At 44.5% G+C, this 288,358-nt stretch overlaps 3 protein-coding genes, 1 long non-coding RNA gene and 2 pseudogenes across 8 annotated transcripts; 3 read left to right on the top strand and 3 right to left on the bottom strand.

The window, feature by feature from the left end:
• Nucleotides 1–26,902: 26,902 nt before the first annotated feature.
• Nucleotides 26,903–27,645, bottom strand: LOC144305341 (cytochrome c oxidase subunit 6B1 pseudogene; annotated as a pseudogene).
• A 17,210-nt stretch (nucleotides 27,646–44,855) lies between these two features.
• Nucleotides 44,856–56,876, top strand: LOC144310886 (uncharacterized). 2 transcript variants are annotated; one of them, XR_013376512.1, is made up of 4 exons: nucleotides 44,856–46,996; nucleotides 51,557–51,691; nucleotides 56,172–56,514; nucleotides 56,763–56,876. It is a non-coding gene; the product is annotated as an uncharacterized LOC144310886 (long non-coding RNA). The 2 variants fall into 2 exon arrangements; XR_013376511.1 differs by having other exon boundaries at nucleotides 44,864–46,996; nucleotides 56,172–56,876.
• Nucleotides 56,877–68,194: 11,318 nt separating this feature from the next.
• LOC144310885 (uncharacterized) lies at nucleotides 68,195–73,891 on the bottom strand. Of its 4 annotated transcripts, XM_077892579.1 has the most exons (3): nucleotides 72,686–73,891; nucleotides 70,924–71,086; nucleotides 68,195–68,837 (listed from the first exon to the last, which is right to left on the bottom strand). In XM_077892579.1, the coding sequence occupies exons 1-2, from the start codon at nucleotides 73,299–73,301 to the stop codon at nucleotides 70,944–70,946; spliced, it is 759 nt and encodes a 252-aa protein (XP_077748705.1). In that variant the 5' UTR covers nucleotides 73,302–73,891; the 3' UTR covers nucleotides 68,195–68,837; nucleotides 70,924–70,943. The 4 variants fall into 4 exon arrangements, with proteins under 4 accessions (XP_077748705.1, XP_077748704.1, XP_077748706.1 ...); XM_077892578.1 differs by having other exon boundaries at nucleotides 68,195–71,086; XM_077892580.1 differs by lacking the exon at nucleotides 70,924–71,086 and having other exon boundaries at nucleotides 72,686–73,883.
• COX10 (cytochrome c oxidase assembly factor heme A:farnesyltransferase COX10) lies at nucleotides 73,099–200,596 on the top strand. The gene is made up of 7 exons (XM_077892577.1): nucleotides 73,099–73,258; nucleotides 78,361–78,482; nucleotides 80,231–80,552; nucleotides 103,900–104,024; nucleotides 162,484–162,554; nucleotides 185,629–185,861; nucleotides 198,664–200,596. Exons 1-7 carry the CDS (start codon nucleotides 73,216–73,218, stop codon nucleotides 199,068–199,070), a joined length of 1,323 nt encoding a protein of 440 aa, XP_077748703.1. The 5' UTR covers nucleotides 73,099–73,215; the 3' UTR covers nucleotides 199,071–200,596.
• LOC144305332 (large ribosomal subunit protein eL30 pseudogene) lies at nucleotides 93,276–93,764 on the bottom strand (annotated as a pseudogene).
• Nucleotides 200,597–242,227: 41,631 nt separating the features above from the next.
• HS3ST3B1 (heparan sulfate-glucosamine 3-sulfotransferase 3B1) lies at nucleotides 242,228–284,866 on the top strand. The gene is made up of 2 exons (XM_077892576.1): nucleotides 242,228–243,230; nucleotides 280,923–284,866. The coding sequence occupies exons 1-2, from the start codon at nucleotides 242,677–242,679 to the stop codon at nucleotides 281,539–281,541; spliced, it is 1,173 nt and encodes a 390-aa protein (XP_077748702.1). The 5' UTR covers nucleotides 242,228–242,676; the 3' UTR covers nucleotides 281,542–284,866.
• The last annotated feature ends 3,492 nt before the right edge of the window (nucleotides 284,867–288,358 follow it).

Below are 288,358 nucleotides of genomic sequence, written 5' to 3'. Positions count from 1 at the left end.
GTATAAAAACAATACATTAGAGTTGTAAAAAGAAAAAAAAAAGAAATTAAGTTTTCCTAACTTCTAATATAAAGATTCTCTCAATCACCTTTACGTGGTCTCCATGTGAGATGGCACATATCTTGTGGGACACAAGGGTGCACCACAGGAAGAGGTAGGAGGCAGACTGAAGAGGCGTCTCCCTCACTGATACTTCAAGCAGACTGTAACAGATCACAGTTGATGTGAGACCAGTAAAATTAATTTACTGACTACATGATTTATTTAACCTAAACCAACTCTTACAACAGAGAGCAGCTGCTTGAAAAGGATTCTTGCAAAGATACTAGAATTGAAGATGCAGTGATAACGTAGTCTCTCCACAGCAACAGACATGCAGTCCGTTCTTCCCTTGCTATTTTATCTCCTTATCAGCCACATTATGGGGGGAAGAAAACAAAAAACAAAAAGAATAGGGCTAATTAGATCTCACAAAAGTTTGAAATATGAATGTACATCCACTATTGTTGATGACTAACCTCATCCAAGGTTGAAGTATGAGCTAATGATGCTTAGAACCCTTCAGGATTAGAAAGACACTTTACTGATTATTTCTCACTTATCCCAACCTTTTACAATTTCTATTCTGTACGTGTCTTACAATATAAATAAAGACACATATATTGGACACTTATGGTAAGGCTTTTTAAAAAAGATTTTAGTTATTTATTCATGAGAGACACAGAGAGAGAGAGAGGCAGAGACACAGGCAGAGGGAGAAGCAGGCTCCCTTTGGGGAGCCCGATGCGGGACTTGATCCCAGGATCCCAGGATCATGACCTGAGCCAAAGGGAGATGCTCAATCACTGAACCACCCAAGCTTCCCACATAGTAAGATATTTTTAACCTATGGGATACTACAATAAAAAATAATTTGGACTGGGATAGCATGCATGGATCTTGAGGCATTACGCTATGTGACAGGTCAGACTGAGAAAGACAAATACCATATGATCTCACTTACATGTGGAATCTAAAAACAAAACAAAATTCATAGATACAAAGAACAGATGAGGTGGGACTGGGGGTGAAGGCATGAAATGGGTATAGAAGGTCAAAAAGTATAAACTTTCAACTATAACATAAGTAAGGCCCAGGGTTGTCATGTACAATGTGGTGATTATAGCTAATACCATATTATAAATTTGAAAGTTGCTAAGAAAATAGATCTTAAAAGTTCTCATCACAAGAAAAAAAATGTAACTATGTATCATGAGGGGCATTAACTAGACTGACTGTGATTATCAATTAGCAATATATACAAATATCAAGTCATTATGTTGTACACCTGAAACTAATCTAATGCTATACATCAATTACACCTCAACAAAAAAGTAAAAACAGTGCCAATTATATTACCTTACATAGTTTTCTGATATTTAAAAATTATTTTATAATTTTAAGTTATTTTAATAATTAAATATTTAAAAATCTCACAAATTACAAAAAGAAGTAAGAATAAATTGAAAAGTCTAGTTTAAGAAGGTAGAGATGCCAGCCAACATGTGCATAGCCCAGAGAGAGTTGCCTATAAATTCATCGCTTTTTAAACTTCAAACTTTGTATATTTCCCACTCACCATGGATCCTCCGATTAAGAAAATAAAATTAAATTAGAAAGGTTTTTGGAGGGGATCCCTGAGTGGCGCAGCGGTTTGGCGCCTGCCTTTCACCCACGGCGCGATCCTGGAGACCCGGGATGGAATCCCACATCGGGCTCCCGGTGCAAGGAGCCTGCTTCTCCCTCTGCCTGTGTCTCTGCCTCTCTCTCTCTCTCTCTCTCTCTCTCTCTGTGACTATCATAAATAAATAAAAATTTTTTTAAAAAATTAAAAAAAAAAAAAAAGAAAGGTTTTTGGAGCTATTTTATTTGCTAACTGTTGTAGGTGCTTGCTTAAATGAGATCGTGTCCTCCCAGGTCCCCTAAGGACTGTTCAAAGACTTCTCAACAGCAAGTACAAGTGAAGAGGCATGTCCTCCTGACAGTGAAGATAACATGGCCTTCCCCACAACCAACAGTCACAGTGCTTCCCGAATAAGGGTCCTCTTCCAGGAGCCTGGTGTATATGAACTCACTTACTCCTCACAACAACCCTTTGAGACACTGAGCCAGACAGACTCTAAAGGTGGCCTCATGATCCCCAAATCCTGGTGTTCACACTTTTCTGTAATCATGCACCCCCACCTTTGAGCGGCAAGCAGGACCTGTGACTTGCTCCTAATCAACAGAACACAGCAAAGGTGACATGATCATGTTACATAGGACTGCCTAGCTTACCGGAGCCTCTCTGTCTTCATGTTTGGTTTTGAGAAAGTAAGAGGCCACAGGGGTCCACATGGCAAAGAACTGAGGGTGGCCTTTGGTCAATAGCTAACAAGAAAATGAAGACGTCGGTCCCACAACCACAAGGAAATACATTTTGCTGACACCTGCAGCAAGTTCAGAAGTGGATCCTTCCCCAGTTGAGTGTCAGATGAGACCTCAACCCCAGCAGACACTTTGCCTTCAGTCTTGGAGAGGACTCTGCTGAGTGGTGCCAAGATCCTGACCCCCAGAAACTGTGAGATAATAAATATGTGTTGTTTAAGCTGTGATGTGCACAGCAATATTGTTACTCAGCAGTAGATAACTACTGTTTTACAGGGTGAAGGTTAAATAAATTGTCCAAGTTCACACAGCTAGTGAGAGGCAGGGCTGAGGTGAACACCCGGGAAGTCTGGTTCTGGAAGATTAGCCTTAACCACTCCACTTACTGCGTCTGCTAATACTTTACTTACTAGCCCATCAGTCATCTCCTCAGGAACCCCTCTCCTGAGGCTACAGGGGAGGGGTCCCCTGCAATCCCAGTGCCAAGACTGAGCCATGACAATCATGCTGCACAAAGAAAAGAGTTGGGACAATGAGTCATGGATGTTCCTTCCATGGCCCTGGCATCTGGGAAGGAGCAAAGCTTAGTAGCAGACCAAAGCCTCTGACAGTCTGTGGCTCTGAATAAGCTCTGCCAATAATTCAAACTTCTTCACAAATAAAGGAGGAAAATAAGTCTGTGGGTGCCACAGAAAGAATCTTGGCACGAAAGTCAGCACACTTAGGCTCTGACCTTGGCTCTGCCAACCAGGAGGCTGTGGGAACCTGAGGAAGTCACTTAGCTTCTCTGGGCCTCTGCTTTCTCATTCTAGAAGGAGGAGCTTTGTTTGAATGATTCTTAATGTCTCCCCCCAAAATTACCTAATTCTAAGGTACTGTCTTGGTTTGAATGCATTGAATGCCTTCCCCTTCCCTCACTCCAGAACTGATCGGGCCTTCATCATTTCTGCCACCTAATTCTGGAACCTGGGTGACACATTTCCAATGGAGACTAAGCAGGGGGAAGGAAGAGAAAAAGAAAAGAAAGAAGAAAGAAAGAAAGAAAGAAAGAAAGAAAGAAAGAAAGAAAGAAAGAAAGAAAGAAAGAAAGAAAGAAAGAAAGAAAGAAAGAAAGGAAGAAAGAAAGAAAGGAAGAAAGAAAGAAAGAAAAAGAAAAGAAAGAAAGAAAGAAAGAAAAAGAAAAGAAAGAAAAGAAAAGAAAAGAAAAGAAAAGAAAAGAAAAGAAGAAATCTCATGAGGTCAGAGATAACCAGGAAGGATGGAATTAATAACCAAAAAGAAGAAATTCTTGCCCAAAGCTATTCAAGGCCTAAGCCTACAGCCTGGGCATTTCTGCCCATGGCCCATGCTCAGCCGCCAGGGCTTCGGCGTCCACACATTCCCTTGCAGATTGAGTCCCAGCCTGCATGACAGTCTCATTTTTCACTGAATGCATGCAGTGAATGCTAAACTGTAATCTCTTTTTGCATGCTTCGGTTCCAAATTCATAACTGGAGGAGCAGACCCCGTTGTGTGTGAGCGAGCGCTGTTAGCCGCTCTGCCGAGCCGAGCCAGGCAGTCCTGCAATCTTGTGGCTTTTTCCCTGCTTCACACTTTGTCAAAATGCATCACGAGCAACACAAAGAAATGGCCACTGGAAACTCCCCATTTTCCAATCCTTTTACTATCTAATTGTTCTTCTTCTTCAAGGCTTGGCCATTCTCAAAATAGGCCGGGGTCCCTGCCTGGGTTGTTTTCACTCTAAAGCAGAATTCACTACAAAAGAGAGGCCCTTCCCACAGCTCTGAGCTGGGCAGTGTTTGTCCTCATTGTCCTAGATTCTGCTTTCTATGCTCTGGGCTGCCTCCAAGATGCTGTTTTACCCTTATTCTTAGTGGCCAATCCCTTCCAGCATTATTAAAACATGATCTCATGAAGAAGATGGGGTGAAAAGCAAAGCAGATCTCTGCAAGAATCCTCCGTTGGCTTGCCATTGCACTTAGAATGAAGTCCACCTCCTTGCCAGGAACCCAGAGCCCTGCCTGCCTCCCCCACTTCACCCTCAGCAGAGCTGGAAGGTCAGCACCCTTCACCTTTGCACATGCTCTTCCCTTTGCCGTAATGTTCTTTTCCCAGGTCTCTCCGTGGCTACCTCCTGCTTGTTGTTAGTCTGGGGAATGGAAGCCAGCAATGTCATCCCAGTGTTGTCCTGGTCAGCACTGGCCATGCACATGGCTGGACTCCAGACACCAGCATCTGTGACTCCAATGAAGCTTCTGACCACCAGAGCCCACTCTGCCCAGAGGCCAGTCATGCTGGACATGCCAGTGAATCAATGGCCCCAGGAGCAGCCCTCAATCCATTCCCAGCACCCTTGCCCCACAGCTGGGATAATTCTGAGGTCTACACTTGCTCCTCAGGTGTCCACACAGTCACTTGCTTGGCATCACACCCTTTACTAATTCCCTACTCTATCTCATTTCCCCACTCCTTTGCTGGTCTTTTCTGGAATGACCTCCCCTGGAAATTGCTTGCACTCCCATCCTGTCTCAGAGCCTGGTTCAGACATCCAGCTTGGTGAGTCTGCATTCCCTATTCTGTCCCTACTACCTTTTCTTATTTTCTTCATAGCTCTTGATCTCTGAATTCTTTTTTCTGTTTATCCTTACCCTTTGTTATTGGCTGTCTTCTTGACAGAGAGAATGTCAGTTCATAGGAGGAGAGAATTCTTTATTTGTCCCCATCATCTGAATATCTGACACGAAGTAGGTGCTCAAAAATTGTTTGCTGAGAAATGAACAAACTCTGGACACCTGAGTGGCTCAGTTGGTTAAGCATCTGACCTCAGCTCAGGTCATAATCTTGGGGTACTGGATTGAGTCCCACATTGGGCTTCCCACCTAGCAAGGAGCCCGCTTCTCCCTCTCCCTCTGCCCTTCCCCTCCACTCATGTACTTGTTCTCATTCTCTCAAACAAATAAATAAAATCTGGAAGAAGGAGAAGGAGAAGAAGAAAAAAGAAGAATAAGGAGGAGGAGGAGCTGCTCTTTTATCTTTTAATGGGATTTCCCACTGAAGCCTAAGGTATCCTACAAAGCTTCCCCACCCATCTGACATACCCACTAAAACACATCAAGCCCATGGGGAGGGGGAAATAAGGGAAGTTCTTTGTGCCTCAGAGGTCATTGTCCAATCACTGAGGCACCCAGCATCCACCAGCCCTGGTCACCCAGTCCTGCAGGTAAGACCTGACCAGAAAGGACGGGTAGATGGTGTGATAAAACTGACTAGGTCTTTGCATTCTTTGGGCAATGTAACCATTGGAATTCTGGACTCATGCCTAAACCTTTGGTTGTTCACTTTTACCAGAGGAAGAGCACTCTTGTCCCGAGTGGCCATCTTTTGTCCTGAAGGATGTTCTCTGTGGTTAACTGAGTCTTGGGTCTCATTCCACTGAGGAATGAGCTTGCTCGTTAGGCAGCTGCCAGCAGGACTTTGAAAGAAGCCAGGTCTTCTTGAGCAGTCCTCTGCTCTAAACGCCAGGATCACACCACGTGTGTCCTTGTGTGGGTCTATCCCCGCAGGTTGTGGAGTGTGTCTGCAGGGTTGTGTGGCACTCATGCCCACTCCTTGACCTTATCCCTTATGCCTGGTCCATCTGTTGAACTTCCTCAGACCCAGGGCACCAGAGACCATCTGTCTTCGTTCATCATGTGTCTCCATTGTTTATTATAGTTACTATAGTAAATATTAGTTAGTTACTATAGTAATTATTAATCAATTATTAATTACACAGTGGGTGAATGAATGAATGAACAAGTGAATGAATTTGAATTTTTCCAGAGGAAGAACCACTAAAACCCATTGAAAGAGTCCCTAAAGCTCATTGGGGTGGAATAGAATCTGCAGGAGTCCTTGATGAAAAAAGGAGCAGTGACAATGACTGGCCCACTAAGAAAGTCATGGTGTCAAAGAATTGCCGATGACTGGTGTTTAAAGAAAAAACTGAGATTGCTCCTGGTGATTCTGAGCAGGCAACCATGGCTTAGCTATGAACAGATGGGCTAATTTCCAGAAAAATCTGCCACTGGCACATTATTGCCAGAGTCAGGTTCAAAAACCTCTTTCCTGATCTTAAAGGGCACACCCAGTCTCCTCTCTTAAAATGTCCAGTCACTAAGGAGACAGGAGCCTACACAAACTGCCTCAAGGATTGAACAGGAAGATGTATGAGGAGGCATTCTGTAAAGCGTAACTCTCTTTACCCATAGTGTGTTTTCATGATGATGATAAATATTGCCACTAAGTGTGTTCAGTAGATAATTAGTCCCAGACGATGCCCCATTAAAAAAGGGGGGAAAAATGTGTGGTCAGAAAGCCAGAATGAAATCCATTTAAAATGTAAGTCAGATCATGCTATGCCCCTGCTCCAAAGCCTCCAGAGGCTCCCATCCCACCCAGAGGCAAACTCCAACTCCTTACCATGGCTCCCCAAATCAGCCATGGTCTTCCATCTGGGCCTTGATCATGTCAGTTCTACAGTTAGTTCTCTGTTAGAATGTACTTCATGTAAAATCCTAAAATCCTCATGGAGAGATGCTCAATGTCACTAATCACTAAAGAAATGCAAATCCAAACCAAAAAGAGATTCCACATCACACCCATTAAGATGGCTATGACTGAGGTAAATTGAAAATAACAAACACTGGCCATGATGTGGAGAAATTGGAACCTTTGTGCACTGTTGGTAGGAAGGCAAAATGGTGCCACCACTGTGGAAAACAGTATGGTGGTTCCTCAAAAATGGAAAATGAAACTTCTATAGGATCTAATATCCTACATCTGGGTAGACATACACCCCAAAGAATTGAAAACAGAGACTCAAACAGATATTTACACTCCCATGTTCATTGCAGCATTATTCATAGTAGCCAAGATGTGGAAATGGTTTAAATGTCTGCCAATAAAGGAATGGATAAGGAAAATGTAGTATATACATACAATGGAATATTATCCAGCCTTGGAAATTCTGACACATGTCACCAAGGACACTATGCTGAGTGAAGTAAGTTGGTCACAATTCCATTTCTATGAGGTTACTAGATTACTCAAATTCATGGAGACAGAAATAGAAGGGTGGTTACTCTTTTGGGGAGTATGGGGGAATTGGGAGTTAGTGTTTAAAATGGACAGAGTTTCAGTTTGGAAAATGAAAGAAGTTCTAGATATGGATGGTACTGATGCACAATGATGTAAAAGTACTTAATGCTATAGCACTATACTCTTAAAAAGGGTTAAAATGGGAAGTTTTATGTTATGTGTATTTTAACACAACTTAAAAATAGAATAGGGAGTACCTGGGTGGCTCAGTCCGTTGAGCATCAGACTCTTGACTTTGGCTCAGGTCATAATCTCAGAGTCCTGGGATCAAGCCCCATGTTGAGCTCTGCACTCAGCGGGGAGTCTGCTTGAGATTCTCTCTTCCTCTTCCTCTGCCCCTCCCCCTACTTGCATGCATTCTCTCTCTCTCTCTCTCTCTCTCTCTCTTAAATAAATAAATAAATCTTAATAAAGGAAGGAAGGAAGGAATAGCCCCATGCCACATTGCCCTCTGTCTTTGAACATCTAACGTCACCCCTCCAAATGCCACACCTGACCACCCTGCTCACAAAGCACCTCCGTTCACTCCTCACGCCCTTACCTTGCTTTCTTTTTCCTCCTGGACCTTATCCGGGCTTGACACATTATTACTCAGATCAGTATTTGATTTTGTCTGTGGTATAAGCACCATTATGCTTGGTCCACTACCCTTTCCCCAACAGCTGGGACTGTATCTGACACATGGTGGCTCTCACAATAGCTAAAAAACAAATAGATCCAATGCCTTTTCCTAGATGAGGAAACTAGAATTGCAAGAAGCAAAGTAACACACCCACAGTCACTCACATGTAAAATAAATACAAAAGCCAGGCCTGGGACCCAGTGCCAGGGCTGCATCTTCTCCCAAAGACACTGTGTTGTTGTTAATGGTAAAATTCATTCAAATGCCCCACCTTTTCTCTCCTGAGCAAAATCTCTGCTGACTCAAAATCAAATCGCCCGACAGGCAAAAATATATGGGTTCATTTGTTCACTCAATGTGTATTTGCCAGGCACTGTGTTAGGCATCAGGTAACAAATGAGAGGGGAACACAGGGCAGGAAGGCCAAAGCTGCACAGGCCAAGCCTGTGGTGGTGAGAACCAGCCTCACCTTGAGTACCCAGAGGACCCTGGAGTTCAAGAAATGTGGAAGCTAAGAAATTACAGTGACAGTATTTTGATGGATTGTTTTCTGAACAGCTAGCTTTCCTTCCCTCTCCCTTGAGGCGATCTGCCATGGCATGGATTCACAGACCAAATGCAATCAAGTTCAATTCTTGGCTCTGAGTGACCCAAAAGATATTGTAATCTCTCTGGGACTCAGTCTCCACCTCTATACAACAGGAATATAATGATATACCTACCTCACAGGGTGATGAGGATTAACAAGAAAAACACATGTAGAGGACAGTAGCCAGTACTTGGTACATAGTAAGCACTTAATAAATGCTGGCTTTGTTATTATCTTGTGCTGAATGTGCTGCCCATATAATTTAACATGTTCCTTTGCATGTCTGCCTATATAGGGGGTATTCTTTCAACAGAAAAAAAACTCTGAGGGAATTTGTAGAAAATTATCTGGAAGCAAACAACCAGTGTATGGAATTGAAAGAATCTTATAGAAACAACTGATTTGTTTTTCTGGCAGAATTTAAGGGTTGGGAAAAGGAACCATTGGGGATGATATCTAGGAGCCAATCATGCTGGCCACACACCTCTTCCCAACTCCGTGTCCAGTAACCTCATGATGGCGACTTGAAATTGGCCAGGGGGGGAAGAATTGACACCTTTAGAAATCAGCAAATACCACAAATCAGGGCTTATTATTTTTTTAAACTTTTTCAGGAAAGCTGGTTTATCAGCACGTCTCTGGAACTAGAGCATAAGCTTTTCCAAAGTTTTAGAGGTCATATTTTCCAAAATGATTGACCAGGTTCAACCTGGCTGTTGGACCCCGTGTGGATGTGATCTGTGTTTACACTCAAGATATTGCAACGTATGGTGTATGTTCCAAACATGATTCCCTTGGGTGACAGAACGACCTCCCTCGGGCTGCTATGGGGGTGATGTGATGGGCACACCTACGCTTGTCGTAGGCACGCACAGGGAAGGGTTCTTGGAAGAAGTGGTATCTATATCAAGTCTTAAAGGATAAGGGGTTGGAACATCCAGGAGCAGAGAGAGGGTTTCAAACACCATCAGGATCAACCTGAGAGTTCAAACAGGGAGATGATATGATCAGAATTGCCTCTGAAATTCTGGCTACAGTGTGAGGTGAAGAAAATGTTGGGTAGGGGATCAGCCAAGAGAAGCTGTGGAGAGAGCTGTAGGGAGGAAGCTGGGGTGGTGATCCAAATGAGAGAGGATGGGTGGCTGCGTGACACAGGGCAAGACTCTGGGAGAAAGGAGGAGGCATCTGAGCAGGTGTTCAGTGTGGACTATGATGGTGGTAAGTGGCATCAAAGGACAACAAAGAAGAATTGGAAGCAGGGCCTGGAACAGGTACACCTCTGCTCACGGCTGCATTATTCACAGCAGCCAAAGGTGGAAACCACCCAGACATCCATCAACAGATAGACGGATATGTGTGTACAATAGAATATTATTCAGCCATGAAAAGGAAGATAGTTCCAACATGTGCTACATGGACGAACCTTGAAGACATTCTGCTGAGCAAAATAAGCCAGTCACAAAAGTACAAATACTGTATGAGTCCATGATAGGAGGCGTGCAGAGTAGTTGGATTAATAGAGCCAGAAAGTAGAATGGTGTTTTTCAGGGGCTCGGGGGATGTGGAATGGGGAGTTAATGTTTAATGGGGACAAAATTTCAGTTTGGGGTGATTAAAACATTCTGGAGGTGGATGGATGGGAAGTGATGGTTACACCACAGAGAAGCATACTTAATATCACTAAACTGCACACATAAAAATGGTTAAAATGGTCAATTTTATGTTATATATGTTTTTACCATAATTTAAAAAAAAATAGAGGAGAGCAAAAGAATCCAGCCCAGAGTTGAGGCTTGCAGGCTGTAGAAGAGAGTGGTGTTCCTGATGGACCACAAGCTCCTGATTCCCACTGCCCGGTCCAGTCAGACACCAATCATAATGATTCTCTCCAGCAAGCTGTCAGCTTGTTTGACTGAACGAACTCCACTGACAGATTATTTGCCGCTGTTTAGACAAAGCTAATACTAGTAGAAATAACAAGAGTGGCCTGGTGCTGAAGCATCAGATCATGAATCACTGAAGTCCATGTGTTCTTCAGTCTGTAGCCCAAAACACCACCCTCTGGACTAAAAGGAAAGAACTACTGATAAAAACAACAATACGGATGAGCCTCAGAAGCATTATGCTCTTTCTGAAAAAAAGTCACTCACCTAGAGTACTTACACTGTGATCCAACTCCTATGAAGCCCTGGGAGTGGGTTAAAGCTCATCTACAGTGAAAAAAAAAAAAAATCAGAATAGCAATCATCAGGAACCAAGGGATGGAGGGGTCTATGCTAGCTGGAAAGGGCCATGAGGAAACTTCCAGAGGTCATACCTTTCAGAGGCTTTATTTCCTGATAAGGTTTTGAGCTATATAATTATTTTTTAAATCTTGCCAAATTGTATACTAGGTCTATCCACTTCTCTGAATGTAAATTTGACCCCTTAAAAAGGACTATAAACAAATCCTGAACTCTAGTGAATGTCTGATATGTGTACTGAGGTATTAGGTATGAACCGCACTGATGTCTGCAGGTCACTTTGAAAGGAATTTAAAAATAAGATGAATCCATGCATAGAGAAAGACCCAGGAAGAGATCAAAAGTACAAAACATTGGCAAGTATAGAATCTATGTGGTGGGTACATGGGTGTTCACAATTCTTTCCATTTCTCTCTATGCTTAGAAACTTTCATATAAAATGTTGAAGGGAACAAAATCATAGTTTAAAAATGGGGCTTTTATTTATTTTTTAAAAAATTTTATTTATTTATTCATGAGAGACACACAGAGAGAGGCAGAGACACAGGCAAAGGGAGAAGCAGGCTCCTTGCAAGGATCCCGATGCAGAACTCAATCCCAGGACTCTGGGATCTCGACCTGAGCCAAAGGCAGACGCTCAACCACTGAACCACCCAGTGCCCCCCAATTTTTTTTAATCATTCAATTTTTAGCATGCTGCACAACCAGACAGATTCTTAGAACTATATTGCCATCGAGTAGCATCCAGAATAGTGGTTCTTTTTTTTTTTTTTTAAGATTTTATTTATTTGGGATCCCTGGGTGGCGCAGCGGTTTGGCTCCTGCCTTTGGCCCAGGGCGCGATCCTGGAGACCCGGGATCGAATCCCACATCAGGCTCCCGGTGCATGGAGCCTGCTTCTCCCTCTGCCTGTGTCTCTGCCTCTCTCTCTCTCTCTCTCTGTGACTATCATAAATAAATTAAAAAAAAAAGATTTTATTTATTTATTTATTTATTTATTTATTTATTTATTTATTTATTGAGAGAGAGAGAGCAGCAGGAGGAGGGACAGGGAGGAAAAGAATCTCAAGCAGACTCCAAGCTGAATGTGGAGACCAATGCGGACCTTGATCTCACGACCCTGAGATCATGATCTGAGCAGAAACCAAAAGTCCGATGCTTAACCAACTGAGCCCCCCAGGTGCCCCAAGAATAGTCGTTCTTAAGTTGTGCTCCCTAGAAGTGTTTCAGGGACTTCCTCTCCTTCAGGAATAATATCTCTATTATGTTTTATATGTTGGAGGTTCTGTGTCAGATTTTTTGTTTGAAAACAAACATTGTCACTATTTAAAAGTGTCGATGCTTCTCAATACCATGTCATCCACACTTGGGACTGGCCAGCTTTTGCAGGACAAGACCACTCCTCGCTTACATTGCTATACCTGGATGCCCTTCATCTCGAGGCACTAAACTCCAGTAACACCCCACCCCATTATTGTAACCATTTTAAATGCCCTTTGTACATTTCCTTCCAGGCCCTCACCCCATTGATTCCCACACCCCTTTGGAGTCAGTACCAAATCTAGGAAAACCAAGGTCAACGAGTGCACCCTTAAATGGAGAATGTATTCCCACAACAGCACCTTGCCTGCAAGGCTTCTCAAGTGTTAACAACGTTATAAAGGAACACTGAGAGGCTGGTTTCTACCTTTCACACACAGTTCTTAGAAAGAAACAATCATCCTCCCCTCTTCGCAGGCCTGACCCGGTGCTCTCTGCTTGTAAACGGATGGCCTCAGATGCTTCCTGGATACTCTCACATCCTGACTTCAGAAAGACCATGGCTGCCATGACCATGCTGACATCTGTACATCTGGTCTATGCGACAATTCTGCTTACTGTGATTAATGATTAAGTTGGCTTTCAGGGCATCCGAAAATAAAAATGAAGAAAGACCATGGTGCTTAAAATCCAGGAAGAAACCCAACCAATGGGCCAAAATGTTAAAGAACTCCATCGGGGCAGTCATCTCAAAAAAAAAAGGCAGTGGTCAGGTGGCAAACCCCTGTGTCCCCCAGACAAGCCCTCTGCCCATTGTTCTTTTACACAAATGTGCACATGGAAAATGAGTAGGGAGCAAGCTGGAACAGATGTCTAATATCATTAAAGCTGGCTCCCAAAGAATCCAGATCTCAGCTTGGTATATTAATGCTCTATTTATCTTTAAGCACAGATGGATATTTTTATTAGTATTACTTTGTTTATCTGGTTTCAAGAAAGGTTAGTCAAGGGGGCAGATGCCTCTGTTATGAGAGTGCATTCCTGCCGAGGGAGTCACAAGAGAGGAGTTAGGCTTTCCAGTAGAACTTTAATTAGAAAAGCCAAAGTTATAAATGTTGGCAGCTCTCGCCCAATCTAACGAGGCCAGTTGCAACAACAAACAGAAAGACAAATAGGACATTGGCAAGGCTATCCTTTCCCACCTCTCCTCCTCACCAGCCTAGGAGAAAAACAACATGCCACCACCTCATTCCCAAATGTAAAACAGACCAGGACAGGATCCAAATTCTCAGAAAACGGATGTTTTCATAAGCAGCTGGTTATCACCGAAGATAACCGAGAGCAATGGGTCTGTCATTTAAGATCCCAGTTATGAACACATGGACCTTCCAGAAGCTTTGGGGGGAAGCAATTTCTATTATGGATTTCATGGCTTTTATTATAGGACAGCCTGTGATCCTGGGGGCAGAATGCCCAGTATCTCTGCACAATTACTACCTCGAGTTTGTTTTTCATTCGAGTTGATTTCTTATTAGACTCTCTTTTAGGGGACTTAAATGGGATTATGGATCCGCAGGCCCAGGAAATTTCTTACCCGATTGGATTAAGAGAGTTCATTTGCCTGACAATGGTTCGCCCAAGAACCATTACAACATGCTTATTTTTGTCACTAATAGCATAATTCCTTACTACTCGTCTTTTTTTTTTTTTTCTTCATTCCTTTTTCTACCATACTCTCTATACATGTAGTCTCTATACAGCTACTTGGGCAGGTATATAAGGAAAAAAAGCAAAGGTTTAAAATCCAAAAGTCTGTGTATAAGAGTCAGCTGTGCCTGGTAGCAAGTGAGCGTGGACCTACTGCTTACTGCTCTCTGCCATGATCTTCTTGTATCTAAAATGGAAATGATTGTCTCGTACGCACCTTACAAAGTTGTTTTGAAGAAGTGAATCCATCATGATCCCACCTCCCCAAAAAAAACCAAAAAATCACCCTGCCTCTTGGATGTCATGTTGCTCTTTCATTCCAACTGCTCAAGCTCAACTTTTCTTAGATTCCTCTCTTCCCTCACTCTCTGTATCCCCCACCCCGGCTCTCAAACCCATCATCTCCTTCTTTTCAACTTGTCCAACTGCTCCATTCTCAGTACCCACATCTGGTGCTCCTGCAGAGGTCTCCCCAGTAATCTACCTGCCCTAGTTTTCTCCTATTCACCTGACACTGATCCAGGTGAGTCTATCTGATCCAGAAACACTCACCTGCTCCGTGGCTTCTCATGGCTCCAGTTGGTAAATTATCTCAGCTTGGTATATTTTGCTACTTGTAAAATAAGACACAGATGACTCAGCCTGTTGGTCAAGGATCTCCTGTATGCAGTCCAACCCCTGCTATTCACCTTAATCTTCCCCAAACTCCCCACTTCAAGTATGCACCTGGCCAATCTGCACCATTGCCATTCCCTGTGTATTGTCAGAAACATCCAGCTTCTGCTCCTGCTGCCCCCTCTTTCTGGAACACCTTCTGTTTTCACCTCCTTCATGTGTTCCTAGCTCTCAAAGGCTCAGGTCAGGTTCAACTTCTGTGAAGCCATTTCTGTTGCAACTTGGTGAAGGTAGGGCTCCTCGTGACCCTATTCTCAGCACTTCATCATGTCTACCTCCCTGGGGTGCTTATTTTTATTTCCCTTTGCCATTTGATTCTTGATTACATGGCCGTTAGTATAATGAAGTCCTTGAGGCCAAGCACTGTTTCTGATCGGCCTTTCTGAAACCCCACAGCACCGAGGACAGAGCAGACTTTCCACAAGTACACCTTTGGATCAGGAATGCCATTTGGAGCCTGGCTCAAGGGCTGTGAGACCAGCATGTCTGGACACGTCTGGCCTTACTGGTGCCAACGTGCACAAAGCCAGAGGGAGCCCTCTGGGAAATAGCCCATCCTGAGAGAGAAAAGGTGTGCAGGAAAGCTTGGCCCTCTCACAAAGCCTTAGTCATGGTGGCAGGGACTTGGTTTTCGAGTAGAACATAATGTTTGCCTTTCAGCTTTGTCTCCTTTTCCCAAGACCTGTTTACTAAAAAAATAAAAACAAAAAATCTAGAAGCCACTGGAACACAAATTAGCACAATTTAGAAGTCTCTGCTAAAATGCTGGAAGTGGAGAGGAAGCAGCCCCCTGACTCCCACGGAACAAGAAATGCCTTTGGCATCAAAGGGCTCCAGAGGATATGGGTCTGTGGCTTTAGTGCCTCAAAAAATGCAACTCATTGGAACCCCAATGGGACCAGCAGAAAAGCCACATCATCATCATCATCATCTTCTTCATCATCATGCATAGTACATAAGAACTAACCACTTATTAGGGAACACATATAAAGTACCTCTAAAGACACCCAGGGGTCATCTGCAGAGAGCTGAGACTTGTAGAGGCTAAAGATCCTGGCAGTCACAGGTGGGGCCGAGAGCCAGGGAAGTACAGATAACACATGACAGGGATGAGAACATAAGACGACGAGGTGATATATACAGAAGAATTGTTCAAAGCACAAATGGATCCCAGGTTTGGGTTGTTATGATTCATTGGGCCTGCAGGTTACTATTGGCTATAGGAACTCGGTCTCACAATCTTGAGCCTTGTCACTCTAGAATTAACCTGTCTCCAGAGACCTCGAGCCCCTCTTCTATTAGATTTTGTTTTCATCTTTCCCCCAGTGAGGTGTTACATCTATTTGCATCATCTCTCTAAGGCTGCTGCAAATAAATCCATTGCGCCATGGTGCCTCATGTCACCAATCACAAGAACCTTTTGTGTGTCATCGCAAATATTGGCTATCAGATTGGAACAATGGGGGGGGTGCCCCATGATGATGTATGTCCCTGGGGCTTGGGAAGTGGCTGAAATGGTAGCAGGGAGAGGAAGGAGACTGGAAAGATAGACTATCCTGCTTAACTGCTCCTCATTTCTCATGCCTGATGATTATTAATTACATTTGTGCATTGATACAATTTGCTAGTTTTCTGAGGAGGCGAATCGCGCTTAGTCATCTTGGCATTTTTAAATGTAAATGAAAAATCACCCAGTGCTCCAAGCCAGAAGCGAGAAAGATAAATAACACCAGGAAGCTGGTCGTTGCCCGTCTGTCATAAAATTTCATTAGTTTTGACAGCCTGTACAACATAAGCAATGAATGAATGCTAACTACACTTCCTTGTCTGTCCGCTCCCGTAAACTACCGGCGCTGCATGGGCCAGAGAGGTGCCACCTGCCAGGGTGTCTCTGTGAAGGGCACACAGGCCTCTGCAGGCTCCATGAGGACCCCGCGACACCCTCCCTCGGAAGTGGGCTCTGAGCCTCTCTGTCCACATGGATGGCCGTCTTGTAGGGTTTGGTCATTAACAAACACTCTTTGGGGCCTCCATGTGCCAGGCACAGCTCTGAGTGTAGGCAATGTAAGTGCATCCACCAAGTCAGCTGGTGAGAGGTGCCAGGAGGGAAACACATCAGGGAAAGTAGAGAGGAGTCCCTGCCCCTTGGCCATGTGAGGGCTGGCAATGAGTGGTCTCACTGATCATGGAGCCACGTGGGCATTCAATTCCCAAAAATGGGGACAGCCCAGGAGTCCTGAGTCTCTTGGGGTGACTGGCAGAAAGATAAAGGCACTTCTCCTTCTTCTTCCCCTCTCTTCCCTTCTTAAACAACTCAACCTTCAAGCTGTTGAATGGGACAGAATAAGCATCAACATCTCTGCAGGAAGGAAAGGGAAACACAGTGACCCAAGGGTGTCAGAGTCCAAGCAGGGGGACCAGGGTGTCCTTGCAAAGAGACGGCCTGGCCTGGGGTGTCTGAGCCTGATGGTGGGTGTTAGGGATCCATCAGGATAAGGAGGACATGTATGCATGTTTGGGGACTCAGGGCCAAAGCCGGGAGAAGGGTGTCTCTATAGGAGGGTAGTCAAGCTTGGGGGATCAGCTCCAGCAGGATGAGGAGAGCCCCACTCATAGGGCGGTTGGCATGGGGAGTCAGAGCCCCAACAAGGCAAGGAGAGAACCACCACAAAGGGGTGTCAGCACTCAAGCAGGGGGAGGAGGGCATCCAAAGGGAGGCTCAGGGGAAGGAGGAAATGGTCGCGTATATAAAAGCATCGATCAAATGAGTAAATAAATTAAGGAAACGGGGGCCTGGCTTCTCACTGCCAGAGAAAGGAGATACACATATGGGCAAAGAGAGAAAGCTAGAATAAACCCCGTGCTGTTGGATTGAAATTGGAGAGGTCAGAGTAAACACGTCGTTTTCAATTTATAGAGATGGACATCAAAATAAATACAGATGAATATACACATTCCCTTGCTGTGCCCACTGAGCCTGGGAGCAAGAACACCCAATAAATGCAGCTCTCTTTCTCCTAGGGTGGTACAGCTGGTGACATAAAACCTTAGAGATGGCTGTGATAGCTTTACCCCAATAAAGGGAGAGGCTGCTTGGGAGTAAAACAGAGAAGGAAAGTTAAGAGACTGGATCCCAATAGCATTATTTGAAGCTCTGGATCCAGCCATGCCTGAAGCTTATATTATAATTAAGCAATCTTCTTTCTTCTTTCTTTCTTTCTTCTATCCATGTAGTGATTTATTTAACAAGTATTTATTAGGTGTCTACTGAAGGCCAGACACCATTCTGGATTCTTAGATACACCAGTGAAAGAAAACTGACAAGAATCCCTGACCTATGGGGTCAGCATTCTAATCGAGCAAGACAGACAATAAACAACAGACAATAACTACATAAACAGAAAGGAATAAATGCTGCAGTGTAGGGGGGGTGGAGAAAGGAAAAGCAGAGCATGGTAAAGGGGAAATGGACATTCCAACGTAGAAATCAGGACTTGCAATTTTAGATAAAATAATCAGGGTAGAACAAGGTGAGGTTACATCTGAGCAAAGGCTGGAAGATGAGGGAGTTAGAATAGATGGGGGAGAAAAATATTCCAGATGGAAGGAACTGCCAGCACAAAGGTCCTGAGGCACAAGCATGTGTGGTATGTTCGAGGAACAGAGAGAAGTCATTGAGGCCAGAGCCCCATCAGGGAGAGCTGGGAGTGACTGGTGGCATAAAGAGGAACACTGAGGGAACCGGTAAGACTTCTGAGGTATTTTAAGCTGTCAGCTTGGACTCTGAGTGAAAGGAGTCGGCGTCATATCATTTTAAGCAGAAAATTGCATGGTCTTAGATGTCAAAAGTATCACTGGCTGTTATGCTAAGAATGAACTAAGGGGCTTAGGGTGAGGAGGGTAAGAGCAGTGAGATCAAGTAGGAGGAATCGAGGTGAGAGATGCTGGTGGCTCGGGCCAAAGCAATTCCAAGAAGGAGTCAAAAATAAACCCAGGGTTTTGTGCCTGAGCAGCTATCATGATGAACTAAATAGGAAATGCCACAGGAGGGGAGATTTATGGGTAGAGGAGCAGAAGACCAGTTCTGGACAAGTTGATGCCTATCAGGCATCCAAGTGCGGATGTTGAATGGCCATTATATACAAGAATTTAGAGCCCCAAAGATAAATTAGGACAATTTTTAACTTTTGCAAACTTCTGCAAAATTAGCTTATATTTAACGGTGCATTGGAGAATCAGTTTCTAAGTGCAATACCGTAAAGATCAGGCCAAAAGATCGTAAAACCTTAACCTATAATTTCCAGTGCTTTTCCTACTGCTCTGAGTGTGGTCTGGTCACCCCCCACCCTGGGGGAACCCTGAGACCCTTTCAGGGTATCTGGGAGATGAACCTTATTTTCATAATGATAGTAAGGCATCATTCACCTTTTTCCAATTCCAATCTGTCTACTAAGCAAGCACCTAGTGAGGTTCTCCAGAGGCTACATCACACGCGTGTCACAGCAAATTGAATGCAGGAGTGGATACGAGCAGACTGCTGTCTTCTGGTTAAATTGTGATATTGTGATATGATAAGAAATTGTACTTGCTCTTTGTCCCCGGTTCCTGGCACAAGGTTCTTTAAAATCCTGAGTGATGGGGGCGAGCGGGGCCTCTGTTATATTCACGGGGAGCACCTTTCAATCTTACCTGCGTTTATGCTGATGACCATAACCTGGGGAGCCCCTACAGCTGTGGGATGGGGATGCCAGAGGAACCAACTACGTGATGACAGGGTTCAAAGTCTCAGCCGCGCCCCCCAGTCCACCAACAGCCAATGATTTAATCAATCATGGCTGCTTCATAAAACCTCTGTAAAAATCCCTGAATTGCAAAATTTAGGGCACTTCTGGGTTGCTGGACACGTGGGGCTGCAGGGAAGGTGGTATGCTCAGGGAGCACACAGGAGCTCTGCGCTTCTCCTCCTTCCCCTGTGTGTCTCTTCCACTTGCTTGTTTATTTGCATCCTTTATAATAAACCAATAAACCCGAGCAAAATGTTTCCCTGAGTTCTGTGAGCCAGATTATGTGTGGTGAGATAATCTGGACCTCCCACATCCACCCTAAACCTTTTCCCACACCAGTGTGGGCTTACTGGATAAAAACATCGTCTTGCTTCCTAGCCAGAACTGTCTGCCTATACAGCGATCATTTTGTAAATTATCAAGCATATCCAACACACACACACACACACACACACACACACACAGGAAGGATATAGAAGATATCTGAACATAAAATCAAAGAATTTAAGAAAAATAGAAATGCTAAATTTGAATTTGGAAAGCCAAGATGAGCCCTGTGAAGTGACACAATATATGTAAATTGGTCTCCGCCCCTGATTCCTGGCACAGAGCTCCTAAAATGCTTGTAATTCTGAGTGATAGGTGTGTCTTTTGTTCCAATGAGGGGACTCTTGGTAGGGCTCTGGGATGGCTTCGGGATGGGGCTGGGTGCCAGAAAGAGCAGGCCAGGATGAGAAGCTTGGAACATTCAGCCCCATCTCCCAGTCCCCTGACAAGGGAAGAAGGGGTGGAGATTGAGTTCATGACCCATGATGGCTGCAGGATGGAACCTCCATAGAAATCCTGAAAGTCCTGCGTCTGGACCTGCCAGGGCAGTGAACACATCTACATGAGAGAAGGGCATCACCCCCCAACTCCACAAGGATAACAACTCCTTCACTTGGGATACTTCTGGATCTTGCCCTATATATCCGTTCATCCAGCTACTCATTCATACCCTTAATTATATCCTTAATTTTAAAAAACAGAGAAGTAAATGTATTTCCCTGAACCATCCTAGCAGATTAAGGAGGGGGTTGTGAGAAGTCCTATTTACAGCTGGTTAGTCAGAAGTATAGGTGGTGACCTGAGACTTGTGGTTGGTGTCTGATGTGGGGGGCAGTCCTGTGGGCCTGAGCCCTCACCTTTTATGTGATCTAATGCTGATCCCAAGTAGATGGTGTCCAATTTGAAGCAAATTACAGGATACCCAGCTAGTGCTGCAGAGAATTGCCTGGTGGTGGGTTTTCCAAAAGCACTGTGGGTATGTGAGTAATGGAGAAACACAGAGTGTGTTCTTCCCAAACTACCCCACACGAAGTATCTGTGTGTATTTCCTCCAGTTCTGTTCCCAGAGAACTTGGATGGCTAGTACCGGACAAGCAAAGTATATGCAGTGCCCAGGTCTTGATTTATAAAACCTATTATTCACCAGCAGAAACCAGCATTCTTTAGAGAACTGGTCAGAATAGGGAGCCTACAAGGTGAGCCTACAAAAGCTCACTGTGTCAGAAAGCAAAGGGTTCTGGCTGATGGGGTCATGTGAAAAGGTCATGGGAACTTCTTGAAGAAGCTCCCACTGGCCATATTTAGGATGATTTGAGCATCAAAAAAAAAGATTGCATTCGAGTAAATAAAAACCCATGATGCTTATCCTGATAATGACAGAGAAGAAAAGAAAAATTATTTTTGCCTTAAATAATAAAAATATGATGAAAAACCACAAAAAGTGGGACGCCTGGGTGGCTCAGTGGTTGAACGTCTGCTTTCGGCTCAGGGCGTGATCCCAGAATCCTGGGATTGAGTCCCGCATGGGGCTCCCTGCAGGGAGCCTGCTTCTCCCTCTACCTATGTCTCTGCTTCTCTGTGTGTCTCTCATGAATAAATAAATAAAATCTGAAGAAAAAGAAAGAAAGAAAGAAAGAAAGAAAGAAAGAAAGAAAGAAAGAAAGAAAGAAAGAAAGAAAGAAAGAAAGAAAGAAAGAAAGAAAGAAAGAAAGAAAGAAAGAAAGAAAGAAACCACAGAAAGAATGAATTTTGCAAAAATCTGGATAGTGTGAAAAGAGACAGGAGTTGATGAGCGGTTAACCCAATTCACTCTATTCGCATTTTATTTTTTTTAAATATTTCATTTATTTATTCATTCATGAGAGACACACACAGAGAGAGAGGCAGAGACACAGGCAAAGGGAGAAGCAGGCTCCATGCAAGGAGCCCGACGTGGGACTCAATACCCAGTCTCCAGGATCACGCCCTGGGCGGAAGGCGGCACTGAACCACTGCCTCACCGGGGCCGCCCCTCTATTTGCATTTTAAATGGAAATTTCTAAATGTATCTTTTTTTTTTTTTTAAGTGAAAACCAAGGGTACCTGAGTGGTTTAGTCAGTTGAGCGTCTGCCTTCTGCCTTCAGCTTAGGTCATGATCTCAGGGTCCTGGGATTAGCTTCTGGTCTGGCTTCGTACTCAATGGGGAGTCTGCTTGTCCCTCCCCCTACCCCTCTCCCCCACTCATGCTCTCTATCTCTTTCTCAAATCAATAAATAAAATATTTAAATAAATGAGTGGGAAATATGAGAGAGGGTGACAGAACACGAGAGACTCCTAACTCTGGGAAACGAACAAGGGGTAGTGGAAAGGGAGGTGGGGGGGAGTTGGGGTGATTGGGTGACGGGCACTGAGGGGAGCACTTCACGGGATGAACACTGGGTGTTATACTATGTGTTGGCAAATCGAACTCCAATAAAAAAATATGCAAAAAAATTATTTAAATAAGCAAAAAACAAACAAAAAAGGGGTAATTACTTAAATCTGCCACAAAATGAACAATCTACTCAGAAAAAGCTACAAACATGAAAAATCAAAATGAGTTACCTATGGTTAATGGAATTCAAAATGATTTTAAATCCTCTTTCACCTTTTCCCCCTAATTTTCTACAATAAATATTACCTAGTGACGTAAAGAAAACGAAGCTCTATGTAACCTACTAGCACATAGAATGTGCGCAATGCTTGCAGAGCCCACACAAAGTAGCAGAAGGTGGTATCTATCACTCTTTTATGATTTAATTATATGTATTTCTATTTTTCTCTTACATCCATCTTTCCTCTCATCTTTCTTTCTTTTTTTAAGATTGTATTTATTTATTCATGGGAGACAGAGAGAGAGAGGCAGAGACATAGGCAGAGAAAGAAGCAGGCTCCGTGTAGGGAGCCCGATGTGGAACTCAATCCCGGGACTCCAGGATCATGCCCTGGGACGAAGGCAGGCACTCAACCACTGAGCCACCCAGGCATTCCTCTTTCATCTTTCTTTCATTTTCAAAGGAATATTGTACAGTCAAAAATGTAATTATCAATGGCCATACTGGGTGTAGTTTGTACAGGTCTGGATTTCATCTCCAAAACAGTATTCAAGAAAAAGACATGAAAATGTATGAGATTGGGCAGCAAAATAATGAGACAAATTTTTTCAATACCAGAATATATCTGGAACTCCTCTTGAGTTCTTCAGGGTTGAAGTCACATATCTTAAGGACCTGCAATAACGTTAATCTTTCCGTTTTGAGGATGACTTTCATTTCTGGAAACAACCAAAAATCTTCCAGATCCAAGCCTTATGAATAAAATGTTGATCAAGCAGGAAACTATTTTTGGGTTAAAAATGAGGTGCAATTGTGGAGTGATGAAACAGAAAACATAAACTATCATAGAAGTCCTTCCAAAGTGGAATTCTTAAAGGATTTTGAGACACTTTTGTGGGGGTGGGAATGGAGTAGAGCATCCCCTAGTGAGTACTTGGAAAGAATCCTCATTTATCATCATTATTTACTATCTATTTCTCTCATCAAAGGAGGATAGAATAGTTTCAGACTCCATGTAGCCTAAGTTCATCACGAATCTCCCTTTAGGGGAGCCCCTCACTTGGCACAACTGTATGCCCTCTCCCACTCTAGAAAATGGTCTGAAATCCCATCCTCTCCTCACAGAACTGAGTTCAATCATCTGTAATGCACAACTCCTCCATATTTCATTCCAGTTTTGGAGTAGGCATCTTGGCCTCTCCAGGCTGAATCATTACATAATTATTCTACACCTTCCACTCTCTGAATCCCTGTCTTAGCAACTAAACATTGCACATTCTAGAGGTGCAATGCCCCCTCTTGCAAGAAGTCTCTGGTTTGGGTTAATCTCCTCCTTAGATGAATTTTTGCTCCTAGGGCCATCATCTGCGAAGAGTCTTCTCTTTGTGAGGCTGGAATGTGGGGGCCAGAAGAGCCTGCACCATGCATATCAGAAAGTGCCTCTCCCCAGCTTCTGACCTAGCATTTTTTTTTATATTAGAAATCCATCCAAAAAAAAAAAAAGAAAAGAAAAGAAATCCAGGCCAACAACATCTCAGGGGAACCATTCCAACAAGATGCTCTGAGGCAAAAATGGGAGGGTGCTAGCAGGGAACCCCACAGCACCAGTACCAGTCTTCCAGACTCTTGATGAGAAGGTAAACCAGTGTCCTCTAGTGTGGCTGAGCTGAACAAGTTGAGTTCGAACTAGGTTCTGAGTCTCCATCACATTCTGGTAAACTTCTCAAAGCAGAATATCATGACAACCCCAAGTTGACACAAAACAGATAAATTCCAGCCTGAAAATCCAGTCAAGCTTTAAAAAAAAATTGAGTTGCAAAACATAAAAAGAGTGGGTGAGGAGTATAAGATTGTGAAAGCCACCTTGACTGCACATTTCCTTAACCAGTACATACTGTGGAGTGAACTTGGTTCTAGTTTCAGCATACAGTATTAATTTCAAAGGCTCCCTTTTTTGTCAAACTAGGTTTATAAACACAGCTATTTGCTAATAAATGTGGCCTTTAAAACACATTACTCTAAACACAGACTTACTCTGTGTCCAGCTGAGGGGCGGGGGTGGGGAGGAACGGCAGGGAAGACCTAGAGAAAAGTCTGGAAGGAACCATACACAGCCTCTCCTCAACCACTCAGACTTTAAACAAACCTCCAATGGCTCAAAATGTCACCAGTGCCTCCATTTATTCAACAAATTTCTTTTTAATCTCTTAAGTATTTACCATGCAGAAGGTGTTAGGTGAATATGGTAAAGGTACAGAAATTAAAAGGACACAGTCATTGTCCTGAGTGCATGTTCAGCCATAAGACACCCCCACCAAAAAAAAATATCAAATATGGTATCATTTGAGAAGTCTGGTATATAAGGTGTCTGCATAAAGTCACACTTTGAAGGCAAAGGAATCCATCTCGTCCATGATAAGATGGACAGGAGGCTTTAAAGATGTTGACTTTTCAATCAGGAAGGATAGTTCTCATTTTGGAACACAGAGAAAACAAGGATATCATTCCAAGAAGAGCAAGCAACATGAGGGCAGCTAAAATGCAAGGGAGGGTGAATTAATATTTATCCAGCCCCTAATGTGTACAAGGTATTCTGCTACCTCTAAAGGCAAATAAATTAACTAAGGCAAGTCTGATCAGAACAGGTTGTTTGATCACTTGGAAAAGGGGAAGGGAATGTTCATAAGCTTGAAGAGCTGTGCTATCAAAATTGCATAAAGCAGGAAAATGATAGGATAATAGATTATGGTAAAATCAAATACCACTTGAAAGACCTTAGAGCCATTCTAAAGCATTACCTGTGGTCTGTGACCCAAAATATAATGGGACAGTGAGAAATGAGGCTGGAAAGGTAATTAGAAATGATTTAATGGGGGCGCCTGGGTGGTACAGTTGGTTAAGCATCCATCTCTTGATATCAGCTCATGTCACGATCATGAAATTGAGCTCCACGTCGGATTCCACACTAAGTCTGAAGTCTGCTGGAGATTCTCTTTCTCCCTCTGCCTCTCCCCTGCTCACTCTCACACACTCTTTATCTCTCAAAAAAAAAAAAAAGATAGAGAGAGAGAGAAAAGAAAAAAGAAAAAGAAAGAAAAAAAGTAAAAGAAAATAAAGAAATGATTTTATGAAGTATCTTGAATGTCCAAATTGGAAATGTATAGTTTGGGTTGAAGACATGGGGAGTCATTAGTGTTTGAGGTGGGGTAACTCTCTGTGATGTTTGAGAAATTAAAATAGCAGCAAAGTAGATATGTAGACACACCAAAGTGAGGTGCTCTTGAAGACAGAAAGACCAAGAAAGTTGTGGACATGCACTTTTGAGTAACATTTATGTATCAGATAGTCTCATTTCAATCTGCCTTGAATTGAAAATTCTATGATGGTCTTTCCTGTTTTATCATTTCCTGAACTCTGTCAGCAGTGTGCTTATCTGTCTGTCTCATTTTCCATCTAAAATTTATTTCTCAAAAGAAATAAATAAAATTTATTTCTCCATCTGATGAGGATAATCACGTTCTCAGCTCTTCACATGCACAGACTAACTTCGTAACAGCCCTGTGAGGAAGGTAACTGCTCTACAGCACCCAGAGCAATGTTCCAACACCCAACACAGAACCTGGGACATTATTAGGTGCCTAATAATTATTTGTGGTCAAGTGAACCCCCATTTTACAGACGAGAAAAGAGGGGCATGGTGAGGTTGAATAGTTAGTTGCTCAGGGTTGGTTATGAGTTCTGGAGCTGGGCTGCCAACTCAGAAGAGTCTTGTTATCATAATTGTTTGTTCCAAAAGCATCCTTATTCTCCTTCTTCCATGCAATCTTTCTCTCTTTTCACTTACGGAATCCCTTCATTGGCCTAGCCTGGGATTTATCAATCATTAGCAGTTTATGAGTCCAATGATCCAAAAATTTCTTAAATGTTTTTGGAGCTCAGTGATCTTCATTCCCTGGCTGGGAGCACTTAACATTTCTGCACTTTGGTGTACTGAAAAAAAAATTGTGAGTTTGGTGCTTACTTTTCTCTGGACCTTTATCTCTGGGTTTCTGGGTTATTACACCTGGAGTTGTGAGAACCAAGAAATCATTCAATGAGACACAAATAACAGATGGACTGAATCATAAAAAAAAAAGGTGAGTGGGAGGAAATTGGTTAGAATTCCAGTTCCTGTGTGTCCAACATACAACAGCACACACATACACACTCACAATCTCTGTCTGCAATTAGTCTTCTACCATTGCCTTTATAATAAACCATCTGTTTCTTTATCCTTTATGCTTAGCACTTTTGAGTTCTAGTATAGTATTGATTACATTATCGCATGAATTTCTTAAGTTTCTAGGGGGTTTTGGCAATTTTATGAGTTCTAGGTATTTGGTTTTTATTCTTCCCCAATAGACTGTACAATCTTTGAAGATGAGAAACAGATTTCTTTCATCAGCCAATTTCCTTTCCACTTTTCCTCTGCATAGGCTAGGGCATATAGGGGATACTAAATAAATTCTACACACATACACACACACACACACACACACACACAGAAATGCACACATGTGGTAGTAGTTTTTTTTTTTTCCACTTTTCCAACGAGTATTTATTATTAGTTAAGCCATGATTCAGGATCCCAGGGTGGGGATTACCATGTACCCAGGTCCCCCTTCACCACCCTGGGAGAAGGATGGAGGACAGAGGAGAGGTGGGTGGAGCCAGTTCAGATCTTCCCAGGAAATGTGCCTTCTGCCCAGCAGTCATCCCAGGCCGACACCCAGGATATGGGGCAGAGGGACTTGTACACTCGCCGGTACCATTCGCACACGGAAACATCACCCCCTTTAGCAGTCATTGCTTTCTCACAGCGGTGAAAGTCCAGGTAGTTCTGCCAGCAGTTCCTAGTCTGGTTCTGGTTGGGGAAGCAGCTGTCAAAAGGGGCATCTGGTAGTTCTTGATTTTGGACTTGATGTCTTCTGCCATGGTGCTGACTCTAAAGACACCCCTGCAGCACCTCGCAACTCAATGTGACCCTCAGCAAAGACCTTGTTTTTTTAATTTATTTTTATTCATTTTTTTTAGATATCCATTATCACTGGAACCTGTGCTTTATTTATAGTGCAGCTTACATTTCCTGGGGTAGTTCATACATGCATTTTCAAATGCAGTGGTCACTGCCAGTGTTTTTTAAAACTATGTGTGTGCATGTGTTTGTATACTGTATACACACATATTTGTATATTCTAATATATTTCTGGGGCAATTTTAATTAATTACCCTGGAAATTACATAGAAATGTATAGAAAAAAGAGCTGTCATTTGATGCACAGGTATACTTGTGTGTGTGTGTGTGTGTGTGTGTGTATATATATATATATATATATATATATATATATATGGGTATAAAGTCTTTCAAAAGTTATTTACCCAGTAATGTGATATACCATCAGATTGCAGCAGTTAATTTTTTGGGGCTTGTGATTTGCATCATAAACACAAAAGACTAGGACTTGTCTATAGGTGAAAAGCTAGTTATTTCTGTGGTTGAAGAATGAAAAAGAGACCTACCTTGCCTGTTTTAGAACAGCATAAAAGATTAATACATGCAGTACATGCTCTTACTCTGGAATTGTGACCGAAGGGGTTGGGGGATGGAGAAGAGCCTGACATGGGATTCGATCCTGGGTCTCCAGGATCGCGCCCTGGGCCAAAGGCAGGCGCTAAACCACTGCACCACCCAGGGATCCCTCCAAGGTAGACTTCTTCCCCAGTGTTGGGCTATGCTTTGGGGAACCTTTTTATAGCATTTACCACATTCACTTGTGAATATTTACTCACATATCAGCCTCTCAATAGACAACTGTTTGAGGGGCAGAGATTGCATCTTTGTACAGTTAGTATCTAAGGTCTCACCTAGGGGCTCAATAAATGTTGATTGTAGATGTGTTTGGTTTTTTTTTTCTTTTTTTTTTCTTTTTCTTGTGTTGCCTTCCAGTGTCTTGGCTACCCAAACATATTATCCTTGAACAGGAGAAACTGTATCCCACTTAGAGATTCAAAATGTTGAACAGGACTAGGTTAAGGTCAAGCTCAAAGGTTCCCTAGAGACCCCATGCTGTCAGCTGACTTGGAGAACCTTAAGTTCCCTGAGCATGCAAGTCAGGTAGGAGTGGTCCCTCACTCAACAAATAGCAAGTGCTGCCTACCCTGCCCCGCCCCGCCCCAGCTCTGAGGGTACCAGGATCTTAAATTCAAGCTACCCGTCTCCACTTCTCAGGTAGATACCAGGTTCCATCGTAAAATTATTTGCCATCTCCTGGATTTCTCTTCCAAAACAGACAATGTAAGTTTGGCAAGATTTATTCTCACATAACCGGTACTTTATGAGTGAATAACCACTTACTCTATTTTTGTCTGGGGATTCAGGTTAACGAAGTTAATGTAAAATAAAAGCTCCTAGCATGTTATCTGACTGGAGACTGGCATTAATGCGTGTTTCTCTTGGGGTTTTAATCTATTCCAAAAGTAGCCAATTACAGAAGAGAAGCCTTTGCTTCTGAAAATAGTAACACCTCAGATGGTGTAACTTTTGTTCCTGAGATTTCTCATGTTGCTGATTAGTATACAATCACATTTGTCAATCCAAAATAGAAAATATGTGGAGACTTGAAGGCCCGTATTTATTGGGAGGGGTTTTTTTCTTTTTTTTTTTTTAAATATACCTGTCTTCAGGTTCACAGTGTACCTAACTTTGTTTTTGTCACAGTTGCTATTTAAAAATCAGGCTCTTTGAGATAGTTCAAGTTCAGCAGATCTGCATCCTCATATGTACCAGCTGACCTTTCTCCCCTTTTTCCTGATTGTACTCTAAGGCTTTTTTCTTATTTCAAATACAAGTTAACCTAAATTATACTTTGAACCTAGATTTTTCTCCTCTGTTGACTGACTCCCTTGTAAAATTTTCATCAAGAAGAAAGCAACTGCCTTAGCTATCTATTTAATTTCACATTCTGCAATAAGAGGCTTTCTTTATTTTTAGCCCCTTTGAACCAAGAACCACATATGCCATGGCTCTTTCACAGGATTCTGAAGACTGAATTACAGTCCTGTGGTGAGCAGGCAAGATTCTAATTTTATATATTAACTGTAAATACAACAGTTTAGCATCTAGCATGCCCTGGATAATGTTGGCACATGATAGAGACAGACTCTATTAAACCTTCACAGACTCCTAGACTTACCTGAGAAAGAAGAAAATGTATAAACCTAAGATTAACTAACAATGTGAGAGTACTGATTACACAAGTGACAAATCATTAGTTTGGACAATGAGGGTTTTATGAAGGAGGCCTAGTATAGTACCTGGTTTTACCCCTCTCTCTAACACTTACTGTCTAATATTTTAAATTGTTTTTTGCTTATTTATTATCTGCCTTCCCCTTCTAAAAGGTAAGTCCCATGAGAGCCATGCCATTGGTCTATCCTACTGTGTTTACAGTTCCTTGAAGCCTGCAGGAGGTGCTCAGCAAACATTAGAGAGATGTACATGTGGGCAGATTGGGTCATGCATCACAAGTATAGCACGAAGGAAGTCCTGGAAGAGCTCAAAGGCAAAGAGTAAGTCTGACAAGGTGAAAACTCCAAACCATGATGGTGAGGTTACACAAAGGAGCTTACTCCATAAGACTGCCTGATGGTAAAATGAATGAGGAATATAAACAGACAACTCACAAAATATAAAAACCAGAATATCACCTTAGCATATGAAACCACACAACAGCCTCAGTGGCTGTTGAAGAAATGGTAAAGAAAATGAGTAGCATTAAAATACACAATATTTAAAATTGACAAAATGTTTAAGATGGTCAAGCCCAGAATGAGCAATCTTGCTCAAATCCAGCACTATTTCAAGAGGAAATATACATCAAATTATTCAAAATCTATATATCATTTAACTCAGCAATTCTACACTCAGAATTTATCTTAGGAAATAATTAGGCAAAATGGGGCTTCAGGAATGAATGTGAATCTCAGGATTGCTTATAAAAGTGAAAAGTTAAAAACTGTATACATGTGTTACAATGGGCAATTAGCCTAATGGATTATGATGTGTTCAGATGGTACAATACTATGCATTCACTAAATAGGATGCTTTAGTCATCAGAGCTAGTTATGACGTATTGCTTTGTAAAAACAAAAGTGTCTAAGGCATGCTTCTAATTTCATTAAAACAAAACAAAAATAAGATTTACGCATTGAAAATAAAGTGGACTTCCAAGACCAAGATATCAAGTAAGAATCACTCATTGTATCTGCCCAATCAAATGAGGTTTTATAGTTTAATTTGAAATTTGGTATAATTAGCAAGATAATTATAAACTCTAGGGAAAACTAAAATTGCTTAATGTACAACTTGGCTCAGCTGTGAATAATATTTGGAAATCCTTAATAATGCAAACACTGACCACTTATAAGAACAAGTATGATGTAATCATACTACAGAACATGGGAGGGACTGGGTATATGCAGCTGGTGTAAGAAAGTGAAATTCTCTCTTTCTGTAGAAGAAAGCCAACAGATAATGTCTCAAGAGTCAAAGGTAAAAGGATCAAAATAGTATTCAGAGATATATACCCAAATAAATAATAAAAGGACTGAAAGCAAGTACTAGGACTTAGAGATGGAATGTGGCAGCTTTCATTAAAAGTATGATGCAAGGGGATCCCTGGGTGGCGCAGCGGTTTGGCGCCTGCCTTTGGCCCAGGGTGCGATCCTGGAGACCCCGGGATCGAATCCCACGTCGGGCTCCCAGTGCATGGAGCCTGCTTCTCCCTCTGCCTGTGTCTCTGCCTCTCTCTCTCTCTCTCTCTCTCTGTGACTATCATAAATAAATAAAAATTAAAAAAAAAAAAAAAGAAAAGTACGATGCAAGGGCAGCCCTGGTGGCTCAGAGGTTTAGCGCCGCCTGCAGCCCAGGGTGTGCCCAGGGTGTGATCCTGGAGATCCTGGATCGAGTCCCACGTGGAGTCCCACGTCGGGCTCCCTGCATGGAGCCTGCTTCTCCCTCTGCCTGCGTCTCTGCCTCTCTTTCTCTCCTCTCTGTGCATTCTCATGAATAAATAAATAAAATCTTTTAAAAAAAGTACGATGCAACTTTTTAATAAACATGTGCCTAAACCGATTTCATTAAAAAAAATTCAAATTGAAATAAGAGTTGAGATTTTGATAGGAAATATTTTGGTTTTCTACTTACCTGGATTCAATAATGTTCCAGGCTTCCCTTCATATGATTTGAAAAAGAAATTCAGCTTCTTAAAATTAATAGCATTCGGCCATATAAAGGTTGGGGTTCTTTCTTATATGCTGCCTTTGTCCAGGCTGCTGTAACAAAATTCCACGAACTGGGCAGTTTATAAACAGTAGAAATGTATTTCTCACAATTCTGAGGCTAGGAGGCCCAAGATCAAGGCACCCCTATGGTAGCCTACTTACTGGTGAGTGCCCTTGTCCTGGTTCATAGCCATTTTCTCCCTGTGTGCTCACATGGTGCAGAGGAGCAAGGGAGCTCTCTGGAGCCTCTTTAATGAGGGCACTAATCCAATTCATGAGGGCATCATCTCTCATTAGCTCAGAACATCCCAGCTTCTCCAGCAGCGGGACCAACAGAAGGCACACATGGTGGTAAGAAAACAGGTAAGTAACAGTAGAAGAAATATTGTGTAACAGTAGAAGAAATATTGTATCAGTCCAACAAATCATTCCTACTGTAGACCAAGCACTGTGCCAGGCTCTGGAGAGATCTCATTAGGAGGTACTTCAATAATTTCAATACATTGTGGCAAATGCTAAGATTAAAATACCCAAAGGGCATGGTGAAAGCCCAAATAAGAGACACAACCCCGGATGACTCTCTTGAAGAAGGTAAGATTGAGGATTAAGAGGTTAAAAGATAGGGCACCTGGGTGACTCAGTCAGTTGGTTTCAACTCAGTTTGTGATCTCAGGGTCATGAGATTGATTCCCACATCAGGCTCCATGCTCATTGAGGAGTCTGGTGGGATTCTCTCCCTCTCCCTCTGTCCCTCACCCCACACGCATGCACACACACACACTCCCCTCTCTCTTCCTAAAATAAATAAATTTTTTTAATGAGGTTAAAAGTAAGATTAAGAAATGAGGGCAGATTTAAAACACAGATCCTGAATCCAGACAGATCTCAACTCTGATCCCAGCTCCATTATTGATGAAACCAGTAGTAAAGCACTCAACCTCTCCAAGCTTTAGTGTTGCCCTCTAGCAAATGGGTTAGGAGATTATGTACACAAAGTACCTAGTGAATAACAGGCACTCAAAGATGCTTCTTTTTCTTATTATTTTCATATTTGAAGACTGTCATCCTGTAGAACAGAGTAGAGACATCCAGTTCTTCCAGAGGGAATAAACATGGGTGAACTTCAGAGAAAAGGGCCCTGGTCCTCCTCCCAGGACAAAGTCCTAGGGAAAGAGAAAGAAATCTAAGATAATCTACAGAATCTTTGATTAGAGAAAACACAGGTCTTGTTGCTTGGATGGAATACAGAAATGCAGCAAAATTAAGAGTAGAAATTGGGGTGTGGAATATCTGGGAAGAGGAGCTTTAGATCTCTCCCCATATGAGAAGTAGATGAGCTTGCTGCCTGCCACTCCAGAAAGCACTTGGAACTAGAATTGGGGAAAATATTTTTGGTTACTCAAGTTAAACCAATGAGAAGCAGGTGGGGTGCTGGATGTCAGCGAGCCTTAACAGATACAAAACCTGCATCTTGGGCAGGCACAACACTCTGTCTTCTGCTCCTTGAAGCTATTAGAACAAAAGTTCAAGGTCACCAAGATTCAGAATATATTCTTGAGTATTCTGCTCATCCCTGTGCTCATCTCCACTTTCACTTAATTTGGATTCTAAGGAATCCTTATTTTTATAGCAGTTTATTAGTAGACGATTTGAAAAATTTGATTGCATTCTAAGTAGCATTGTGTTGTGTTCCGAGGAGCGGTTGGCCACAGCCCCAAATCTGCCATACTGTCAGAAATAGATGTCTGGAGTTATTTGTTTTCACAACTGCCTTCCCAGTAATGAACTATTTGTGAAAGAGGCACCATATCTGGTTTATCTATCACCTGTTTCAGTGTGAGGAACTCAGCAATTGTTCACTGCTTAAAATTATAAATAAATGTAATTTTTATTAAAACACAGCACCCATCCAAAGGGATACAATTTTACTTCCTTTGATAACGATTATTTAATGAAAGAGTAATGTTCTTGTAACTTTTTCTTTCACTGAAAGTGACTTTTTCCATAATAGTTTCACTCTTTTCTCCAGAATAGAAAAAGCTGTAAAGATGGCATTAACTTCAAGAAAAAAAATCTAGAGAAAAGAAGAAATTATAGAATTAATAGAATATATTTAACATATATAACATAATATATTAATATATAATATAATATAATATAATATAATATAATATAATATAATAAATATAATATAACATGCCCAGAGAAATGAAGTTAAAAACCTCCAGAAAAAGAACTGGAATTTTGTTTTACCTCAATCATTAAATCCATCCTATATTTAACACTGCTTGTATTTTAATAAGGGAGGCTCAGTAAAGTCATTGTTATGAAATAAACTTGTAAAAGACACATAATTTAAGTAGAAAAAACAACCCAGACTTTTGTGATAAAATATATTCTTACATGATAAGAACCCAAAAATCTTTAGGTAAAAGGAAACCCATTTATAAGAGTGGCTCCCTCAGAGAGAACTTTGTACATCCAAACTTATGAAGAGGCATACCCCTGCTTTACTCAGGTCCATGTGCCATACCCATTCTTAGCAGACCTGTGTTAGCTTAGTTATTCTGAAATAGTGACAGAAAGACCTTGGCTAAGAAAAAGGAATGAATCTATGCTTGCTGTTGTGGAAAATGGTATCGCAGCTTCTTAAACCTAGAATTACCAAATGGTCCAGCAAGTCACTTCTGGATGGCTATACCCAAAAGAATTAAAAATAGGGACTTGAACAGATATTTGTACACCTATGTTTATAGCAGCATTATTTACAGTGGTAACCAAAAGTTACCAATGGCAACAGCCTACATGGCCATTGGTGGGTGAATAAGTAAACAAAATATGGTATATGCATCTAAGGAAATGGTCAACCTTACAAAGTAAGGATGTCCTAGGGTGCCTGGGTGGCTCAGTCAGTTAAACAGCCAATTCTTGATTTTGGCTTTAGTCATGATTTTAGAGTGGTGAGATGGACCCACACATCAGGCTCCATACTGGGCATGGAGTCTGCTTAAATTCTCTCTCTCTCTCTTTCTCTCCCTTTTCCCCTACCCCCTGCTAATGCACACCCACTGTCTCCCTCTCTAAAAAATAAATAATTAAATAATTATTTTTTTCTTTGAAAAAATATTTTTAAAAAGTAAGGAAATTCTGGCACCATGACATGGATGAACCCTGAAGACATCATGCTCAGTGAAATAAGCCATTCATAAAAGGACAGATTCCATACAATTCTCCTTCTGTGAGGTTCCTAGAGTCATCAAATTCATAGAGACAGAAAGTAAAATGGTGGTTCCAGGTCCGGGTATAGGGAATGATGGGAGAGTTAGTGCTTAATGGATATGGAGTTTCAGTTTGGGAAGATTAAAAAAAATTCTGAAAAGGAAGAGTAGTAATGCTTACACAACAGTGTGCGTGCAACTTAATGCCTCTGAACTGTGCACTTAAAATGATTTAAATGGTGAATTGTATGCTATGTATATTTTATCATAATAATAAAAAAAAACCTATGGCTGTGCTCACAAAAAGAAATCCTACATGTCAGACGCTAGGAGAGAGCTGAGGGACACAGAGTATGTGCATGAGCTGATGCTCTTGTCATTGGGGGGAGATATCTAATCTGATTATTTAGGAATTCAACCCTTGATGGATTGCTAACTCAGTGAACACTGGGACTAATAAACTCTGCCCACTAGTCCAGAGAGACAATATGGAAGTTGTCTCAGCCATGACTCTAGCTGGAAAATTAGAAGGCTAAATCAATAAATAATTCTTCCATGGAAACTCAACATACCAGGCCTGTGTGTTTAGAGTTTGTTCTACACTGCATTCATGGTGTGGGAAATCCTTGAGCCAAAAAGTAATGTAAAATTGCTTTTGGGTTGGTACTGGCTCTGGGGTGTTCAGGAGAAGCAAACAAAATTACACTGGAGGGATTCTTTGACAACTCAGGCTGCCCAGATTCCCAAAGAAAAATAAAGTCCCTCTTATAATCCCAAATTACAAAGTGCACAAGGAAATTATTCATTGTGAATGAAGGTCAACAAAAATAAGAAAAATAAAAAATAAAGCCCCCAAAATACAAAATAATTGAAAACTAATCCAAAGGAGAGTACAATATGTTATGAATGAATAAAGGTATAAAATGATACAGAAATGACAAAGTAGAAAAAGAATTAATGAACTAGAGGCCAAATCTCAGTATATTGCCCAGAACACAGATTGAAAGATGCGAGAAGAAAAGAAATTTTAAAAAGAAGTTAAAAGACGTGGAATACAAATTGAAAACTCCAATGTATATCTAATAGGAATTCCAGAAAGAATAAAGAAACAGTGTTCATATTGATAATAGCTTAGAGTTATCTAGATTTGATTTTTTAAAATGAATCTTCAGATTAAAGAAGCAAGTAAGTCTAAACATAATAAATAAAAAAAATTACACTTAGATTCATTACAGTGAAATTATATGAAATCTAAGGAAACCAAAATATCCAGGGGTAGGGGGAACAAATTATCAATAACAGAACAACAACCTGAATGACAATGAAATTTTAACAATAACATTAAAAGCTGGAAGCCATGTCAAAATAGCTTCAAAGTACTGAGGAAAAATATCAGCAACTTAGAATTCTACTATCAGTCACTGAAGAGTGAGGGTGAAGTAAAGTGAAAAGAGGTTATTAGTGTTTGCCACCAATAGAAGAAAGCAAAAATAATATGCTCACGATGGGCAAAGTACATACTTGGTAAACCTATAGATAAAGCTAAATAAACATTGACTCAAAATATAAAAAATAGGAATGCCTGGGTGGCTCAGCAGTTAAGCACCTGCCTTTGGCTCAGGGCAATGTCCCGGGGTCCTGGGATTGGGTCCTGCGTGGGGCTCCCTGTAGGGAGCCTGTTTCTCCTTCTGCCTATGTCTCTGCCTCTCTCTGTGTGTCTCTCATGAATAAATAAATAAAAATTCTTTTTAAATTTTTTTAAAAATAGAAATAATGAATAATTTAGAGTATCACTTAAAAATAAAATACTAGCAAACCATAATATGCAAATTGGATGGGAGACGGCAATTGGAATTTAAGCACTCTGTGGTCCCTCTCTTATGTTAGTTAAATCATGGATTCATGTTAACAAGCTAATGACTTATAATATGATAAATAGGAATAGAATTTATAATTTCCAAAGAGAAGATAAAAATAAGTGAATAAAGCAAACATTCACACTAAAAAAAAATGTTTTGAAACAAATATGGTATCGTATTAAAATTTGATAGAGGTGGGTACAGGGTACAAAGAATTTGTTATATTTGTACTGATCTCTACTCTCTACATGTATGAAATATTTCAAATAAATAAGAATCATTATTATAATGATATTGTAAACCTAATCACCAAGCAAAGGAGAAGACAGAAGCTAAAGAAAGTGAATCTAAAGAAAAACCTGATCAACCACAATGAATGTAAAGATTATTAGTTAAAATATAGATAAATTCGTATCAAGAAAAAACTTAGTTATATGCTGCTTATCAAAGATATATCTAAAATATAATGAAGAAGTGAATGATAAAGGATACATACCAGGCAAATATTAACTAAAAAAGCCACTATTTGACATAAGTATCAGATAAAGTATAATTAAGGCAAAAGGCACTGTTGAGAATAAAGAGAACACTACATATTAGAAAAAAGGAAAAATTTATCAGAAAGTTGTACTAATCATATATGTACCTAACAATTTAGCCTCAAAACATATAAAGCAAGAATTGATGAAAAAAATTATGAGTCAATATAGGGGAAGATTTTAAATATTCCTTTCTGAGAATTGACAGATTAAACAGACAAAAAATTGGTAGTGGTAGAAACAACCTAGACAACACAATTAAGCTGATCAAAGGGACATATGTAGAGTCCTGAGAATTAAAGAACACATTTTCAAGTATACATGGAATATTTTAAATAAATTGACTATATAGTATGCTACCAACCAAGTCCCAATGAATAACAAAGAATTGATATCCTACTGATACAGTACAATAATATTAAAAATCAACAACAACAAATTATTTAATATGCTTGGAAATTTTTAAAAATATTTCTAAGTAACCAATGAGTAAAGAAGCGATAATGCAATCTAACCAAATCATAAAATACAAACACTAAATGCCAAATCTGGAAAAACAGCAAGAAGTGTCCTGATAAATATTTTCTAACAGGTTCTCTGGGTTAGGGTAAGTGTGTATATGTTTGTTGGGGGATGGGAGTGGAGGAGAGACGTGCAGCATTTGCCAACATATGTAGTATAAATATCCCACCAGGTCTTTTTCAAGCTATTAACATGAAGGGTAAAACTGGAAAGAAATACACACAATCAACTCTCACAAACCAGTATGAGCTGGCTACAGTTGGTTCTGGCACACCACTGTAAACAATTGAAATATATCTTCAATTGCATATATTAAACAAAGAAGAAAGGTTGAAAGTGATTTTATTTAGTATCTAAATCAAGGGTTAGAAAAAGAACAGGAGAGTAAACCCAAAAGGATTAGAAGGAAGGAAATAATAAAGATAAGAGCAGAAGTTAATAACATTACAAACAAAGACACAGTCAAGAAGATTAACAAAAGGGGGAAAAATGGCTCTTTTGGAAGACAAATTAAGTAGGCAAACATCTGGCTAACATGATCAAAAGAAGAGAAATTAAAATAAAAATAAACAATGCTCTGAATAGAAAGAACATAAGAGATAGAGTAGAAAAATAAAGGATAAATATAAATGATGCCAATGAGCTTAAGAACTTAGATTAAAAGGGCTATTTTCTGGAAAAATAATAAGAACAAAACTGACTCAACAAGAAGTATAAAATGTGAGCACACAGGTTACTATCAAAGAAACAGAATCAGTGCCCTTGCCCCCTGCTCTGGCTCTCCCTTAACACGCAAACAAACACAATCACCAAGCCTGGTTGGTTTTTACAGGTAACTTCTGCCTTCAAGAAATGGTTAATTTTTTATCGCAAAACTGCTTCAGGAAAATAGAAGGAAGAAAGCTATCCAACTCATTTTATGAGGCCATTAAACGTTGAAACAAAACTAGATAGAAAAACCGAAGGCGACTTGCATACATGAATAAAAAGACAAGAGTATGAAATAGCATATTATTTAAAAAATCTGGCAGTGCAATTTCATAACTCATTTGCTAATTAAGATTTATTCAAGAATGTAAAAAAATCCTTAGATGAACAATTAATATAACCATTACATTAACAGGTTAATGGAGAAAAATCATCTCAATAGATGCAGAAAAAGTATTTAATACAATAAAAAATCGTTCCTGATTAATCTGAATATACTTCCCATATAGCAATCAATCAATCAATCAATCCTCTTCAGCAAACGAGGAATAGATGGAAACTCTTAACTTAAAAGGACATCTTTCAAAAACCTATTGCAAATACCCAAATCACTAATGTTAAAAACACAAGAATACTCCCTTCTTCTACTTTCGATGTTAAACTGTAGGTACTAGCTGACAAAATAAGAAAAGAAAAAAGTTAAAGACTGAAATTTTACAGCAACTTTATTCATAAAAGGCAAAAATTCAAAGCAACCCAAATATCTGTCAACAGGAAAATGGGTAAACAAGTTATGGACTAGCCACACAATGGAATACTGTTCAGTTATAAAAGAATGGATTGCTGGTGCTGGCAACGACATGGATAAATCTTAAAATAACATTATGCTGTGCAAAAGCAACCAATCTCAAAATAAAGCATACCATATGATTCCATTTATAGAAAGTTCAAGAATAGGAAACACAGAGAGCCAAAAAAACCTGAATGTTGGTTGCTTACAAATCAATTGCAGTTAGGAACTGAGTGCAGGGAGGAAGCTTTTTGGATTCAGAGGGCTGACTCTGTTCTATATCCCGATTGGGGTGTTGATTAGACAAGTGTATATAGTTGTCAAAGCTAATCGAACTGAATAATTAAGATCTTTATATTTCATTGTTTTGTAATTATGCCTCAGTTTTGAAAAGCACAACAGATATAAAAGGCTGGAGATTGGGAAGAAGGGGGTGGTGTAATGAGTACATAGGATGTGTTTATATAGAATATCCAAGAGAATCCACAAATAAATATTTGTACTAATAAGTAAGTTTAATGAGTTGCTAGAAATCAATATCTCAAAAATCAATAGCTATTTTTAAAGGACATTATTAACCATGGCAATAAAAGCTTTTAAGGTGCCCAGAAATAAATCTAACAAATGGTGTGTAAGATTTTTATGGAGAAAGCCACAAAACCTTATTTAAGGGGGGGAAGGAAAAAAGGATTTACTATATTCATGGATGGGAGGGTTCAGTATTTTAAAGATTACAATTTTCCCCAAATTTACCTATAAATTCAATATTTTTTCAATAAAAATCTCAGTAAGGTTTTTCAAAGACTCAACAAGAATAAGCGAAAAAAATTGCAAAGAAAAAGGGAGGAGGAGACTTTAGAAGGAGGAGGAAAAGAAAAAGAAAAAGGAGGTTATCCTTTTGAATATTGGTATTCATCATAAAGCTATAGTAATTTAAACAGTGCAATATTGCCACAGGGAATAGAGAGCTTAGAAATAGAACCACTTAGCTATGGAAATTTGGAATATGACAGAGATGGCATTGTAAATCACTGGGCAAAGAATGAAAGCATTCAATAAATGATGCTCAGACATCACCATATGGAAAAAGAGAAATCCAACTATTCGTATGCAAAAGGATAAAATTGGATATCCACTCCATATCATGCACAAAAATGTGAAAATCAAAATTTAAAAAGAAAATATAGTGTTCTCACTTCAGCAGCACATATATGTTTCTAAAATGTAGGAGATTATCTTGATGATATCTGAATACTGTCATATGATTAATGGTAACAAAAGCATAAGCCATATTGAGAAATAAAATACTGTAAATATAACTATATTAAAATAAGGACTTCTGTGTACCAGGACAGAGACAAAAAGGAGGCGAATAGCTACTGTGGGAAGGTGTTTGCCACCCATATAACTATTTAGAATATAATAGAATTCCTTAAAAATCAAGCAAGACAATCCAAGAAATAAAAGCACAGGGGCACCTGGGTGGCTTAGTGTTTGAGCATCAGCCTTTGGCTCAGGGTGTGATCCCAAGATCCCCACTGAGCCTGGGGATCAGGCTCCCCACAGGAATCCTGCTTCTCCCTCTGCCTATGTCTCCTGCCTCTCTCTCTCTGGGTCTCATGAATAAAGAAATAAAATCTTTTTATAAAAAAAAAAAAAGCACAAATATGGGACACCTGGGTGGCTCAGCGGTTGAGCGTCTGCCTTTGGCTCAGGGCATGATCCTGGAGTCCCAGGATTGAGTCCCACATAAAGCTCCCTGGGAGGAGCCTGCTTCTCCTTCTGCCTGTGTCTCTGCCACTCTCTCTCTCTGTGTCTCTCATGAATAAATAAAATCTTAAAAAAAAAAACACAAATAAACATATGAAAAGACCTTTTAACCTATCTAGTAATTAAAGAAAGTGTAAATTAGAATGAAATATCATCCCCATCTATCAGGTTGGCAAAAATCAATAGCCAATAGTCAATCAATACATCCAATTCCAAGAATGGGTGGGGCTACTAGGAAATGAGAAGCCTTATACAGGGCTGGCATGGCTGTAAGGTAAAACTATTTTGAAGAAGAATTCTGGAATAACTGTTTTAAAAAATGTTGAGGATGTACTTCCAACCAGAAATTTGGCTTCTAGATGTTTGCATAGAACATGCAAAGACATGTGTGCAAGACTGTTCATTGCAACATGGTCTGTAACAACAAAAAACTGAGGGAAAAAACACAAGTGTTATCAAAACATATATTTTTCTAAATATAAAAAAATCCAAGGTATGTTTTTTATGGCTGCATATGTATTTAGAGAAAGTACATAATGATGCACAGCAATATCAGTATAGGGGTGGTATATGGAAAATCTAAATTGCCGGGGTTGGAATCAAGGTTACCAGCTATATGGCCTTGGACAAGTTATTTAACCAATCTTTCTTCTTCCCCTTCATCTATAAAGTGGAGGATGATAATAGTATCTATGTCATATGTCTACAGTGGGCATTAAAAGAGCTAATGTATGCAAAGTGCTTAGAATAATGGCTAGCATCCAGTACATTTGCTGCTTTTATTACCATCATTATCATCATCATCATCATCATCGTCATTGTCATTACCATCATCATCAAGACAATGGTTACCACTGATGGGGAGGGGGAGAAGTGATGGAGGTAAATCTATAGCTTTTATCTGTAAGGAAATATGGCTACACTAACATATATTAAACCTGCATTTAATATGATTATGAGGCCAAGAGTACTGAGTACATGATTATTTGCCATATAACTTTCCGGGTTTTGCTATGTATTTCAAATCCTTCATATATTAAGTTTTTTCGTTTTAAGTAAAAAGATGAATGGTTTGTGGAATAGTATGGAGAAAAGTTTAAGCTGCCTTGTATATTGAATACCGTGAGAAGAAATGATTGCAGGAATATATTTTAGGACAAATGTTTGACAGCTGCTAATAACAGCAAGTTACAAAGTTCACAGTTAAAGAAAGAAAAGCTAGGGAAGTCACAAGTAATTCTTTACAAGAACATCGGAGATCTCAACATTGCAGAAAAATGTGCAGAAATGCAGTTTTTCAGGGGGACATAAACACAGAGTTCCTGGAAATGCCAAAGAAATAATGTTAGTTGATATGAGTATCCAAAAAAATGTTTACTGAGAGAACTGTTATAGCAAACTTGTAGAACATTTAATCATTTTTTAAATGAACATTTGAGCTTCAATTATGTATAGATATATGTTTGCTGTTTGTCTTTTTGCCCCCAGGGAGACCAGCTATTATTTCTTAAAAAGAAAGGCAATTTGGGGTGCCTGGGTGGCTCAGTTGGTGAAGTGTCTGAATTTGATCTCAGCTCAGGTCTTGATCTCAGGATGGTGAGTTCAAGTCCCATGTTGGACTCCACGCTGGGTGGGGAGCCTACTTAACAAAAATAATTTTTTTTTTAAAGAAAGAAAGCTTTTATGCAGCTATAGTACTAGGAAGATTATTCATCTGTCAGAGTGCTTTTAGTAGCAAGGAGCAATAGGGATCTAAATCTTAAATCATGGGGGTTTATTGTTATCTCATTAAGAACTCTGGAGGAAAGTAGTCCCAGGGCTGATTCAATCGCTCAATACCCACAACACTAGGACCCTTTCTGCCTCTCTGTTCTGCTGTCTTGTCTGTCAGGAATGTTCCACTCAAGGTTGTGAGATGCATCACATCTTCAAGCAACCAAGCTCAATGGCAGGGAAGCAAGTCAGGGGAGCACACCTCCTGCTCATCTGCCATGTTATCAGGTAAAAAAAATTTTTCCTGGAAACCCGCTCAATAGAATTTCCTTTCCATCTCTGTGACTAGAACTGGGTCACCAGACTTTCCTAAACTGTTCATTGGCAAATGGAACTGGGGTTACCATGAATGTTTTAAGACTTGTCACTAAACTCATCACCTAGGACCATCTTCTTTGGTCTATTACCCCTTGTATCTGAACGAAATCTAAGTTACATTATCAAGGAGGAACATGAGCAAATCTTACTAATGAAAGAGGCAAAAGCGAACAATAGAGAAAATACAGACCTACACAGCATCTACCCAGTTTTCTCTAGTAAGATATTTGGCTTATAGCAGACACTATTCTCTGTACACAATGGATATTACCAACTTTTTTCTTACCAACAGCACTAGATTTGCTTATTCTTCTCCTGTTCCTGGTCCCAGTCTTAATGTGGGGGTGAGGGGTGGTTCCCCGACACATAACACCAACCAAGTCTTAGCTATGGATCAAGTGTCTGAGAATTCAACTCAATTCTGACACTATGTTCCCAGAGATAGCATCAGATTACAAAGGTATGGGTTCAGTCCTACAAGTCCCCATCTCCCACCTCAGATGCCAATCACAAGTCTCAGGCGGTTACCTGTGTGTCTGTCTGGCTGACCAACTACAGATGGGAAGTTCCAATAACCTTTAATGTGATTAATTTGCTGAAGCAGCTCACAGAACTCCAGGGAAATATTTTCTTACATTTTCAAGTTCATTAAAGGATATGAACCAACAGCCTTATGGGGATGTACAGAAGAAGAGGTCCCAAACAAATGAGTTTTCCTCTTGGGTTTGTTTTTTTGTTTTTTAAGATTTTATTTATTTACTTATTTGAGAGACAGAGACAGCAAGGAAGGAACAGAGGGAGAAGAACAAGGGGACTCTACGCTGAGTGCAGAGCCTGATACAGGGCTCTATCCCAGGACCCCTGAGATCATGACCTGAGCTGAAATCAAGAGTCAGGTCCTCAATCTACTGAGCCACCCCGACGCCCCTCCCTTTTGGGCTTCGTTACATAGTTATGATTGACTGAGTCATTGGCCACTGACTGATTCAACCTCGTCCCTCCTCCATTCTGGAGATGGGGTTGAAAGTTCTAGCCTTCTAATCATAGGGTTGATTCTCCTGGCAATCAGCAACCATCCTTAGGTAGAAGCCTAGAGTGATCTCATTAACATACAAAATACAACTTTATCGCTTAGCATTTAGGAAATTCCAAGGGTTTGGGATGCTGTGAGGCAGGAACTACGGACAAAGATCAAATATATGTCATCCAGATGACCACAGTGTTTTCTTATAAGTCATAAAATGACTTTTATGCTTTGAGCAGCCAAATGTTTTCCAGCGATTGGGCCTCTTTATAGCCTATGGATGAATCTTCATTGGTCTACACCCACCCAAGTAATTAATTGCCATTGTGCATGACCAGTATAGGAATGGGAATGTGACATGAAGGGAGGTATTCTAGGGAGTCTCTGGACAGGGGCAGAAAAAAAGAGGCTCCCTATCTAGTCTGGGGGCACTGCTGTGGGGATATCTTTGCTCTAACTGTTGCAGCCATCTTGCAACCATGAGGGATATCCAGTTCTAGCTATCATAGTGAGAATAGGTCCTGGATGTTATTGTTGACTTTCTAAATTAATCAACCTATTAGCCAGTCTCTCCTAAACTTTTAATATGAGATAATACATTTTCTTTTTTGTTTAGGCCATTTTAGTTTGTTTCTTTGCATTTGCAGTCAAATCATCCTGAAGACATACTCTTGAAAATATAAAGCAAACAATTTAAAGAGAGATTTTAAAAATCTGGATAAATATGAAACTAACAAGTGCCACATCTAACTGCTTAAAATTGGTTTGAATCCACATGTTCAGAAAAATCAAGTGTTATAATACTTAAGGAAAACCTTTCATTAAGCATTTTCTTTGTGTAAGTCACTTTTATGAGCCCCATGATGAGGCAGCGATTGAGCAAGTAGACTAGGGACACAAAAAATATGGAAATGCATGATCCTTAAATTCAAGGAGCTTATACTACAGTTGGGGAAAAAGTTCTGTTGATGGTAAAAATTTTTTTTAAAGATTTTATTTATTTATTAATGAGAGACACAGAAAGAGAGGCAGAGACACAGACAGAGGGAGAAGCAGGCTCTATGCAGAGAGCCCAATGTGGGACTTGATCCCGGGACTCCAGGATCATGCCCTGGGCTGAAGGCAGGCGCTAAACTGCTGAGCCACCCAGGTGTCCCTGATGGTAAAAATTCTAAATTATAGATCAGTTTTAAAGAAGTGGTCCCATTATGTTCAAAGATGGTACCTATTATCTGCCAAGTAATAAATTGTACTATCACTCTGTAATACTTCAAATATCAGAATCCCTTTCCACATAAAAACCTCTGGATCCTAAAGTATATTAGAAAAACCTTTAATTTCATAAGATCAATTCTTCTTTTGAAATAGCAACCGACATCTGAATAGATTTACTTTACACCTGAGCAAGCTGAAAATTCATACAGAAAGACATCATTCCCAATTTTTTACTTAAAGCATTTTACCTTTTATGAATGATTGTCATAGACTTGGAATTAGTGGAGTCTAGACTAATGAGTCTTTGCTGTATTTGTGTGGGAACATGGTAATTTCTGATTTGATAGTTTATCTTTAAATTTTCTAAAGAAAAGAAAGCTACCACAGAGATGGTGGAGAGCAAGTTGACCTGTTCACACTTGATGTAATACATTTTGGTATTTATGGAGAGAGTGCCCAAGGCAAGTAGGAGTCTAAGTAGTAGTGATAAGTGTGCATTTTGCCTTCATGGGGACCCTGAGGGAGATGAAGAGTGCTAAGCCTTGGCAGGAAAGCAGCAACCCAGATATAAAATACTTCAGCTCCAAATGTGTCTACCAGAGCATAAATTTATTAAAATCCCATTTTCAACCATAAAGAAAATACATCAATAAAGCAGCAGCTCCCACTAGCTAAGTCAGGTTTGTTTTGTGTTTTGCAGTATCATTTTTTTTTTATAAAAGTATGAATGGTTTAGCAACCCTGGCTTTAAAAGAGGGATCTCAAGCACCAGTTCCATGGTTGGTTTTAGTAGAGTCGGTGTGCTACTAAATATAGAATGGCCAAGCAGTGGCCTTCTGCATAAAACCACTTGGAAGCCTTTCTCTAAGGATGAGGGTTCCATTTTTCTCTGTCAAAACCAGCAAGTACAAACATGGCCTGTAAACAAAAGGTCTTCATTAATAGAAGATTGTCATTTCTGCTGAATCCCAACTGGGAGAGTTTGGACTGGACAGAAGAAGGGAAAGGCGGTGGATGATTAAGAAGCTACAAGGTACAGGGGATGTTTCAGCTTCTAAAACTTCCTCTTCATCAGTTGAATTACTGTCTTCAAGAGCTGTCTGTGCCCCACTTTTTGTGGAATCCTGCGATCCTGGAGGGAGGAAGCTATTACCAAGTTGATTTTTGAATGAGTGCGTTTCAGTGTCAAGAGCATGAAAGGGAAGGATGGAGAAGCTGTCACAAATTGGTGGAGACTGAGGACATATGAGAGCTAAATGCAGTGTGGCATCCTGGATTGAATCCTAGAGTAGAGAAAAAGACATGAATGGAAAGACTGAGGAATTCCAAATAATACATCTAGTTTCATTAATTGCACCGTACTGGGTTGATTTCTTATTTCTGTACAGTACATCTTTCTCTTTCCTGGACACTAAAATTTACTATGTCAGGCTACATTTAAAAGTAAAACATGTTCAAGAAATTATTTTCTTTGTGACAGAAATGCAATGTGTTTTTCTCCAGTTGAAGTGGTGACGATTGCAGAACGGTCTTCCCTATTAAACATGGTATCTAAAGAAATATCTAAAACTGATATTGAAAGAAATCCATGGAACTCCCATGACTACTTCAAGGTAAATATGATGTCCAGTATTGTCCATATGCTCCTTGTCCCTTGAGAGAGATCAATGGGCATGAGGAGAAAGTTGAAGCATATTATTGGCAATACTATTACTCCTTACCTACTTCCTTACATGTCAATCTATTTACCAGCAGTGTTCTGGGAAAGAACTAGAATTTGGGGAAACCAAGAGGCAGGGAGAGGAGGTTACAAGGAATTCAGAGCTATGAGCTCTGGGTTCAAAGCCTTAAGTATAGAAGAAGAGTTATCTTCCCATTCATACTTTGTAGGCTGAGTTTCCACGTGAGATTTCATTTAGGAAAAAAAAGTTCTATTTGAGTTTGGCCATGGTGGGGTGGGGGTAGGAGAGAACATTCCTTTTTAACCGTGGTTATGAAAAATCTCAAACATACACAAAAGTAGAATGGAGTGAATCCCTATGTACTCACCATCTAGCTTCAACAATTATCAATATATGACCATTCTGATCTCATTTAAACCATAATCACTCCCCCACCATCTGCTCCCACAAGATTATTTTGCAGTAAATCTCAGTCAGACATCACATCATTATATCTGTAAATATTTCTGTAGGCATCTCTAAAAGATCTTATTTTTGTGAAAAACGTAACCACATTATGTTAAGTGAAATAAACCAACCACCAAAAGACAAATACTCTATGATTGCACTTATATGACATGCTTAGTCAAAATTATAGAGACAGAAAGGAGAATGGGAGCTGCCAGGGGCTGGGAATAAGAGAGGGGTGGGGGGTTAATTTTTAATGGGTAAAGAGTTTCAGTTTTGCAAGATCAAAAGAACTGTGGACATCAGTGATGGTAAGGGTTGCACAACATCATAAATGTATCTATTGCCACTGAACTGTACACTTAAAAATGGTTCAGTGGGTAAATTGTTATGTGCATTTTACCACAATAAAAAATAGAACAAAAACAATTTTTAAAAAACCATAACCACAGTAGCCTTCTCATACTGAAAAAATTAACACCAATGCCTCATCAAATAGCCAGGAAGTCTTTAAATTTCTCCAATTATTCATAAGTTTTGGGGGCTTTTTTGCAATTTGTTTAAACAAGATTTACACTTTGCATTTGGTTTTTATGTCTCTCTTAATTGCCATATAATCTAAAAATCTGCAGAATTTTTCATTTTCTGGGTTTTACTGATTACATCCTTGTGGTGTCATTTAACACATTCTTCAGCTATAGGGAATTCTTCTCCTGCCCTCCTAAACACATTCTTCTTGCTAGTGTCTGTTCTGGGCTATGTTATGCTGAACACTCCCCTTCTAGAAGGGATTTGATTCCTTGCTGTGGCTTTATTTTGGTCCACTTGAGATCTGGGCACCCACCTGCCCAGTGGAAATAATCTCCGATCTCAACAAGACTGTTCAGAACTGAGTTCACTGTCTTCTCTCCCTCCCACTAACAAAACTTTAGTGCTTCCTATGTTCCCTCCCCCTCAGTGAATGGAACCAAAATCTGCACAGAGGTCCAAGTCACAAGCATGGGCACCATCTTGAATCCCTCCTAAACCATCTGTTCCAAGTCCCGTCATTCTACCTGATACCCATCACCACACCAACACTCCAGGGGATGCCACTGATTTCTCTTAATCTGGATCTTACCTGGAATCTCTTCTCTGGATTGCTTCAACAGTCCCCTGACTGGTTTTTCTGTTAAAATTCTCACTGTACTGGGACACCTGGGTGACTCAGTGGTTGAGCGTCTGTCTGCCTTTGGCTCAGGTCTTGATCCCGGAGTCCTGGGATCAAGTCCTGCATTGGGCTCCCCACAAGGAATCTGCTTCTCCCTCTGTCTATGTCTCTCCCTCTCTCTGTGTGTGTCTCTCATGAATAAATAAATACAATATTTTAAAAAATAAAATTTTCAGTGTATTGCATGTTACTTTTTCATTCTGCATTGAGAGTTGTCTTCCCAAAACAAATCTGATTACATTGCTCTGCTATTTAGAACACTTCAACGGCTCTTCACTGCTGTACAGATAAAATCCAAACAGTTAGACATGGAAAGCCCTTCAAGAATTGGATCCTTCCTTCTTTTCAAGACTCACTTCTCCCCTACCTCCTCTATCACCCCTCCCACTATACCCCAGTCATCGAGGGCCGAGGGCTCCTTCTGAATCTCTAGATATGCCTCCAGGCTCTCGTCCCTCTTCCCACTGTCCTCATATCCTGTCCCCCTCACCTGCTTAAACTCTTGTGTTTGGATATCTGCTGTGATGTTCCTCTTGTACCCTCGGCTGTAATCCCCCCAGGGTGTTGGTGGTTCTTCCTCTGTGTTCTCATAGCCCTGGATTCAGTCTTAACAGCACTGCTTGTATCCCTCACTACCCAGAAATCTTCCTAAGAGCATGTCTTTTTTTTAAAGATTTTATTTATTTATTCATGAGAGACACACAAAGAGAGGCAGAGACACAGGCAGAGACACAGGCAGAGAAGCAGGCTCCCTACAGGGAGCCCCATGTGGGACTCGATCCCAGGACCCTGGAATCATGACCTGAGCCAAAGGCAGACAGATGCTCAACCACTGAGCCACCCAGGTGCCCCAAGAAAAATTGAAATTGGCAAGAAGTTTTATTTTTGTGTGTTTATGCTTCTGCTAAAGTCTTTAAGTTTTCTTGCATTGGGGGCCTGTATAATTCCTATGATTTGGAACCCATTGAAAAGTTTGTAGCTTCTAATAAGATCAGTATTTGTAAATATTTCATGAGATAGTGTGTAGTCTCTTTCAAGATTTGTTCTTTTTGTTTATACTACTTCTTGATCACAGTAACTATGATTACTTAAATGTCAACTTTTTATGCTTTCATTATACATCACCATTTTTTATGCAATATTCTCTTACTCTTGAATTCTTTGCTGTAATCTATTTCCAGTGAGCAGGACATTTTCAGGTCATTTTTTTTCAGGACAGGCATAACATTGAGGTGTATTTTCTGAGTCCCCAAATATATCTGAGCATGTCTCTGTTGCATTAGCATATAAAATCATACTGCCTTGGAGTGCCTGGGTGCTCAGTCAGTTACATGTCTAACTCTTGGTTTCAGCTCAGGTCTTGATCTCAGGGTCGTGGGACCAAGTCCCACATCAGGGTCTCTGCTCAGTGCAGAGTCTGCTTGAGATTCTCTCTCTCCCTCTGCTCATCCCCCTGCTCGTGCTCTCTCTCTCAAATAAATAAATAAATAAACAAACAAATAAATAAATAAATATAAGAAATCTTTTTTAAAAACCATGCTAGATTAATTTAAAATGCTTGGGTCACTTTTTTGTCCCTGCAGAATTACATTTTAATCTTCATTTTCTTCTGGTATTTATTTTTGCAGGGGAAAAAATGATCCCTAATTTTTTCCCATTAGATTTAAATTCCTTGAAATTAAAAAATTTTAATTCAGATAATCTAGGTCTTTCTTCACTAAATTTGCCTGACATTAAATTTGCCCTTTCATTAAAATATCTAAATCTTTCTTTCATTTAAAAAATACATGTATAATTTCCTTCATTATTGCTTCTCTTTGCCTGCTTTGTTCTTTCTTACTGGATGTACTTTTTGTATATATGAAATTTCTTGATTTTCTCTTCAGAGTGCCTCTCTTCTATAACTCTTTATATATTGTTTAAATTAATAGACATTTTTAAAAGCAGTTTTAGGTTTTCAGAAAAAAACCTGAGAGAAAAGTGATCTCGAGTTAGGATGGTCATTTCTTGCAATCTGTGAGCCCAAATCAATACATTATTACTAACTAAAGTCTGTAGTTTCCATGAGGGTTCACTCCTGTTGTACCATATTCTATGGGCTTTTAAAAAATATTTTATTTATTTATTTGAGAGAGAGAGAGAGAGAGAGAACATGAGTGGGGGAAGGGCAGAAGGCGAGGGAAAAGCAGACTCCCCACTGAGCCAGAAGCCTGATGTGGGGCTCAACCCCAGGACCCTGAGATCATGACCTGAGCCGAAGGCCAATGCTCAACTGACTGGGCCACCCAGGTGCCCCTACGTTCCATAGGCTTTTGATAAACACTTAATAGCATGCATTTACCAATACAGTGACTTGCAGAATAATGGTTTCAGTTCTCTAAAAATCTCCCACACCCTACTTATTCTCCCTCCCTCTTACCCTCCTAACCCCTGGCAACTCCTGATTTTTTAACTGTCTCCATAGTTTTATTTTTCCCACAATGTCATTTAAATGCAATCATAAAGTATGTTGGCTCTTCAGATTGGTTTCTTTCCCTTAACAATATGCATTTAAGCTTCCTCTATGTCTTTTAATGGCTTGATAGCTCCATTTTTTTTTTATTGCTTAATAATATTCTTTGCCCGATGGACCATAGTTTGTTTTTCCGTTCACCTACTGAAGGACATCTTGGTTGCTTCCAAGACTTGGCAGTTATGAATAAAGCTTCTCATAACACCCGCATGCAGGTTTTTATGTGAACATAAGTTTTCAGCTCATTTGTATAAATAGCTCCACCATGCTCCATCCAGCATGATTGCTGGATCATCTGGTAAGAATGTATTTACTTCCATAGGAAAGTGCCAAGCTGTCTTCCAAAATGGCTGCATCATTTTGCATTCCCACCAGCAATGAATAAGAGCTCCCATTGCTCCACGTTGTCTCCAGAACTTGATGCTGTCAGTATATTGACTTTTGGCTCTTCTGAAAGGTGGGTAGTTGTATCTCATTATTTTACTTACATGCCCCCAGTCGCATATGATGTGGAACATCTTCTTATATGTTTATTTGCTACCTGTATATCTTCTTCACTGAGGTATCTGTTCACTTCTCTGGCTCATTTTTAATGGGTTGTTTTCTTTAAAAAAAAGGGGGGGGCTTATTTATTTTAGAGAGAGCACAAGCAGGGGGAGGGGCAGAGGTAGAGGAAGAGAGAATCTCAAGCCAACTCTGCACTGAGCATGAGCCGACTATGGGGCTTGATCTCATGACCCTGAGATCATGACCTGAGCCAAAATCAAGAGTTGGTCAACTAAGCCACCCAGCTGCCCCTTCGTGGATTGTCTTCTTATTTTTCAGTTTTAAGAGAGCTTTTTGAATCTTGAACACCAATCCTTTAGCTGATATGTGTTTTGCAAAGATTTCCTCCCAGTCTGGGGCTTGTCTTCATGTGCTCTTCACAGTGTCTTTGCTGTAAAGCAGCACCTCTTAAAAGGTGTTATATCTAGAGAAGTCATCACTAAACCCCAGGTGGCCTAGATTTTCTCCCGCGTGTCTTCTAGGAGTTTTTACAGTTGTGTATTTTCTATGTAGATCTATGATCCATTTTGAGTTAATTTTTGCAAAAAGTGTGAAGTCGGTGTCTAGATTTATTTCATTTGCAGATGGACGTCTAGTTGTGACAGCATCATTTCTTTTTTTTATACTCTTCATTTTTTTCTGAGTATTAAGAGAAATTGAACTTTTTCTCCACATTGCTGACTTAATTTTTTGTACTCTCCAGTCTCCCATTCTGTTTCTACTGACTTTTAGTGATGATTTCTAATTCATTTTTTATGAGTCTTTTCTGATCTCAGATTGCTTTTGGTAAGTGACCAATGACCTCTCCAGTTTTCTTTGAGAATATAAACTATGGATATTTTTTTAACTTAAATATTTATATGTAAATTGGGGGCGCATGAATTCTGTTGAGGGTCTGTTTACACCTATTCTACTGCCATAGTCACTAGTAGCTAAATATGGAAGATGGGGCACTTGGGTGGCTCAGGTTATGCATCTGCCTTTGGCTCAGGGCATGATCCCAGGATCCTGGGATCAAGTCCCACATTGGGCTCCCCGCGGGGAGCCTGCTTCTCCCTCTGCCTGTGTCTCTGCCTCTCTCTCTGTCTCTCATGAATAAATAAATAAAATCTAAATAAATAAACATGGAAGAGTGTTCAAAAGTGTTCCAGTTTGGACAATAAGTTATATGGTCACTCTCCATGCAAAACTTAGCTATGTTTCCTTAAGGATCAGTTTTCACTATGTGCTTCTTCAGAGTTTTTATGGCTAAAAGACATTAATTGTTGCCCTTTATGATTTTACCCTGTGCACACAAGTCATCCTACGTATGACATTATTTAACCCTTCCCCCCAAATCCCATAAGTCAGAACTATCGTCCCTATCTTACTGATGGGGAAATTGATGCCCAGACATGGGGGGGGGGAGGGCTGGTGGCAGAGGAGAGCTCTGTGCTTTGCTTAACTGTCCTGACTATGAAAAAGCCTACAGAGAGGAAGTAGGAGAAGGTTGTTGCTATATTTGTTGGTTGTCTTAGGGAGAGAAAGTGGGGAAGCCCTTTGGCCCAGGCTGGTATCTAGTAAAGGTGGCACTTTCTTGAGGCTCCCTGGAAGCATCTCTCCGTGTGTGTGAAATATCTAGGGTGGGAACACACACAAATAATGAGCAGGAGCAGAGTCAGGCTTCTCCTTTTAAGAGGCTGAGGATGACTCCTTTTGCAGAATGGCCAAGCCAGGAAGGTCATTCTGGGTCTACAGCAATCCAGCCTGCCTGCAAAATGCACCCTTGGGCTGCACTCCTGACTTTGAGAGCTACCTGCATGGCCTTGTCAGGCTTATGACATGGTGCAGGGAGAGTACAAACACCAGTCCAGGTAGATTGACAACAATGGTCCAGATGTATTAAACGGTCAATAGACTGAGAGTCTGAACACAATGACCACCCCTGATACATTCACCTCACTGGAGATGTGGCCCAGGCCAGATATATTTTAAACTCAACAATGATCCAAACTGACTATTCCAAAAAGTAAATATCCTGAATACACTAAGTCCTCCAGACACATAACAGGCCTGATACATGGGCCAATTCACATCCTCCGAGCAGCACCGACATGTTAACATCCCAGACCTACTAAGTAAGACACACAGCCATCTCCTGGCACCATGAGATACCCCATCCACTGGAACTAGGATGGGTAAGATGGAGAAGGAGGCCAACCTGAGATCCCTTGGGATTCCAAGTGGAGCAATACCTTCAATCTTCTAGCCATATAAAACCATACTACAGGGATGCCAGGGTGGCTCAGTGGTTGAGTCTCTGTCTGGCTCAGGGCGTGATCCCAGGGTCCTGGGATCAAGTCCTGCATCGGGCTCCCCGCCTGTTTCTCTGCCTATGTCTCTGCCTCTTTCTGTATGTCTCTCATGAATAAATAAATTCTTTTTAAGAAATAAATAAACATAATAAATAAAAAATAAAACTCTGCTACTGAAAGTGTGGTCCATGGTCCAGGAGCCTTGGCATCACCTAGACAGTCAGAAATGCAGACACTAAGACCCTCCCCCAGACCTACTAAATCCCAATCGATGCAATACATTCCTCAGAAGGCTCGTGTGCATTTGAAGAATGAGAAACACTGATATAAACATCTGAATATATTTCTAGAATTTTGAGCTGAGCATCATCTTTACAGGATCCTATAGCTGAAGAACAAGTGTGTATCCATTGATCACGTGAAAACCTGTCTGTTCGCGAAAATTCGAGAATGTTTGCGAGTGTTGTCATAGACAGGAAACATAACAAGCAGGTGGTGATGGTTTACAAGTAACATGTGTTTGGGAAGTTTTATTTTTTTAATCTTTAAAAAAATTATCTCAGGATGTGCACATACTTCTTTGATCCTAATCCCATACCAAAACGGAATTATGAGAATTATACACACTTCCAGATCTGTCATAGGGATAAACTTCTGGCAGAAGCTGCCTATTTTCCCTCAAAATCTGAATATGATCATAGGTACTTACTCCTCTGTTGCTGGACTCATGCATTGTAGTCCTGGACAAGAGCACGATTATTAATTATGTTGACAGTAAAACATATGAAAAGTAAACAAAATGCATTACAATTTTATGAACTATTTAGAGCTGTTAGAAAGGCTTAGGATTCCACATACATCTCATTCCTTACAGGTACTCATGTCCACGAGGAAACTTCCATGTGGCTAATTAAACTGATTCCTTAATTTTGAACTGTTGGCCATATGTGAGCTGACTTTTCTGCTCTCTCCACCTGACGTGGGGACAATCTGTGTTTGCCTTGCGCTGAAAGTTGAGATGGGTTCTTTGAGAATTGTTTTCATTCCCTTCCAAGGGTTTCTGTCCTGGATGAAGGGAGAAGGGAAATGAATCCTTTCTCTTTGCCAGGTTAAATTTCCAACTGCCTGGAAGGACCAAGATCAGCAGATACTGCCTTGCCTTACCTAGTAAAGCAACAGTCAGGTGACACCGGGCTGTTTGCCTCAGAGAAGTGATGTATTAGAACAAAAGGAAAGAAACAGAATCTCTTTCTAGCTACTGAGCTTCAAATACCCGTATTCCAAAAGCATTGATTTTGGAAATTTTTATTCCCTGTGATCCGAGAACCAATGAGATCATGCGTGAGACCATGTTCATTCTACTTCCACTCCCCCCCACACACACACCCCTCCACCAGAAGAAAGAGACCTTTTTCTTTATTTTTTTTTTTAAGATTTTTATTTTTTTATTTATGAGAGACACAGAGAGAGGCAGAGACACAGGCAGAGGGAGAAGCAGGGGGCCCAAAGTGGGACTCGATCCCAAGCCCCAGGATCACGCCCTGAGCCAAAGGCAGATGCTCAACCACTGAGCCACCCAGGTGTCCCAAAGGAGGTCTTTTTCTTTGCACAAAGATATCTCTGCTTCACCAAGCAGCAAGTCTGCATGGCAACATCCACCCACAGAGTACATGGTTTCTTATTTGGACCATCCAGATGGGTGCCTTTTCCTGATTTGCATGAAGGTAACATATGCTGACAGACACCTAGGGAGGATGGTAGATCCTGAGCAAGATGCTCTGTTTCCCACACTTAAATGAGACCCAGAGGGTCAGAAGATAAAGAGAGGAGCTAGATTGGCATTCCCCACACAGATTCCTGGGCAAAGAGGAAAATTCCAGAGAAGAAATGGGTAGAGGGGACACCTGAGTGGCTCAGTGGTTGAGCATCTGCCTTTGGCTCAGGTCGTGAGCCTGCTTCTCCCTCTGCCTATGTCTCTGCCTCTCTGTATGTGTCTCTCATGAATAAAAACACAAAATTAAAAAAAAATAAAATAAATGGTTATGAGACGCATCTAGGCAGAGGTGACCTTACTTTTTGCTGTTTCCTGTATCACAGCGGGGAACAGGAGCAGCAGAGAAACCACTGAATCCAGAAAGGCCTTCCAGAAGAATGGAGAAACACTCCACTGTGAACTTTGCAGACAGGGAAATGGAGGAAGGAGAGACCATGAACAGAAGAGGCTAGCTGGAAAAAGCAAAAATCGTAACCAGAACTCAGATGATCAATACCTGTTTTTTCTCTGACCTGTCACTCCCCCTCCTGACAAATGCCCATCCTCTTATTATATAAACTTATCAGTATTTCAGGGGATGGGGGGACAGTGCAAAAGGCAACGGACCCACATTTGGCAGAGTTTAAATTTCCTCCATCATGGTAGATTGGAAGCTCAGGCTAGAAGGTAAGTGGTTCCAGGGAAAAGGAAATAAAGTGAATAAAAGAGGATACACTTCTTGCTCCATGTATTTGTGGGCTGAGAGTCACACCTGCTACACTTTCTTCTGCTCAGTCAGGCACCCCTGTTTATTTTGAGACAGAGATTTCTAATGGTACATAACATCATGCTTTTAATCAGCACTAAGTACATATTTTGTAACTTGGCAAATGATGTAGTTCTTTAGAAAAACATTTTTTTTTTCTTTTTGGCAGAGAGTGTTTTTTTCAGACAGTGTGATTCTCCAAAACAACATTGAAGGAATTCTTAATCAAGCAAATAAAAATTTTTCAGATGAATAAATAAAATCTTAAAATCTGGTTACTCAATTGTGGAGGTACCCTGAATTCTTACTTTCTAGACAAAGTTTTCTAATAGCACAAATATCTCATAATTTGCAGATAAGTTAATAACTTGTATTACATACTGATTCTTTTGTCCAGGTATAAAACATCTTAAGTTGCCCACGCTCGCCGTGTTTGTCTTCTCATTTTTAAGAAACAAACTAGTTTTGAGCCCAAATGAAAAGGTAGAATTGTGTAAAAAAAAAGATGTTTAAAACAAAATAGGACATTTTGACCCATTTTAAAAGCAGCAGCCTGGTAAATAAATACAGGCATGGTAAATAAAGGTCTCTGGCATTCTTCTCTATGAAGCAATAGTTGGAAGAGATGAATGAAAAAAATTAATACAGTAACTTTCCTATTTGGCTCCTCTTCTAAACTTTCTTCAGCTCTCCAGCATTTATACCAAATTTGCCCTAGTTATTATTTGAAGGGGACAGTAATGGAAAAGTCTTACGAACTGTTATTAAGTTTATTTCCCCATTAAGATATGTATTTTTTTTCTAATTTAGATTTTTTAAAAATGTTTTCTGTATTTAAAACTCTTCAGTATACAACAATGACAACAAAACATTTCTGGTTTACAAGTCCAAAACAAGGGAAAATGCATATTACTTTTCACTTTTACAGAAATGCACTTCTCATGTGCCCCCACATTCAGACATATATCCCAAAATCAAAAGTACACAATTTAAACAAGTCACCAGCACCCATTTGTAACCTACTTCAAATTATAAATGTTCTATTTTTTTTTTAAGATTTTATGTATTTATTCATGAGAGATACAGAGAGAGAGAGAAGCAGAGACACAGGCAGAGGGAGAAGCAGGCTCCCTGCGGGGAGCTCAATGTGGGACTCAATCCCAGGACCCAGGGATCATGACCTGAGCAGAAGGTAGACACTCAACCACTGGACATTTAATTTCAGTTGCACACTTATATGGAGACCATGTTATGCTTCCCATTCTACTCTATTTAGTTAGCTGCTCCTTGAAGGTGCCTACAGATGTAGTTTAGACTTTAGGACTCCATGTTCCCAAATTTGGGGCTACATATCTATCCCATCTCTGGCGGATGGACACTCACCTTTCCAACATTCATTTCTCATTTTCTTAGTAATGAAATCTTCAGTAGTGGCCAAATTAAACAACTCCACTTCTCAATCTCTCTTGAAATTGGGGGAAAAAAGGAAGGATGTAAGTGGTAGTTGTTGACAGAAACATGTGGGAAACCCCTCCTGTTTTTTTTTTTGTTTTGTTTTTGTTTTTGTTTTTTTGTTTTTTTTTTTGGCTTTCTCTTCTTCCCCTTCTTTTTGCTGGGGACAGGAAATGATGACTGCAGTATGAGGTCTATACCTTGGGATCTTGAGAATTGAAGCTCTTGTTGTAAGGGTGGTTGAGCTAGAAGACAAAGGGGCTGAATCCCTCATGACTGGATGGGACTTCCATCCTGAAGTTGGGTTGTCTACTTCTGTGTATCAGGTAAGGTTCTATCAGAGAAGCAGAATCACTAGGGTAGGTTTGTGTGTACGTGTGTGTGTGTGTGTGTTCTGTGACAGAGACTGGACCTTGACTAATTGTAGGAGCTGGTTAACCAGTATTTTATAAGTAAGGGTGTTGTCTTTGCACCTGATCCTGGAGGCTGCATGCAGTTGAGAAGGAAAGATGATATGAGGTGAAAGAGAAGGACAATCTGGAGTCCTTGGGACCTATTGAAACCACAATAGGTCTTACTGATTCTGACCTGAGAGGTGTAAACATCCCTTAGAAACCGGGGACTCTTATCATGGAGCTAAATACATATACCTGACCCAGGTATCCAAGAAGGATGGCTCCTCCTATAAAGGGGCATCCAAGAAAAGGTGAAACAACTGTGGGCCCAGGTGCTGCCCCCTGCCAATGAGGTGAGCCAGCAGATAAGTGATAACACTTATCTTATCTGATAACACTTATCTGAGCTACAAAATGGCTGCCATGGGGCTTGTCTTCCCCAAATCTCCCAAAGAGCCTCTCTGTGACCCACTTTAACCAGGGACATATAGGAAAGGGAATTCTGGGATATGTAGTTTTGGATAATTTGAAGGTGACTTTACAAAGCCATCACATCTGGGTTTCTGAAAATTTTCTATTTTTAAGACTACTTTATTTGGGGCACTATTAGCAACAAAATGTAATTCCTTTTTTTTAAAGATTTTATTTATTTATTCATGAGAGACACAGGCAGAGGGAGAAGCAGGCTCCCTGTGGGGAGCTTAATGTGGGACTTAATCCTGCCTAGATCATGCCCTGAGTCCAAGGCAGACGCTCAACCACTGAGCCACCCAAGCATCCCCAAAATGTAATTCCTAATGGATGTTGGGCCACTATAAATAAATGTTAAAAAATAAATAAATAAAATAAATGTTGACTCATAGCTGAACTAGATAATGAATATGACATGTGGACTCAGATAACTTCATCACAGAGACTTCTTGTCTCAATTTTATGTAAGACATCACTTTAAAGAAAACTTCCAAAAACCTTCAAGAAATGCATACTTGGAGAAGGTAAAGTTAAAAGGTCAAGGCACTGATCGAGAAAGGTAGAATGAAAGAATCATATTCTTCATTCAGAGAGAAGGCCAGGAAGAGATATGTCATTCTCTAATTGTTCACAAAAGATAGGACCAAGGAAAATATGGGGCTTTTAAGGAAAATTCTGAAATATTAGATCCCGGATGAAAGAATAGTATCATAATGTGAAGTGTTTCTTAAAATATGGCCATTTTTTCACATGGCATTAACTTTTGCAATTTAAGCATTTATCTTTGGAGTTTGTTACTGTCTTGTTATAAACGAGATAGTTCCTTGTACCTTTGGAAGGCAAGGACAATACTATGTGTGTCAGGTGGATCCTCTGGACATGAATTAGGATTGCAAATAGGCTAGTGGAACAGGTGGGATGCCTGTGAACAATAAAAGAGGCAGGAAGCAGAATTGGATAGAGAAAGCTTAGAGATCCTCATGGAGATCTGACTCTCATGAAGAAAGGGGAGGGAAACAGGATGCCCAGGGAAAGCCTCAGGTTGTGATACAGATTTGATACAGTTGTGATACAGGTTTAGGTTAATCCTGGAAGAGCCCCACGTCCAGCAGAAATGGCTGGTATTCACATCATGCTCAGTCACTGGTTGGGACATGTCTAGAAAGAATATGGTGTCAGCTCAAAAGTTGGGCTGGATCCTGGAGGTGCTGACATTGGAGGCTGTCAGCTAACTGCACGCCTTACAAGTGAACACAAGGTTCTTCCCTGAAGGAGACGCAAGTAGCACACTTCTGTGGCTGCCACAAACACAGTTACTAATACATATAACCCTTCAACATGAGTGACAAACTGCATTTCTCAAGGCCAAGATGATAAGATGAATACTTATTAGGGCAGAGTGGCTTGCCTCAGATCAGAAATTAATTGGGAAGAATGATTAAGAAGTTAATGGGCCTTTTCCAAAATATCTTACTCTTGATTTTGAGCTAGAAGTTTTCAGTGTGTCCACACAGACTCTGAACTGGATTGGAACATGTGTTAACATTTATTCACGGTATTCCTTGTGGCCAAGTACACATCATCCAGGGGAATCATGCTCTTATATCTCCCCTATCTAATCAAAGCCCTACCATCCCTGCACCCCAACCTCACCCCACCTCAATTCATTTGGAGAAGTAGCTTCTCAGGCTTCCTACCTTCCCTAACATGCTAGCTTCCCACCACAATGTACCTGCTCTGTTTGGCATTTCTTTGCTGGAAGGTTGACAACTGAGGCTGAAAAGCTTGTTGACTCAGCTGATGGGAACACAATGATTGCCTTCTTTGAGTCTATAGAAATAACCCAAATAAATGGCTAGCTAATGGGGGGATTTCCTTTCATTTGTTCAGGCCAATGTTGGTGAAATTTTGGACTATGTTGGTATGTCTGTATTCACCATTTACATTGAGAAGGCAGCAGCCCATGCTAAATATAATGGCGAGTTGCAGATTTTACTCTCAAGAGGTACCCATTCCTGACTAATGACCTCAGCAAGTGGATAATGACCGTTCATCAACCTATTTGAGAATTTTAATATTGTGGAGGACTTTCTATACCTCAGATGTTCTACTCTAGATGGAGCAATAGAAAGAGTAATAAAATAACAATTAAGTACCTGCTGGATACAAAGAATGGTGCTTGGTACTTTATGGGTACCGTGGGTTTAATTTAGTTGTTCTATAAATTATACACTATAATTCCATTTTACACATAAGGGACAGAAACGTTCAGTGGCCTAAGATCAATCAACCAGCAAGTTGTAGTGGTCAAGCCCAATTCAGATCAGGTCTATCTGGCTCCCGGATCTTCTATTGTGTACTTTCTCACCCTACAATTCACAATTACTTATTAGATCTAAGACTTCTGATTTGAACTCCACCTCTGCCGGCATCAGCAGCGTCTAACAGTTGGTATGGGAGGGTGGTTGGGATTATAAAGAAAATAAGATTGGCCATGAGTTGATGGTTACTGAAGCAATTACCCCTACCCATATGAATTTCTTTGCTTTTTATATATTTGAAATTTTCCATAATTAACCGAGGCTTATAGGAATTTTCATTCCGTGAAGGCATTCAATAGCCACAAATGGCTCAGCATCTAACTGGGACATTATGTAGGACCCCAACTGGTGCCACACACACACACACAGTTAAAAACATCTTCTAGAACAAACAATGCAGATATTAATCAGTTGTCAAGGTGCAAAACACAAGTCTAGAGATCTCAGCGTTTCCAGCATATATCAGAATAAGCAAATGTTCCCTTTCCGTGAATGAATCACAGCATTCAGCAACATTCACTGTCATGTTCCTCACCACTTGCTCAAGCCCAGCCAAACCAAACGAAGGATCACCAGTGGAGAGAACTGTAAATGTTTGCAAACTGTGAGCAAATTAGGAGAGAGTCCTACATTTAGAGAGACATGAATTATTGTGTGCAGATATAAATAAACATTGTTCTCAGCTCAGGTTCTGTCAACACCTCATCACTCCACACAAACTCATCCAAAGATAAATGAGCTAGTGTTACCCATACCTGATGAGCTCCAAAAACCACCTGGAGGGGCACACGCTGTACTTTGCTAAGCTTGTTTGCAAATCTCAGCCTTGGGAATACAAAGCTACCACAAAGTATGCAGCCAACTCTGAAATATGTGTTTTTAGGGAGCTGTAAGGGCAAAACTGTCATTCTCTTCTGTTGATCCTCATTCCAGATCTTGGCAGGGGGTACTCCAGGGGTCCCACAATTATTTTCCCCTCTACCTTGTCCATTTTTAAAATTAAGACATGCTTATTGTATATTGTGTTTTAAAATGCAGACAATCAAAAGGAATATTTAAGATTGCCTTAATTCTGCCAACCAGGAGTAACCACTGCTAATTTTGAACATATGCTTCTAGAATTTTTAATGCATATATAAACTCTTCAGAATTAAAATAGGAACATACTGTAGGTAACTTGCATTGTTCATTCAAAAAGAGCCTATGAACTTTTTAAAGCCCATAAACAACCTTTACAGCAATATTTACAATGTCTGCACATATGGACATAAAACAATTTATTCAGTCAAGACATATTACTGGATATTTACCAAGAATTGAACACTCAGGCTGCTCTCACATTTCTGCCCCTGAAATGAGCTTGGATAAATATTTTAATAGACAATTATTTCTACAAGTCCATCATTATTTCATTGGGATAAATCCTTAGAAGCAGAATGCACAGATTAGAACTTTTTGAGGCTTCTAATACAAATTGCCTTCCAGAGAGAGTATACAAGTTTACGTTCCTCATCATCCTATACTCTAATAGCACTGAGTGATGATTATTCTTTTTTTTAAATATTTGCCAATTCAATAGGTAGAGCACTATATCACTTTTTTCTTTTTTTGGGGGGGGGGACTCATACTTCTCTTACATTAATGACATTGAAGTTTTATCATGTCTATAGAAAAAATATATTATTTCCCTCTCTGTTCATGTATTTGTGTGCATTTAGTATTTATCTCTAAGGCTGTTCACATTTTAATAGTGATATTTCCTTATCTGTCCTATGCAATGCAATTTCTTTCCTCATTTTTTATTGCCTTTTAACATGATTTGTTCTTAGGAACACAGAAAAGTTTAAAATTTTTAAGTTAAAACATGCATGTATCTTTATCTTTATGGATTCTATGATTTAAGTTATACTTTGACTACCTTTTCCAAGCTAATATTTTCTTCTATGAACTCATTTAAAAATTTTAATCCACCCAAAATAAATTTTGGAGAATAGTGTAAGAAATAGACATTACATTTTTTATCCCAAGGGATAATTCAGTGGTCACTACACCGTTATATATATGTCACTACACATATATATATGCAGTCTTTTCCATACTGATTTAATGTATCGCCCTTATTTAAATATGCTAAATACTGATATATCTGTTCTTGGACTTACCAATGATCTCAGTGTCTATTTTTGGGCAAGTACCACCAAATTATTTTAGCTATTGGCATTTTCCAGTATGTTTTAATACCTTAATGGAGAGCCCTAGGTTATTCCGTTTTGTTTGTTTGTTTGTTTGTTTGTTTTTTCCTGACTTTCATTAGCTATTCTTGCTCATTCACTCTTCCTGAAACACTCTGGAATCATTGTATTAAGCACTGTGTCTGGAATTATGTTATAGCCATAGATTATATCAGAGAGCATTAACAGCGTGACCATATTCTTTCTCCTATTACAAAAAGATGGTATGTCTTTTCATGCATTGCAGTTATATTGGGTGGTACCAACTGATTAGTTCTGGGCCATGAGCTTGGGAATATAAGAGACATTTACCACTTACTATGAGAGGAAATTAAGAGTACATGTGAGTCTTTCACACTCTTCCTCTAAAGTGGTGACTGTAGAGGCCACATCTTGAGAGTGGTGGAGTCACAAGGTGGAAGTAGCCTGGATCTTTGAGTTACTGCTTGGAGGATGGCAATCTGGAAGTCACCCAGCCTGTGTCAAGCTTTAATGAGCAAGACCGAAAACTTTGGTCTGTGTCAAGCCATACAGGTTTGTGGATTTATTTGTTATCACAGTATAGTTCTTAGTAAAAGTTGCAAATTTGTTCCTCAGTAAGTATTGTTAATCTCTACTGGATAGGGGATCCATTGGGCTGGTAGGAGAGGAAGGGGATAGATACAAAGTAGGAACTTCTCTGCCCTGTGCAAAGCTTCTATCCCTGATTGTAGTTTTAGCTTACACTCAGCAAGGGCTGCAGGGCAATGCTCCAGGGCAGGACTTCCCAACACAGACCCACTTCCTCTGTTTTAAGCCAGCTTTGCTGCTGCCCTGCTTGACTGAGGCGAGGAACTCATTCCAAGTAGAAATGCGATTGAATGCTTCAAGCAGCCTCTGTGTCTGTACCTGATACACTCACTCCCAGGTTGTTTGTCCTGGCTTCCGGCCCCTCTAGCTCTGTTCGGGAAGGGAGGTATTGGTTGAATTTTGCTTTGCCACCCCTCCTCGTTCTCTGAACGTGATTCCCTTATGTGTCATGAATCATGGACTGATGGGCTCTTTTCTCAACCTGGACTCACCTATAGATCTAATTTGCAAGAGTTCTTAGAAATTCTAGCCAAGCGAGCACTGCCTCTGATTTCACATGCACACATGTTCTTTTCATAGAAAATCTGGGGATGGGGGGAGAATTAATTAAATGCGTGATTGCAAGTCATCATTTTAGACTAGTGGTCCTTTCATGAATATTTTCACGAGAACTTGGAAAAACTAAGTGGAAACCCAGATGTTGGGTGAGGGAGCGAGTTATCTCCTTCTCTAGCCTCCACCATCCTCTGCATGTGGAAGGGAGTAGCACTACCAAGATTTATTCTCCCACTGAAACTTTCCTTAGAAAATGGAAATGATTATGGTCAGTTTCAAATAATATTTTTCCCGCAGTTGCATAAATCATGAATGCTAGCCAGAACTCAGTCTATGTCCTTCTTTGGGTTCCTGTGAGTTTTGCTTTTCAAACACCCATTCATGAATGAGATCTTATCTGTGGAAAAAAAGTTCTTCACTAACTCTGGGGTCAAATATATAACATAGGAGTATTTTTTTTTTCATAAAGCAAAACTATTCAACTTAAATAGCTATCAGATTATACCCTTTTAATATTTTTGGCATTAAAATGATCTATCTTTTATGGAGCAAGTCTATGTACACTAGATGGTAGTTTGATTTGTTTTAAATGCCTTCACAAGGTTAAAAGTTGGCAATGCTGTGTTGGTTTCTAAATTATTTTTGAAATGTTTTGTGGTCTATATAATCCCAAACCCTGTGAACCACTGGAATGTATCTTCAAATAGTTTTTCAGCAAGTGGAATATTTTCTGAGCCCTTGAATTTCTGAGAACACTTGCCTGTCCCACTGAAAGACAAATCGCTGAGTATCAAGTTCTTAGCTCATAACTTTCTCCACCTCAAAACCCCGTGGAGTCATTTGGCACCTAACTGTTGCAGAGGAAATGTCTGAGACCAACCCAAAGTTTTGTCTTCTTGTAAATAAATTTTTACTGAATAGTTGCAAGATCCCCCCGCCAACCTTCTCAAGGCATTGCAGTATAATTTACCCAGTGCATTCGCTGAGATGGCATGTATGCTGGCTGATGGCCAAGGCGAGATTCTAGCACCACCTAAGTTTGAATTTAGCTCCACACATCACCGGTCACTGTATCTTGGGTAGTGTTTTGGGTCAAATTGTGTCCCCCCAAAAGATATAAAGTCCTGTCTATCCCCTAGCATCCGTGAACGTGACCTTAGTTGGAAGTAGGAAGCTTTGCCGATGTAATCAAATGAACATGAGGTCACTAGACTGGGCTGTAATCCAATGACTCCTGTCCTTATAAGAAAAGGGAAATTGGGATACACAGACATACATGCACACACCAAACACTGAGTGAAGACAACATAGACACAGAAGGAAGAGGGCCACATGAGGACAGGGGAGAGATTAGAGTTGTGCTGCTGCTATCCAAGGAATGAAATCCAAGGAACATGGGTTTGCTGACATCTTGATTTCAAACTTCTAGCCTCCACGCCCAGAAAGCAATTTGCAACTGTTGTTTGAAGCCATCCAGTTTGTGGTACTTTGTTCTGGAAGCTCCATGAAATGAATACAGATTTCTCAAAGACTATGAACTTCAATTACTTTATAAAATGTAGATGATAATTTGTTATAAGACCACTGAGAAGGTGAAATGTGATACAATGAGACAAGACATAGAAGTTCTGGCACACAGGGAAAATCTAATAGGTCATATCATCCTCTCCCTCCTCACTCCCCACCCCCTTCCTTGGGTAGTTCTCTCAGGGAAATTCTTTTTCTGTCCTCTTGACACTTTTCATAAAAGCTTATATGATTTTTATAAAATAATGAAGTCATTGAGTATGGATTCCCAGGCCCACCCCCAAAGATTTTTGATTCAGTCGGTCTTAGGTAGACCTCCAGAATGAATATTATTTGAAGGTGTCCAGACGTGAACTCTCATTAAGTACTGAAAGTGCAATGTAATTTAAGTGGTAGACCTGGTATTAGTATTCCTGTTCTATAAATATGGAATCCAAGGTCAAAGGAAATTGAACTCAAGTCAGAAAATGTAAAATCAAGTAGTTTTTAGAGGCCGAACTTCACTAGTTTGATGAAATGTGAAACTCTAGACTGGTATGAAAAAACACCAGATAATGAGAGCTCCGTAATATATAAAATATGGGAGACGGTCCAGTATTAGGATTAAGAACACATGGAATCAGAAAAGGTTTTTTTTTTTTTTTTTTTCCAGAAAAGGTTTAAAGTCAAGTTGTGGCACTTACTTTCTAGCTGTGCGTACTTGAGAAAGCTAACCTTGGATGGTATCAAGCTCTTATCCTCTGAAGATGGGAATAACACCTATCAGGGTTCTTGCTGAAGTGAATGAGATGCATTTGATACACGGGAAGTGCTAAATAAAGGACGTTTTTGCAAACATGCAATCATCTTTATTTCAAAAAAGTGACAATGTCTTCATTTTCTGCTCTTGACTGCCTTAAATGGACAAATGCAGAGAGAAGAGAAGCCCATAGGTGAGAATTAATAACTCTAATTTTATAAAAGCTGTGATGTTCATGCTTTCCTGGTAGCATATAAATGAATGATTTTTGTAAGAATAACTTCTCTAGGATTTTTTTTTAAGATTTTATTTATTTATTCATAAGAGACACAGAGAGAGAGAGGCAGAGACACAGGCAGAGGGAGAAGCAGGCTCCATGTGGGGGAGCCTGATGTGGGACTCAATCCGGGGTCTCCAGGATCACGCCCTGGACGGAAGGCAGCGCTAAACCACTGTGCCACCAGGGCTGCCCTAGGATTCTTCTTCTTATTAATTTGCCCTAATGGAATATTCCTCAGCCATTAGAAATGACAAATACCCACCATTTGCTTCAACGTGGATGGAACTGGAGGGTATTACACTGAGTGAAGTAAGTCAATCGGAGAGGGACAAACAGTGTATGTTCTCATTCATTTGGGGAATATAAATAATAGTGAAAGGGAATATAAGGGAAGGGAGAAGAAATATCAGAAAGGGAGACAGAACATAAAGACTCCTAATTCTGGGAAACGAACTAGGGGTGGTGGAAGGGGAGGGGGTGGGGGTGGGGGTGAGTGGGTGACGGGCACTGAGGGGGACACTTGACGGGATGAGCACTGGGTGTTATTCTGTATGTTGGTAAATTGAACACCAATAAAAAATTACTTTATTAAAAAAATAAAAGAAAAAAAGAAAAAAATCAAAAACAAATTTGCCTTAAGCAAGTCTCATTGTATCTTGAGAGTTTTCAATTTTCCTTACATTGACAGGTCACTTACCAAAATACATTAAGAACCATTTTTAAGAGTTGCTGGTAGCTAACAGAAAATGTGTTTAAGGATGCTCTTTCTGGGTTATGCTTTTCTCAACAAATAATGTCCCAAAGGATTTGTTTCCTGCTACTCTTGGAACATTTCATTATATTCTTCCACTAGGCCCCAGGATGCCGAGGAGGGAACTAGGAAAGGAATGCTTTCCTGATGTGGGGAAGCAGGATATTTTGACATCATCAAAGGAGTTGAGCAAAGAGAAAATAGCAAGCAAAAGGGCAGGAAACGAACTGCACAGAATTGCTTCTTTTATTTTTGTTACTTAAACTGGTGGGGATTTATGTCGAATTAGAAACAGCCACCATATTCAAATTTGTTTTATTTTTTTACAGATTTTATTTATTTATTCATGAGAAACACAGAGGGAGAGGCAGAGACACAGGCAGAGGGAGAAGCAGGCTCCCTGAAGGATCACGCTCCAAGCCAAAGGCAGATATCAACCACTGAGTGACCCAGGCATTCCAAATTTGTTTTATTTTTGTTGACCGTGACATGCTTTTTGGGTATCTGACATGATTCCAGTTGTTTCTCTACGTCCTCTGTCCTCAGCAAGCTGCGTGTGATTCCAGGTTGCTCAGCTCCTCTGTCCTACTCGTCGAATTGATCATCCAGGATGCAAAGAGCAGGCAACTACACAGTAACTTGAGCATAACAATATGCTTGTAGCAATAAGTCTGCAATGGATATTCTAGGCTTGGGGCAGGGGCTCAACAAAATCACCCAGAAATGGCTGTTTCTTCCCTCTGCCTCCCACTGTGGGTTTTCTTGTCCTCAGGCTTGTCACTTCAGAGTTGCAATGTGGCTGCCTTGGCGCCAGGAATTATATTCTCAGCCATGCTTCTCCGGCATGTCTGGCTTTTTGCAGCAAACAAAATTATTCCCAGAAACGTTGCCAGAAGGTCTCTCCTATCTCTCTAGCCCGACTGGGTAACGTGGCCGCCTCCGGAGCTAAACTCTGGGAAATGTGAATGAGATTACACTAAGATCATCATGATCTACCTGCTGGGGTTGGGCATCCTGCTTCCCTTCACAAAATTAGAGTGAAAGAGTAATTTTAAAATTAGAGTGTTATGAAAGAAGGCAGAAGACCATGGCAGTGAATAGAGTCTTTTCTCCCTTCTGCATTCTGGAAGTGTACTTTTCCCTTCTGGTGTCCCCAAAACTCACGGATGGAAGCAAGCCCTGGGAATGTTGAGAGGGAAAAGTGCAGCCGGCAGGTTACGTACAGCTGAGGTGTCGGATCTGATTGGAGTGACCTTGGACTCGGATCCTATCCTGATGTTATCAGTTACCCTGGAGGAACTATTAGCAGACCCTAAGAACTGATTTAAGTTGCTCAACCTCATAGAAGGCTGATTGGTAAACTCTAATCTGTACACCTAGAGTGGAACATCCTTTCAAAGAAGAATTTGCAGCGGGCAGTTTATCTGTGCTGGCTCCGAACCTACCCTGTATACTGTGCTTAGTGGTGTTGGAGCTGGAAGCTGGCAAACCCACACTCCTGCAGGCTCACGGTTTGGCTCTGCCAGTAAGAGACTGCAGTGTTGCGAGGCTGGGATGGGGAGAAGGGGCCTCCTCCTCCTATCTGCTGCGGGGCTGCCTGGGGGCTCCTGGGAGCCTCATTCCGAGGCCTCTCCATTCTGGTGGCAGCAGCTGCTGAGCCTGGTATGAGACTTTCCCAACACTTAAGAACCAGCATGGTCAGATCCCCCTCAGAGACCAGAGGCAGGTAGTGCAGCGCCCCTGCTCCTCTAGGTTTCTAAATTGTAATAATCCTGACTTCTTCCTTTCATTCCCCCCACCAGATCAGTGGTAGATGCTTCCTGCAGGTGCTACCTGTATGATGCCTTGGAAATCTCTCTTTACCCTTTTAATTACCCAGTTAACAATTTTCTATGTGTTAATCTTTATTTTCATTTTATTTTTTAAAAGATTTTATTTATTTATTTATTCATGAGAGACACACAGAGGGAGGCAGAGACACAGGCAGAGGGAGAAGCAGGCTCCCTGTAAGGGAGCCCATGTGAGACTCGAACCTGGGACCCCGGGACCATGACCTGGGCCAAAGGTAGATGCTCAACCGCTGAGCCACCCAGGTGCCCTGTATGTGTTAATCTTCATGTTAAATTCCCTGTTCAAATAATTGCTGTGACTTCTCTCCCCTGACCAGACCTGACTCAGTGGCACTGTCGTGAAGACACAGATGGCCAAAGGTTGATGTTGGCACTAATATCTGAAATTCGCAAAGGGACCTGAAATCCTCCATACTTCCTCACACCAAGTTACCTACTATAGCAGTAGCTGACCTTTGGTAAGCCTCCAAAGGAGAATAAGGACAGCTAAAAGCCATTGTTTGTTATTACAATAAGGGGTTGGACACACACACACTCATGTGGAAGCCCTAATTTTCGGCTGAGCAGAGCTAGACCTGGTGAGAGCCCATCTGATTCGAAGGAGTCTGACCATCCACCCTTTTTCTGGGCCCCTTTCAAAGCCTCAGGCAAGGAACATACAGAGGCCTCTCTTGTCACCACCCAGTCCCAAAAATCATGGGACCAGAACCAGCAACAGTGATGAGTAGTGCCGGCAGATATCAAAAGAAGAAAATTCAAAGACCAGAAATCTCAAAAGACTGAATTCAAAGAGATGTGAAGTCGAAACCCCATATTTTAATCTCTTTGGCTATCCTTCCAAAAGCTGGACTCTTAGCAGCACGCCTGGTAACATCCACAGCTTACATTATTTCATTAATGAAGTTACTACAGGTAAAGTAAGGGACAAGAGAGATAATAATAATGAGACAGAATGCTGGCCTGGATGTTTGGAGATGAAGTTCTAGCACTTAGAGTAAATTAACATCTCTGGACCTCATTTGCCAAATCTATGAGACGAAAATGTCCAGCTATATGAATGTCTGGGGCCTACCTCTGTGAGTCCCATTCATCTACACTGTATAGGGCAGGGCTTGTCTATGGCCTTTTTGTTCAGTAAAAGTCAGTCTAATGAAACATGGTAGTTTTAAATCAGGAAGTCTGACTCACCTTAGACTAAGTAAAAATTGTCAATACAAACATGTTCCAATCCTCCAAACTGTGTGTTTGTGTGTATGGCTAGCATTTTCCAGGTTATCACGGCATCTCACAAACTGGGTTGTGTTCAAAATGTTTGGAAAACTGTAGGTTCTACAAAACTGTGGCAGACTCTCTTAGAAAAAAGAGAGAGAGAGAGAGAGAGAGAGAGAACATCAGACTGGTGAGGGGCAGGGGGAGGAGAGAATCTGAAGCAGGCTCCACACTCAGTGCAGAGTCTGATGTGGGGGGTTGATCTCATGATCCTAAGATCATGACCTAGGCTGAAATCAGAGTCAGAAACCAAACCAACTGAGCCACCCAGGCACCCCTGTGGCAGACTTTCAGCTGCTTACCAAAAATCCACTCCCTACTTTTTCCCCAGGTTTAACATTTGATGTGATTTGGGACAGCAAATATGTCAAGGTCCACAGTGATGGGCTGGGACTAGCTCAAGCTAATCACAGCTTCCCTATTTGACAGCCAAATCATTGCGTATTCCATGGAACCCTGTTATTTCCAGAAGTACCTCCAGGGCTTCCTTTTCAGGAGAGTATGCTTTGAAACTATTGACCTGGGGTAACTTAATGACAGACATTTAGATAAACAAATGCACTTCCTGACCAATCACACACCAGGACGTATTCGTCTTTTTGGCAGGTTTCACATAAAACGTTCACTCTGGTTTCTCTCAATAAACAAAAACCTATGCATTAATTTGTCTACTTGATCATACCCTGCCCCCATTTTTGGAAAGGATTTAAAAATGAAGGAAAAATCTGTTAGCCAAAGAGGAACACATTTATTTAACACCCTGTCTCATAAACCAAGACCCTTTGGGAATTCATATTTTCTGAGTCTATGAAATACAACATTCATGTGAATCAATCTTTTAGACATAGCTGTGTTCTGTCAAGTCAAAAAAAAAAAAAAAGCTGAAATCCAATAATTCTCAATTCTGTAGACCAAAATCACCTGCAGTGCTTTTTTTTTTTTTTTTAAAGATTTTATTTATTTATTTATTCACGAGAGACAGAGAGAGGCAGAGACACAGGCAGAGGGAGAAGCAGGCTCCCTGCCAGGAGCCTGATGTGGGACTCGATCCCAGGACCCCCGGTCACGACCTGAGCGGAAGGCAGACGCTCAACCCCTGAGCCCCCCAGGTACCTCCTCATCTGATTTCTGCAGTACCTTTTACATTACCCCATCAGGCTGACTCCATTAACTGAACGTCTCCCACCCCCGACTGGCATGGCCTAAAGCTCCCACAGATCTGGAGAACCTTACTCTTCTCCGTATTCTGTGTCTACCAAATGTTAGCTGAAGTGAACCCAAACGGCCATCACCTTCTACGATGAAGACCCAAATCGTCCTTGTAGAACCCAGTTACCTCCTTTCCAAAAGCTGAATCTTTTTTCTTCACTGTCCTTTTACAAACTCCTACCCTAAAACAAGACCAAAAAAAAAAAAAGAGGAAGGAAGGGTTTCTGAGATCCGCTCTAGTCATTGCAACACTAAGGAACATTTATTAGAGCCTATGCACAGTGGGTACCTGGCTACCCCTGAGAGTCCTTATTTAATTCTGCGGACCCTTTTGTAAAATAGATGTTACTGCTCCCGTTGTACAGCTAGATAACGAGGTTCGGAGGGCTCAAGCAGGTCGGAAGGTCAGAGGTGAAGAGAGCTCTCGAAGGCGGCCCCTGCACCAGAGCCCCACATCAACCACCACACGCACCTGCTACCTCTCGAGATGCTCCCTTGCTGCGGCCCAGGGACCCCGAGTTCTCCCGCTGAGGAGCCAAGACAGGAGAGCGGCCGCGGATCGGACTGGAGGCTGGAGGCACTGTCCCATGGACCAGCATCCCAAACTTGACTGAAACTGAAGTGCGCGGAGGCCGCGCTCCAGCCGTGACCCCTCGCACGAGGTCACCGCGATCCCGCCACAGGACGCCGGGAAGCCTCGGGACGCAGAGGCGCCGGTCGCCGGAGCCCGCGGCCTCGTTTCCGGGAAGACTCGGCCACACTGTACTCCTCGCGTCTTCTCGAAGGAACCTCAGGCCTCCGACCTCCAGCTCTGCACCGCGCCTCCCGCCCGGAGCCCAACACTCGCCGCCACTCTCCTTTCCTTCCGCGTCTCGCCCGCCGGAAGTGACGCACCGGAAACGGCCCGGCTCCCACGGGGGCGGGGGACGGAGATGGCGGCGCCCAGCAGCCGGTGAGGAGAGAGGACACGGGGATCCCTGGGAGCGGCCGGACTCGCGCGTTATGGCCGCGTCCCCGCACACTCTTTCCTCACGCCTCCTGACAGGTACGGCACCCGTCCTTGGGCACGGCTTTGAGAAAATTCTCATCTTGTTGCCACGTGCAACGCCGTGGTTCCGGCTGGCCGCAACCTTGGGAGCCCTTGGCGAGGTCGGCTGGGCACCGGAGGCGAGGAAGTGACCTCTGGAGCAGCCTGAAGTGTGAAGCGGCCGTGGAGCCGGGGTCTGGTCCTGCACTGTGGCCCGGGGGTCCGCACAGCCTCCACCTCCCACCCCCTCCGGCGGGGGCGGTTGCGGCTGCTACTTACTTTCGGTTTCCCGAGGGGAGGCTGGAGGAGAGGATGGAGCAGAGCCTTGGGACCCCACGAGTCTCTGGCCCTCCCAGAGCCTCAGTTCCTACTTACAGGTGTAAGTTACTCGTAAGCTCCCCGTGTGGGGACCGGCGAGCGCTCTGCCCTCATTCAGGACCCTGGACCCCACACAAAGCGCTGTGCAGACCGCGGCGATAACACTGTCGTGATGACGATAAAAGGATGCAGATGGTGACAGCTAGAGGCGGCGGGCCTCGGTCCCTCGCAGACCTTTGGCTTTCTACCATCAGCGTGGGTCTCGATCCCATCCTCCCACTTGTAGGACCCTCCTTCCCACTTGTAACAACGACGTGTTTAAGGTGATAGAGACGTGCGTGCGTGGCCCAGGCTGGGTCTCCGCTCTAGTGGCACCTGTTGAGACACGCCCACCCCGACCACACCTGCCCCTCTGTTCTCGCATCACTCTTATTTCTTTGACCATGGTTAGCACAGTCTGTAATTGTTTGTTTATAGACAGGCTTGTTATGTGTTTCTCCCAACTAGATTGTAAACCCTGTGAAGGTTACAGACGGGTTCCTCTCTGGCTCTTCTCTGCACCCCCCCTCCCCCACCCCCTAAACGGTACCTGGTCTGTATCGTTGGCTCTCCATAATTGTTTGCCCATGAATGGTATTTGTCCATTCACTACGGAGATATTAAATGTTTTAAAAAGGAGGTTGGGAATTGTTTCGCCTCCAGTAATTTGGATGATAACAAACGGCTGTGTGGGGAAATGTGTTGCTCCTGGTCTGTATTGGAGTTGGGTAGGAGAAGCCAGGGACTCGTTTTTGGGTCGAATCCCGTTTTTTAGGCCTCACCTGTCACGCTCTCTGCAGCACGGAGCAAGGTTGATCACAGCGACTCCCTTAAACTCCCTTCTTCCTTTTCTTTTATCGTATTATTATTTTATGGGTCTCTGTTGGCTGTGTAATCTCAGGGCACATCACTTGTGCTTTCCGGAATTGAGTTTTCTCATCTATAAAATGAGGCAGTTGAACCAGATGATCTCAAAGGTCCCTTCTGGTTCAGAACGAAGGGGGGTGGGGGATGGGAGGGAGTATAAATGAAATGAGATTGGCCATGGTTTTAATAATTGTTGAAGCTGGGGAATAAGTAATGGGAGCTCATTGTATTTGTGTGTTATCGTCTATGACTGAAATTTTTCATAATGACTTTTTTTTTAGGATTTTATTTATTTAAGAGAAAGAGTAAGCAAGAGAGAGAGAGAGTGTGTGTGTGTGTGAAGGAACAAGGGAAGGGGCAGAAGGGAGAATAAGAGGGAGAGGGAGACACAGACTCCCTCCCTGAGCAGGCAGCCCAACACTGGGCTCCATCCCAGTACTCTGGGATCATGACCTGACCTGAAGGCAGACACTTAACACCCTGAGCCACCCAGACGCCCCTGAAAAGTTTTTTAAAAGGTCTGTGATTCTTTTTTCTGTCATCCCTGACCCGGAGTATTCTTTGATCCTGGCCCTAAGCACTTATTCTCAGAGTGAGAATACATCATCCTTACCATCCTTTCTTGGTACTTGAATTGTTACTTCTGTGTAAGGTTTTTCCCTTGTGCGTTCCTTAAATTGGCTGCTTTTCTGCCTTTCAATCCTGTACTTACTTGCAGCTTCCTATGGGAACAATCTTACTTCACTGTTCAGCGTTCCCAGTTCTAGTAAGTGGGCTGCATATGGTTCATATGGTTTGTTGCCAGAGCAGTCTTTTTTTTTTTTTAAGATTTTATTTATTTATTCATGAGAAACACAGAGAGAGGCAAAGACATAGTCAGAGGGAGAAGCAGGCTCCCTGTGGGGAGCCTGATGCATGACTCGATCCCAGGACCCCAGGATCATGCCCTGAGCCAAAGGCAGACGCTCAGCCCCTGAGCCACCCAGGCGTCCCCGGATCAGTCTTTACTTTTCTTTTTTTCTTTTCTTTTCTTTTCTTTTCTTTTCTTTTCTTTTCTTTTCTTTTCTTTTCTTTTCTTTTCTTTTCTTTCTTTCTTTCTTTCTTTCTTTCTTTTTTTTTTTAAAGATTTTGTTTTTATTTATTCATGAGAGCGAGAGTGAGAGAGAGAGAGAGAGGCAGAAACATAGGCAGAGGGAGAAGCAGGCTCCATGCAGGGAGCCTGACGTGGGACTTGATCCTGGGTCTCTGGGATCAGGCCCTGGGCTGAAGGCGGCGCTAAACTGCTGAGCCACCTGGGCTGCCCTCCGGATCAGTCTTTTCAATGCTGGCATGAAACCATGCTTCCTGAAACGATGAACACAATTGCCAAAAAATCTGCTAAGAAGTGGTCTGTACAACCTGCTATGATCCACTGAAAAGATCATTACAAGATCCTGATATGGAAGCAGCATGTTGGGAAGGGTGGGCAGAAAGGTAAAGTGTGACTATATTAGGTATCTAGTGGTTGTGTCTGCTTTTACTTCTAAAAATTCAAAGTATTTTATTGCCGTTAAGAGGAATTCAGGACCTACAGTTAGATGTCTGTGGACCACATTTAATTCTTTTTTTTTTTTTTTTAAGTTTTTACTTATTCGTTAGAGAGCACAAGTGGAGGGGAGAGGCAGAAGGACAAACATACTCTCCACTGAGCAGGGAGCCCGATGTGGGGCTCAATCTCAGGACCTGGAGATCATGACATGAGACCAAGGCAGATACTTAACCATCTGAGCCACCCAGGTGCCCCCGTTCACCACATTTTAAAGTTCTACCATCTCTTCTTGGCCTTTTGGCTAAGGTCAAGTGTAAAAGTGTGACTCAGTATGATGTTGAATGGTGGATATAGTCATGTTTCCAGATTTTTAGTGTAACTGTTGTAAGCTCTGTGTATCTTCAAACCTGGGTTTGTTTACATAGTACTGAAATGTCTTTCATTTCTAGGCACTAATTCATAGAAATGTAACATGTTTTGACTAACTTAAGTGTTTTCATCATTTAAAAGTGCAGTTGCCAGCTGTTTTTTTTTTTTCTTCCTTACTGCTATTCTGTAAAATCTCACTTTGACCCACTTAACCTTTAGAGATGTTTTCCAAGGTGGTTCTTTGCCTCCCAGCAGCTTGTATTTCTCAGTGGACCAAATGAACTCAAAACTGGGTTTGAAAGTAAGGCCTGAACAATAAAACTTTGCTGTTTTCTTGACATCATCTTTTAATATTAAAATCCTATATTCCCAGAGAACAATGTCAAGTCAAAAAAAGGAGACTTACCATCAGACAAAACAAAAACAAACCCTTGAGTATCAGAGGAGTCATTTGAAAGGAAATTTCAGAAGATTGTTTTCAGCACTGCTATTCCCTGTGTACAAATATGCAGGCAGCACATATTCACTTGAAGAAAATAAGCGTTTCATAATGAACCGCAGTTGGAGGATGACTTCAGTGAGGCAGTGACATCCCCAGTCTAAGATAATTGCCATGTATTCTGAGAGGCATTGATACTTGCAAGTAAGTTATGTAGAAAATCCAGTCATCAAACATTATCTCATTATTGTGTAGAAAGCACTGTGCCAGCTGTGATAGCAGAGGTGACCAAAGGAGAATCCCTGCCATCAAGGAACCACAAAATGTGATGGTGTAAATAAACAATTTGCAGTAAGAAATGTCATAAAAAAAAGAGTATAAAGTGACCAAGTAGTTGAAAAGAGACTTTGAAAATTTGACAGGCAGGAAGTAGAGGCAAGACACTGCAATCAGGGAAATGTCAACAAAGATGAACAAATTGTGAAATGTACAGTGTGCTTAGTGGAGAATGATGAATTATACATACATATCTGGATGAGTAATGACTATCCTGGGCTTCCAAAAGAAAACCCACCTGTGGGATCCCTGGGTGGCGCAGCAGTTTGGCGCCTGCCTTTGGCCCAGGGCGCGATCCTGGAGACCCGGGATCGAATCCCACGTCGGGCTCCCGGTGCATGGAGCCTGCTTCTCCTTCTGCCTATGTCTCTGCCTCTCTCTCTCACTGTGACTATCATAAATAAATAAATAAAAAAAAAAAAAAAAAAAAAAGGAAACCCACCTGTTACTACCCACCATCTGTGTGGAGATACCGAAAGAGCAATTGGAAGTAGGCACGATGACCCTGGAAATGAGTTGAAGCTTAGAAATGGCCCTATGTTTGCATTTGTTCAGGGACAGTATGCAGTGGGACATGATTGTCCTAAAGCATGAGGAGATGCCATAAGAAACTGAAAAGTGATGAGTGGTGGAGAATGAGAAATATTTCGTGTCATGGAATCTGTGGGACCACCGCTCACGTGGCCTTACACAGAAGTATTGGATTTGTTATTTGAGAGAAGGTTTGGTTTGATTAAAAGCCAGATTCAAACAAAGCGATTTTGCTTCTTCCTGCCTAGATTAATAGAGCCAGGCTATTGAGGACTATTTCCCCTCCCTTTTGGTTAGTTGTCTTACCTGACTTGGCCAAAGTATTCATCTGAAATGTATTTTCCAGTTTACTGTTACTTACTGAGAAAACCCGTGTTTCTCATTTTCTACTATTCTAAAAGTGACCTGACTTTTATATTTTCTCAAAAAGATCTGCAGTGTGGTCATTTCAGCTTTAATGTAATAAAAGCATAATGGTCCCGAAATGAAAAATTTCCTTATCCCTGCTGAAGAATTACACTTCGTGAATAGAGCTGATACTTTGCAGTGATTCATGGATCCGATCAGAGTTTTGACCCATTAGGTGTGCATTGCTTACGGTGGTAGCCAGCTTTGCTTCTGGGTAGGTGTGCTTAGTATTTGGTGAGAAGCACAACTTATGTGAGCTTTGTCTTCCCCTTTTCTCTATTACAGGATGTGCCTGGTATCTAGAGAGAAGAGCTGTGCAGGAGGCCCCTCACACGTTCATGCATCTTTTCAGGAGCATCAACAGGCGGTGGATTACATTTCAGCACTTTACCTTCCTCAAGCGCATGGTAGGTTCAGAAGACCATCTTCACTCTGCTGCTAACTGCCTTTACTTTCTTTGTATGAGGGAATTTGAGAAATTCCTATTGTAAGAAGAGTTAGAAGTACTGCTTGAAAAAAGACACTTATTTAGTGTCCTCTTGAGTTTATCCAAAAACTTTAATTCCTTGTTTTGATTATTCTTAACTGAAACCAGAGTAATCCCGGTGTTTGAGGTTAAAAGTATGATCTTGAACTTACTGATTAAGTTTGGAGAAAGATTGAAAACTTCTGGCATATTTCACCTAGGAGAAAATTAGGAAAAGCTGAACTGTTATCATACATCTCTAAATTCTTTAAAGTTCTGTGAATATATAAGTAATATAGAAATAATTTCCTTAACAGTGTGACCTTCCTGTTTTCCTACATTGGCAGTGCATCTAAAAGTCTTTTAACCGCACGCAGTTCTGAGTAGACTCAAGCAAATTGAGATTTTACAATCTGCTAGGCATTTTATAGTGGGCACTGCTCATATGTCCTGGTCCTCTAGCTTGGCTCTGTGATACTACGGGTAACATGGTAGCTTACTCTTAGTTACCAGTGAGGGCAATTGTCATTTTCTCAAGTAGAAAAGTATAGAATGGAGTAACGATAGCTAAAAACTCATAATTACAATGTAAGTGTGAATGATTAACAAATTCATAATCTCATCTGATTTGACACTTTTCTTTTTTAACTGAGAATGCCCACTTTAACTTAAAATTAACTTAAAATCTTAACAAAGTTCATTATTTTGATAAGGGCTATACATTTCCAGAAATGTTCAGATTTCTTAAGTTGGGGATCAAGGATAATAGGTATTTAGAAGAGAAAGGCACATAATGCCTTTTTTATGTACACAGAATTCTGGGTTCATTCATGAGTTCGTAATTCTTTTCAGGACTAGTGTATATAAGTTCAAGTCTGATATAATAGAAAAGTCACTTAACTGGTTATCAGAGTAGGTGGCTGTGAGTACCAGGGCCACTTAAAACCAACTGGATTGTTAACTCTTGTCAATTAAAACTAACTGGTTGTTGACTGTTGCTATATTTCTGAGCCTTGGTTTTCTCTTGTATAAGTTAAAAAAAGAGATACCAATAATGATCCACCTTCTTAAATAGATATATACTTTAAGAAGCTTAAATAAGATATATACGTTATAAATATAAAGATCTATATTATGTAAAACTACATAGTGCCTCACTTTGTTAGTAGTACTTACTACTTTTGCTAGTAAGCAATAGAGGCTGTGAGACTGTAAAGCTCACAAGCTTTCCACATACACAGTGCTTTAACATCACCGAGCCCTGAATTATACACTACCATCGAGCCCCTCTCTGCACCATTTGTCTAGAAACATGGAAAGTCAATAGGTTGACCTGGGCCCTTGCTGATCAAAAACTCCTTCACTGTATTTGGAATGTATTTGCTACCATGTTGGGAAACATGCTGGAGGGAATGAATAAGAAATGAATTTATTTTTCTTTCAAGGAACTTAAATTTCTAGGATTTTCTAAACCATAGAACTAATAACTATTATCGAAGCATCAGTTATATTCCCTATACCTCTCTATTTAACGAACACTCAGATACTAGTTAATTCAGCATGTATTGACCAAGGTATAGGAATAATCTTTCAAGAATTGGTAACAGGCTGATAGGAGGTGTTACTTAACAACAGTGTAAGAGCATTTTGGGTCTTGGGTTTATAATGACATATACTTTCCTTACTTAGTATGTCACACAACTGAACAGAAGCCTCAACCAGCAAGTGAAACGGAAGCCAGAACCTGTGGCATTGCCTTTCCTTGAGAAAACGTCTCTGGGTCAGGCCAAAGCAGAAATCTGTGAAATGAGACCTCTTCCACCTCCCAGCCTACCTTTATCCAGAAAGCCAAATGAGAAAGAATTGCTAGAACTGGAATCAGCTTCCATTATTGAAGGCTCACTAGATGCGGGGAAAGAGACAAAGGATGAAAAGCACTGGAAAGAGATGAAGTTGCATCTGGATGATTTGCCAGGAATTTTGGCACGGCTGTCCAAAATCAAACTCACAGGTACTTTGTTTTTCTGATACAGTTAGATTCTTACTTGAAACTTTCAGTTAAACGAAATGCTACTTTTATTACTGCACCAAAAGGAATATCTGGAAACCACCGATCCTTTATTAGTATATTTTTCTCTCTTCGATTTAAGTAGGACTCAAAATCAAGTTTTCCAAATTCTGTTTATACAGAACTGTTAATAGTTTTGCACTAAACATATTGTACTAAAACTAGTCTTTTCTATTTGCAATTAAAGTAGAATGCCTATCCTGCTTATTTTCTTGTCTTTTGTGTTCATGCGCCTACTATCCTTTAAAATGCAGTGGGTTAGTGAGCTCTGTTTGAATTCTGAAAACAAAAAGCCCTGCATGCTTGTGCTTGATACGCGGTGAACCCACAGTGGCCTCTGGGTCTCTGAGCGCACTGCTGTGTAGGGCCTCTGAGATTGTCCCAGGCATGCGGGGATTTAGAGTACATCTCTGGAGAAAAGGTCTGGAACCAGATTTCATGGCCTCAGTCTAGCCAACTGTACCAAATTTTATTGTGTGCATTGGGTATCAACCCGTATTATGTCATTTGGTTGTCACAGCCACCTATGATCAGGCAAAGCTTTATGGTCATCATCCCATCCCCTAGCTAAACTTAGAAGTAGCTTATTCTGGGCTGTGTGTAGAAGGTATGTTCTGCAACATCCTGCAGCTTGAAGACCCCATCTCTCCTTTTCTTCTTAGATGAGAATAAGGAGAAGAAATACAGCAGGGGAATAATAAAGTTAAACCAGATACTCTTTGAGGAAAGAAGTGGAAAGCAATGTTACTGAGTCAAAATGGAGAAATGAGCAGATGAGACAGAGAGGCTTGGGAGAGCAGAGGAGACCAGGGAAAGACTGGTGTGTGTTTTCCAAGACAGTTGAGCCTGAAATCCAAGGTACAGGGAGGTCAACCAGGTAACGTCTTTCCTCGGTGACCAAAGTCACTTAAAGAAAATCTTTTGGGGGGCAGAATGGAAGACAGGCATAAGGAATTTGACAGAAGACTTGAAGAATCATAGTTAGACTTTCCTATGAGTGAGATTCCAGAGCAGTGAGGCTGATTCCAGGGGGCATCCTTGAAAAAACAGGCCTCTGTGCTTTATGGTAGCTGAGCAAGGAGTTCCCACATTTCAATGAAAAGTTATCTTTTGTCATTTATACAAGTGGTATATCATGTTGCTGATATGGTAAGAATGACTGGATATGATCATAAGGATATCATCCCAAACATGAGTCTCTCAGTCTGAAGGCAGAAGTGGCCTCTGTCAGCAGCCTTGCATTGTGTGCACCATCATTGAACAAGTGTCCACGTCAGCATCCCCTCTTTCTCGCTCTTCAGGTTGCTGCTTCTCTCTCCATCCCATTTCTGGCAGTAATACCAGCATTTTTTACTTTCCCCAAATGGGAAACCTTAGAGTCATTCTTCATTCTTCACTCTCCTGGCTCCCTTCATCTCTAGTCTAACACCCAGCTGTTAGCATTGATGTCTTTTGTAATGCCCTTAAGATTTCTTATACCCATTTCTGAAGGTGCCATCCTAGCTGAGGTCCAAAACATAGGAGGCCTACTATGGTCACGGCAGTAGCTCTCAGCTGTTGTCTCTCTCTTTTCCTGCCAAGCCAACTTTCCTAAAACACTGCTTTCACATATTCTTTACCTACTCAAGAGTCTGCAATCCTTCCATATTGCCTCCTGTCTTAGCTTTGCCTGACTTTAGAGGAAAATTGTGATCTGGAATGATTAAACTCTTCCTCATAAACAGATCTTTACCCCTACCATACCCATTTTTCCTGCCTCCATGGGAGACCCATCTGCCTCTTTTCTATCCAGTTAGAGCCTTTCAGGACTTCTCCACTAAGTCTTGTCTTGCCTGCTCTTGGCCCAAGTCTCCCTTCTCAAAACTTGGAATATGGCACTGAGGTCAAGCAGCCTTGAATTCTCATCCTGGCTAGGACATTTACTAGTCAAGTGAGCCTTGGGGCGGTTTCTTAGCCTTGTTGAAACAACTTCCTCAAGTGTGGAATAGGAACAATAATAAACCTTGAAGAGTTAAAGCACATAATGCATTCAGTGTACCCAACAGCTTGCCTGAGGCAGGGAACACCTTGAAGGTGTTAGTTTCCTAATAATTACAGGTAAACCTTTGCTTGTCTATTTAATGTATATTCCCCTAAGATGTTTGAGGGCAAAAATCATGGATGGCATCCACTGTTGAGGACTTGTAGTTGAGTCCAGTGCTTCTCACTTGGAAGGATTTGCTTTTTTAAATTTTTTTTTAAGATTTTATTTATTTATTCATGAGAGACACACAGAGAAAGGCAGAGACATAGGCAGAGGGAGAAGCAGGCTCCCTGCGGGAAGCCTGATGTGAGACTCAATCCCAAGACCCTGGGATCACTACCTGAGCCAAAGGTAGATCCACCCAGGTGCCTGGAAGGATTTGCTTTTAAGAGGGGAATTGACAAATTGGAGTCATCCAGAGTAGGACAAATGTAAAGAAGAGGGGATATGGAAACCCTGTCACTTGGGGAAGAGAAGGGAAGAGGGAGAAAGAAGGCGAGGGAAGGAGAGTGGCCATGTTCAAGTATCTGCAGCTTCTGTGATTTAAAGGAGCAGTGTTGCTGATTTATAGTTAAGAGGGCAGAACAAGAAGATTGCATGTGCCAGCAGTATGAAGGAGAGCTCTCAGGAGAACCATCGGATGGGAAATGGGCTGCCTTGTAAGGCAGTGGTCCTTGTCATTGGAACCATCCAACTGGAAGCGGATCCTTTTTGAGAGAAGCTGAAGGGATTCCTGCATTGTGTAGTGGGTGGAACTAGAGGATACTAAGAGCTGGCCTCCCTTCATTATTTGTTGGGTGTCTACTATGTACCTTTTTGCTAAATGCTGAAGATACAGCGTTACAGGATTTCTGTCCTCAAGAAGAAGCGGATAGTCTGGTGGGGGACATTTTGTAGGCATACACATGTATACAAATAAAACAACTGTGACCAGACACCTCTGTGTTTCAAACCAGAACTTTTAGTAATCTTTGTGATCTTGGGTAATTAACCTCAGTGTGCCATTGTTCCTTTATTGCTAAGATAGAGATAGTGGTACTTTATAACCTCATCGTGAAGATTACATGAGATAATGTGTGTGAAACAGCCATGTACCTTATAGGCACTTAATTAGCTATTATTAATACTATCATTCCTACTCTGTCCATGCTTAGGGCAATCGATGCTATGGGTGTTGTAGCAGCTGTGTGGCAAGGCTGAGTGGGGACCCAGAGAAGGGAGTGTTGTTTCTGCCTGTGAAGGGGGTGAGGTGAATGGGCGTTTACTAGGTACAGAAGGCAAGGATTGTAAGCAGAGGGAGAAGGCTTTGCAAGGGCAAAGAAGCTGGTGCATCCTGACATAGTCTGAAAACTGCAGAAATTATGAGTAATTCAGCAGGACCTGGGTGTGACACAGAAGAGACACCCACTGAGAGTTCAAAAAGTTAGGCAGGGCCATTGTGTTAGCATGCATTTCAGGCTAGGGAGTGTGGCTTTTATGCTCACACAGGTGGAAGTTCTGGAACGTTCTTTGGAGGAACACACACTTTGTGTTCTGTCTCATTTATTTTCTTAAGAGGCTTAATCACTACCCGGTTATTATAAACTTATTGCAACAAAAATTCAAATAATACAGAAGCATGTATCTAAAACTGAAAAAGTACCCTTTCTGGCCCTTCTAGAGAAAACCGCTGTTTGACATGTAGCCTGCTATATGTATATAAATAGGCAGATCTAAAGCTATGGATATGCTTCTACATTTTAATGGAACTAAGATCATTACCTACACACACTGTTCTGCAACTTGCCACTTTCTCTTAATGGTATAGCTTTCACTGAAAGTATTTGCCACTGCATAAGCTTTCATTGTGTAGAACTGCCATTGTTTGCTTAACCAACCCTCTACCAGTAAACATGTAGGGTGTTTCCAGTTTTTTGCTATTGAAAGCAGATCTGTAGTTAAGTTTCAGTTCATGTGTCTTTGTATAGTTGTGTGAATCTGTCTGTAGAAGTGTTTAGAAATATAAGTGCTGGGGCCCCTGGGTGACTCAGTGGTTGAGCATCTACCTTCGGCTCAGTCCCATATTGGACTCCCTGCAGGGAGCCTACTTCTCCCTCTGCCTGTGTCCCTGCCTCCCTGTGTCTCTCATGAATAAATAAATAAAATCTAAAAAAAAAGAAAAAGAAAGAAAGAAATATAGGTGCTAGCTTTTAACATTTTAATTTTGATGGATCAGCCAGTTCCTTGGAAAAGATAGTATAAATGACGCTCCCTGAAGTACCATGTGGGCATCCCATTCCTTCTGTATTCTGTGCTTGGGCATAAGCAGTCTTTACTGGTTTTGCCTCTGTGGTAATTGAAAAAGATCCTTAAGTTTGTTGTGTTTCATATTTTAAGTCATAGTGGGATTTAGCATCTTTTTCACTATTTTGATCATTTGTATTTTATTTTACTCTTTGTTTCTTATATCCTCAGTCATTTCTTACTGATATCTTTTTGTGATGTTCTGTGATTTTTTTTTTTTTTTTAAGATTTTATTCATTCATGAGAGATGCAGAGATATAGGCAGAGGGAGAAGCAAGCTCCCTGCAGGGAGCTGGATGTAGAACTTGATTCCAGGACTCTGGGACCATGCCCTGAGCCGAAGGCAGATGTGTAACTGCTGAGCCACCCAGGCATCCCATGTTCTATGATTTTGTTTTAGTTTTGCCCCACTGAGATATTTAACTTTTCTGTATTCAAATTTATTAGTATTGGGCACATCTGGGTGACTCAGCTGGTTAAGCATCTGCCTTCCGCTCAGGTCATGATCTCCGGGTCCTAGGATCGAGCCCCTGTCGGTCCCCTGCTCAGTGGGGAGTCTGCTGCTCCCTCTACTCTGTCTCTCCCCTTGCTTGTGCTCTCTCTCTATATATATTTCTCTCAAATGGATGAATAATAAAAAAAAAGCTTAAAAATAATTATTAGTTTTGTGGGTTTTTTTTTATGCTTAGAAAGATTTTTTTTCTGCCCTGTGGTTGTAAAAGCATGCACTCATTTTTTTCCCACTGATACTTTTCTATTTTTATCATATTCTCTAAAGTTTGGGGACCATGTCGAATTGAGTTCTGTGGAAGAAGTAGGATTGATTAAGAGATGGTAGTAGTGATATCCTTGAACAAGGGTTGTCTGTTTTGTAAATAAAGTTTTTTTTTTTTTAATTTTTATTTATTTATGATAGTCACACAGAGAGAGAGAGAGAGGCAGAGACACAGGCAGAGGGAGAAGCAGGCTCCATGCACCGGGAGCCCGATGTGGGATTCGATCCCGGGTCTCCAGGATCGCGCCCTGGGCCAAAGGCAGGTGCCAAACCGCTGCGCCACCCAGGGATCCCTGTAAATAAAGTTTTATTGGAACACAGCCATACCCATTTGTTCTATGCTAAGGTCATGTTGCATCAATAGAGCTGATTAATTGTGCTAGAAAACTTACAGCCTAGAGAACCTGAAACATTTCCTGTCTGGCCATTTAAAGAGAAAAACTTGGTGTCCCCTGCTTTAGAGCATGGGCCAGTGAGAGGCAAGCATGATGACCAACAGATCAGTGGCAGTCAATTGAGACATGCCTAGGGCTGCGGTGGGGCAGGAGGAGAGGGGAGAGAGAAACTGAGGAAATAGAATGAACAGATGAACAGAACCTTATGCAGAGGACAGGGAGTGCTGGGGAGGCCTAAACAAAAATTAGAACACAGACCCACAAAGAGTTTGGCTGCCACAAAGCAGGCATTCTCCAGTTCTCTGTGCTCCTTGGTATCCTACACCTGACCAGTTCTTTCAGAGACTGCATAGTGTAGTGACCTCCCTGCATTCAAATCCTGGCTTTTAATAGTTGAGTGGCCTTGAGCAAGTTCCATAAAAAAAGAAAAACAACCACAAAAAATGCTGTGTGCCTTAGTTTGCCCACCTGTAAACTAGAGCTAATGATACCTACTTCAGAGGGTTGTTCTATTAAATGGGATAAAATTTGCAAACTACATAGAAGTGATATGTTAAGAATATACGCTTATCTCTTAAACAATACAGTTGTTACCTAGGTGCTGCCACAAGCATTTGAGTTTGAGAGTGCCGTCCCTACTCTGGAAGAACTTCCAGCATTCTGTATGGGTAAATGGTAGTGTGAGGTCGGAGTGAACATCTGAAGGAAGAAACAAGCATGGGGGGAAGATGATGAGTTCAGTTTTGGACTTGTGAATTTGGAGTTGCTGGGTGGAGAGGTTCAGTGGGCAGTTGGCCATGGACAGGAACTTAGAACGTTGGGCTGTAAGGTTGAGGGTTTTCAGTGTGGAGCTGGCCATGAAGCCATGGTAGTGAACAAAGTTGTCAGCGGTCGGCGTGTAGAGTACCCAGAGCAGAAGGCCCAAGACATTTGGGGTGCATCCCCTTTTCAGGATTGGGTAGAGCGTGTAACAGAGCTTGCAAGGAACTAAATGATCAGAGGAAGGGCAGCAGGAAAGGGCTGAGTTACAGAAGCCAAAGGAGAAGACACCCTTCATGAAGGAAGTATCAACACTTTTTTTTTTTTAAGTAGTCTCCACTCCCAACAGAGGGTTTGATCACAAGTCCTATGTTCTCTCAGCTGAGTCAGCCCAGCGCCCCAAGGAGGTGATCAACACTTAAACGTCAGAGGTCTACGAGATGGCTGGCCAGAAGGAGTTCTTTTATTTGGCTAAAAGGAAGTCAGTATGGCTAAATCAGGAAAGAAGTGTCAGTGTTTTCTCTTAGAATTCTTAAATGAAGTACTTGAAATGATTAATTTAAAATAATTCCTTAAAGTTTATTTTCAGAGTGCTTACTTCTTTGGGAACAGACAGGAAAGTATGATCATTGGTTTAGGGTCCATTTTTTTTTGGTGGGAGGCCACGTCTTCCTTCCTTCCTTCATATTGGCCATTGTTGTCATGCTTTTCCTTTTATGTACCTCACGGTGTTGTATATCTGAACAAGCATTCCAGCTGCGGGGCTTGACAATTAAAACATGGTGACTGAAATCCAAAGCAATGATTGAACCGCTCATGTAATAGTTTGTAATGTGTTGTATAGAGTGTGCATTGACTCATCGGCTCCCACATGTCAATGTGCTAATGAGCATGCACGGCACACATGTTACAATGACACTTCCTGGCTGCCGTCCTCAGGGATTCAGATCCTGGCGGCCTGGGATAGGACCCTGAGATCTGCATTTTTGACAAGCATGCCAGATGATCTGATGCAGGTGGTCCTGGACCACCCCTCAAGCAAGTGAAGTAGGTGTTGTGCAGGAAGAGTGCCGGTCCCAGACCCAGTGGTCTGGCTGGATGTGGGGAGCACTCACCTAGTGAGAGCCAGAGCAGCCCTCACTACCGCTGGCAGCAGGAAAAGCCAGCTGGGCAGGGTCTGGACCACACAAGAGATGTATGCAAAAGCAAGATGCGCAGAGGTGTAAAGGGGAGCAGCAGCCTCCCCTGCAACCGCAGATGGAGGAGTCCCAGGGCAGTAAATTTCCTCTAGTATCATTTCATATATTCCATGCCCCCAGGTTTCTGGATGAGCTAATTGAATTAAAGCCATTTCCTTCTGCTTATTCCATTTAAAGAGGCAGCACCCTTTGGGTGACCCCCCTACCCCCTTATTTGACCTTTTACCTTCCTATTTAGTTTATTACTTGAATTCACACATGTCTTAGAGTCAGCGGGATTTTTTTTCTTTAAGAAAATCTCTGGTATCTATCAATTGATTTCTTTCGGGCTCTTAACATCTTGGGCAATTCATTTATAGCTAATGATAGCCAAGGCAGAAATATCTGAGAGTCAGCGATCACTTTTATAGAACTAGTCTTTCTTTGCTCCTTTGTTTATGGCTGTAATATACCAAGGATAATTAACTATAGAATAAGTGAAGGGACATACAGTGATCATACTCCTATTTCATTTGTAGACTAGCAGGGTAGCAGTGGACGGATGTCTTGACATGCATGCCAGGAGCTGAGCCAAATGTTTGCTGGTGCTATACCATTTAAGGTTTTTTTTTTTTTTTTTTTTTTTTTTTTTTTTTTCCTGTGAAAGGAAGTAGGGCTAAATTTTTAAAGAAGTAATAATATGTCTCCCTTGAGTTTTTCTTGCCAACTGAGCTATTTACAATATGTTTTTGGAGTTTGTTGCAAGGACCACACTGGGTTGGAGAAATTTTATTTGGGTAAGGATCCTAAGAGGCTTTGGTGACTCAACTGAGTTTATACTTAATATAGGTCAATAAAAAGCAGGGTGGCTTTTTTTTTTTTTTTTCCTGAGTAACATTTGTGCTGAAAAGCTACAACATACTTTCTGAGACCAGAACATGAAAATAGATTGTTAGAACCAGTAGATTATGCTGTTGACAGGACTGATAACAGTCTATCAGTGTATAGATTTTTTCCCCTCTATAGCCTAGAATACTTTGTATTAAAAGAAAAACCCACAAGAATAGAGAATAGAGATTGCATATATAGTTTTTAAAAGTCAACTTACAGCAGTCTTCGGCCCTCAGATACAGTATAAGGAATCTTTATATTGATTGAGTAGAATAAAAATTTCCTGACTTTTCATTTATATTTTGAAATAAGTGCCTTAATAATGATTAGCTTATTAAATGTTAAAATAGTATCTTTATTTTTATTAATTCATTAATAAATAAAAACAAAGATACACAGAGAGGCAGAGACACAGGCAGAGGGAGAAGCAGGCTCCTTGCGGGGAACTCGATGTAGGACTCGATCCCAGGACCCTGGGATCATGACCTGAGCTGAAGGCGGATGCTCAGCTACTGAGCCACCAAGATGTCCCAGATGCTTTTGCTTTTAATGGGTAGGTAGCATGCTGTTGCATAGCTGTGTCATAATTTATTTACCATCTTTTCCCTTCAGATTGTTTTCATTTTTTTATTATTATAAATGGTGTGCTGTACTGAACATCTTCAGTGCCACATCTGTGATAATTTCCCTCAGGTGAGTACCCGCAGGGGCCTTGCTGGGTCAAAGACTATGCAGACTCTGGAAGTTTTTAGTTTTCTGACAAATTTCTCTTGAGAAAAGTTCCACCAGTTTGTGCTGTTAGCAGATTAACCAACATTCTGTACCTTCTCCAGGGAATGCTAGATAATAATACCCTTTTAAAAATAACTCTACCTATTTGATGTGTGAAAAGATGGCACCGGAGTGTTTACAATCTGTGTTTTTCGTTTTATGATTTTATGTTTTTCATTTAAATGTTTTCCTTACAGGAAGTATATTTCAGCCAATGGTATAAGGTGGAGATACCCAGTATTTAATAAGTCATTAACTGAGGTTGAATGTCATACTCACACATTTAAGAATTTGTGAAATTCCATCCCTGAACAAACCTCATTTCCCCCTTAGCCCCTCAAAAATTCTGTTAGTATTTTGGAATTTCCACATGTTTACAGATTAATTTGGGGATGATTGGGATCTTTACGGTATTACATCATCTTCGTTGATCCAAATCTTTTACGTCTCTCAAGTTTTATGGTGTTCCTCAAATGGACTATATATTCTTACTGATTTTGAAATAGTGGAAAAAGTATTTTCAGTTGATTCTTAAGTTTTTCAGGAAGGCAATCAAGTGATGATCAGCTTGTCTTCGTTTTCATATTTATAGCAGTTATTTCATTCTCTGGTGTAATTTCTGCTTTATTCTCTTACCCCTACTCGCTTTCCTCACTGGAGTTTCTGCTGTATTCAGAAGGATCCCATGAGGTGTGTTATGTACAACACTGATTTGATTTGATGCTGTCTGCTTTTTATCACCGCTCCCGACTTCTCTAACATTTTGCCATGGCAATTTCTGTTTCTGTGTCCTTTCCTTAGCCCACTTACTCTGTTTCGTGGGGTTGGGTTTTTTCTGCTTCGTCTACTCATCCCCCTGCTATTCATGGGGTTGCTGTTAGGCCACAACAGATTGCCCTTCCAAGTATCTGGGGTGGAGTGGGGTAAGGGCTCCTGGCACAGGCCCCACTCCTGGGTCAGAATTCTATGGGGAGCTCATAGTCTGCTTGTTTGCGGTACATCTTCTTTAGACATATATTGAACTTCTTTTTCTTCCATACTATTTTCTTTTATTGAAGAATCCTTTTTTCAAAGCTTCCATTTGGCCCATTTTACCTCTTCATCTTAATCTGTTCCTGAGTGAAGACGGCTATTCCAGACAGTAGTCACACACCCCAAAGAATGTCAAGGCCAGGACAATAGGCATTTTTGTCCTTTTGCACTGTTCCACCCTCCTTCCCTAGAGCAATGTCTGGCCTATAGTAGGTGTTCCTGCTGGATTGATTGAATGAAATTATGGTTGGGTTTTTTCTTCATCACCTAACACTTTCACCTGGCATTGTTGGACTTTTCTTGCATTTTAAGTGGGAGGATGGAGGTTATTGATTTACAATATTGGTGTAAAGGTCCTGTGGCCTAAGGAGATGCAGAGGGAGCTGGCTACCCACAAGGGAAGTTTTTCTCCGAAAGATATTTCCAAAGGTTTTTGAAATCACATCAAGTCTGTGTTTTAGTGTCATCTGCCTCTTCTCTCAGCTGTGCCCAGCCTTTTCTCTGGGCACTGTTGCCTGCTGAGCTGAAGAATACCCCCCACACCAGGGCATAGTGTTAGTGGGTATCGTGCTACGCTGGATTAGACGTGCTAGCCTGTTTCTGCACTGTTTCTGTTTCAGTGAGACATATGTCAAAGCAAGGCCCTGCTTTCTTTTTGGTGTGACCACTTTGCCTCCAGCTGTGATGTGGCTGCCTCTGTAAATACTCCTGCTGGGATGGGGAAAGGACTTTACAGAGTGGGCGCAGCCTGCCCATGGTCCACACTGGCCTCTGCCCCTTGCTTCCTACTTCTGCATGTTAGGAAGAAATAATGGTTACTGTCACATAGCCTTCACTTCCCATATTTTTCTATTTCCTTATTAGTTGGTATTTAGGTGCTCTAATTTTTTGCCAAATACTGAAAGTAATAAGTCATCTCTCTCAGCAACTTCAGCAACCGTCTTCAATTGAGTTTCCTTTGTCCTATATTTAGCAAATATTTCTTAAGGGTTTTAATATATCCTCTCTGCCTGATTTATTGCTGATGAAGCCTTTTCTCTGGTTTTTAGTTTTATTCCTTAATTTCAGTTGATTTCTGGTATGGGTGGGCCTTAGCCAATGTTCTAAGCTAGATGAAAACTATATGTATTTAGGCTATTTTGTTTTCTGATGATTTAATTGTTTAAGTCAGGTCAGTGTTAACTAAATTGATTGTAAGTATAAGGTGCCAGAGGAACATAAAGATAAATTTCATGAGGATAATAATCATTCTAAAAAAAAAAATGACAAATTTGGAGCAACTGGGTGCATCAGTGGGTTGAGCATCTAGTTCTTGATTAATGCTCAGGTCATGATCTCAGGGTTCAGGGATTGAGCCCAGAGGTGGGCTCCCTGCTCAGTGGAGAGTTATCTTCTCCCTCTCGCCCATCTCTGTGCTTTCTCTCTCAAATAAATAAAATCTGTTTAAAAATATTGAAAAATTTAAAGAAGAGAGAGGAAAAAAATAAACAAGGTTGAGAATGGGCTCAGCTGAAAACTTGAAGAACAGTGACTTAAATAAAGGGTTTATTTTTCTCTTGTTTAAAGGCAAAAATTAGGAGTCTAGATAGAGATAGTGCTAAAGGAGGTTGTCAGAATACCTGGCTCCTCCCTTTTTGCTGCCGTTATTTGCTTGTGGCTTTTGTTCTCAAGACCAAGCATGAGTGCCACCCCTCTGTCATCAAGCTGTCCCCCAGGCCAAAACAATGAAGAAGGGGGACAGTGTGGAAAGGCAGACAAGACTTACAAGACTTTGCCTTTTTATTTGGGAAGAAAAGCTCTTGATTGGGACTTCCCCTTAGGTCTCCCTAGCCTAGTACTGTTCAGATTGGCCACCTGCAGCTACAAGGGAGGTTGTAAAATCTGGCACAATTCTTACTTCTGTCATTTTGGAAGTGAAGCATCTAAAATCCAGCCCAGTCAACTGTCAGTAGCCGAGTGGCCTGAGTCCCCCTAGCACCCACTGGGCTGTCTCATTACACAGTGCATCCCCTTCCAGGAAGAGGACGTGGGGCTGCCTGCCTCTCCACTGCCCAGTTTCCCGAAGAAAACAAAACACCGCCTTGTAGGCCACCCTGGGACCCCACTACACATGTACACTTCCTTTGTAGAGTATTTAAATGAAGGCTGGTTGGCCAACATGACGTTTACTTTCCCAGTAGTGGTTGTGGATGTTCACCAATGTGTCAGCAGTTTTTCCGTATCATCTTGATAATCGCATGCACGTTTGGAGACTTGTTTGCTCTGGGAAGTTGTCAGGATAGGTGCAACAGGGGAGAGCCAGTGAGTGCACATATACATCTACCTTGGAAGAGTGGAGGTTGATGGTGAAACTGGAGCCTTCACGAGGAAATGAGTCACGTGGTGCCATGTGGTTTGCTTCTCTTAACTTTTGGTTGTGCTCCCACAGTCACTGAGTCACTTTGACACCTGGCTCTGTTTTCTTCACCCCCAAGTCCACCTTTAGCCTAGAGAACCTCCCTATCTATAGTGCTTCTAAAACTTCATTTGCCATCGAGATACTTGGAGTACTTGGGTTTTTTTTTTTGTCTTTAAAACAAGCTCTGGCCAGTTTTATTAAAGAAAAATTTTGCGTGATTTACTTTTCACCAGTCTGTTCTGGCATGCTTCTAATGATATCAGAGTCACCTGGATCGATGATAGCCAGTGTGCATACTCTGTGGTATTTCCCACATCCTGTGCCCAATTCAATATTATTGCCACTGTAGTGATGGACACCAGTTTGGGCCAACATGGCGTAGTATTCTATTTCAGATTTCCTCAAAGCCGGGCAGTTGTTGGCCAGGATGACCAGTTTCGCTTTGCCGTGTCTGATCATTTTCAGGGTCTGCTTGTACCCCAGCACGTACTTTCCACTTTTCATAACCAGTTGGAGCCTAGAGTTGATCGACTCCAGCGACTTTTTCGTCTTCTTTGTGGCCACCATCTTCCTGCCTTAGATGCGGGACGGCCTCAACCAACAGCAACCGCCAAAATGGCCAGGAGGGAGAAAGGAAAGAGTTCCAACAATGAAAAGCTCTTCCCTGCAGCTGGAGTACTTGTTATAACAGATTTCTGGGCCTCCTCTCCATAAACTTCAGTCTGGGTCTGGGGTGGGGCCTGGTAATCTGTATTTTATTTTATTTTTAAATTTTTTTTTTTTTAGTTTTTATTTATTTATTTTAGAAAGAAAGAGAGAGTGAGCTTTCTTTTTAGGGCAGAGGGAGAGGGAGAAGCAGACTCCCACTGAGCAGGGAGCCTGATGTGAGACTCGATCCCAGGACCCTGAGATCATGACCTGAGCCGAAGGCAGATGCCTAACCCACTGAGCCACGTAGGCGCCCCACAAGGGCACATTTCCAGGACCCTGAGATCATGACCTGAGCCGAAGGCAGATGCCTAACCCACTGAGCCACTTAGGCGCCCCACAAGGGCACATTTTTATCGATATTTACACTTCGTGATTTTTTTTTTTAATCTCCGTAGATAGGGAGTGAATATGTAATTTTTATTTTTTTGTCCGGAGGTAGGGAATGAATGTTTATCGAGAGCATTTTCTCACCCTGTGGCTTTTTTGCTTGTTCTTCCTTCTCATCCAACACTTATAACCTCACCAGGCAAACTCCTACTTAACCCTTCTGCTTTCAACTCTGCCATCCATCGGGAAGCCTTCTAGAATACAGAGGAGCCTGTCTGTATTCTTCACAGCGTCCTTGACTTCACCCTTGAAACACTAACAACACAGCATGTGGTAAAGCCTATTGGCCTGTCTGAATGTTCTGCGGTGTGTGAGCACCAGAGGGCAGGGGCACATGTGCATCTGCATTGTTCACTGTTATAATCCCCCCTCCCAGCATAGCTCCTGCCTTGCACATAACAGATGCTCAAGAAACAGGGGAAGGGGAGGGGGAGAAGTATGATGAACTCTGCACCATCATCTGCAGAATTTTGAACAGTTTAGCCTTTTAGTGACAGTTGGTTATTTTATTCTGTTGTAGTTGAATACTTCTTGGGGATTGGTAACTGTTGTACCTGAACCACGTGACGTCAGGCTGCTGTGCAGTGTCCTGTGCCTGCTTTTGACAATGTCGCTTTCACCTGTTGTCATGCTATACTGAAGTATTTAACCTGTTACCTTATTTGGTACTCAGCATAACTATGGGGATGGAAGATCACTCTACTGTGTTACCCAGAAAGTCCAAGGAACTTGTGAAAGCTGTACCCCTTTGGAAGCTGAGAGGAGCTCTCGAGGACTTTTGATTTCACACTTTTATCTAGTCCTCAGCTAAAAGACCTTTTTTTTTTTTTTCTTTTCAGATAAGTAGTGACTGTAAAGATTATCAATGAGTCATCTATTAGAGTTGGCAAATGATTATTGATTGTCAGTTTCACGTAAATGGACAGCAGCCTCATTAAGAGAATTCTTCCATATGTTGATTATCTTAAAAGTATTTCTAAACGATTCTTCATGCTGGAAAGTTGTCTTGAACGCCCAGAATAATGACATAGCTGACATTATCGCATAACTAATCACTAGGAGCAAACAAAAATTTTCCATGCAAAAGAACACGATGCATTTATAGACATATATGCATTTTAGGTCCAGATACAAAGAAAAAGTGAGCAGTCACATTTTATTGACCTGTTATATGTATAGCAAAAAATACTCAAATGTAGATAAACATGAAATACTCTCAAAATCAAAATACTTTAAATGAACACTTAATCTTAGTTCTTTATTTTATTTTATTTTTAAAGATTTTATTTACTTGTTCATGAGAGACACAGAGAAAGAGAGGCAGAGACAGAGGCAGAGGGAGAAGCGGGCTCCCTGTGGGGAGCCCGATGTGGGACTCGATCCCAAGACCCCGGGATTACGACCTAAGCCAAAGGTAGACACTCAGTTGCTGAGCCACCCAGGCATCCCCAGATTCGTTTTTCAAAAGACAAATTTCCACTTCTTAAAAGCTTAATGTGCATCAGTTTTATTGAAAAGTTTTCTAGTTAATTACATAGGTTGTTAAGTGTTGTTTATTAAGTATATTAAGAAGAAATATTTATTTATTGAAAAGGGAAAAAAACCCTAAAAATAGGATGACAAAGTAGAAAAGCTTAGATGGTTCAAGGAAAAACTAATCGAAAGAACAATCTTAGGATCTCATTCAGTGTTGCATTATTAACTTAGATATAAACAGGTTTTATTTATGTATTTACTTGAGCAGACGTGATAGATATTTCATTTCCCTTTTCTGAATGCTAACTATAAATGCAAACCAAATGCTTCCTGGTGAATTGCCTTGGGGATCATACTTAAATGTTTCATTTTGGTAACAGTATTGCTCAATCAATTTGAAGTATGAGTTTTAATTTGGTCCTAGAATTTTTTTGGACTGGCTTTGGTCATTAAGTATATGAAAAAAAAAGACAGGGAAACAGGAAGGCCCGGCCCATAAGTTCTTAATTTGGCAGCTGTGTTATTAAAAATCTCTATAAAAAGTCTTATCTTTTAACCAGAAGTGGTATGGTTTATAATCAGTTGCCCCTGATTGATACCCTTTAATGTGGCTGAGGAAAAAAATACCTTGTCTCTCATCAGCTGACTTTTCATCTCAATTTAGCAGTAAGCAGAAGAATTACCACCTTCTTTGATATGTGTGTTGGTAAGAGGACTGTGTCAAGAGGTTCCCAGGCCGCTGCCAAGCCAGGAAGCCTAAAAAAATTCACTTAAATTGGAAATTGAACCATTTGAAGCTTAAGCTGTTAAAAGAAATGAAGAGAGAGGAGGAAATCTTAAATACAGCTATTAAGTAAAAACTATATGCTCATTTTAAAATCAGAAAGGACTTAATTCCTGCCTCTTAATTAAGTTCTATTGTTTTAAACCTTGAGATCAGCTAACAAAACTGATAACATCACTTGGACACACACATAAGCAAAACCACATACAGGTTCATTAACTGCCTGTTCCCTGTCAGCTTTGTATGTGCAAGAGCTTTAAAGAGAATACATCTCACATTTGTAGGATTTGGATTCCAGCGTTGCACAGTATCTGCTCTCAGGGATAATGAGATATAATAGATCACAAGGATAATTTGAAATCTATAGAGAATCTCAAACTCTCATTTAGCCAGGGGTTTTAATCTTTTGACTAGATATTTTTACCAGAGTTGATAATTACCCAAATTGATTTATTGGAATTTTGTTTTTCACTTAATTCTTTAGGAGCTCATGCTTAAAAAAAAAATAAAGGATTTTAAAAGATAGAGTTAAAATCAGGGTGTAGTTGACAAGTTTTCTAATATAATCCTTGTAGTTATTTTTAACTGATGATCTGGAGAAATAAAGTGCCTTCATTATGCTTATGCTCAGAGACCAGTAGTTCTCAAAGTATTGAGCCTTTAAAAAAAAAGTTTTTCTTTCTTTGTTTTTTTTTTGCATTTGTCAAAGAATATCCCGTAAAGCAGAGAGCCAAATATTGTGCATAAACTGTATGATTCTCTTGATTAGACCCTGGCTTGAGTTCACTACCATTGATTTGTGCAGGACTGTCTCCATATATAAAACCAGACATTATTATCTACCATTGCTTGCCTTGCTTCACAAATGTAATGTAAGTTTTGTTTTTTATCATTATCATTTTTAGTCCACATTTGTGAAAGGACTACTCTCTCATCACTCCCCTAGAGCCACAAGGAAGTAACTGGGAGTCACAACATAGAGGCAGAAGGAGTTTGTAGGCAGGGTTTTGTTGTCTCTTGAAGTTCCTTTAAGGCACCTCTTTAAAATGTTAAGTCTAAGTTTAGTGGCCAGAGACATAGTTCACCCAGAATTCTAGAAACCACATTTCAAGAATCACCAAGAGTGCCGCCAGTAAGCCCTTATCTGCCGGGCATTGTGCTAAGTGCTTCTGTTACAGCGAGACACTTGTGTGTCTCTGTAAAGTGTCACGTGGCATGGACAGGTGTGTGGAAGTCAAGAGTTGTTGGTCCCCAGGGTCACTTAGCTGGGGGAAACCAAGATGGTGGGATAGTTGCGTTTGCGTGATTAAAGGATCGTGCTGAGAGAGGGGTGCTTTGGTGTTGCTCGAGAAGAGAGAGGTTATGTGGAGCTATTTGAAGGAAGCTAGATTGACTCTCTTGAGAGAGAATGGTCCCAACAGCTGGAGCTTTTCTGTACAGATGGGGGTAATAACTTCCTGTCCCCAGATTTGGGGATCGCATCCTTCTGAAAGGTTGTCCCAGCATTCTTGGATCAGTACAGAAATTAGTTGTGCAGGACTGTCTCCATATATAAAACCAGACATTATTACCTACCATTGCTTGCCTTGCTTCACAAATGTAATATAAGTTTTGTTTTTTATCATTATCATTTTTAGTCCACATTTGTGAAAGGACTACTCTCTCATCACTCCCCTAGAGCCACAAGGAAGTAACTGGGAGTCACAACATAGAGGCAGAAGGAGTTGGCCCTAAGTTCCCTTTGACCTTAATCGAAGGTTGTATTATTCTTCAAGGTAGCTCCTTGCCGTAACCACACGTGTGTTCAGTACAGAAGGCCTGTGCCAAAGCGTTCAAACTGCGTCTCCACACCTCTGCTTGTATACTGTCAGCGCCCTCCCCAGGCCCTCACCACCTCCTACCCAGCACACTGCCCTGGCCTTTCCTTGGTCCTCGGAGGAGATCTTTCTCCAGTGCCATCAGTTCTCTGTGTGGTTGACAGACCGCCCATTCCTGCGTATCACCCTCATCATGGCAGGCGCTAGTGTTCTTTTTCCTCCAAAACAGGTCCCCACAACTTAGCAGTTTAAAACAGCACACTGTTACCATCTCCCAGCTTCTGTAGGTCACTGGCTGGACCCTCTGCTTAGGGTCTCACCAAGCTTGAAATCCGCATATTCGTTGAGGCTCTGATTCTCACTGGGAGTCCTCCTCCAGACCTGCTGGTTGTTGGCAGATTTCTTTGCCAGGTCCCCCTTTCTCTCCAGCTGCTGGCTTGTATCGCGCTCCTCTTCCGGGCTCTCCCCAGTTCCTTGCCATGTGACCCTCCTCGGCGGTTGACATCAGGGACTTTTGCTTTCTTCAGGCCCAGGGGGGCAGGTGTACTTGCGACTATTCCAGAATAAATATATGTTACACAGAGCATTAGTGAGAACTTCTTTCTGGAGAAGGCTGGCAGACAAGAAAACATAATTTGTTGGCTCCTGTCAATGATGAGCTGTGGAAGAAGGCAACCTTGGCTGGTCTTAAGGACAGACCTTATGGTTCCAAAGAGATTGGTGAAGCTGCTAATGAGCTGAGCTTGGGCCTAATAGTCAGGACTGCCTATATCATAAGCACCTTCCCTCACTGTTGCCAACTCTCTTTGTGTGGAGATGCTTGGCTGGACATGGACCCGGGGGTGGGAATGGTGGTGGGTCAGGCCCCATCGGGGTGGGCATATTACTCCTTCTTGACTTCCTTCCAACGTCATCCCCGGGCTTGCCGTCCCGTGCCCCTGGGCCTCTATCAGATGGGTCATGCTTCGTTGGCAGCATTGATTTTATGTTTACATGTGAAGGGACAGAACATGAGATTACCAAATAAAATATAATTTCAAGTGTTATTAATGAAAGAATATATTACACTCACTTTTAATGAGATCCTGGTGTTGCAAAATGATTCCACATAATGAATCCCAGGAAATCAATGAAAAGTTTAATTACAGTTGTGGCCGTGCTATAATGAGAATATTGCTTTGGTCAATTTTTCTTGTATAGTTTATCAATCCTTTCTGCCTTTCTCTTTCTTTAAATTAATTGCCTTGATGAAGTAAGTGTAAATACATTCTTTGTTGGATTTTGATGTTTTTTAAGAAACTTCTTATAAAATGCAGATTTCCTCCTATATAATAAATAATGCTGCTAATAGTCCCTATCAATTTTTAGTGTACGTGACCATTTACAATTTGTACAGTTTTAAATTAGGCAGTCTTTCCATTTTGTAAATTGAGTCATCCTTAGGTTTTACTAAAACATAGTCCTTTCTTTCTTTCCCATTGTCAATTTTTTGCAAACCACTTTCTGTCTCTTCTCAACTTATGAGTTGACCCTTTAGTCAAAGTTTGATGTACATCCTGTATCGTTCATCACTCACTCAAACTCAGGCAAGTAAAAAGAAAAACAGGATGCTTTCTCCTCTGGATTAACAATTTTGCTTTAACTTTCATGTAGCCACACACCCTTTCTGGTTTTAAACAAAGTGAACTTCTTTTTTTTTTTTTTTTAATATATTTTTTTAATTTTTATTTATTTATGATAGTCACAGAGAGAGAGAGAGAGGCAGAGACACAGGCAGAGGGAGAAGCAAGCTCCATACACCGGGAGCCCGACGTGGGATTCGATCCCGGGTCTCCAGGATCGCGCCCTGGGCCAAAGGCAGGCGCCAAACCGCTGCGCCACCCAGGGATCCCACAAAGTGAACTTCTTACTGTACTTTTATTTTGACAGTTCAGTGATTATGGTTCTGTCTTGTGAAGGTGGAAATTGTTCTTTCTTATTTGTCTATAAAACATGCTACAAACTGTTGATGTCGATATTTAGAGGTAGCTACAGTTATTTTGAGGACTCTAGACTTTAGTGATTGTATATTGAGAAAGTTACTGTGGGCTTTCTAGGTTCTTTTTACTACCATAGTTGTTTACAAGTAGTCTGTTTTGGGTTTAAGATTCAAGGCTTTAACATAGAGTCAAGAATTATTTCAGGGGCACCTGGGGCCTTAGTTGGTTAAGCATCTGACTCTTGATTTTGGCTCAGGTCATGATCTCAAGGTCGTGAGATCAAGCCTGATGTTGGGCTCCACACTCAGCCGGGAGTCTGCTTGGGAGTCTCTCCCTCCGCCCCTGCCCTGCTGCTCTCTCCCTCAAATAAATAAGTAAATTGTTAAAAAAAAAAAAAAAAAAAAAGGAATTCTTTTAACTGATTGACTCCATGGGGGAAGCAGTTTCCTTAGTTTGTTTTGTGAGAGAAAAGGGAAAACCCACTGTCTCTTTTCCTTTTTTTCTTTTTAAGATTTTATTTATTTATTCATGAAAGACACAGAGAGAGAGACAGGCAGAGACACAGGCAGAAGGAGAAGCAGGCTCCATGCAGGGAGCCCGATGAGGGACTCGATCCTGGGACTCCAGGATCACGCCCTGGGCTGAAAGCGGTGCTAAACTGCTGAGCCACCGGGGCTGCCCCCTCTTTTCCTTCCAGTTCTCCCAGTGACACCATCAACCTGTGCATCTTCCTGGGTGGTTCAGTTGAGAAGTAGCCCAGATGTTAACAGACTTTGCTTCCATTCCTGGCTTGTCACCACTCATGGTGGTGATATGGAAGGAGGCACCTGACCTCTGGAGAGATCCCGAGTTGTTCAAAGCAAGATGACTCATTGTAGGACACCAGCCCATCCACAGGGCTTTGTGATTAATGGTGTGTATCTATAAAGAATGAGAAAGCCTCCTCGCAGAAGGGAGCTATTCTCTAAATATTCTAAAAGGAGTTTTGTTTGGTCTGAAACAGGTGCTTAATTTGTGTACGCAGGTATACATGGCTCAATGGGTCATTAAGTGAGGAGCTGTTCTTTCCCTTTTGTATGTGGGTAAAACGTCCTCTTACTTGGTACCTGCAGTGACTGTATGCAAGCCTGGAGTCATGGTGGCACTTTTTTCTGGGCGTAAGTCTCCACGTGGCTATTCGCTGTTCTGGACTTATGTGAGATTGCTACACTCCCACTTGTACCAGACGTGGGCCAGGGCAGGCCAGGCCCCCAGAACAGAGGAAGGGAGGCAGGGAGCAGTGCATGCTTTATGGCCTGGCCTGGGCCAGCCTCTTTTCTCCCATTTGCCCCCAGCTCCTAATCTTTGGTTATCTTTTTGTAACCTTTTATCCACACCCGGGTGCTCATTCCTGGACTTGCTCTGCTGTGTACTTAACACTGTGCCTCTGCCCTCTGTTCTGGAGGCACATCTTCTCCCAGGATATTTGGATGCCTACCACATTTGGGGACAATGTTGTTAAAGGCGAGACCTCATTGCCAAAGCACATGTTCTAGTTTTGGGTGACCATCTCGGTATACGTGCTCACGTCACCTTTATACATTAACATTGAGCCCAAACAAAGAAATATGGAAATGTCAGGAAGCCTGTATCCAGTCTAGACATTAGGGGCTTGTCCATGTGGTAAAATAACAAGAGTTTCTATATGTTACTGATAAAACTAGATTGAAGGACATGTCAACCAATTGGTGATCATTAGGGGGAGCTGTCAATTTCCCTACCATTTCTTGTTCATGTCCATGGTGGTACCTCTGGTCCTGCTTCCTATGGCCTTTCCACCACACCTGTCCTCCTGGCTCTTGTCTCCTAAGGTTCTTTGTGTCTGACACTGTTTCCTTTTCTCCCATCTGTGAAGTTCTGACATTTTTTTTTAAAAGATTTTATTTATTACAGAGAGAGAGTATGAGCAGAAACAAGGAAAGGGTCAGAAGGAAAGAAACTCAAGTGGACTCCATGCTGAGCATAGAGCCCGACACGGGGCTTGATCTCATGATCCTGAGATCAGGACCTGAGCTGAAATCAAGAGTTGGTCACTTAACCCAATTGAGCCACCCAGGCATCCTGAAGTTCTGACATTTTTTATATGCTTCTTTCCACTGCTCTTCATTGATTATCTCATCCCTTCCCTTGGGCTCAGCCGTGGTCTCTGGGCAAGTGACTCCAGAGCTTTGTGCCTCTCCTGCCTCCCCACTGTCTTTCCCAAGCTCTGGTTTCATATTCCATGAATATGGGGGGTCTCTCCTATTTGAGGGGTACCTGTGTAGCTCAGTTGGTTGAGCATCCGACTCTTGATTTTGGCTGGGTCATGATCTCAGGGTTATTAGATCGAGCCCTGTTGGGTTTGGTGCTGAGTGTGGAGCCTGCTTGGGATTCTCCCTTTCCCACTGTCCTTCCTCTTACTCCTCCCCATCCCCTGCTCACCTGCTCTGTCTCAAAAAAAAAAAAAAAAGTCATATTTGAGACAAGATCTGAAGGATATGGAAGGAGGCAAGGGAAAGGGACACAAAAGTACAGGAACCCAAAGGCAAGGAAGCTTGGCCTACTTAAAGAGCAGGAGGCCTTCCTGATGGAGAACAATGAGTGGGTAGAGAGAGGTACGAGGATCGAGTTACAGGTTGTAGTGTCAAGGGACCATCTAAGTAGAGTGATACGAACTGTTTATAAAATGTCATTTGGAAGAGGGACAAGGAAGCCTCTGGCATCAGACTACTTTAGACTCTTGACATTGGTCTTTCTTGCCCTGTGCCTATTCTTGGGACTGTCCAGCCACTTGTGATGTTGCCCCCCTACCATTCTTCTCCCCTCATCCTGAAGATCCAGCTTAAATGCCATCTTCTTGACATCTTCAGTCAGCCCACCATTGGTGATCCTTTTTCCAGTGAATTTCTGCAGTCCTGTGTCAGTACAATTTCTGGGCCTTTCAGCTGCTGTAAACCCCTAGGAAAGAAGGACCAGGGCCTAAGGGAAGGAGCAGCCTTAGATCAGTGGATGCTTGAATTACATGGCTTTGCTTCTGCACCTTGCCACATCCCTTTGTTCCTATTGGCGTCAATAGGATTATCATCTCCTTCTGGTCATCCTCTACCATAGTCTGGACCCCAGGACCATCATCTTCTTTTACAGGTGAGCCTCTGCTCAGGTTGTCTGGAGCTTGTCACAGAATTGGGATACTTGCAATATGCTCCCCTGTGTTATAGTTATTAACGTATGCCTATCATCTCCCTGTCCAATAAAATCTCTGAGAGCAGGAATGAGCTCTTACATACCTTTATCCTGTACACCACGTGGTGTCCAACATAGTACTGATCACAGGTTAGGTATTCAGTAAATGTTTGTTGAATGATTAAGTGAATGATTGGATCTAGAACATTGATTTTTTTACTCTTGAGTATAATGGAGTTAAAGGAAAATTAGCATTTTACAATAATGAACACATATAATTTTTATAATCAGAAAAAAAATTTTAAACTTTTTAATGGAAGGATTAGCCTGTAGTTTGTGACACTGATGAAATGGATTGGTTTGCTTTTTGGCTTTTATCATCCGGAGTGCGCGTTGGTGATGAGACGTCTGCTCTGTTTCTGTGTTGCAGCTCTGGTTGTCAGCACCACTTCAGCTGGATTTGCATTGGCCCCAGGACCTTTTGACTGGCCCTGTTTCCTGCTTACTTCCCTGGGAACAGGCCTTGCATCCTGTGCTGCCAACTCCATCAATCAGGTCAGTGAGTCACTTTTCAGCTTGATCATGGTATTATTACTTTTTCTTATGTGGTGGTATTGTCACATTTTTCAAAAAGACTTCCCAGGGCACTAGGGCGGCTCAGCAGTTTAGCGCCGCCTTCAGCCCAGGGTGTGATCCTAGAGACCTGGGCTCGAGTCCCACATCAGGCTCCCTGCATGGAGCCTGCTTCTCCCTCTGCCTATGTCTCTGCCTCTCTCCGTGTCTCTCATGGATAAATAAATAAAATCTTAAAAAAAAAAAAAAAGAAGAAGAAGAAGAAGATGACTTCCTATACCACACATACAGATGGAGAGGCTCCAGTAATTTGTGACACTACATATCCTATAGAGGTCTCTTGGGTAACAGAGCTGATGTCTCTCATGTTTTGAAGTGAATGGTTTTCACATGAGAGAGCAGTCAACTCTCTACTTCAGCTGACCAGGAGTCCTTGGGTCAGATGTGTTTCAGAGCCATCAGACTTTCTGCTGTCATCCATTTCAGACATATTCCCCTGAGCTTATCATTTTATGATCTTCTTTCTTTTGTTTTTTTTTTTAATTTATTTCTTTATTTTAGAGGGGGAGGAGGGACAGAGGGAGAGAGAGAACCCCAGGCAGACTCTGTGCTGAGCGTGGAGCCCAATGCAGGGCTTGATCCCAGGACCCTGAGATCATGACCTGAGCCAAAACCCAAGAGTCAGAGGCTCAACTGACTATGCCACCCAGGCACCCCAACAATATATTTTAAAGAAGTATATCCAGCTTTTTTATTTTTAAGTCTTTTATAATTTTATTATTATTATTATTATTATTATTATTATTATTTTATCCAGCTTTAAAAAAAACAGTAATTCAGTATTCAGGAAACTTGGTGTATGGAATCACAGAATATATTTAAAAATTAATTAGCATATTATTTTTAATGCATTGTTCCCCAACCCCCCCATTATTTTAAACATCAAAATAGGTCTCAAAAAAGTAGTTCTTTCCCTCCGCCTCGTGATTGTGGTATGTGCCACCACATCAGATACCAGAGTGAAAAAGTCTTGGCTAAAACTTAAGGAAAGTCGTTTTTATCACCAGAACACCCGAGGGAGTTGGCATGGTTTTAAAATAGGAATTCAGGTTACTGGTAGGAAAACAGCATGGCTGAGCGGGTATATAAGTTTTTGCAGTGAAATATGGGAATTGTAATTCAGTGATGCCTCAAACCATTATGCTTTTACAATGTGTTATCAGCTGTTTGGAGGAGGGATCAATCTATTTCAAATACAATTTATTTTTGTTACTGTTTTTAATGTCCAAGCAGTCTCATACGGAGGCCCAGCTAATCCTGGTATTGTCCCATCTTGTAAACCACAGTACAGCTCTTCCAGATTGTTCTTTCCTTCTGCTCCCCTCCCTCATTGGCTTGGCTAAGAGAAGAATCCTGGTTTTATAATGAACATGTTTTTAATGAAATTTTGAATAGAGCGCAATATAAGCAAAATGGATTTTTGTTGCTATTTTGGGTCTATTTCTCAAAATATTTTTAAAATTATTACTTTTATTTAGTTACAAATCTAGGTCATGAGATTAAGCCAGGAACTCATTCTGGTTTTGAGGCTCCTTTTTTCAGTTGAAGAGCTGCATTTATCCTCGAGATATTTATTAACTAACTGCTGTCTCCTGCTTAAATTCTATAGATTTGAATACAATTTAAAATGAAAGTGTAGATATTTAGAAAAAGGACAACTAATAAGCATCAAATGGTTCAGAAATCCCAATATGTTATAAAAAATAATACAGAGTTGCCTTGAGTCTGAGCTGCCATACCCCTCCCATCCTCCTCCCTAAAAGGTGATTTAGGATTTTGTCATGGAAAAAAAGCCTGTCACACATAGCAAGAAAATATCTTGAGGGAAAGAAAAAGCGTGGAATGATCTACATTTGGGCCGAAACTTCTAGAAACTAGAACATAAACCAAGGTGTTAGAAATTGTAAAAGTTTATTTTACTTTATTTTTTTAAAGATGTTATTTATTTATTAACGAGAGACACAGGGAGAGAGGCAGAGACACAGGCAGAGGGAGAAGCAGGCTCCCTGCGGGGACCCCAATGCGGGACTCAATCCCAGGACCCCGGGATCACTCCCTGAGCTGAAAGCAGACACTCAACCACTGAGCCACCCAGGGGTCCCTAAATTTCAAAAGTTTAAATGTATTTGGCTACTTTGTTGCATCTCTCTGTAGAAAGTATGTTTGCTATGGGGGTGAGTTAGGGTCTGAAAAGGAGCCAACTGTATGATGGGATTATTTCTGGAACTGACAAATCGTGTTGTTTGCCCCTTCTGTCAGCGTTTCCTTCTTAGGTTGGCTTCCTAGCCCCGTTCTGCACTCACTTGTCCCGTTCTTCCTGTGGAACACTTCACATCCTCCTCCATGGTCACTCCTACCCCCTGCCAGGCTTCTTCAGTGTTGTATAACGTGACCCCTTAATTTCTTCATTTTCTTGTATTCATCATATCGCCTCCTTCCCCTCAACCTGGGCTCCGTCTCCTTTGGAAACATCACACTACTTAAACATTGTAATGCCCACCGTCGTTGAATTCCACTGTTATCATGGTATATCAATAAGCTTCCCAAATTACAATATTTTCTAAATTTTGTTGGAAGGATTGTAGTTCAATTAGTATTACTAAGCAGCCTCATAAAATTAAAATAAAGGAGTGTGAGCACATTTTCATTACCACCTTTAATTAACGTAAGCAGAATGAAGAGCACTGGGCAACAAACCTTTACCTGAGTTTTGAATAGCGGGTAGATAAAGAAATAGTTGGTGAAAAGCAAGAGCTTCCCGTTTTTTTTAGGGAGCTGGCATCCAGCTTAAAGAATGCATATATGTGGTTGGTATGTATAAAAGTTTTCAGCTTCTAACAGAGTTCTGTGGGAGAAAAAAATTTCTTTCTGCCCACATATACTAAAGGATTTGAATAACATTTCATATTTTTTAAATACTTCTTTTAGCTGTTATTAATTTAGTTCTGAGTGCTGCCTCTTTGTACCCTACTTCTGTGATCTCTCTGTGAATGTAGGAAAAATAAAGCTTTGGGAAATAGCTCCTACATTTGTTTTAGGGAGAGAAAATGAGCTTCAGCTTCTGATTTATGAAGTAATGACTGGCACATAAAGAGATGTATGTGTATATAAGAAACCACTAACATTAAAATGTAAGAGGGAATTACATCCATGTTTTATAAAATAGATGCATGCTTCATTGGAAACCATAGTGAGACCTGAAAGCGGGTATACCTCCAAAGGATGAAAAGCCATCCATAAAATTTAGCAACTGAAAGATAAAATGTAATAGATGGCTTTGACAGATCAAATCTTGAAAAACAAGCAACTCAAAGTGAAAAGCTGAGTCAATTCAAGAAGAATGAATTACAAAATTGGAAAAGATAAGAACTGTCAGAAAATTGTTAGCATAATTGAGTATTTGACATAGTACATACTGTTATAATAAACTGTATTGGGGATTATTTTATGTTACATAGAGATGATTTTTCTTAATAGAGGTTAGGAGTACGTGTCAATAAATACATTTCTACAAGACCCATTTTGTGGGTGACCTGCCGTTCATTCTGAGGGGTGTACCCACTTTCTCAGCCCGAGCTCTGTCATTGCAGCTTTGTGCTTTTGAAGCCATATTGCACACATCTCTAACTGTTTTTAGAGGGCAGGTGAGTGGATGTGACATGAATGAGGTGAGAGCCACCAGCCAAAGCATATATGAGGTTGATTTAACTTTGGAATATAGGGTCTTAAGAAAAGAACTAACTGATGACATTCGTACAGTGTTTTAGAGTTTACGAAGCATATTTACAGAAATGGTTATTTAAGCCCTACTGCCCCATGAGGTAGGTGACATTACTGCCATTTCTTTATAAAACATCCTGTTTCACCTTTGAATTATTCTTTTTAAAAATAACATTTAAGGGACACCTGGGTGGCTCAGCAGTTGAGCATCTGCCTTCACAGGACGTGATCCTGCAGTCCCAGGATGGAGTCCCACATCGGGCTCCCTGCATGGAGCCTGCTTCTCCCTCTGCCTGTGTCTCTGCGTCTCTGTCTCTGTCTCTCTTTCTCTCTCTCTCTCTCTCTCTCTCTGTCTCCTGAATAAATAAATAAAATCTTAAAAAAATAAAATAAAAAATAAAAGTAACATTTAAAAAAGATGTGTCATGCAAATAATGTTTCCATTGCAAATCAGTGAGAAAATATAACTAAGCAAAAATAGCAATAATATTCTTTATTTTGTGTTTCTCTTGTGCCAGGTGCTGCTCTATGTGTTAGAGTTACACCAGAGGACAGCTGGAAAGCTCTGGCTTTGTAGTGCTTATATCTATCCCACCACCCAAACAGACTCACTTGTTAAAATTTGATTTATATTATTATAGGCTTTTTTTTTTACACACCAACTCCACATATAAATTTCTCACAGAAATGATTTATGTATGATACATATGGCTTGTATACTTTTTCTCCTTTAAATGAAATAATCATGAATGTTTTTCCATGTCAATATTTGAAGTAACATGATTGTATAGAGGTATATTGTGATTTGTTTAATCAGTCTCTCCTTATTTGTCATTTTAGGGATTACTACTCTTTTGCCTAGGTAAATAATGCTGAGCTGAAATTCTTGTAGCTAAATACTTGAACATGTACTTAGCTATTTCTTTAGATAAATTACTAAAATTGTGCTTTAAAAGATATGTAGTTTTTAAAATGTTAAGTGGTGCTTGGGTGGCTGAGTCAGTTAAGCGTCTGATTCTTGATTTTGGCTTAAGTCATGATCTCAGGGTTGTGAGATCGATCACTGTGTTGGGCTCTGCACTTGGTGCAGAGTCTGCTTAAGATCCTCTCTACCCCTCCTTCTATCTACCTTCTCTCTCTCCATAAATAAATCTTTAAAAAAATAAAATATAAAATAAAAAGTTAAAATAAAAAAAGATATGTGTTGTAAGTGCAGAGAAATTCCTTCCTGGAATGTGTTTTGTTCATGTGTTTGCTTGTTTTAAATCACTTTATGCTTCTATGTGAAGTGCTCCTCACCGACATTTCATGTTAGGAAATCTGTGCTAGGTTGTAGGTAACATTAGGTGTGTCCTTTTAATTCAGGTTGTTTTGATTACTTAGAAGGCAGTGTTGTTTTTTGTTTTGGGATGGGGGTCTAATGTTTATTGGCCATTTGTGTTTGCCACTACATTCAGATGCGTGCAGATCAGATTATTAACTCTGTCATGTAGGGTCTGAACATTTTCATGTTTCATATGTTTGTGCCTGCATGTCTTTTAATTTTTAATATAGGGATTCTCAGCCTTCGCCCTCTGGACCTCATGGGTTGGATGACTTTGTTGTGAGGGGCTATCCTGTGTTTTGTGGGGTGTCTCCTGGCATCCCTGGTCTTTACCCACCACCTGGTGTTAGCAACACACCCCTTAGTTGTGACAACTGAAAACATCTTCAGACATTGTCAGACATTCCCTGCGGACCCAGATCACCCCTGATTGAGAACCACTGCTTTAATGATTTCTACTTTTGATTTCACTCTTAGGTCTTTACCCAAGGTCCTGGCTCCAATCTCTACCTCAGGTCTTCTCTGGCTCACATTTTTCTGCCTGTAACTACCCACTGATCACTGGAGTGGCCATATGGCCTGGTTTATGCTTGTGTCCCTGGTGTAATTATTAATAATGCCCCCTATCCCCCCTCTCAACTATTCTAGTTTGGACAGGAAATTATATGAGCTCTATTCATAACCCACCTGGGTCCTCAGTCCTTCGGTTGAAATGAGGTGTGGTAGAAGTACCTTCGCACCAAAAGATCTGGCCTCAGGTTCTGGATTTTCTGCTCACACATGTGCGGACTGGACAAGTGAGGTGTTTCCTCAGTGCAGGTCAGGCCCCGAGCTTGTCTCTCTTTCACCATTTCCGTGGTCTCAGGTAGGATCCACTGCCAGGCCAAACTGTGGAGCTTTAAGAATCTTCTCCTCCACCGTTACTCTGTTAGTAAGTCGTTCAAGGACGTTGACGATTTCTTCTGTGATGGATCTCTCTCATTCTTACGGTGCCCCTGGCAGATATTACTTACCACAGTTGTCACTAATTTCCAAGCCAGCTGCTTCACTAGGTGGGCCGCCCCATGATTAGAGATGTCTTCCTCATATGGAGTCAGTCTGCATCCTGTTGCTCATTGTTCTCTCTGGGAAAGCTCAGTGTTTTTTCCTCCATGTGACAGTACTTTCAAGGTATCACTCTCTAACCATGGTTAATGGGCACTTTTGCTACCACCATGTAGTTCTTCATCTGTACCTCTTTCCTGGAGAACTCTCACCTTCCACACCAACGATTACGACTTACTTATCCTGTACATCTAGCACCTCTTCCTCACAAGCATACAGCAGGCCAGGAGGGTGAGGTTCCTAAGGAAGTCATGTTCGGAATAAAGGAACATTTATGGTGGAAGCAGGGCAAAGTAGAAAGAAGTGTTAATCATAACAATAATTGCAGCTAACAATTAACTTCACACTTGCTCTATACCAAGTAATCTCACCATTTTACATTATCTCATCTGCTTAAGTCCTGGTTCATAGGATTCCTGCCCCTGCCCCCATGTCTCTTTTGAAAGATCAAATAAATGATGAATGAATTCATAACCTAGACTTAGCTCTAAGAACCGCTGATGTTCTTGGGGACTTTATTTTGGAGAAAATTAGAAGAAAGGCACAAAACATAAGTAGACTTTCAGATCTGCGAGGTAGGTTATAATTAGAAAGTAAAGCTGATAAGGGTATGTTATCTCTAGGATCTAGTGTCTCTGCAAATGTTGAAGAGTTTTTATGAAAGGAAATGAAAGAGATCAAGAGGTGTGAATGAAACAAGGTCAAGAAGAGACGTGTTTTTTTGTTTGATACTGACAGTACTTGAGAGACTTTTCATGGCTGAAATAAGGTAAAAAGGAAGAGCTTTGGATAAAAAGCCCTGAATTATAGGGTGGGTAGGGCCATAGAAAATTCACAGCCTTTTAAATTCTGAAAGGAGAAACAGATAAAGATTTTTCTGTTTTCCCATTGAATATGAGATTAATATCTAATGCATCTTTCCCCATTCTCCCTTTCTGTGATGTCTCTTTTGTTTTGACTATGCAGTCTGCCTTGAGCAATAGGAACTGACTTTCATCTTCCGTGTTGAACAAAAGTGGTTATTAAACTTGGTGGCATATTCTAGGAGAATAAGACTGATGTTAGCAAACACCAGTGATGTGATTCATAGGCCATCCTATGTGTAAGAAAAATCAATATGAGAAATATACTTTTCCTCCGAATGTTGTGATTTGTTTGCCTTTGATGTTTTAACCGGTGGGCAACTTGCATTCATTCACTGGCCTCTGAAGCCCATAACTTGTGGCTTATTCAGATGATTCACATTAGCTACTGCACCAGATCAGATTTGCCCAGAGTCTTTGAATAGCATGTGGGAAAGAGTCTCCAACTAAATATGTTTTTTATATAAGGCAAATGAGGAGCATTACTGAACAATGTCCAGAAGAAAATGCATTTTAAATGCAAAGTCTCTTTTCCTGAATTTATATAACCCTACATAGTTCCTAAATTGCATTTGATTCCCCTCTACGGAATGATCCATCTCAGTAGAGTGAGTTTGGCATTGGTATTCATAACCAAAATAACTCTCGGTGAAGTTTTGCCAGCAAATGCAGAGATGATGACAATTTGAACATATATTGGTAGATAGTATCTTGTAATTTACATGCCACATTAACTGACCATTACTTAATCCATTTATTTATGTTGCTTCTTATGACATGTCTGTGAGGTGGCATTATTCCAGCATTGTAGAGGAATAAAATGAAGCTTAGTGTTGCCATTGATCACACATCTGAAAATGGTCAAGTTGGGAGCAGACCCTGTGGACCATGGACTGCGGGTGCACTGCTTTCTCCTCCCAACTGAAATGCCCTGGTCCAGTCACCATGTCAGAATAGGGTTTATTTCCATTAATATGAGTCTTCTACAAGCTAACTGCCAACATCTATGCTACTAAGTACCAAAGGTGAAGTTGCCATAGTGGACATGGTAATATAGCTGTCTCTAATGAGGGTGGAAGATGTAAAGCACTTTGCCTTTGGAAAGCTAAGTGCTCAGTTTGTTAGCTGTTTTTGTTTTTGTTTTAAAGATTTTATTTATTTATTCATGAGAGACACAGAATGAGAGGCAGAGACACAGGCAGAGGAAGAAGCAGGCTCCTTGCAGGGAGCCCAATGTGGAACTCAATCCCAGGACTCCAGGATCATGATCTGAGCTAAAGGCAGATGCTCAACCACTGAGCCAACCAGGCATCCCTGTTTTTGTTGTTATTAATATGAAAGTGTGGTCTGTTTTTTAGCTCATATCCTCTGTGCTTTCAGAATCTGATTATCCATCAACTGTCTCCAGTTAGGTTCTCAAAATAGAGAATGGGAAGGGAAGGTATGTTTAATTTCCTCAGTGTACTAAGAGACTTGGGTGATACTTGCAAACTGTAATATGTGTGCATGTCTATGAATGTATGTACACATTTATTCGAGTCTGTATTTACTTCTCTTTGAACTCTTCACATTTGAATGTGTAGTTACTTGGGTTCAGTAGACATTATTTGTTCTCTGTCATTTTGTAGGTGATGCGGAATGGCGTAGGCAGTTCTGGTAAATCTAAGAAATGCTGGTTAAAATGGTTCCTGAATTGAACAAGCAGATGTTTAACTGAGATATAATGAAAATAATACCAGTTTGGATTTTTGGGAGTTAATGATTCTTGGCTTGTGTCTCTGGGTAGCCTGTTGTGATTAAATCCGGTTTGGGGGACCCAGAGACTTCGCCCTTTCCCAGTGTCTCCATGTCATTCCACCGTGAAATCAAGCTGAGTCTCTTCCCAAATGATCTTTTTTCTTTTCCTTTCTTTTTTCTCATCTTTTTATTTTATTTATTTATTCATGATTTTATTTATTCATGAGAGACACAGAGAGAGAGAGGCAGAGACACAGGCAGAGGGAGAAGCAGACTCCTCCCAGGGAGCCCCGATATAGGACTTGATCCCAGGACCCTGGAATCACAACCTGAGCCAAAGGCAGATGCTCAACCACTGAGCCACCCAGGTGTCCCTCTTTTCTTTTTGTTCTTTCTTTCTTTTCTTTTTTTCTTCCTTCTTTCCTTTCTAAGTCTTCAGTTACATTTTGCTTTTCCTAATAAGCTGTTCTTCTGAATCCATGTGTACCCTATTTGTTTTCTGCTGTGAACTGCAGATACCCTTCCCCATTCTCCATGTTAGGGGGTCTCCCAGCTGACTGAGGACTGATGACATAGATTGGATGCTGTGTGGCCCATCCCTGGAGAATGCACATTACCTTATCTCATATTTATTCCCTTTGCCTTCGTGACAAACTGCTTTTAAGGTTTAATACATGAAAAAAATTTGATGCCTTGATATTTACACTGTAAAATTTGAGTCAGTTGATGATTCTAAATTACTTGCTGAGCTCCTAGGTACTTGAAAGGAGCAGGAACAGGAATTGGGGTGTCTGGGATGGACAGTGGGACAGATTTTCCTACCCATGTTCTCTAACCCAGATCAGCTCTGGATAATTCTTTGTGTTGGTCTTTCCAACTAGTAATGGAGCCCCAAAGTGCTTCAGAAGAGTGATTAGGCCTTCACAAGTTGTGTGTAAGTGATTAAGTCCTAAAAATTCACATTTTCATGACCACCCAGTTCTGTCCTATTGATTTTCTAAGAAGTTTTAGAAAATATTGTTTGGCAAGAAGGGGAAATTACTTACCTGTGTGATTAATCTTCAGGAAAATTTCACTCTGGCATTTCCTTCAGATCCTCTGCCAGATTTCCCCCGGAAGCAATGATCACGGAGGGAACAAAGAAATTCTAAAGGATTTGAATGATGGAATGTAGAGATAGGATGAAACAAAGGAGAAAATTTGGTAGTTAATAAGATTTATGTATACTTGTAATCTGGAGTGTCCTTATGCCTTAAAACATACGGTGCAGGCTCAAAATACTAAGATAAAGTACAGATTTAGCTTTTACTCCAAGCTAGTTTTAGGACTAGCTTTACTGCTAGCTTATAAGAAAGAAAACTAATTCTGAAATAGAAATTTGGTAACGTATCTGAGTAATATTATCCTGGTATTGCTTTTGGCCAAAGTCCAGTCGATGGTCTCGAACATGCGGCCATTCACACTGCCTGTCGCGAGGTGAACCAAGTGCTGCGTGTCCGTTCCACGAGTAGCTTGCCGAAGCTCTGTGGGTAAAGATCCGGCCCTTCTTAATTTAAAACGACTAGGATTAGCCATAAAAATACCTTAAGGCCAGATTCTTAGTTCTTGTGAAAAGACTCAGGTATTTGAAAATGGGGATTTTAGTGAAGGATAGTATGTCCCGAGCCTGGATTCCCTTCACGATTTTCACTGACTCTTAAGTGAATGACCAAGTGAATGGCAAAATAGCTCTAAATAATAAGCGTGCGGTTGACCTTGGACTATTAGGCAGTCCCCTGATTCAAAGTCCAACGTGTCTGCTCACAAGAAGGGCAACAATTGGTAAGTCTTGCAGTACGTAGACATTCAGTCATGCCATCTATCTCTGGCATAAGGAAAGTGAGCTTATACCAAAAATGACGCTTTTTATAAGTACTTGGTGAACGTTCAGGCTTTAAGAGTTTGCCTTAATGCCTTTGAAAGACAGGAAAATGTGACTCAACGAGTTCTCACTTGCACAGAATTTTGTTTATTCTATGTGGCTCAGGTTAAAATTATCAGGGCAGGGGAAGCTGTTGAAATCCCCTTGACGTTTACCAGCCTGCTGGAAAGAAATTTTGATTCACCTAGGACCAGAAAGCGAGATGTGACTCAAATAGCAGAAAAGAGCTCCTGCTATATGGTGCTCTTTTCTTGAAAGTTATTTTCACGCATTTGTGGATAATTTTTGCTAGTGAGAAAAAGATTTGTCCCTGCCCTGAAGCAGCTGCCAGCTAGTAGAGGAAGACAGCCATACAGGTAAGTACGATAAAGCAATTAAAAAAATAGGCAGCACCTTCGGTGTGCAAAAGAAGGTGTAGGGAGTGGTCATTTCTACCTGTGGTGGTCTGGAAGGCTTCACAGAGAAGGGACTGGAGTCTCAGAAGGAACATTATGGGGTGTTTATCAGGCAGATATGTGTGAGATATGTGTCTACTCTGCCCGGGAACTTCCCGGGCAGAGTAGACACAGAGGATGTAAAATGTTATGCCTAGGAGACCATTTGGGCACCTACACACATTACAGTGTAGCAGAAACATAAGGCCCACGGTGGCATGTATACTACTGGAGATTTGGCTAAAGAAGTTAGCAGGGCCAGAGTGTGTCCTGCTAAGCATCTGGACTTACCCTGTAGGCATTGGGCAACCAATGGTAGTTATTAATAAGCTCATGGCACAACTACTGGCTTTCTATTAAGGATAAAGAAGGCAATCCTAACTTAGACTCTACATGGCCTGTTTCTTCCCCAGCCTCTCCTCCTTCTGCTGCCCACACCTTACATCACAAGGTCTGCCTGGATCTCCAGCAAAATGTCATCCAGTCAACAAGTGTGTCCTGAGTACCTGGTACATGCCAGGTGCTATGCTGGGCTTGCAGATAGGTTGCTCCTCCCGTTGAGTTTTACATAGAACAGCAAGAGTTGAGCGATAAATATATTAATAAGAAAGTATCAGGCAGGGACAAGACTACGTGGAAAGGAAAAGCAGACAATGCACCCATATATGGGTCCTCACAGACTTCCTAAACCACCACCCCACACCACTACCTGTCAGCTCTTCTGTGCCACACCATGCAGTTTTTCTTTGTAGTGCTTTGCATGTTTTTTTTTTTTAAGATTTTATTTATTTATTCATGAGAGACACAGACAGGGAGAAGTAAGCTTCATGCAGGAAGCCCGATGTGGGACTCAATCCCGGGACCCTGGGATCAGACTTTGAGCCGAAGGCAGAGGCTCAACCACTGAGCCACCCAGGTGTCCCTGCTTTGCATGATTTTAAGTGGACATTTGGGTGATTCATTGTAAGCTTGACGGGGTGGGGGAGACCCTGTTTGTTTATCCACAAATCAGGGCCTGGTGCAAGGGAGCTGCTCTGAAGGCCAGTAAGGACCAGTGTTCAAGGACAGCCTCCGGGATAGGATCTGTATCCGTTCCTTATTACCCCAGTGACTTTGGATGGTTGACTTAATCTGGCCTGACAGATGAGGTTGGTGAGAAAACGAAATGAGTTATTTAGTTATTAGAGAAGGGCCTGGTACTTGGTAAGCATGCAATCAATGTTAACCATTATTACTATTTATTAGTAAACATTTATTGAATGAGGAAGGGAGGTGGAGAGATGCTGTTTCTCTAAAAGTTGGTTTAGACATTCTAGGAACCAAAGCTTGAGGACAGACCGAATCAGATAACAAAGTGAGTACGATCAGGAGAGCCTGAGGGGCACCATCAGTAGCAATGCAGAATTGAAAGGGACAGGCCCTCTGCACTCTTGCTCTCTCCATCCCCAGTTAATTAATCAGACGTCCTAGTGAGGAAAAGACAGGAGTGTAAAGTACCTTGTCAGTCTTGGACATGGTAAAGTGCCATCCAGTGAGGTGGGGAGTCTGGAGGCAGGAGTGAGTCTTGACGAGGAAATGATAATTCAGCTGGATTTGGGGGTGGGTTCTGGGTTTGCCATGCTCTCTCAGTATATCCAGTATATACTGAACAGAGCCATTGGTGGGGCCCAGCAGATTTTGGCAGGGGATAGAGACAGCAAGCTAAAGGTGCTGGTTGGCAGCCAGATGACAGTGAGCGAGAGAGCAGGAGCCGGGAGTGGTGCAGACTTGACCAGCAGAGAGGACCAGCCCTGTGAAGCTGCAGTGGTGTGAAAATTCTGGGTGTTTTCTGTGATGGGAAAATAAAGCTACTGGACAAATGGAATGAATGTTGCATGCTTACTGCTGGGCAGTCTGGCCTCCGCCACTGCTCTTCACCCTGCGGCACCTTGCTCTCTCCACACCAGCTGTTCTGGCTTCCTTGCCAGCCGCAGCCCTTTGAGTACTCCCTGCCCCACAGTCTTGGCAGTCCCCGGAGTGCTCTACCTGTTCATTCACATCTCTGCCCAGGAATTGCCTCTTCCTCTGGCATATTCTTTCTGTTTGGCGTCTGTTTCCAGGAATGTCAGCACCATGGGAACAGAGACTTGGTTTTATCCATTGTTCTTCCCCTGACCTTGAGAATTTTCCAACGCATAGTAGGAGCTCAGCGTGTGAATAAATAAGTCCTGAGTCCTGACTGTTGCCCATTGTTTGGTGGGAAAAATAGGCACCAAAGAATGACACAGCTATGGGTAAAGTCACGACTGTGGTAAGTGGTGTGGTGCACAGGGCACGCCTGACCTCTCTGGGAGGAAGAGTCTAGTGGATCGATGGTGGATTGATGCTGGGTGAGAGACAAACCTGGAGACCTGTGCCTGACCTCGCTCACATTGTTCTTCCTCTATGTTGCTTCCTGGGGTGGGGAGGGAATGAGGGGGAGCAGATCTCAGGAGGTTTCTCCCCTCCCACACCCCCCTCAGGCCACTTAGTTTCTAGGACTATAATTGTTTATAGGAAGCAGTCCTGCTGGAAAGTGATTATAGGCAAGCCTTAGAAATGAGATTTTTTTGTTTGTTTGTTTAAAACTATTCCCTGGTCACAAGGAACTCATCCTAGTTACCTACAGTGACTTTCTCCATTTTTAGAGACAAATGCCCTTGGATCTCTTCCTTAACATGTTTTACTTGCTGTTGTAGGGCTGTGTGGTGGGCTTGATGAATTAGGAGAGTGACCTCACCAAAGGGAGCTGCTGCTGTGATTGGCCTAGATAAATGCAGGCTCCGTGTTGCTAGAACCTCCCGTCTTTCATTACAATCCACTTGGATTTTCATGTGAAATTTCCTGAGTTTTAAATATTAAATGTTGGCTCAATTTGTTGTTGTTGGCTCAATTTTTTTTTTTTGGCTCAATTTTTTGAAACCCTGTGCATACCAAACAAAACTTGTCAGTGGGCTGAATTTACCTGGAGGACACCCCCCCTCCTGCCCCTCCCCACCACCAGTTCTGGGCTTGAAATAGGATATATAATTTATATATCATTATTTACCAAAATAAAAAAAAAAAAGACCTTTCTTCTGAAAATAGAATTCTTGTTTTTAGAGATTAATTTATTTTGAGACAGAGCACCAGGGAAGTAGAAAGAGGCAGAGGGGAAGAGAGAGAGCACCACCCAGATAAGGGGCAGAGGGAGAAGCAGACTCCCCACTGAGCAGAGAGCCCGACTTGGGGCTAAATCCCAGGACCCTAGGACCACATCCAGAGCAAAAGGCAGATGCCCAACCAACTGAGCCACCCAGGCACCCCTGAAAATAGAATTCTTAATGACTAAACAGAGAAATGTGGTTCTCTCTCCTTATTTTCACCATGCCAAAAAAAGTGAGGCATGGAATATCTTGGTAGCTTACTTAGAATCAAGCTGTGGATGCTGAATTATACTTTGTGGATTAAGCTGCTAGGTTTCTTGTCCATGTGTGGCTTCTTGAGTTGTACTATGGAGGAGCTCATTATTTTTAAATTAAGAAAAGGGAGGAAGGGGGATGGTACTGCTTTAGCATCTACAAGGTAAAGTCGAAGAAGGTCAAGTAAAAATTGCTTCAAGAAACACCTGGAAATTTCAAATGTGTTTACAATTATTTCTCCACCAATGGCGAGTTATATTTCAGAAAGTGCCATTAATTGTAATAGAGTAACACACAGCTCTTTGTGAAATTTAAGTCCATTGAGTATCAGTACCTTCAAAGACAATAAAAATCCCAGCCTGCATTTATCTATTCCCCTGTGAGGAGTTACTACAATGTATATTGTATCATTCCATGTGAAATTCCTTGGCTTAATCGTCTCTCATTTATTTGCAGTTGTCTGAGGTCAGCTTTCCATTCTGCAGTTGTCAAACAGCTGTCAAATTAAGAGACCAGATCCTAAAGTTCATTTACATTTCGTGCCATTCCATATCAGCACATTTCTCCACTTAAGTATTTGAATAGTTGTCCACATTTCTTAATCATCCTATCATTAGCCTATTTCTTTCCCTGCAAATGCCTACACACATTAAGTATATTATCCTAAGTTATTTTTATTATCTTCTAAGCATCGTTTTAAAAAATTCACATGAACTTCAACAACAACAGAAGAATCAACTTGAATTAGACAGCCAGTTAAGTTCACAGTTCTTTTTTGCAAGAAGAGAAAATCCAATCAATATAAACATGTCACCCTTATTATTTTTATTGTCATGTTTCTTTTCCTCCTTACTTTTATCATTTCCATCAAGTTGAAATCTAAATAATAATTGACCGTAGAATTTTTAATTTGCTTTCTAAATGTCGGCATAGGGTGGTGTAATAGTAACGAATTCAGCATTCATTTTTAATAATTCGCTGATCAAAGAAATACTCCTGGATGTGCCATCGATGTTTTACTACAAAGTATCTCAAGCTGCCAGCCAGTGACATTGACAGTCTGCTCTTCTCTAAATGAGGTGTGAAAAGATAAACTGAGGCATCTTAAAAATCTGTAAGAGTATATTTGAGCAACGGTAGATTTGAATTGGACAGTGCCAGACCGGATGTAATTTAAGGAGCATCCCAGGGACAGGAGGCAGGAAAAAGACAGGAAGCAAAATAGGCAAATTATTTGGGAAATTATTTGACTGGCTATAGCTTAAGTGGTTACCTTATTTGGGGAAATTAGCTGCTTGTGACTGGTTGTCCTTGGGTTTTACTTTCTTAACCTTGAGGTGTTATAAGCTCAGATTTTGGTTTGCTCCTGTCCTAGCTTGCTAAGGTATCAGGACCACCTCAGTGGCGTGACCTCCTTGTTCAGTTAGCTTAACGGAGGTCTACTCTTAGGTGTTTGAGAAATACTGTGTTTAGTCATTTGGTGAAAGAACTGTAGTCCTGTGTAATTGTTAGAAAACACCTAAGATGAATACTCTTAAGTTTGGTTATTAGATCAGTAAGTGGCAAAGCACAAAAACATCCTCATATGAGTCCTATTTAACCTTCTGCACTGTCATTTAAACCATTATTTGTTTAGCACTTGTTTTCCATAAACTTGTGTCTTACACGGAGCTTAACCTTTTCTGGATTTTGACACATTCTACTTTGATCTCAGAGCTCCTCATCTATTTCTCTGTTGCAACATTTGTTAAATAACTCATTGTGCTTTTATGGATCTGAAGGGTCCACTGGCCTCTGAGCTCCTCTTTGGCTAAAACGGCATGTTTCATTTATCTTACTCCCTGGCACTCGGTGAATGGCAAATGAGAACCTACATTCCCTGGTTAAAAGAGCCTAAATAAACATTGTTCCTTTATTATTCTAACTTCACAGAAGCTATCATTTAAAAATGAAATTACATTTTATAAGATAAGGAGGAAGATAATCCTATTATTTGTACAAAATTTCCTGGAAATTTATTAGTCATTTTTGAAAGGATTAGCATTGAGATTGTAATAAATCAAGTTAAATTAAAATTGGGTAATGCTAAGCAAGCAGATAAAATCAAGCTAAAGTGAATGACAGTGTAAAAGTTACCTACGACAGCAGTTTGTTTTACACAATACTAAGTGAAATTGTGTATTAATTTCATCTCCTTTGTCATTTGAAGTTTTTAAAAACCTATTCTTCATTAATTGGTATTCCAGAGTGATTTGGAGGTGCTGCTATGAGTTATGTGTCCTCTGTTATTACAACAGGTAGTGAGAATATATCCCAGTGATAATATTTCCCCGTCAGAAACTTTATTACCAGACAAAGAACTTCGGTGGGAGATAGAGAAACCCAGACTCTCCATATATATCCTCTTACCTGCTCAACAGCTCCACTTAGATTTCTGCAAGATAACTGAAGTACAGCTTCTGAAACCAAACTCTCTATCTTTTACCTTGAACCTCCTCTGAGTGCCCATCTCAGCTGCTGTTAACCAATCCCATGTGATGGTTGCCCAGGTCAGAGACTTTGGAGTCTTTCAGGATCCCAGTGTTCTCTCAAACCCCACCTTCACTCCTCCAGGAAATGATGGAGATTGTGTGTGTGTGTGCACACACAGGTAGCTCCAGGGATTGTGGGGAGTGGCTGAGGATGTTTGGACTCTCCAGCCAATTCTCACAACCTTCCCGTTATCAGACTCTTGTCCCTCACCTGGATTATTGTAATAACCACCTACCTGGTGTTACTCCATCCACGTTGGCCTTCTCTATTCTGCTCTCAGCACAGCATCCAGGGTGACGTTCTGAAACCTAAATGGGATCACATGCCTCCACTGCCTAAACCCTCCAGGCCCCTGTGAACACTGAGCCACCCAACCCCTAGTTCTGTCTTTTCACACAAGCAACATGTTTTAAGTCTTGAGAAGAAGAAAAAGGTCTTATGTTCATAATACATGAATTACAAGCATTTATTAGTCATTTGTATTTTGTTATTTAATTGCCACATGGCTCTGTTGTCTTTTGTCCGTTTAAGCATGAAGATACTTTCTTTTTAAGTGATATGTAAAAGCTTTGTAGGTATTTACTCGTTTGTTGGAAATATTTTTCTGAGCCTGTACTTGACATTGCACTTTAATTATGTTTATGTTATTTTGGAACACAGTTGACCCTTGAACAACATGGGTTTGAACTGCTACATAGGTCAACTTGCAGGGGTATTGGAAATGTATTTTTTCTGCCTTCTGATTTTCTTAGTTACGTTTCTTTCTTCTGGCTTTCTTTGTTGTAAGAATACAGTGTATAATACATATCACATACAGAATATGTGCTCATCAACTGTTGATGTTACAGGGAAGGCTTCTGGCCAGCAGCAGGCTGTCAGTAGTTAAGTTTCTGGGGAGCCAAAGGTGAATTAAAGGTGGATTTTTGGCTGTGCTGGTGGTCAGCACCCCTACTCCCTGTGTTGTTCAAGCCTTACGTTTTTAAGTATTCAAATCTGTCACTTTATAAACTTCTTCCTGGGGAAGAATGATTAGAAAGCCCTTATATCTTAATATGTGGATTCTTTTTAAAAATAGGCTGTGGGTTGGTGACTTAACCTGCTTTGGTTTCAAATTGTCAGCTTATTATCCTCAGGTTATTTCGAAATGCCACTCTAGTAAGAGCTACCTTCCTATTTACTCTGAATTGATATCTGTTGCACAAATCTCTTCTGTTTCAGAACCACACCCTGTTAAGTAATATATCTGCTCTACGCTTTAATATCTGAGAGCAAGGCTTCCCACAGTGTACTTCTTTTTCCAGACTTTTGTAAGGCTCATCACTTTATTGTTTCAGATGAATCACTGTCTTGAGGTCCTTAAAAAAAATTGGGATTTTAATTAGAACTACATTGTATCTATAAATTTATTTGAGGAAAGTAGACCTCTTTGCACTATTTGGTATTCTTAACCAAATGCACTTCTTAGATTTTAAGATTTACTCCCACTTGAGGAAAGGAAGGTCCTAATAGAACACTAGACAGCATTAGATCTACTAATCAATCTGAAGATAAATTCCAGTTTCAGAAACGTTAAAATGTAAGGGAGAAAAACACAAGAATCAAAGAAATACGCTAATTTTGTCCTGTTTGCTCACGCTACATATTTTAGTATGATGCAATTGCTAAAATGTAGAGCTTGTACCTTTCTTTGAATGTGCATTCCTAAGTTTTCTTAGCTCTAAAATTTTTCATTTACTTAAAATAGTTTCATTTGTCAACTATTTTCTTCTCATATCTGTCTGTGCTTGGGCAGCTTTTTTTTCTCCCATACAAGTTTGCCAGCATACCTTCCTTTGGTTCTTTTATGGTATCAAGAGCAAAAAGCAGGGCAGCCTGGGTGGCTCAGCAGTTTAGCACCGCCTTCAGCCCAGGGCCTGATCCTGGGGACCCGGGATTGAGTACCACGTCAGGCTTCCTGCATGGTGCCTGCTTCTCTCTCTGCCTGTGTCTCTGCCTCTCTCTCTCTCTCTCCCTCTCTGTCTCTTTTTCTCTCTATCTCTCATGAATAAATAAATAAAATCTTGTTTTTTTTTTTTAAAAAAAAAAGGACCAAAAAACAAATGCTTTCCAGAATTTACTTTTTGTTTGTTCCTAGTAGGATTTTTTCCAAACTTCCATTCTGCTGCTTCCCACGCAGGACCATCTCCCAGTTTTTCTTTTGAGACGTTTGGCAGTCCCACTCTTGTTATTTTCCCGTCTATTCAGCCTTGACCTCAGAGAAGCCTATTTGGGCGTGGCATTTGCACTCCTGCAGACAGTGTAGTATTTACTTGAGGCTCCAGGGCTTGATGCTCCAATCCTCCTCTCCTCTCCTGCAGTTTGCCACATAGTGCATCCATTTCTCCCACCTACCTTGACCATGTAGACTGTTCATCTGCTCTGAAGTGTTTTATCTCCCAGTGCCCTCTTCCTGTGTTTTTTTAGAAGTCTGTAATTTTTGCTTTAGGGAGGCAATTGGCTCATGTATTCAACTCATGTTCAACTATTTTGTCTTCAGCTGAGTGTCTATTATATATACCAGTCACTAGGCAACGGGGTTCACAGCAGTAAGTGAGAAACAGACATGATCCTTCCCCTCAGTAGACATAGTGCCCCGTGGGGCAGACAAAAATGAAATAATAAGTTTTGTTTGAAAATTGGAAAATACTTTAGGGAGTGCTGCCAGTGAGAGGTACTGCTGGTACTATTAGAGTTTGGAAAAGTGACAGAAATGATGCTGGAGTTGAGATCCTTCAGATGAGTTGAGTTTACTAGGCAAACAAGGGAGGAAGAACGTTCTAGGCAGCATGAATAACATGCACACAAGCCCCATGGCAGGAGGGAGTGGGGTTTAGAATACGGAGAGCACTGTGAATGCATAGAAATGGGGACGGGAACATGGAGGGAAATGAGGCTTCCTAAGAGAATAGAGGTCAGACCGTGGAGTATATGGTGTTATGGGCTGTGGTAAGACTTTTTTTTTTTTTTTTAAAGAGCACAGGGGGTGGAAATCCTTGGGTGGCTCAGGAGTTGAGCATCTGCCTTTGGCTCGGGGCGTGATCCTGGAGTCCCGGGATCGAGTTCTGCATCGGGCTCCCTGCATGGAGCCTGCCTCTCCCTCTGCCTGTGTCTCTGCCTCTCTCTCTGTGTCTCTCATGAATAAATAAATAAAATCTTAAAAAAAAAAAAAAAAAAGAGAGAGCATTGGGAAGTCATTGTCATGTGTTAGCAGAGAGAGATAACCTGATCTGATTTGTTATTTGAGCCAGAACGGACACAGAGAGAACAGCCAAGAGGCTTCGCCATACTCTAGGCAAGAGGCATTAAGGCTTACACCAAGGTGATGCTGGAGGGACCAAATTTGAGAGATATTTAAGAGATATAATGAACAGTACTTATGGACCGATGAGCAGTGGAGAAAAAAAGGGAGAAAAGTTGTCAAGGATGACTCCTGGGGTGTAGCTTGTAAAATCAAGTGGATGGTGATACCATTCACTACTCAAAGAGGACCAAGATTTGCTGAAAGGACTGTAGGTTCAGTTTGGAAATGTTGAGTTGGAGGTGCCTTCAGTGTAGCCAGGAGGCAACGTCAAATAGATAGCTGGATACACGGGGTCTGCAAGTTAGGACTGAAAAATGTGTTGCAGGTAGGAATGTGAGAGTCATCTGCAGAGAGGCGGTAATTGTGGCTGTGGACACGAGCGAGGTTAATTGGCCCAGGACCAGCCCTGAGGAGCCACGCTATTTAATGGCACGTGGAGGAGGATGACTTCACAGAGGACAAGAGGAAGAAAGAGAAAAGGAAACCAGGGTACCATAGAAGCAGAAGGGCCTAAGTCAGAAGGGGGCAGTGGCCAGTGGTGTAGAATGCTGTCCCGAGGTTAATGGGCTGGAGACTAAGAAAGTCTCTTGGAGATGGTGATGAGGAGATCATTGGTGATCCTCAGGAAGAGCTGTTTTGGTAGTTGCATGTAGAAGCCACAGCCCCACAGTGAGGGAGAATTCCAGAAGACATCGTTCACATGGTGTAAAGGAGAATGGTAGTTCAAGGAGCTGTGCAGGACAGTAGCCACAGGAAGCCAGGCTGGAAAGAGAAGTAGAGGATGATAAAGTGGCAGGCATGTTATCTCCTTGGCAGAGCAGTGGATGACCCATCTTCGGGTGGATGACCCCATCCTCACTGAATGGAGCTCGAGGCCACGAGCAGATACAGCAGCCCAGTGAACCTGGCTCTTCCCCCATCCACCGTGGTGCTGTTGGTCACTGGCATGTTCTTTACCACCTGGTTCTTCGGTGATTAGGTTACCTCCACCAGGTACACATGAAGTCCCTCAGTGGCGTTGCTCTTTGTGGGCTCTGTAGTCCTCTTCCTGCTGCTCTGCATTGACATCTGTGTGTGAGCTCCCGAGGCTTCCAACCAGGCAGCTTCCCTGAATCCCTGCCTTTGGAAATTTTTTGACTACTGCTAGAAGTGTCCCACTACTGCTCACAATAAAGGCAGATATGTGACCGTCAGAAAAAAAATAATAGAAGATGACACAGGGGCAGTGAGTGTGGGACACTTCACAGGGAAATGATGAGTGAAAACCACACCCTCTGGAATCATAGCCCCAGACTTATCCAGACTGGGTCTCTCCAGCTGAGGGCTTTGTATCTTTAAAGCTGAGGTCCTCCGCGGTACAGAAGTTAGGATGCAGAGAATTGAGATCTCTCTAACACTCCAGCTTCCTGTTCAGGCATTGATTGTGTTTCCTTTTCCACTGTCTGTCTTCTGTACCATTAATTTCCTTTCTGGACAGTTTCGTCCCTCTTGTCTTTCTGGAACCCGCATATGATGTCACACTCACTGTGCCTATGACTGGTTTTCCTTCATGGTAGATTTTGTTCTTTAATATTTCTAGTGCCAATTTGAATTCTGTAATGATAGTTTTAAAATGATTTGTTCATCTTTTCCAACTCTCTTCATACGGTGCCTGCCTCAGCCAGCTGTATAGTTCATCTCACCTTTCATTTCCTGCTTTATGACCTGAATTCTGTTATGAACAGGAAGTAAACATCCATTTAAAAAAAATATGTATTTATTCCCAGGTGCTTTCTAAGAACCATGATGAGGAAAAAATAATAAATTGCAAAGCTTAAGCCAGAAGCAAGGTTAATGGTTGGGGATTCATATCTAAAACTCTGCACCATTGCTATAGTGGCTCCAGCTTAACCACGTAAGCTTTAAGCAACCCAGTAATCAAAATGAAAGTGAAAATAATCATGAGTTCCAACACTTGCAGTTCCCTGATAGCATGATGGTTTAAAAGAACACAGATATGAGCCATGACTGTTAATAGGCGTGTGACATGGGGCAAATGAGTTAACCTGTATTTTGGTTTCTCAACTGTAAAATGGAGACAGTCACAGGTAAATAGAACATTATTTCTACTGTTATAAGCCTAGTGGTATGTGAGCTATATACACAGGTAACTGCAGTTGAGCATAGAAAATAAGGGAAATAAAGTGATCTAGGATATCATAAGAGGATGGTGTAAAGAGCTAGGGAATGCTTCCAGAGGAGAGGGTGCATTTAGTTTGAAGATGATAGAATGGTTTCAGTCAAAAGAAATAACCCGAGCCCTAACAGGGGAGCTGGAAAGCACACATGCAAACATGCATGTGTGTGGTGTGGAGGGACCTAGAATGTAACATTGCAGAAAGGAAGTAATTGGCCATAAGACTGGAGCCATATTGTTGAGTGTCAGAATTGCCTGCTAGGAGTTCAGATTTAATTCAGTAGGAAATAAAGAGCCATTGACACAGGAAAAGCCCAGAGGCATGTTGACCAGTTAGGGTATGATTACCACAGCCCCAGCAAGTGCAGGCAACATGAACTCAGAAATGATGGCGATAATAAGGAAGAGGAAATGAATTTGAGGGGGGAAAATGGGGGGAGCTTTACTTCTGAGAAGTTAATTTACTTTGAGCTGTGACTTTATTACTATGCAAATGCACATGTTGGTCTGGGTGGTAGAAATCGTTCTGTGATGTTTCCTCTTCCTCCAGAACACGCCAGGCTCTAAACTCCTGTACTGCTCTGGCAGTAACTAGCACCCAGTTAAACCAAAGTACACCTTTGCCATCTGTGATCTTTCCAAATCCATGCAGGCCTACTTTTTGTAGTTTATCATACTTTCTTAGGTTAAATTTTTTTTTAGTGAAAATCAAGAAAAAATTCATACAATTATAAATAAGACTGGTGAGAGAAATTATTTTTTCTGTTATTTTTGTGAATAGTGATTAGCAGTGCTTTTTCATGAAATTGAAAAAAAAATTGTATAGAAATGCCAAACTTTCTCCTTAAATTTTTAGTGCTTGCTCATTCCATGAATGAATCCCCTAACTTTTGCTACATAGAAATTTCCAAAATGTTAAAATTGGGTTGCATTACAAATGAAACAAATTTGACTGGCTAATAATTTCTTATAAATCCTTACTCTTATTTGAAACTCTGATAAGGTAGTTATGGGACCAGGAACTTTTTCTGGTTGTTGATCGGATGACAGTGACCATATTGGTGGAGAAGAAATCTAACCTGTTGCTGGCCTTCCTTTTGGGTGATTCTTCTCTCTATAGACATTTTTTTTTTTTTAATTGACACTTGCCCAACTTGAAGAAGGAAGGATGGGATGAGATGGTCAGCAGTCTGTCTCTTCGTGGATATCCTTGAACTTTGTGAAACCTGACCTCACCTGAGTAGAGATCTCACCATCATCAGAGTTGTAAATAGAGGGCTGCTCCCTTTCCCAGCCCACACATGATTCTCTCCAGTCAGGCATGGGCCCAGTAATCTGCCTCCACCTTCTATCTCATCTGTTATTAGATTGATTCTGTTGGGTTGATTCCTGCCTTCATCCATTTAAAGAATGGATGGAACAGTATCAATGCTTTATGCCTTAGGCAAGGAGTCCCCATGATTCTGCATCTGCACACTGGCCAGGAATCCCCTCTACTCTGTTTCTTGTATCTTCTAGTTCCTAGTCAAGGGGGTTATGCTTTGAATTTCCCACTTGACTCTGCTCACAGCAGGTAAGCCCTCCAGGTTAGTGCCCTGGGTGACTCACTGCTTCCTCTGCCTCTAGCTTGGCTACTCTGCAAATAACCATAATCCTATGATGATGATAATAGTGAGCATCACTTTAGGTCACAAGGCACTTTACATACATCATCTGATTTTATCTTCATAGGCGTTGTTTTTACCATCTGATAGCAGAGAAGATGGATGCCCAGAGAAGTGAAGTGCTTTGCCTTATTTGTCCAAATGGCAGAGCTAGAAGTCATTCCAATTTTATCTGACTCTTGAGCTCTTTACAGCTTGACTCTGACGTACCCACCTGATATCTAACCTCATTCGACCAACCGATCACCCACAATGCATGTATTCCGATTCTTACCTTCCTTTCTGTTGGGCTGGCGAGACTGGGGACCTCAAAACTGCGGACCCCAGGCCAGCAACCTCCCAATAAGGCTGCCTTGCGGCTCTACCCTAGCTTAGCACACAAAGACCTGTAACCCTTGCCCTAACTGGAATGCCGCCCTACCCCCATCTTCCCAACACCACTTTGCCGCCCTACCTTAGCACACAAAGACCTGTAACCCTTGCCCTAATCGGAATGCCGCCCTGCCCCCATCTTTCTGCTGAAAACTCTTTATAGACCCCCCCCCCCTGCAGTTTGCTTGGGCGAGACTTCTGGCCTCGACTTCCCCCGCGACACCCCCCCCCCCCCCCCCCCCCCCGCTCTCTCACTCTCTCCTTCCCCTGCAGGCCGCGGGACCTCACCCAAGAGCGCGTCCCATTAAAAGTCTGTTTCAACCAACTTTTGCCTGGCCTCTCTATTCCATTTCACTACCGATCGGATTAAACCTGACACTTTGGCCATCAGCAGATTTTTGGACCTCACCTGTTCCCTATGATTTTTCTGCTTGATGCTTTAGGGTTTGCCGTGCTTCCACCTCCGTTCTAGCTCCTCGCAGTAGTCGAGATTTTTCTAGATGCACAGCTGACTGAAGTCTTGGTTGGTGGCAGTGAGTCTGTTGAGTTTGAGGAACAGAATGCCCTTGACCTACTGATATAGGTCCTGCCTATTGGCGAATGGTGCTGTGATCTTGGAGACTTGGCCTGCTCCTTGCTGCAGGATACACCACAGTGTTCCTTAGTCATAACAAAAGCCACGGTACTGGCCGTTGGTACTGGACCAATCCATTGGTGAAAATACTGTTGTTTCAGTTAAATTAATATCTTTCATGATTATGTGTCTGTCAGAAACCAGTTTTATTTTGCCTATACCCAGAGAAACCAAGGTGATGTTTCTAGTGCTGGCCTTTGGGGAGTTGCCTCTACTTGGAGTAGGCCTGGTTGATAAAGGGCTTGCGAGCTGAAGACACAGCCATTCAGCAGTAGAACCAAAAGACACCTTAGAGGATGTGGAGAGAAGACGAGGAGTGGGACTAGTACTATAATGCCTTCCATTTCTAGAGCACTTTACAGTTTACAGAGCTGTTTCACATGACAGATCTTTGAGGCCCAGGAATCACCAAGTGAGCACAGTAGGAAACCACAGCTCAGAGTTCAAATACCTTGTCTTATACCAAAGCTCAGTCTCAGAATCAGTTTCTTCTATCACTAAACCTACTGGATCTTCTGTCCTCTCACCCGTAAACGTCCGATCTGGGGGAGTGAAGCCCAGAATTTCCCTTTAAGCTGCAGGTTCACAGTCTGCTGTAATGAATCTGGATCTCTAGATCGTAAATCTCTTCTCAGCAGCATGAACTCAATAATTTTCTTGAGATCATTTGACTAGAATGGACTCCATGTCGGCAATACGGTTGATGCGTGAGCTGTGAAAATTAAAACTTTTTTCAGAATTCCAGATTTTCCCCCCCTAGTGTGGATAAAGTAGCCTGCGGCATGATGGAAACACATGAAACTAATTTGTCTGATTAAAAAGAAAAAAAAATTACACAAATCATAAAATTAGGGAGGCAGTTTATAATGGAAGGCATTAAATAGAGAATGTAAATGTTATTTCTGTGGTCTATTTGGTATTACATTTTAATGTAAATAATGTTTCCCAAAGAAACTGTGAAATTGATTAATAAATCCCCTCTCCTCCCGTGTGAGGCCACAGTGAGCCAGGGCTCTGTCCACGGAGGAGTGTTCTCATGCTCACAGGGGTGTGGAAGGCCTGCCAATATGAGAACAACAGGTGCGCGCAATTTATGTTCAAAGTAGTTTAAGTATCTTTAATCAGTCCATTTTAAGTCAAACCATATGATGTTCAGACAGAGACATGTTTGCATTCAGTATCAAGTACTTTTTTCCCTTTTCTCAGTGCTCCCTATTAGTAATACCCAGCTGTGAAACTAAGCTTGCCTTTTGTTACTTAAAAGCAGATAAAATGTTTACAACAGTTACAGTTGATTGCATGGTGGTTAGTTTCACATTTCTCCAGCCTGTCCGTGTAACAGTGGGTCTCTAAAGAATAAATCAGGTACCTGACTCTTGTTTTCTGCTCAGTCCAGCTATAAATAGGTTAGCTGTTGCATCAAATATTGCGTGGTGACCACTCTGTGAGGCGCACACAGCTCTTTCCTGGCTAGAGAAAGAATCGCTTCGTCTGTAACTTGGCACAGACTTTGTGAATTGTGAACAACCACTAAAGAGAGATTGGTATTGAGCGTTGGTCACACTTCGCTGCCATTTCTCCCAGGATAGAGAAAAAGGAGCTAGTTGCAGTGAAGCAGAGCCATATCCTAGGAATAGTCCACAAGAAGCTCCGTTTCTGGATTTTTCCTGATTTCCATTAACACAGAATAAGAGGTCCAAGTAAAATTTCCAGAGGGCAATTCAGAGTTAGTTATTTTTCTTGTTCCTTGCAGAATATTAGACTTTGGGTGTGCCGTTGCCTGCTGTTCTTTGTTGGTGTGTATTTGTTCTCACAGTTCAGGCGCACATGTAATTTGTTAATGGGCCTCTTGATAATTAAGATGGTGTATTCATTTCATAACACCGGGTTGTTAGGTGATTACTTATGGGAATTACATAAAGAGGGAAAAAATGACCCGTCATGTTCTTGGCCTCGGTGGTCCAGAGCAAAGAACCCTCCTTGGCTTCCTTGCTTCCCCCTACCCCCTGAGCTTTGGTTTCTTGTTCTGTCCAAATTTGGAGTTTTGGTCCCCACCCTAAGGACGGATTGTGAGGGTTGGGTATTCCCATGCTACGTGAGTGCATGTCAAGTGTTGGGTATTATTTCTTCCATGGCGAGTCACCATCATTTTCTAAGTTAAGCTTGAAACAGATATCCTGCAATTTTAGAAACCCTCCTTTTTGTATGCAATTAATTTAAATCTCCCTCTTTTTCCTCTTGCATTATCTGTTTTCACTCTGGTTTGAGATAGAGAATGGCCAGTAAGAGCAGGTGACAAATTGATTTATGAGATGCTGGTTGAGTGGTTTTTTTTCCCCCTCTGAAATGCGAACAATGAAATGTGAACTTCGTCTTTAAATGTGTTTACACAGGTTGTCACCGATGAACGCACATCGGTAAAATAACGACAGGAATGTTTTTATCCTGTCACCTGCAGTTGGAACATTTCATGGAGGCAGTGAAGATAGGAGGCTGTGGTCCTTCAGCTGATAGGAAGTGACAGCATGCCCTTCTTGCACACCATTGTCATCTTATTAATAAAAATGTTGCAGAGTCCTGCAAAGGTCCAGAAAGCAAGTTTAGGTGCCATTTGTACTGTTTGCAGTGTTAAATTTGCTCCTTGCTGGAGTTGCCCTGTGCACTACCAAGGGGCTTCACCGCTACTGAGAGGAAAAAATTGGGGCCATTGAAAAATAAAATTTTACTTGAATACTGAAAAGCACATGGTAAAATTTAAAACATACTCAGAGGCCAGACTGCAGAGCCAGAGGATGAAATGCAGCTCTTTGGAGAGGCAAATATATTTGGGAACAAATTACAAAAAAGGGAGATGCCCGTGGATTTAAAGAATGAAACCAGGACCCCTACAAGTATGAGCGGTGGTGGCCTGTGTGTACGTATCTTTATTGTAGGTTCCCTGAGAAGGCTTCACAGCTAATGTTCCGGGCAGGAGAAGGCACCAGCTCACTTTCAGTCTTTAAAATACATGTCAGAACTTAAGTGGGGTAGACAGCAGCACTAATCATATTAAGCACAGTGTCTGAACTCACGGTGAATGCATAATTAACGTATTGTTTTAGAGGACCTAATATATTAGTCAAGGGCAAGAGCTTCATGCAGAGCCTGTTCTGTGGGCGCAGAAGGCTCTTCCGTGGTGCCACTTGCACGGCCATGGCCAGCCATGCTCACAAAATCTATTTTGTTACACCTCTAATACACGCCAAAGCCATCAGACAACCTCCATTAAAGTGTTTGCCACAGAGAACTCTCCCTGGGACAGTAAATGCTAATTCAGTGTCAATTAGAAAAATGCTTCCAACAAAACACCGCGATTAATAAGGGTCCTTGTGTTGATTCATTGCTGGGGATTTTTTTCCCTCCTTCCTTATAAGGATCCGTCTTTCATTACCTGCTATTTATTATTTTAAATATGTTTAGCTTGAAGGCACTTTACCATTTCATCTTTATTTTAAAATGTACCCAAATGTTTACTTCTCCATCAATATCCATTTAAACTTAAGCCATTCGGGTCTCACTAATTTAAATTCCTTTAGTCAAACTATTAAATAAAAGGTTCGGTATAAACTCTTGAATTTTACTGCATTCAAACACACTTTTAAAAGTTTCTGATATCTGTAATCCTCTTCTCCGTCTTAAAGATGTAGAATGCACATTTTAAAAAGAAATTCAGCTTTAAGAAACCTGGCTACTGCTAATTAACAACTGAAAACTAACTTTTCTCTGCAGCCTTCAGACTTTATATAGATGTTTTGAAATTTTAATAGTGGTATCCTGTACTTTTACATATGTACATTTTTAAAGCCACCTACTTGAACTGTGTGTTTAATGGTGACAGTGGTCACAATTCTGTTTTTCTTACTATTTTGATGAAAATCATGCTCATGAAGCTCATTGATATGAGAATGTTGGGGAAGAAGGCAGAGGGGGATGCCAGCCGGGTGGGAGCATGTGTTGGGTAGAACTTGTTCATATGCCTTTGGTAATTTGGTGTTTTATTTAATTCTCTCAAGCTCCTGCAGTATTAAAACCTATATGTATATATTTTTGGTTCTGTGTAATGTCTTATTAGTGTTTAAAAATTATGAGGAAATATTTAAGTATTAATCAATGAGAGCATTATTGAAATATGCTAAATCACATTGATTTGGTCTCTGATTTGTTTTTAACTTTAGAGAAAAATAGGTTGTTAATAACTGTAATTTATATTTCCTTAAATAATGGAATCATACATTTGGTGCAAAGGACCAAAAGTCCCAGGCTTCATATTTAAATCTTTGAAATATAATCTTGAAAGAAAATAGTTTATTTTGACCAAAACTGTGGTAAAACTTTTGAATTAGCTTTGGCTCTCTTAAAGAGAGTTAGTTTTAACTCAGATTATGAACCAATGTGTCAATTTAAGCTATTTGCTTTCTTCATTAAACCAACTTCTCTATTGTAGAGGTATGTTGGTTTTTTTTTTTTTTTTTTAATTTAATGTTTTGAATAGATTATTTTTTGAAGAGTATTTTTCCTGTATCCACTTTCCTGGTGCTCCCACCAAGTAAAGTTGGGGCATTGAGACATTCTGATGGGGTTGGCGACAGCTCAACCATAATAAGCATATCTTACTATTTATTATTCATACGTCAGTTTTCTCAAATATTTATGTAGTGCTGGCAAAGAAGAACCGGCAAGATATACTCTGATGTAAAGTCTTAAAGTTTATAAGTGAAAATAAGATGAAGTCAGTTTAAATTTTCTCTACCTATGGGAGGTTTTAAGATCACTTACAAAACTTTAAATGCAGTGAAATGCATTCTACTCGTTCCATTCATGTAGGTCAAAAACTAAGAATATTGAGCTAGCAAGTTCTATTAAGTAAAAATTTTATGTACGTGTGTGAAGTGCCGCCGTGAGAATTTGTGCATTTTGCCCTATGTTTAAATTAAAAGGTTAATATTGTTACTCTTTCATTCTGTATTTAAAAATAATTTTTTTTTCTTGCACACTTAGATGTTCTTCTACTAATTACACGCTACTAAGAAGTTATTATTTTGCCCTCAAGTACCAAAACATTCTGGTAACATGGCCACATCAAAGTTAGTACCACCTTCAGAAGTGTTTTTAATTTTTTCAAAAGTTGCATTTTTAATAGTAATTTGAATCTTTAACTCTGTCTGTATATGTGTGTGTGTGCATGTGTGTGGTTTTTAAATTATAGCATGGAACCTTGAAGGCCTAGCCAGTACCTCAAATTTGTTGCAGATGCTGTATATAAATCTCATTTATCTTTTTTTTCCCAGTGTAGACATTTTATGTTTAATTTTACTCTTTTTGGTACCTCTAATGTTTTGGGGGGGTTTTGTGTGTGTGTGTGTGTGTTTTTATTTGTGTTGTTTTTTTACCTCTAATGGTTTAATAAGCAAATTTCACTCAATGGAATTCTTAATAAAAAGCAAAGATAGGAAAACAAGCTATCTTATGCTTCTAAAAAGAATTTAAAACACAAAAGGATTATGGAATTATGTCATTTTATCTACTTTAATGCCACAATTTTGAGCATTTGCATTTTCAGCTGTAATTTATGTTTTTAGTTTGTTATATACTTATGAGATAAAAATGTTAGCTTTGAACATTGGAAGGAAACCGCACTTATTTTGACAAAAGCTGTCCCTGTAGTCATTAATAGAAAATGCTGAGTTATCAGACATGTAATTTTTTTTTCAGTTATGACTTGATTATAATACCTGTTTCTCATTCTTCTATCTTATATTTTAGAAATATACCCTCACTCAAATATTCTTTTGGTGGCAATAAACCATCAAAATTGGGTGACTTAGGAAGCACATTATCCAGAGTTCTTCAAATAGGGTGTCCATACTGTAGGGATTCCCTAATTGTTTTTCATGCATAGATTCTTGTAAAAATGCTTTCACCTGAAATATTTAGATAATTTAAATAAAAAGTATTGGCGAAGGGGAACAGGGTGCTTTGAGAGGGAAGTTAAGTACATTATGGGGGGATTTGATTGTACAGCTGGACCGAGTTACAGCAGGCACACAGAATCTAAACAAAAGCATTTAACTTTCAGAAGAGCCTATCTCAAGGTACATTTCTAAAATCTGTATTTCTACATTTATTTTTTTTAAACACCTGTTTTTCATTAGTAAAAATAAATCTTTTTCTTCAGATTTAAGATATTGCTTGGTACATTATGCTTCAATTTTAGTTTGCAGAAATGAAATTTCTTCCCTTTGATGAAGTAGTACTTTGTATTTTTACGTCCGTGTATAAATAATGGAACCTTTCCTCAGCTGATGAGCCCCTTGCCATGAAGAACTATTTACTCAGGCTCTCAGTTTCTCAAAACTACCTGAATTCCATTGTTTGATTTCTGGTTACACACATACTGTCTGAATCAGCTTAAAACTTCCTGTGGCATTTACATCCTTTGTAGCATTGACTGGGATCTTGTTCTTAGTGCTGATGTTAGTAGAGCTATTTTTATTTTGTCTTATATGGGTAAATGAGCTCATTCAATCTTCCGTATTTTTGTTTGCTTTTCCTCTGTTTCCTTAAGGCCTCTTGAGAAAACTCATAATCACCTCGCAATGATTTTCTTTGTTGCACCATAATCACGCACTGTTGACCACATGACCCGTTACCAAATGGTGCAAAGATGCAGGCTGGCTGCTCAAGGAAGACAGACATTTTTACCTTGAAAAGCACGCCTGTAGAAAAGCCACCTTTTGCTAAGCTCTGATAGCAAGAGGACAGGAAAGACCACATACAGTTTTGTTTCTGTTCATTGAAAAATCAAGATTGCAAGCCGACTTTTCTCCTTTTGCAGCTTGTCTAGGAAGTTCTACAGTCACATACGTAGAATCCCAGATAAATTAGCTAGTGATACTCCTTAATCCCAGGTGTGTATGCCTGTGAGCCCTAGCACCTTCTCACAGCTCCTGCCTCCCAGGAGAGTATGGTGCATATGCTGAAGGGAGCCACCGCCTGCCTGGGGTTTCAACACAAGTCAAGGAAGGAAAATCTTTTGGATGTAAATGGAAAGTTTTTAGTTCCCAATTAGATTATACTGGGAAAATAAGTACCCCAGGGATAAATGTATTCTGCTTCCTTCAGAAGAATTCCACTCCTTCTAGGAAAACATAGCTCCCATACTTGTAAAATATGTTTACGAGTCAAGGTGCTAGATTTATTATTGTTATTGTGTGATTTTACCTCTTTAGGATAAATCTGAGAACTGTCTGTCAATGATTGGGGGATTTGAAACCCAGTCACTGGCTCCATGATGGAGCTTCATAGGCAATTAAAAATTCTCAGGAACTTCTAAGTTATTTGTGATAGATAGGCATCTATATGATAATTCACGGGTTCAGATCACACATTTGGGAGTGAAACAGCCCCAGACTCACATTCTAGCCCCACCTACTTCCTAGGTGAGTTGCTTACACAATTACTTAATCTTACTGACTTCCAGCTTTTTCGTATAGAAACTGAGGCCTCTAATATCTCCTCTGGAGAATTTGTTCCTAAGAATTAAATGACGTCTGTAAGTTTTAAAACTTTTGTCTTGCCGTCTTCTTCATCACTATCTTTGTCTTCTCAGCCATTGTCTTTGTGGTCACCAATGTCTTTGCCAAGTCCCATCTTCATGGCCCTCTTTCTCATCATCTTCATCTTTTTGTTTTCTCTCTCTCTCCGTTGCTGTGTTTTTTCCCTCCTCCTTCACTCTTCTCCTTCATCTTCTCCTAGAACATAAGGCCCTCTAGGACCTTTCCCAGAGCCTGGGGGACTCTTCCAACACTACAAACCCCTGAGTTGGGCTGTACCTCCTTTTATTTTATTTTTAAAGCTATTTTTATTTATTTATTCATGAGAGACACAGACAGAGGCAGAGAAGTAGGCAGAGGAAGAAGCCCAGACTCCCTGCAGGGAGCCTGATGTGGGACTTGATCCCAGGACCCCAGGATCACAACCTGAGCTGAAGGCAGATGCTCAACCACTGAGCCACCCAGGTGTCCCCGGCTATGCCTCCTTAAAAGGTAACTTCCTAAGATCAGGAACTCAGTTCCCCACTTTATCCCCAGGGCACACAATAGGTCCTTCATAACATAAATAAATGATTGAATTTCCCTTGCGATGTGTTCAGATATATTCGAGTTATTGAAATGAATGGCCAACTGGTCATTGATTGGTAAGCATCTTAAAAATAATGGCAGTTTATTGAAGTGAAAGTCTGATAGTTGCTTAATTTTGAAGAATAACCACAAAACAGCTTACAGAAAACTAAAAGGTGTGTCCATTGAAGGAATGACTTTATAGCCATTAGAGATGATGAGTTAGGTCTGTGTATATATATTTTAACACCAGAGATGTTCACTATATATCGCTAAGGGCATATTACAAAACAATCTATATGGAGATATAGATAAACCTGCATTAGCTCTTTATATATGAGTAGCAGTACTTTGGTTTTTCTCTTATTTTTTTCTCTATCTTTCCATTGTCTCTGATTTTGTAATTAGAAGATGAGCATGAAACTTGTTTAAAGCCTAAGAAAACTGTTTTATATATTAGATGATGAATAAACAGATTGCTTTTTTTTTTTCAAGATTTTTATTTATTTATTCATGAAAGAGAGAGAGAGGCAGAGACACAGGAAGAGGGAGAAGCAGGCTTCATGCAGGGAGCCCAACATGGGACTCGATCCCGGGACTCCAGGATCAGGCCCTGGGCCAAAGGCAGGTGCTAAACCGCTGAGCCACACAGGGATCCCCAACAGATTGCTTTAAGATGGGTTTTTTTTTTTTTTTTTAATTTATTTATGATAGTCACAGAGAGAGAGAGAGAGGAAGAGACACAGGCAGAGGGAGAAGCAGGCTCCATGCACCAGGAGCCTGATGTGGGATTCGATCCCGGGTCTCCAGGATCGCGCCCTGGGCCAAAGGCAGGCGCCAAACCGCTGCGCCACCCAGGAATCCCATAAGATGGGGTTTTGAATACTCCCATCAAACTCAAGGTTATCATTAAAGTCTTAATTACAGTTCTTTGATTAAACACAATAGTCAGTGCTGTATTTCTGGAATCTTCCTGGTGCTTCACAGTTTTGGATATTTCCTTTACAATTGAATACACCATCCCCCAGCTTAATCCAATAACTAAAAACTGAAGATCACAAGTTCTAGGCACAGGTTCTTCTTTGCAGTTTCTCTGATTACTGGTACCTATGCTTTTCAGTTTTTCATCTTCTACTCATTTCGCAGATACGAGAGAAAATTCAATAAAATATTTAAATAATTTTACCAGTACTATTGTTGAAACCAAAAAAAGCAATACAACTAAACTCAAATGCGGCGAGGTAGAAAACCCCGCTTTATAATACCTTAGATTTATTATTTGTCAGCCAATGTATGGAAGTTAGAACTTGTATCACAGAAGACCATTTTAGATGTATTTAAAATGTATAATGTACAAGAAGGAATGTACAGATGTTAAAGACTGAATATGAGATTAGAAGAATGAATTCTCAGAACCCATGCTACCATCCCTCTGATACTGTGGAATAGTCCAGTTTATATATAGGGACAAAATCCCACATGCAAGGCTGATATTCAGCAGTTACAGTTGTTCAAATATGGTTGATAAGTAGCTCCTGCCCCTAGGCTGCCTCCCTTTCCCCCTTTCTAGGACTTCCAGACTTCCATAGCAGTGACGATGGCAAGAGGGTCAATATCCCTTTGGAGTGGCCAATATCCCCAATCGAAAGGGATATTGGCCCCATGCCCATGCTATACTAGTTGCTAAATATTTTTAATTGCTCCTGCTCTGTATCACTTACATGTTGTGGTTAAAAAGATTGCACCCAACAGTCTTTTTAGCAAAAAGGACCTCCGTTTTATGCAATTAAATCTCAGCCCAAGGGAAAACCTAGAAGCAACCAAACGGATATGATACAGAAAAACAAAAAAGCACAAACCTACCCATCTCATTTTACCTAAGGTTATATAAAAATGTGTCTATGAAAAAACACTTTTGATTGAAATAATATACATGAAAACATTATGTAAGCTGTGAACACTATTTAAGAGTAATTTATTCATAAGCCTGTGAGGCTGAAAGATTTAAAACGTTCCACGAGAATAGGTTGATCGCAACTAAAACACTGTGGAATGGGATTGCAGGCTAGTAGTAAGAACAGCAGTCCTTTATTGAGCACTTAGTATTTGCCAGACACCGATACTTTACCTACACATTTCCTGCAACAGCTCTGAGAGGCCCGTATGGTTATCCTGTTCTAGAGCCGATGAAACAGCAGAAACATAAGATGCCCCTACCTTGGCTTGTGTTTCCCCCGTGTTCCCTGACTTCCAGTAGTACACAGCTAGGAGCTTCTGCCTCTTTGCCTTTTCTCCTCTCCTGGGCACTAGAAAGGCATTAAAACTACCTCTGTGTCTGGCTGAACCCCTTAGCAAAAGCCAAGGGAGTAGGAAGGGTGAGGTTCCAATTCTCAATTTATTTTCTCTGAGGAAGGTAAGTCCCGTGAGGGGATTTGTTCTGGCCCCGGCTTTGCACGATGAAACAGTTTTAAATAAGTGAATGTGTGACCAGATGTTCATGTTATACCATGAAACATACTGGATGGAGCAAATAAGACAGACAAAGCAGCCCATTTCAAATATCCTACTGGTCATAATTTAGAAATCTATATTAGGAAATACTATAAAGCAAAGTTTTCTCTTAAATGATAATACCGCAGCCCATATTGTTACTGTGGTGAGAATAGCACAGGCACAGGAGTATTATGAAACCGACAAACCCAGTGTCCTGAAGAATGTTGATATGTGTGTTGCAATACTGACATTCATCAGCCAGAAAGTAATTAAAAAGGAGCCTGAAACCACAGCCAGTAGCTCTTTGACAGAGTCCATTTCATTTAGAGGCTCTTCTGCCTAAAAGAAGTAGGGAAATTAAATTATAAAACAATGAATAAGCAGATTGTTTATGATTTCCTAGTAACTAGACTTTTCCTTTTTAGCATGTGCATTTTTATTATTCATATCTATGTCAAAGCACTTAAATTTGCTTTTGTTTGGGTTTCATTTCCCGTTATATTCCTAAGTTCTACATTAGAATTTAATCACGAACAAAATGCCACATCATTCTTTACCCAAACATCATGAAATCATTGCAGATGAGGTGAGGAGATAAAGTAATTGGATTAGGAATGGGTGGTTTAAGTTTACACCATTTTATTATATCAGGAATTTTTGATATTTGAGACGTAGATCTCCACAGCTGTGTGATCGCTTGTGCCCGAGATGTGTATGTGAAACAGGTTCTGTAATTTTGTTATTTTAAATTTCGAAGGAGAATAAGTGTAGATGGTCAAATCTGTTACCTAAGAAAGCTTCATCTGAAGTGAAATGACTGATGGATCAGTTTATACGACACGGAGGTATGATCCTTGTATTACTAAATATTCCTTTCCTTGATTCTCTGCTTTCTATTGCTTTGAATTTGTAAGCATTTTAGTGAATGGAGAGAGCAGCATGTGGGCATAGCGGTTTGTGTTTCAACATTTTCTATCCATAGTTTTCCCCTAATCTTAAAAAATACCATTTGATGTATTTTTTTTTTAAGTCTTACAATAAATGGACCTATTGCAGGCTATTTGTTTATATAAAGTATTAAATTTTCGGTAGGATGTATATGGAATTTAACCTCCTAAACCATTAAATTATTTGAGAAGGAGAAAAAGAAAGTGTCTGTTGCATTAGGAAATCTCTCTACCAAAGAACAGTCCGGGTTATTTTGTGTTTTTCCTTTGTTTATGCCGATGTCAAATCGTAACATAAAAAAATTTTAGTTAGTATTTGAGAAAAAGTGTGCAATGTTACCCGAGAAATTTAATAATCCAATCATGGTGAACAAATTGTCTAATTAGAACTTTAACCATTATATTTTTTAAGGGTAGTTCATTTTGGGTTTATTTAATTCCTGAATGAAACAGTATAACTCAATCAATTTTGAGGGTTTTGTTGAAAGTTTTAAGTTAAAAATTTGTGATGTAACTTTGGTAGCTTATTTATAGAGATGATGTGTAGTGTTTGTCAAGTTCTTTACAAAGGAACAGGAAAATGCCTGGGTTATTGTAGATTTTATAAAATTTCCTGGGACGTCCATCAAATTTATTAAAAATGAACCATTTAGTCAATAAGTTTTTTTATTAGAAACACTATTTTGAAACTACTTTGTGTTGTAATTAAGCTTTGTATTCATTTAGTTAGATTGGGCTGCTGGGACTTTCTATACTTCTTATGGAAACAAAAAATAAAAAATGTAACAGTTGAATGTATTTTTTTAAATAATCACAGTATTTTAAAATATGTATTTGCATCTAAACAAGGGAATTGTTGTGGCTCATGCACTAAAGGAAGCTTTGAGGGAGCCTCTCGTTATCTGCTAATCTGTATTATTATAGCTATACTTAGATTACATTGATTTGTGCTAACTAGATTTGTGAGAGGTTCAAATTATGGAATATTTCTAAAGAAATCCAATATTGTTTTTTTTCAAATTAAATTAAGATGATAAAGTTCTTGAAGAATTTCTTACTGTTAAGAGTAGTCTTTGAGTATGGGTATTGTGTCTATTTTTGTATGCCCCATGATTTATAATTATACATGATGTGTGACATAATGTACTTGATAAAATATACCTGAGGATACTTAAACATTTGATTATCAACCATTTCAAGTGCTGGCCATCACTATCAACACAAAATATAATGTTAAAACTATTAGATGATACTATAGAGAAAGAGTCTCCTAAATGGAGAGCAGTTTCATCCTGATTTTAGTAGGAATGATGAAAAAAATGACTAAATAGTAAGGTTTAAATTCATGACATTTTTTTTGTAATTGAAATTAAGGAAACATCCTTTAAAAAAAAAGTCTCTAACTCAGACTTTTCATTAGTTCCAATGTAATCTTAATTAGTTAAGTATTAGCCTGAATTGATGTGCTTTATAGGGCATACATGAGACTCTTTGTTATCATATAGAAATCTCTTCTTTTTGTCAAATATGTTCAGTAGTAGAAATGCTGAACAACTTGCATTTTTACAGAGGGGAACTCTGATGTCCATAATGTTGTTCCTTTGGGTCCATGTTTCTGATGACTTTTTATATCTTCTTTGCTTTGGTGCTAAAGGATTCCTTTTGACACCATAACTATTAATAATAACCCCTCAGTTACTTGTGATTAAAGGCTTCATGATGTAGACTCCATAATGTCTTCAGATTCAACAAATGCCAGTGCCCGAAGGAAAAAAGCAATGATTCTCCAAAATCCATTACATATAGATCTTTAAAGAGTATAGTTTTTTATGTTTCACTGAGTTGTCCCTGACACTGGTGACCTTTAGGAATATTATTGATGGGAATACTTACATGCTTGTTAATGTCCTCTTAAAGAATATGAAGGAGATAAAAATAAAAGTTCCCTTCTCTACTTGCTTGAGTAAATAACTCCTATGTTAGAAAATGTTTGTTTTCTGGAAAAAAATTAACCGGGTCTTAGAACTACCTTAATGGTTGTTCGTACTGGAAATTGAAAAGCATCTGCCTTCATCAGATAGCATTTCAGCATGGAATAACTCTGTAAGATGCCTAATTTTGTTTTATATGTGGGACACAGATGTTTTCACCTCCGAAAAGGGGTAGCGAGCACATAAAAAGGAGATTAGACCTGTTCCCAAAGAATATGTGTTGTGTAGTTCACCCTGGGAGAGGATTTTGAAATCAACTAGCTTACTCATAAGGGAAGAAAGCAGCAGTGCCGTTCAACTTAATATCACAAAGTATACCTCCCGAAGTAGTAGTTCTTTGACTAAGATGTGAGTAAATTAAACATACTGGGTGGTTTTTAAATTGGACTCTTCATCTTGAGATCGTCACAGCTTGGCATGCAATTGTAAGAAATGAGAGAGAGCCCATGTGCTCCCATCCACACTTCCCCCCCCTAGGAACATCTGTGGAACTCTAGCACAGTACAGAGCCTGGATACTGGCTTGGCTGTAGCATACTGATGTTTTAGGAAATTTCCTGCCATACAGCACAGTTGAGACCTTGGTTGTTTAGATACCATACCTACCTGTCTTCTTGATACGTACACATCAGAACTTACAGTGAATCTCTTACATATTTCTATTTTTTTTAATCATCTTCCTAATGAGGTTAGCAGAACAAGAGCTCCAGTTTGACAGTGTTAGGAAGTAAGTATAGTTCAAGTGGACAGAGAGAGAGGTCTACAGTTATTCATACATATATTTGCATGTGCTGATGAAGAAGGCTATCTGAGGGTGAGGGAGCGAATGAGCCATTACATGCTTAGACACTTTTCCGTGGTTCTTTTATCTTAAAATGTTCTACCTGCAGCTTGGAAGGATGTTGGAAGGCAGGCCTCCTCACTGCTGGTCAGACCGTAAATTGGGGTGATCTTTCTGGAGGGAAATTTGAGAAGCATAGTTTAAACTTCTTAAAAATGTAAATTCCCTTCAACCCAACATTTACATTTCTAGAATTTTTTTCACAATAAGCTATCAAAATGTATGCAAATACTTTATATTATAAATATACTAGAGATAATTTCAACATACCAAAATGGGATCAGTTAAAGTATGTTTTTTCCAGATAGTGGAATACTATACAATGTCTTTAAAAATCACATTTCCAGATACTGTTTAATGACACAAGAAGTTTATGAGTGTTAGATGAAAAAATATTAGATTTTAACAGTATATATGTAATATGCACATGTGTGGTAGATCCAAAAATACTTGTACCTTTCTTTTTTTTTTAAGATTTTATTTATTTATGCATGAGAGACGGGGGGGCGGGGGGGTGCAGACACACAGGCAGGGGGAGAAGCAGGCTCCATGCAGGGAGCCCGATGTGGGCATGGGACTTGATCCTGGGTCTCCAGGATCACACCCTGGGCCGAAGGCAGCGCTAAACCTCTGAGCCACCGGGGCTGCCCATACTTGTACCTTTTAACCTCACGGTTCTCCTTTTGGAAATCAATGTATCCTAAATTAAATTAAAGTAAATTAATAATTACAACTCTTCTTTTTTTTTTATTTATTTATTTTTTTATTTTTATTTACTTATGATAGTCACACAGAGAATGAGAGAGAGGCAGAGACACAGGCAGAGGGAGAAGCAGGCTCCATGCACCAGGAGCCCGACGTGGGACTCGATCCCGGGTCTCCAGGATCGCGCCCTGGGCCAAAGGCAGGCGCCAAACCGCTGCGCCACCCAGGGATCCCTAATTACAACTCTTCTTAAAACACTGAACGGAGATGAGGAGATTAAAAATAATTTTCCCTGTGTGAGTTATGACATATTAAATGTTTAATACAGAAAATTGGAAGGATAGTATTAAAACAGCATGGTTAGGATGTTTATGTGAGACCGTAAGAACTTTCTAAAATACATCACTGCAAAATGATAATGAAGGGAGGAAAAATAAATAGCATTAAAGTGGAGTGGAAAGTCTACTATACTGAGTGTCAAAAGTAATGGAGGAGTTGAGTCCAAACATTCTAGGAGGAAAAAAATCTCTTCCAAATTGGGAAATCATCGTAATTTTCAGTTTTAAATGCATTTTATGAATTTAAACTAATTGGCATGCCCTTCAACAAATTGCCTATTTTCCATTTTATTTATTGGCTTGTTTTTTTGTAATTTTATCAGAGCTCTTTTAATTCCAAAATGTTCTTGAATAGTGGACGCATGTCAGTACATTTCAACATACTTCTACAGCCTAGCAGTCTTTCTACATTAAAATAAACTAAATCTCAATACTCTGATTCCAATTCTATCAACTATTTCTTAAAAATATGATCTTTAAAGGATACATATGAATAGAAATGGTATTACTCATACTATGTTGGTTTATAGTTCTTGTCTAATTTTTTTCAGTATACACTCACTAATAGGCATACTATATAGGACATGCCATGAAATCTGACTTTTTTTCTTTTTATACCAAGTCATGAACTTCCCAGATCACTAAATATTATTTGCTTTGAAAAATTTTTTAAACTTTTGTAGACTGTGCCATCATATGGATAAAGCAAAATTTACATTCACCAAGCCTGTGTTATTGGGTATTGGGATTATGCCTAATGATTTATAAGTGATTCCACTGCCGGTAAACATACCAGTGGCTCTTTTTGAGAAGAATGAAGTCAATTTGAAGCATGTTCTCTTACCCTCCTGAAGCTAACTGCTGTATTGGTGGCAGGGGTTACATGTGAAGGTCAGCCCAAGTTCTTGGGTGCTAGCCACATAAGAAACAGATTTTTGCCCCAAATTTCTCAGGTGCCTTTTTACCCTGGTGCCTGGTGGGCCAAAGTTTGGATATACCAGTGTTCAGAATCTTAATCTGACATTCTTCTGAACTCATCACTGGCAGATATTATCTGCATTTCCATGAATCTTAACATACTGCCTCTTATTATTTCATACATAAGTACCCTATCTCAGAGCTAGGCTCTTGGTCTTTATCTCGCACTGCCTTACAGTCTCATGCTGGCTCTTGCCTCTTGCTCAAGCATAAAATGCTATGTAGTTTGTAGGGTAGTGATTAAACACAGGGACTCTGGAGTAGACTAGTTTCGAATCCAAGCCTCACAACCTAGGTTAATTACTAGGGGGCAGTGGGGGGTTGGCTTCCCTCATCCTTCAAATGCTGATAGTGGTACTTCCTACCTACCTATCAGAATTGCAATGAAGATTACCTGAGACAGTGGTTAATGCACAGAACACCTGGCACAGGCTTGGAAACAGTCAGCCCTCAACAAATAATAACTAATAGTAGTACATGGTTCCTAATTCAAAAAATAAATCAGTGCATTGCTGTAGCCTTATCAGCATAAAAGAAGCACTGTCCCATTGGTGCTCTATATTTTGCTGCTCTATTATCTTCATTCAATTATGAAACTAATCATAGATTTTCACCTGCTTTGATAAAGCTTTGTACAGTTACCATGAGAGACAAGGATTTTAACAAATGCTCACAATATTAGCTGGGAACTCTCAATTATTTATTCATCATAAACTTGCTGGTTACCCCATAACAAAATCTGTTTCCTGTATTACTACATTCATAGCTATAAACATGTACTGTTTTTTTCAAGTGGAAAGCTAATAAAAAAAGATTTTATAATTTTATAATGGAAGTTACTTAAGAAAGTTTCAAATGAAGTAGCCTAGTTACATTTTTTATGCCAAAATGAGCCAATGGGATTTCTTGGCAATATAATAAAGTTGTGTAGTGATTGTAGACTTAAATGTTTTGTTCATTGCCATCACAACTCAAAATGGAAAAGCTACAGATGTGTATGTTTGAAGCCTTATTTAAACCAAGGAGGATCCCTTTGTTGCCTCCAGTATTTAGTATCAAAAATGGTTTCAGCTTGTAGTACTTATTGGATCGTGGCCAACATTGCCACTCTAAATGTCTGTAAATTCTTGAGCAAACTAGAGCATGCTATAGTAATAATAAACATAAAACTAAAATTCTGAGAAATGTGGACTTAGCAAGCTGCAGCGGCACACAAATCAAGCTCTGGGAAATAATAATTTTGAAAAAGTGTTCTTAAAAGTGAAGAAACCTTTTATAAAAGATGCTTATTCTAGAAGTCTGTTTGACCTGTGATCTTTAAGGACCTTCCACCTTCAAACTCACCTTCCAAAGCATTTGTGGTGAACATTTTACATTTCTAATGTGTTTTGGAAAACCTAAAAAGATTTATTATGATTTGGGAAATGTAACATTTAATGCTTTAAAATATTTCCAAACCATGTGCAAATCTTTTTAAAAGAATATAGCCACATGGGATCCCTGGGTGGCTCAGCGGTTTGGCGCCTGCCTTTGGCCCAGGGCACGATCCTGGAGTCCCGGGATCGAATCCCACATCGGGCTCCCGGTGCATGGAGCCTGCTTCTCCCTCTGCCTGTGTCTCTGCCTCTCTCTCCCTCTCTCTCTCTATGTCTATCATAAATAAATAAATAAATCTTTAAAAAAAAAAAAAAAAAGAATATAGCCACATATATCTGTGTAATTTATTCTTCGTGTTTATTATTTCTCTCCTTTATTACAATAAAAACTTTGAAAACAGAACAAAAAAAAAATCATAGACCCACCACTGAATTAATAGTAAACCATAAATTAAGCCATTAATTTATAATTAAATTTAGAGTGGATCATTAATCATTAAATGTAGAGTTCTTATTGCCTTTGTAAAGAACATTTTCCTTTTTCATTTATAAGTGATATTGAAATAATATATTCTTGTTTTCATATTCCTGCTTATGTTTTTATTTTCAATGTTAAGCATTTTATATTGAGTAATCTCATTGACCTCTTATGAGACCATACAGAATTTAGATTATTAAATATGTAATATATGCGGCCAATAATCCTCAGTGAGCCTATTCTTCATTTAAATGCAGTGTTAGAACTGGTTTCTTGGTTCCATAGCTTTCAAAACCTTGCAGTGGTACTTGCAAGTGGTACTTGCAGTGGTATTTTCTTTAAAAAAAACTTTTAATAGAATTTTTTAAGTCATCACATTGTGATAAATGGTGAAGGAAATTATGTCTCAAATATACTTAACTTAGCATTTTGAAAACATAATTGATTTAAACTGGTTTCTGCTTTATTGCTGTTCCTTATATATTCTTTCAAAAACTCACACGGCTATTATCTAGGATATGCAAACCTGATCAGAAGTTATAGTGCTAATTTATCTATCTATTAAAGATCGTTGACAGAATCCCAACACACCCTCCCCCATGTAACTTATCTTAGTAATTTGCGTTATTCCTATAAAGCCTATCTTTTATAAGAAAGTGGGGGTATTTTAGTCTATCCTTATTATAGAATAAAAGTCGCAGGCATCTGGGTAGGCTAAACTAAATGAAATAATGGTCAGGTAATTTGGCATTGCAGACTATTTTCTTATAAAGCATTTATTATCTAACAGTATTTCATATCATTACAGATTTAATGATAAAGGGTCTGTTTACCTTTTTATTTGCTATAGATTTTGTGGGAATGATCGCGGCAGTTGTTACTTAATGTTTTATCCTGGCACGTATAATTTAGAATTTCTCTGTCTCCCTTAAGAGAAGCAGTACGTGATCTGGAAGATTTTTTAAGATATAAAGATTGCATTAAATTGAGAATTGTGGGCCGTTTGACATTTCTAAAGTGACATCTCTCATTAGAAATGCACTCAGTTAAGTTTTAAAATGTTCTACCTGTAAAATATGACTTGGGATAGTGTTTAAAATTTAGTCCAGAGCCAGCTTTCCATCATGTGTTATTTTATCGTCTTCAATGCTAGGATGGGGACCATCCACAGATTCCACTGTCTCTAGGAAGAGCATCTCTCAGGAAACCTGCCCTCCCACTAGTGTCTTTAAGAAGAAACTCAAAAGATAGGTAGTCAGTAAAACTAAAACCTTTTTTGTTTGGAAGTATTTCTTTTTTTTTTTTTTTTTAAGATTTTATTTATTTATTCATGAGAGACACAGAGAGAGGCAGAAACACAGGTAGAGGGAGAAGCAGGCTCCCTGTGGGGAGCCTAATATGGGACTCAATCCCAGGACCCCAAGATCACGCCCTGAGGCGTGAGGCAGATAGATACTCAACAGCTGAGCCACCCAGGTGCCCCTTGGAAGTATTTCCTTAAGACATTAACACTCTTCCTTTAATTCACGTTTGTCAGAAAATTAGATTGCTACTTTTACGCAAGTTGTTGTACAAACAGAAAATTGTGTATGTGTGTATTTCTAATATTGTAAGAATTGCCTGACACAGAAAGCTGTGATGCAGACAGGAACCATACAGGGGTGTAATCTGTTGTAATTCTTTATTTTTAAGATTTTTTATTTTTTGTATAGTTGTTATAAAAGTTTATATTTTATATATTAGTGTTATGTTAGTTTCAAGTGTACAACATAGCAATTCAGCAATTTTGTACCTTAAGCTGTGTTCACCAGGATAACTGTCACCATACACCATTATTCTATCTGTTATTATTCTTTAAATATTGGGATTTGATTACCAAATGCCACTTATCTAGCTGTATAATCTTACTAATAATAAGTTCATAGTCACACATCAGTTGCCGTAATTCACAGGTGTTTTGAAATGTCGCATGCTTTCTGGGGATCAGCTGATACTTGGCAGAAAAGTTAGAAATATTTAAGTTCTCTGTATGCCATTTTTAAGTCATTAAATTAAAACTTGTAAAGAAAGTTGCCCTTGAAAAACTCAGAACAAGCCTCTGAACCCTACTGTACCTTTTCTTTTCTAGTAACTCCTAGTAAGTAGGAATTTGTAGCCATATGTCTTAGAAGAGTAAACATTTTCCACAGTTCAGTCCAGACTGGAGGAGGACCAGAAATATTTTGTGTGTGGATTGACCTCTTTGTTATTTTCAGATCATTCTGGAAGGTGGTGCCTGCGTATACTACCCTCTTAGAACACAGTGACCACACTTGAGTGCATTACAAGTCTTTGTTCGGCTTTTCAGGAAAGAAGCCACATATTTCAACTTTTGAGGGTTCTGGGATATTACCCAATGTCCGGTGCACTGTGTGTGACAAATGTCTTGCCCGATCAAAGGAATTTTCAGCCGTTTCATGGCTTTCAGCAGAGGGACGGATGGTCCGGGTCCACACTTAGACATATGTTCTGAACGTAATCAGACTCACAATTAAGGCATTTCTAGGAAACCAGGTTGAAGGGAAAGCAATACCTATAGGAACAGGAACAATTGTAAAATCTGTCAGAAGTATGTTGCTTAGTGACTACCATATAACACTTTCTTAAGCCCTCTTTGAAAATGTCCCAATGTATTTTATGTGCTGTTTTTACCCTTTGATGCAAGTGTCATTATTTCTCTTATCATTTATTTATTATTCTTTTGATAGTCATTGTTTTAATTCACCATACTGGTTTTTTAAACTAAAATTCAAAAAATAAATAAAAATAAATAAAAATAAAATTCATAAAGAAGCACATTTTGTATGATACTTGCTTTAAACATGAAGATTTTTAGTAAGTCGTTTTGAACCTCATTTTAGTGAATTGGTTAGAGACTATTTTAGGATTGTGGGGGAAACGGGCAGCAGAGAAGTTTTACTAACGTCAAAATATGTGTTAAATATTCCCTCCAGCACAGAATCTCAGAGACAGAAGGAACAAGGAGGGTCATTTAAGCAGAGGTTTCAAGTCACTTTGCTAAGATAACATTTGCTCAGAAAGTTGGTGTCTCCTAGCAAACCAGATTATTTCCCTTCCCAGTCGTATAGTCTCCAAAGTTCAAAAATAAACTGTAATCTTAGAAGAAACGTGCTAAGCTCTCAACATGTTACTGAAAATTTACAGAAAGAATGTGTTAACTATTTTTTTTCAAAGGTATATATTATCTAATGGGCAAAATGAACGGGACATGGGTTTTTCCCCCCATTCCCACCCTACCCCCCATCCCTGGCCACCTCCTTTTGGCTCCCTCCTTCCCTTTTTCTCTGCTGTGCAGAGCAATGTGATGATTAAACCAACAGGTGCCAGGAGTGCTGGAGCAGGCTGGCTTTGTGCCTACATGCGTACAGTGGAGATATTGTGTCACTCCAGGTTCTGGTGTATTGCTGTGTCCTTACGAGGAAAAGGATAACCCAGTTGAAATACATACTGCAACTCCTGAGGGATTAAGTGTGTTTCCTTTGCTTTATAGTTCAGCATTTTACAGTTTCTTTGTTTGGGAGTTCTCAGATTGCTTAATGATTTCTCTAGCCCCTGGCCCTGGCCCGTTGTGGTGACCAGATGTACGTGAGAGCCACATTTGAACTGCTGTGGATTTGCCAGTTTTATTGCTCAACACGTGGTATAACCTTTCCTTTTCTGAGTCTCCTACCATTCTTCTGCCACGGAGTACTAGAAAAGGAGATTTTACTTATTTCTTGCCTTTTAAAAATGTTCATGTCTTTTTTTTTTTTTTTTAAAGAGTGGATATCTAAACTCTTTGTGGCATTTTAAGAAGCTCTTTCCGAGGTCAGACTCTTGCCATATTATTTTATCACTGTTAATGTTGTCCGTAAGCATGCCTATTTTGTTTTACAGTTGTGGAGGGATCCACAAGGATTTAATAAATATGATAGCCTTGTGTCCATATTAGATTATGATGAAGCATAGCACTAGTTGAGGAAAGGTTTTCTCATCTCTCCAGCCCTAGTTAAAAAAGTGTGGGTTTTTTTTTTTTTTTTAATTTTGCAATCTAAGTCTGTTCATATAACAGCCGTTAGTGGGCTTTAGTACATTTATTTGTGCTTCAAAACTGGACTTCCGAATAAACTATTTTAAAAATGGTTTTTTGCAAAGATGGGATTATACTCCTTGGCAGCTGTTAGAGCAGAAATTCCTTTGAGCTTATTTGGAGGTTTTGGAGGGCACTTAGCCTCACCCTGGACACCCCCTGCTACTGATCATGCTGGCTCAGATGTGGGCCCCAGACTTCACAAATACTAGGAAGAGAGACCATGGTCTCTCTTTTCCAGATGCTAATCTTGTGCTAAAGTCAGATAGTGACATCGGGGTATATGTGGGGCTTGGGGGGAAGGCTTGGGCTGGGGGAAATTAAACATGTTTAGGTATAGATAAGGGTAATCTAGCCAAAAGCCACAAGCTGAATATGCTGCAGAAAAAAAGGGATAGTTGATGAGATAGCTTTCCTGGGAGGTGGGAGGGAACCAACCAGCCCAGGTGGAGGGACCACGTGTCCATGTCCGAGTCCACAGGGGTGAGAGCAGGATAGGATAGTGTCCTGTTAGATGTAGCGCATGGAAGGGAGGAGCTGGGAGGTGCCTGAGAGTGGCCAGACCTGAAACCTCCTCATGAAGAGGCGCAGCCAAGTTAGCAGGAAAGGTTGTGCAGGCCAGCCCAGGCGGAAGAGCCATGTGAAACTGGGGGTAATGAACTTGTGGCGGGGAGGGTGGGCTTTCCAGCACACTCCACGTCTCCCCAGCACCCATGCCAAGAGAAGCTGACTGCAGGGCGATGCAGCGAGTCCTGGGGCAGTGACCGAGGTGGCCAGACGGGGATGGATGAGGAGCTGGCCACTGCGCTCCTGGCAGGTGGTTCCCAGCAGGTGGGCGGGTGGCTCCGAGGGCCACCCAGGGAAGCCCTGCGGGCCAGCTTGTGTCCAGAAAGATCACTTTGGCTGCTGTGTGAGAAATTGGTACGGGGGATCTGGACCAGTACCAGGAAGTAATAAAGAGGCTGCTATAAAACCTAGGGGAGAAGTGGGGGTGGCATTCAAGGAAAGACACTGAGCCCACTGTGGAAAATGGGCAAAGATACAGATGCAGTGAAATGCCGGGACACCTGTACCCCATGTTTGTAGCAGCAATGTCACAATAGCCAAACTGTGGAAGGAGCCACAGTGTCCATTGAAAGATGAATAGATAAAGAAGATGTGGACTATGTATACAATGGAATATTACTCAGCCATCAGAAATGACAAATACCCGCCATTTGCTTCGACGTGGATGGAACTGGCGGGTATTATGCTGAGTGAAATAAGTCAATCGGAGAAGGACAAACATTCTATGGTCTCATTCATTTGGGGAATATAAAAAATAGTGAAAGGGAATAAAGAGGAAAGGAGAGAAAATCAGTGGGAAATATCAGTGAGGGTGACAAAACATGAGAGACTCCTAACTCTGGGAAACGAACTAGGGGTAGCAGAAGGGGAAGTGGGTGGGGGGTTGGGGTGACTAGGTGACAGGGACTGAGGGGGGCACTTGATGGGATGAGCATTGGGTGTTATGCTATATGTTGGCAAATTGAACTCCAATAAAAAATATATATACAAAGAATAAATAAATAAAAATAAGTGTCAAAGATTTCCAGGGAAAAAAGAAAAAGAAAAGTGAAATAAAACCTTTAAGGCTTTAAAAAAAAAAGAAAAGAAAATGGGGGTACTTGGGAAATACTCAGGATCAATGTTTTGTTCTCCTGTGATTCTTTCTGCAGGGGGGAGGGGAGTTCTGATTGGCTAAGGCTCCATAAATATGGGTTTTATGCTAATTTCTGAAATGATATAGTTCAGAAATTCTTTATTATTTAGCTGAAAGAGGGTCTGTCCAGATACTGTAGTTGTGTCATTTATGTAAAATATTTTATTATCTTTTTTTCTGAGGTAGAAAGCACATGGTTTTTATAGGCAATTGTAAAATACAGAAGGGCGAAAGATAATAAATCACCCTGTATCTTTCTACCCAGAGACAAATCTTGTAAATATTTTGAAATATTTTCCTTCCACTTTTTCAGAAAGCAGTGTTACTAATCGAGATCTCTCGGACAGGAGAACGGGTGACCTATCGTATTGTTTTTGAAGCTGGTCAAAATTGATGAGACTTTCTGAGTTTTGTTCCTTATAGGTTGTTATAGGTTGTGGTCCTCTGGGTCTCTTAAAAGTGCTGGGTGACCTTTTAGGCCTTTCTGTTATTTTCCATGAAGAGTGAAGCCTTCAAATACAGCTTAATAAGAGATAGATGGCTCGAGTCACATGTTTAGAGGGGCACATTGCCCCAGTCACCACCTGAGATGAAAAGCCACTTCTGAAGAATGCCAGAGCACATATGCACTGGTTGCTTCAGATGCCTCGTGGGGAAAAATCAATGGGAGGGTACAAGGAGTCTTGCTTCACTTGTTTATTTGCGGTTATGGCAGTAGAACATTGGTAACAGCCAAAGAGTAATGGCTGGCTAGGTATCTTAGCCGACTTGTAAGCTGAAAGTAATGACATGTGGAATCCTGGTGGATAAGGGGCCTCTCCCCTTTATTTATTTTTTTTAAGCATCCCTTTTAACTTGGTCTGAGATTGATTGAGACATTATCTTGGACCTTGGAAGCTGTGAGCCCTATTGGAATGACAAACACTTGTTGACAGCTTTGACAAGATGGATGGAAAAACAAACTCCGGCAAGGTTCACATGTTTGTTTCTCCATTGAGTCTCGAGAAGAATGTTGCTCTCATGATTCGACGTAGAGAAAGAAAAAGTTGCACCTTGTTATCAAAGTCAATATTTTCTGAGCCTGACTTACAGACATCTCTAGAATACATCTACTTTTTGTGTAGCGTTTAATTAATCAGAGTAAGAATAGGAAAGTTCATCACGTGGGGCAGGTTATCTATCCACCCTTGGTATCTGTGTCATTTTCACTCGTGAAATGCCATAGTATCATAAGGACACATTATCTGTTAGGATTAATTGATAGGTACATTTTATATCTGAACATCAGCTCTTTGGAGTAATAATAATTACTAATATTAAAGCATGGTGTAATATCTCCTAATAAATATTTATCCATTAGTGTGATAGTGTCCTGTATCTTCAGCATGTGGGAATGAGGAGAAAACAATGATCCATTTCCTCCAACATTAAATAGAACTATTAAATTGATTCCTGAAGTGATTATGAGACACAAATTAATAGAAATTTTTATGTTCATATTGATTAATGCCTTTCAAATACTTACACTGGGAGTACCTTTTCTACTGTAGGCAAGTTACTTTATAAGTATGACTTGTGAAATGAAGTGATTTGGGGTGTTGTCAGTTTTATGGTGAGTCATAAATAATTTCACTGCTTCTGTCTGCCTAACATCTTCCTACTTTCTTCTGGTAATAGAATTTTTCTTCCCTGTAGAGAAGATAACATTTGTAGCTTGCGGGAGATACCGCAGCGTGGTGTCTCTCCACCAGCACCCCTCCCTTGCTCATTGGATAGTCACCTCACCCCCTAGCCATGAGGATGGTTCTGGACTTTTAGAGCTGTCAAGAAAGCAACTTTACTCCTGGATTGCCAGGAGCTTGGGAGTCTGAGGCTGCCAGTGCCATTTTGGCTGCTCCATGGGAAGGGCCTACAAGCAGGAATATGCCAAGCACATTCAAGGTGTCATAAGATCTGGAATCATGGTGGCCCATTTGACACCGAATCTAGTAACTCCTAAAAGCAAGTACCACCCTGTTGTGAGAGAGAAAGCTCCACTTCTCTTTGAGCTACTTTGAGTTGTCCTTCTACCATTAGCAGCCACAGGGGCCAACTGCTAGAACAGATGATCAGATCACTGGTGGGTAAGAAATGGGGCTGTCAGTGGGGGAGGGATTATATGACTGGAAGGAAGACAGTGAGGTAGGGAACCTGAGTAAAAAGGAAAAAGTTCAAAATGAAAAGAATTCGGTTGGATTTTTATAAGGAAAGAGACTAAGAAACTTTTTTTTGTAAATGAACATAGTTGGAAGAAAGTAAATTGTTTGCTGAAGGAAAGAGCAAATATTCCCTCATGTTCAACACATTGCTCTGCCTTCAAAATAGTTTACAGTCTTCATGTATGAGGCCACTGGAGGCAAGAGGTACAGCCCCATACAGGGCTGACCAAAACTGCAAAGGGCCAGAGGATGGAGCCTCAGAGGTAACTGGACCCCAGGAACCCATGTTGGGTCTTTTCTCCACTTCCCTCTACCCCAGTCCATGGACACCAACAACCGAAAAGAAGGGAGGATTTCTTTTCCTGGTCTTTTGTTTGTAAAATCCCAGGAAAGATGCTCAAGGGCCCAGTTTGAATCAGATACCCATTCAGTAAGCCAATCACTGTGTCAGGTATGGATACTGGGTTATATGGCCATTGGAGAGCCAGTAAGCAGAGCCTTCCACAGGCAGGTCATGCACAAGCCTGGGCCCCGAGAGAACCAGTGTGGCCTGAGCAGCCGTCCAGATGGTGTTCACTGCAGTCTAAATTACTTGTGCCGTTATTCAAAGTAAGTAGTCAGAGTATGTGAAAAAAGGGGCAGAGCAGTATATCCTAAGAGTTGGTAATACTGCATTTGTATTTTATTTTTAACACCAATTGCAGAAGTTTCACTTAAATGCTCCAGAAGTAGTTGCAGGCAGCTGAAATGATAAGAACATTATGAAAAAATTATTATCAAGCACAGGAAAAAAATGCAAGTAGATTAAGTCAGCTATGGGTTCTAAACTCTTTAAATTTCTCATCTAACTCTACAATGTGTTTTGGAAATGTGCTTGAGATCTCTGATTAAAAGCAGTAAACCCAACTGAAAAGCATTGTAGAAAATGCATGAAAAACGGAATAAAGTAGCAGGATGAACTCTGGTCCGCTGGGGCTAGGAAGGCTTGTCAAGCACTCACTGAAATGAACCATCAGTCTTGGTGAGCACGGTTAGCGTGCTCTTTCTACCCAGATGTTGCTTGTCTGGGAAATGTAAGCGTTCATGGAAGTCAGATGCTCCTGCCAAGTTCTGGTACCCTGAAGCTGGATTGTACGTTCTAGTTGGTTCTAGACCTCAGTTCCCATCTTTGGGTGGCTGGCATGTCAGAAACACAGACAAGCTAATATCCTTTCTTCATCCAGATGAAATAATTCATTCAGTTCCTGAGCTAAGACTTCAGATCTACTAGAATAGTTATTGATAGGAATTTCTGTGTTATATTAGGTAACACCTTACCAGCATTTGAATAACATGATTTGTAATTGGAATCCTCATTCATCCCGGGAAATTAAATTAATAGATTGCAAAGAAAAGATTATTTCAAGTACCTATAGGATGTGTTTGAATGTCGGGGTAGGGAGGGAATTTAAACAGAACATTTTAATTACATGTAACTTGAACTAGTTCCATAAAGAATATAGACTTTCAGGGGCAAAGAATTCTTTAACACTTTGTAAATCATTGTAAAACGAATGAAATACAATCTACAAATGTATATATTCATTTCACTGATGGCTCATTTAATCAATTATCTGTGCCTATTTGCATAGCTCTCTTTCACATGAAAAATTATTAATTCACATATCCCAGGAAGCCTGTCATTCAGAACTCCAGATAAGATGAGCATAGTGTGAAGTCGAATACTTTTAAATAGTGGCACCGTTGACAGTGACAGAGAAGCAGCCTCTATTGGGGTTTGATCAGAACATCAGAAGCACTGTGAGTTATTTAAGGGATGTGTTCTAGGGACTCACAGCGATGCGGTACTGGGAGTGAAGCAGTCTGGAAAGCTGCTGTGCCTGTACCTGGCGCCAGGCCGAAGTAAGCAGAACAGAGAAGAGAGGAGAGGAAGAGCCACCTGAAATCTACAAAGTTGAGATGAGACTCATCAGAACAAAATAGAACCCGTGTTTGTTGCTGCTTCCAAGCCGGCAGCTTTGATGATGCAGGTAACCTGCAGAAGAGCACAGACTCGGTTCAGTATTAATGAGAAGTGGAGCAGCTCAGGGCTTGGCTGCAGCCCAGAGAGCTGGCAGGAGCTGGAGAAGCTACAGACCCATTGTGCCTCCAGGCCACGAGGGCAGCCAACAGATCTTCAACAGTGGGGTGTGAGCTGCAGTAGTGCCTGGGCGTATACCAGTTTTCCAAGTGTGAGCATGGCTACCACTTCATTTCCAGCTTCCAGATAACGTGCAAGCTCTGTGGCTATCCTGAGCCCTCCAGCTGTGCAGGAACGGGAATGTGGGCAGTGTAGTTCCTGCATAACTAAACTGACACAACACAAACACAGTGGCCTTCACAGTTCACTCCTAGTCAGCTTAGCACTTAGACACACTTCTGCCAAACTTAGCTTCCAAATAAGGTGATAGCAAAATTGTGTTTATGCCAAACATGATGAAATGATCCATCTTACAATCCAGAATTCTCTAGTCCCTTTCTGCGTCTTTGGTGATGTTCCTTTCTCTTCAAGCTGGGTCACAATCCTTCTTGATGCTGTATAACCTAAATTCTGAGACACGAGATTAAATACTATTAGCATCTATTGAATGGTAGCAGAATGGGAGAGAGGAATAAAAACTTTGGTTTATACATATGAATATGATTATATTAAAATAAAAGAAAAGTACTCAGAATTATTACATTCCTTGTTTCTGCCCCTAGTCACAGGACCACAGCTGGTGTTTATAACTACCTTTTTCTGCCAGCCATTCCATATTCCCTCTGTCCTCGGCAAGCACCTCGGACGGTTGTAGTTCCTTGCCACAGAAGATGACCCAAAACTGAGTTCTTGAAGGGCCTGGAAGTAGAACTCTTAGACACTGCTAGTAGGAATATAAAGTGGCAGTCCCCTTTGTGAAACAGCTTAATAGCTTTTTATGCAATTTCAACATATACCTGCTATATGATGCCCTCTATTTATAAGGAAAAAAATATGCCCACACAAAGACTTAAACACAAATGTTTATAGCTACTTTTTTGTAGTAGCCCCAAACTGGAAACAACCCAAATATCCATCAAGTGAATAGATCTATACTTGTGGGTATTACTGTGTATAGAATATTGCTCAGTAATAAAAAGGAATGAACTATTGATACACCAAGCAATTTGATGATCCCAAAATAATTATGCCTAGTGAAAAAAAGTCTGGACAGAAAGAGTGCCTATTATAAAATTCTGTTTACATAAAAATCTAGAAAATGCAAGTAATCTATAGGGGCTCAAAGTGGTTCAGTGGCTGTCTGAGAAAGAACTCTAGGTGTGGAGGGCATTACAGCAAGGCATGACAAAATTTGGGAATGATGGATAGGCATAGTATCAAGGCTGTAGTGATATCTTCATGGGTATAGTTATAAGTCAAAACTTAACCACAATATATACTTTATATGCAGGTATTGTATGTCAGTTATACTGTGGTAAAGTTAAAAATAAAAAAGATTGGACCTAAAAATGGATAATCTGTATGTTCTTGACCAGCTACATTGATATCAATGTGGTATGAAATCATACACAGATTTATTTACCTGATCTGCTGCTTTTGAAATTGTGTAATTCTTGACAAGTATGTATTTCATGTGCATTATTTCAGTTTTACACAGGGTTCAACCACACTTCCCAGTGGTTGAGACAAGTGCCATGCGGGTAGAAAGGAAGAAGAGATCACATCAAGTCAGAGGTTAGGGCTTCGGTTTGGGTGGTTGAACTTGAACTTGGTCTTGATGGAAGGTTGAGTTTGTTAGGTAAAGAATCAGAGGATGTCAGGCTGATGAATGGGTACAGATGTAGGTGAGAAATGAGCAGAAGCTCTTTACGTGATGTGCTACAGTGTGGCATTGTACACCATCTTCCTAAATCCTCCTAGCAACCTCATTGGGTAGAGGGATTATTCTCATCTACTACCTAAGAAGCTAAGGCTCCAGGTATCAACTATTTCCTCCAGCCTTAGACTTAAAAGCTGCTTGAGTCTCTGACTCCCAGGGGCACTTGGCTGTGTTTGCAGGATAGTGACAAGTGATGAAGGGATAGAGGTAAAGTAAGTGATAAGGTTGGAAGTAGTGATGGGGTGAGATAAGCGTTGGCCTTTAACCAGTGTAACTTATAAAAAATTTGGACTTTCCAAGTCCACTGGGGAATGAACAGTGAGGAGAACATTAAATATTTTTGAGCAAGTAGTTCTATTATGATTCTGTACAAGTAATAATAGTTCAGTGAAATGGGAAGGGTAGATTTGAGAGATATTATGAAGCCCAGATTATCAGAACTTAGTGATGAACTGAATATAGAAGAAATGAATAGAAGAAATCCGAGCTGATTGTAAAGATTTTGATATGAGTTAAAAGAGAAAAAGTGATACATTTGACCAAAAAACAAAACAAAACAAAACAAAACCTCTGGAGAAGTACTTGATTTTCATGGAAATGCATTGAGTTCAGTTTGGAACACATTGAACTTGCGATTACGTTAAAACATCCAAAAGAAAAACACTAGCAATCAAGTGATACTACAAAATTAGAGCTTGGGACCCATCCGGTCAGGGTTGCACACTTTGTGGTTCTGCATAAAGATGGGAGAGTGAGGGGCACCTGGGTGGCTCAGTGAGCAAAGCGTCTGCCTTCGGCCCAGGTCATGATCTCAGGGTCCTGGGATGGAGCTCTGCGTTGGGCTCCCTGCTCAGCAGGGAGTCTGCTTCTTCCTCTGCCTCTACCCCTCTCCTCTGCTCTCTCTGTCTCTCATATAAATAAATCCTAAAAAAAGAAAAAAAAAAAACCAGGAGAGTAAATCCATGGGGTAGATCCTTGGGTAAGGCTTGTAGGTTAGAGGGTATAGCAGGGTATTGGATCCTCTTCATCTCCACTGCCGCAGCCCTTGCTAGGCCCACACCATCTGCACCCAGTCCGTGATAGCCAAAACCACCATCCAAGTGGCAGTCATAGCAATTGCCCCAAATCCATCTCCTACATGTTAGCAAGGCGTGTGAAGCTCTCCATGATCTGGCCCTCCACCTACCTCTGGAGCTTCATCTCCAGCCATCCAGCGACACTGATGACAACAGTGGTTAAATTAGTCATTATTAAGCACTTTGTCTCTGCCGGTCATTATGCTTTAGGTCAATGTCTTATTAATCCACACATTGACCTTGCTAGTTACATATTATCACCCTCACTTAACGGATGAGGAAACAGGCTTTCAGACAGTGTTACGAAGCCAGTAGTAGTTGGTAAAGCTGAAACATAACCGTCATCTCTCACTACAAAGCCTGGACCTTTAACCTCTGTGCTACTCTCAACTCTTTCTAGCTACTCGAGCATATCATGAAGTTTCTGCCTCCTGTGCCTTTCTTTCTGTATGCTTCCCCTTGCGTCTGGACTGCTCTTTTCTTCCCTCCACTCCCCTTAAAGCATCTGACTCCTGCTGAGTCTTTAAGTCTGTGTAAGAGTGCTTGAAGGATGTTTGCCCTGCCCTGGCTGGCTCAGAGCCCATTTTAGCACATCTCCCTTTCACTCTACTAGGCCTATTACTATAATCATCTGTATCCCAGTCTTTCTGTTACATTAAAGGATGGTAAACCTTTTTTAGTAAAGGGCCAGAGAGTAAATATTCTAGGTTTTCTGGCCCGTGCCATTTCCGTTGCAACTCCTCGACCTGGCCATTGTGGTGTGGAAGCAGCCATAGCAAGGCATAGACAAGTGGGTGTGGGTGAATTCCAACACAACTCTATTTACAGACACTGAAATCTGACTCTCCTATAATTTTCGCATGTCACAGAATATTCTTCCTCTTTGGATTTATTTTTCCAGGCATTAAAAAAAACATAAAAACATTATCATTTTGTGAGCCATAGAGAAGCAGGTGCAGGCTGGCTGTGGCCCCTGAGTCATAGCTTGCTGAGCCCTACATGATAGTGTGAATTTCTTGAGAGCAGATCCAGTACCTCATCGTCGGGGTGACCATACCAGTGTGTCATCCAAATGGGGATGCTTTGAGAATAAAAAGGGTTGCTGTTAATGATGCTGGGACCACAGGTGTAAAAGGGAACTGCCCCAGGCAGAGAGAGGGGTAGTTAATCTAGTCACGGTAGTGCCATGTTGGTTGTGCACAGTTTCCCTTGGGGTCTTAATTACTTCAGCTTTGGCTCTTCACTTTAGTCCCCCATTTCCCAGGGTACATTTATTCTTAGTCAATTCACAGGCTTGGGGATGAATGGAAGGTTCTGAAATCCTCTGGAGCAGTGAAGCTTTATACCCATAACAGTGACTGAAGGAAAAAACTGTATATTTAACAAGTGGTTTTCCAGATGGATCAAAGTGGAACTGTGCATATTCTAAACAACTAATGCATATAATTTTTACCTTTTTCTGAAACTTTTTTTTTTTTTTTAAGATTTTATTTACCCATGAGAGACACACAGAGAGAGGCAGAAACACAGGCAGAGAGAGAAGCAGGCTCCATGCAGGGAGCCTGATGCAGGACTCCATCTCAGGACCCCAGGATCATACCCTGAGCCAAAGGCAGGTGCTCAACCACTGAGCCGCCCAGGTGCCTCTGCATATAATTTTTAAATATGTCTCTCCCAGAGAATTTTCCTCCATTGAGTGCCAAGAGTGTGAGTTCATATTATCAAAATTAAAATGACATTTACTGTGGACAAAAAGTATAGAACTGAAGCAGAACAGAAGAATTGTTTCATGTTATATTTAATGTCTTCTCTTTTTTTTTTTCTTTTTGCAGTTTTTTGAGGTGCCATTTGATTCAAACATGAATAGGACAAAGAACAGACCTCTGGTTCGTGGACAGATCAGGTAAAATCATGAATATAAGTCTCTTTCACCTTCTAGAACATTCCTGTGCTCGTTTATCCTGAATCATGCCCCAGTCTTTTGCCTTGAGTTGTGAGGTGAAAATACCCCCACCCCCACCCCCACAAAGGGACACGTTGGTGTGGGTGCTCAGGGCTTCTTAACTCTATCCAAAGTGTATGACAGAGCACTTAAAATGGATCTAAGATTTACAGTTCTGTGGTGGGAGTAACTCATGCAGTGGATTTCTTTATGAAATTCCATTTTGAAACACGAACTTGTTTCACTTGTAGCGCCTGTGGGTAACAACATTCCATTAACACAGATGATTTCAGACAAATCCATATAGGGTCTCCAAAGAAAGATCTGTCTGAAGCCTTACTTTTTCAGACAAACTGATAATGCTGTTATCTGCCAAGTAAAGCACTACCCCCATTACTCTACTTTCTACCAAATTCAATTAAGTAGAACTAAAAGGCGTATAAATATTTTAATATCACTAATGGTTAATAATTAAGCATTTTACTTCCTGGAGACCTTGAAACTGGCATTTTAAAGTATTTTTTAAAATCCAGTGGATATTCATAAGCCAAGAAGAATAAAACAAACCAAATGGTTTTACTGACTATTCTAAATCAGTGAATCCAGGCAATGCCCTCATGGAGCCTAAAATGTATTGGGGTAACACTTGTGGATCAAATAATCACACATATTAAGTGAAACCATAAAGGAAACATGCAGGTACTGTCAGAAGTCTATATAAAAATGATTTTTAATATTAGCTGTTTGGAGCCATTCAGTTCTTAAATGAATTTAAAATACCATTATATTGCAGAAAGCAATGAAAACATACAAGAACAGAAATCTCATATCTACTGATACTCGATTTCTTTTTTGAAATATAAATAAAACCATCTGCGTTTTTATTTAAAAATGTCAAAAGTACTTTTATCTGAGTAAAGTTGTTCTAGAAGAGCAAATGCAAGCTCTGTAGCCTATCTCAAATGCTAGAAGCTGCTCATGCCACTGCTCGGATCGCAGGGAAGTCCTTATGCCTTTCTTCAGGGAAATTAGGCTTCTCTGGAACCAAGGGAAATGTGGGACAAGCCCAGCAAGTAGCCATTGGGCATATAAGGATGATCAGATAAAGGCCTGCCATTCTCCTGGTATCTCATCTCACTTTGCCCATTGTGGCTGTTTTCTGCACCCAGAGAAGCCAAATCTACCAGGGCATCCAGAGAGGGGCCTTGGTAGTTGGCATTGGCCCGTCCTTTACGGGAGAGAGGTTGCAGGACAATTATTAGTCTTGCTAAACCGGTACCTTCCTCTTTTGTTGGCAAGATGACCCGGGCAGGATCTCATTTATGATAATACACCTTAATTGCTACCTAAAGTAGCCTCTAAAAGGGCAAATTATAGGGCTGGAAAAAAGATTCCAGCTTATGTTAAGAGCTAGGATGTATTTTATTTAAACAGGTACAAAGAGCGGTTACAAGTCTGGGGCAGAAGAAATATTGCACTGAGAATCATGGTTTTAAAACTGAAGACTTTGTATCTTGCCAGTTAGTGTTTATTATAACCTACTGAATGATCATCTACTACACAGATATTTTATAAGTGGGTAGCTGTGGGGCTATAGTAGAACGTCTTACAGACCACCCATTAGCATTAATTTCTCAGCCCTGGTGGTTCTGACATTCACAGTAGCTATTGGGCACTTAAGAGCAAAGCCCAACCAGTTTATTTTGAAATTCTCGATTTGGTGTTTACTGCCCCATATGATTTGGGCTGCTCTGCCTAGTTGAATCTATCCCACTTCATAGATTTTGCAGTTTGGCGCGTGAAGTAAGTTCCCGACATTATTGACAGGCAGCAGTATAGTAAGTCTGGGAAGGAAACCCTCAGACATCTTTGCTAATGACAGCTGTTTGCACATTTGTACCTAGCTTGGCCTCTCTGTTCTAAAGAAATACTGTGAGCATTTACAGTAAAATAGACATGTGTGTGTGGCATTAATATTTTTAGTCATTGCAGTTTATTTTGAAGATTTTTACTGACATAAGTAAAATTAGGGATGCTCAGTGGTTGAGCTTCTGCCTTGGGCTCAGGGCGTGATCCCAGGGTCCTAGGATCAAGTCCTGCATCGGGCTCCCTGCATAGAGCCTGCTTGTCACTCTGCCTGTGTCTCTGCCTCTCTGTGTGTCTCTCATGAATAAATAAAATCTCTTAAAAAGAAAAAAAGAAACAGTTATTTGGAGCGATCTTACCTGTTTTCAAAGTTTGCTTTAAAAAAATGTAAATATTTCTGGGCACCTGGGTGGCTCAGTTGGTTATGTGTCTTCTTTCAGCTCAGGTCATGATCCCAGAGTCCCAGGATCCAGCCCAATGTGGGCTCCCCACTCAGCAAGGAATCTGCTTCTCCCTCCGCCCCTCCCCTGTTCATGCTCATCTTTCTCTCTCTCACTCTCAAATAAAAATAAAATATAAATATTTCAGTACTTACCAGGCAGTAACATAAAAACGAAATTTAGATTAGCTTCTAGGGTTAGGGAGAAAGAAGCAAAACACTTGGAAAGGGAAAGACGTCAGAACGTGGAAGTTGGATGTGTTTCCGTTACCAGGCCTGCATTGGTAGGACCGCTCAGTGGTGGCATTACCAAATCCTTCCTTCCTATGGCCACCTGCGGGACGCATTTGTAGGAGAATGTTGTCCCCGTAGAGGAGTGTGCTAGTTACCGAGAGGTGGGTGGCAGGCTCTCCATTCTCTTAGGGTCACAGTGAGGAGGTGGTGGCCCACGTGCCTAAGGGTAGGAAGTGCTGCCACAGAGATACAGTTCACTCTACAAATGTATTTTTGAATGCATCTGCCAGCTGGGCACTATGCTGGACACCAGAAGTGCCTTGGTAAATGCTGCAGGAGGCACCTGCCAGGAGATGCAGGATCACAGAGAGAACCTGACCAAAACTTCGGGAGTCCAGGGTGACTTAGTTGAGGGGTGAGGTCTTGAAGCTGAGAATGAGAGGATGAGGAAGAGCTGACCCAGCCTGATCTTTCCCATGTTCTTTCTGCTTCTCCCTCTGGCCACACCTTTGCTGGTGGTCTGTAGCCTCCTTCTGATCTCGTTCTCTCTACAGACACTGCACTCTACACTGTCTATACCTCCAGGCCAGACCACTCTTCTGTGCAGAGACCCTTTGAAAGTCTTTTCTGGGTGCCTCTCTAGGTATCTCAGCTCTGCAAGTGTGTATCCCAGTACATCACTTCCCCTCCCACACTGTCTTTTGGTTAATTGACATTCCAAAGTCAGGCACCTCTCAGTCACCCTGGACTCTCTGTCCCTCCTCCTTCATCCAACTATGGACTAGACTGTCTTTCCAGCCCCCAAGGGGAGCCCTGGAGTCTGCTCTCTCCTCCCAGTGCACTCCTGTCAGAGCATCCCAGCTTGCCCTGGTCCTTATAACCACACCCCAGCTGATATCCAGCCACTTTTTCCTTCTAGCTTACAACCTTTGGGGTCTTCTAAATATATTTGTTTAGAACATTTGTTTTCTGTGCTTTGCTGCATCTTTAAGGCCTTTCAGGGTCTGGTCCCTCCCAGCCCTTCCAGCCTCACCTCCTCATAATGTTCACCTTTTCTCATTCACCCCTTTGTGTCTCTTATGACTCAGTGGAACTGCTGGTGTTTTCACCAGAGTGCTGTGCTTGTCTCGCTAGGTATGCTAACCTTCCCCTTCCATGGCCCCAGTGTGTTTTATGCCAAGCGTTCCCTCCCCCAGAAGGGATAGCTCCTCCCACACTCCAGTGAGGGGAGTTAGACGTTTTGTCTTGGAACTCTCGCCTCTGGGCATCCCTCTGTCCTGGCACCACGTAGCGTACCATGTACTGTTCCTTCGTGCCTCTGGCTTTATTATGTTGTGTGTTCTTCCAGGGCAAAGGTTGAGTCTTCCATCTGTGTATCCCCAGTACCCAAGCTCATTTACATGAAGCAATTTCCTGAGTGCCTGCTTTGTGCCCAGCACTATTTCTAATGCCATGATACAGTAGGGAACAGAGCAGACAAAAGTCTGGAACATCACGGGGCATGCATTCCGGCCACCACATCTGGCAGATAGCTGATGCTTAATGACGGATGGCTGTATAGATGGATGGGTGGACAGATGGACAGATGTTAGAGAAGTAGAAATGACTTCCCCAGCATGAGAAATACAGAAGCAAGGACTCTGAGACAGGAATACTTAGCACATGGCATCAAGTGGGTGAGAAAGCCATTGAGACAGGCATGAGGAATTTGTGAGGAGAAAGCGTGAGCATGAAGGTGGGGGGTGTTCTATAGACCTTGACTGATGCACTGACTCTGGATAGAATAGGCGGAGAATAAAGCAAAGGCCATGCCAGGTAAGATGCACATGAGGAGCAAAGGTGTAAGGAAGGGAGTGCAAAATATGTGTTGAAGGATAAAAATAAATGACTTGGCCAGACTCAGAGGGAAGGATTTGAAGGAGTGTGGTAAGGAAGCAAAGCGGGAAGGAGGCTGAGAAAACGTGCCTGCCACACCAAATTGTGAGGGCTGTTCTGTAGGGATTGGACCGTAGTCTGTGTTGTGTTGGGGCGGGCTCTTCAGCAGCACAAGACACGAAAAAGAAATAACAGGCCTGCATATTGGAAAGGAAGAAATGAACCCTTCATTCACAGACAATGTGACAGGTTTACATGAAAAATTCAAATGAATCTACAAAAAAGCTACTAGAACCAGTAAATGAATATAGTGGGGTCATGAGACACAAGACCAGGACACAGAATCCAGCTGCAGGAAGCTAGGCAAAGAATTCTTACATAAAACACAAAAAGCACAAACCATAGATGGAATAATAGGTAAATTGGACTTCACCAAAATAAAAATTTCTGCTCTCCCAGAAACACTTCTGAAAATGGCCAGACCAGCCACAGAGTGGGAGAAAATACTTCCAAAGCATGAAGCTCACGAGGAACTTGTGTCCAGAATACATACAGAATCCCTGAAACTCAATAATAAGAAAACAACCCAATTAAAAAATGGGCAAAATATATAAACAAACACTCCACTAAAGTAGAACTACACATATGAAATAAACACATAGAAAGGTTTTCAATATCACTAGTCATTAGGGGAAATGCAAATGAAAACCACAGTGAGACACCACTGTGCACCTATTAAAACAGTTAACATTTTTAAGACAATAATACCAAGTGCTGGCAAAGATGTGGAGTGACTGGAATTCTTCTATGTGGCTGGCGTGAATACAGAGTGGTACAGTTACTTTTTGTGGAATGGTTTGGCAGATTCCTATGAAGTTAAATGAGATTTGCCATATGACCCCACTACTGTGTGTGTCTGGAAACGTAAGTCCATACAAAGACCTGTGCATGAATATTTGCAACAGTTTAATTCATGATTGCTGAAAGCATCCTAACTGCCCCTCAGGTGGTGTGTGTGTAGGTGCCATGACATGGATACAGCTCAGAAGCATTACAAGTGAAAGATGCCAAAGGTTACACACTGTATGATTCCATGTGTATGGCATTTTGGAAAGCCAGAACTTCAGGGACAGAAATCAGATCAATGGTGACCAGGAATTGGGGGGTGAAAAGAAGGGGATTGAGGACAGAGGAGCATGAAAGAACTTTATGAGGGACAGAACTATTCTATATCTCGGGACACCTGGGTGGCTCAGTGGTTGAGTGTCTGCCTTCAGCTCAGGGCGTGATCCCGGGGTCCTGGGATCAAGTCCCACATCGGGCTCCCTGCAGGGAACCTGCTTCTCCCTCTGCCTATGTCTCTGCTTCTTTCTCTGTGTCTCTCATGAGTAAATAAATAAAATTAAAAAAAAAATACTCTATATCTTGAACATGGCAATGGATACACAACTATGTATCTTTTTTCAGAACTCAGAACTAACCATTTGCCTGAAATGTGTGAATTTTACTGTGTGCAAAACGACTGGACTTTCAGGGTACTTGGTTTTCCCTGGGGACCATATTGATGTAAATCGCAGATCATAAGATTTTGGAGTCACACCACCTGGGTTCAGAATCCAGCTTCTCTACCTGCTTTACCAGGCAGGAGCGTCATAGGAAAATGTTCTGTTCTCTTCTGTAAAATGGGGATAATGCCCTTACCCCGTGGGGTTAGATGAGAATGCAGCCCTTCTTCTAAAGCAGACAGTGAATGACTGTGAGGTCATCCCTGTGGTGGTTAGTGCTTTCTCAGCAACCGTGTGCTCAGCATCTCTGGGTGTTGGGCTCCGGCTGAATGCTGGAATATGCCTGACATGACCCGAGTCCTGCCCTCATTACTGTCCTGTGGGGGAGGCGGAAAATAAACCAGTGAACAAATAAATTGTAAAAGGTCACTCTAGGTGGCTGTCAGTTGCACAAACAGATAATATAGAGCAATTGGTGGAGACCCCTAGAAAAAGAGAAGTATAAGGACGCTGCTCTTGAGGAAGTGGCATATGCGTTGAGGCCCAAAGGGTAAGGATGCAGGGTGGGGGAGCGTCATCGGCAGAGGGAGCAGCAGGTGCACAGCCCAGGTGGTCAGGGTGTGCCTGACACAGTAACAGCGTAGAGTCCACAGTGGCCAGAATGAGCAGAGTGGTGTGGGGTGAGGTCAGAGGGACACCACAGTGAGAAGTCTAGCTTGAATCCTGTGTGCCATGGGAAGCCAGAAATGAGTCCAAAGTACAGGATCGGTGTGATGGCATTTATGATTTTGAAAGAACTCTTCAGAATGTACCACAGCATCACAAGAGTGAGCAGAGGCCTAGTACAGGTTCAGGGGAGTGAATGATGGCCTGGACCGGGATGGTCACAGTAGAAGTCAAGTTTGCCGTTTCTCATTCAGAACGCTGGCTGGCCACTACTGCCTGCAAGTTCACTTGAAATGTGCCTGCTTTTCAAAGCCTTTCCTCTCCTGTGGATCATGAGTCTTGCACAGATAAACCCTGCCAGTCCCGGCCTCCCTGCTTCTACTCCTCCCTTGCCTGTCCACCTGCCTTCTTGAGTTTTTTCTCTTGCACAACTTCTGTATGTCCCTTAAGGAATGTCTTCCTATCTGCATGTAACACCATGTTTCTTCAGTCCTGCAGCCTCTGTACCACAAAATTCATCAGAAGGTAGAGTAGCAAAGCAGATATGAGAACCGAACCCCCAGAGAAGTAGCAGCCCTGCTGTCCAGTCAAGTGCTCACAGCCACCACAGCAAAAATACGTGACTGTTCCAGTTGCCAGTTCCCAATGTGTAGACAGAAAGGAGTCGACCCTGCAGAGAAACAGACCTCTTCAGGAATCCCCATCTCTCTCCTCTACTGGGAGCCATAAAGGCAGAATGGTCTGGTCTGACTGCCCAGCCATCTAAATACAGACCTTCCTTTTGTCACTGCCTTTCATTGAATTCAGTGATTCTTGAACTTTAGTGGACATTATTTCCTGGAATCAGATGTATGTAAACTTGCCTGCACTTTCTGGATCACTGCAGGGGATTTCATAGGATAATATTGAGTATAATGTATTTTCACCGTAGGGCTGACCTAAATAAAGGAAACAAACTGCAGCTCCATTGGGTTTCCAGACCATGAAAATGCACTCCGTCCTGTGACATGTCTGATTTCCAACCTTATTGCTGCCTGCCTTTCTGTTTCTGAGCAGCCACTGTGGCCTCATCTGCATTATTTGCAGTGATGGAGAAAGTGGCATTGGATGCATTTAATAAGCAAGGAGTAGGAAAAAAATTACAGTTTTGGAGATAGCTTAGTTACAATATACGCATGCCCCTTATATTTTAGGCAACAGAAACTTCCTACAATTTTGTTGTGAATCAATGGTAAAAGTCCTTACAACTAAAATACCATCTAATGAGAATAAAATCTGTGAAATTACATTATCCTTTGTTTCATTTTCCCAAGGAGAATACAGAGGACAGTCCTTTTAATTATCTTTTATTGCCTACATAAAATTCCAGTTCTGTATATCTAAGGTATCACTCACCGTTAATAAAAGAAAGACTGTCTTCCTTATCAAGGGTTGGGAAAATACTGCTTTTCCTAGTGGATAGAAAGATGACTTTTTTTTTTTTTTTAATATGAAGATGACTTGTTTAAATCTGTCCTAACTCTTGCAGACCCATGAGGACCAACTACTTACTCTGATTGTCTGTTCTAGAGAACTGCTGTGGCCTTACAATAATTGCAGGTGGTTAATAGAAACATCCTTTTGCAGCTTCTGTTTACCAAATGTAATTCCTGTGGAAACATTTGACCCCGTGGCTTTCTGTGCTTTTTACTTCAGCCCTGGGGCCTTCGTGGCAGAATTATTCATCACGGTCTGTAATGGCTTGGGGGCCACTTGATGAATTGGAGCGCATTGTACCTCACATCACTTAGGAAGCATCCCAGATGCATGTGGCTAAATTCAGAGTCCTGGTGCATTTGGCTAAAGAGCTCTGGCATCTCCGTTTGCCTGACATACAGAAGACGTCTCCCGGGGACGTCTGCAGAGAATGGCTCCAGAGGGTCCGAGTGGCACGATTTTACCCTCTGGTATTGGTGCCTCACCACAGAGTTGATCCCTTATGAACTTGGAGTCCATTGCCTCTGTTCCCCTGGGGCTGAATGTCAGCACAGCCGTGTCACAGCCTGTACCATCCACCATCCTGGTAGTCTGGGCATGCGGGCTGGTAAGGAACTCATCACAGGCAGAATCAAGAAGCATTTGGGATCCCTGGGTGGCTCAGTGGTTTACGCCTGCCTTTGGCCCAGGGCGTGATCCTGGAGTCCTGGGATCGAGTCCCACATCAGGCTCCATGCATGGAGCCTGTGCCTCTGCCTGTGTCTCTGCTTCTCTCACTCTCTGTATCTCTCATGAATAAATAAATAAAATCTTAAAAAAAAAAAAAATCAAGAAGCGTTGACACCTCCGAGGCTCCTGTTGCCTTGCCCTGTTGATGTCCTCACTAATAACTCCCTCCCATATCATGGGCATGCAGTGCCTTGGAACTCCTTCTCCCCACTGGAGCTCCCTGGCTATTGGCAACATCAGTCCCAATTGTATAAAATGGCCAGTGTGAGGGATGCTTAAAAGAGGATGTTCATGGTAGTTCTTCCTAGATACTCCTCCGTTCTGCTTAGGCAGACCAGATATTTTTCCACTGCAGAAAATAGCTGCTGGAAGCTGACACCTGTTTTTGGCAGTTGTTGGGACCCCATTTCTGCCTGGGATCCTCAAGCTCGAAGACCTAGAGCCCAGCTTGCCTGAGGGCAGGTGTTAGGCTCACACTCTCCCTAGGGTCTCTCTCGTACCTGTTCCAACCCCACCACCCCAGTGGGACCCTTCCTTCCAACTTCATATTCCGACAACTGGTCCCTGTGTAAGTCAGCTGCTGCATCTAATTTTTCTCTTATTCTCCGACTTCTGGAAAGGGTGTCCTCCTGGGGCTGCGGTTACAGGCTAGCTTTTTCCCCTCACTGTCCACCTCCTCATTTTCCTCTCTCTGTGCCTTGACTCTTCTGATCCTACTTTCGCTTGCATGGACTCATCATCAAAATGGCAGCCTTGGCCTTAAGCCCTCAGGTGTCCCAGCTGACGCATGTAGCCAGGTTCCAAAGCCTTGTGAATGGAAATGGGATTGTCCAAGCTTGGGCCAGATAATTCATCCCTGGTCCAGTCCCCTGGGGCAAGGGGAAGGGGAAAGGGTAGAGATGAAGAGGGTCACACAAAGGACCTAAGGCTCCTCTTCCCAGGGCTCCTTCTGCTGAACTTGAGCTTGCCAGATGTGTATCTCAAGGCTTCCTTCTGCTTTGTCACTTTCTAGCTATGACCCACTCCCACCCCCAGTGGACACACTTCATGTCAAATTCTTTCCATTAAGATATTAGATTTAACATTTACTAAGTCTTGTATTTTGCCTCACATACAGAGAGGTACGTATCCTACCTTGCTGTCCTGTGTTTGACAGCTTTTCTGTAGGAACGTGCCCTAGTTCTCGTTCTGTCAAAGCCAGGGTTCCCTGTTTCAGGTTCTTTTTGCTTTCAGAGAAAACAGAGGGTTCCAAACACTTTTAATCCACCATCTTTACCTATTTTGAGATCCTTCAGACTTAAATTTCTAATGTATCCTAAACATATATATATTTTTAAGTAATAACATTTTTTCCAGTCTGTCCTAACTAAAATGAATCATTTTGAAGAATGTCAAGGTCTGATGTTTCTTCTGTATATTTTAGAATTAAATAATTCCTAATTCAATTCGTTAAGAATTTATTGATTACCGATAATGTTACCAGCGCTGGCAATTCTGTTTTTATAAAGCTCACAAGGTTTATAATCAGGGTGAAAAAATTAGCCAGATGCATAAAACTCTTTGCAGACAGCCGAGGCTGCCATCAATATGCACTGAGTGAAATGAGAGAGTTGGATAAACAAGAAGTGCTCTGGGAGGTCAGGGAAAGGGGGTTCGGGTAAGGACAGCCTGGATAGCAAAAGCTTTGTGAACACGGGCCTGGTCCAGGCCTCCTTCCCTGTTATTTTGAAACGCATGTGTGTTTGGATTACCTCTCCTTGGATTATCCATTTTCCAGCTTGGTGATGCTGACAGGGAAATAATGCATGTCAACAGTCGTTTTTCCAACGTAATGGATCAGACAAGAGTGATCCACAACTGGTAAGCTATAGGTGTGGGCCACAGGCAGGAGAGAGAGAAGCATAAGAGTGGATGAAAGGTTATTGAGACAGGACAAATTAAAACACTTGGGGTCGGGGTCAGCCAGTACCTGGTGTTTAAATAAATGACGAAGATGGAGTTTTCGAAGTGAAATGAATGGATTGTTTAGTTGGCATTTATTAACTTAAAGAATAGGGTTTAGCTTAAGCATTATAGGGATTCACAGGAGACATTTTTCAAATTTACTGAAGGTTTTACCAGTAAGCACTTAAGCAAATGTAAACATTTTGCAGGCTGCAGGGGAGCTGTGAATATTATTCATCACCCAGTCCCGCTGGTCCAGCAGACAAGTACCCAGACCAGGCTAATGCTCCACAGAGTTCCTAAGGGTTGTTATGATTAGTCTCTGGGTGTGTATATACTGCAAATGTAATAAGAACATAAACATTTTATAAGTATAGAAATTTCTTTTTTTAGTGTTAACTAGTCATTTGAAGTGGCAGGAAGAACAAATTTGGTCTCAACTTAATAATAGCAGTGCTAAGGTAGAGAATTGTGTTCTGAAAAATCATTCAACCTGACGAATCACGCAGGATGAAGAGTCAGCCAACAGGTTTTGTATGTAGCATCATGCTTAGCCACGGCAGTGGGTAAAAGAGGGGAGCACCGGTGTTTTCTAGAAGCAAACTCTCACGTCATAAGGAAGAAGAAAGCATTTACAATTAATTAATCTGTAGCAGCAAGAGTTGTGAACATTTGTCATCAGCAGTCCCGAGGATGGGGGATTCCTCCGTTCCCACATCCCATCTTACAACCAAAGAAATATTCAGATATTTTAAGAAAGATAAATATGAAGAGTTAACTATCCTAGCCTAGTAAACCAGTCAATCACTTGTAGCCACTTGAGCAGCAAGTCATAGGGGCAGACATGTTTTATTAATCACCTGGAGTCAGTGAGTCTCACGTGCTATCACTTTCTCTCTCTCTCTCTCCTCAAGTAGGATGAGGTGAAAAGATGGGGCACAATGAAATGCTATTCCTGTTGACTGGTGGTCTGCAGGTGGTGGTCTGAAGGGGACGTTTGTTCTCATGCATTTTTTTTTAAAGTTTTATTTATTCATGAGAGAGAGAGAGAGGCAGAGACACAGACAGAGGGAGAAGCAGGTTCCCTATGGGGAGCCCGATGCGGGACTCGATCCCAGGACCCCAGGATCACGACCTGAGCCAAAGGCAGACGCTCAGTCCCTGAACCACCCAGGAGCCCCTCGTGCATGGTTTGTAAAGGTTTGTCTCAGCCAGCGTTTGGGGCACGCCAGCCTTGGACACAGGAACAGAAAGCTGAATGGTACAGAGTGGAGGCACTAATCCAGGTAGGATGTGGTGGGATGGGCGGGAGAGGCAGCAGCAGACCCGTCAGCGGAAGGGCTGAGGACTCTGTGACAGCCAAGGGTGTGCAGACCACCCGGGGGCTGCGGGTGAGGGGCAGGAAGGAGAGCAGGCCACCCTGGGAAAATGTTCTCGGAGGACTTGTTTTGATGTCAGGCTGAATCTCAGAGGCTGGGAAAGAAATGGCCACACAAGACTGAAGCAAGTACAGGAGGGGTCGACCCTAGGGCACCAGAGCTACCTCTGCTTCATAGTGGAGATCTTTCACCTGGACCACTCTGATGGCAAAACAGCAGCCAACAGGCCAAATCCTGAAGAGGCATTTTTTGTTTTGTTTTGGCCTGCTGTGCTCTTCTACTGATGCCAGCATTTAAAAAGAGAACGTTTTAACAGTGTTTTAACAACATTTTAACAGGTTTCTGAGTTTTTTTTGTACATTCACACATGGTACCTGCCAGCCAGACCTGAGTACCAGTTCCCACTGTGCATCACCGCTCATGTTTTTTCAGGGAGACCCACTTGACTCCTTTTAAATCACCAGCCTGGTCCCTCTGGACATCTCTGCGTTCTCAGACACTCCGCTAGACCCCTAGACTCCAGTAGGAGCCACCATTCCTGCAGGAGGTGGAGTCACCTGCGTACTCACCTTGGCCAGTGGGTAGCAGGTCTGTCCAGGTACTCTACAAAGCTGCAGGGATGGGTAGTGTTATTCCCTAGCCTCACTATTTATAAATTGTGTTTTATTAAAGCTTTCTGAAGACTCATTCAAATTCATTGACCCCAACTTTATGGGGGTAGACAAAGCTGCTTTTTGATATAGAATCCGATAAATTAAAAAGGAAGAAGGTAAGAAACTTAAGCCATCTGGCTCAACCAGGGAAAAGGAAAAATATCGAGGTGTTACGGGAGCCGGGGGTAGTGGAGGAGTTCAGGAGTTCAAGAAATAGGCTGAGATGGGACCCCTGTACTAGGAACCGGGTTTCCATGGATGGGATCAGACTACAGGAATCTCTTCTCTCTGAAAATTCCAGTCTCTATACAAATAGTTTATCCTTAATTTAAACTGAATTGAGGTGGCGTAACTCAGGAGTCCCCATTAGCTTGATCCTGGAATTAGAAGGCGGCATCTTAGAGGTCAGCACTAAGGTTCATCAGCACTGCGCCCGCGCGCCCCCCCCCGCCTATCTTGCATATCTCCCTCCTAGATTAGTAAGATTCTTTCTGTTGATTTTCAGAACTCAGCTCAGATCTGCTTTGTTTTCTTCCTGGAGGAACTAAAGCTTTTGTTAATAGAATGCCACAGCCCCACATTCCAAATACAGTCATGCCAGATATACTTGCTTATTCTTGAATTTCTCCTAAATGTGTTTAAGATTTATTTATTTATTTGAGAGAGAAAGAGTACATGCCAGAGTAGAGAGGCAGAGGGAGAGGGAGAGAGAATCTTCAGGCAGACTCCCCGCTGAGCACAGAGCCTGGCACAGTCTCAGACCCAGGACCCTGAGGTCATGACCTGAGCCGAAATCAAGAGTCAGATGCTCAGCCATCTGAGCCACCCAGGCTCCCTTAAATGCATTTTTAAATTTAATTTTTAGGCAGGTTACCATCGTTTTATATGTAACTGATAGCTTTTCCAAAGCTGCTATAATTAATTTTCTTTTAAACTATGTTTCGTGTCCACATTTTCTTCACTTGTTCCTTAAATTATGAATTCTCATCAGTCCTTGTATCTGTAAGCTAAAAGTCTTGTTCAGAAAGAAAAGGCTTCTGAGTAAGATTCTGGGGAGACGTTTTTAAAACAGTTATCTGTAGAGACTTTTCCCCAAAAAACTCAGGTCTGAGCTCAAATGTGGGATTTATACAGGAAATTAAAGCTAAATTGGCTTGGGTTGATGAAGGCTTGGGGTTTTCTTTTGTTTTTTACAGAAGGAGATTTTATTTTATAATTTAAAAACCATTTATTCTGGAAGAATGACCAAGAACTATTATAAGATTAATTTTTGTGTAAACCAGTTACCTACAGAGCTGCTTACAATATAAAGCCTTCTTGATTTAATGTAACATTTCATAGACCTCTCCGACACACTACTTAAACAGAGAGACTACATCTCTCCAGTAAGTTATTTCAGTCATTTAAATTACATTTAAGTTCAATAAATAGTCATCAAATTAAAACTTGCACAATTTTTTTCTCTCATTTGTTCCCAATTTCTACAGAAAATTCCACTTCGACTGAGCCACTAAGAATTGGTGTTTAGTAAACAAAGAAACATAGTATTTTAAAGGAAGAATAAATAATTCATAGAAATGTGTGGACAGATTCTCATCCCTCTAGTCTATTCTTTCTTTTCTGGAGTAGCCTTGGGCAGAAAAGGCAAAACGAGAAGACCACCCATGCCCCTGATGCTCAATAGAAAGATCTCTCCATTTCAATGTAATTCAGTTTTGGATATGAGTTTGGAAATAAATCATCATTCACCCCTCAGCATGACCCCTGAACCTATTTGCCTGAGTGAATGAATATTAAAAAAAAACATTTTAGTTCAATGGCTAGATTCATTTTCTACCGCCATCCTACTCCCCCCCCCCATAGCAATGTTTTCCTTATTCATCCCTTTATTCCGTTTTACTAAAAACTGGAAAATGTGTACAATACCATCACACCCAATTCATCTGCCTTTCTGATCTTACCTGTGCAAGTTCACAAATCTCCTCTCCTTAATAAAGGCCATTACAGGGGCACCTGGGTGGCTCAGTGTGGTTGAGCATCTACCTTTGGCTTAGGGCATGGTCCTGGGATCGAGTTCTACATCAGGCTCCCTGCATGGAGCCTGCTTCTCCCTCTGCCTGTGTCTCTGCTTCTCTATCTGTCTCTCATGAATAAATAAATAAAGTCTTTTTAAAATAAATAAATAAATACCATTACAGCCAGTGCTGCAGATATACAAGAGCACCAACATTTGAAGAAAAATCGTTTTCCATGTGATCCATTTAGCTTTTCCTGGTGCTGCTTTATTTCATTTTTTATTTTATTTTATTATTTTATTGTAATTTGATACAAGAACGTTGAATTCCTAACTTAAAGTTATCCTTGAAAATAAAAATAGTTTTGCCATGCTAATTATGAGAAAATGCTATGCCACCATCATACTTTTATACCCTGTACTTGATATTCGTGAGTATATATACATCTGTATTCATATTCTCATGCATGACTGTATGTCTTCATATGTTTGAAAAAAACTAATGAGTGGAAACAACTTATTGCGAGTTTATTATCCCTGCGTCCAATTCTACCTCCTTTCTATTTAGATGATGCTCATTTTGCCAGTTCTTGTAGCCGATTTTATAGTTTGAGAATTCATCATACTTGTGTTTGTTTAATGTCTATCTCCTTTTCAGACTAAACATTGCTGTCTGTTTTGTTCATTGCTGTATACGCACACTTAGCGTAGTGGCTAACTGTAGAAGCCGCCAGAGAAATCCTAATAAATGAACGTGTGAACGCCGTGCACTCATTTAGTGAGCACTGTGCTAAGCGCTTTATTTACATTCCTGCGTTTAATTCTTAACTCTTAAGTACCTCCCATTCTACAGATAAAGAAACGAAGACCAAGTTAAACGATTTGCTCAAGATCCTACAGTCAATGAGACAGAGCGCCTGCCTTGCCTTCCTTGTGGTCTTCTTACTGAGGCTTTTTGTGTAAGCCTCTTTGTCTTGAGCTCCAACCTTGCTGTCAAAAGAGCCCTAAGACACCCCCCTATTTTATAGTTGAGGACACTAAGGATCGGAGAGGTTAGATAATTTGCCCACTTTTACATAGCTAGTTCAAATCAGAACTTGAACTCAGAACCCCTGATTCCTGTCCACCATGCTTACTAGTTATTGCTGCTATATGGAAATCAGAGTATAATACTACTAGGTAAAAGAGCATTAGCACATATTTAAAACATTTTGGGGGTCGCCTTGTTGGCTCAGTCAATTAAGCATCTGACTTCGGCTCAGGTCATGATCCCGGAGTCCTGGGATCAAGCCCCACATCTGGCTCCCCAATTAGCTGGGGAGTCTGCTTCTCTCTGCCCCTCCCCCTTGCTTGTGCGCATGTGCTCTCTCTCTCTTTCTCTCTTTCTTTCTCTTTCTCTTTCTCTCTCAAATAAATAAAATCTTTTAAAACACATTTTTGGTATGAAATGTTCCAGGAGCCACAATAGTAGAGATAGTACAGCAAACCCCAGGAAACTTGTCACCTAGAATCCACAAGATTATCAAGAATTGGATGTACTTGTTTCATCTCACCCTTGTAACGGCCAAAACACTTAGCACCATGACTAGATTAAATCAAGGCAGTGGGAGCAGAGAGGTGGAAGTGTAAACATGCAGTTTCTCAGTGAATTGACTACAGCTTCCGCTTGTTCTTTCCACTTGGAATATATCAAGAGACATATATCAAAAGACAGTGGGAAATGGGTGACCTACCCAGGCCAGCTGCAGCCAGCATCAGAGGTAGAGTGGAGATGGAGGTCTTCTGTGGGCTTATCCTCCGTTGACTAGGCCAGATGTAGGCCAGATGGGCCCAGCACCACACTGGTAATGGCTTAGCACTGAGTCTCAGGCCTCGGCAGGCCTCTTGATCACCTGGATCCCTAACAAATCCTTAGGTGATGTTGATGCTATGGGTCTGGGGACCATAGCTCACCAGGGAGAGTTCCAGCTTGGCCCAGGGAATCCCAAGGAAGCCTGCTTGGCCTTCTAGTTCCGCTTCTAGAAATCAGACCTCAGAGCAGCACTTGAAATGGAGGCAATCTGCTAAGGAATTTAGATGATAAAAGGAGCAAAATGACTAATGGGGAAAAAATGTTTAAGAGAAAAATTTATTTTTTTAAGATTTTATTTATTTATTCATGAGAGACAGGGGTGGGGGGGAGAGGCAGAGACACAGGCAGAGGGAAGCAGGCTCCATTCAGGAAGCCTGATGTGAGACTCGATCCCAGGTTTCCAGGATCACGCCCTGGGCTGAAGGTGGCGCTAAACCACTGAGCCACCAGGGCTGCCCAAGAGAAAAATTTAAAGAAAATTTTAAATAATAAATGATAAAAAGGGAAGTAATTCTGGGTATGTATATGTGTATATGTGTGTCTCCAGGTTTGGGATACTTTCAAGACCCATCCAGAAGTGGGAGAGAGCAGGTCCATTTTTTGATCAAGGGCTGGGCACTAGGAATAGGAGAAAGAGTATATTGAGTAGTTGACAAAAAATAAGGAGAAGTCAGTCTTCGACAAAATTACCCTTCAAGTCTTTGAAATGTAGCCCCGACTTTTATGTGTACTAAGGCAGAAAGTCATAGTTGTGTTTAATGGAGATGAGAAATAAACACACTGGACTAATCTTTTTCTGCATCTGAAATGGATCTCTTTATTAAAATGGCTAAATCTGGGGCGCCTGGCTCAGGGGTTAAGCATCTGACTCTTGATTTCGGCCCAGGTCATAATCTCAGGGTTGTGAACTCAAGCGGTGCATCAGGCTCCACGCTCAGCACAGAGTCTGCTTCTCCCTCTCTCAAATAAATAAATCTTAAAAAAAAAAAAAAATAGATTTCTTTATTAAACCTGCTAAATTTAAGCAGCTTCATTATCACCATGATTGTTAAAGATTCCATGGTAAATCAAACTTTAAGAAATAGCCCAGAGGTCACTTGGGACACACTCTTCTTTATCCCAAAACCATCATCTTGCTGGTGCTTTGCCTGCTTGCAGGGATGGTGCGGCTCACCTTTTTTTCCTCGAAAATGTCTAATGTGACTTCTTTTGGGAGTTGAGCAAACTAACGCTTACCTGTCTTTGCTGGTCCTCAGGGCAGGCAGAGAGGGGTCCTTGTGAAAAGCACCTCTGATCATTTTGTTCCTCTATTGAGAAAACAAAACTTTCTTAACCCTGCATGTGCCCAGAGGCAATGTCAGAGAGATGTGTCAGCATGGCCTTTGGGGGGGGGGGGTTCTCTGACACCTCCCGCCCACCCTCATGCTGCCCCCACTGCCTGGAACACCCCCCTCCATCCTTTAGCGCCTTTCCCCGCCCCCCCCCCCCCCCCCCGCCCGCCCCAGCACTTCTTTCTAGAATCCTTCCCTGCCTGTCCCCAATACCCACACACTGTCCATAAGTAGTCCCAGAGTGCCCGCCTGTTTAACTGTCTCTCTTCAGGCTATGTCTGTTTTGCTCCTCACATTATATTCTAGGTCTGTTTGCATTTTTTTTTTTTTTTTAATACAGTGTTCATCTCAGGAACTTCAGTGGACCCGAGAAATCAGAGAAATGAGGAAGTCTTACTATAGCAGGGTGCCCCCCACATACCAGTGGTATTAAATGAATGAACCAACAAATGAGTCCTGGTGCAAATCTGGTTTCCAGCTACTGGTATATTTGACCCATGGACAACATGGGTTTAAACTGTGGAGGTCCACATACATGTAGATTTTTTTTCAATACATCCAGTAGAAAATTTTTTGGAGATTTGTGATAATTTGAAAAAGATGAACTGCACAGCGGAGAAGTTTCAAAAAATTTAAAAATACAAATACATACACATAAGTAAATACTAGTCTACCTTGTCATATGCTAATGTATACACAAATCTATTATCAAATCTTAAAATTTATCAAAACTTACACATGCATTTACAGACTGCACATGGTGCCATTTGAGTGGAGAGAAAGGTAAACAAATGTAAAAGATGCTATATCAAATCATAACCGCATAAAACTAACTGCTGTAATAATTTTGTAACCACCTCTAATGTTGCTTTGTACTGAGCTCAAGTGTTGGGGAGCATCCACTTAAGTTGCCGTGTGTGATGCTAATCATCTCTGCATGAGCAGTTCATCTCTCCAGTAAATTGCATATCACAGTAAAAAGGATCTCTTGCAGTTCTCACTATCAGTAGTTAAGTTTGGAGAGAGTCTGGGCAGAGCCCGGTGGCTCAGAGGTTTAGTGCCGCCTTCGGCCCGGGGTGTGATCCTGGAGGCCCGGGATCAAGTCCCATGTCGGGCTCCCTGCATGGAACCTGCTTCTTCCTCTGCCTGTGTCTCTGTGTATTTCTCTCTGTATGTCTCTCATGAATAAATAAATAAAATCTTAAAAAAAAAAAGTTTGGAGAGAGTCAAAAGTTACATGTGGATTTTCTCTTTATTTTTAGAGTGTGTGAGTGGCAGTTCTGGGGGAGGGGGAGCAGAGAGAGAGAGAGAATTTTAAGTAATCTCCACCTCAGCTTGGAGCCTAATTCAGGGCTCAATCTCACAACCCTGAGATCACGACCTGAGCCAAAATCAAGAGTTAGAGGTTTAAGTGACTGAGCCACCCAGGTGCCCCTGGATTTTCAGTTGTACACTGGGGTCAGCACCCATTTTCCCCTCGTCATCCAAGGTCATCTGAGTCTTGGTTTCTCATCTGTGAAATGGGAATATCCTATCTGAACAAACATGTTTTACTTTGTTAGCTTTTGTTTTGTTTTTAACACCATACGCAGTGTTGGTACAGTTTCCAGAAATAGGCTTTCTCATGTACTGCTGGTGGGGTATGAGCTAGCCTAAATCCTCTGAGGTATAAACTGGCAGTACCAGTCAGATCCCTAAAAATGTGCCTGTCATCTGGCTTAGCTATCTCATGTCTGGGAATTAATCCTCAGAATTTATCCTAATCAGAACTATGAACAATAGTCTGTCTATAAGATATCTGTGCCCACGTTATTTTTTAATTTCAAAAAGGGAAAAATATGAAGTGTCCAGAAGGGGTATGTTGACTGAATTAATTGTGGTATATCCACAGAGTAGGCCACTACATGGCTATTGATGATGATACAGAAGAATTCTGAGTGGCACAGGGAAATTATTAAGAATATATTAAAATATGGGCGGGGTGGGGGGGAATGGGTGACGGGCACTGAGGGGGACACTTGACGGGATGAGCACTGGGTGTTATTCTGTATGTTGGTAAATTGAACACCAATAAAAAATAAATTTATTTAAGAAAAAAAAGAATATATTAAAATATAAAGTAAGTGGGATGCCTGGGTGGCTCAGTGGTTGAGTGTTTGCCTTTGCCTCAGGTCATGACCCCAGAGTCTTGGGATCTAGTCCCGCATCGGGCTTCCTGCAGCAAACCTACTTCTCCCTCTGCCTGTGTCTCTGCCACTCTCTTTTGTCTTTCATGAATAAATAAAATATTTAAATATATATGCATATATATAAAGTAAGTAACAAAGCCACAGTTCAGTATGTTCTGTTATTTTTTAAATAGATGTATCATTGAAAAAAGGCGAAGAATATATAAACCAGTGTGTTTCACTGAGTAATTTAGAATTTACTTGTAATCTTCTGTAGTTCCAAATTTTCTGAAAAGAACATATATTACTTCTATAGTAGATGTTTTAGGAAAATGAAAGCACCACAGGAAAATAAACTTCACAGAGTTTGCAGTTGGAGAACCTTTGCCCATAATGTGAGAAAACCGTGAAATTCACCGATTTGGGTCTCCTTGTACCAGGAGGGAAGTGTGTCCCTGCAGCCTGTAGGTGCTGGAGATGGTTGGGGCTACCTGGGTAAATAGCCTCATTTTTGCTTCTGTAGCTTGTCAGTCTCCCCACTTTCCATCCATGCCCCTGAGCACACAGATTGAAACGCCAAAATTAAGCCTCATGATTTTCTGGGATGCCTACAAGGGTCAGAAACTAAACTTCCATGTGAAATTGCCTATCTCAATAAATTAGAATCATGTGTGCTTTTCTAAAAGGGCTTTTTTCATAACACTAATACCTTTGAATCCAACTGGCTTCCACAGACCTAGGAGAAAGAGCAAACAACCTTCTTCTTCTTCTTCTTTCTTCTTTCTTCTTCTTCTTCTTCTTCTTCTTCTTCTTCTTCTTCTTTTCTTTTCTTTTCTTTTCTTTTCTTTTCTTCTTTCTTCTTTCTTCTTCTTCTTGTTTCTTCTTCTTCTTCTTCTTCTTTTTTTTACACAAGGTCCAATTCAGGAAAAATAAAAATGTTTATGAGCCACATTTTTCTCCCACCCAAAATAAAACTCGCTTTTTACAGTCCCATAGGAAAAAAAAACAAAACAAAACTCCGTTCTTATAGGCTATAAACCACCCTATTGCAAGAAGGACAACAGTTGTAACATTTTCACTGCTATTTTGGCCATACGTGAGACATAACAGCACAGAGCCATCTTCCTGAGTTTCCATCTGGAAAGCAGGGCCAGTTAGTGTGGTCATGGGCTCCCTCCGGCAGGAGCAGGGGCCCTGGTGGGGATGGTCAGGATGGGACCCTAGAAGGACAGGCAGGATGAAAGTTGGAGGGGGGCCCGAGTGACTGCCATGGAAGCTGGGGACTCTATGATCCAGAGGAGGTAGATTGCCAGGAGACGGGGTGGAAACTCAGCCATCAGTGGGGAGCTCTGTTCTTTGTCACAAGCACCCTCTCCATCAAACCCCCACTCTCTGCTGGGTTCCATCTTCAGGGGTGGTGGCCACAGGATCTGATCTGATCGAATGGAAGCACTGAGCCCCGTGCAGTTCCCTCAGAGGCGGAATTAGGGCCTCCATAGGGAGAAGGCAGGCTCCAGAGACTTTCTCGGGTTTCTTTTGTTCGCTTTTTTTTTTCCAAAGATTTAATTTATTTATTCATGAGACAGAGAGAGGCAGAGACATAGGCAGAGGGAGACACAGGCTTCCTCTGGGGACTCAAACGCCCTGAGCTGAAGCCAGACACTCAACCACTGAGCCACTCAAGTGCCTCCTTGGGTTTCTTAAGAAAGAATAAATAGGGGCACCTGGGTGGCTCAGTTGGTTAAGTATCTGACTTGATCGCAGTTCAGGTCTTGATCTCAGGGTCATGATATTGAGCCCCACGTCGGGTTCTACGGTGTTGATCATGGAACCTACTTTAAAATAAATAAACATACATATAATCAGGAACTTATAGATCCGATTTATCTACACTCTCAAAAAGCCTTTCACAGGGTTCCACACAAAGTCCACCTTAAAAAGTGGGCTCTAGGGGTACCCGGGTGGCTCAGTAGTTGAGCATCTGCCTTTGACTCAGGTCATGATCCTGGGGTCCTGGGATCAAGTCCCGCATCGGGCTCCCCATAGGGAGCCTGCTTCTCCCTCTGCCTATGTCTCTGCCTCTCTCTGTGTGTCTCTCATGAATAAATAAATAAAATCTTAAAAAAAAAAAGTGGGCTCTGATGAGAATCAGCCTTAGAATCATCACTGCTAGTAGAGAGTTGTGTTTGAATGCTGTCACTGCATATACAACATCATGTGACTCCTCTTGAAATCCCATGTCTCTGAAACAAGCAGTGTCTTGGAAACACAGCTGGAAGTGTGCCGTCACTGCGGAGTGGCCCCCTGGTGTTTCGCTGCTGGCACCGCGCTGGCCCCACCCTGAGCCTGTAATTTATTACAGATAGATATACTTAGATACACTATCGTTATCCATTACTGCTAATTGGGTGGTGTTTTTAAATAAAGTGTAAATACAGGGGCAGAAGGGCTTCCCGGAATGAAGGCCCCAGTTTCTGCCCAAATGTGACAGTATTGTTTTAGCTGTCACCTCTCTCGCACTAACCGTAGAACAGAGCCCCGTGCCAAACAGGTCTGCCATCGACTTCGTACCAAGCAGGTTTGCCATCTACCTCCCTTCAGCCTGTGGCAAAGCGCAGTCAAGCATCTCTGCTGTACAGATGAGCACAGGGATGCCCAGCATCCCACAGCCAGGTAGGGGGCTGGACCGGGTGCGAATCCAGGGCACTCTAGCCTCTTGACTCTGTACCTTCGTTCCCAGCTGGCAGATGCAAGAAGATGCCATGTTGCAGGGAAGAAGACGAACCAGCATGGTCACTTCACCATATGATAGGCGGGTGGTTCACTCCCCCAGCTCTCCCAGTGTGCAGCATGGTTACCTGGACTTGAAAGTGATTGCTCTGTATTTGCTGATTTTTTTTTCAGCCCGTTGCTAGCTGTGTCTTTTGCCACTTGCTGTGCTGTTCCAGGAGTTGCCCTCCTGACCTGGGGGGTGAACCCCCTCACGGGAGCCCTGGGGGTCTTCAACATTTTCCTGTACACCTGTTGCTACACCCCGTTGAAGAGGATCAGCATTGCCAACACTTGGGTGGGTGCCGTTGTCGGGGCCGTCCCACCTGTCATGGGCTGGACAGCGGCCACCGGCAGCCTTGATGCTGGTGAGTATGTCACGTGTGAAGTGTCCGCTTTGGTCCGCAGGCCCACAGCCGGGTGGGTGCCAGAGCCAAGCACGCTGTGCTGCTCTCAGCCTGCAAGCACCAGCATGTGCTAGTCAGAGGCATTTCCTTCCGGGAACCATAGCACATGCTGTTAGGTTCCATTTGATTCTGCACTAATTCTTCCGGCAAATGTGCTGGTGCGGCAGCCTGAAATACCGTGAATGCAGAGCCGAAGGTAAACCATGTCATCTGGCTTCCAGGCGAGCGTGTGCTTTCCGGGGCAGGGGCTATTCTAGGGGAACAACAAAGAAAAACTGGCTGAACAGGTAGAATGAAAAGCAAGTACCTAAAAACCATGAATCAAGTTGGGGCTGCTGATTCCTTTGGGGTGTCTCGCGTTGTGGAGAAGGCGTCCAGGACAAGGCATCCAGCTCTCCTCTCAAAGCTCAGGCTCCCTCGTTGGCAGCCCCCAGCATTAGCTCTTCCCTCCCAACCCCTTATGAAAGAGGAAAGTCTTTTCATTAGTTTCTAATTTATTTTTATATGATTTGCTTAAATTGTTCATGGTGTCTACAATAAAACCATTGAAACCCATCTACTTTTTGGTGGGGATGTACAGCGAAATTTGTGGGGTGAAAATAGCTCATTTTTACCATCTGTAAGGGAAGCTTCACAGTCTAATTAGCCAAGTAATTAGTGTTTTTGACCAACACTTAGGAAGGAAGTGGTGAGGTTTCCTGCAATATATGTAAGTACATATTTTTCACATGAGAGATCAAAAGGCAGTTGACCATAAACCAGAGTGCCGTGAGCCACATTTCTGAAACTTTTCATAAAAGCCCTTACACTCTGACTTGGCAAGCTTACAAAGGCGATTACACCTTTAGCATGATCGTCTCTTAGAATGGTTTTAATATCCTGTAAATGTTGGAGTTTCATGAATCTACAGATAAAATAATCTAGACCCATGCTCATTGGCTCAGTGATTAAACCCCAAGCCAGAATCTTGTCCATGTGGGAGCAATGACAGCACATTGGTAAAGAGCGAGTGCTCTGGAGCCCGGGTGCCCAGCTTTGGAGGCCAGCTCCACCTGGTTAGAATGTGCTAGACCTCTTTATGCTACTGTCTCCTCATCTCCCACAAGGTCCCTTCTCATGGAGCTGTCATGAGGATTCAGTGAGTTATTATTGTATTCCTCATTTGTACAGTAGGTGGGTTCATGCAGATCAAGAAAGATCGTGAGATCTTAACTGGTTTGCAAACTCTGAGCAATTTGTAATTGTTACCTGGCTATTGGTCTGCAGACTGTGAGCTCCCTTCAGGCTTGGTGGGGAAGACTGCCTGGTCCTTAGTGATGGCTCTCTTGGGCGAGGGTAGAGAAGGTGGGAAGCACGGGATTGACATCCCTAGACTAGATGGTGTCTGAATGTGCCCCCTCATTTGCAATTTATAGTTAAGGATCACATTCTGAACCTCTCCAGACCTTTCTAATGATTGCCCAGACATCCGAGGTAGGGCCCCTATCTGCAGTGATGTGGTGCTCCAAGTCACCTGCCTATCTGACGGACACAGCCCCCCACACCCTGCTGGGAGTGCTAGAACCTATGCAGGTTCCTCAGACCCAGAGTCCAGGAGCAAGGCCCCCAAACTACCATTTCTTTCTAGGAACTCCCAGAGTCACCGTTGGGACCAATATTACAGCCCCAGAGACCAGTATCACTGGAGATAGGTGGGGGCAGTCCAGTTCAGAGCCGTACAGAACTTGGTCACCTCTGTCCTCTGTTGGTCACCCAGTTTCTTGCTGAGGGCTAGAGCCCTTCATTGTATACCCGGGAGGTTCCTTCGAGAGGATTTTGAGCCTCGGCGTGTGCTGGCTAGAATTGCATCCCCAGAGGCCAGAGAAAGAAAGAACTTTGCAAAAATCTTCCCACTTAGGAGTACACACTCAGGCAGGAGTTCTTACACGTTCAGAGAGTTTGGCTAAACTGCTAATAGTCATATGTAAAATAAAAAAATAATAATAATTTGGGGTATAGTCTTTCTGTAATCCAAATTCAATCATTTGTATACAGATTCATTCGTGAGGGGTAGCCCAGGGCCAGACTATACTTTGGTTTAGGTTGCAGGGTAAAAATGCATATTTATCTTGAAAAATGAGACCCCGTCACCTACCTGAACTGACCCTGGCATAAAGCAGAGCAGTCTGAAACAGATTGATGTCACCACAGAGAGAAGTTCTCTGGCAGGTGACTTGTAATACATCCTTTTTCGTCAGATTGTAAAGACACATGGCAGGGTGCACAATTAGGGCATGGTTTACCGCCTCCCCAATTCTCATTCACACACGGGTCCAGTCCTAGAGCTAAACTCCCATCAGATTTACAGAGTGTTACTTTACATAATGCTTTAAACTGCTTCAAAAAAAAAAAAAGTATCAAAACATTGATTTGCTTGAGCAAACTTGAGATAAGCAGCAAATCTTTGATTAAAATTGAATGAATAAATAAATCGATCAGCAAATAGGTACCTTCCATCTTCCAGCTGACAAAACTAAGTTAATCCCAGGTCAGTTGCCAAATATTTATTGAGCCTCAGCCCTGTGTCAGGGACTATAAAAGAGGAAGTGATACACAGAAATGAGGTAGAATCTGAGAGAATGTAGTTTCAACGTTTATATCGCTGAGATTTTAGATGCTGGGTTGAGTAAGATTATATATGTAGTTTTGTCACCTTCTAGAATGTACTGTTCCATCCTTGAGGACACCCACCAGCCACATGTGACTATTTCAGTTCCAATGTAAACTAAATAAATATTGAGTACTTTGGTCCCAGAGGCCATATTTCTGATGCTCACAGCCACATGTGGCCAGGAGCTGCCATATTGATGGCACAGATGAAGAGCATTTCCATGCTTGCGGAAAATTCAAGAGTCATTTCTGCCTAGAAGGACAAACTGATGTCCTTATAAACCTATGTTCCATCTTCCTTGCGAGTTTGTGCTTTGAATACTAGGGCATCACCTGAGACTGCACCGGTGATCTCCCCAAAGTCTAAAACAGATTCAAATTTGAGTGCATCTCAGAATCACCAGGCAGGCCTCCCAAAACCCAGGTTCCTGAGCCCTGCACCACAGTTTCCGACTCAGTAGGTCTGAGAACTTGTATTTCTGACACACTGCCAGGTGATGCACAGACCCCTTTAAGAACCACCAGCCCGGAAAGACAGAACCAGAGAGAGCTCTAGCTTCAGAATATCTTGGAAATACTTAAAGCACAGGATGTGGGCAGATGGTACTATTTAAGATGCACTCAGTGGTGTCATTTGTATCACCCACAGAGGTGGTGTCCCTTATCTGGGTTCTTATCACAGAGTACATGCTCGCTTGAAAGAGCCCTGGAGAAAAAAAAAAAAAAGTGGCCCAAGTGTTCCCCTTCTGTGGTATCCAAATCATTTTTCTTTGAACCTCCAGAGAGTGATCACTCTGGAGAACCGTCTGAATGGAGAGAAGTCTTTCAAGTACTCCACTGAACTGCAGTGATCAGGAAGAGGGAAGGGTGTAGGAGAGGCAGGCAGGCCACCCACTCAGCTGAGCAGCCTGCTTCCTCGTGCAGGTGTCAGTGAGGACCTACTGTGTGCTGGGCACTAGGGATTTGAAAATCCCTGAAACCCAGGCTTGTCCTCACAGAAAGCAGGTCTCAGCGTCTTCGGAGAGAGGCTGGGGCCTATCAAATAATCAACTGAGCTATGAGAGCTTTAGCAAGAAAGATGCCTTCAGAGGACTATGGGCTCTCTTAACCCCCTCCCCCACCCAAAAAAAAATTGGTCCAAGAAGACTTTGGAGCAGAATAACTTCTGAATTAAGCCTTGACAGCTCACTGGAGGAGGGGAGTGCTTTCCAAGGACAGGGAGGAACATCCATAGGGATTTGTAGGCATGAGAGCTGCACATACAGCATGGAACAGGGGCTGCTTTCCTGAGGAATTGGGACTTTATTGAAAGGCTCTAGTGACCCACTGGAGGTTTAAGCAGGATAGCAGCAAGGCTGGGAGTTCAGGATTACAGAACCATACCATAGGCAATACTTAGCTGAGTACTTAGCTGAGCCCTCCTGGGTCCTCCCAAGCTTTCTGTCTCCTCCGACCCCTTCTTCAGTCGGCCTCTACCTGTCCTAAGCCTGGCCTCCACCCTCCTGCCTTCCCTATCCCATTTTCACCCTTCAAGTATTTAGCAAAGCATCAATCTGCTCCTCCCCTGAAAGAGCAGCTTGTGAACACCTGTGAAACTCCAGGCGGGAGTGGGAGCAAGGTGTGTGTGTGAAGGCAGGCCGGCTCCCCTGAATATTGCCTCACTCATGGCCTCCTGTACTCAGCACCTCGGTCACCTTGATCCCTTGAACCTCCATAAAGGCCCCTTCCTGGGCCCGGCAGGTTGCCGACAAGATCAGAGAGGAAGAGCTCCAGGCGGATGGGAGATGGAAACCCTACAGCCTCGGGACCTGTCTAGTTGAGAAGAAAGATAAAATGAGTAGCCCTAGAAAGCGATTAGCATCCCAGACGGCCTGTGGAGTAAGGAAATGTTAATGTTCCAAAGTACTTTTCTCCCTTCTCAGCGTCTATCTTTTGTGGTTTCTGCGGTGGCTACGGAGCCAATTAAGACCTCCAGAGGCTCTGAGCACTGAAGAGAGATTATGTTGCCTTCCGTCCTTCAGGAAAGACCAAAAACCTAAAATAAGCATAAGGCCATCCCATGGGGTTCTGATTGTGTTCTATCCCACCCCCCCCACCACCACCCCCTGCCCCAAACTACTTTGTTGTGGGGTTTTTTTTTTTTTTTATCAGTGAAAGAAAGCCATTCTCATTGTTGCAGATGCCCCGGCTGTGTGGGTGCAGAGCACGAACGTCCATAGGTACCCCAGCACCCTGAGAGGGAGACCAGAAGCAGGGTGGGAGGGAAATGAGACAGATGACAGATCAGTGTATGAGAACTGGGAAAGCTAACCCCGTGTGTGTGAGTTCCAGACGCATGCCGTTCTGTGGCCATGCGTTCTGGGCCGCCGTAGTCCTCTAGCTGGAAACAGCTACTCCCCCCCCCCCCCCCCCCCCCCCCCCCCCCGCCTGTGGCACAGACTGTCAGGGGCTCTGCCCCCAGCGGTGCCTGTGACTGTCACACGCTGAGCTTTAGCTCTGAAAGCCCCGCTTTGTGGCCGGCGTATCAATAAAGGCAATCATCGTAATGGAATTGTACCTGTGTCCATTTCCCTGTGAGATGCCTTTTCTCCACCTGCCTAATTACTGTGCCTTCTATTTATTTTTTTTTTTAAGCTTAACCGCTATTCGCAGAAAACATGAATAATGCTTACCAGCAAAAAACCCAGGAAGACCAGACCGGAGGAGCCGCTTTCTGGCCACCAGTGTGGCCGGGGCGGGGCGGCAGGGAGAGAAGTGACCTGCGGGGGGGCGGGGAGGGGGGGGAAGGGGGGGTGGAGCCCAGGGGTCGCTTTGGGGCAGGCGGGGGCGCCGCTGATAAGTGCTGGCAGCAGATAGCCCAGCTCCCGGTGGGCCTGGAGCCGCACGCATTAGGCTTTTCAGCAGTGTTTACCTCCAGGGACGATTCTAGTTTATCTTGGAAGCTTCAGGGTAAAGTACCTTCCCCTCCTCCTTGCCAAAGCCATCTCTCTCTCTCTCTCTCTCTCTCTCTCTCTCTCTCTCTCTCTCTCTCTCTCGCCCCCGTTACTTTAAAAAGGCTCTGATTCTGTTTTGTCTTCTTCCCAAATCTGACTCCATCCCAGGGCCTGGGAGTTTGTGGCACGGGCCAGGGTGACAGTCCCGGAGAGTTGATGTGTAAATTGCCTTGGGTTTGTAATTCAAATGTTGTTGTGTGGTAAACATTAATTATGTGAGCCAACATTCAGTTACAAATGAGGACTCAGCATTGGGCCCTTATCGGGAAGTGACATTTGGCAGATGGATGGTTTTAGTAACAAAAAAAGCGAAGGAGTTGTTTTAGCCTCAGCTGGTAAACTACAAAATGTTAAATACTGTTCCACTCTATTTACCTCCTTTATTCTGGGATGAGAAAAGAGAATAGAATAGAGGGAATGTTCTCTATCCTCATTCAACAAATATTTATTGAGGTCTTACTAAGTACCTGGCTCTGTTGAACCCAAGCACTTTCAAACATTCCCCTCAAAACCCTGGTTCAGTTGGAAATGAAACTTGAAAGTGAGTGTTCATTTTGTGTGAGATTTCTTTTTTCCCCTTAACAAGGCTCAGAGGGCTGCATTAATTAAGATAAATGGTATTTTTAAAGACAGGGTGGACAAGGAACATTTTCATGGGAATATCAGCAAACCAAACAATATTAGAGCCCTGTTCTCTTCGAAGACAAAACCCACAAAAGCCTGAGAAAGAACGTACTAGAAGTAGACTGCTAGACCCAAGACTGACGGTATAATTGGAGGCCGACTCTGGTGCGATGCAGGAAGTGTGGTCTGGGCTTGTCAGGGCGAGCTGGGTTGACCAGATGACCAGGGCTTTGAGGGAGCCCAGCCAGCACCTTCCTGAGGAAAGTGATCAGCCTCTGGAGGGCAGCCTCTGGCAGGTGCGGTGCCTGGCACCCGGTACCCAGTTGGTAGTGTTCAGGGAACATATCGGTATTCGGATAATAAAGATGGAAATACCCTCAGATGAGAGCTAGGGGAGTAGGGAACGTTTGAATTTTTTCAGAGAACCCACAGATGCCCAAAGCTACCCTGTAGGGAAATGACAAGGAGAGGGGAGCACTGAGTCAGAGCTCTGTGCTTCCTTTACTCCGAGCGGCTCCCTTCAAAGGGAAGCCTGGAGTGACTCTGCAGGGGGGGCGATGGGCAGTGTGCAATCAGGTGAGGGCGGGAGGGCGCCTGTGCCCCTGCTCACTGGGCCATCCCTGAGTTACTTCCAGAGGATTCTCCCAGGGCGAGCTGTTCCTGCCCACTCCGGTCCCTGTTTTCAGAGGGCCCGCAGTCTTCCTTTTGTCAGTGTGCAGTTGATCAACTGGCCCCACACCCTCTTCCCTTTATGCCCCGCGCTATCGAAGTCTATTACACAGTGGAGGCCGACCCGTTTCACAAGCTCCTTTGTGTGAGCCCTGAAAGGAAAAGCTTCGGAATCTGTGACCATGAAGCTTTGGGTTTGGCTTGGCTCCCCGAGCCAGCCCCCAGTTTACATAACCATGTACCCCTGAGAGCACAAATAAAACCAGTTGAGGAACAGACCAGCCACCAGGGACCACATTCAGGGGGAGCCTATTGTCCTGGGGAGGGCAGACCTCCCCAGCCCAGCACCAAGGTTCACTGGAGCTGTCTCTTTGTCTTTTCCAAGGCCGCGGGTGGGCAGTGAATGACAATGAATGGGTTTGGGTCCCGGGAAGGAGTTGAATGTGGGCCCACCAGGCAGCAGAGGAAGCTAGCTGAAACCATTGAACTCCCTTCCAAAAGGAATTTTGTTTTGGAAGAGCCCATACAAGAGACTCAGAGCTCCCACCTGAAGATATTTGTCTCCATCCTCTTGGGAAGCCATGTGACTGCAACTGCCGTGGCTTTGTTTGCCCAACAAAATGTGCACTTTGGACAAGTGTTTCTTGACCTGAGCAGAGGTGGCAGTGGTTGAGGTCCCCCTCTTCTGTGTCTGTGGTATAAAAATGATTGATAGATATTCCGAGCGGGTTTTAAAATGCATCATATTTGCAATGGGTCACAAGGAAGACATTGGTTAGCATTTCCCCCACCTAACGTTAGCGTGCCCCCTTAATCAGAGCAAGGTACTATGAGATGAAGCATGGTGGATGGGCTGGTCTCCATTTCCTGTATTTGGAGGAAAAGAAATAATGCCCCAGACCCCTGGATATTCTCTGGTGTGGCCTTTGAGCTGGGACTGTGACCTCGTGACCCCAGGAAGTCGCTGTCCTCCCGAGAACTATAACCCCAGATACACCACCTATATCATAGATTTTTGGCATTTTGCATATTCATAGACCAACTAATATTCGCCTAAAAGCCAAGAAGTAGACATGTCTTCCAGATATGATTAAACCACATACATACACAGATTCTACAGAGTTGGGTAGGGAAATGAGAAACCACGTTTAAAAGAAGCAGAGAAGGCACAGTTCTTGTGAATGAATTGGAACTCAGAGACCACCCTCTTCAGATCCCGGTTTACAAGTCACTTCTTCCAGGAAGCCTTCCCTGACCTAAGGCTGACTTAGGTCTTCCTATGTGTCCCTTGCGAGCACAGCACCTATGGTGACCTTCAGAGGCTGGACTCGGGGTAATATTGTCTGCCTCCCCGGCCAGACTCCAGCAGAGGGCCTCGAGAACAGACTGCGCTTATCACATAGTGGGCACACTGCATAGATTGGGTGTCGCAGAAGATAGGCCCAGTCACAGCAGACTCCTCTGGGGTGAGGGGTGGGGGTGAGGCTGAGCGGAGGCCTTTGAGTCAGTAAACTGAGTGCTCTGTGTTTACCCCACAAGGAAGGTGGGTTCCACCACAGCCCCCGGACTAATCCAAGTCTTCCTGTTTTCAGTTCACCTTATCTTGATGAAGAGAGCAATTTGTTTTACATCTTTTGTAGGAGCAGAGGCAGTTGCGACCCATCAAGTAGAACTGCGTGGGGGTGGTGGTTTTCTGATTACAATCCATTAAGGCTAAGCTGTGATTTCTAAAGCTCTTTCATTTGTGACATGAGCCAAACCCACACCCAATTTCCTCTCGCATAGCAAGCAGCATGCTACTCTTATGAAAATGATTTTTTTAATTATGTTATTTTAAGCAGAAGCATAACTGAAAATGCATATTGAGCAAAACAGAATACTCCAGTTGGCACACGAAAAAGAGGGCTTTTGAGAGAGGCAAGCGAGAGCTCACATTGGGGCCTGATCGTTTTAACCGTTTCCAGTCTGGTCTCCTGGCTGAGTTTGCGTTGCCTCAGCTCTTTGAACACAACAGCAGACGGGCTACCTGACTACCGTGCCCTGGCTTATCCGATGCCCTCCCGAGGTTCTGAGCCCTCAGTGATGTCTGCTCTCTTGCCAGGACATGTCTCAGCCTTGTCCCTTGTCCCTCTGCCACTCTCATGCCACAGCTGTCATCACTGTGGCCCATAATCTGTTTAGACCCTTTGGGTGTGAGACCTGTCCCGCGTGGCAGGTGGGCTGCTCCCCGTCGCTCATGCTCAACACCTCAAAAGTGCCCCGAATATCTAGCAGCACCTCCTCTTCACTGGTCCCTTTGTGATCTCCTTTTCCATCAGCACACGAAACAAGAGGTCCAGCCTTCCCTTCTATCCTTTCCGGTTCCCCAGAGGTGCTCACTGTCGAGACCAGTACTTTCTGTGCCCAATGGAAACACACTCTTCAAGGTCCCGGGCCTCCTAATAAATGGGCAGGTGCAGTTTCTCCTTCCAGCAAGCCCCATCTCTACCCAGCAACATCAATATTTGAACTGGCACCAAATGGTCCGCCGTTACCAGTCTGAGTCGATGTGGGGCAGCATTCTTCTCAAAGAGTGTGCTGGTACGTGGGCTGACTCTCCCCGGGTGGGCACGCTGATGAAGCTTTTCGTCTGTACGACGAGAGTAATGCCACCTATGGGAAGGCCGTTGGGAGCAAGAGGCACGTGTAACCCCTCCACCCAGTGCCTGGCGTGCGACAGCCACAAGGCGTTTGGGATGTGTTGCAGGCAAATCAAACTTAAAATGACCCCAAATAGAGCCCTTCAGGCCTCCACCGTGAATGCACTCATCTGTGTGTGTCCCCGATGTTCCCCACCTGAGTAAAGGGATCTTTGTCTGCCACCCCCGTGGCTCCCATAACACCTGATCCACCTACAGATGCCCGCATGCCCCAGCCCTGGGCTGTAGCTCCCTGTCCTACCGTGTGCTTCTGTCCATCACCTCTCCCTCCAGACCTGCAGTGGGGCTTGCTTCTAGAATGGTGCCTGGCATGTGGCAGACGCCTGCCACCTATTCCCCAAGTGAATGAAGCCCGCGAAGTGATTTATAGATAGAGTTAAATGGACCTGAGGGATTTGTCAGCAGCCCTACCGAAACAGGGACGCTCCCATCCAGCCTTGGTTATTTTGTCATCTCGGAAGGCTGGAAAGGAATGGATTGACTTAAAGAACCCCTGAGAAACTGTTCCTGGACCCCAAAGCAGCCCCCTGCCCTGTCCTCTACAGTCTGTGCCCACACAAGTCCTACTTGCTATGCCACAACTGCCTCTGACCCACTGAATTCGGAAGTGAGCAAGTTTCTGCCCACAACAATATGAGCAGAAGTCACCATTCTGTCTGTGAGGGGATGCACGAGCCTGCCCCTATTGTCACTCCACAGCCCATGCTGTAGACAAATACAGATAAGAGCTTAAAAGAGAGGCTCATTCCCTCTGATCCTGCCCAGCATGGGCACCACAGGGACCCTACAGGACCTTAGAGCACCAGCCTGGTTTTCTGCACGATTCTGAATTATTTAAACTGCCTTCTCTCCTGCTGGTTCTGTTCTAGCAATAGTGATTCCCCACCCCCCGCTGCCTTCTCTGAACAGTCCCACAGAGGAGAAGCTTAAAAGGTCCTCATTACCTGAAATAGGACTGTGGTTACAAATTTTCAACCTGTCTGTGTGGGAGGGTGCTGGCCAGGGTGGATGACCTGGTGGGTTAGTGAGCTCTTGGTTCCCTGACCGGGGACCCCCCCACCCCCCCCCAGGAGGCACTTAGGTGTCAGGAGGAGCGAGGCACCAGGAGGGAGGAAGGAGGGAATCTTAAGAAATAGCTCTGTCCGTTCACAAATCCGTGCTGGAAAACTGCAATCTCACGTGGCTTTTAGTAAAGCCTTTCTTTGTCCACGTGGGCTCCCACTGATGCCTTTAGGGACCATCTTCTGTAGCAACATCAAGCACTTTCTATATTTCTGCTCCAGAGATGCAAAAAATGAACATTCCCATCAGGAATTTGCATCCAAGCAGGAAACCCAGAAACACATAATGATTGGACACCAGGGTCTACCCAGTGCCGGACGCAGGTATGGGTAGCTCCCAGATATGCTCCCTAGGTCTGATGCCTCTTCACTACTGCCTGGTTGCCACCTGGACGTCCCACAGGCATGTCAGGCTGGACACACTCAAGGTCACACTCATGTGCCGTCATCCTCATCTCTCCAGTTTTCATCTCAGGGCATGGCATCTTCACGAGGCCCCCAAACCCAGGGGTTACCTCCCTCCCCCTCCTGTCCTGACCTTCCTGTCACTTGGCCTCTGGAAGCCCTCTCTTCCCACCTCATTGTCACCACCTGGATCCCAGCTCCCATCCCCATGCATCTCAGCCCCGATCAGCCCTCCCATACCTGCTGGGGGCCCCTGAGTGTGTTCTTTCACAGATTGATCAAGTGACACCGATGCCCTTTCTCACACACACCTCCGACATGCCCCTTCATGTCGACTTCTCCCCCTGCCAGCCCTGAGGGACGGGTCACTCGTCCTTCAGAGCTCAGCTCAGACATGCCCTCCTCAGAGAGGTCTCCCCTGCCCCCCTCAACTAGGTCTTGCTCTGTGTCCTCGTGGCACAGACTCTTCCTACACAGCAGCTGAGTGTGACGTGGATTCACTAGAGTGGCTTTTGATTCATGCCCCGTTGGGTGAACTGCACGCCACAGGGGACACATGTGGATTTGCACTTACCATCCTGTCCCCTAGTACCTGGCACTGTGTGTGCCACTTAGTAGGTGCCCAGTAAACACTTCTGGCATGAGAAAAGGAGCAATGAGTCACCTGCATGGGAATGAGCAGCCCTGTAGTCAGGACTGGGCTCTGCTGCCTGACTTGGGGGAGCCAGGCTTAGCGTGGGGGTGGGGGGATCCGGGCTCCTCATCAGGCTTGTTCTGAACCCCTCCTTCACCTCTTTTTGTTGAATCTAACCCCCTCCCGTCCGTTGGCTCACTTAATGAGCATACAACCTACCTGACAGCCTCCAGTGAGGATTCAGTGAAGTTCTGGTGTGAGCGGCTGTGTCACGGATCCATGCCCCAAAAGCGCAGGCCTTGGTCCCACCCTGGTGGGTGAGGGGAGACTTTGTTCCAGACAAAGGGGCTAAGTGGTGCTCAAGGTACTGATGCATTGCGTTGAAGAGCTGCGCCGCCACAGACCACGGCTCGTTCTGCTCGGGCACTGCGGTCCTTCATGCCACCCCATTTATTTGCCACATGCTGTTTGAGTCTGTCCTGCTTGCCACATGGTGTGGGCTCCCTGGAATGTGCAGACACCTGCCCTGGAAGCCCTGTGAGCTGGTCAGGACACAGACAAAGGCCATGAGGCTCAGGACTGCCATTGCGAGCAGGAGCCACCAGCCCCCCCTCCAGGCAGGGACCTTGTCCAGGGGCCACGCAGACTTGGGCAGTGGCCCTGTGCCTCTGCGGGCGCCATTGGAAATCGAGCTAAAGCCTGGCCCAGAGGTCCGCCGGCTGGTGGGGGGGCTTCGGTGGTCACGATGCTGGGACATGCAGTGGGTACTGGGTGGACTGGATGAGAGCCACAGATGCTCGGTGTCCTAGGGCAGGCAGGGGGGTCTTGGGAGAGGGTGCACTTCACTGTCCCACTGGCTTGTCCCAGATTCCAGGCTGACCTGCAAGGCCAGGCAAGTGGAGGCTGGCAAGGGAATGTGAGAGCCGGTGCGAGCGGAGAGGGCACCTCGGGGCCAGGAACCGAGGCTTCCGTGCGTCCCTGATGACAGCTTGTGTTTGCTTCCCCCTTCTGTCCTCGCCCTGCGTGCAGGAGCATTTCTGCTGGGAGGGATCCTCTACTCGTGGCAGTTCCCGCATTTCAACGCCCTGAGCTGGGGCCTCCGCGAAGACTACTCGCGAGGCGGCTACTGCATGATGTCGGTCACCCACCCGGCGCTGTGCAGGCGCGTCGCCCTACGCCACTGCCTGGCCTTGATCGGACTGTCCACCGCGGCCCCCGTCCTGGATGTCACCACGTGGACCTTCCCTGTCATCTCCCTGCCCATCAACTTGTATATCACCTACCTCGGCTTTCGGTTTTACACCGACGCAGACCGCAAGAGCTCCCGGAAGCTGTTCTTCTGCAGCCTGTGGCACCTGCCCTTGCTCCTGCTGCTCATGCTCACCTGCAAGCGGCCGCCAGGTGCCCGCGGGGCCGGGGCAGAGCCCCAGAGCTGAAATCACCTGGGTGTGTGGGGTAAAAAACAAAAACAAAAGTACAAGGAGACACACAGGGTTTGTTGTTTTCTTCTGTTTGCGGTGAGACAGGAACATTTCGGTGATTCCAGAGCTCGGAAAGGGAAATTGCTGGGTTTAGTACACGATCATGAAATGATTTGGTGCTCAGTGATCACCCGATGATTTTTTTTTAAATGATAACGTCCAAAATGCTCCCCAAATAAGAAATAGGTTGGCTCAGGTGATTAATGCAAAGAGAATATTTTTCTCTTTAAAGGTCTTTGTATTTCTTCCTCTGTCCTTCCGCCGACACTCCCGTTTTTGTTCTTCCTCCTGTAGATGTGCAAATGCACCTCTTCCTTGTCTGGCCACACACACGCACACGCACACACATGCACACACACACACACACACACTCCCCACCTGCCAGCCAGAGTGCTCACTGGTGACCAGACATGTGCGCGCTGGAGCTCTCTGTCTGTAGTCCTGCGTCCTCAGGTCCCAGGAGGGCTACGGCGGAGGAAATGCTCACTGCCGGCCCTTCCTGTGAATGAGCCGGGGCTGGTTCCAGCTTTCTCACATATATTCTCAACCACATATTCCCCCAAACAATCCTAGACTCCCAAGGATGTGCTACTGCCCAATTTTCAAAGGAAGAATGCCAAACGGTTGCCTAGGGAATCTCGGACGGTCGGCTGGGGGACTTCCAGCCCCTGGACCACCCCTGTTATGTTATCACCATTTCCAAAACTCCAAGCAGTCAAAGGCATCTTTATAGTTCACTTTAAAATGCAGGAGGTATCTAGAGCAGTTCCTTTTGGAAGGGTGGTGCTAGTCTTCATGCCCGTAGTCCATCTGGCTCTGACCCGTTACTGTCCCCACTTTGACCACTGCTGCCAGTCCATCGACAGCCCCTTTGCTGCACAGCTTCTCAAGGCCGACCGAGAAGGGAAATCAGAGAAAAGGTGAGCTGGTCCCGCCAGCCACAGAGCTCATATCCTTGTCCCTTTAGTGAAAAACACGTTTCTTCCCTTGAATTCAGAAATTAGCCTCCATACGTCCAATGGCCAGACGTAAGAGCCAGAAGCTTGGCTTGGACTCCTGGTGGGGATACGTCCCGTCCCGGGAGTTGTTGTGCTAGTTAACCTGTAGTACCTTCCATCCGTCCTCCACGTATGTCACTTGTCTGCCGTGGAACCCCACGTACCAGAAGGTCTTGATGCTCAGCAGGACGTTTGCAGTACTCCTTGTCCAGGGGCACCACTGCCCTGCAGGAATGCGTTTCGGGGAGTTGACGCAACATGCAGACGGTTGCTGCGATTGAATATTTGTAAAGCGGTCGCAGATAACATCCAACTCCTGTTTCTACTTACCTGCAATATTACCTCTTGGCTGCATCCGGGTTCTTTACTGTGGGGAACATGGCAGGAATGCCTGCAAAGGACGTCTACACCTTGTTGCAGCCCTCGAATGTGTAAAATGCCTCCATTCTCTTTTCCTGCCACAATAAACCGGTAAGAACAGAAGCGTGTGTGGGGGTCCTTTCTTTAATCACCGTGCATGGAGTTTGCACAGGTCCTAGCAGAATTGCCAATGCGTTACTCACCTTTATGACTAGCAGGCGGTTAGGAAGCCATCAGTAGGGGCGCCTGGGGGACTCAGTCAGTGAAGTGTCTGTCTTCGTCCAGGTCATGATCCTGGGGTCCCAAGATCGAGGCCAGCATCGGGCTCCCTGCTCAGCAAGGAGTCTCCCTCTGCTTCCCTCCCTCTGCTCTTGCATGCTCTCTCTTAAATAAATAAATAAAATCTTTCTTTAAAAAAAAAGCAATATTTTTGTTTTAAGTGGTAGAAGTGAACACATTGGATTTTTTTTTTTTTTTTTTTTAAGATCGATCTATTTTAGTGGAAGAGAGGGCATGGGGAGAGGGGCAGGGGGAGAGAGAGAATCCCAAACAGACTCCCGGCCGAGCAGGGCTCGATCTCAAGACCCTGAGATCATGACCTGAGCCAAAATCAAGAGTTGGACACTTAACCGACTGAGCCACGCAGGTGCCCTCACACTTGATTTTTAATACTTGTGCACTCCAAAGAATCATAAGCATAATTATTATTAAGAAGAAGGGCCACGACCCACCCACCCTCACCCTATGTGCAGTTTGGAATCACCCAGTCTCTCCCTTCTTCCTTCAAAACCACTGCCGAAATCATCCTCGGGGCCTCCTGGACCTGTCGTTTCGCTCGGAAAATACCAGCGGCTTGCATGGCCTCCTCACAGCAAATGACGTCCCAGCTTCTCAACACTCAGACCCGGTTTTCTCTCCAGGGATCTTAAATGCGAAGCCGCCTTGAGGGCTTCCTGCCACCTCACACCTCCCTGAGGACACCCTGTTCTCAGATGACCTCTCCAGCTCTCCAAACCCCAATCCTGCAGTTCTCACTGTGGAATGTGGATTTCAGGCCCCCGTAATACCCGCCACCCCCACCCCAGGCCCTGGGATGCTGCTCACCTACCCGGACTCCTGGGGCACTTCGTTTCTTCACACCTGCTGCAGCAAACCCTAACCTTGACCGCCTTTCCTAAGGACTCTGTGCTCATCAGCATTACCCAGGTGAGTGAAGCATGTTCCCTAACGGGGAGTCTTTGGGAAGTCTTGCCTACACTACAGCTCCCTTGGTGCATCAGTAGGCACATGCGTACAGTATGGCCTCATGGGGCCCAAATTTAAGTAAAAATTTAAAAAATCTGGGTGCCTGGGTGGCTCAATGGTTGAGCATCTGCCTTGGGCTCAGGTTGTGATCCCAGGGACCCAGTATAAGTCCCACATTGGGCTCCCTGTGGGGAGCCTGCTTCTCCCTCTGCCTGTGTTCTCTGCCTCTCTCTGTGTGTCTCATGAATAAATAAATTTTTAAAATAAAAAAACTTGCACTTCCCCCCCACTACTTCACAAACCTACTAAGTGCAGAACCCTTCTGTTTGGGGAACACCTCCCACCTGCTCCTGGAATTAGTGGTCGGGAGCACAGCCTGGAACCTGCTATCTGGACTAACCAGTTTTCACTCGGGTCCAATCAACTGTAAGCGCAGGACAAGGCCCCGGGGCCCTGACGGGGTAGGGGCACACATGCAGGAGGAGAGGCCTGAGATATGAAACAGGGTTCTACCAGGAGGCTGGTTATTCTAAACACAGCAAACAAGGGAAGAAAGGAAAAAGACGCATCCAGCCTCTTCATTATGAGCTTTTATAGAAGCATGATTGTGAGCACAGTATTCCTTCTGACTCTGGGGAAAATGTACCAGCCTCCTTTTATTGTAGGAAAGCCACTGTATCCATTATAAGGATAAAACCACATTTCACCAAAGGCCCCGTGTCTGGAAGCCTGAAGCCGTACAGGGAATGCTTTGCCCACTCCTGGGATCAGCTTTTCTTTTCAAACATCAAAATGGGCTCCATAGAAACACCTTTAGATGCGTGCGCTTTGAGTACCCCACTCGCCCTCTCTGAAAGAGAAAAGCCAAAGTACCGGGGCCCTGCTTTGCTCTTAGTCTCCCTCTGTTAGCTCACGCTCATGTCTCCCCACCCTGCCATCACCCTCCCCTCCCATCTCTGTGCTCAGCAAACAGTGGGGACCCAGCACTTCTCTGTAAAGCAAAGCTATTCCTGCTTGCTTGACCCCAGTGTGACAGGAGGCTCACTCCCCTGCTTGTGCTGGAGCCAGGGTCTCTGTCATCCGCCCCTCCCCGACTCCCTGGCCTACTGATGTCCCGATGGGACACCTGTCACTGACCACAGGGGGCGCCTTGCAGATTGTCCACTTGACCCTTCTGGTGCCATGCTCACGTTCCAGGAGAGCACCACGTTTGACCTGACTGCAGAGTGGGAGTTGGAATTAGCGGCCAGCTGGTGGTTGCCCACAAAGCTCTTGCTTCCATTGGTGGCATGTTTTCTCCCTCTATCTGGTAAGATCTGTGCTGTCAACCCACCAGGCTTTTCAGGCAAGTGGAAGAGAAAGAGGGTCCAGCAACCAGCTCGGACACTTGGCAGGCAGCCTTGTTGGTCCTTTCCTGTCACCCGTCCAACTGTAGGTAAGTCGCTGTCTGCGAATCCACCTGGAGAAGTGACGTGGGAGCCATATTCAGGCTTGTTCGGAAACTCAGAAAAGGGACCTTATGCTGGACAGCTGACAGGTTCCCAGAATCTTGAGGCCACCATTTCCTAATGAAATATAAGCTGTAAAGAGACGTTCTGGATCAAAGGGCCTCCAGCCCCCGTTCCCTAACTCAGGCTCTGTCCTGAGGTGGCTGGGGGTCCCCATCACACGCATCACAGAACATCATCTGACGTCCCCAAACTTGCATTCCGATTGGCCCAGCCTGGGTCCCCACTCACAGGCCATGCATCACTGAGGCCACCAGCGGGAAGGTATCCTCCGACTCTGGCAACTGCTCGCCTCCTCTGCTGCCACCAGCTTGGGTTTTCATGTTTCCGGACTTCACCTGCCCTAATGTCAGACCACCACCCAGCCACCACCATTCCTGCTCTGTCTGTCCCCCTTAGGACCTATCCTTGTATAACCTGCAGGTTGTGTTTACCTGTTTTTAGACGGTTCCCTGCTTCCCCGGCACCTGATTACACTACGACCCTAGTAAGGCAAGGCTGTCTGTCACCACTGTATCCACCGGCCCCTAGCACCAGGGGTGACACAGGAGACGCTCTATTGGTGATGGAATGAGCAGGTGGCTTCAGGGCAGCAGCTGGAGGTGGAAGTGGAGGTGGCTGGAGGAGCAACACCGGTCTCTGCTGGATGCCTGGACCAGCATTTGAGAGTGGAGGTTGGCACACGCCCCGTGGACTGAATCTGAGGTAGATGCAGAGAACCAGCATGAGTTGAGCCAAGATGAGTTTCTGTCCTTTCATCTTGATTTCTGAATTGGGGGAAATTTTTACCATTTCCTGTATCTTCAGTGCTATCTTGACTCAAGAACTAGAAGCAGGAAAAAAAAAAAAAAAAAGAACTAGAAGCAGAGCATCCTTAGTTGAGTGGACTTCTTGGCCAATATTTCTCTCTCCCCAGACCCGCCCTCCAAACTCCCCCACTCACTCTCTTTCTCTCTCTCTCTCTTTCTTGGCTTTTTCAAATACATTAGCAGAGAATTTAGTGTCTTGCTACCTTCTTCCACTAAGCCGTGGTTTGGACTCATTCCCAGCAAGCGTGAGCTCAGCTAATACATCTGGCCTATGAGAGCCAGCACGCATCCCCAGTCAGCCGAAATGAATGGAACCCCACCCAATTCATAAATTGGGGGACCCGTCTGGGAAGTGCAAGCTGAGACAGTGGGGACCCCAAGTGCAGAGAAGGTCAGGCAGGCAGGCCAGCCGGCTTGGGTGGATGAAGACCGGGTACCAGGGTCTTGGTAAAAGCCCATCTGTCCTCAGTGGCCAGCAGCCAGGGGGCTCTGCAGGCTGGAGCATCTCCCGAAACTACTCTCAGGGGGCAGCTCCTGTCACTGAAGCAAAGCCCAGTGCAGAGCCGGGGACTGGCGAGTGCCGGGAAGGTAACCCCGCCCCACACCACACAGCTCAAGTCAGCAAGGTGACTAGGACAAACAAGCCAAGGGGCATCAGCAAGAGAAACACAAACAAGACCACCCACCCCACCCCTTCCCAGCTTCAACAAATTCACAAACACAAACCAAAATAAACTGCCAAGCAACAGGGATGTGGGCGGGGTGGATTAACTCAACAGCCATTCGGTCTCTTATCAGCTGAGCAAATAAATATCCCAGGGCTCTATGTGCCAGGTGTGTTGCAGGATAAAGAGGTGAACTCAGATGCATCCCTGACCCCCCAGAATTCACTCCCTGACTCCCCAGAGTTCGCCCTGGAGATTCACAGGGTGGGAGGACCACTGTGGCAGGTGGGAGTTGCCAGGGAGCTCTAGATTCTAACCCAGAGCCCTTGGATGGTCTTCACCATCTCCAGGCCCTACCACCTTGCTGGTGGTAGTGGTGATGGGGGTGGGGGTAGGTGTGGGATGGGGGGGTGGTGATGCTGGTGATGCTGGTGCTGTTGCTAGTGGTGCTGGTGGTGCTGGCAATGGGGGTGGTGAGGGGGTTGGTGCTGGTGGTGATGCTGGTGCTGGTGCTGGTAGTGCTGGTGGTGCTGGTGGTGCTGGTGGTAGTGGTGGAGGTGGAGGTGATGTTTATGGTGGTGGTGATGGTGGTGGTGGTGGTGGGGTTGTGGGCCTTTACTCAGCCCCTCCTGGACCCTCTCCACACCCACTGCTCCAGGATCCTGGTTCTTGGGTCTCACACTTTGACTCTTGGATCCTCTGCCCTGGGCTCTTACCCATTGCCTGGCTGTCTGGCTGTGGCCCTCACCCTTTAGCAAGAACATCGGAGCCAAAGTGAGCCTGCAGCTCCCTCTGCCCTGCTCACACCTTTTCTTTGTGGGCCACACTGGCACCCAGGCGTCCTCTCAGTTGGGCTTCTGCGCTCAGGGAAGACATCAGTGTGGGCCGCCAGTCCTCCGGCTGAGCGGCAGGGGAGGGGCGTGGGGGGCAAAGGCATTGCCAGCACAGCCCAGGGTGAACAAGGCCCCCGTGATGTTTCGTGGAGTGTCTGGAAGAGCACAGGGAGTTCTGCGTGGCTGGAGTAAGGCTGCAGGGCACGGCCAGGGCGTGGGATGTGCAGACTGCATGGATGCCAAGCCGGTGGTGGGACTTAAGCCTAAAGGCAGAGGGCAGCCGCCGAATAATCTGGAAATCCAGAAATAGCATGGCCAGGCTTGTGCCTTAGAAGGAAAATTCAGGCCATGGCATGGAAGGTAGATCTAGGAGATCCAAGGATAAAGAAAGGGTCTGGATCTGGGTGGACGAGGGAGACCCACGGGCTGGGTCGGGTGGTTGGCAGAAAGGAGATCCTGGGACATCCCAGGGTCCGGCTTGGGAGACAGGGTGGTGCCGGTGACGGATGGCCCGGGCTGCTGGCCTGATGGCCCATGGAAGGCCCCGACGGCCTCAGCTGCCCCCTGCCCCCCGTGCACACATAGGTGTGCCTCTCCCCAGCCACCTGGCACTTGAGGAGAAGTTGCTTGGCCAGCCCGAGCGGCCTGGCCCCCCTCCACGCCTCGGCCCCAAAGGTTCTGGAACTGGAGCTCCTCCTTCGGCACTTGCTCATCTTGCAAATAGAGGAGATCTGCCCAGAACCAGACTCGAGGGAAAAGCCACAGCCGATTGCTCGGCCGCGTATGCCCTCCTCAGTTTAACCGCCAACTAGGCGTGATCTCAGTCTGGGCTCTCACTTGCTCATGACCAGAAACCCAACCGCAACAGGCCCCATTAGGAGAAGTACGATGATTCGTCCAGAAGCAAGCCGGCTTCAGGCATGACTCCATCCAGGAGGTACCATGCTCTCAGTACTTGTAGTTGGCACAACTCTTGGCAAGCTCTCTCCCCTTGAGATGTGGGAACCCCTTAAACAAGTATTCATTATTTTATTCATAAGTTTTTATTTATGGACTTCTTAGCCTTGTGCCAAGTGCTGTTCCGGGCACTAGGGAGGCAGCAGTGAGCACAACAAGCGAGCAGTCCTGCCCTCATGCCTAGGTTATCTCTAGAAACAAATGAAAAAGAAGAAGAAGGAGAAGGAGAAGGAGAAGGCAAGAAAATGAAAAAGAAAGTAACTGTGGTGACTCCTGGGGGACGGGGGGCAGAAATTGGTGGCTGGGAGTCCGTTTCTTATCCAGACCTTGTCGGAAAAGAAGTCTTGGTGTTGAGATGCTGGCCTGATTTAGGATTTGACCTGCATTAGGGTTTGATTTAGGGCCTGGTTGAGGGTTTGTGACCATTCTTCACTCACTCAGCCTGGTTCATGTCCATCCGAGCCCATGTACAGAGGCAGTGATTGAGGTGATGGAGGTTTGGGAAATGTGGTAGGAAGGGGAAGTACCTTCTCGTTGGGTCCTCAGGGAGACGTTGGGGCCAGGGCACTGAGAAAGTGGCCTGTAGCTGGAGCCCCAAAAGAGGACCCCCAGACCCGCCCTCCCATCACTGCAGGGGCAGGCGGAAGGTTTGGCCAGAGGTGTGGTTGTCCTGACCCTGTTACACCTGTGGCCGGGGAGTCACCACAAAGAAAGACCACATGGATTTGCAGGTGCAGATTATGGTCAGCTCATCACAAGGCCATTGACGAGGTGAGAACCCAGGGTATCCTCCCTACCTGTTCTTCCCACCAAATCAGCCACACCCCTGGGGTGTCCCAAGCCAGCCCCCTCCTCAGGGCCTGAAAAGATCACCCGAGCCAGCACCTTCCACCTTTAGCCACTCTCGTCTCTAAATAAGATGTTGCTCGGAAGACACTTCCGCTTCCTCGGGAATCAATTCAGGGGGCACTCTTGCTGATCAAAGGGCCAGAAGTGAGCCAGCCAGTCCATTTTTTGCAGTCACCCCCACCCCCACCCCCAGGCCCCAACCCTGGGAATTTGCAGGGAGCAGAGGGCGAGGCCCCCAGTCACCAGCCTGCTCCCCACCACCCCTACCCCAGCCACTGGGGAGGGAACGAGGGAAACATCTGCCTCACGCAGTGCCCCCTTGCTCAGAATTGTCCCTGCTCCCTCAGCTAGAAAGGGACACTTGGCATCCCCCGCGAGGTATTTTAATGCTAATCTGTTTGGTCAAAAAGAGGAGCCCAAACAGATGTGGGCCATTTGGCAGGGATGTAGTTCATTTGTTAGCAAGCCCGAAAGCCCCGGTGGCAGGATATTAAATATTACCTTGGCCGTTCACAAACACTTCATATTTCAAGAAGGGAAGGGAGGCAGAGGCGGCGTCCTATAAATCAGCCTCTCAAGGAGGTGGCAAGAGGCACACCTTTGATAATCCATGTCACTGTAGCCGAGGTCAAAGGCCCTAACATCCGTGTGAGCGCCCCCGGCATTCCAGCGGACCCGCTATCACACCCCGCGGCGGCTGGGACGATCGGGAAGGAAAGAATTGGCGCCGCGGCTGGGCAGCGGTCGGGGGGGGGGGGTAGCAGTGCGTGTTCTCAGGGCCCCCCGGCCCCCGGAGCCTCCGTGCACACTGTCATTTGTGAGGATGGTGCCATGTGGTCCCTGCACCTGCTCAGGGATGAAGGCCGCCTCCAGACAGACACCACTGTCAGCGATGGCCTCTCAGCCTCAGCATCGGCAAGATGAAAATACAGAGTCGGGGGGGTCCCAGCCAGCCCAGGGATCTGGGGGTCTTGCCAACACACGGGCCTCACTTGCTCCCCCCCCCCGCCCCCGCCATGCATCTCCCACATCCCTGTCCCTCCCCTTACTCTTTGCATTCACTTCACTGCCGCGCAGCTTGTAGCGTGGCGGTCATGCTGATAATTTGGAAACACCTGTGTCCCCTGAAAGGCCCCAGGAGCCCCATCCGATGGCTTTCATGCCACTGGCTAGAGTGTCCCCCATGGTGGTCAGTTCATGAGCCTCTGATCGAGGCTGCCTGGGCACACTCAGTCTGTTCCACTTCAATGAGATGCTTCGAATTAGCGAAGCACGGAGAGACTCGGGGAGGGGGACGTGGACCCCATGAACAGGTGGGTGCTGGGGTGGCTGGGCCTCCTGGCTTCAGATGGAGAGCGGGCGTCCCTGCTCCCCCGGCTCACCCCCAGCGCGCGCCTTGGCTGCATCCCAGCGCCCCTGCGCCTTGGGCTTCACTGGCTCCCTTGGCCAAGCCCCCTGGCCTGGCGAGAGCGGGCTTTCCGGTGCTCGCCCTGCATCCGAGCAGCTGAAAGTGCCCGGGGGACGATGCCCGCCGCCCAGGGCGGCCTCCAGGCAGCTCACGGTCGAGAGCTTCAGGGCCTGGATCCCCTCTCGGCCTTGGAGCCGTTGCGTCCACACCTTCTCCTCCCTGGTGTCCAGGCCCCCAGCTCTGACCTCCCCCCTCCCGGGCCCCACTCTCTCTCACCCACCCCCTGCCTCCCTGGGAAATGGAGGCACCACAAGAGAATTGCCGTGGACGCGCGACTCACCACCCACCTGCCAGCATCTGCTCCCCGGATGGGCGGGCTTCCCGGAGGAGCTGTTCCCTCCACAGCCAGACCCTCCCTGTGGGCGCGAATCTGGTTTCCTCTCGTCTGTTCCGAAGACGAAGACGTTGCTCCAGGAAACCTCCCCTCTCCTTCCTGAGCCCGGACTCCTCATCCTCTGCGGGATCCCCTCCACTCACACACACAAACACGCCGGTCTCCCGGTTAAGCGGAAAACAAAGCACGACCAAACCCCCTCCTGACTCCGCTTCCTCTGCTGGCTGCCCTCTTTTTCCCTGCTCCCCTTTTGCAGCAACATTGGAGAGAGTTGTCTGTCCTTGCTGTTTCCAATTACCCCCCCTCCATCCATGGTGACCTCTTAGCCAACCATCCTCCCACCCCCACCGCTCTGTTGCAGCCACTCGTGCCAAAGTCACCCATGACCTCCACGTTGCTAAACCCGGGGCGCAGTTCTCCCATCCTTGCCTTACTTGACCTCCTGGCAGCCCTGGACCTGGCTGTGTCCTTGCTTTCTGTTCCTCTGGGCTCCTACCACCCTGAGGTTTTCTCCCTGCTTCACTGGACGCTCGCTGTCACCCTGGGCCACTGGTTCTTCTTCGTCAATCTCTGACCCTCTTCTCCTTCCCACCCCCACTCACCCCCTTGGGATCCCTGTCAATCCCATAGCCGGAAACACCAGCTATGAGCCGGTGACCCCAGGGGTGTCTCTCCAGCTTTGACTCCTCTGGCTCCTACCAGATGTGTCTATCCAACCACCTCATAGACATTCCCATTTAGATGTCAAGGAGACACTGCAGAGCCAACGCACCCCCACCAGACGCCTGAGCTTCGCTCCCACCCCGACATCTTCCCACCCAGAGGTGCATTCCCCTTGCCCAGCCAAAATCTTCACACCCTCCTGGCTTCCTCTCATCCTCCATGTCCAACTTTCCTAAAAATCCTGCCAAATGTATCTTCAGAGCATAGCCAGAATCCAACCACCTCTCACCATCTACGTGGTCAACAGCATCTCTTGCAGCAGGCTTTCCGATGGCTCCCTTCCGACCTTCTGTGGTCTCTTTGTATCACCATTGCTGGAGAGATCATTTTAACTCATCTCTGCTGTGCAGCCTGCACTGGTTCCCCAGAGTGAATGGCCCACCAGGCCCCATACGATTAACACCCCAGGACCCTTCTGACCTCAATCCTGGGGTGCTCCCCTTGCCACCAGCACTCCGGCCTCACTGGCCCCCTTGCCATCTTCACATGGGCCAGGTTCACTTGGGCCTGAGGGTCTTCGCTAGATGGTTCTTCCAGTTGTGGCTCTTCTTCTCCAGTGGCCACAGGATTAACTGGCCCCTGGCCCCTCGCCAATCCTCCTGTCCCCCAGAGTGCTCAGGGCGTTCTAACTGCATCCTGGGTTGTCTGTCTCCCTCACCAATTCCTTTCCTCACCAGATGGTACGTGACTTCAGGCACCGTCTTTGTTTAGTTCACCTTCAATCTCGGACGATGCCAGGCCCATCATCGATCCCAATACCCTGCTACCGAATGAGTAATGCTGAGTATGTGGGGAATTTTGATTCAAAAAATGTCTTCATTGAGTACATTAGTGCTCTGTCACTGCCTGACAGGCTCCCCACAAACTTTCAGCTTAAAACAACACGCTTTTACTGTCTCCAATTTCGGTGGGTCATCAGTTTGGTCATGGGTGTCCAGGCCCCCAGCTCAGGATCTCACCAGGCCACAGTCTGATCCCCTCAGAGCCTCCACTGGAGAAAGATCCCCTTCCAAGCTCCATCAGAATGTCAGTAGAATTCCCCTCCTGTGGTTGTAGGACTGCGGTCCCATAGGCGGGGCAGCTCTCGGCAGCTAGTGGCCTCCCACACTTCCTCACATCACTGGCCTTCCCAGTGACTCCCATGAGACCCACTCAGGCTGTGGCAGCTTACTTCTTCAAAGCCAGCAAGGGCGATCCCCTCAAGAACAGGACATCATGTTATCACGGGAGTCACGTCTCATCACCTTTGCCACAATCTTTTGTACAGAAGCAGGTCACAAACCACACCCGCCCTTATAAAGGGAAGAAGATTATACAGAGTGTGAATATGGGGGCCATGTAACTTTTCTGTGCCCTCCTCTGATCCTTTTTTCTCCTGCTATTGCACAAAAAGGACTCTGCAAAGTGTTTCAGTTAGGATGGGCTAGTTTACACCCCAGAAATGAGTAACCCTAAGAGCTACTGGCATATAAATTTTTTAAGTGTGCTTTAAATTTTTTTGTTGTTGTTGTTTAAACCCCATGTGCCCTGCAGGTGAGGTGGGAACTCTGCCACATGTCCCTGAACTCTGACACCCAGACAGAGAGGAACCCTCTTCTTCGATGTTGCTGATTACTGTAGCAAAGGGAAAGAAAGCCCTAGAAGGTCTCCCACTGGCAGTCAAATGCTCCAGCTCACGAATGTCACACAGGACTCCTATTCCAAATGCCTCACAAAGAGGCCAGCCTGTGTAACCCACTGTTTCTAAGGGCAGAAGCTAAAAGGTTTGGAGGAAGTGTCATGATGCTCATAGGAAGATTCTTCACTGAGATGGAGCTAACAGAGACTTTGTCAGTAAAAGAAGTTGAAAGAAGGGGTACCTGGGTGGCTCAGCGGTTGAGCATCGACCTTTGGCTCAGGTCATGATCCTGGGGTCCTGGGATCGAGTCCCACATCAGGTCCCTGCAGGGAGCCTCCTTCTCCCTCTGCCTGTATCTCTGCCTCTCTGTGTGTGTCTCTCATGAATAAATAAATAAAATCCTTTTAAAAAAATTAAAAGAAGAAAAGTTACCTGAAGGACATGTCATGTCAAGCAGATAAGCATTACAGCACTCTCGACAGTCTGCCAAGAGTCTAACATCCATGGAGAAAAGTCTCAAATTAGCACGAGATTACCTAGCAATGGGCAATCAGAATCAATGAATAAAGAACAGCCAATGGCACCTGAATGTGAGCGCTGCTTCTTCAAGGTTTCTGGTTTTCATTTGCGTTTCCACATTTTTAAAAAAATGTACCACAAACGTCAAAGCTTAGCGTGTCTTGCCATCCTTTTTTTCCCTAATAAATTCTCGTTGCTCCTGAAGAAGGTAATTGGTACCTGAAGTGGAATATTACGAATAGCAATCCCCACAATGTGGAATCAATCATCTGAGTCAAAGTGAACAGGGCTCCTTCAATCTCCGGTTGAGGCATTGGAAGTCTTTGTTACATTATAGTGTAGTGGTTGGTTAAATGTTGGCTTTGATACCTTGGAAGTCAGCCCAAGGGGTCATGGAAGCTAAGAGTTTGGGGCTCCTTTCCAAAGACTTGCTGGACAGATGAAAACGTACATCTGATACAAAATCAAAAGTTCTTTTCAACTCTCATATTCTCATGTACTCTACTTATGCCGACCCTTGAGGAGCTCACTAATAGGACACCCCTAAAGGAAATGCCTATTTACCCCCACCCTTGTGAATTGCCCTAAGCTAGTTATAAATTCATAACTAAATATTGCTCCATTCTCACTGTGACTCAAATGTGTAAATAATCTTAGGCAAGATTCAACAACAGACCTGGTTGTTAGATGAAACTCTGACTTTGCTACTCACATGCTGGGGAGGGCAACTTTGGTTTGCCAAGGGTCAGCAGGTACCTGCTACTAAATGGGTACTGTGGTCAGTAGGTAGACACATCCATTGTGCTCCAAGTGATTAGGCTCTCGACCCAACCATTGCAAACCCACTTCACTTGCAATGAAATTGGCTTAGGAATGGGCATGTCACTTGGTCCTGGCCAGTAAGATAGGAGGAGCGTGGGCCAGGTGGCCTTCTGGGAAAGGTTTCCTCTAGTTTATAAGGCAAGGGGTCACTCCTCCTCCTCTGAGCATGTGGTGCCTGGATGGGATGCCTGTAAATGTTCTAGAAGAGCAGAGCCAGGAAACCTGCAGTGAAGCAGAAGTTGGACCTCTCGCCTTCTTGTTATTTGAGATAATGAGTTGCCTTTTGTTTGAAACAATTTCACTCAACAGCAGCCGAAAGCATCCTAATTGCCAACGTGAGGGGGATTACACCGTCCTTCACTAACTCTTTGTGACACATGGCCTTTCCATGGGGAAGCCATTGGAAGCCCTGAGAAACAGCTCCAGGAGCTCTGACCCTGCTGCCCCCCTTTACCAGCCAATATGGGCAAGAAGACAGTAAATGCAGATGGGTAGGCAGTCTCCTCCAAACACTGCCTCAAAGAATTGATAGAACATGCTGAGCCATTTGGCTGATATTCCCCAGGATCACAGGCCGGGGCTCCCCATCTGCTGTTTTAACTACTGCCTGTAATCTTGATTTATAAGATGTCCACTAGGATTTTTCACCTAATTACTCTGGATCTAACATGGTCACCTCGATGATTGCAATGCCCCATATACAGATGGATGGGGCTGGAAGTGTAGCTTAAGAGTTAAGGAAGCAGGCATGGATCTGGGCCCCTTTCCCATCTTGGAGGTGCCAACCAGTTTTCACACACCTCAATGATGCACACATTCTCAATAGACATGGACAGAAATCTTTTTTCTCTTTTCTGATGAGATGGGTCTCGGCTGCCATGACTGCATTCCAGGCCCTAGAATAGAGTTTCTCAACCTCAGCACTACTGGTGTTTGGGGCCAAATAATTGTTGTAGGGGACCTGTCCTGTACCATATGGACCATAGGGTTTTAGCCTCATCCTTGGCCTGCAGCCACTAACAGTGCCAGTAACACTCACTACCCAGTTGTAAAAACCAAAAGTGTTTCCATACATTGCCAAATGTCCCCTGGGGGATGTAATCACCCCCCAGTGAGAACCAGTGTCTTAGAATTACTCTCAAATAGCAAAGTATCTTATTATCTTCACCACCAAGCCATCCATACACCTTTATTCTGTTGACAGCTCCCTAACTTCCCTATGTGGGACTACCCCCTTTTGCTCTCAGCCCACAGGGTTTGGATGAGGCCATGGTACCTCTTCCAGGTACTACAAGTGGTGAGTTATCTAGGCTTGGTCAGTGGGAGTACAGCATCCTCTTGGCCACAGAGATGTGGTCCGGACTGGCCATGCCATCCAACCCATGACCAGGCAAGTCAAGCCTAAGACTTTGTTGTTGTTGTTGTTTTTAAAGATTTTATTTATTTATTTAAGAGAGAGACAGAGAGTATGAATGAGGGGGATGGGAAATGGGAGAGGGAGAAGGAGGCTTCCTGCTGATCAGGGAGCCCAATGCAGGGCTTGATCCCAGGACACTGAGATCATGACCTGAGCTGAAGGCACATGCTTAACCTACCACCCAGGAGCCCCAAGCTTAAGACTTTGAGTTGAACTGTTGGACTTGCACTTACAAGAAAATAAACCTGGTTTTGCTAGCTGCCATCTTGTCACCTGAGGGAGGGCCTCTCAGGAAGTAGCTACTGCAGATGAAAGGAGAACAAAGAGCAGGGGAGAGGCTAGTTCCTGGCATGACATGAGCCCCTGCACCTAGCAGTGACAGGTGCTAGGTGTCTGCCTTGGACTTTTCCACCTACATGAGCCAGTAGAGTTCTTTTGTGCCATTTTATGTTGTTCCCTCTCAATTGCAGAGAAGCTTTACTTCATATTGAATGAGTTTTGATCTGTCAAAACTATACTTTGCAATTTATGACCTGACCTTCCCAATATCCACAGCCTTTGTCTGCATGAGGGCTGTAGACTCCCTGGAAGGTTGCACTTTTCTCTTTCCTGCCTTCCCTTCCTTTAGGCAGCTGTCAAGGATGCCTTGGGGCTGAGGGACAAGGATGAGGACAGGAAGTGTAGTTCACATTAGAGGAATGGGACCCTCTTCCTCTGGACCTGGAGAATACAGGTAAAGTGATGGGTAAAGAAACAGATCGCGTAATGGTTAATTTTACGTGTCAACTTGACTGGGCCATAGGGTGTCCAGATATCTGGCTAAACATAATTCTGGGCAGGTCTAGGAGGGCCCTTCTAGATGAGATTAGTATTTGAATCAGTAGACTGAGTAAAGCAGATTGCCCTCTCCAGTGTGGGTAGAGCTCACTCAATCTGTGAAAGACCTGAGTAGAACAGAAAGGTGGAGTGAGAATTGGTCCTCTCTGGCTGATTACCTTCCAGCAGGAATGTTGGTCTCCTGCCTTTGGACCCAGACCTGGACTAGAACCTGCATCATCTGCCCTCCCACTTCTCAGGCCTTTGGACTCAGACTGGACCCATGTCATTGACTCTCTTAGGTCATTAGCTTGCCTGTCTGGGACTGCAGGTCTCGGGACTTCTTAGTCTCCATAACTGTTTGAGCCCATTCCTGATAATCATCCAATCAATCAATCAATCAATCAATCAATCCTATTTCTCTGGAGAAACCTGTTTCTCTGGAGAGCCCAGACTAACGCATGTAGGTTTTGGCAGAACAAATGCACTCGGAGAAAATCTCTGCCTGACTGACTCAAGCTCTCTCTCTCTCCCTTGCTTATTTACACTTGTCTGAGGTCAATGAGGCCACCGTGTTAATTAACCTTTGCCACTTCACTGAGATAGGATCCTTAGAGTCTTAGAAAGTTCCAGTGAAATGAGTTGGGAACGTAGACACAGGGCTTCAAAGAATTTTGCAAAAATCTTTGTGTAATTGGGAATGACTTGGTAGCCTCTGGGTTTGCTTTTGGGAGCATTTTTATATCTTTATATCTCACCTGTGACCAGAACTTCCTGGACAGAAGCTGCCTACGCTGAAAAACAAACATATTTTATGTTGCAAATTGTATACTCTCTTCTCTCAAAACATTGTCTTTATTTGAGGATTATGGGCAGCCAGCATAATACTTATAAAGACTTACAGTTACTCATAAAACCCACTATGATCTCCTCTGTCTAGAGCAGTAAGATTAACATATTTTGAGACTCCCCCTAAGAGATAAGACCCCTGAGTACAAAAAAAAAGTAAAAAAAAAAAAAAAAAAGACCCCTGAGTAATGAACATACATCTGAACAATTTTGCAAACAATTTCAGAGGGTCTGTGGATTCCCCAAAGAAATCAGATGGTGGGAGAAATCAGGCTGTCTGTAATATTGAGAGACATTGGTTTCTTGGTTTTTTATTGGTTTCTTTCTTTAAAAAAAAAAAGATTTTATTTATTTATTCAGGAGAGACATACAGAGAGAGGGAGAGAGAGAAGGAGGCTCCCTGTGGGGAGCCTGATATGGGACTCGATCCCAGGACCCCGGGATCACACCCTGAGCCGAAGGCAGATGCTCAACTGCTGAGCCATCTAAGAAGGTGGCTTCTTAATAGATTTTTGCTGGGCTCTTTTCAACCATCTTGGTTTCTCTAACATATATTTTATCTCAGGCAGATCGCTTCAGGAGTTTTGGGGAGTGTGTGTATTTGTATAGTCCACCTATGTTAGGATACTTGTGTCTATAGGAGCTGGACAGATCCAGAGTTGAATTCTGGTCTGCCACTCAGTTGCGTGACCGTGGACATGTGTCACCACCCCCGTAAGCCCCACACCTGGCTCCCCATCTCTAGTACGGAACCATTCCCAAGCATTTCAGAAGTCAGGGTGAACGAGTGTAATAAATAATTCACATCCTCTGCTCTGTGCTGTGCTGCCCCCCTAAACTTCTAGTCCGACTAATGATTTTGCTGAATTGCCCACTTGCTTTGGCCTCGTGTAGACACAGCTCCGCAGTAGAACAAGACTGAAAACAAAGTCCTAAGGCCTGAAGTGCAGGGTGTAGGCATGTGCATAAGCTTGCTTGTCAGGGTCTGGCTAGGTTTCCTTTGTTCTAGACACTCATCCGGGGCATCTGGGCTTTTCTGTTTCTGCATCGGTGCTATGTAGATCTACCCCTACACACACCCATACACACACACACACACACACACACACACACTACTTCTGTCTCCACTCACGGTGCTGCCTCAAAAGAACACACATCTGCTCACCTGTTGCCTTATCGTGACACTGAGTGTGTCCCACATCTGCCCGTGTTTTTCTAGGTGAAGCATCTGCATTTCACGGGGCACTGAACAGAGCACACGTGTTGAACGGAATCCGGGCGGCCCCCCTTCCCCTTCCCCTGCAGGCACCCCGAATTCCGGCTCCTCCTTGGTGCAGGCGCTCCTCAGCCCTCATTCCGTCTCCATGGGTCCTAGGTCCCTGGGGCTGCCGTAGCCGATTCCCAGAAATGCGGTCTCCAGGTCCTGAAGGTCGGAAGCCCGACATCAGTGTCCCGGGGCTGAAATCGGATGGTGATAGGGGAGTGCCCCCTCCGGAGAGCCCAGGGGACACAACTTGCTTGCTTTTCCCAGCTTCGGAGGCGACCAGCTTCCCTTGGTTGGTGGTTGAGGGCTATACCCCTCCAATCTCCGCCTCCTTCGTCCCATCATGGGGTGTGTGTGTGAGCGAATTCTCACCGCCCCTCTCCTATAAGGACGTGTATCCTTAGGACTCCCCTGGATCACCCAGGAGCGTCTCCGCATCGCAGGATCCTTAACTTCATCACCTCTGTTGCGATGTAGCTGAATCTCCAGTTTCTGGGGATGACCACCTGGTATCTTTCGGGGGGCATGTCTCAGGCTTCCATGCCCCACAGAGCCCGTGGCGGGGCCACGACCCTAGTCGGACGGGGTCTCGGGGGCCAGGCTCACATCCCTGGGAGAGACTGTCCAGGAGCAGTGAGGACCCAGGCAGTAACAGGGTACACCTGCGGTCAGGGGTGGTGCCCGGGGTGGTGAGCCGCGTCACCCTGGGTACGAGATAAAGGAGACGGGCAGCAAAGGCCCCCCAGGGCTGGCCTGCGACGAGGGGGGTGATGAGGACATTATGAGCCACGTTGAGTGGCTCCCACAAGAGAGCCCGTCAGCTCTCGAGGAACCAAAGGCTCCCTGGTTCTGGGCGTCTGGCTCCAGTTCCCCCTGTGATCTGTCCCTTTCTGTTTCTTACCCCAGACACCCCTGTCCTTCACAACACCCTGTCCTGGGGCGCCCAGGGGGCTCAGCGGTTGAGCATCTGCCTTTAGCTCAGGTCATGATCCCGGGGTCCTGGGATCGAGTCCCGCATCGGGCTCCCTGCAGGGAGCCTGCTTCTCCCTCTGCCTGTGTCTCTACCTCTCTCTCTGCCTCTCTCATGAATAAATAAATAAATAAATAAATAAAATCTGAAAAAACAAAGCAAATAAAAAAGCATCCTGTCCTATTTACGGTGGTTAAAGTGAGCTGCTGTTCTTGGCAACCCAAAGACACACTGCCCCCAAAGGGAGTCCCTTCCCCTTTCTCATGGCCTCAGTGGGGTCCCTATCCTGTTGAGGGCAGACTCTGTGTGACCCTAAACCTTGCTGTCCACCCCCTGGCCACCACATTCCCAGAGGTGTCCAGTGCCACAGTCACACTCTGTCCCATCGTCCTCCCGGATGCACACCTGCCCCTTCCTGCTATTGTCACCTGAAATTCAAGCCATTCATCTGTCTGATTCTTGCCAAATAATCACCGCCAACACACCCCCCCTTCTCAGCAGCACTCACCTCCACCTCTGGGATCATCTCTACCCTGTATTTATCCCCCCCATCCCTCCTCCCAGTAATCTTCATTGACAACAACATCCATTTTTAATGAACCAGGTTTGCCTTTGATCGCTTGGCTTCCAGCCCCACTTCCCATCTGCCACCCACGAGGGGGCCGCGTCCTTATGGGCCTGGCCCAGCGTTCCCTGCACACAGGCCTATGAGACGTGCATGTTGTTCACCTCAAATTTCCTCAACTGTCCTTCTTTCTCTTGTATTCGTTTATTTTTTTTTTAAGATTTTATTTATTTATTCATGAGAGACACACAGAGAGAGAGGCAGAGACACAGGCAGAGGGAGAAGGAGGCCCCCTGCAGGGAGCCTGATGCAGGACTCCATCCCAGGACCCCAGGATCACGCCCTGAGCCAGAGGCAGACGCTCAACCACTGAGCCACCCAGGCGTCCCTTTTGTACTAGTTTCTTAAGCCTGCCACCATGAAAATCACCCCAAACTCAGTGCCTCCAAGCAACCAAGTTTACTCTCTTACCTTTCCAGAGGGCGGAGCTTTGAAATCAAGGGGTCAGCCAGGTCTCCTCCTGTCCCCTTCAGCCTCCAGAGGACAAGCCTCCCTGCCTCCTCCAGCTTCTGGTGGATCCGGGCCATCCTCAGTTTGTAGCAGTTTGGCTCCGAACTCTGCCTGGGTGTCCACTGCCCTCCCTCCGTGTCCTGTCCCCTCCTTCTATGAGGATGCTCCTCATTGGACTTAGGGCCCCTTCCTAACCCGAATTGACCTCATCTTTACATCTCTAAAGACCCCCTTTACCAGATAAAGTTCTAGTCCAAATCAAAGGGCAGCGTGGACATATCTTTTGTGAGACCACCATTCGGACTATTGCATGTCTCCAGTTTCAAATTGGAAAACCAGGCCCCACAGGAGGGCTTCCTGGAGTCTGCAGGGGGACAGATGATGGGGTCTGCAGGTGTGAGGCAGTAGCTCCCATATGATGAGCCTTGACCCCTAGACATAAGAGGAGGAAAACAGGTGGAGGGGAAGCTGGGTGGCTCAGTGGTAGAGCATCTGCCTTTGGCTCAGGTTGTGATCCCGGGGTCCTGGGATCAAGTCCCACATCGGGCTTCACAGGGATCCTGCTTCTCCCTCTGCCCATGTCTCTGCCTCTCTCTCTGTGTCTCTCGTGAATCAATAAATAAAGTCTTGAAAGAAATGAAAAAGGAAAGAAAGAAAGAAAGAAAGAAAGAAAGAAAGAAAGAAAGAAAGAAAGAAAGAAGAAAGAAAAGAAAGAAAGAAGAAAGAAAGAAAGAAAGAAAAGAAAGAAAGAAGAAAGAAAGAAAGAAAGAAAGAAAGAAAGAAGAAAGAAAAGAAAGAAAAGAAAGAAAAGAAAAGAAGAAAAGAAAAGAAAAGAAAAGAAAAGAAAAGAAAAGAAAAGAAAAGAAAAGAAAAGAAAAGAAAAGAAAAAAGAAAAGAAAAGAAAAGAAAGAGCAATCAGGTGGATAAACCCCACTCGGCTCCCCCGGACCCTCTCCCACGCTTCTGGAGAAGGCTCATGTGCCCGTGAGCAAGCCTGCCCACCAAGCTGCCTGGTCTCTTCTAGAAGCAAACGCCCCCAGGTAACACCTGGCCTGTCCCCGGGTGTCCCCTCACTTGGCGTCACCGCCCATCCGTGCCTCTGTGGGATTGCGCTTCTTACATACATTGTTAGCACCTCACTCCCTGCGTCCAGCTTGGTTTTCCAGAAGGATCAAACCACGATCCTGGCTGGCTGTGCCCCAAGTCCCTGCTGGGGGTTGGAAGTGGCACCAGTCGTCCGTTCAGAGAAGTTGCTTTCTTCTTGCACAGACCACAGCTGATGGGCCCCAGGCCCTGTAACGGGGACCCGTGCGCAGGGGGCCTGGGACTGCAGCTCTGCCCGGTGGGGACAGTGCACAACCGGAACATCCAGACCCCTGTGCGGAGCTGGGTGATGGATGTGGACGTGGGTGGGCGGACACAGCGCTGCAGGTGGACTCTTGGAGGGGGTCAGGGATAGGGGGACAGTTTTCCTGAGGCCTGATTGGGCCATTGCGCTTAGATCTGGAGGGAGGCCATGAGGGGCCCTTCCTGTCCTGAGCTCCCCCTGCCCCTGGGGTCCTTACACCAAACTCCTATCCCCTGAGCCGGTGAGGGTGCCCTGACCCCCTTGCAGCCTAAGGGGGCTCAATTAACACTACACACTTGGCCCTTGACCTCCCTGGAGCCTCCACTAAACGTGCTCTTGGCATTGCCAGGTGTCTTTGATCGTGGCACCATCACACCATGGCCCATAGGAGCCACCGTCCTTCTACCCCTTGGCCACTTTGTGCCACCAGCACTGCCACCTGAGGCTTTCTTGTCCTCTCCACCTCTTTCTGCATCCCTGTTATCATCGACTCATAGAAATCTTCCCTCTACTTCTTGTTTCACGATAGCAGACACTTCGTTGGAGTCCAAGTGGTGTGAAATTGATCGTGTTTACCATTTTTAAGTGTCCACTTAGGAATGTGTTCATGATGTTGTGTAACCATCACCACTATGGGTTTCCAAAACATTAGCAGAACGTTTTCAAAATAGAAATGCCCATTAAACACAACTTCTCCCTTCATCCTCCCCCCAGTCCCTGGTAACCTGCATTCTACGTGCTGGCTGGATGCATTGCCTGATTTCTACCTCCTCAGAGAAGCTAATCATGCACTATCGGCCCTTCTGTGCCCGGCTTATTACACTTGACCTAATTTTTTTTTTTTTAAGATTTTATTTACTTATTCATGAGAGACACACAGAGAGAGGCAGAGACACAGGCAGAGGGAGAAGCGGGCTCCATGTGGGGAGCCCGATGTGGGACTCGATCCCAGGACCCCGGGATCACGCCCTGAACCAAAGGCAGACGCTCAACCACTGAGCCACCCAGGCGTCCCTTGACCTAATGTCTTTGAGGTTCATCCATGCTGCTGTGGCAGGTGTCACAACTTCATTCCCTTTTATGATGAGTGACCTTCCATCGGATAATACACCCCATTTTGTTTATCGTCATCTGTTAATAGACACTTGGGTTGCTCCGACCTTTTGGCGATTGTAAATAATGCTGCCATGAACATGAGTGTATATCTTTCCAAGACCCCGTTTTCTATCTTGGGGGATCTGTTTCTAGGATTGGAATTACTGAATTATATGGCAGTTCCGTGTTTGGTGTTGTGAGGAACTGCCAAAATGTTATTTCAAGCAGCTGCAGTGGTGTGATGCTCCCACCAGCGATGCACAAGGGTCCCGATTTCTCCACCATCTCCCCAACTCTTGTTACTTTCTATTTTTGTTTTGTTTTGTTTTACAGTAGTCATCATAATGTGTGCAGAGGGGTGTCCCATTGTGGTTTTGATTGGCAGTTCCTCAGTGACTAATGATGCTCAGCATCTTTTCACAAGCTTATTGGCTATTGGTACATCTCCATTGGAGGAATGTCCATTCAAGACCTTGACTATTTTTGAAGCAGGTTGTTTGTACTTTTTCTTGAGTTTTAGAAGCTCTTTATATATTCTGGATATCAATTCATATCAGATATATGACTTGCAAATATTTTATCCCATTCCGTGACTTGTCTTCTCATTCTCCTGATAGTATACTTTTATGCACAAAAGTTTTTAATTTTGATAAAGGCTGATTTAAATATTTACCTATTTTATTTTATTGTCTGTGCTTTCAGTGTCACATCCAAGAACTCATTGCCAAAGCCATTGTCATGAAGATTTTCCTCCAGTGTTTCCTTCTCATAGTTTGATAGTTTCAACTTTTAAGTTTAGCCTCTGAACTATTTTGAGTTAATTTTTGCATATGATGAAAGGTACAGGTCCAACATCACTCTCTGCATGTGATTATCTGTTTTCCCATAACTATCTGTTGAAATGAATTTCTTTTCCCATTGAGTAGTGTGGAACCTGTGTTGAAAATCAACCAACCATATATGGGAGGGCTTATTCTGGGCTCTCTATTATATTCCAGTGGTCTGTATGTCTGTCTTTATGTCAGCTTCACACTGTTTTGATCACTGCTTTGCCGGAAATTTTGAAATCTGAAAGTGTGAGTCCTCCAACTTTGTTCTTCCTTTCCAAGAATGTTTTAGCTGCTTGGGGTCCTTTGAGATGCCACATGAATTGGAAAGTGTATTTTTCTATTTATGCAAAAAAAAAAAATGCCATTAGAGCTTTGATAAGGATCACATAGAATCTGTAGAACGCTTTTGGCAGAATTGTCATCTTAACAATATTAAATCTTCCAAGTCATGAACACAAAATGTTGTTCTATTTGTTTATGTCCTTTTTAAATTACTTTCAACAATGTTTTATAGCTTTCAGTTTATAAGTCTTTCACTTCCTTGGTGAAGTTTGTTCCGAAGTAGTTTATTCTGTTTGATGTTGTAAATGTAACTGCTTTTTAAATTTTTTTGGGGGGGTTGTTCATCATTAGCATATAGAAACGCAACCAGTTTTTGAGTGTTGATCATGTATCCTGCAACTCTGCTGGGTCAGTTTCTCCACTTGAACAATCTTTTTCTGGAATCTTTAGGATTCTTTTACATGTAAGGTTTTGTCATCTGTGAACAGGGATAATTGTTTTAATTTGGGTGACTTTTATTTGTTTTGGTCTAGTTGCTCTGGCTTAGGCCTTCTAATATTATGTTGTTGTTTTTTTAAAATATTTTACTTATTTATTCATAAGAGACACAGAGAGAGAGGCAGAGACACAGGCAGAGGGAGAAGCAGGCTCCCTGCGGGGAGCCCGATGTGGGACTCAATCCCAGGATCCCAGGATCACACCCTGAGCCGAAGGCAGACACTCAAACACTGAGCCACCCAGGTGTCCCCTAATACTATGTTAAATAGAAATGGTGAAATGGACTTTTTTTTTTCCTAGTTCCTGATTTTAGAAAAAAGGTTTTTGTCATGCATCAGTGAGTATGCCAATACCTGTGGGCTTTACATGAATGGCCTTTATTATGTTGATGAATCTCCTTTCTATTCTTACTTTATTGAGTATTTTTTTAATCATGAAAGCATGTTGATTTTGTTGAAATTTTTTTTGCATCAATTGAGATGATCATGAGTTTTTTCCCTTTATTATATTAATGTGGTGTATTACGTTGATATACTTTCATATGTTGAATCATCCTTGCATTCCAGGAATAAATTCTACTCTGTCATGTTGTGTAGTCTTCTTAATATGCTGCTAAATTTATTTTGCGATTATTTTATTGAGGGTTTTTGCATCGATATTAATAAGGAATAATTTCACTGCATCCTATAAGTTTTGCTATGTTCTTTTTCATTTCCATTTGTCTCAAGGTATTTTAAATTTCCCTTGTTGGCTAGTATCCAAGATCTATAAAGAACTTATTAAACTCAACAGCAAAGAAACAAACAATCCCATAATGAAATGGGCAAAAGACATGAACAGAGATCTCACAGTGGAAGACATAAACATGGTCAACAAGCACATGAGAAAATGCTCCACATCACTTGCCATCAGGGAAATACAAATCAAAACCACAATGAGATCCCACCTCACACCAGTGAGAATGGGGAAAATTAACAAGACAGGAAACCACAAACGTTGGAGAGGATGCGGAGAAAGGGGAACCCTCTTGCACTGTTGGGGGGAATGTGAACTGGTGCAGCCACTCTGGAAAACTGTGTGGAGGTTCCTCAAAGAGTTAAAAATAGATCTGCCCTATGACCCAGCAATTGCACTGCTGGGGATTTATTCCAACAATACAGATGCAATGAAACGCCGGGACACCTGCACCCTGATGTTTATAGCAGCAATGTCCACAGTAGCCAAACTGTGGAAGGAGCCTCGGTGTCCATCAAAAGATGAATGGATAAAGAAGATGTGGTTTATGTATACAATGGAATATTACTCAGCCATTAGAAATGACAAATACCCACCATTTGCTTCGACGTGGATGGAACTGGATTATGTTGAGTAAAATAAGTCAATCAGAGAAAGACAAACATTATATGGTCTCATTCATTTGGGGAATATAAAGGATAGTGAAAGGGAATAAAGGGGAAAGGAGAAAAAACGAGTGTGAAGTATCAGAAAGGGAGACAGAACATGAGAGACTCCTAACTCTGGGAAACGAACTAGGGGTGGTGGAAGAGGAGGTGGGGGGTGGGGGTGACTGGGTGACGGGCACTGAGGGGGGCACTTGATGGGATGAGCACTTGGTGTTTTTCTATATGTTGGCAAATTGAACACCAATAAAAAATAAATTTATAAAAAAATAAATAAAAGACTATAGTTTTGAAATAAAATAAAATAAAATAAAATAAAATAAAATAAAATAAAATAAAATAAAATAAAATAAATTTCCCTTGTTTCTTCTGTCCTATTTGTTAAGAAGGTGTTGTTTGGGATCCCTGGGTGGCTCAGCGGTTTAGCGCCTGCCTTTGGCCCAGGGTGCGATCCTGGAGACCCAGGATCGAATCCCACGTCGGGCTCCCGGTGCATGGAGCCTGCTTCTCCCTCTGCCTGTGTCTCTGCCTCTCTCTCTCTCTCTCTCATGAATAAATAAATAAAATATTTAAAAAAAAAAAAAGAAGGTGTTGTTTAGTTTCCACATATTTGTGTATTTTCCCATTTTTCCTTTGCTATTGACTTCTAGTTTCATTCCACTGTGATGGAAAAAATACTTTGCATGATGTTAATCTTTTTACATGTGTTAAAACTTGGTTTTTGGCTTAACATATGGTCTATCCTAGAGAATGTTCCACATGCTCTTTAGAAAAAAATGTGTAATCTGCTGTTGTTGGGTACCGTGTTCTGTATGTCTATTGGGTCTAATTGGTTTATACTGCTGTTCATGTCCTTTATTGATCTATCCATACTGAAAGTGAGGCATTGAAGTCTCCAACTATCACTAGAATTATCTGTTTCTCCTGTCAATTCCATCAATATTTGCTTTACAAATGTGGGGAGGAGTCTGTTGTTTGGTGCATGCATGTTTATAATTGTTACATTATCTTGATGAACTAACCTTTTATCAATATGTAATGCCTTTTTTTTGTTTTTTTTTTTAATAAAAGTTTTTGATTTAAAATCTGTTTTGTCTGATGATAGTTTTCTTTTGGTTACTATTTGCATAAAATATCTATCCTTTAACTTTCAACCTATTTGTATCTTTAGATCTAGTGTGCATCTCCTATAGATAGCATGTATTTGGATAATATTTTCTTTATACACTCTGCCTTTTGACCACATAGTTTAATCCATTCACATTAAAAGTAATTACTGGGGATCCCTGGGTGGCGCAGCAGTTTGGCACCTGCCTTTGGCCCAGGGCGCGATCCTGGAGACCCGGGATTGAATCCTACATCGGGCTCTCAGTGCATGGAGCCTGCTTCTCCCTCTGCCTATGTCTCTGCCTCTCTCTCTCTCTCTCTCTCTGTGTGACTATCATAAATAAATAAAAATTTTTAAAAAAGTAATTACTGATAAGGAAGGACACTTGCCACTTTGTATTTGTTTTCTATATCTCTTATAGCTTTTTTCCACTCATTTCCTCCACTACCTTCTTTTGTGCTTAGTTGATTTTTTTTTTTTTTGTAGTGTACATTTTGCTTTCCTTCCCATTTCCCTTTGTGTGTATTCTGTAGATATTTCTGTTGGGGTTATTATGGCATTATGCTTGAATTTTCTTTGTTTTCTCTTTTTAAAAAGCTTTTTAAAAATTTATTCATGAGAGACACAGAGAGAGGCAGAGACACAGGCAGAGGGAGAAGCAGGCTCCCTGTGGGAAGCCCAATGTAGGACTCGCCCAATGTAGGACTCGATCCCAGGACCCCAGGATCATGACCTGAGCCAAAGGCAGATGCTCAACCACTGAGCCACCCTGATGCACCATGGTTGAATTTTCTAATTATAACAATCTAATTATAGTTGATATCAGCTTAACTTCAATAGTATATAATACACAGCTCCTTTTCTACTTCTTTCTGTTATTGATGTTGCAAATTACATCTTTATAACATTGTGCATCCAACAACATAAATATTTGATTTTATGCATTTGTCTCTTGAATCACATGGAAAATAAAAAGTGGAGTTATCAATCAAAGTTACAATAACACTAGCTTTTATATATGCGCATGTATTTACCTTTATTGGGGTTCCTTATTTCTTTCTACAGTTCCAAGTTGCCCTCCAGCATTCTTCCATTTCTACTTGAAAGAGTCCCTTTGCTTTTCTTACAGAGCAGGTCTAGTGTTAACAAACTCTCTCAGCTTTTGTCTGTCTAGGAATGCTTTAATTTCTCCCTCATTTGTGAAGGTCAGTCTTGCCAGATATAGAATTCTCGTTTGACAATCGTTTTTGCATCAGCACTTTAAATATGTTACCCCCTCGCCTTCTGTAATACCAAGTTTCTGTGGAGAAATCAACATGCAGTCTTATTGAGGATTGCTCGTCTGTGTTGAGTGGCTTGTTGTGGCTTTCAAGATTTCCTCTTTGTATTTGGCTTTTGACAATTTGATTATAATGTGTCTTTCTGCAAGTCTCTTTGAGTTTACTCTACTTGGAGTTTATAGGGCTTCTTGGCTTTGTATGCTTAGATGTTTCATCAAATTTGAGCTGGTTTTGGCTATTAATTCTTCAAATAATCTTCTTGCCCCTTCATTTCTCTCTCTCTCCTCATTCTTGGGCTCCCATAATGTGATGTTGGTTTATCCATTGGATGATGTTCCACAGGTCCCTTAGGCTCTGTTCACTTTAACTATAAGACCTCCAAGTAGAAATGTTGAGTAGGAAGTGGAACATGAAACTGGGTCTCAGAAGTGAGATGACTGAGCTGGAAGGGACACACATATTAATGGAATAGAGTAGAAAGGCCAGAAATAAACCCACAATTATATGGTCAATTAATCTTTGATAAAGGAGACAAGAATATGCAATGGGGAAAAGACCGTCTCTTCAACAAATGGTATTGGGAAAACTGGAGAGCTACATGCAAAAGAATGAAACTGGACCACTTGCTTATACCATACATAAAAAGAAACTCAAAATGGATTAAGGACCTAAATGTGAGACCTGAAACCACAAAAAATCCAAAACGAGAGCACAGGCAGTAATTTCTCTGACATTGGCCACAGCAACGTCTTTTTAGATATATCTCCTGAAACCAGGGAAACAAAAGCAAAAATAAACTATTGGGACTACATCAAAATAAATAGCTTCTGTACAGCAAAGGAGAAAATCAACAAAACTAAAAGAGAACCTCCTGAATGGGAGAAGATATTTGAAAATGACATATCAAATAAAGAACTAGTGGCCAAAACATATAAAGAACTTACACAACTCGACTATAAAACACCCAAATAATCCAGTTTAAAAATGGGCAGAAAATATGAACAAACATTTCTCCAAAGAAGACATACAAGTGGTCAACAGACACATGAAAAGATGCTGAATATCCCTCATCATCAGAGAAGTGTGAATGAAAACCACAATGAGATATTACCTCACACCTGTCAGGAATGGTAAGATAATAAACTCAGGAAACAAGCGTTGGCAAGGATGTGGAGAAAAAGGAACCCTCGTGCACTGTTGGTGGGAAGGCAAACTGGTGCAGCCACTGTGGGAAATAGTTTGGAGGAGCCTCAAGAAGTTAAAAATAGAACTACCTCACAATCAGAATTAGACTACTGGGTATGTACTCAAAGAATATGAAAACCTTAAATTGAAGGGATACATGCACTCCTATGTTTATTGCCGCATTATTTACAACAGCCAAGTGTCCACTGATAGATGAATGGGTAAAGATGTATATATATATATATATAATATATATATATACATCTTGCCATAAAAGAGCAAAATCTTGCCATTTGCAACAACGCGGATGGATCTAGAGAGTATAACACTAAATGAAATAAGCCATTCAGAGAAAGACAAATACCATATGATTTCACTCAAGTGTGGAATCGAAGAAATGAAACAGTGAGCAAGGGGGAGAAAAAGACACAAACAGATTCTTAACTATGGAGAACATACTGATGGTCACCAGAGGGGAGATGGGTGGGGGGTACAGATGGAATGGGTAATGGAGATCAAGAGTACCTATCTTGATGAGCACTGAGTAATATATGGAAGTGTTGAATCACTATATTGTACCCCTGAATATAACATCGTATGTTAACTATACTGAAATTAAAGTAAAACTTAAAAAAAAAAAAAGAAGACTGACCAACAGATATAAATTTGGAAGTTACCAAAACATAGGTGATGTTCCAATCCATGGGTTTTGATGAGGTCACTTAGGGAGACCATGTAGAGAAAAAAGAGGTGAGGACCCCAAACTCTCAAACCCATCATTTAAAGGCCAAGTGGATGAGAGGAACCAGCAAAAGAACTGCTGAATGCTAGCTGGGCTAGCTGGGCTCTGCAAGGTGTCCAGATCAGACCCCCTGAGCCTGGATTCACTAAGACAAACGTTCTCTAGAATTATGCAATGACATCTAAGTGTTTGAATCATTACTCAGTATCCGTGTTTATACTGTGGAATCATTAAAGCCAAAGGCAGATGGAAGGTCATAAAATGCTGTTTTAAAAAGTCAGTAAATCCTTCTTGGATGGACCAGAGAGATCCTCAAGGCCTCTTCTGGACCTAAACTCCTATTATTTGGGCTTCCTCAGTTGCTTTAGGAAATAACTACTTGTGTCTGAGCCAGCAGAAAGGGATCGGAAGGCTGGGGGAGAGGCAGAGAAAGTCCTTGTGCACAGCTGCCTCAGTTTCCATTTGAATTCACTTTTTGTATTCACGTTTAAAATTATTATCTTCTTTCTTTCTTTAGGATTTTATTTATTCATCTGAGAGAGAGAGAGAGAGAGTGCCAGGGAAAGGGCAGAGGTAGAGGGAGAAGCAGATGTGGGGCTCAGTCCCAGGACCATGTGACCATGACCTAAGCTGAAGGCAGTAGGTACCTAACCAACTGAGCTACCCAGGTGCCCCTTAGTATGTTTTTTTCTCTTTTACGATGAATATATACCTTTATAGTATATAGACTTAATGCCATCAAGATTCTCCTATAGACTGTGAGCTACATGAAGGCATGGACTGTGTTTCTGTTGCAAATGCAGCATCTTAGCCCAAGGGGTGGTGCAGATGAATGAATGAATGAATGAAGGTGTTGAGCTAGTGAAAGATCCAGAAACTCATCTACTTTAGAATCCAGGGGACCTAAAGCAGACCACAAACTGACATTATCCATGCCTATTAAGCAAGCTGCTAGTTTAATGCAATAACCCCACCATGCTTAATTACTTCAATTACTTTGAGCAACAACAATTTGTTGGCCACTTACTCTAGGTCTAAGATCTCGGCAGACACTGGGGTCAGGGTTAGGGAAGATTTACAAAGAGGTGGAGGAGATGGTCCCTGGGTGGTCCACTACGATATGTACAAATGGAAGAAAACAAACAGCCCAGGAGGGTTCTTTGGTTCTCTGTACCCCCCCACCCCCCGTAACGGGCAGACCTAGATCTGGAGGCTCTGTGCGGCAGAGCAGAGAGTGTGGGTAATGGTCTGTTTGGCTTCTCTGTTGAACTCTAGATGACCTTGGGCAAGTCAGTTCACATCGTTGCAAAGCAGCAATCTCTTCCATAAAAGGGAGTGCTTTGACTCACTGCACACAGAAGTCCTTTCGACTCCAAAATTGCTGTTTTGTCTTTGTCTTCAGGACCTATCTGGAAGGAACGGGGGTTTGTAGAGGCCAGAGGTTGGAAGCTGGAGTTACAGATGCCTAATACACTTGTTTTGGGCTCAACTATTAATGGCCCCCAAGACTCTTTTCAAATTGTTTCAATAGTGGAACATTTAAAAATCACATCCCATTCAGGGGCCCCTCTGTGGCTCAGTCGGTGAAGTATCTGCCTTTGGCTCAGGTCATGATACCAGGGGCCTGAGATAGAGTCCTGCATCGGACTCCTTGCTGGGTGGGGAGCCTGCTTCTACCCCTGCTTGTGCTCTCTCTCTCTGACAAAATCTTAAAAAAAAAAAAAAAAAAAAAAGATAAAATCACATCACATTTATGCAAGCAATTTCACATAAAAATCCAATTTTCCAGCTTTGCTGGAGAAATTGGAAGATCTGATGGCATCAGAACACGCTAGCCCAGAGGTGGTAGGGGCTGACTTTCCCATTTACCGTGGATCTTTCAGTGGTTTCTTACCTGTCCTGTTGGTCTCACTGTTGACTGAGTTTCGGAGCAGGGATCTGGAACAGGGATTCACATTTATGGTACAGGCAAGTGATTTTGATGGAGGTATGTCAGGGAGGGACATGAGGGAGCTTCCTAATGAGGTAGAGCGGAATGCCTGAGAGTGTTTTCAATCCTAGAGATTCTCAAGATTCTCTTCCCACTTCCTTACCTGATGATTGCCAGACATCATGTGGGGAAGAATGTACAGAGATCATTTACATAATGGCCAGAGAACTAGCATCCGTTGAATGCTGCCATAGGTCTGGCACTGCCCTAAGGCCTCTGGCGTTACCAGTCCCATTTTACAGATGGAAACTGAGGCATAGAGAGATTAATTAATTTCTCTGAGTCCTGGGTTGATAGGTTGACTGGGCCAGATGCTTTTACTACAGATGAAATCAAGGCTAACAGCTACAGGTGTGCACAACTAAAATCCAGAGTCTGAGTAGGGAGGCAACAGGGCAGGCAGAGCAGAGCCTGGGGGTTGAATGTTAGCTGACTTGAGGGTAATGGCTAGAAAAGCAATCCCAGCACAACATTTTTACTCCAGTACAGTGTGTTGCTTTTAACACACTGTTAACCTCCTCCAGACAAATTCTTGAACAAACCAAGTGAGAGGCAGCTCTGGGTCTTAGAAACCAACCTCATTTTTTGGTAGAATCACATTTGTGCATTTGTGCCCAGCAGATGGAAATGGGGTCGAAAGCCTATGGCCTGTGGAAGTTTAAAAGGTGGGCGGAACACTCTGGAGACAAAGCCCACCATTCAGAGCCATGACTAATTTTCAGGGATGGCTTATAGAGTCAGCATCACTCCTTTGCACTCACAGGCTTCACAAAAAGCACCAGGCGTCCTGATTTCGGGCGCGTTTCCCAAAAGCTCAAAGTTAAGAAATTCATAAAGTGCTAATGTAAATCTAAAGGAAAAAGGCCATTCCTTGTATGGCTGATTTTTCTCTAATGCACTCAGCAAAGCAAGGGAGCCGGCTGTAGCACGTATGACGACAGGAAACTCTCTGGTCTATTACTTCAGCCTGTTTGGTGACTGCCGGGAATTGGAAATGAAGAATAGGTTACAAAGGTGATTTCCAGAGGGAGAAAGAACGGAAGAAGGAATAGAACAGTCAGAAATGGAAGAGGAGGACACATCAATAGCAAAGCGAATGTGGTGTGACATTACTGGGGAGAAGCCGGGGGCAGGGAGGCATGGTATGGAAATCTCTGGAATCAGCAGCCTTTTGGATAAGAAATGGAGCAAGGGAGAGTGTGCATTTGCATTTTTTTTTTTTAAGCTGGTGATGATTCACAAAAACAAGGTACCAAACACCTGACTGCAGAAACATTCCAAGTGAAAATATTTCAAGATTTCAGAGATCACTAGTCATACTTCAATGGGTTTGGGTTGAGAGAAATGTCCATAGGACTCCAGAAAGTCAACCAAATACTACAGCCAATTACTTCCTGCCACTTTAAGAGGAATCACTTGGAAATAGCTGATAAGTGTATGCAGACCTTCGGGATATGGGTTATGAGAATCCCCGGTGCCCCCAGATACTTCTGCAGATTTTCTCTTTGATTAAAACAACAAGATTCCTTTTTTAGCCAGTAAGTAAGTAAAGTCTGGTTCAAAGGCTCTTGAACTGCCACCTGCTACTTCAAAAGCTCTCTCAATTCCCTGAGCAATTTACTATAGGTCACTGGCACTTCTGGGTGTAGTTCCCACATTTCTAGCCATGCTCTCTCTGTGTGTGAAGGTAACATCTGATGGCGGATTTTCGGTACGGACCTGTCCCCGGAGGTATTTGTCTGCCCTTATGGCTATGATGGTGGAGACAGAGAAAGGTCCTACCTGATACAGATAGATGAGGATCTTCAGGGCATTCATGGGACATCGATTTTGGTTCAATTCTTTAACTTAAATGTTGAGGTGGATGCTTGGATGGCACAGTCGGTTGAGCATCCAACTACTGATTTCAGCTCAGGTTGGACCTTGGCGGTGTCATGGGATCGAAGCTCACATCAAGCTCCGAACTCTGTGTGGAGTTTCTCTGTGTGGGATTCTCTCTCCTTCTTTATTTATTTATTTATTTATTTATTTATTTATTTATTTATTTATTTATTTATTTATTTATAAAGGTGAGTATTTTTTTTAAGTCTTTTTTATTTATTTATGATAGTCACATAGAGAGAGAGAGAGAGAGAGAGAGGCAGAGACACAGGCAGAGGGAGAAGCAGGCTCCATGCACCGGGAGCCCGACGTGGGATTTGATCCCAGGTCTCCAGGATCGCGTCCTGGGCCAAAGGCAGGTGCCAAACAGCTGCGCCACCCAAGGATCCCCCCCCCGTTTTTTTTTTTTAATTAAAAAGTTTTTTTAATTTTGTTTTTTCTCTCTCTTTCTTCTTTTGCCCCTCCCACCTGTGCTCTCTTTCTCTCTAAAATAAATAAATAAGTCTTAAAAAAAGTAAGTAAATGTTGAGATGACTGATAGTTCCTTGTCTATGTTCCTGTACAGGAACTATATATAAACTGTCCTATATATAAACTGGGCCCAAGTATAAGTAAGAATGTGCTAAGGCATACTGATTATTAGTGAAAAGCAAATAAAAAGAAACACATTGTGGGGCACCTGGGTGACTCAGTGGTTGAGCATCTGCCTTTGGCTCAGGGAGTGATCCCAGGGTCCTGGGATCAAGTCCCACAAGAGGCTCCCCACAGGGAGCCTGCTTCTCCCTCTGCCTTTATCTGCCTCTCTCTCTGTGTCTCTCATGGATAAAAACATTCTTAAAAAATCTTAAAAAAACAAACAAACAAATACATGGAGATACCAGCTCATATCCATTAGGATGGCCACTGCTAAAAAAAAAAAAAAAAAAAAGGTTTACAGTGATGTAGAGAAAGTGGAATCCTTGTGCACATCAAACTGCTATGGGAAACAGCTCCTCAAATAATTAAACAGAATTTCCATATGATCTAACAGTCCCATTTCTGGCTATATCTCCAAAAGAATTGACAGGAAGTTTTCAAAGAGATATTTCTATGCCTTCACTCATAACAGCACTAAGTCATCATAGTCAAAGGCAGAAGCAACTCATGAATGGATAAACAGAATGTGGCATGTGCAACAGAATATTATTCACCCATAAAAAAGAAGGAAATCCGGACGTATGCTATAGTATGGATGAACCTTGAGGAAATAATGCTGAATGAAAGAAATCAGACACAAAAAGATACATACTATGAATCCATAGGGACAGAAAGTAGAATGACAGTTGCCGGTGGCTGGGGAGGAAAAATTAAGGATTATTGTCCAATAAGCAGAGAGTTTCTATTTTGCAAGACAAAAAGAGTTCTAGAGGTTGGCTGCACAACAATGAGAGGCTGTGAAAGAAACCAGGTGGCCGGCATGTTACACTGCAGGCCATGAGTGTAACGATCTACCACAACCACCAAAGGGATGGTTTTATATATATATTCAATCTATAGTTTACAAATCCATAAGAGACTAAGGGGAAAAAATGTAGAAAACACAATCTAAGAGAAGATCAGAAATGAGGGAAAAAGAAGCAAAGATAAAAGATGGAAAATAACATCTAAAATACAATACAGGGCAGCCCCGGTGGCTTAGTGGTTTAGCACCACCTTCAGCCCAGGGTGTGATCCTGGAGACCCGGGATCGAGTCCCACATTGGGCTCCCAGCATGCAGCCTGTTTCTCTCTCTCTCTCTCTCTCTCTCTCTCTCTTTCTCTGTGTGTATCTCTAATAAATAAATTAGATTTATTAAAATCTTTTAATATTTTTATTTTATGTAAATAAATAAAATAAAATAAAATATAAAACTAAGCCTGTGTCATGAATTAAAATAAAAAGGGGTAAACTCAACTGTCTTTGTAATATTGTATTAAAAAGATAAATTATGCTAAAACATCTGGATAGTGGAGTTATAGATGTTTATGGTATGGTTCTCTTTGCTTTTCAAAGAGAGGTTTGAGATATTTCCTAATTAAAAAAATATTTTGGGGGACAGCCCAGGTGGCTCGGCAGTTTGGCGCTGCCTTCCACCCAGGGCCGCCTTTGGCCCAGGGCCTGATCCTGAAGACCCAGCCAGGATCGAGTCCCACATCGGGCTCCGTGCATGGAGCCTGCTTCTCCTTCTGCCTGTGTCTCTGCCTCTCTCTCTCTCTCTCTCTCTGTGTCTCATGAATAAATAAATTTTAAAAATCTTTTAAAAAAATATTTTGGGGACACCTGGGTGGCTCAGCGGTTGAGTCTGCCTTTGGCTCAGGGTGTGATCCCAGGATCTGGGATCGAGTCCCACATCAGGCTCCCCACAGGGAGCCTGTTTCTCCCTCTGCCTATGTCTCTGCCTCTTTCTCCCTATGTCTCATGAATAAATAAATAAAATCTTAAAAAAAAAAAAAAGACATGGAGAAGTCCTAAATGCATATTGCTAAGTGAAAGAATCCAATTTAAAACAGCAATGCTGTGTGATTCCAACTATAGGATATTCTGGAAAAAACCGAAACTGTGGAGACAACAAGACCAGCGGTTACCAGGGGCATGAGAGGAGGGAGGGACAAGTAGATGGATGTGTTTCAGGCAATGAAATTGTCTGGCACCATAATGGTGGGTACATTTTGCCACCACATTTGTCAAAAACTCATTGAATGTCTAACACAAACCATGCTATACCCCAATTAAACTGTGGACTTTACATAATAATAATGTGTCAATATTGGCTCATCAGAGGCAACCAATGTACCAAACTAACACAAGATTTTAATGTCAGGGCAAAGTGTGGGTGGGAGTGTGCTGAGATGAATGGGAGCTCTATACTTTACACTCAATTTTTCCATCAACCCAAAACTGCTCTAAAGCCTATTAATTAAATAAAAGTGAGGAGTAAGAATAATAATTCCTAAACTCTCAAAAAATTACAATGAAAAAAATTATGTATACAATGCTTCTGAAAAACCAACAAGGTCAAAGAATAGGTTTGATGTTTCAAAGAAGCCAGCTTTCCTTCTGAAGCGGTAGAAGCCTGGTCATCGAAGGACACTGCACCTACGTCACAGCTGGACCTCCTTCTGCCCAAGCCTGCCCCTTCACCCCATTCTAGGTGTTGGTCCCAAGGGCACTGCCTCATAAGCATCCTGTACCCTCGTCCTTCCCTAGCTACAATGTTTTTTTTTTTTTTTTAGATTTTATTTATTCATTCATGAGACACACAGAAAGAGGCAGACACGGGCAGAGGGAGAAGCAGGCTCCCTGTGGGGAACCCCGTGCGGGACTCATCCAGAACTCCAGGTTCACGCCTTGAGCCAAAGGCAGACACTCAACCACCCAGGGGCCCCAATAATTCCTTAATTTTAAATTGAAGTTATCTAGAGTTAGCATTTAAAAAAACCACACACACACAAACTGATACTGATTGATCCCCCATATTTTGGCAGAACGTTACTGTTGAATGTCCTCATTAGACAAAAAAGAAAAAAAGCAGGGAAACATACACTTGCATTTGCATTAAATATTTAGCAAGGATGGTTGCCTCCGGAGAGCTGGCTTGGGGTTTGGGCTCAGGGAGTCATACCCGACTCTGCCTTCCTTACACATTTGATTTTTTCAGTGTTTGTATAAATGTTTCCATTATTTGAAGAAGAAGGAGAAGGAGGAGAGGGAGAAGAAGAAGAAGAAGAAGAAGAAGAAGAAGAAGAAGAAGCAGCAGCAGCGGAGGAGGAGGAGGAGGAGGAGGAGGAAGAAGAGGAGGAGGAGGAGGAGGAAGAGGAGAAAAAGAAGGAAGAGGAGGAGGAGGGACAACAGCAGCAGAAGAAAAAGCATAAAAAGAAGAAAAAGAAGAAGAAGGAGGAGGAGAAAAAGCAGAAGGAGAAGAGAAGGAGAAAGAAAGATAAAGAGGAGGAAGAGGAGAAGAAAAAGCAGTAGAAAAAGAAGAAGAAGAAAAAGAAGAAGGGGGAGGAGGAGAAGAGGAAGAGGAAGAAGCAGAAGAAGCGAAGAAGCAGCAGAAAAAGAAGAAAAAGCAGAAGCAGAAGGAGGAGGAGGAGGAGGAGGAGAAGAAACTGGCGTCGTAAGGAAGAAATACCACGTGAGAAAGGGGCAGCTGTGCGTGTGTTGGGCTCTGAAGAAGAGCAGCAAGCTGAGCGAGGGGGGTGCTGGCGAACCCACGGTGGAGGGGCGCGCTGGGCTCCCGGGGGCTGTTACCCGTACGGTGCCGAGGCCCCTACCCGGCCCTGTGGAGGGAGGGGTGGGGAGCAGGACGGGGCGGGCCGGGGCAGAGGGAGAGCTCCAGCTGTGACGCTGGCCCCCGGCCTGGACCCCGGGGGGGCGGGGGTGGCCCTGGGGCCGGGACTGCCCTCCGGAGGGCCTGGGACCAGCAGCCTCCACCCCCGCGCCAGTCCCTGGGTGGGGCCGCCCCGGGCAGAGGCGCCCTGAGTGGGCGGGGTCTCGCGCAGCCCCCAGCCCCGGGGGGCCCAGGCACAGGGCAGCTGGGGCACGCGGCCTCCGCCCACCCGGCCTGCGAGCCCGCAGCCTCCACCACCACCACGGTAGAGGCTGACGGCCCCCTCTGTGCTGGGCCCGCCCGCAGGCGGGGGTGGGGTGGGGTGTGGTGGGTGACGGTCAGTGTGGACGTCTAGTGGGGAGGAGGTGTAGACACTCCCCTGTTTGCCTCTCTGTTCTCAGAGACGTGCTGTCTCTTGGCAAAGCGGGCCTCCTGGAGACGCGGGAGAGTTGCAGACGCCTTTGGTGCCACCACAGTAAGTGTGGAGAGGGAATCTCAGGCAGGTGCAGTGACCCCTGTGGCCGGGTCCCCCCACCCCCAACTCAGCGGCTCAGGCCAGAAAGGCTGAGGACAGGATTGGCCTGGGAGGATTTCCGGGGCCAGGAGAGCCCAGTGGAGGAAGAGGGGCCGAAGGCGCCTGCAGGAGAGGACAGTGACGTGGAACTGGGGCTCAGAAGGGTTGTGTCACTTGTGCAAAGTCACACAGCCAGGGAACGGTCGGGAACTAGTGTGGCCCTGCTGTCTGGCATTCAGGGGCCTGGCAGGAAAGACGGGACACGCTCCGACTGGATAATTTAAGGGGAGTGTAATAAAAGGACTCCACGGAAGGTGCTGGAGGGGGAGAGGACGCACAGGACCAGCAGGTGCCAGGGCACGGAGGAAGGGCCCGGCCTGGAGAGGTGAGGGGGACAGCCGCGCCAGGACCCGGTGAAGCAGGGTGTGTGGAGGGGCTGCCCGGGGACGTCCGGAGGGAGGCAGCCAGCCTTCAAGGCCCGGCCTCTAAACCTCCAGGCTCAGCGCGGGTGCGCACGACTCGACTCCTGGCGACACAGAGCCGCCCAACCAGTCTGGGCATCCAACTTCCAGCTGGAGGGTCGAGGGTCGGCGCAGCCAGCCGCCCCCGGGGTTCGCAGGGGGCTCTTCCCGCACCCCTGCGCTCCCCTGCGCTGACCCGCCGCTGATCCACGCCCCCAGGTCGCCCGGGGTCCCACCGAGGCAGGGCCAGTACGCGCCCCCCCCCCCCCCGTTCCTCGCTCCGGTGACCCGCGCGGCCACTCTGACCGGGAATTCGGAAGCCCGCCCCCGCCTGGCCCGCGGCAGCCTCGGGGCTGAGCAGGTGCCCGCCCCCCGCCCCCCGCACGCGGGGCCCCGCGCACCCTCCGCCCCCGGAGGGGATGGGAGGTGACGGGGCGGAGGGCGACACCGGGGACTCGGGGGGCCAGGAGGCGCCGCGGCAGCTCCAGCGGAGGGGAAAGCCGCCTTCCCCAGGGCGGGGCTGACCCGCGGGCCGCGGCCTCCAGCGGTCCCTCCTCCCGGCCCCGGGCGGCTGTCAGAGCGCCCCCTGGCGGGCGGGCATTGGAGGCGCGGCCGCGACCGGACCGCGCACCCCGCGCCCCACCCCGGGGGGAGGAGGCGGAGGAGGAGCGGCCAGCTTGCAGCTGCGAAGCCCCGGGAGGCCGCCTGGCTGCGGTGCGGGGGTGGGACGGGGGCCCCTGGGAGGGGAGGAGGGTCCGGGTTCCCGGGACGGCCCCGCAGGGCGCGGCGGTGGGGCTCCGACCTGGGAGCCGTGGGTCCCGAGCCGCTGCGGGCGCCTCGCTCCCCGAGGCCAGAAGCGGGAAGCCCCGCGGCGATCTGTTGGCTCCAGTCCCCTCTTTTACAGATGGGGAATTTTAGGGCCAGGGAGTGACCTGGAGGGGTCACTCGGCGGGTCGTTGGAAGCAGGACCCGGGGAAAGAGAACACGGGCTGCCCCCCCCACCCCCGCCCCGGGAGTCCCTGTCCCTTTGCGGCCGGGTTAGAACCTTCAGAGGCCCCAGGTGAGCACCCCATTAGTAATCCCAAACCCGCCAAAGTAAAACACGCTTTACAGGGGCGCTCCAAGGGAACTCGCTCCTTTCCAGATTTTCCAAATGCAGACGTTTAACATTAAAAGATAATTTTTACCAAGGGGTAACTCTCTCTCCAGTTTCGGGTGGCGTTGCCGCTGGCCTGCCTGGCTGGGGCGCGGCGGGGGTGGGTGGGGTACGGGGGACCCCGGCACTGCTGGGCCCGGTGTAAGGCCGGGAGCTCAAACTGGGTTCACGGACAGCTTCGCCAGCCGCTCTCTGAGCAGGGGTGAGACTCGGGTTTGGCACCTGCAGAATGGGAGCACCGGAGAGACAGCAGAGCCCGCAGGTAGCCGCAGCCAGGTGTCGGGGTGTCGGGGCGCCTTCTGAGCCCAGGGGACCGACCAACCAAGTGGACGGAGGGGCCCAGCCCTGACTGCTCCACAGCCGCGCAGCCGGTCCCGACCGCTGCTCTGGCCGCAGATGACCCGCCGACCCGGGCGGGGGGCGGGGGGGGGAGGCGTCCAGAACTCTCCATTGTTCGGGTGCGGACTGATTGCGCGCTGGTGGACGCGGGAGGCCGCTTGCTCGGCTCTGGGGTGCGCGGCTCTGCGGGGCTCAGCTCCGCGGAACACTCCGGGCAATTTCCGATGCCCACTCCCTCCCTCCCTTCACCCCCCAGGGAAAAAGAGCCCTAAATAGATCCGGCGGCTTGCATTTGTAATCCTCTACTTTTTTTTCTTTTACACCCAGGGCTTCTCTAGCCCTCGGGACAGAGATCATTTTTATTGGGAGTCTCAAAATCCTTAAAAACACACATACATAAAACTAGAAGATTCACACCCAACCAGGCCTGAGGTTTGCCACAGCGGTACCCACAATTCGCCCGAACACACACATCACAAAACACTACTACCCTCTCCCCCAAATCTCTCAAAAGTCAAGCTCACAGCCCCTCCCCCCCAATAATATGAATTTATTACGAGACACACCCTTTGGAGACACATTTCCCTTCTTCCATTTGCAAAGTAAAGGTTTGGGCTAAGACTCAGAAAAGCACTCTGGGGGGAGGGGGTCTTCGAAGTTTAAATAAATTAATAATTAACTAACGGAATTTAAAACTTAGGCCGAGTAAGTCATTTCTGAAGAACAAACAACATCCCAGCGACAAAGGTAAAAGAAAAGGTAGAAAGGCATCTCCTCCGCACCTTCCTCCTACGCCACCCCCCCCCCCCCGCGAATATAAAAGGGGCTGGAGAATCCTCTACCTAAATTATTTCCCCCTCAGCAGTTTTGTAGGAAAATGTCTAGGGAGCAAGCAAGGTGGTTGCAAAGAGGTGGCGCAGGGTACAGCCCGGGGCGCGTGGGTCCCACCGTGCCCTCCGGGTCATCTGAACCCTGTCGGGTCCTCGTCGCCCCTCTCTGGCCCATTTCCCAACCGGAGGTGTGTGCTAAGGGCTGGGGCCAGAGGGGAAGTCGCCCCAGAGGAAGGGTTGTGGGGCCGCGGGGACACCGGGGGACAGCGGGGCAGAGGGACCAGGGTTCAGGGCGCGGCCGCCGCGCACGCCTGCGCCCACCGGGATATGCAGCAGCGTGGGCGGCTGCTGCCGGTGAGTCACCCCGGGGAGGGGGCCCTCAGCCCCCTGGGAGCCGCGCCGGGGTCGGAATCGGAAGGAGCATCCTGTCCCGGAAAGGCGCGGGGCCGGGCGCTGGAGGCCCGCTGGCCGCGCCGGAGCGGGGGTGGCCGGCGCTGACAACTTTCTGAACCACACTCCCGGGGCCAGGATGCCGCAGAGTGAGGGTTTGCAGCTCCGCGGAAGCTTGGGTCCCCGGGGGTCCCCTCTGCAGAGAACCGGGGAGAGCAGCTCACCCCTGCTGCATTGGTGGCTTAAATGCGTGCAGCTCAGCGATCGATGAGCTCCAAATTGACTTTGCCTTAAAAAGAAAGGGAAAAAAATCGGTGGGAAAGGAACACCACCTCATAATCGGTGTGACAGCTCAGCAAACCGCACTGCCCCCCGAATGAAGGCGACTGGAATGCTGGCTTTCATGTTGATTCGGAGGAAAACAGCCTCGTAAACCGTGACGCCCACCCCCCCCCCAAAAAAAACCTCGTATCGGGACAGCAACTTTCTGCACGTGACTTTCACACCCCCTCTCCGACCACGAAAACTCTCCACCGGCCTCTATGTCACGGTCAAGCCTCTTCCCTCGCTGCCCGACCCCGCCCGACCTTTCCCGGCGGTTTGGGAACGTAGGGAAGATTTTTCTTGAGGACAGTTGACACCAATCTCTCGGCTGCCACCCGCAGCTCCAAAGAGATCAAGTCCTGGCAAAGAATAAGAAGGAAAAACTTTTTTTTCATATAAAGTTTGACAGCCATTTACAAACTTGCCACTTAAACTGCCTAAACCGGTGCCCCTTCCGAGTCCCCGCGGCGTGGGGCGGTGGGGCCTGGGGGCCGCAAGCATCCGTGGCCTGACTCTCGCTCCTCCCACCCCCTTCCTTCTGCACATCACACACACACACACACACACACACGCACACACGTCACGAGCCCGCCAGCCAGACACCTGGATCTGGACTCGAGTCCCGACGCGAGCGCAGCGACACGCCAGTGGAGAGAGGTCGGGGGCGCCTATTGGCTCGCGGGGAGCGAGCGCGTGAAGGTGCGCGGGAGCGGGAGCGCACCGCATCTCGGCTGCGCGGGTCGGACCTCTCCCCACGCCCTGTCACTCGGGCGTCCTCCCACCATCCGCTCCTGTCACCAGCCCCTGGCTCCGCCCCCCGGCTCCGCCCCGCGCCCCGCAGCCAATAGGCGCCCCCGACCTCTCTCCACCGCCCCGAGCCCTTTCCACACCCCCACGTTCCGGGAGCCGGTTGGCTGCGGCGCGCTCCGCGGAGCGCCCGTAGTCGCGGGGCGCTCGGGGCTCCTGGTAGGCGGAGCGGCCCGTCACTCCGGCAGGCTGGGCCCGCCCCCCCACCTCGGTCTCTCGCTCTCTTCCTGCGCAGTTCTTCGCAGCCTCCGCGGGGAAGTGCCGGGGCCGCTCCCCGGGCTCGGCGGGCAGCACCGCGAGGAGGCGAGCGGCCGTGCGCCCCGTCTGCGGTGAGCAGGGAGCGGGAGAGCGGCGTTGTCCCGCCCGAGCCGGAGCAGCCCCTCGCCCAGCAGCAGTTGCCGCCACCCCGACTTTCGTTCCAGTTGAGGCTCCTCCCGGGCAACATGTCAAAAGCCGCCACCGCTACAGCTGCCGCCGCCACCTGGGGAAGAGCAGCGGCGGCGGCGGCGGCGGCGGCGGCGGCGGCGGGCGCGCGGGGGCAATAAGCCGAGCCGCCCCGGCGTCCTGCGGGCCAGGGAACCCTCTGCGCGCTCGCAGCCCCGGCGGGCCCGCGCCATGTGCTGAGCCATGTCCCTCGCCGCGCCCCCGGGCTGCGCATGGGGCAGCGCCTGAGCGGCGGCCGATCCTGCCTCGATGTCCCCGGCCGGCTCCTGCCGCAGCCGCCGCCGTCCCCGCCGCCGGTGAGGAGGAAGCTCGCGCTGCTCTTCGCCATGCTCTGCGTCTGGCTCTACATGTTCCTGTACTCGTGCGCCGGCTCGTGCGCCGCGGCGCCGGGGCTGCTGCTGCTGGGCTCGGGGTCCCGCGCCGCCCACGCCCCGCCGGCCCTGGCTGCGGGGCCCGACGGGACTGCCCCCAGGCTGCCGTTCCCGGCGGCGCCGGCCACCCCGCCGGCCGCGGGCCAGGAGCCGGCCGAGGGCGCCGCGAGCCAGGAGGAGCCGAGTCCCGAGGCGCCGGACCCCCCCAGCTCCATCTCCAGCTTCTTCAGTGGGTCCGGGAGCAAGCAGCTGCCGCAGGCCATTATCATCGGCGTGAAGAAGGGCGGCACGCGGGCGCTGCTCGAGTTCCTGCGCGTGCACCCCGACGTGCGCGCCGTGGGCGCCGAGCCCCACTTCTTCGACCGCAGCTACGACAAGGGCCTCGCCTGGTACCGGTGAGTCTGCGCCCGGGGCCGGGGGCCGGGGCGGCGGGGCGGCGGGGCGGCGGCCGCGGTCGGGACCGGCAGAAGAGGGAGGGAGGGAGAGAGAGGTGGCGTGTGCTGGGGAGGTGACAGGGGCACAGCCCGCGACCACCGGTGGGGCGGGGAGGGACAGACGGAGGGAGAACCCGCGGCGCCCAGAACCCGCCCCAGGCTGGTGCGCGGGGCTGGTGCGCGGGGCCCCGCGCTCTCCACGGCGCAGAGAAACTTCTCGAGGAGCTCCGGCGGCTCCGTGGCCCACGGTGCTCCTCGAATTGGTCAAAGAAGGGGGCCCCGCGACTGGGATGGCGCCCAGGGGAGCGCGCAGCCCTCTAGTCGTGGCCGTTGCGCAAACCAAGCGATCCAGTGTTGCTTGTGTTTTAATTTTTTTTCCTCGCGGAGCCCGGGACGTGGTGCGCCCAGCCCGACGCGGTCTCCACCCTAGAGCAACTTCTGCTCCCCAGATGGGGATGGGGGCGGGGGGGGGGGAGACGGTGTCTGCAAACTTTTTTTTGTTAGGATCGTGCTCCTTGCTGGAATCCGCGGAGGGTCGGAGCCGCCTGGCTGGCGGGCTGCTTGGGCTCGGGAGGGTGAGCTGGGCGGCTGGCCCGGCGCCTCCGCCTGGCAGACGGGGAGACCCGCGGGCGGCGCGGAGCGTGGAGCGGTGCTGGTCCCTGTCGGGCAAAGGCGCGCACTGCAGCCGGCGGGGAGCGGCGCGCAGCTTGGAAGGCTCCGGGGCGCCTCGGGCTCCGCTCGCTGCCCTCCGCCTCCGGGGCCCGGGTGCCGGGACAGCGCGGGCACGGACGCGCGTCTCCGCGGGCCCGGTACACGTCGGGGCGCCGCGCGCGTAGGGGGTTTCACTGATGGAGAGATGCGCGTTGCCCGGAGATCGGGGCTTCCGGAAGCGCGGTTTTCGGGTCGGGGTGTGGGTCGGGTCTCCAAAGGGTCATCATCGCGACCTCTGCGCAACGCTCTCCAAAGCTACCGGTCTTTGGAGGGAGCTTCTGGGTTGCTCGAGCTTCCCGGGAGGCGCGGGTGGGCAGGGGGTCCACACTCTGGCCTTCGGGAACTTGGTCGCCAACCAGGGGCCGGGCCGACGGCCCCCACCCGTTCCCTCTGGTCTTCAACCCCCAACCCTCCGAAGTGTGACTCCTCCCATCCAGTCCCCGGCAGACGCCCTCCGCGCCCCCGAGGTGTCCAGACTTCGGAAAACAAAAGGGGAGAGTCGAGCCGAACCCCGTTCCCTGCTCCCATCCCCCCCGTCTCGGCCTCGGGAGAGCGAAAAAGGGGGCTGACCCAGCGGATTAAAATCGCTCTCTTCCCAGCCTCGCCCTCCCCCTCTCTTTTGTCCTTAATGTTTTTATTATTGTCAGGAGTTGCCCAGGTCCCGAGGTGTAGCCAGCCGTGACAGTCACGCTGCCCACCGCTCCCGGGCCGCGGACGCCGCTCGTGAGACCGCGCGCTCTGGAGTCCCCGGTCCGGACGCGCGTCCTGGCTCGGGCGTCTCGCTCGCTGCTGGCGCCGAGCCTCGGTGCTCCCATCGGTGCAGTGGGGGGATCCCGTGGTTACCCCCGGGCGGGGCGGGGCGCGCCGGTGCGCTCGGGTGCCCGGCTGGCACGCGGGGGCCTCTCGGGCTGTTAGGCGGTGCCACTGAGCGCATTGTTGTTCCTGCGGCTCCCACTGCGCCTCTCCTCCTCCCGGGGTGAGGGTCCTGGGGGGCCGGGATGGCCGGCTGTTGACGAGCGCTCCCTTCCGGGGTGGGGGGGGGTAGGCATCCACCTCGGGGCCGGAGGCAGCCCGGGATTTTCTGAGATCAGAAAACTAGGGGCTGGGTTGGGAGGACCTGGCAGGAAAAGAGCCGAAGCCGTCAAGTCAGGCGCTTCTAGAAGCACCCGGGGCGGGCAGTGGAAATCCCCACAGGAAGATGCACGCAGGCTCCGAGGCGGCCGCGCTCCACCTGCCACGTTCCTTTTGATGGATTCCAAAGTGCGAATAAAGCCCGGGGCCGCCCTGGGAAGCCTCGCCGCGCGCCTGCCGCCGGGAGCGCAGCCGGGGAGCTCCGGGCGGGAGCGGGCTGCGCTGCGGGGCGGCGGGGGGGTCGCCGTCTTCTCCTGAGCCAGAGCTGCCGCACCGGGGGCGGGGGGGTGCCCCGGGCCCGCGGCGATCACCCCCGGCGGACCCCGCTGGCAGGAGGCGCAAACTGCAGACCGCGCAGCTCGCCCCGCGCGCCGCGATCCCGGGCTGCTCCAGCAGCGCCCGGCGGGACCGCAGGCTTAATGCCTGTTTTCCAGGAAAAAAATTAAAAAAATAAATCTATAAAACGCCACCACCGTAAGTCTTCTTAAATACCATCTGCTTGCTTAATTTTTTAATTGATTTGAACTATTCTGGATGTCTGGGCCAATGTGTGCACTCGATTATTTTTTGAAGGCAGCCGTTTTAACTTTAAACAGACCGCACCCGAGAGGAAACGCCTGTCCCAGAACAGTTTTCTTTAAAAAGCCGGGGCCCGGCCGGAGTTTCCCGGGGCTCAGCCGAGCCTCGCTGCTCGCCCCCGAGGTGTGTGCTCCTCCTCCATTGCAGCTCCCCGCCGCCCGCACGGTCAGGCCGCAGACTGCGGTAGCGCCGAAATAATCATTAACCCGAAAGAGTTGCATTGCAGTTCCGAGACGTGGTTTTAAAACAGGTCCTCGGAAGCCAAAACGAGGAGAGAGGGGGAGACGTTTTGCAGGCATTTAGACGTTTTGCAGGCATTTAAGCAACTACGGGTACGGTTGGTTGAATCCGATAGTCAGCCGGGCAGTCTGCAGGAGAGCGAGGGTTTGGCTGTGTCTGAGCAAGTCGCTGATGGGTTTAATCCGCCGATAGGCAGTCCTGCTAGTGGCCTAACCAGTAAACCCAGGGCCTGGGCACTTTTGCATGAAGTCTTCGAATTGGATCGTGCGCGGTTCTTTGCCCTGGGCTTCGCGAGCCACGCTGGGCCGGGCCGGGCCGGGCCGGGAGGGGTCGGGGTGGGATGGGGCATCTAGCAGGGTGGCCACAGGGCGCTGACCTTGCCATCCGCCAGAAACCAGGCGCTTTTCAGCTAGCTGCCTTGCCTGCTACAAAATTCAAAAGTGCTGGTAGGTGTGGTTCACCTGCCCAGACCGAGTTTGTCTTGGTCTGGGATTAAGACTCTCCAGGTTGGTGGTTGGGTTTTTTTCTTTTTCTTTTTCTTTTTTTTTTTCCAGTTCATTATCCAACTCGCTCTTTTTCTCCCTCTGATAAAGCCTCCCAAATTTAGCAGGTGTTGCAAGGACCCCACAGAGTGGCTCATCAGGACTTTTCGGTGAAACTGGCCCTTACCTTCTGCTCCAAGGTTGTGAAGGCGTTTGAGAAATATGGGGCAGTGGTTCAGGAGACCCTCCCGTAGGCCAAGAGAGGCCTGAATGTTGACTGAAACCTTGACTTTAAAATGAAATAGGTGCCTTCTTTCATCAGTCCTCTCTTTTTGCTTTGACTTAAGTTTGGTAGATTTTCATGAATTTTAATGGCCCCCGGTTTGGGAATTAAGTTAGCTAATTTGCGTGATTCTTGTTTTTTATAGAGAAATATGCCTTAGTCATGACGGTGTCGGATCCTTCCCCACCTTGACTCTTCTTTCCATTTTTGGTTGTACAAAATAAGCTGACACCTCAATGCTGTGGCCACATTTAAAAAAACCCAAAAGTACAGTGTGTGGGTGGTTTAATAATGTTGATAGCTAACACTTACTGAATGTTTTCCCTATGTGCCAGGCACTGTTTCAAGTTTTACAGGATTAGCAAATTTAATCCTCATTACAATCCTCTGAAGTAGGTACTTTTACAGGCGAAGAAATACAGGCCCAGAGAGGTTAAGCAACTGGCCCGAGGCCTCACAGCTGGAAAAGTGGCAAAGCCAATCCACCAACCCAGGCAGTCCTGCCCCAGAGGTCACCCTGTGCTGTGCTTACCTCCGTTAAGTGACCCAGGCATGTTGTTGGTCCTATATATGATGAGTTCCAAACTGGCTTTGCTTCCAAAGAGTTTGCATTTTCTCCTGTACACCCCTGCCATGACCTCAATGTAGATTGCTCACTTTGTCAATCAATTTAAAAGAGTATCAGCTCCAGGATAGACTAGCTCCTCCATCCAGAGCTGGTTTATAAGTAGAGTAAGGATAATACACTATACAAGTTTCATTTCTCTGCTGCATGGGACAGAGTCAAAGGAGTCATTAAAATTACAAAAATATAAAGGCAGAGAAAACATAGGGAGTGTCCCTACTGAGAGTAGATTTAGTCTTTTCCATGGGCCTTTTTTAAGGCTGGGAGGTATGGGAGGAGATAGGGTTAAGTAAGATGTTCCAGAACTTCTTGGAATGGATTTATTCATTAAAAAAAAAAAAAAAATACAGTGCCACAAATCAACATTGAAAACTTGTACTCATTAACCAGAAGACAATTACAACTACCACTTTTTGAGCAGATTTCTTTAGAATTTGAGTCTAAAACCCAGCAGCCTCAGAACTCTCTCTTGAAACCCAATAGCTGAAAGTAGCAACTTCTCCTGCATTTTCAATTTAACAAACGTCGAGAAAACTAATTTTTCCCCTATTTTCTTCGATTAGTTCTGAAAACCTGGTGGCAAGGACTGCTTCTGTCTTCACTGAGGGAAATTTAAGATCTGATCTGATTGGAGATAATCCTTTTTGAAGTAATTTGCACTTTCTCAGTCCTGGAGTTTAAAACCAAATCTTCAACTCACTTCAAGCTGCTGGGTGAAGATCAAAAAATCTACATTTATATGCAACAATTTGAAATACAAACCATCATGTTACAAAGCTGTCAAGATTTATTAGCAAGACAGTGTAGCATGTGTTGAACTCTGGTTTTAATTAGGCACCTAAATTAGACCATAAAATGGTTGATTAATCTTTTACAAGTTGAGGGGAAAATATAACATAAATTAACCTAATCATAAGTGTTTTCCCAGATGCTCTTGAGTTAATAAAATAGTCAATATCTAATAGCAACCTATTTGTTTTAGATAAATAAAAATGCTTAAATGTATGAATTAAATTACATTTTGCTTTCCAAAGTGATATGGCATTAATGGACCGGTCTTTAAAAAATTAGCCTAGGTCTTAAAAATATGCAATAACATAATATATTATAATTAGGAATTAAATGTTTATGACTAAACTAGATTTTACCTTTTTAACGGAGCCCTGAGTATTAAAAACTTGCAATTTAATACAGACTAATACTTATATATTTTCCCTGCTAAAGCTGTACCATTTGAGATTTGTTTTAAGTGATCTGTCGCAGCTGTTTTTCTAGTTTGGTGTTTTGGTTTTGTTCGAAGAAAAACTTTTTGAGATTTAGAAAAATCAGTACGCCACAGTACCTCACTCCAAACACCTATGCTGGTTTACCTTTTTGTTTAAAACATGTAGGTTGCAAGGTTTTCCGATTACAGAAGTTGACCCTTTGAATCACTAAAATTATTTAGAATTAAGAGCGCACCAGGAGTTAAAAAAAAAAAAAAAAAAAAAAGGCCAACAAACACAACCCATCAGGCAGCCAGTGTTATGAATCAGGCAAGTGGCATTTATTTCGAGCTTCAGAACTGAAATACGTGACTAAGATTGCTTGCCCACTGCTTTCTGTGTCAATAGTTTCCCAATACTTTATGTCCTCACTCTATGAACATGGAAATGAAGTTGATGGACAGAAACACAAAATGTCTACTCCAAAGGCAGAGCATAATGAGCATTTCTTTTGCTGTGAATAGAGTTAGTTTCCAAATAGGGCGCTACCTCTCTCATTTAACAGTGGCTGATTTCAGACAGTAAGGGAAATTTCAGTTCTAGGCTGTTGGGATAGTCAGGAATCCCAGCAAAATGAATTCCCCAAGTATGTGGCATATTTTCAAGGGTAATGAATACAATATGCTGCCTACCTCAAATGAAAACATTTACCATGACCGAAAAGAAATGAGATACTGGTATCTTTGAAAGCTACTTGGAAGTAGAGCATGAAGCTTTTTCTAATATTTAAAACATTACCTTGTTAGAAATCTTCTAGTGCTCTCAGACTCTCCCGAGGTAAAACTTAACACCAAATAAAACTGATGTTAGTGGATTTTATTTTATTTTTTCCTGAATTTAGACTTGGGGAAAAGTTTAGCATGTGAGGAGCCATCACCAGCTTGGTAACAGGATAATAAAATAATTTTCATTGCAGCCAGGAAGCTGTGTTAAAATACTGCTAATGCTAATAATACCTCTCCCTCATTAATTTTCTTTGCACATAGATAAGAGTTACTGAATTCCTTTATACCTGTATCTTAAATTCTTTATAAATGCATATTTCTGTGACTTGAAACTTATTAAAAATAGCATCAGTTTAACTGGGTCATTCAAAAAAATTTACATTGCGTCATGGGCGAAACGTGTAAAGAGCAAAGCTGTGTACTGCACAGGGTTGGTTTGGCTCCCAAAGAGAGCTGCTTTTAAAAATCTTGGTTGTGGGCCTGGCTAGAGGGACTACCAGAGGGGAATTTGTTTTCTATTTGCATTATAAAAGTATGTATGAAAAAAAATTGTGTGTGTGTGTGTATATATATACACACACACACATGTTGTGACTTGATACATTTGTTCTGGAACAGAAGTTCTTGGGATAAAACACTTCGCTTCTAAATATAGCAGATGTGTTAAAATTAAGAGCCTGCTTTGAACAAAATCAAGTTGGTGGTTATTTCAGCCCAGGCTAGACCATTTCTCGCCAAAGGGGATCAGTACTTTTAAAGCACTTTTGACTAGAGTGTGAATGATTCTATGTGCGTTCAAGCAAGCAACTGGGGTGGGGGTGGGGGGTTCAGAATCTCAGCGCCCCCCTCGCCCCCAGGCTCTGTCCCAGGCGTCTGGACGTGGTCACACTGGCTCAGAAGCCCACACAATGCTGAAAGATTGTTCTGGCCCGTGTGAAGTTTGGGGCAGAAAATGGGAGATTGGAAAAAAAAAAAAAATATGGGGAAGGCAAGTGAGCAGCAGCAGGCTCGTCACGCAGTCCCGACTGCAGGGCCGAGGGGCCGGAGGAAGGGTGTGGTGACAAGCGTCCAGCAGGGCCCCGCACAGCCGCCCCCGCCCCCGCGCGGCCACGTGTCCGTCCCTCTCGGGGAGCCCGGGAGCGCCCGCCCGACCCGGCGCCCGGGGAGGTGGCCGAGCGCGCAGCCAGCGGCACAGAAAATGGCTCCGCGGCTGGAGGAGGCGGCACGCTGGTCCCTGTGTCGCGTGGGATCCCGGCATCTGGGCCAGGACCGCGGAGCCCCGGAGACAGATGGCGGGGCGGGGGCGGGGCCGGCGGCCGGGCGGGGGCTCCCCTCCGCCCCCGGGCCGCCCGCTGCAGCCACGTGACCCGGCCGCCGCCGCCGCCGCCGCCGCCGCCGCCGCGCTCCGGCCTCACCTGTTGGGTCTGCCCGCGCTCGCGGACGGGGGGCGGCGCCGGCGGGTCCCGGCCCCGCGCTGATTGGCCCGGGCGGCTTCCAGGAGGCCAATGGCGTCCAGCCTCCGCGCGGCCCCGCCCAGAGGCGGGCGGGGGGGCGGAGTCAGGGGCGGGGCCGGCTCTCCCCGCGGCCGCGCCATCCTCCACGGGAGCGGGGCGCAGCGCACCGGCGGGGGCGTCTTGCACCCTTCCTCTCTTTCCCTGCGCAGTTCCTTTTTTTGGACGAGGGGAGGTGTGTCTCCTGGAAGTGTTTGCTCCGTCGGGTAGAGCTGGGGGAGGAGAGGTGGGGTGGAGAGAGCCGGCCTCGCCCTCCCTGAATCCCTGGGTGCTGGCGCGCGGGGCCGGAACGAATGAAGGAGTTCTGAGTCGGGCGAGAAACCGTGTTTTAAGGGCTCTGGCGGGGAGAGGGGAGGTGAGCACGAGATGCCCACTCCGGTGGGTGTCTGGAGCGCGAGCCAGCAGATTGGGGGGAGCGCCCCGAAGTAGCTTTAGTTCCGCGAATGGGGCCCGTGAAGTGACAGGATGAAGACAAAGCGGCAGAGACCCGGGGTGGGGAGGACTGGAGGCCCCAGGGCGCCCTCCTTCCCACCTCGTGCCCTCGGCCAGCAGCTACCCCCTACCCCCCCCCCCCCGGACAGCCTGGGAACCCGGAGCGCCGCCCTGCTCCCCCAGCCTGCAGGTGGGCACTCAGCAGCTGACCCTTCTCTGGTGCAGCAGTGCACGGGGTGTCCGTTGTTGGGTTGGGATAACACACCTTTTTGGGGGGCTGGGTTTTTTGCAGAGGTGCTGGAGATGACCTATATTAAAAGGGCAGGAAGGGGGATCCCTGGGTGGCTCAGCGGTTTAGCGGCCACCTTTGGCCCGGGGCGTGATACTGGAGTCCGGGGATCGAGACCCACGTCGGGCTCCCTGCATGGAGCCTGCTGCTCCCTCTGCCTGTGTCTGCTCCTCTCTCTCTCTGTGTCTCTCATGAATAAATGAATAAAATCTTAAAAGAAAAAAAAGGGCAGGAGGCTCACAGAGGCCAGTGCTCTTTGCTGCAGGAGAGATGAAGAAATGCAGGATTTGGGCCTTAGGTTCATTAAAGTAGACTCCCCCCCGGGGTGGGGGAGGGGAGAGATACCCTAAAAGAATTCGAGAGCAGTATTTCACCCCCTGATCACTCCCAGTGCCTTCCCCCACCCCCCATCTGCAGCTGAAAGGCCTCTCCCTGCGAGCTTAAAGGGCTGGAAAGGAGTCCTGGTACAGGTCCAGCCCATTCCTCTTGATGGGCTGTTCCTGGGGGTCCCTGGTGCCCTCTAGGCTGATTGTTCTAGAAGCCTGCAGACACTGAGCATATGCTAGTGCTGCCAGTGGACACAGATAGACAAAGAAGTAAACATCCTGTTCCCAACCCTGAGCTGTTACCCAGGCCCCAAGTGGGTGCGTGGGTGGGTGTGGGGGAGGGGCGGGCACGAGGAGCTGGTGGTGACTTTGTTACTGATTTGAAACATGACGGTTTTAAGTCTTTCTCTGCGGTGGTGAATAGAGACCCTCTTGCAAATCGCGCCGACCTATTTTTTTTCACTCCCCTAACAAGGATTCCTCCAGCACTTTTTTTTATATAAGATTTTATTTATTTATTCATGAGAGACCCAGAGAGAGAGAAGAGAAGAGAGAGAGGCAGAGACACAGGCAGAGGGAGAAGCAGGCTCCCTGCAAGGAGCCTGATGTGAGACTCGATCCTGGAACTCCAAGATCACGCCCTGAGCGAAAGGCAGTTGCTTAACAGCTGAACCACCCCGGCGTCCCACTGGAGCACTTATTTTTTAAAAAAAATATCTAGACTCTGTCTTTCAAAGCAGTTCTGGGATCACAGCAAAATGGAGCAAAAAGGCCGTTCCACCTGCGTGTGCGCCCTGTCTTCACACATGCCCAGCATCCCCCAGGGTCACCATGCAGCACCAGGGTGGCCTGTTTTGCCAGTGATGAACCTGCATGACACAGCATTATCATCCGGAGTCTGTAGCCTTCATTACAGAGTTTTTACAACGGTGCTCTTGATGTCACACGTGGTGTGTTTGACAAATGCATGACCTGCATCCATCATTATCGTATCCTGCAGAGGAATACCGGTGCCCTAAAAATGCCCTGTTTGAGCACTGGCTTTTGTCAGGTGCAACGCCAGGCAGCGTGGAAGTACTCAGGAAGTGCAAGGGACAGGAACTTGTCCTTGAGAGGCCTGTTTTAGTCCATGATCTAAAAAAAAAAAAAAAAATTGCACAGGCTCAGAAATGTCACAAAGCAATTAAAGCACTGATTTAAAAAAAAAAAAAATTCAGGTCCTGCCGAATCACTGATAACTCTAAAAATGGTTTTAAGGAGGACAGGAAGCCTGTGACAAAATAGTGCAAATCCAGAAACGTGATTTTGTTTGTAGTTTACCTTCCAGGAGCTTTCGGAAGGGAGCTAAGGAGATACAGGAAGGAGAGGGGGGAATGTCAGTTACTATGTGATGCAAGAGGGGAAAGAAAAAAAAAAGAGCTCAGCCTTAGTGAGTGAGAGCCTGCTGTGTGCAGGGAGTGATGCTTCCTGTGTGATTTCCCGCACGTTGTGGAGGAGGAAGGGAAAGCTCTCAGAGATTGCCTAAGGTCATACAGCTGGATCTGTAGGTGGCTCAGCCTCTTGAACCCAAAGCCTCCCGAGGGCCCTGCAAACGCCACATCTTGGAGCTCCTATGCAGGCCTGAAATTCGACCTGGTGTTCCTTCTGGACCAGTGCAGGCCCTCTCTTTCATGGTTCCTCTGCCCCAAGACAGACTTCTCCATGTTAAAGTAGCCCCAGGGTTATATCCTCTCTCTCTCTCTCTTTTCCTTCTGCTGCCCACGCCCACTGCTCAGCCTCCTCTTCTGTTCGAAGGACATCTGTGTTGATGGCTGTCTGTGCGCCCACCATGTCATGCATGCACCCACCATCACTTTGCCACCACCACCCCGGTGGCCCAGACTCAGACCTGAGGTCTGCGTATTCGATGCAGCTTTTCCAACCACAGCCTCCTTCCGTTTCTTCATCCACCAACCTCTTCTCTCTCACCTGTTCTTTGAAGCCACCCCCATTCGGTTCTCAGGATCCCCCTGAAATCCTCTCTGTCCCTGTGGACTGTTGCTTCCCTTTTGCCCTCTCTGCCCCCGGCTGGTGGAGACATCCTGCTTGGTCCGTCCCCAGCACCTGGGCAGGAGAAGCGGTCACCCTAGAGCAGACCCGGCCCACGCCCGGTCGATGCCCTTGTCCAAGAACTTGGCTCTGAACTCTGCAGCTGGCTCGCTGCTTGGATCGCTTACACTTACCCATGCCAAGCCCCACTGTGTGCATGGAAACTTCTGGATGGGGTCTTCTTTCGTCAACCCACTGGGCAGAAACTCCAGAAAGATCGTGGCATCTGGAGAAATAGCACTCGCTTAAATGGTTCTTCTCAACATGAGCTTATTTTCTACTTTTCTGAGACCTCCCTCCAGCGCTTCGAAGAAGTGACGTGTTTTCTTTTCTGTATTCTTTGAAGAAAATCTTAGACACTGTATCATTTTATCTGTAAATCTGCCTCTTTTTTTTTTCGTAGTCAGATTTTTATTTTACATATCTGTAAGAAAGTGTACAAAGCGGAAGCCTGCAGCCTGATGAGTGCTCAAAAGGCAAGCTGAAGAACTCCTGGGGCCACCTTCGTGCCCCCTTCTGGTCACTGTCCCTGCACCCAAGATAACGACTGTCCTACCTTTCACCACCATAGATCAGTTTTGCCTGTTGTTGAATGTAATATAAATAAAATCCCGGGGTGAACACTTGCAGGGTTTTAAAAACATGTGAATTCATTGCCAATATCGACAGATTCAGAAGCTTTGCAATCAAATCAAGATTTCCTGCTTCTCTTTACAAAGGACGCAAGGGTCCTCCTGGCAACAGCTGGCTGTGAATGGGGGCTCTTCCACTTAACACACTCCCCACTGCACCTTATTGTCTCCCACTTGGCCCTCTTTACTCACTTGTTACGTGCCCGGTTCTGGGTCAGGCCAGTGCCAGACAGAGGGGAGCTACAAATTGTCCCCTTCCCTGCTCCCCTGCCTTTTTCAGGTACACACTATTCCAGGATTGACTTTCCTCCATCTAGTTCATCATGGACATTCTTGTTAGATTTTGGCATTAGCATTTTCCTATTTGACTTGGTTTTCACTAAACATAGCTGTAAAAATTCCAGGAGAGCTTGCCCGGTGCTCTCCCCACCAGGACTCTTTGAAATCGGAATCATGATCATAAAATCAGTTTGAATGACCTGCTTCTCCTACTTAAAAAAATATCTCTGGATCTTTAACTGGCTCTTCTTGCATCTGTGTCCCCCCCACCCCCACCCCCTGCATCCCCCAGTTGGGGGTCAGCCTTTTGCTACAGACTCCATGACCTTGGCTAAGTCACTTTACCTCTTTGGTGTCAACATCCGCACGTGTCTAGTGGAGATGAGCCCATCCGTGTTTCCAAACTCTGGAACGTTTGGAAATGTTTCCAAACGGGGCCGCGTTTTCCTGATCTGTTGTGAACCGATGCCCTACTTTGTGTGACCAGCACATGGCTCGTGCCCTACGCAACAGCCACGCTGGTCTCTACCCTGGCCGTGAGTTCACTCATCAGTTCCTGGGGTGTTGTGGCACCACTAAATGACTTACGACAGCTTTAAATGCCTGCTGTCAGGTTTTACATGTATCCTCTTGAGGACAGTTTGCAGGTACCCTGCAGACCGCACTTGGAGAACTACTGTCTGTCAGTGAACAGAAAGTTCTAGGAAGATTGATTGATGATGTGTTGAGGACTAAAAAATGGTTCGATGTTAGCATATTAAAGGCTCTGAGAAGTACTGCAGGCAAAAGACCCAGGACGAAAGAGAAATCTGTTTCATTTTCTCATACCTGGCATTTCCCCCTGAGTACAGATTCCTGTTTTCACTCAGTACCTACTGATCACGCGTGGTGCCGGTGCATTAGCAGAGCAGGCCTCTAGGGTTTCTCGAATTTTGAGGAGGCCTCCTTCCCCTGACCCTGTGCTCTGTCTCCATCTTTAGCCCTTGGAACAAACAAGCTGCTCCTTACGATGGCAGGTTAGACTCCTTACCTTGCTCCCTTGTGAGGTTATCTCAAACCTAATGTGTAGGCACCCCCCAACCACCCCCCCAGGGTGATCATGCTGAAAAAGTAAAGAAAGAGAAGAAGGTGGACGCCTGGGTGGCTCAGTGGTTGAGCATCTGCCTTCAGCTCAGGGTGTGATCCCGGGGTCCTGGGATCGAGTCCTGTATAGGGGTCCCCGCAGGGAGCCTGCTTCTCCCTCTGCCTGTGTCTCTGCCTCTCTCTCTGTGTCTCATGAGTAAATAAGTAAAATCTTTTAAAAAAAAAAAAAAAGAAAAGAAGAAGAAGGGAGCTTGCAGGAAGTCGGGGGACCCAGAGCAGAAAGGCGCTGAGGCTGAGGCCTGGGGGAGCAGAGTTGCTCCTGCGGGTTTCAGGTCGGGTCTTGCTGCGGGCCGCCTTCCTTGGAAGGCCTCCCCTGGCTGGTGTCCCGGCCGCTAACTGCTGGCCAGCCTTCCTCCAACAAGCCCCTGTCTGCTTTCAAAGGTAAGTGCTCCGTCTCTGCAGCTCAGTGGCATTTGCTGGTCTGGAGAGGGGCGAAGCATCCCTCCACCCCACCTGGCACCCTGGGGTCCCGGGGGTCTGTGTGTTTACCATCACGCCGGACCCATGGCTCACCCTGCACGGGTCCCCAGGAAATAACGTTTTCTGCTTTGGATCAGTGCTGGCAGCCTTGAGCTGCACACAAGCCAATCGCTCCTCCCTCCCACCCCACTTTTTTTTTTTTTAACATGCATTTTCCCTTTTGTTGTCTGGGGCCAAGAGGTGGGGGGAACAGTCAGAAGAGTTGTTGGGACCCACAGCACCGGAAATGAAGGAAACTTTTAGATTAGGTGTCACTGGGAAAGGAGGCGAGTGAAACCTTTTGCAGTGAGAGGGGGGATTAATTTACCTGTTTGTACGAAACTTAAGTTACAAGGGTATCTGGATTTCCCCTCCTAGTGCTCTAAACTTGCTGGAATGATCTTACTAGCTTCTGATGCACTCACCATCGAGTTCTTGTCCTGGGTGAAATTCTAACACCTGTTTGGATGGCCCCCCTCACCTCTGCCCTGAGCTCTTGCTTGGGGGCAGGGGGTGGGGAATGCTTGCCAGGGACTTTTCACATGGTCTGGAGGCGGGCAGTTTCACACCAGAGTGGGGTCCCCTGTTCCATATACCTGACCAGCTTTTCATTCTTATCTCGCTTCCTTCCTATAAAGTTACGTATCTTTTAACGAGATATTTAATACCCATCTTCTCATTGGGTGGGGGCCTTCTGAGTGCCCCGCAGTAAGGCAGGTTTTTTTTTGCCAAGTCACAGCCAGGGCATCTTGATGGCACTACTGATGGAATATGGTGCCTGCCATTCATTCACTCCTGATTTGATTTTACGCACTGGACAGATTTTGAAGGCTGGCAATGGATCAAGCAGTCTGAAAGCACTGGGGGGAAACAAGGTGCGAAGCCGTTGTCAGAAGCCTTAAGGTACTCACGGTCTTGGTCCAAGGGCCACGGGGAAGGATAGAACAAAGGGAGAAAATTCTGTGGGAACAGAGAGGGGGGACCCAGGGAGAGGCCATCATTGAGCTGGGCTTTGCAGCATGGATAGGAGTTTGCAGATCGATTGTCCCAGAAAGCAGATTAAAAGCATTCAGGGCGGAGCAGCACTGTGGGAAAGGTTCAGAAAGAGAACTGGCCGAGCACTGGGGATTGGGTGGAGCAGAGGACTTACCGGATTGGGAGAGGCGGCTGGCTCAGAAGTTGAATGGTATGTTGGTAATCTTTATTTTACCAGCAAGAGGGGTTCTGGGGGGGCCAGCTGAGTCTCCCTTATTAGAGAAATGTACAGACTTTATTTTTTAAAAATATTTTATGTATTGATTCATGAGAGACACACACAGAGAGGCAGAGACCCAGGCAGAGGGAGAAGCAGGCTCCCTGTGGGGACTCTGAGGCAGGACTCGATCCCAGGATCCTGGGATCACAACCTGAGCCGAAGGCAGACGCTCAACCACTGGGCCACCCAGGTACCCCAGAAATGTAAAGATTTTACATGAGTGTTGCATTTGAACTCTTGTCACAATTTCTGAGGAAAATGAAAAAATCTGGTATTTCCAGGAGGAGAAAACAAGAACACATATGGGTGGTTTCCTAATATGAACAACGCTTAGCTTTGCGGGTTGACTTGTATGTTCTTGGAACATGCAGTTTGCAGTTCTTAGAACACGCGTCTGTTCCCCGTGGTGCTCATGAGGGGGGCCAGACACCCTTTCTTCCTCACGACACGAACCACCCTTCTGCTGACCGTAATCTGGAGGACTGGCCCAAAGGGCCTTTGCTCTGTGGTCTGAAGTTTTGGGGGGGAAGAGCCATTCTTACCTAACTCCCCACCGGGCTCCGAGTGCCAGCTTCTCCAGCCAGATGCCATGGAGCAGCCGATGGCTGCAAGCTTGCAGGCTTAGGGCTGATGCCCTAACCACTTCTATGGGGGGAGGATCCCTCATTCCTTAGGGGGGGGCCTTAGAGCCAGCCGAGGAAGCAAGGAGGAAGGGGGAAACCGCCTGGGCCCAACCTGTGCCCTCCTGTCTCCCGATCCTGAACAGGTAGACAGAAACCGAGTTTGAGTCCCGGTCGCGCGTGTTCCCAAAGTGATGGAGTCCCTACCCCCCGGCCCCCGGAGGACCTCAGCTAAGCTTGGGAGCCTCCATGTCCTCCAAAAAAAAACCTGCCTTACTGTAGTAGCCGTCAGGTGTGGCCTAGGATTGCATGACCCCTGGGGATACACGGAGGGGGGCTCAGGAGAGCACGGCCTGGGCTCTTGCTTCAGGCCCTCCTCCTCCTGCCCTGTCTCCCCTGGTTCCGTCTCTCATGGTTCTTCTGAGCGTCCTGTCTTCCTCCAGACCCAGCTGGAGATGCCAGGACAGGACAGGCTGGTGGCTTGCACGTGTTCTGTAAGAAGGGCGTTTGTGGGGGGAGCACATGTGCCAGCTTCTCAGGACTCAGACTTTTGTTCATTTTGAGGCCTTCGATCAAAGGAGCCACCTCTTTCGCAGATGGTGTCTTTCGGGGATGTACATAGAACGTGTGTGGGGAGCTGGGCACATCACCTGCAGGTGTTTGTCATCTCTGGTTGCTCGACCTCCAGATGTGGTGCGTGGATCGTACTCGGGTCCCGGACACCCGTGTGCTCCACCCTCAGACAGGAGAGCCCTGGCTGCAGGGAACGGCGCTCCCTACCCTGTCTCTTGCCCCCTCCCCACAGAGTGATTGCACTGTTGGGTTCAACCGTGGGCTTAGGCCCGAAACATCACCCCCCCATGTTTGTTTGTTTGTTTGTTTGTTTGTTAGATTTTCTTTATTTATTCATGAGAGACACAGAGACACAGGCAGAGGGGGAAGCAGGCTCCATGCCGGGAGCCCGATGTGGGACTCGATCCCGGGACCCCAGGATCATGCCCTGAGCCGAAGGCAGGCTCTAAACCGCTGAGCCATTGCCGCTCCCCCCCCCACCCCCCCACCCCGCTGCCCAATGTTTAACATGTGAGCTCTGTAAAGAAGTTTCCATCTGCTTGCTGCTTTTCAGTGACATTCTGATGTGGCTTCAGTGTTGGTTTGTGTCCGACTGTAAAATCCTGTGGCTTCTCTGTAGTCAGTGGGGTGTATTGAGGGACCATCCAGAGGAAGCCAGTGTGGGGGGCGCCCTGAGGGACGCACAACCTCACTTAGCTCTGGGTCTCCCTGTATGAGGATGCCCACTGGTGTTGGTTTTGTTCTTTGTGGTTGCGTATGTTTTATGAATTTATGGAACATCTATCCTGTGCCAGTCTCTGGGGCTGCAAAGATCGATTCATTTCACGGATGTTTATTGCACATTTATTTTATCAGCACCACCCGATCCTTGTCCTCAAGTGGTTTATATTGTACTAGCGAGGTGAGCAGTAAAAGGAGAGTAAGTAAACTAATAAAAATATAATGTCCTGGCCGATAAGAGCCACGAGGAGAAATTAAACAGAACAGGGCATTGGAGGACGGTTAGCGAGGAGGAAAGAGCCGTCCTAGGAGGTCTTTTTCAAGAGGCGCTGTTGAGAAGAGGCCTGAATGAAGAGAAGGGATATCTGAGGGTCCTGGGGGTGGGAGTGTGTGTCCCCAGAGAAGGCTTTGTGACCACAGCCTTGTGATCAAAGGAGCTTGTGGGGAGAGGGCAGAGAAGAAGCTCTTTATGTTCTTAATGTATTCTCCGTGTGAACGGATGCCAGTTGGAGGGTCTGTGAACGCGAGCGACTGGATCTGACCTACTTTTTAGAAAAACCCTGACCACTTAGTGGATACTGGCCGTAGAGAGTTGAGGGTGAATGAAGGGGTTGAGATGGCTCAGTGGGCCTTGAAACAGGCAAAAAGAGGGGAATGGCTAAGGCAGAAAAATACTGCAGAGGAAGACTTGTTCTGGGTGGGGGAGGATCTCCACTGGGAAGGCTTCCAAGAGTAGGGGACACCCTAGTAAGGTTCTGATGGATGAATAGGAGTTTGTGTGTGGACCCTGTGGGGAAGGGGGTCTTGGGCAAAAGGAATAAATGTGGAAAGGCAAGGAGCGTCTCCCTGAAAAGGGGTGATAGATACAGGGAAGGATGAGCAGAGGAGAAATGCAATAAGCAAGGTAGGACAGAATCAGGGGGATTGATGTATTTAGGGAGCAAGCCCTAAGATCGTGACTTCAAAGTGTAACGTATCCTGCACCTCCCCACTCCCCCAAGTATTTCAACTTGGAAGTGGGATTTACAAGATGCCACTGAGTAGCGTTAAATGGGAATTGCTTTTTTGCTAGTGATCAGAAAAGATGCCACCCAGAAAAAAAAAGGAAAAAAAAAAAAGACAAGTGCTAGAGATCCTCTCAGGATGTGTTCGGGACCTGCGTCCTCTAAGCTGGGTGCTTTTTGCTTGTCTGGATGGAGCCTTTCATTAGGGGAAAGCCTAAAGCCATGTAATTAGAAATTCCACTGCTCAGCTCTTCGGACCTACAACAGAACGGCCCCGTGGACGCCCGGCTCCAGGATTCTTAGAAGCTGAGCAGGGCCGGGCCGTCTGTGCCAAAATGCCAAACCCGGTAATTAAGAGGTGGCTTTGCAGGCACACACCTGTTCTGAATATGCAATTAGTGCCAGCCGCCCTTCTTACCGGAGCTTGTACCTGCACCGACCACTTGCAGGGGTTGTGGGGGGCGTACGTATGGGTTTATGTCCCCTGCGCCCCCTTAACTCTCCGCACCCCCAGTTCCCTTTCCTTTCCTCCTTTCTAATCTGAACCCATCTTTTCTCTGTTTCTTTCTTTTCTTTTCTTTTCTTTTCTTTTCTTTTCTTTTCTTTTTTTCTTCTTTTCTTTTCTTTTTTCTTTTCTTCTTTCTTTTTTTTCTCCTGAATGGCACATTTCTGATCATTTTGTCTCCAGCCACCTCTTCTGTGATTTCACCAGGAGCCTCCCCACGCCCCAGGTCTACTGTGCCTTTGTCTGTAAACCAAAGTGAGAGAGTCTTTGCTTCTTGTTCAGGAAGGAAATCGCCAAGAAGGGGGCCAGCTTGGAGGATCGGAGGAGGAGGATGGTGCTTGGGGGAGAGCATTTGGTCGTGGGGTTTTTTACCCCTGGGTTGCTCATCACATACTTTCCACTCCGCAGTCCTGGTTTATAGCCAGGCTAATTTAATTTCCAGCTGAGAGGCTACTCCCCGTATGATGGTAATCTCAAATAGTTAATGAGCTAGAAGAAGAGGCAGCCGACTGAATTGATTCTTGGGGGCTCAGCTCCGAGGCTTCCCTGTACTAATTTATCAGCCTGTTTGTTTCTGGGACTGGAGAGGCCCTTTGAGCCTGGCATAGCTTCATGTGTCTCTCCCCCCTTCCATAGGTGGGTTGAGCTGTGACTCCTGGCCTCTCTGGACATTTGAGAACCAGCTTGCTTTTCCTTTTCATGCCTGGTTGTATCTAAAGGGAAGAAGGAGAGCAGAGAGGATGGCCTCTGGTCAGCTCATCTGTCTATAGGACACCTGTAAAGCAAGCACACTGAAGAAAATTCTGATTATTTTCCTTCGGTCCAGCCCGGGGTATATCACCAGCAGAGCCTCTTGGGTGCGCCGCCTGGAGCAGGGATGCTCTGGAGGATCGGTCCTAGCATTTGGGCCGAGCGCTTTTCTCCTGGGGAGCCCTGACCGCCCCCATGGAAAACTAAGAGCTCAAGTGCGCAATGGGAACAGTGGCAGAGACATTAGGGCCATGCTTGGGGGAGGCTAATCTGATTATTTTCGTGTGTGTGATCGTTTGTTTCAGTAGGATTGAGTGAGAAATGAACTCAAATAAAAGCATAAGGGCAGGAGTGCAGGGAACCAGTAAGAGGTTTAGCTCCTTGTTTCGAAGTTAATCTCTTCTCTTGCTCTCTCCACACACATTTATTTATTTAGTGTATGTTTATTTCATCATAATCTACACCCCTTATAATTCCAAGAATTAACTTTGAAGCCGACCATTTCGGGGCTCCTGGGTGGTGCAGTTGATTTAGTGTCTGACTCTTGGTTTCAGCTCAGGTCGTGACCTCAGGGTCTTTAGATTGAGTCCCATGTCAGGCTCCATGCTGAGCAAGGAATCTACTTGGGTTTCTTTCTCTTTCTCTGTCTCTCTTGCTTGAGGTCTCTCTCAATAAATAAATACATAAATAAATCTTAAAGGAAAATAAATTTCTTTTTAATTATCAGAAAGGAAGAGAAGGTAGGAAGCTAAGGAGGGTAGGTAATGTGAGATGGGTCAGGTGGGTCTGGTGGGATGGTTGCTATGTTTGAGCTTTTTAATGTTAGAGGTTCTTAGAAATGCCGAGAACTGGGATGGACGTGAGATTCACAGCCAAACATTCTGAAGTCCATTCAAGTGCCCCCAGCCTCACCCTGCCCATTTCAAAGATGGAGCGCATGCCCTCTGAGAAGGTTGGTATGGAGTGCCAACAAGATCCTGGATGTCCAGAGGGCGTCTGGGGGGCTCAGTCGGTAAAGCGTCCGCCTTCAGCTCAGGTCATGATCTCAGAGTCCTGGGATCGAGTCCCACATCAGGTTCCCTACTTAGTGGGGAGTCTGCTTCTCCTTCTCTCTCTGCCACTCCCACTGCTTGTGTGCTCTCCCTCTCAAATAAATAAATAAAATCCTAAATAATAGTAATAATAATAAAGGATCCTGGGTGTCCAGTCCTTTCTTGTGAGTCAGGTGCTGGGCAGGTCTCAGCATGGACCTCATAATGGCCAACGACAAGAGAGAACCACCTTCTGATAAAAAGGAAGGCCATGTATTCTTTACCAGGGACTGAGTTCTTTTTCTGTTGGGTACACGTCAGGTCATCTGGTGACCAGAGTCTCCGTAGCTTCCAAGGCCATGTGTAGGCCCACCATGAAGCCAGCTCAGCCCGTTGATGCTTTCTAAGATGCGGAGATGTGTCCCATTTGTAGGCAGAACCTTAGGGGGTGGGCTTCGCTCGTGGGGCCTAAATGTGAGCCAGCATATTTATTCTGTGGATGGAGAACGCGTGTCCGCTCAGCTTTGCGCTCTGACCTCCTAACGCTCCATCCCAGTTAGACTTGTGACGGCAAAGCTCCTGACTGGGTGGCACAAGTGCTGTTGGCCTGTGTCAGGCTTCTTCTCCTGGGCCCGGGGACAGGCCTTGGGGGTCTGTGAAGCCCTGAAGCGGAGCCCCGAGGTCTGTGTACCTGTCGCGGGGCTCCGGAGGGCCCAACACTCTCCACTGGTTCTCTGTGACCTCTCACAGTGGAAGAGCCCTGCTCCCCGGGCCTCGCCCTGTGGCGCCGTGTTTGGTCCTCAGCGAGGGTTGTCGCCATCTGTTGCCAATCGTCTGTTCTGTTCTGAAATGGGGTGGGGGGGTTCCTTCCTCCCTCACACACTGTATTTGTTTCATAAAGAGGTATCTCGGAATTCCAGATTCGTGGAGACATCTTAAGATCACAGGTGGGGCATCACCCAGAGAGCCTCTTTCTACGGTCGAGATGATTCCATTTCTCAGCTTCTTACTTGGTGGTGGCACCGGCCGCCAAGTGACAAGTTCATCAGTGCACGTGGAGCAAGCCCCCGAGAACTGTCTTTGGAGGGGCCGGAGCTGGAAGGAATTTCCCAGACATCCGGATGGGGCAGCAGATAACTCATCTCATTCTCTCTTAGGTGGTGTTTGCTCCTGGGCTCTACTGCTGTGTGTTCCCAGCCCCTGGAGATTTGGAAGTGGATTCATTTGGAAAAGTAGCAGCTTAAAGAAAGGCCTTTATTGGGTTTTTGTCCTCGAATAGAAAACACCACTGAGCCTCTCAGAGAGAGGCAGCCTGCCTCCCGGCCTCCTGCCTCCCACAGAGGCTGCCCACCGCCCACCCACAGGCTCTCCCATCCGCCCAGAACTGGCCTCATTGGACCAGAATTCTAACCAGAACCTGCAGTGATAGTGGCCTACTCTCAAAATTTATTTTTAATTTTTATACATGTGGACACAAAAACCTAAATTCTCGTCTGTTGATGATGCTTCTTGGAGGAGCACCCACATCTTGCGGCTCATTCCCACCCCGGCTGCTCTGTGGGAAGCTACAGCTTACATGGGTGAATTCACAATCCATTAGTGCCAGGCCCTTGACCCACCTCGCCCCAAAAGTGAAGGCAATCCTTGCTGATACATCTTTCCTCATTTCTATCCCGTTCCCCCGCTCTTCATTTTTCCTTTCTTCAAAATGGCTTTGAATATCTGCTGTTTTCATTCCTGCTGTCCCCTTCCCATTCGGGTGCACAGAAGCTCATTTATTTTGTATCTATCTTCTTTTTTTTTAGGATTTTACTTACTCATTTGACATAGAGATAAAGAGAGGGAGAGCACACAGCAGGGGTAGCAGGAGGCAGAGGGAGAGAGAGAGAATCTCAAGCAGACTCCATGCTGAGCATAGAGCCCGGCACGGGGCTCGATCTCACAACCCTGAGATCACAACCTGAGCCGAAACCAAGAGTTGGATGCTCAACCGACTGAGCCGCCCAGGCCCCCCTATTTCGCTCATTATTAATGAGAGAACCAGGCAGGTGTTACCATTGGTTCAGCGGAGAAGTCAAAAGAACTTAAGTTCCCTTGGAATGAGGCAATGTTGATATGAATTTTTGAAGAGGGCAGGAAGCTGACACACACACACCGCAAGTGGTAGGAATGGTAGGAAGTGGAAGGGGAACCCGCAGACCTTGAGCTTCCACTGGAAAGTGTTTCTCTGCATACCTGTGGTCAAGGACTGTATGGCATTGCTGTGTTGTTATTTATGATTCACAGAGCTGCAAAATATTTCAAAGATGTGAAAAGCCTGCAGTCCACTAACTGGAAGGAAGCACTCTATACAATGCAGCTTTCCCCTTTTTGCTCATTCTAAATTTTTTTTTCAAGTTTTGATTTAGTTTTTAATAGCGGTTTAATGCCTTTCTTGAATTACTGGTTTAACTTAAATTTTGAAAAAAAATGTAATATATTAATACACATACCATAATCTTCAATAACAGGGAGAACATTAAGAAAACATTTAGCAAACATTTTTACATTCAAACCTGGATATTAAAATAAATGCATTGATTACTTTGAATCACTGTCTATCAAACCTCATGATTCACATTTTGGGATGGATTCTTTTCTGAATGCAATACCTAACTTTTGATAATTTTTAAAAATTAATATTTGATCAGATAATGTAAGTCAAGGGATCCCTGGGTGGTGCAGCGGTTTGGCGCCTGCCTTTGGCCCAGGGCGCGATCCTGGAGACCCGGGATCGAATCCCACGTCGGGCTCCCCGTGCATGGAGCCTGCTTCTCCCTCTGCCTGTGTCTCTGCCTCTCTCTCTCTCTCTCTTTCTCTCTCTCTGTGACTATCATTAAAAAAAAAAAAAAGAAAAAAAAAAAAAGACTCTAGACTCTCTCTTCCGGGATACCTACATATATTTTAAAAAGAAAAAAAAAAAGATAATATAAGTCAAAATGAAGACAATCAATCCTTTAAAAGGACACACTATTTGTCCATGTAACAACAGCTCCAAAGTATTTTTGGACAATTTGATACCTTCATTCTAAATTTCTTTACGTGTTCTTACATCAGTCTTTGACAGGCTCACAGAGACCAAATCTGTTTTTAACATGTTCTGCTGGGAAGCACAGTCCCCCCATGGCTCTTAACACATCTTCGTGCCACTTCTCTCCTACATTTGACGTGGCTTTTCATTGCCTCAGATCAAATCCAACTTCTGTTTAGCGTTTCTTCATTTACCCACGTACCCTTCGTTCGTCTAACAGCAGCTTAGTGTTGCCACCATGATAATAAGGCACAGCCCAGGTCTCAAGCCCCTTGAGCACCGTGAGCAGCAGATAGATAGAGGTCATGCTAAGAACTCTGCATGCATGTGCATGTGTGCACACACGCATGTATTTGCCAGAGGGTGCTGGGAGGGTGGTGGTCATGAGAAGGGAGCAAGGATTGCTGACCCAGAATGGGGAAGGGATGAGTGTCCTATAAGTTTTTTTAGGGGGAGGGGGACTGAGAAGAATATTCTAGAAGGAGGGAAGTTCATGGGGGAGGTTGGAGAGAAACTTCAGGACACATTTGAGGAAGTGCAGGTGCCTGCCCACAGCTGGGATGAAATAGGGTTGGGGGAGTGGTGAGAAAGGGAGGTGGGGACATGGGGGGCCCTTGGAGAGAGGCCATTGCTTTGCCATCCCACGTGGAAGGCTGTGTGGGTGGAGAGCTGGGGAGATGGATAGGCTCAGCCAGCCAGTTTTCCAAACTTTTTTTTTTTTTTTTAAGATTTTTATTCATGAGAGACACAGAGAGAGAGGCAGAAGCACAGGCAGAGGGAGAAGCAGGCTCCCTACAGGGAGCCCAAGGCGGGCCTGGATCCCAGGACCACAGATCATGACCTGAGTCAAAGGCAGACACTCAACCACCGATCCACCCAGGTGTGTGTGTCGCCCCCCCGCCCCCGCCAATCTTTCTGACCTGATTTTTTACCATTCTTCCAAAAAAAAGTCTTTAGTCCAGGCTAAATGACCCAGTCACTGTGTTACATTCGTAAACTTGGCTCTCGTTTCTTCTTGACTTCCAGCTGTCGGTGGAAGTAGCTCAAGGAAGCTTCAGTCATCCCCAAGGACACACCTTCTGGGTGCTTCTTTTCCACACTTCCCACTTTGAGCCGAGCATGCAGGATCTGTAGGTCAACTTCTGTTGCATAGAATTTCTCTCCAAATTCACAGTAAGCCCCTGGAGGGCAGGAATCCTTCCCACAAATAACAAATTACCCCCCCCCCACCAATTTCTTAATCATCCATGATAAATAGCTCACTCACATTCCTAGTCTGTTTTTTCTTGCTACTACCTAGGAGAGAGAGAGAGACATTTGGGGTGTCGCAACCTGCCACCATGTCTTGGATGCCTGGGAATGCAAGGGAATTTTAGTACTGATTAAAGCCAAACAATAAGCAAAAGAATTCAACCACATGCAACAATAAAGACAGGTAATCATAATAACAGATATACATCACGACATGATATATAGTATAAATAACAAGGTAGAGGTGCCCAAGTGGTTCAGTGGTTGAGCATCTGTCTTCAGCTCAGGACGTGATCCTGGGATCTGGGATCGAGTTCCGCATCGGGCTCCTCACAGGGAGCCTGCTTCTCCCTCTGCCTGTGTCTCTGCCTCTCTCTGTGTCTCTCATGAATAAATAAATCTTTAAAGAAAATAATAAATAATAACATAAATCAGCGAATGAGGATCATTTTTCTCATTGTCATGAACCGGTGACCACTTATTAATTAGGCCAGGTGGCCATCACGGGTGGCGCGTCCAAAGTCCGCTAGGGAGGGGCGCCCACAGCTCGGCTCTGTCCTGCAGGGGAAAGAAGGAATCCTGATTGTACGTCACTTTTGTCCTCTGCTTGAGCGTGGCATGCAAGTTGAAGGCCTTCCTTGTGCCCATGGCCTCCTGGTGTCATTGTGTCACCTAACGTCACAGGTGTGCTGATACATAAATACTGCTCCAGAATTCACTCCGGGCATCAGGATACTGTGACCATCCCCATCTTCCAGCCTGGCGCAGGCGGTGATCGTTCATCATTCTAGTCCTTCTTGCACGTTTGCACCGCGGCCTCCAGCCCTTTAGCATCAGGCACTGCCGGCTCATCTCCTTGCATTTGTTCACGTTCACGTTCGCGGAGCATGTTGCTCTCAAGTACTTCCTGGGCCCGTGTTTAGCTGTTGTCTTGTGTTTTCTTTTGAAGATAAAAATCTTGAACACTCACAGCCCAGACGGATACCAACAAAACACAGAGGGCAGTCCGATTCCACCGAACGTTTGGTGCTTAGAAATAGTCCTCAGGCTTAGAAATAGTTACGGGGTTAGTTTTCCGCTCAGGCTAACGCAGGGTAAAAGGCTAATCTCCCTGGCAATTCCTAGCTGCTCTGTCACCAACCATCTCGTCACTTGATCTGCTTGGTGCTTATGGTTTTGCTCCCTTGTGGGCCTTGCTGGGTCGGGCAAGAGAACGCTTTGTCTAGAAGCAAAGAATTGCCAGCGATTTTAAGACTCACCCAGTCAAGCAGGAAACTCCCAGAGAGTTTCATCGAATGTAAAAAGTCACGATGAGACGCACTCACACGGAAGCGTTGCTTCAGCCTCTGGCACGTTCCATCTTTCCTGTCTCTGGACATGAAAGGCTCAAGCAAGGGGGGCTCTGTAATCTCTAACAAATTAATTGATTCTTTATTAAAAAGAAGAAGAAGAGGAAGAGGAAGAAGAAGAAAGAAGAGGAAGAAGAAGAAAAAGGTTGACCATGACAATGGATGGCTGAGAATTTGGGAGGTTGGATGTTTCACCTGCTGAAAATGGACTCTGGTGAACTTCGATATTTCCCAAGCTGAGAATCCCAACACGAGTGTGGGGGGAAACTTGGGTGGGTGTCCTTGCAGTTTCCATTGGCAGTGCCTTTCCCCTGATGTCCTGGAGAGACCCCTTCCAGGCCGCCTCCAGCCCTGGGTCACACCAACAAGGAAGAAGCACGGCCTGGTGACGCTAAGGGGTGCACGATAAGAATCAGCATTTTTTTCCTTTGTCAGCATTTCTCTAAGTGCCTAGGCTCCCCTGGATGTTCTCTCTGGGTGGAATGTCCTCCTTTTCCTCTCTACAATGTCCCTGAGCTATTTAAAGCCTGTGATAAGGGAAGTTTATTTGTACTCATTTCCCTTTAGTTTAGGCCTCACTTAAACTTCTGTCTCAGAATCTTTATTGACCTCATTCACTTTATACGGTTTCACTTGATCACCATAAAATGGGGTTCTGTTTGTTGAGTAGAAGGGAAGCGGAGAGCAGGATGGAGCCGTTGTCCTGAACTTAAGTCAAGGGTTGAGTGCGATTTCTCTGGTCCCAAAACCCTACCGGCCGCACACCAAGGAGGCAGGAAGGTAACGGATGACATCAAGTCTTCACTCCGTAGATCTGGTTTCGGCCAGCTGGGTTGTTTCTTTACATCAGCCTCAGGGGGACCCCTGCCCCTGAACTGTGGCTGTTCTGCTCCTTGTAAGCGTCATCCTCTGCTGTGTTAAAAAGAAAAAGAGAGAGAGAGAGAGAGCAGGACGCCTGGGTGGCTCAGTGGTTGAGCATCAGCCTTCTGCTCAGGTCGTGATCCTGGGGTCCTGGGATTGAGTCCCCACAGGGAGCCTGCCTCTCCCTCTGCCTGTGTCTCTGCTTCTCTCTCTCTGTGTCTCTCATGAATAAATAGAATCTTTTTTAAAAAAAGAGAGAGGGAATCCTTCCAGGTAGGTTTATTCCTATTAAAGAAATATTCCTGCTTCTTTTCCCATTCTTCTTTGGCTTGGAGCATCACATTCATTCAGTCAAGTCAACCCAAAAAGTGCTTGATGTTCCTTTGTGCCCAATGTTCCTAGCCAGCCCCCCCCCGGCCCCCCCCCCCGCCCCCGCAAAGGTCCCAACTTGAGATCATAGCGCAAGTGAAGAATGAAAGGAAGCCAACACTCCTTCAAATACTTGTTTAGTTGTTTGTTTGTTCTAAAGATTTTAAGTAATGTGTACACCCAGCATGGGGCTTGAGCTCACAACCTCAGGCCAAGAGCCGCGAGCTCCATCGACTGAGTCAGCCGGGCACCCCTCAAATACTTGTTTTTTCACATGAACTTTTGAATTTGAGAACCAGTTTGGTGTTTGTCTTTAGCAGTATTTCCCTAGAAACACCCCTAGTATCTAAGGGTATCTAGGGCCGTATGTATCCAGATACTAGATACCCCTAGTATCTCCTTGGGCATCTGCCAGAGGAGATAGGGTGGGATTCATTCCACATTATCCTTGGGCAGGGTTTTCCTGCTTTAAGGGGCTACTCACCTGCAAGCTACATTTGACTTTATTTTTAATTTTTTTGTAAACTAAGCAGGACAGTATTTCCATTTTAGAGATGAAGCAAGACAGCTCAGAGATGATAGGCATCTTGCCGGAGACCACACAGCCTGGCCTTGAACTCTGCTTTTCTTTCTCCTCCACCAGGTACCAGGCTACTTACTTAGGAAGTGGGTGCATAGATTTAGGGAGTGTTTATCATTGGCCTCTGATTTATATCCTAGGGGTTGGTCTATGCTGGCGCCCCACCACCACCACCCGGGTGCAGTTTATGCATATTAAGAATCATCAAGATAACTAGAGGTTCTACTTCACCCCTGCCACCTTGGGCCAAACACTGCTGGCCGGGAGAGGAGCTTTTAGAGGGGTGGTATGGGGAAGGTGGATAGTAGAGGGGTCATCTTCTAGAATCTCAGCACGGAAAGAACATCCTTTTAGACCAACCCATTCACTTTTTTTTTTTTAATGTTATTTATTTATTCATGAGAGACACAGAGAGAGAGGGAGGCAGAGACACAGGCAGAGGGAGAAACAGGCTCCCTGCGGGGAGGAGCCCCATGCGAGACTCGATCCCAGGATCTGGGATCACCACCTGAGCCGAAGGCAGACCCTCAACCACTGAGCCACCCAGGTGTCCCCCAGCCCGTTCACGTTTATAAGAGGGAAACTGAGCCTGAAGCTTTGAGGGCCTGTCCAGGGCCTGAGGCTCCTGTCGGGGGCAAGGCAGGGACCGGAACCCAGGGCTCTGACCCAGCACCAGAGGGCCCCCTCCCTGGCCCCGCGTGTCCTCTCCCAGCCTCCCTGTGGGGGGTAGTGATTTTCCTCTGATCTCTGATCTCTGGGCCTGGCCGAGCCGAGTGCTTCAGAAGCTCCAGAAGCTCGTGGTGGAGGCCTGTTTCCAGACTTGGGCAGCGGTTGCCCCAGGTCGTCCCTGCCCCGGGAAAGGAGCCTGCGACAGTGTCCCAGCCCCAGGGACGGGCGGCCAGCCCGGCTCCACACGGGGGATCCCCGAAGCAGGAGCCGGGATGCTGGAACTCCGGGGCTTCCAGCGCGTCCTGCTCTCCTTTCCGCATCCTCTGCTCTGCCTCCCACCGCCCAGCCGCCCCGGGGCAGGGCTGAAACTTACTTTCTAAAAAGTCTGCTTTCCCAGAAAAGTCTTTTTGTTTCTAAGGATCAAAAATTGTGTGTGTGTTTCCGGGAAATGGGACGCAGATGACTCCGATTTCACAGGATCGGTCCCCAGCACACAGTGAGGTCCAGTAAACTCGAGCAATGCCCCGGAGAGCTCATCACAAAGGGCTATTAGCTTTTAATTGAAACCCTCCCTCCCCCCCACCCCACCCCACCCCCAGCCCCTTCCAGGAACAGGAACTCAGGCCTTTGTGAAGCGAGGCTTCTGCCAAAATAAAAGGCATCTTGAGTCGACCCAGAGGAGTGAGATGCTCTTTTGCGTCCCACCCCCTTATGGCATTCAGGGGGCTTTTCATTTTCTGAGCAGTATTGAAATTCTAGGACAATGGAGGCCAAATCCTTGTAGTGGGGGTTGGGGGCCGGGGGTGGAGGAAGAAGAGGGGAGGGTTGGGAGAGGAGGTCTGGGGGAGGCTAGCCTTTGTTAGCTTTTTTTTTCCCTTTTCTACCCATTACATAAAATAAAATAAAATAAAATAAAATAAAATAAAATAAAAGGCCCTGGGTGAGGGGGGTGGAGGGGAAGGCCCAGTAAACTTTATCATGAATAATGACATCACTTCCGGCAGGACATCCCCATCCAGCTTTGGGGGGAGAGACCCTGAGAACAACAGACTGTTTACAATTTCATTTTAAATTATTTTTAAACCCTCCCTGAGGAGTTCTTTGATATGCAAACAGTCTCTCTCCACACACCCCCCCCCCCACAATGGAGATAATTATTTATGGAGATGCGGCTCTTTGAAGGGGAGGTCTATCGGGTGGGCTTTGAGCTTCCAGAGGACAGGAAGAAGGTTCCAGATAAGGAGGGGCCAGGCTGATAGGGATCTTGCTCCCACCCCTCCTCCCTCCAGGGGAAGAAAGCGCCTTTAAAGAAGAAACTTCCCCAGAGTGACAACCTCTTAGTTCGAGGCTCACCGGAGTCTCCAGCATTGGCCACAGTCAGGGTTTCCAGAAGTTCTTTCCTGGTCTCTCTGTAGGAGAGTAAAGGGGAGGGATAGGCTGCAGCTCGTGTGAGTGAGTGAGTGTGTGTGTGTGTGTGTGTGTGTGTGTATGAGTGAGAGAGAGAGACAGACAGACAGACCCCCGGAGGTGCACTGTGATTTATATGGTCGCAAGGTAGCAAGACACCAGGGAGGTTTCTGGGGTGCTGGATATTTAGGGTTGGTAGCCAGGCCTTCAGAGAAGGTAAGAAGGGCCTTGCCCCACACTTGTCAACCACACAAACAGCAGTGATCAGGGCTGTGATGACCCTGGGGCCTACTCTTTCTTGCCCCTGGGTTTTTCTATTGAAAATGCTTTTATTATTTTTTAAAGATTCTATCTATCTGTTTGTCTGTCTGTCTATCTATCTATCTATTCATTCATGAGAGACCCAGAGAGAGAGAGAGAGGCAGAGACACAGACAGAGGGAGAAGCAGGCTCCATGCAGGGAGGACTCTATCCCAGGACCCAGGGATCAGGCCCTGAGCCAAAGGCAGACGTTCAACCACTGAGCCACCCTGGTGCCCTTGAAAATGCTTTAATTAAGCCTTAGGCCTCAGGTACCAAGTGCCCACGGAAACCTCGGAGAGACCACCCCCTCCCTGCAACCTGCCAGCAACTTTTCCCTCCAGAACTTGTCTGGCTTGCTCCCCTCCCCTCCCCACCCCCAGGTGCCCTTCTTGCCCCTTCAAGCTGGCTTCCCAGTGATGGGAAGACTGAGGCACTCAGCACTGAGCCTGAGATAAAGCCCTCAGCTTCCCTCTCCCAGGCCCTGGCTCCCTCACTTCCTTCCGTTGGGAGTAGAGGGGCCAGGGCAGCCCCAGCTCCGCCAGAGGGGTGCAGAGCAGTTGAGACACTCCAGTGACCCAGGATGTCCTTTCATAAAATAAGAGGGTTTTTTTACATGTATTTTAAAGGCAGAAAGCTCCATATTTTCATCCCTTGTCTTGCATGTCTTCGGTGAAGCTTGTGACCTTCTAGAAGTCTCAGTTTTCCTTAGGACTTCGATTTTCCTTTTATTCTGGGGGGTTGGGAGTGGTGGTGGGGAGTGAAGGGCCAAGCTGCTGTGCTCCTTGCACCCCAGGAAGAGCCCTCAGCTCAGAGGGGAGATGAAGCATAGAAGGGCGGTGGCGAGAAGGGGACACCCAGGGTCGTGGCCCAGGCTGGGGCGGGTGAGAGGCTGGACCCCCCCGCCCCGCCCCAGGAGAAATCCACAGTCCACAAAAAAAGAAGCCAAAGACATCTCAGTGTTGTGATTATTGTTGTGGCTTGAAGTACATTTTATTTTTGAGACCAGTTTGGAATTTTGGTGCAAAATTGAGGGGAAGGGGCCTGGACTTGCTCGTGGTTGTACGCCTCCCCCACCCCCACCCCCACACAGGTGCAGGTGTGCCCCCACTACACACATCGCCCATCAACGAGGGACATTTCTTACAAGTGATGAAACCTGCCTGAACATGTCACAGCATCCCGGGTCACTCTTGGCGTGCGTGGGCCTGGACAAACACATGATGGTCATGTATCCACCTTCTTGGTACCAACGCAGACAATTTTCGCTGCCCGAAAATCCTGGGTGCTCCCCATCGGCTCCATGTCCCGTCTCCCCCATCTCTGCCGATCCCAGTGCTGTCCAGTTCAGCTGCTGATGGCCTGTGGGTTCATCAGGGGGCCTTCTGCTTGCTTTTACCTTATGAAGGTGACATCCTGTGTTTCCTAGATGAGGGGGGGCATCTTGGGAGTTCAGAAAATGTGGGGTATTTCTACAACCAAGTGAGGACATCATTCTCCCAATGGGGGAAGAGAAAGGGGCAGGCCACATGTTCGAGGCTCTCCCTGGGTTTTCTTCCGTCTGGGTGGGAGCCGGGCCCTCCCCACGCACTATGGCTTGCAGCTTTGTCTCCTCTCCATGCCTTCACTCGCATCTGCTGTGCACAAACGTCTCCGGCATCTGCTTGACTTTGCTGAGGTTACATCCATTTCGATAATCTGCCTTTTTATTGTTGTGTCATTTGCCAGTTCAGACAAGAAGTTCAGTTGCCGGACCAGGGGAGCCAGGGATGTCACGCCCGAGGAGACAAAGAAACCGGGGAAGGAGAATGAGGGCCTTGTCACAATTCTCGGGCTTTTGAGGGCTTCTCTGGTGCAGCCGAATTTCCTGCTTCTTGAGGCCTGAGGGTGTGTTTTTAATTGTCTGTCGGCTTTTAGCAGGGACACAGGACAGCCAGGCCGAGACTGGGGATGTGCATTTGTGAACTCTGCTTCTCCTGCCCTGACCTCCAACCCCCTGGGGCTTGGAGGGAAGGTGACTCTGCAGGTGGCGTGGTCGCCTCCTCCACTGTCTGGCGCAGACCCAGGCAGACAGGTATCCCTGAGTCCTGGGGCTGGAGATTCTAAATCCTCATACCTGATTGGGGCCGCCCTCCTTACCTTATCACGATGAGAAAAGCCAGAAAGGGCCCAGCGGTGATTTTTTGACATACTTCATCTTGGTTTCATGGGTTTTTTGGGGTGTTCTTTTATTTTTGTTTTAAAATTTTTATTTATTCATGAGAGACACAGGCGGAGGGAGGAGCAGGCTCCCTGTGGGGAGCCTAAATGTGGGACTCGATCCCAGGACCCCAAGATCACGACCCGAGCCAAAGGCAGATGCTCAACCACTGAGCCACCCAGGTGCCCTATGTTTTTGTTTTTAAGAGGAGAGATGTTGAGTTCATTCGAAGCCACAAGCTTTGGCACAAGCATCCGTCAGGCCTTCCGGTTAGCTGTGCTGTCCTTCACCGGGTTCCCTCTCTTCTGTTGACGTCAGCTAATGCTATCTGACTTGTGCTGCTGCGGGTCAGGCCTTATCTCCCTCTGGTTCTTCCAGTTTGCCTCTTGCCCCACTGGTAGCCTGGTTTGTGTTCAGTGACTCACTCTGAGCGTGCATCTCCGTGCACACGTGCATTTAGGGGCTCGAACCTCCTTTCCTTCTCTTTGCAGTAAACCTGGACCATATTTTATTTGCTGTGATCATGGTAACTCTCTGCAGGATGGAAGCTGTCAGGTGGAACCCTTGCTGGCTCTGGGACCGAGTCCGCTTTCCTCGGAAGGTATGGGACCCCCTAGACTCACCCTAAGCCTGTGACACAGACACGAAGTCTCAGAGTCGCTGAAGGACTTCCATTTGGTTCGCAGTATTGTTTGAGGGGAAAGGAGTTTTTGGACCATGTGGCTGTCTGTCCCCTCACATGGTGTCTCCACGGAGGTGGCCAAGTGTGTGACATGTATATGACAGGTTCCGCAGGTTTCACTGAACACTGATTTCCGACCCTGGCTGCACATGAAAACCATCTAAGCAATTGCCACGTTGGGGCCCCCTGCGCCGGGGGCCTCATTCGGGGGGTGGTCTGTGATGAAGCCCGGGCTTTTAGTTCAGAGCCCTCCGTGAGCCTAGTACGCCACCAGGATGTAACCAGCCACCCCAGAGGTGGCACCTGGCTTTCTCATGAATATCCACAAATAAGTCGAAAGCCTGCCATACCCCCTCCAGACCCACCCAGGGCTTAGGCCCAGCTCTTTGGGGTCCCTGATGGTCCCAGAAGATCACTGTGCTTGGCGTTGCTGGATTTGGACGGCTGACATGCCTGCCTTGCCTCTTCAGTTTCATTAAAGAAGTGGGGTCCTGTCTGCTTTCTGGGGTGGGTGATCCTAAGAGATCCAGGGCGTCTTAGGCTCGTCCGGAGGGCAGTTCTCACAGCTGCGAGCCTATGTCTTCCTCAGACTGGCACCTGAGACGCTCTCCACGGGTGGCTCAGTGGTTGAGCATCTGCCTTCAACTCAGGGCATGATCCCGGGGTCCTGGGATCGAGTCCCACATCGGGCTCCCCACAAGGAGCCTGCTTGTATCTCTGCCTCTCTCCTCTCTGTGTGTCTCTCACGAATAAATAAGTAAAATCTTTGAAATAAAAAATTTTTTTTAAATAAATTAAATTTGAAAAAATTAAAGAAAAGTTCTCTCAACCCGCATTGGCATCAGGAGCACCCGATGGGGATAAGGTTTCCTTGCCTGCCCACCTAATAAAAAGGGAAGGAGGGCCCGGGGCTGCTGGAGGGGAAGAGCTGTGCCCACAGTCGCTAATATCCCATATCCCGGGCAGCTCCCTGCCGGAGAATGGGAACCTTGGAGGTCTATTGTTTTGAAATCTGACTCATATTTGAACAATTAACGATCGCAGTCATCTGGTTCTAGCACTGAAATACCTATTATTAAGATCCTAATCTATGGGCGAGAAAAAAAAAATACAGGTGTCTATTTAAAGGGAGGACAGGTGTGTGTGGCTCCGGGTGCTCTTCGTCGTGTGCAGCAGAATCGGGAGGGCGAGGGGTGGAGGGGAGGCCGCGGAGGGCCCACGGGCCGGCCTAGCCGTCCACCTGCCGCCCCGACCGGCCCCCCTCTCCCCTTGGGCCAGATTCTTCCTTAGTAAATTGGGGATTGCAGGCCCCACCTCAAAGGCTCGCTGCGAGGATTAAATCAGATAATGCACGTGGAAGTTTCTCCAAGCGCCGTATAATTATGAGCTGTGACGAGCAGTTTGAGAAACTGGCTTTCATAATGAGCCGCTCAATTAAGCTGCAGCCTCTCTGCTTGGCCCCCGGGAGGCCCGCCTGGGGCTGGAGGGGCCGCGGGGCTGCTGCGAGGGGCTCGCGGGCCCCACTCGAGGGGTCTTGGCCTCCGCCGGGTCCTCGTCCTTTCTTCTTGGAACCACTCGTGCCCAGAGGGGTTTGAGTGTTGGGCCGGGGCGCCACGCTGGGAGGAGGAAGAGAATGGGAAAGGCTTTTGCTCCTCTGTTTGCACATTTATATCTGCTGTGGATAAAGATCACTTATTAGAGAATATATGTTTTATGATGAGAACGTGTATCTGGTGGATATAATTAGAGACCTGAAAATTAGGGGCACCTGGGTGGCTCAGCGGTTGAGCGTCTGCGTTCAGCTCAGGTCGTGATCCCGGTCCCGGGATCGAGTCCCGCATGGGGATCCATCCCCCTCCTCCCCGCCTCTCCCTGCAGGGAGCCTACTTCTCCCTCTGCCTGTGTCTCTGTCTCTCTCGTGAAAAAATAAATAAAATCTTTAAAAAAGAGAGAGAACTGAAAATTAATTTATCACTCATTTTTAAGAGTCCGTGTTTTGCGACACCCATCGCTATAGGCAGCTCTTTAAGGAATATAATTACTAAATTATATAATATATATAATTTATTATATGTTATATATAATTACTAAAGTATATTCCTTAAAATATATAAATTATATTCCTTATAAATTATTAAATTATACTAAAAATAAGGAACCGTGACATTGTAGATATTGAATAGTGTTTGCCTTCAAATGCATGTTTAAGAATTAGAGAATGAAACAAGAAGGAAGCAGCCGAAGGGGGAAGGGGAGGACCCATCTGCAGGCTCCCAGAAGGTTCGGTGCCAGGGCTCCCCACCCAGTTCCCAAGCTGTGTTCCCACCGAGTGGCTATTGGCTCTGTCTGAGCGCAGTGCCCACCATGGAAAAGCCCCTGGAAGCCAGCAAAGGGGGGTTCGGGAGGCACCTCAGGAACGATGGGGAAACCCAGGTGTGCGTCTTCCCCATCAGCCACTGGTTGCAAGCACGCACTCCGAGGGGAGAGCCTCCCAGAGCCTCCAGCGGGCACGGGCTGCATGGTCTCATCACAGCAGGAGCCCCCTGGCTGTCATTTGCACAGTCACAGAAAGTCCTGGGGCCATGCACTGCTTTCTGACATGTGTGCAAGTTCCAGACCATCCTGGGGGGAGGGCTCCCTTTGGAGCTGGCACCCAGAATGGCTTGGGTGCCCATAAGCCGTCAAGCTCAGGAAATCTGTCCGCAGTTCAGGGAATCTTTCTTTGTGGCCAAGGAGGCTTTGCCTTCAGACTGGAGGACAGTGAGTCTCCCCCGTTTCCTTTTTACCAGGTCTCTCGTGTGCTCACTCATTGCCCGGGGCCCAGCTAGCCACTGAGGGTTTACTGCCAGGCCTTTCTTGAAGGACAGGGAGGAGAGGGAGAGGGAGAAGCAGAGAACCCGACATGGGGCTCGATCCCAGGACCCTGAGATCATGAGATCCAGGACCCTCGGATCAGGACCTGAGCCGAAGGCAGACCCTTAACCGGCTGAGCCCCCCGCAGGCGCCCCTTGATAACATGTTCTTGACTCCAGCTAGCGACCGGCTCAGTACCAAGGCTGGCGGAACAGTCCTCTCGAAACCCTAGGTGGTGGGCATCATCATTTGGCCCATGGTTCAGATGAGTAAACTGAGGTACACACAGGTAAGATGACCTATCCAGGGTGACACACCATCCATCAGCGGGGCTGTGGAAAGTCGAACCTGGCAGCCTGACTTCAAAGCCCTACCTGAGGACAGACCCCCCCACCCCCACCCCTACCTCTCTGTCTTGGCCCTGAAGAACTTTGGGGGTTAGATTTCCTTTCATAGTGGTGGTAGCACGTGGGTCCTGAATGTTCAGCCGGTGGCAGATGGCTTAACGCAGGGGGAAAAAAAAAAAAAAAAAAAACGCTTGGACTTTTATCAGACTCGACCTGCTTTTGGGTGAAATGCAAAATCTGTTGAGCGCCAGGAACTCTCTCTAATCCTCGCTCACATTAGCCCGATGACACGGCTACATTCACCTAAGTGGGTAATGGGCAAAGTGGGTCAATCCAGCTTTAGCTTAAGCAGGGGACGGCTGTGGTGCTGCGAGGCCGTCCTTTAGGGAGAACCTTCTCGCTCTGGTTTGCTGTGGAGGGAGCTCTCGCAGCGTGGGGCCCTTTCTGCCTCGTGCGATAGAGCACTTGGTATCATCATTTCACAAATGTGCTCAGGACCGGAGATGTGGTCTCGGGAGATGAGGGGTGGCTCGAAGCTGGAACTTGAGAATGTCCTATTGAGAGGTAAATATTTGGTCAGAAATGATGTGGGGGGGCGGGGAGAAATGATGTGGAAATTGTCTTTTTTTATTATTATTAATTTCCGGGCCTGTAGAGAAAGCAGTCAGAAATCACTTTCGAAGTTAATGGAAGATTGTGCATCTGTGCCCGAAACTTAATCACCAGTACACACACACACGTGCCCAACTGTGTCCTACCATGTGCTCTAAACTGGATCGAATACGGTTAACGCTGATCACCACCGTCCTCCTAGGTGATCGTTTCTAGAGAGCATCCGTTAACAGACCAGCATGTTCCAAGCATACGATGATCATTATTTTACTCCTCGTTAATCTTCCGTGACAAGGAGGTGTACTGTCTCTTATGTTTTCACAGGTGAGGAAAGGGAGGCCCAGAGAAGTTAAGACAGGTATTCGAGGTGACCCAGCTTAAATGTGACAAAGCCAGGATTTGAACCCCGGGCAGTCAGATGTCTGAGCCCACTTCCCTTAGCAGTTAGGCTGAAAGGCCCTGGCTTTGCAGACCTCACAACAACTGAATGCGGCAGGTGGACACTCTTCCCATTTCCCATGATTGAACGCTCAAGTTCAGAGAGCAAATAGGGCACAACCTTCCACGTCCGTTTATGTTGTCCGTGGGAACTGCCACCACGAAATTGCTTTCTGGCGCCAAGGTCGTGGCCTGCACCCCACCTCCACCCCAGCTCCTAACAGTTTTGTCTGCATACTTTGGTTTGAATGAATGCCGTGATAGCAATCATACGAGTCTTTTTTTGTTGTTTGTTATGGAATCTAAAGTATTTCTGAAAGCTTCTAGGGTTGGGTCTTGGGGATTTCCTCCTGGCAAGTTTGTATCGGTTTATGGTTCCATCTGATTTCACCTGGTTTTTAGGCTGCCATGTGCGTGCGTGTGTGTGTGGTGGCCTTGGGGTGTGCTTTTCTGCAGTAAAGGCATTTTTGCCAGTGGTCACTGTGCTGAAGCAGGTACCACACGGCAGGGCCGGGAGGACATCTCCCTTCCCGGGCCCAGGCTTGGTGAACATGTGAGGGCAGGGTTGTGAGGACGCATGAGCAGTAAAATCTCTGGGAGCCCCAGGTGTCAGAAGGGGTCATATCCAGAAGCCAAGAGCCCATGTTCTGACATCAGATGCTTGGGGCAGGGGTACCTGGTGACTCAGGTCTTGATCCTGGGGTCAAGTCCCTCATCGGGGTCCCTGCAGGGAGCCTGTTTCTCCCTCTGCTTGTGTTTCTACCCCTCTGTATGTCTCTCATGAGTAAATAAATAAAATCTTAAAAAAAAAAAAAAAAAAGATGCTGGGGGCAGTCAAAAAGCTGGACACCTGAAAAAATAAATTTCATTTGCATTTCTTCCCTCTTTCTACCACCGTCCCCCTCTAATAAGAGTGAGCCAGGATGCAAAGTGTTGCCATTGACACATGTGCCCAAAAGAGGTGTGACACCTTCTGAGCTGAGTTTGCTCTGCTTGCTTCCCCCCAGGGACCTGATGCCGAGGACCCTGGACGGGCAGATCACCATGGAGAAGACGCCCAGTTACTTTGTCACCCGCGAGGCGCCCGCGCGCATCTCGGCCATGTCCAAGGACACCAAGCTCATCGTGGTGGTGCGGGACCCGGTGACCAGGGCCATCTCGGACTACACGCAGACGCTGTCCAAGCGGCCCGACATCCCCACCTTCGAGAGCCTGACGTTCAAGAACCGCTCGACGGGCCTCATCGACACGTCGTGGAGCGCCATCCAGATCGGCATCTACGCCAAGCACCTGGAGCACTGGCTGCGCCACTTTCCGCTCGGCCAGATGCTCTTCGTGAGCGGGGAGCGGCTCATCAGCGACCCGGCCGGCGAGCTGGGCCGCGTGCAGGACTTCCTGGGCCTCAAGAGGATCATCACCGACAAGCACTTCTACTTCAACAAGACCAAGGGCTTCCCGTGCCTCAAGAAGGCCGAGGGCAGCAGCAAGCCCCACTGCCTGGGCAAGACCAAGGGCAGGACCCACCCCGACATCGACCGCGACGTGGTGCGCAGGCTGCGCGACTTCTACAGGCCCTTCAACTTGAAGTTCTACCAGATGACCGGCCAGGACTTCGGCTGGGACTGATGGCCCCCGCGGCCCTGGGACCTCCCAACCTGGCTTACATATCCAGAGAGATTATATGTATGTAAAATGTACAGAAATCTATTTTATAATAATTTATTTTTAATTCATAAGCAATTAATTCACTAAGCTGCCTAGCCACACTCTGTAGAGAGTTAGCCTCATGCTCTGTGAACATTCCAAAGTGTTTGCATCTTTTCTTTCCCTCACGATGGATGGTGCTTCCATTTCTTTTTGTGTTTTGTTTTGGAGTTTGTTTTTTGTTTTTTGTTTTTGGGGTTTTTTTGCCCCTCCCCCGTTCTATTTAAAAAAAGAAGAAAAGCACAACTTGAGATTTTGGTTGTTACGGGTATGCAGCCTTCGATCGCTGTCTGAATTCACTTGCCATCTCCTCGGGTCTTGGGTCTTGGGTCTTGGGTCTTGTGCCCAGCTTCTTTCCCTCATTGGAACACCCAACTGCCCCCAGCAATGTGGCTCTCTGAAGGGTCCTGTGGCACATCGCAGCCTCCTGCCTGGGTGTCGACATGTCCAAAGATGTAGACGCCAGGCCCCAGGGCTAGGCATTCCCCCCGCCCTCCCCGCGCCCCCCTGATTGTGCCCAGCTCACAGGGGCAGGGAAGTCACTACCTTTGCAAGGATACGCGCTTCCTATCTGGAGTCGGCATCCCAGGGTCCATGGACTGCAGTTTTTAATTTCAAAAGATGGCCTCTGCATCTTCTGCCCCAGTCCCTAGTTCATTAAGCAGCTTGAAGTGTATGCAGGTGTTCTTGCCCCGTCTTGCCCAGGTCACATGTGTGAGACACTTGGGTGCTGCTTTAGACCTAAAGACGACCTCTCATTTGCACGAGTGCACCACGCTCGGTTCTCCAGGCAGACAGTTCTGCTTCGACACACCAAAGAATCCCCTAGGCTAGCAGAAGCACCGGCACAAACCCACGGGGGCCAGAGGTCAGGACCCACAGGGGTCAGGTGCATCCCACACCATCAGAGTCCCCCACTTAAGGTGCTGCTGGGTGCCGAGCCAGCCCACGTGGGGCACATCCCAGTAGAGTGAGCACCTCATTGGGCAGAAAAGACAAAGAGTACCAGAAAGACAGGCAGTCCGTCAGAAGAAGAGAGTCCCTGGCTCGTTGCTTGATGTCTGGAGCTCTCCTCGAAATTCCTGGCTCATCGCCGATGGGCAGCACAGTCTGTAGCCAATAGCCAGACAGCAAGAACCAAGTGTGGCTCTGGCACAGACAGGCTGGGAAAAGAAAGCTGGCCCATGTTACCTGAAGGCGGCCGAGCTGACCCTTGTGAAGATGTTTGAGCTAGATCCCCAGCAGGAAGGCTGCCAGCGTAGCCACTGTGGATGCAGATTGCTCTCCCCACCCCTCCCAGTTGAGAGAGCCCTTGGAGATTATTTTTGATGACTGGCCTGTGGCCGTCGGGGAACCATATAGCAAGATGACACAATGAACATCCTCACTCTATCCCGTTTTCTTAAACCAGAATGCTTCTCCCCTAAAAGAGTTTTCATTCGAGTTGCTAGTTTGAGCAAGGCATGTGTGAGGAGATACACACATCATCCAGATGGTTGGGGTGTGCTATTTGCAAAGACCCTTTTGCACATTGGATGGGGATAACTTGCCCGACAGAGCAAGAGAACACGCATGAAAAGAGAGAGAAAATCCTTCATCTCTCCAAACTGAGGTCACTGGTCTGTGAGTGATGTCCTGTTGGTAATCTGGTTTGCATCTGCCCACACGTGTGTCAGCCCAGACGATGACTAGCGCACACCAAGCAGCAAAACGATCATCGAGGATGGGCACGGGGCGCTCTGTGCATTCATTCCTGAGATACTCCGTTCATTTCAGAGCTGAAGTCCCAGCCTCTCCCAAGTGGTGCTCAAGCGCCCACCGAACCCTGCTCCGCCCGCCTTCTGGCCACTTCGGTGCCCCGGCACGGCTCATGCTGTAGGATTGCAGAAATTCAGAGGAGGGTGTGCGACAAAGCAGTAGGAAGGTTTGCACACGTTTTTCCTTCCCCTCTGGGTCCCCGTCTTCTTTCCAAGCGGGACAGTTTTGATTAAGTTGTTTATCCCCTGCCTTGCAAGGGAAACAGGAAGTCTTCCGATAGAAGAAGGGTCACTGAGTCATGAACACTGAAGTGAGTCAAGATTCTATTCTGGGTCAAATCCTTGAATCCAAGCAGATGTTGGTCATTAGCAAGGACGGACCAGTGCACGTTTTTCTGTAGAAGACAAATAAATGAAAGCTGCCGTGCATCTCTTCGTAGGGGCCTGATAGCTTACAGTTCCTGACCCTTCCAGACGCGACATCTGCCCGGCGGATACACCCCATCATATGATAGTTATTATAGGAGCCCGAGCACACACATGTTCCTCCTGCCGAAGGTAAGCGACGGGTACAATTCAGCCTTGAGTTCCTGTTCTAGCAATCTCCAAGGCCACCAGCTCGAGTCCTTAGCTGCTAGAAGACAAACACCCAGTTCACGTTTTGGCACTTTGTCCCAGGGCACGCGTGGGTTTCTTTTTTTCCCAATTTACAGGAAAAGCTCTGATAATACTCTGGGGAGGGGGGTGGTTCTTGATTCCTCTCCATTTTCATTTGCTCGTTAAAAAACAAAAAGATTAGCAAACAAAAATTGGAGGTTTTCATGGTCCTGGTGTTTGTGCTGTAGTCTGGTAACCTGACGGGTGGTCCCTGGAAAGCTATTTTAGGTATAGTGATGGAATAATAAATACTTAATTTGGATGATGGAGGAAGGGACATGGTCTCTTTCGTGGGATTTTTCTTTGGAAGTCATTTTGAGTGACGGATATATACTATTGGATCTTTGGAGAAATCATTTCAGACCTTTGGAGAAATATTTCAGGCCAGGATATTTATAAGAAAGGAAAATGGAAGGTTCCAGTAGACTAGAAATACTTTTAGCGTGTATCTCAAATGCTGACACAGACATCTGTGTCATTTACGCTGACACAGACATCCGTGTCATTTTTCTTTTCCAGTTTCTCAAGAAGGAAGGTCAATGAAACCGAAAAGGTGTGGTTAGAATTCTTTTTTTCACTTTCATAACATTAATTTATGACTGCGTTCGTTCAGCCCAGTAATCTGAGAAATACTGTGCAAATTCTAGCAAGTGTGTCTTCTATAACCTGGATGTTAGAATAGCCAATATGTACAAAAAGATTAAATCAAGTATTTTGTCCTATGTATAACACAAATTACTTTTACACAGAGAAAGATGTTTCTAGGAAAAAGAAATTCTGGTAATTCATACTATTTCTTTGTATGAACAAATAAAATTTATTTTACCAACTTGTGGGTGCTTTCCAGTTTTCTTGTGTGTTGCGGATGATTCTGAAGCTCATCACATGCCTGCACATGCACATGCACAGTCATTCTGAGGGCAGGTTGATCTTGTCGATTTCCAAATGGAACCAACCTGCAAATACTGGGGGCAGATTTTTTGTAAATGACTCTGAAGGTTATGAGATCATGGGAAGGGCCCTGCCCCCGCCGGAGGAGCATTCATGGCACCTCTAGAACACCAGGACCACCATGTGCTACAGGTCTTCAGAGCCTCAGGCTCCGGCCAGGGTGGTGGTGGGAGCTGCCACCGAGTATGACAAAGCAGAACATGGATACAAGCTGGGTGATTTGGGTGATGGTAGCAGCCCCTCCTCACATACACAGTTGCATGGAGATCCTTATCCTTGAAACAGTAGAAAAAATATTTAGACAAGACAATGTTTCCATATCCTGAGCCCATAGTAAGAGACCTGTTTTGTTTTGTTAAGATTTTATTTATTTTTTCATAAGAGACACAGGCAGAGGGAGAAGCAGGCTCCCTGCGGGGAGCCCGATGCAGGACTTGATCCGAGGACCCCGGGATCATGACGTGAGCCTGAGGCAGACGCTCAACCACTGAGCCACCCAAGGCGCCCCAAGACCTGTTGCTTTTGTCATGACGTACCGTCTGCATCATGATGATTATTTATGGTCTTAAACATTTGATTCGTCCTTATGTTTTGCTTTATTTTGTTTTTCAATTTTCCATGGAGATTAATTCTAGTTTGGTACACCTCTGGTTGAGTTTTAGAGTAGCAGACACCAAATGGATAAATAAAGGCTCATATCCGGAGAGTTCTGCTTTCTTTATATTTTTTAAACCACTCCATTGAGGTGTAATTGGCCTAAAACTGAGTACATATTTGATGTATATAATCCAGTGAGTTACATGGTGAATGTTCACTCAAAATCCTCACCATTATCAATGCCATAAGTATAGCCACATCCTCCAAAAGTTTCCTCCCACCATCTTTATTTTTTTGTGATAACATTTCACATGAGATCCACCCTCCCAGCAAATTTTAATTTGAAAAGGGAATGAATATGTTCAATCTTAGGTGAAAAGCTATTATCTCCTGCCATAAAGAGGAGGTAACCAAAAAAAGAAAAAGAAAAAAACAAACAAACAAACAATGAAACCAAGCAATGCTAATACTTTCTAGCTAGATCTGACTCAAGCCAGGTTTGTCATGGGCTCACCCACTGCTCCTGGCAATGGTCACTCCTGGTGAAGACTAGCACTTCGCAAGTTAACATCATTCCTGGAAGAGTGGAGAAGAAGAAGGCAGGAGCTGCCTGATGCTATTTGGTGCTGAATCCATCAATACCCAAAATGGGAGCCCTACCACCCCACCCCACCCCACCCCGCCGATATCTGGTAGCCCGGGGGGGTGGGGGGTAGCACTGGGTTTTCTCGCGTTTTGGAAAACACTGTGATTCACACCAAAAAACATCTTGTAGTCTAGCATTCTGGGAAGGCAGTGAAAAAACCCACCCCAGCCAAGTGGAGAATGCTAGGGAGTTAGGCAGGAAACAAATCTTCATTGACATTTGGTTTTCAACACCCAGGATCAAACCTGGGAATATGCTACTAGGTGATGTACGTGTGGGCCTTGAATGCCGACCTGACTTTGCACCTGTCCCATCAATTTTCTGCTTTTTCTGCAGAAAGGTAATACAGGGATCCCTGGGTGGCGCAGCGGTTTAGCGCCTGCCTTTGGCCCAAGGCGTGATCCTGGAGACCCGGGATCGAATCCCACATCGGGCTCCCGGTGCATGGAGCCTGCTTCTCCCTCTGCCTGTGTCTCTGCCTCTCTCTCTCTCTCTCTCTCTCTGTGAGACTATCATAAATAAATAAAAATTAAAAAAAAAAAAGAAAGGTAATACAACGGATGGACTAAAAATCTACTTACTCATTAACCTGAGGGCAGTTTAAAGAAGTGGTTTATAACTGCAGACAAATACTGGAGTGACCCAGAGAGGTCTTAATAAAATACAGAAGCTCTAACACCCCTCAGACCAATTACATCAGAATCTATAGGGGGTGAGGCCCCAACATTGGTAAATTCAAAAAGCCCTCCCCCTCCAAGCACAGACTTTGAGGGCATTACGCTTCCTGAAATAAGTCAGACCAAGAAAGACAAATACTGCATAATCTCACTTATCTGTGGAATCCAAAAAAGACAAAGTCAGAGACACAGAGCAAGGGGTGGTTGGTTACCAGAGGTTGAGGGGTAGGAGAAATGGGGAGATATTGCTCAAAGAGAACAAACTTCCAGTTATAAGATGAACAAGTTTAGGGATATAATGACTATCTAATGTGATTGTAGCTGATAATACTGTATCGTATACTCCAATATAGCACGAAGAGGGTTGGTCTTAAATGTTTTCACCATAAAGAAGAAATGACAGTTATGTGATGGGTGGAGGAAGACTATGCTGGAAATCCACTTGAGATTTATAGATGCATCAGGTCAACGAGTTGTGTACCTTAAACATACACAAAGTTATTTGTCAATAAAATCTCCATAAATCCGGGAAACATTTCAAACTAAAATACTGGAACCCAAAAAGCTCCCTAAGCTAGTCTAAACATATAGCCAAGCTTGAGAGCAATGGTTTCTGGACCACTTCAGCATCTCCTGGGAACCTGATAGGCATGCCAATTCTCGCACCCAGCCTCGGACCGACTGAATCGGAAATGCCTGATTTAATAAGCCCGCCAGCTGATTTTGATTCATGCAAAAATTTGAGCGTCACTGTGTTAGAGCAGAGACCTCAAATCATTTCATATCATTTTGAAACTAGAGACCCTTGGATCTCTAATCAAGCACATTGTCTTCTGTACCAGACTTCACCAATCAAGGCAATTACTAAGCTGTCACTCCTTATAATTCTGGGTCTCCTTTTGGAAAGTCTGGATAGGTAGCGCTCTCTGCACTTCAAATAGTGGCCACTGCTGCCTGGCTTCCCTCACTCTGCTGGGTCCTGTTTTTTTTTCAGGCAGCCCTCATGCTGTCATCTCTAAGATAGTCCTGAGAGGGGAACAATAGGCTGATGCAGGAGAGCTAAAATCCTTTAAATCCCCAACTTCACCTGACCTTCTAGATTCAATCTTCAACAATATATTCCCAGCATTCCTCTGATTGTGATGATTCCTTTTTATCCTTCACAATGGACTCCCCAGACAAAGCCCAGTGATGTAAGGCTAGAGATTCCATCTAGCCCTCATGTTCCCAGTTATGAGTTGATCTCAACCTAGAGTTCCTAATAGTAGCATCCAGTTTCATTTTTCTGTTCTCATTCCTTTTTATGATTCCAAGTATGAAAGATGATAGAGTAGTCTTGTTGCACAAAATCGGCTGTAGTAATGGATCTGCATACTCAAAGCCTGTACCCACCCACCCCCACCCCCCATTTGAGAGCTTGGCATCTTTGGCTCTATGCAACAGTCTAGTTTTTG

The sequence above is a fragment of the Canis aureus genome, chromosome 3 (genome assembly GCF_053574225.1).
Source record: "Canis aureus isolate CA01 chromosome 3, VMU_Caureus_v.1.0, whole genome shotgun sequence".
Taxonomy (NCBI): Eukaryota; Metazoa; Chordata; class Mammalia; order Carnivora; family Canidae; genus Canis; species Canis aureus.
This window is presented reverse-complemented; position numbering and strand designations above follow the sequence as displayed.

What these genes read in the sequence shown, in the direction of transcription:
- COX10 (XM_077892577.1), top strand. Translation starts at nt 73,216, where the DNA reads ATGGCCGCGTCCCCGCACACTCTTTCCTCACGCCTCCTGACAG. An exon ending in TTACCTTCCTCAAGCGCATG is followed by an intron (nt 78,483 to 80,230) that starts GTAGGTTCAGAA and finishes TTCCTTACTTAG; the next exon opens with TATGTCACACAACTGAACAG. An exon ending in CTGGTTCGTGGACAGATCAG is followed by an intron (nt 162,555 to 185,628) that starts GTAAAATCATGA and finishes TTTTTTTTTCAG; the next exon opens with CCCGTTGCTAGCTGTGTCTT.
- LOC144310885 (XM_077892578.1), bottom strand. Translation starts at nt 73,301, where the DNA reads ATGAGAATTTTCTCAAAGCCGTGCCCAAGGACGGGTGCCGTACCTGTC. An exon ending in AGCATCTCGAGAGGTAGCAG is followed by an intron (nt 71,087 to 72,685) that starts GTGCGTGTGGTG and finishes CTTTTTTCTAAG; the next exon opens with AGAGTCTGCCACAGTTTTGT.
- HS3ST3B1 (XM_077892576.1), top strand. Translation starts at nt 242,677, where the DNA reads ATGGGGCAGCGCCTGAGCGGCGGCCGATCCTGCCTCGATGTCCCCGGC. An exon ending in AAGGGCCTCGCCTGGTACCG is followed by an intron (nt 243,231 to 280,922) that starts GTGAGTCTGCGC and finishes GCTTCCCCCCAG; the next exon opens with GGACCTGATGCCGAGGACCC.